General features: G+C 42.9%; 1 protein-coding gene, 1 long non-coding RNA gene and 1 pseudogene across 3 annotated transcripts; 2 read left to right on the top strand and 1 right to left on the bottom strand.

Annotated features, from left to right (window-relative positions):
* The first annotated feature begins 56,981 nt into the window (after positions 1 to 56,981).
* On the top strand, positions 56,982 to 173,033 carry LOC307132962 (uncharacterized protein). Its single transcript, XM_079827615.1, has 4 exons — positions 56,982 to 57,134; positions 134,019 to 134,875; positions 135,797 to 136,060; positions 168,538 to 173,033. The coding sequence occupies exons 2-4, from the start codon at positions 134,104 to 134,106 to the stop codon at positions 170,535 to 170,537; spliced, it is 3,036 nt and encodes a 1,011-aa protein (XP_079683741.1). The 5' UTR covers positions 56,982 to 57,134; positions 134,019 to 134,103; the 3' UTR covers positions 170,538 to 173,033.
* On the top strand, positions 137,090 to 138,967 carry LOC307132963. Its single transcript, XR_013817339.1, has 4 exons — positions 137,090 to 137,314; positions 137,404 to 137,776; positions 138,028 to 138,125; positions 138,253 to 138,967. It is a non-coding gene; the product is annotated as an uncharacterized lncRNA (long non-coding RNA).
* Positions 173,034 to 180,216: 7,183 nt separating the features above from the next.
* LOC307132142 (cytosolic sulfotransferase 3-like) lies at positions 180,217 to 190,107 on the bottom strand (annotated as a pseudogene). The gene is made up of 6 exons: positions 190,104 to 190,107; positions 188,830 to 188,930; positions 188,538 to 188,664; positions 180,668 to 180,765; positions 180,410 to 180,584; positions 180,217 to 180,329 (listed from the first exon to the last, which is right to left on the bottom strand). The product of its transcript is annotated as a cytosolic sulfotransferase 3-like (transcript).
* Between the last annotated feature and the right edge of the window lie 42,248 nt (positions 190,108 to 232,355).

Genomic DNA, 232,355 nt, shown 5'->3' with positions numbered 1-232,355 from the left:
ATATCGTTTATGTAAATCCACTTTGGAGACGTGTGTGTGTGTTACTGGAGCTCATACATAATAAAACGTGTTTTTACAGCCCAATCACAACTACACTGTCTGTCGTCTTTACACTTTTAACAATTCAACAGTTTAACGTTACTCTACAGTAGTCCAACAAATGCGATTTTAACACAAGGAACGGTGATTTTGGTTTGTAATACTCACATTTGATTGGCTTTTCTCCGCCTGACGTATCCTTTCCTGTGGCCTCATGGGAAGGCAGGGATAGAAAAGTATCCGACGATGGGTACTTCACAATCTGGGCGGAATCAGTAAGCCATCCGGGAACTTCTCGCCTACTCTTTTATGATTACTGAGGTTTCGAACATACTTCTCCTTTCACGTACTGTTTTCGCCTACTATATAGTAGGTAAGTAGGCATATTCGAACGCAACATCAGTATACGCACGTCCGAATCTCGCGAGAAATACTCCAAAACCCTGGTAGTTCTCGCCTACTCTTTTATGAATACAAAGGATTCGAGCATACTCTTCGCTCGCCTACTGCTTTTTACATACTATATAGTAGGGAAGTATGCGGTTTCGAACGCAGCCTACATCTCAGTAGCTTAATTAAAGAGCACCTATCATGGCATTTAAAATGTTCCAAATATTGTTTTAGAAGTCCCCAACAACAGTTTTGCATGCATGCAATGACAAAAAAGACTTTAGTTTTCTTATAATATGCATTTATTTTTACCTGTTTTGACAGCGATTCTCAAATGATTCCTTTAGTGATTCACTTTTCAAAACCCTGCCTTTACGTGACGCTAATCTGCGGTGATTGGTCCGATGACCCAGTCAGTTGTGATTGGTTTAGTCTGTGCAGATATTTTCGGAAACGGAACGCCCATCAAAGTCTTATAGTGACAGTAATTTGTTAATATGTGTCAGGAGTTATGAATATGAAAACCGCGTCGGTACTGTTTGATTGTAATATGAGCCTCAGCTGATCTCATTCATAAAAAAACTCCTCTATTCTCCTCACGAAGACTCGCGACAAATCAACATCCCTCAGGGCTTTTAGTTCAAAAGTGTGCAGATGAGGAGACATATTGATAGATTCTCATATGTCTGTGTCAAATTTCTAAACACAGGAGTATTTTTTATTCAATACTTCCTCAAAATGGGCAGTTATAGCCTAATCATGAGCGATTGAGTCTCTTACGTGTTGTTTTCAATTCATACTGGCAGCCGGAGGGCGCTCTGTGCACATGTAGTCCATGTATGGTACAGACAGACGAAGAAGAACCATGTGTCATAATAGAGGTCCATAATAAAAGCTTCCTGAGATCGCGAAACATACATTTGACGACTAATAAACACACAATCGCGACGATGTATGGTTTGTCTTCAAGCCACTTAGTCTTCAAATGCTCATCCTTGGGCAGATGAAAGAAGTTTGCTTTTGAGTGGCACTTCAGAATACAGCGTCTCGTCGCCATGATGTTTTCTAGTTTTCACTGGCGTCTTGGAGCGCAATAAGTGGGCGTATCGTATTCAAATAACTTGACAAGTTGACGTCATCTAGTCAGAGAAAAAGCTTCGGTCTTCTAACGATTCTTAAAAATGACTCCGAGTCGACTCTTACTTTTGAAAGAAAATAACTATATATACGGTGCACTGTCATATTTCAAGCTATCACAGGATGTTTTTGTTCACTTAGATCTATGTTACACACTACATGAAAGGTAAATTTCAAAATTCCATGATAGGTGCTCTTTAATGCTTCTTCATTAGAGAGAAAACACAGGTGCATCCAATACCGTCTTGTGTGTTGAACCACCTAACATGCATGACTTCTCTTGTACAATTTACCTTATCTACCTTATTATTTCTCAGTTCCTTTGTTTTGCGTGCTTGTTATTTGCGCTTGATTTGTTACTGACTGTAATTACAAACATTTTTCTACATTCTTAGAAAATGCATTTTGCTTTAGTAATGTTTATTGGGAAATTCCTGAATAAAGTTATAACATCATTTAACAGATTTCTTGAAGTGCAAGAGACATGATCATGAGCAGGAATGTCACACTGCACACAGCCTGATGGTCTTCATCCATCAGTGTTTGCAGAGCACATTTCTCTTTTAGTAGGAGCGAAGAGGGATGAAGATGGACAATTAAAAACATGTGAAGCAACCTCCTGATAATGCTGACAAAAGCTGTGTCCCAAAGTGAAGGGCATGCACTTCGAAGGCCGCATTTGAAGTGCGATTGCGTCATAGCGGCACTACGAAGGGTGTCCCAATGGCCAATGTGAAGGCTGCACCCTCTGAAGGCCGCATTTGAAGTGCGATTGCGTCAAAGCGGCACTACGAACTGTCACTGTATGATAATTGAAATGAACTGATGACATCACCATTTTCTCCACAATGGCTAGACGGCTGAATAAAATTATGCTGCATTATTTTCCTGTTTAACACTGTACAGCTGCTTTGAAACAATCTGCATTGTTAAAAGCGCTATATAAATAAAGTTGACTTGACTTCTGTCTTTATATATATATATATGTAGGCCTAAGTATTTCTTTGTTATGTTGAACACATAGGAAGACTCCTACTATGGAACTCAATGGTGCCCCCAAAGCAGCCTGGGTACAAACTTTCTTCAAAATATCTTCTTTTGTGTTGAGCAGAAGAAAGAAACTCATACAGGTTTGGACATCATGAGGGAGAGTAAATGATGACGATTGGGTGAACTATCCATTTAAAGTGCACCAAATAGGCTACTAAAGAGTTCTTTAGAAATAAATACAATAATCAAATGTAAATTAATATAAAATCTGTTCTGTTGCAAGTTCACATACTTGATCTCATGGTTTATTATTGAGCTGTCAAGTTGTCAATGTTGAAATAATCATTTCATCACGTATTTTTTTATTTCTATCCTTTATGCAATACATTTTTAGTTTTTTTGTGGGTCGTGAATGGGAGTCCCTTATTCCCTAGCTGATGTGTTTCTCTTTTGTTCTTGTATTCGCGCAGGCAGGTGATCGCGGTCAGCTCTCTCTCTCTCTCTCTCTCTCTCTCTCTCTCTCTCTCTCTCTCTCTCTCTCTCTCTCTCTCTCTCTCGTTTCTCTCTCTCGTTTCCTTGAGGCGTGAGTGTGGAGTGCGTGGAGAGATTGGGTCGAAAAATTGTAACCCACATTCCTGTCAAATAGAAGAAATAGTAAAAGGTAGACTTTTAAAAGTAAGGGCAAACTATGCATTTTTTTTTATTGTTTTTATTTGTGTGTACTTTCCAGTCTCAGCAATAGAGAGAATGGTGTTCTTAAATATCTTGTTTTCTGTATTACAAAAATGTAATCAAGAAGAGTTTTTATTTTTGGGAGGGGATTTTAACTGCACTGAATCTAATCTAGATAGGAATCATTTAGAACCTCATATGCCTTCTAAAAATTGATTGATTCAACTTGTTAAAATCCATGAACTGTGTGATGTTAGGAGACGCTTAAAGGGAACACAAAAACAATATACTTGGACCCATGTGCGTGATAGTGTTATTTCTATGGAAAGATTGGACAGATTTTATTTTTTTAAACACCATTACAATATCATAAGGAACTGTCACATTGTACCTGTTAGTTTTTCTGATCATTGTATGGACAAATGTTGTGTTTTTATTAATCTTTTAAAATCCCAAAGTGCTTATTGGCTGCTTAATACGGCATTATTAAGTGATTAAGAAGATTTTAAAACCAAGAAAGATTTTTATAATTCCCTACAACAATGGTGGGATATAGGTAAAGCCAAAATTTAAGCAGCTTTGTTTACAATTTACTCGAAACATCACTACAGAGACTAAGTTTAGAATGAGTATCTTGGAGGCTGATATTTTAAAACTCCAAGAATTGGCAGAGTCTACTGGTACAAGAGGTTTCCTAAACGTACTTTTAGATTTAAAAAAAATCACAGTTGGCATATCTGCTTGGTTCAAGGACTTGGTCAGGTCGAGATTCCAAAGCATGGATCAAATGGATGCTTCAACAAAATTCTTTTTTAATTTAGAAAAAAAAGAAGGGTCAAAGTAGTGTAGCCAAGTCAACAGGGGGCGCTGCTGTGCATGTTTGTAAAAGGTACGTTGGGCCTTTAAATACAGCACTTCCTTTGAAGGCTTGTAGTGAAAATATCCAAGGCAGTAATATGTTCAGATTGTAGTTCAGCTCTAATAAGTTTGAAGGAGATGAAGTCAGAAACAGGACAAGATATGGTAATAGAGATAATTCAAGAATTATATTCAATCACACAAGCTAATTTAAAGGTACAGTTTTTGTGGGTTCCGGCTCATATTGGGTTGAGAGGTAATGAGGAGGCTGATGCATTGGCAAAAAAGGCTATAGAACGAGAAATAGTAGATATACAGATTTTATTTAGTAGGTCAGAAATTAAATAAATTATCAAAAAGAATATTCTGAAATTATGGCAGCGGTATTGGGATAATGAAATAAAAGGTAGACATATGCAGTGTTGGGGAAAGTTACTTTGAAAAGTAATGCTTTACAATATTGCGTTACTCCCTTAAAAAGTAACTAATTGAGTTACTTAGTTACTTTTTAAGAAAAGTAATGCGTTACGTTACTTTTGCGTTACTTTTTCTCACCTGGGCTGGACTTGTTTTTGTTTATAACAAAAAAGTTATATTTTTGTGCAACGGTAAAGACATCTTCATACCAAAATTTAAATAATAAGCCCCAGGCTGAGGTAAAAATGCAAATTCACGCATGAACAGTAGAGGGCGCAGCTCTAGATAATGCTAAAATAGGATGCAGGAGAAAAAAGTTTTACCAATAAAAACAAAAAATCTAGTAATTTTCATCATCAAAGGTCAGCAGCAAGACATTGGTAAATTACATATAAAGGTAGATTATGCATAAAAAATTGTTGTTTTATTTAACATTTAATTATTGGAGGTTTGCATAGTACTCTGATTTTGCATTTGACTGATTTTATATTAATGTGAAAAAGTAACTTGCATTACTTTTTTGAAAAAGTAACTCAGATATTTTTTGTAAATTTGAAAAGTAATGCGTTACTTTACTAGATACTTGGAAAAAGTAATATTATTACGTAACTAAAGTTACTTGTAATGCGTTACCCCCAACACTGGACATATGTATCAAATACAGTCAAAAGTGGGTAAAGGAAGAATATCAGGTGGGAATAGGAAAGAAGAGAATATGATAAGATTAAGATTGGGGCATACAAGATTGAATAGCACAATGCACTTAATAAGTAAGCATCCAACAGGTTTGTGTGAGGTATGTGAAGTTAATGAAACAGTTGAACATTTAATAATACACTATAGGAAATATGTTGAAAGGAAAGAGTAGAAGAAGGAATTAAATAATATAGGAGTGAAATTTTAAATTCAAAATGTATTAAAATCAAATAGGAGTATAATAAATTTAATGGTTGAGTATTTGGGAAATACTGGGTTAAATAAGCGTATTTAAATTGTTTATTTATTTATTCCCCCTGTCATGGGGGCTGAGGGTGGATGGAGGAGCTGAACACGCAGCGCCGGATGAAATTCAGTGAAGCCTCTATGCGGGTTAATAAGATGAATGTACAGTGAGGAAAATAAGTATTTGAACACCCTGCTATTTTGCAAGTTCTCCCACTTAGAAATCATGGAGGGGTCTGAAATTGTCATCGTAGGTGCATGTCCACTGTGAGAGACATAATCAAAAAAAAAAACATCCAGAAATCACAATGTATGATTTTTTTAACTATTTATTTGTATGATACAGCTGCAAATAAGTATTTGAACACCTGAGAAAATCAATGTTAATATTTGGTACAGTAGCCTTTATTTGCAATTACAGAGGTCAAACGTTTCCTGTAGTTTTTTAGCAGGTTTGCACACACTACAGGAGGGATTTTGGCCCACTCCTCCACACAGATCTTCTCTAGATCAGTCAGGTTTCTGGCCTGTCGCTGAGAAACACGGAGTTTGAGCTCCCTCCAAAGATTCTCTATTGGGTTTAGGTCTGGAGACTGGCTAGGCCACGCCAGAACCTTGATATGCTTCTTACAGAGCCACTCCTTGGTTATCCTGGCTGTGTGGTCATTGTCATGTTGGAAGACCCAGCCTCGACCCATCTTCAATGCTCTAACTGAGGGAAGGAGGTTGCTCCCCAAAATCTCGCAATATATGGCCCCGGTCATCCTCTCCTTAATACAGTGCAGTCGCCCTGTCCCATGTGCAGAAAAACACCCCCAAAGCATGATGCTACCACCCCCATGCTTCACAGTAGGGATGGTGTTCTTGGGATGGTACTCATCATTCTTCTTCCTCCAAACACGTTTAGTGGAATTATGACCAAAAAGTTCTATTTTGGTCTCATCTGACCACATGACTTTCTCCCATGACTCCTCTGGATCATCCAAATGGTCATTGGCAAACTGAAGACGGGCCTAGACATGTGCTGGTTTAAGCAGGGGAACGTTCCGTGCCATGCATGATTTCAAACCATGACGTCTTAGTGTATTACCAACAGTAACCTTGGAAACGGTGGTCCCAGCTCTTTTCAGGTCATTGACCAGCTCCTTCTGTGTAGTTCTGGGCTGATTTCTCACCTTTCTTAGGATCATTGAGACCCCACGAGGTGAGATCTTGCATGGAGCCCCAGTCCGAGGGAGATTGACAGTCATGTTTAGCTTCTTCCATTTTCTAATGATTGCTCCAACAGTGGACCTTTTTTCACCAAGCTGCTTGGCAATTTCCCCGTAGCCCTTTCCAGCCTTGTGGAGGTGCACAATTTTGTCTCTAGTGTCTTTGGACAGCTCTTTGGTCTTGGCCATGTTAGTAGTTGGATTCTTACTGATTGTATGGGGTGGACAGGTGTCTTTATGCAGCTAATGACCTCAAACAGGTGCATCTAATTTAGGATAATAAATGGAGTGGAGGTGGACATTTTAAAGGCAGACTAACAGGTCTTTGAGGGTCAGAATTCTAGCTGATAGACAGGTGTTCAAATACTTATTTGCAGCTGTATCATACAAATAAATAGTTAAAAAAATCATACATTGTGATTTCTGGATTTTTTTTTTAGATTATGTCTCTCACAGTGGACATGCACCTACGATGACAATTTCAGACCCCTCTATGATTTCTAAGTGGGAGAACTTGCAAAATAGCAGGGTGTTCAAATACTTATTTTCCTCACTGTATGTGGGTTTTTAGAATTACAGGTAGTGTGTCAATATCTCATTTTAGAAATAGGAGGCGGTAATGCACATATCTGTTTGCGAGCCGCCGTAAAATCAGAAGAAGAAGGCTTGTAGTGCCTGAATTGTTTGGCATGCAGGTGGTGGTTAGTCACTGGAAGAACAAGTTCTGGTAGGTCTCTTTTAATGAAAATTGTGACACTGAGTAGATTTTTAGTGCTTTTAGTGTTTGACCATGTTGAGGTGATACTAACTTTGATGCAAACAGCACAGGATAATCACAGCTGTAATCATTTTGGCTGTTTTCTCTCCCAGTTAATTTTAGATGTGTGCTGAAAACATCCTACTGCTAATTAATTTGGACTGGAAGAGCAGTAGCTGCTGAATGTTTGGTACAAACTATTGCACGTGAGTTTAGGATGCATTAAAATCGAATTAAATGATTAGCTGCAAACCTTTTGTATGTATCAAGACAAATTCTCTTTTTGTAGAGAAGTGTACTTTAAAAGCCCTCACATGTTAATGAGTTGGACAAGCAGTGAAGGGTCAAGGGTCAAGCCAAACATCACTTGTCTCTTCTTCAGACACATATCCTTCAAGAATGATTTTATGTTCAATATTAAAATAAGAATGAATGATAATCAAGTTATAACAGTGTCCTACATTTGATAAATCAGTTCTCTATATTCAAGGAGTGATTTTGAATATTGTAGTGTTTTAGTTGCTCTGTGCTTTTGAATCCAGCTCTGATGTCTGTGTCAAGATGTGCTGACAGGCAAATGTCCTTGGTGTTTGAAGTGAGAAGAGCTCAGCATGTGTTAACTGTATGTCTTCCTAAAGCGACCCCCGGGGTCATCTATGTTACAGCTATGTGACTCTTTTGGGGACTCAAAATGTAACAGAAATGTACCTCTCTGATATACTTTTCTTTCTTTATAGAATAGAATAAAGTCACTTCTGTACTAAATGTAGTATCAGCATGTTTTGCAGATTCAGCTTTGTTGATAGTTAGTTAAGATGTCCCGACCTTGATGGAAACTGGTATTCTCTGGAGTATTGTGTGTGTGCGTTGTATGATTTGTGCAGATCCAGTATTGGAGATGGTCCTTTCGGCAGACGATTCTAGACTTGGAGGCGTCTTTTCTGTGACCTCCGAGGTCCCTGGGGACTAATCTGGGCCTGGGCGACATCAAGTCTACGCATTTTTAGAGATATATGCTCCTATCTGTCTACGTGTGGAAAGTTGCTTACGTTGCATGTTGTTAGAACCAATCAGAATCATTCCACATGGCAGTAATGACGTGTCTAGACCTTGAAAACAGTATAACTGTTCAGAAAATTGTATGTACGTTAGACGGAGACGGGGAGACTGTTAGAGGGAGCGCGGCCTACGAACTCCTCTTGAAGCTGGCTTCTGCTGATGAAACTGCAAACTATTCTTCAGTAAATTTTCTTTAATTAATCTGACTCCTGACTCCTGGTCTTCATTTTTCACTACTGGTCCTGGGTCCTAAGCTGTTACCCCAACAGTAGTAGTTGCTGAATGTTTGGTACGAAATATTGCACGTGAGTTTACGATGTATTAAAATCGAATGAAATGAGTATCTGCAAACCTTGTGTAGGTATCAAGACAAATGATTCTATTTTTTTTGAGAAGTGTACTATGAATACACATTAAATCACGTGATCTCTGTCTCGGAGGACGAGGTTCGGAGGGCACTCAAACGTGTGGATGTCAGGAAAGCTGCTGGGCCGGATGGTATTTCAGGTCGTGTTCTGCGGTCCTGTGCTGATCAGCTCGCAGGGCTCTTTACATCCATATTCAACGAGTCCCTTGCTACATCTGTTGTCCCCACCTCCTTCAAACGATCCTCCATCATCCCTGTACCTAAGATCAGTAAACCCTCTTGCCTAAATGACTATCGTCCAGTGGCTCTCACATCTTTAGTCATGAAGGTCTTTGAGAGACTCATTAAAAACAACATTTGCTCCTCCATTCCTGACACTTTGGACCCTCTTCAGTTTGCCTATCGTCCCAATAGATCGACTGAAGATGCCATTTCTCACGTCCTTCACTCCTGCCTCACTCACATCGACAGCAAAAGTGGGAACTATGTCAGGCTGCTATTTATTGACTATAGCTCAGCCTTTAACACCATAGTTCCCATTAAGCTAACACACAAACTCCTGGATCTAGGCCTGAATTCTTCTCTCTGCCTCTGGATTGAAGATTTCCTCACTGGCAGACCCCAGGCGGTGAGAGTAGGCCAGTTCACCTCCACCTCCATCACCCTGAGTGTTGGAGCTCCACAGGGCTGTGTGCTGAGTCCCCTGCTCTACTCTCTCTACACCCATGACTGTTTGTCCACACACAGCTCCACCTCGATCATCAAGTTTGCTGATGATACTGTTGTCCTGGGTCTCATCTCCAACAACAATGAGACGGCATACTTGGACGAAGTGGAGCAACTGACATCATGGTGCCAGGACAACTGTCTCTCTCTGAATGTTAACAAGACCAAAGAACTGATTGTGGACTTCAGGAAGAGACAGCATCGGTCATACTCCCCTCTCATGATCAGCGGGACACCGGTAGAGAGAGTGAGCAGCTTCAAATACCTGGGTGTGAACATCTCCGAGGATCTGACCTGGACTACACACATCCAGACACAGGTGAAAAAAGCCAGGCAAAGACTGTACCACCTGCGCCAGCTGAGGAAATTCAGGGTTTCACCAGCCATCCTGAAAACTTTCTATCGAGGGGCGATAGAAAGTGTCCTGACTCAGTGCATCACAGCGTGGTACGGGAACAGCACCAGTCACGACTGCAAAGCCCTGCAAAGAGTGGTGCGCTTATCCGAGCGCATCTCAGGCTCAGCTCTCCCGTCTCTGCAGGACATCTTCACCAAACGCTGCAGAGGTAGAGCTACTAAAATCATCAGAGACATTAATCACCCTGCAAACTCTCACTTCACCCTGCTGCCATCTGGTAAGCGCTTCCGTAGCCTGATGGCAAAGACTGAAAGACTCAGGAGGAGTTTCTTCCCCCAGGCCATCAGACTCCTGAACTCAGTCACGTGACTCACTTCACCCCCGCACACGCATAAACATACGGTCTTTCAACATTAACATCCACATACTGCAATTGCACTGCACTTTACGTCCCTATTGTTACTGCGTAACAACCTGTAATAAACCTTGCACATTATACTTCTTTATATATACATATTATATATTTTATGTTAACCACTTATTTTTAAGTCTACAGTTTATCTCACTTATCATATCCACATATTTTTTATATTTTTATTTTTATCTTATTTCCTATTTTTATCTTTTACTTGATTTATTTATAATTCTACTTATGTTAATACTTTTTATTCTAATTTTATTCTATTTCTATTTAATTTCTTGTAACTGTTATTTGCACTGTCCATGGAGCGGACCTGTTTACATTTCACTGCCAGTTGTATATTGTGTATATAACTGTGTATGTGACAAATAAAACTCTTGAATCTTGAATCTTGAATCTTAAAATGCACTATCCAAACTTAAAGGGCTGTAATTCTTCCAAAGAATGCTTTGGAATATAGACCAAAGTTTGGTCTCGTTTTAAAGACGACACTCTGCAGATTATTGCTGAAGTGAAAGCAATTTAAAATATTAAAGTATGAAAAAGTTATGGAAGTTTAATTTTACTGTAAATGAAAAATACTGTACTAAATATTTTTTATTTCATATAAAATATATATTTTACAAAACATTTTTTACTCTAAAATTACTATAAAATCAAAGCCATATGTCTAACCAAGTTGTGTTCCAAATTTGATGTTGATATCACAAAAATTGAAGTTCCCATGAGATTTTGTTTAGGTGCTATACCAAAAATAGCCACCGGGTGTCATCCAAATTGACGCCTGTGGCACACAACAAAGGTATTCCTTTCATAATCTTGACTACGCCTCTCCAATTTTATTTGGGTAGGAGATCCCCAAATCATTTAAAGGTTTCCCTGCATGGCTATTCAAGTCAATGAATAAACTTAAAGGCAGAATTACTTTAAACAAAACCTTTTTATTTAAATACATAAATTCTGGTCTCATTTGGTTTCACTCAAAACAGGCAACTGATGTAATAAATACAAATCAACCCCAAAAGGAAATACAATGTCCTATACACCACAATAATACACAAACTCAACCACACACCATTTCCACACCGCACTTATATAAGTGGATGTGAATATGTCCCCTCTTAGTTACTCCAAGCTAGAACGGCCTAGCGGCGAAACACAAAATAAACCATGTAAATACAACACAAATCGACTAATACTGGGCCAAACAATACAAAGAAAATACAAAACTAAATGGGTGATTTCACAAAACCAAAAAAATGTTAAATAAACCAACAAAAATAAAAGGTAGGGAAAACAGTGATCAACAGCAGTGATCAACAGTGATCAACTCTGGAAAAGAAACAACAATAAAAACCAAAAATACACAATAAGTCAACCCATAAAACAATCACATTAAAAAACTGATTGTTATTCATAAACACTGAAAATACACAAACTACTAACATCAAATCATATTACGATTTAAAATACAAACCCTCATCCACGTACACCACAATACATTTTAAAATATCCTAACTATCCCAGCATTACAGAAAAGGAATACCTTTGTTGTGTGCCACAGGCGTCTGAACCGCCGTTTCAACATCCACTGCTCATCCAACTCAACATGTGAGGGCTTTTAAAGTACACTTCTCTAAAAAAGAACAATTTATCTTGATACATACAAGGTTTGCAGCTAATCATTTCATTCGATTTTAATACATCGTAAACTCACGTGCAATATTTCGTACCAAACATTCAGCAACTAACTTACTGCTCGTCCAACTCATTAACATGTGAGGGCTTTTAAAAGTACACTTCTCTAAAAAAAAAAGAGAATAATTTGTTTTGATACATACAACCCCAAATCAGAAAAAGTTGGGACAGTATGGAAAACGCAAAAAAAAAAGAGAAGTGATTTCTAAATTCACTTTGACTTGTATTTCATTGCAGACAATATGAACACAAAATATTTCATGTTTTGTCTGGTCAACTTCATGTAATTTGTAAATATGCATCCTTTCCTGTCATTCAGACCTGCAACACATTTCAAAAAAAGTTGGGACATGAGCAATTTAGGGCTAGTAATGAGGTAAAATGGTTAAATAATGATGTGATTTGAAACAGGTGATGTCAACAGGTGATTGTAATTATGATTTGGTACAAAAGCAGCATCCAAGAAAGGTCTAATCCTTTAGGAGCAAAGATGGGCCGAGGATCGCCAGTTTGCCAACAAATACGTGAGAAAATTATTGAAATGTTTAAAAACAATGTTCCTCAAAAGGTAGGAAGAGATTTGGATATTTCACATTCAACAGTGCATAACATAATTAAAAGATTCAAGGAATCTGGAGGAATTTCAGTGCGTAAAAGGACAAGGGCGCAAGCCTAAGCTGAACAACCGTGATCTCCGATCCCCCAGCGGCACTGCATCAAGAATCGTCATTCATCTATAAGCGATATCACCACATGGGCTCAAGACTACTTTGGCAAACCTTTGTCAAGTACCACAATACGTAGTTGCATCCACAAATACCAGTTAAAACTGTATTGTGCCAAAAGGAAGCCCTATGTTAACAGTGTCCAGAAGCGCCGTCGACTTCTCTGGGCTCGGAGGCATCTGGGATGGACCATCACACAGTGGAAACGTGTACTGTGGTCAGATGAATCAGTATTTCAGGTATTTTTTGGGAGGAATGGATGCCGTGTGCTCCGGACCAAAGAAGAAAATGATCATCCAGACTGTTACCAGCAACAAGTCCAAAAGCCAGGGTCTGTCATGGTATGGGGTTGTGTCAGTGCCCTTGGCAAAGGTAACTTGCACTTCTGTGAAGGCACCATTAATGCTGAAAAGTACATAGAGATTTTGGAGCATAATATGCTGCCTTCAAGAAGACATCTTTTCCAGGGACGTCCATGCATATTTTCAACAAGACAATGCAAAACCACATTCTGCACACATTACAAAGTCCTGGCTGCGGAGGAAGAGGGTACGGGTACTTGACTGGCCTGCCTGCAGTCCCGACCTGTCTCCAATAGAGAATGTGTGGCGCATTTTGAAGCGCAAAATGCGACAACGAAGACCCCGTACTGTTGCCCACCTTAAGACTTGTTTGCAGGAAGAATGGGACAAAATTACACCTGAAACACTTCATCACTTGGAGTCTTCAGTCCCTAAACGTCTTTTAAGTGTTGTGAAAAGGAATGGCAACATTACAAAGTGGTAAATGCTTTACTGTCCCAACTTTTTTTGAAATGTGTTGCAGGTCTGAATGACAGGAAAGGATGCATATTTACAAATGACATGAAGTTGACCAGACAAAACATGAAATATTTTGTGTTCATATTGTCTGCAATGAAATACAAGTCAAAGTAAATTTAGAAATCACTTCTTTTTTTTTTTTTTTTTCGTTTTCCATACTGTCCCAACTTTTTCTGATTTGGGGTTGTACAAAAGGTTTGCAGCTAATCATTTCATTCGATTTTAATACATCCTAAACTCACGTGCAATAGTTTGTACCAAACATTCAGCAGCTACTGCTCTTCCAGTCCAAATTAATTAGCAGTAGGATGTTTTCAGCACACATCTAAAATCAACTGGAAGAGAAAACAGCCAAAATGATTACAGCTGTGATTATCCTGTGCTGTTTGCATCAAAGTTAGTATCACCTCAACATGGTCAAACAATACAAATCTACTCGGTGTCACAATTTTCATTAAAAGAGACCTACCAGAACTTGTTCTTCCAGCGACTAACCACCACCTGCACGCCAAACAATGGGCTCTAAGCAACGAGAATTCTGATGTATTTCCGCTCATACTTTATACCGGCAAGGGCGCTTCCGGTTTGTTTGGTAACCAAGAGAAACCATCAGCTGTGTGCAAGACACGCCCCCTCACTAAAACAATAATGAAAACAACGTAGTTTTATACGGTTTTAAAGAGTAATACGAGTTTATATCTTCTCCATAACCATGGAATTTTTGAGTGGAACCGCGAACAACAAATGCAGCCGCCGAGGTTAAGTGTTTGGGAACGACGAGATCGACCACCGGTACCGGACTCAGATATGGAGGAAAACTAAATGGAAATTGATCGTGGACATGATTATTGTTCAGTTCCGGAGCCTGCAGCTCTGGACTTATCAGTATGTGAAAATGAGCAAGAGCGAGATCGAAGATCTGCGGAAACAGCTGGAGCAGGCCAAGGTGAATCCAGAGATTTGCGGGGTCTGATGAGGATATCCGCTTTTACACAAGGTAAAACCATTTTGTGATTATTATTTGCTATGTAAGCCATTTGCACAATGGTAAAGTGTTTTTTTTTAGTTATTGTTGTTTAGTTTTTATGTCACATACCTCTCATATTTCTGAATAGGGTTTTACCATCCATCATTGAACATGTCCTGAATGTCTTTATAATCATCAAGTATCATACTAAATGTGATAAATGGGACTAAAGTGCGTAGAATGCAGGGGGAACTTGTGTGTGTGTGTGTGTGTGTGTGTGTGTGTGTGTGTGTGTGTAGTGTTATGTTTTAGGGTGTGAGTGTTGAGGGGTGGGCGTGTGCAAAGTCAGTGCAGTTTCATTATTTGAGAATAAGTTTAAGACTAGTAATTACCTAATTATTGTACCATGTGTTATGCCTTAAATGTTTTAAAATAAACAATTTATTTCTTTGCAGATTTGCAACCTATAAACACCTGATGGCCTTCTGGGAACTGATTGAACCTTCAACACACAGGATGATTTGTGTCACCAGCTCCAAAGTCACCAGGGAGACTCGGGCACTTCCTGCAATTGATGAATTCTTCCTCTTCATGATGCACCTTGCTTTGGGCCTCAAGCAGAAAGATCTGGCTCATCGCTTCCATGTCCATCAGACTACAGTGAGCCGCATCATAACCACTTGGGCGAACTTCCTCTATTTTCTTTTAGGTTCGGTGCAAATTTGGTTGCCGAAAGAGAGAGTATGAGCTTACCTGCCAGAGGAATTTGAGAATTTCCGAGACACCCAGGTTATCCTGGACTGTACCGAGCTCCGCTGCCAAACGCCTTCGTCTCTGCTATTACAGAGTGAGGTCTTTTCCAGCTACAAATCTCACTGCACCTTCAAGGCTTTGATTGGAATGGCACCTCATGGTGCATTAACTTTTGTCTCTGGACTGTATGCAGGGTCAATCAGTGACCGGGAGCTATTCAAGCAATCAGGGATCATCAACGTCCTCACTCCTGACATGGCCATAATGGTGGACAAGGGCTTCTTAATTGATAACCTGGTACCATGCAAAATCCACAGGCCTGCTTTTGCGACCAAGGGCACACAAATGTCTGCCGGAGAGGTGAGACACACTCAGTCTGTGGCCAGGCTCAGGGTGCATGTTGAACGCCTGATCCAGCGGGTGAAGGAACATAAGTTGTTTGACGCAGTCATCCCCTTGTCCATTTCTGGTAGCATAAATCAACTGTTTGCAGTGTCATGTCTTCTTATTAACTATCAGAATGGACCACTTGTTAAGGCATGTGCCCAGTGAGTCTGTACAGTGTCATTCTTACTTTATTTGGCACATTGAAATTTTGTAAATATACTTTTGTAAATATGGTCTGGAAATTTTCTTACTAGGATCTTTCACATATTTTTACTCTGATTGCCTTATAGATTTTTTTGCTTGTTGCTTTTGTCTCATCTGGGATGTTTTTGACTTGCCACATATAATTCTGTGAACTGTCAAAATTGACCACTTGTCAAGGCATGGTTTGAAATATTGTAAATATTTTCTACAAACTGTCTAATTTTCTTACTTTGATGGCCTGTTTTTTTGCTTGCCTTTTGACTTACCACATATAGTTCGTACCAACATTCTTTCATTATTGACACCTGATAAATTGAGCGTCAGCGTCTGTTCTGGCAGGCCAAGTAGTCAAGACGCTGCTAACGCTATTGGTAACAACACTGTCTCATCAGCTGATTTGCATCAGCTGTTTCAACTCCCCCCGTTACTAATGGCTACGCTAAAAGCAGGGCGCCTATTTAAAGCAGATCAAGTTCGCTCTTACTACTAGCTGCTCGCTGCTTTGCAACCCGCCACCTCCCCACCTCCTCCTGTCGTGTATAACGTGGCATTTGTTTATGTCATCGTTGCTGCTGTTCATAGGGGGAATAGTTAAGCTCTCCCAGTCCTAAACTGGTAAGCGTTCCCTGATGCTGCTGCTGTCCTCTGACTCTCTGCTATTTCATGGTGCTCATGAAAGGTCAGAGGACTCCCTGAACAGAGCCATACCGCCAAAAACAAATTTAATTCAGAATTCATAAACTGATTGCAATTCAATAAAAATTTCTAAATCATTTTTATTGTTATGTGTGTTCTTGACTTAATGGACCTGACAGAATTAACATTCTTCTTGACCCGTTGGTTTATTAAAAACTGAATTTTACAATCCAACTTTTGACCTCCTTTCTTTGTTAGAGCAGCCATAGTTAAACCTGCAATTGCAACACAGTTCTAATTCTGTCAATCTTCTGCCACCTGCTCACATCTTTATTTACGACTATGGTGAAAGACAAGACTAAGATACAGTATTTTCAAGTGTCTTTTCTATTTATTTGAATGTTGAGTCATAAGTTATATTTATGAATTACATTTATTATGATAGTTACATTCCTTTGCAATTATTAAAGCAAGCAAATAAATAAATAAATAAATAAATTAGATAAATAAATAAATATGTACACAAAATCCCTTTCAGAGTCAAGTAACTTGATGGTCCATGGGCACTTTGGGAAAAGCTGTACTATTGTATGCTAGTCTACATTGACGATTATGTAACAGTATAAAAATATCTGGAAAACAGCAGTATACAGTGTAACAGTAAAACAATAACAGTATGTGTACTGTATACTAACAATTTACATTTTGTATAGACTTGCATGAACGACAGATCGGTTTGAATACTGTATAGACTCACAAAAATGAACAATAGATCAATTCAGATACTGTATAGACTTGCAAACATAAACAACAGATCAGTTCAGATACTATATAGATTTGTAAAAATAAACTGAACTCACTGAACTGATTGAAACTGATTAAACTTATTGAAAGATACCATGCCCAAGGCCATTGGAGTGACTTACTGCAAACACTTCTGTATGTAGTGGTAAAATAATAAATGATCTGCTCTGTCTCGAATGGTGTGCATTACATCAAGATCTTTATAAATTCGCTCAACTAACATGTCTTCCTGAGCACAAACAACAAAATCCCACCACTCTAGCCCTGTCAAGAGCATCTGACCTTGAACTTGCCAGTAGTACTTGTGCTGCCTCTTGAGTTTCAAAGCACCACCAGACATTTTTAGATAGGGGCAGTCCACATAGCTCTGGATATTGGGGCATTTGATCTCAAGGAGACCAAATGGTGGGTTCCCAGAGGGATCAAAGGTGACTCCATCAGGAGAGCTACCTAGCCATGGAACATCAGGATGTACAATGAACCCGCAGGGTGAGCAGTTCATGTTTTCAAGAGTGCAATACTCTTTATCAGCGAGTGGCTCCATATCAATACCTCTCCTCATGTCCGTAGTCTGACGAGTCCCCCTGAGAATTCTCTCAGCCAGATTCTGTCACGGTTCATGAATTCACCATCTCATTCTTGTGTGTGTATGTGTGTTTGTATGGGGCGGAGCCGCTGGTTGGCTGATGATCATTACACCTGTCGCAGCTGATCAGCGCTCCAGCTGCAGATCATCAGCGCACCCTATTTAGTCTCTCTGTGTTCTCTTTGTCATTGTCAGAGCGTTTGTTTGGATGTATCGTGTGTTCTCCCGCCTGTGCCCGTTGTGTTCCTGCGTTGCCTGTTTCCTGTGTTCCGTGTGCACCCTGGAGTTCCACCGTCACCGTGTTCACTGTCGTCACCAGACTGGGTTGTCTGCAGCGTCCCTGTGCTGCCCGGACCATCTGCCAACGCACCGCTCTGATCCTTGTGGCCTTCTGGTTTCTACCTGCGATCTTCTGTCTCAATAAACAAGCTTTTACTTGCTATTGTATCCTGCCTTATTTATCCGTTACAGAACGCTCTGACCATTATGGATACAGCAAGTTCATCTGATCTCAATGAGTACCTAACTCACAGCAGTTCCAGAATGGACCAGCAGGAGGAAAATCTGGCTGTCACAGGACGAGCGGTGCAGGTGTTGGTAGCACAGGTGTCCGAGCTGACCCAACGGATACAACAGCTCGTCAGTCCCGCTGTGCCCAGCCCACCGCCGATTCCCCCCACACCATCTACCATCAACCGCCAGCACAAACCACGATTACCCACTCCGGAGAGTTACGCTGGTGAGACAAACTATTGTAGAGCATTCCTAACCAAATGTTCCATGTTTTTTGCTCTCCAACCGCTTACGTTCAGCACAGAGGAGTTGAAGGTGGCTTTCGTTCACACACTACTATCAGGACGAGCTGCGCTATGGGGAACGTCGGTGTGGAAGAACCAACATCGATGCTGCTCCTCGTTCCAGGCACTATCTGAGGAGATGAAGCGGGTGTTTGACCGGGCGGTGGCTGGCAAGGAAGCAGCTCGCCAACTCGCTGACCTTCGTCAGTGTAACCGCTCGGTCTCGGACTACTCCATCGAGTTCAGAACCCTAGCTGCCGAGTGCCACTGGAACGAGGAGGCACAGTGGGACATGTTCCTGCATGGGCTGGCTGACCGCATCCAGAAAGAGATTTTTTCATTGGATCTACCGGAGAGACTCGACGGACTTATTGATCTAGCACTACGGGTGGACGCACGCCTGAGTCGGCTGGAACGACGGTCCAAGACGTTTCTCCAGTCTGGAAGTGTCGAAGGTCCTCAGGCTAGCGGAGGTGATGCGGTCAGCCCCAACATCGATCTTGAGCCCATGCAGGTGGGTCGTGCTCGGCTTTCCCGGGAGGAGAGAGAGAGACGGAGATCCCGTGGTCTTTGCCTTTATTGTGGCGGAGGGGGCCACTTCCTGAACAACTGTCCATTAAAAGACCAAGCCCGGCGGTATCGAACGGGATCTCCGTGGATAAGACCTCATCCTCAACTCTCCTTCCGGTAAGACTGCTGTGGACAGCCCGGTCTCACCCCTGTCAAGCACTTCTGGATTCTGGGACGGAAGGTAATTTTATGGACTTGACTTTGGCTCACACACTTGGTATTCCCATCATCCCACTCAAGGACACATTATCCGTCAATGCACTCAACGATCAGGAATTACCACCCATCACGCTCACCACCAGACCACTGACACTCATCACATCTGGCAACCACAATGAACAGATTTCCTTCCTGCTCCTTGACTCCCCCCTGGCTCCTGTTGTCCTTGGTCACCCCTGGCTGGTCCAACATAATCCAAGGGTCGACTGGGGACATCACACTGTTTCTTCGTGGAGTGAAAGATGTTATCAGTCTTGTCTTGTATCTGCCTGTTCGTCTGTGTCTCGTCCTGTTTTTCAGAAGGAGATGGTGAATTTGTCTAACGTGCCCTCTGAGTACCTCGACCTGAAGGAAGTGTTCAGTAAGTCCCGCGCTGCTTCTCTTCCTCCGCATCGTCCCTATGAGTGTGCTATAGATTTGCTCCCAGGTAAGTCTCCGCCTAGAGGCAAGCTTTACTCTCTTTCTGTTTCTGAGGTCATGGAGAAATATATTTCTGATTCTCTAGCTTCCAAATTCATCCGTCCTTCCTCTTCTCCAGCGGGGGCGGGGTTCTTTTTTGTGGGGAAGAAGGATGGTTCTCTGCGACCTTGCATTGATTACAGAGGGCTGAATAACATCACGGTCAAGAATACCTATCCTTTACCGTTGATGTCTTCAGCCTTTGAGAGGTTGCAGGGAGCATCCGTTTTCACAAAATTGGATTTACGTAACGCTTATCATTTGGTTCGCATCAGGGAGGGGGATGAATGGAAAACCGCATTTAATACCCCCAGGGGCCATTTTGAATATTTGGGGATGCCGTTCGGGCTATCCAACTCCCCAGCGGTTTTCCAAGCACTCGTCAATGATGTGTTGAGAGACATGGTGGACCAGTTCATATATGTTTACCTGGATGACATATTGATTTTTTCTTCGTTGCTCCAGGAACATGTTCAACACGTCAGACGAGTGCTTCAAAGGTTGCTAGAGAATGGGCTTTTTGTCAAGGCGGAGAAATGCGCGTTTCATGCACAGTCTGTTCCTTTCCTAGGATACATCGTTTCATCTGAGGGGGTGCGTATGGATCCCGACAGGGTTAAGGCTGTGGTAGAGTGGCCAAGTCCAGATTCCCGTAAGGCCCTACAGAGGTTTCTGGGATGCGCCAACTTCTATCGGCGTTTTATTCGCAATTTCAGCCAGCTAGCCGCGCCTCTGACTGCCTTGACCTCTCCCAGGGTGACGTTCAGGTGGTCCGATACAGCTGAGGCTGTATTTACCAAGCTCAAAAGCCGCCTTGTTTCGGCTCCCATCTTAGTAGCCCCTGATCCAGCACGTCAGTCCGTGGTAGAGGTCGATGCGTCAGAGGTGGGGGTAGGTGCGGTCCTTTCCCAACGCTCTGCTTCGGATGATAAGATGCATCCTTGCGCGTTTTTGTCCCACCGTTTGACACCTGCCGAACGTAACTATGACATTGGTAACAGAGAATTGTTGGCAGTTGGCTATGGAAGAGTGGCGTCATTGGTTAGAAGGGTCGGGGGTACCTTTTATAGTATGGACGGACCATAAGAACCTCGAATATATTAGATCTGCCAAAAGACTTAACTCCAGGCAGGCTCGGTGGGCACTTTTTTCGGACGTTTTGACTTTTCTCTCTCGTACCGCCCCGGGTCCAAAAACATCAAACCCGATTCTTTATCTCGAATTTTTGATCCTTCCGAACACCCGGTTACTCCCGAGTGCATTTTGCCAGAGAAGATAGTTATCTCTACACTCACATGGGAGGTCGAATCGAAGGTCAAATTGGCCTTAGAAGGGGTAACGCCTCCGCCCGGCTGCCCACCGAGTCGATTATTTGTACCGGAGAAGTTGAGGTCCGAAGTCATTAAATGGGGTCACTGTTCCAATATCGCTTGCCATCCAGGAGTAAACCGTACTTGCAGTTTAATAAAGCAACGATTCTGGTGGCCATGTATGGCTCGCGACATTCGCAGTTTCGTCCTGGCTTGCTCAATTTGTGCTGTTGGTAAGACGTCTAATCGACCTCCTGATGGGTTACTTCAGCCGCTGGCTATTCCTTCGAGACCCTGGTCCCACATTGCACTAGATTTTGTCACCGCCCTCCCGCCCTCTAATGGCATGACGGTTGTTTTAACCGTAGTGGACCGGTTGTCGAAGGCAGCACATTTTATTCCCTTTCCCAAATTGCCTTCAGCCAAGGAGACAGCGGTGTCTGTTATAGACCACGTCTTTCGGTTACATGGCCTCCCGATGGACGTGGTCTCCGACAGAGGTTCCCAATTTGTGTCCAAATTTTGGAGAGAGTTTTGTAAATTACTAGGGGCGACGGTCAGTCTGTATTCGGGTTACCACCCCCAGAGCAATGGTCAAACTGAGCGAGCCAATCAGGATCTGGAGAGAATGTTGCGATGTTTGGTATCCAAGAATCCTTCATCCTGGAGCCAACAACTCTCTATGGTGGAGTACGCTCACAACGCGTTACCAGTGTCATCCACGGGCCTTTCCCCTTTTGAGTGTAGTCTAGGTTACCAGCCACCTATTTTTCCGAGTCTGGATTCCGAAGTCGCGGTCCCCTCCGCTCACGCCTTTGTCCAGAGGTGCCACCGCACATGGACCAGAGCCTGTGAGACTCTGCTCCAGGTGGGGGCGCGTACCAAGGCTAAAGCCGATCGCCACCGGTCGAAGCCTCCCATATACGCCGTGGGTCAAAAAGTGTGGCTTTCTACCAAGAACATTCCGCTCCGCTCCGTGTCTAATAAACTTGCTCCCAAATTTATCGGCCCGTTCACTGTCACCAAGATCATTAGTCCGGTGACAGTCCGCCTCAAACTTCCTCCAGCGTACAGGAGAATTCACCCCGCCTTTCATGTTTCCAAATTAAAGCCAGTTTTTCATTCCCATCTTAATCCGCCAGTCCCGGTTCCCCCACCGCCGCGACTCGTAGATGGGGAACCAACGTATTCGGTTAATCGTATTATGGACTCGAGACGGAGGGGACGCGGATTCCAGTATCTGGTGGACTGGGAAGGTTACGGTCCGGAGGAGAGAAATGAAGCTTATGCGCAAGTTCTGGCAGGAAGATGCAATGTTACGTCACTTATCACATTCAGACCTATCCAATCAAGTCATAATTCTCAGAGTATAAAAGATCGGTAATTAACACATGTCTGAGTTCACAGATGCTGACGCCAGCATTGCAGTTGACGATCCGGACGTTCCGTGGCGGTCGATCGCTGGTCCTTATGTGCAATACAGTGGCGTTCAAAGTCCATGTCAGCCTATCATTCTGTTCATTGGGCTGTCGCGGCAACAGACACGCGTTTAGATGCGGAACAATCACTTTCAATGGAGGACTATCTGGGCATGTTATCAAAGACACGGATGATCTTCATCACCATTCTGGCGTCATCACTTCATCACCATTCATCACAGTGATATGTATATGATTATGCATTTCCGATATCGATCGGGTGTAGTATTTTTCTCTTTCTCAAATTGTCGCAAGCATGAGTGCACGAGACGCGCACCTGCTTGTGCGTTGCTCGTTATCGCTTGCTCGTGTTGTAAACTATCCACAGTGCCTCGTAAACGATTCGCATGACACCGGTTACCGTTAACGATTGTATTTTGTTTAGAAAAGCTGAAACCGAACAGCTGGCACAGCATATTAGCCTCTATCGTTCTCCCCACGAATGCAAGGAATCCAACACGGGTTTTAAAGCGACATGCACCCATTAATCGGGGCTTCATGATTAACAGAAGTTAAGCTGAAATCGCGAATGGGTTCAGTGTTATCAGATCGCTAAAGTTGAATTAACTATGCTAATTTGCTCAGCATATATTTTTAAGTACAGCACCGACATCAGTGCTCGATCCGTTCTCATTCAATGGTGCTATTCATCTTGCAAGCGCTGTGAGTTCGTCACATACAAAATGCAATTGAAACTGACACCATAGTTTCAAGCTTAGAAGTGTTATGGGCCTGTCATCCAGCAGAGTACATATTTTGCTCAAACATACAGGGCACCCAGTGTTGAAATGGCTTCCCAGATAGCAAATATGCCGGCTCCTCGCACTGGTGTCGTCCGTGTTCTCAACCCAACACCAATGCATTTTCAATCATATTTCCCGGTCAACTATATGTCGATGATTTTTCAACACATTGGCAATCGCTCGGTAAACCAAATATCAATGCTTAATCAATCATAAAGATAACTATAGGTCAATGTTGTTCCAATGTTGTTGCCATCAACATTAATAACGTCAGGTTTCATCGATATGGCAATGGTGATTCAACATTTATTTTGCATTGAAATTTCGATATCAACCATAATGATGATTCAGATGGAAAATCAATATTTATTCAATGTTGGCTTGCTGTCTGGGTTCCTTGTGTGATTCAACATGGCTTCCTTTACCATGAGGAAGAACCGTAGCGTTCTGTGCTCTTATAAAGGTGCCGTTGCTTATTGCTTTATAAATATGCGCTTCATATTAATAAATTAGTTCATTAAAGCAAACATGTATAGTAATTGTGCTTTTGTCTTTGCGTTACTCCAGTTAATATGACTCTATTCGTGTTTTATTCCGCTACTGATATCTGGATGCCTCTGTCTATTTTTAGGAACTTTAGAATTTAGTGCTATATGTCTCATTCGGTCCTTCTGTACTACGACGCCATGGTTACAATTATGAATTAAACAAAGTGTATCTCGCTAGTACTCAAAGCACCATATGTCAAGTAAGGTTTGCTTAATAAACAAGGTTTGACTGGATATTCAATAGAAGTAATTTAATTCCGTACTCAATCCGACCCATTTCTCATAAAGATTGCATCCTGTACAGCAACTAAATCGCAGCACGGGAATACAATTATTCAAATCTTTTATGAATATAGTAAGTGAGCAGAGTGCGTTTCCTTTATAAATGCATGAAACCATCAAATGCTTCAGTTCAACTAAACTCGGACACTAGTGGAAACCGTTTCGGTCAATCTGACTAAACCAAATCATGAATCTATAGCATGTTCTACTCTTCGTTGGTCAAACGTATGCACTAGAAGGCAGAATTGGTCAGTGAACAAGCGCTGAGCCATTCAATCCTGATTGTGTATGTTCTGTGTTGTGTTGGCTCCTCCAATTGGCCATTGCATTCAAGCGCTCCACAGACATTTACATTTACGCATTTGGCAGACGCTTTGGTTCAGGGCGACTTGCATCGTGTTTAGGGTGCACATTTGGTATTTTGTCGGATCTTGCTTTCCCTGGGAGTCGAACCCATGGCTTGGCGTTGCTGGTGCTACGCTCTACTGTTTGAGCTTCAGGAAAGACGTGTTTGTGATTGGCTACGCTCGCATTGTAAACACCAACATTTGTCAGTCTATCGAGACTAACACAATATACGGGGAGTAAATATAGTGTGACTGTTTGACAAAGTCTGCACATGCGTACTGATTTCTGCAAATGACGAGCTCTCTCGCAGTGAGCTTTTTGTATTTCTCGTCACCAAAGCTGGCACACCCGGTGCGGCTTATAATCATTGTGAATCGTTGCTTTTCAGACTGTGATCCTGATGTCACACTGTGGGAACTCCGCTGCATTAATGTCAGACTGCATGATAATCAAACGCACAAGAATTTGTCTGGAGGTTAAATCAACCCACTCACATTTGTTTAATTTACTTCAGGTTACAATTTTATCATGGCTGTTGGTGAGTATGTCAAACATGTTATCAAAGACACAAGATTTTAACCTATGGTCAAAAGAATTTAGGATTGCGATATTTGTCTCAGACTGCCAAACGTGGACAGACAAAAAAAAAAAAAAAAAAAAAAAATTCCTCATACAGTATGAACTTGGCTCAGGTTATCAAACGATGACTCTCACATTGATTAATGTTTTTCATTGATTCGGTTGCTTTGCAGGGTTCTATAGCCAGCTATGGTTTATTAGCTAGTAAAGCGTCTTCTAAAACATTCTTATCCTTCTGCAAGGGCATTTGTTTGGTTTTCAATTGTCAGTTATGTATTTGTCATGCTGTTCTGGTTTATCTTCTTCTGCGGGTTCTCTCAACAGGTTCTGATGGTTAGATGGTGTTCTATCTAGCTGTGAGCTGGAGTCACGCCCAATGGTTTCGAATCCTCCAACTGCAGATGCTAAGAACTGCAGTTCCCCAACTCCTCTATGCCTAGGTCACTCTTTGGATTGGGGCTGCTACGAACGCAGCTCAATGCGTGGAGTCCGCATACTCTATCAAGGTGCCGTGTAAATGGTCATCCTCCGCATTATAGTACAAGCAAGATCTGACTCAAACACTCAGCAACTTCAAGTAATATTTTTCATGCAAATACTGGCGGTGGCATGTTTTCTCCTTCATTACTACTCATCAATCCTGTTTTCGTCAGTCTCTATGCCTTTCATGAATTTCTCTGTGGCCTAACGTGGTCTCTATCCAGGTGGCCTATTGTAGCCTTCATCTCTGTGGCCTACTGCGGCTTCATCAGCGTGGCCTTCGTCTCGGTAAAAGAGGATATTTCTAAGCACATCCCTGCACCCCTAATCATTCTGCAATTTTTTTTTTTATTCCCCAACGCTCTCCCATATCAAGGTGGTTAACTCACCTAGAGACAGACCTACAGACCATCTCCTCAGTATACCGGACATTCATTCAGGGTTATGTGCTGCTACAACAGCAACTGAACGCAGGATCGTTTGGTGGTCAAGATGGTCGTCAGCATTCTAATATTATAGAATGAGCAAACCTTCAGGTAATCTAAGATTGCCTACGTGTCTTGACAAGCATCAGGTAAGTTACAGTTTATCATTTAACTCCTAATACTTTTTCATGGGGTCTATCGAGACCAACTCATGCACCCACGCTGTCTTCTCTTCACTATGGGCTATTGCAGCCTTCTCTGCGCACCGGCTTATCATTCTCAGTCGCCGCATCTTTCTTGTACCCTCTCCTATCAAGGCTGTATACACGACCTAACGTGGCAGTCCATACAGCCTACGCAACTTTTCGTACCCCGGCCTCTCGTGGCAGTATATACGACCTAACGTGGCAGTCATACAGCCTACGCGGCTTTTCGTACTCCGGCCTATTGAGGCAGTATACACGGCTAACATGGCAATCATACAGCCTACGCAGCTCTCTGTACCCCGGCCTATTGAGGCAGTGAATATATGGCCAACGTGGCAGAACATGCAGCCTACGCATCTTTTCGTACCCCGGCCTATTGAGGCAGTTAATATATGGTCAACGTGGCAGTTCATACAGCCTACGTGGCTTTTGCAGTAGCATAACAATTCCCTCTGTTTATTGGTCAACACCTATGTCAATATCCATATCTATCGCATGTTCAATGTCCATATCCTAAGTAATTCTCATGCAAATACTGGTGGTGGTGTCACAGCGTCACATTCTCAGATTATTACTCATGCCGTTTGTCAGTCTCTATAGCTCTTATTCTTCGTCAATTGCCTAACGTGGCCTTTGTCTCCAGGTGGCCTAACGTGGCCTTCGTTTACATGCGGCCTAACGTGGCCTTCGTTTACATGCGGCCTAACGTGGCCTTCGTCTCCAGGTGGCCTAACGTGGCCTTCGTTTGCATGCGGCCAAACGTGGCCTTCGTTTGCATGCGGCCTAACGTGGCCTTTGTCTCCAGGTGGCCTAACGTGGCCTTCGTTTACATGCGGCCTAACGTGGCCTTCGTCTACATGCGGCCTAACGTGGCCTTCGTCTCCAAAAAAAAACAAAAAACAAAAGCGGCCGTTCAAGGCTTTCGTCTCTACCTGGCTGATCAAGACCCGTCTGTGGCCGTTCAAGGCTTTCGTCTCTACCTGGCTGATCAAGACCCGTCTGTGGCCGTTCAAGGCTTTCGTCTCTACCTGGCTGATCAAGGCCCGCCTGCGGCCGTTCAAGGCTTTTGTCTCTACCTGGCTGATCAAGGCCTGTCTGCGGCCGTTCAAGGCTTTTGTCTCTACCTGGCTGACCAAGGCCCATCTGTGGCCGTTCAAGGAATCGCAGCATTTACGACGGGCGACTATACAATTCTTTTACAATTTTTGGGGGTGAGTAGGTCCCGTCCTGGAGGAACTAATTTCCTCCACCAATTTTTGGGGGTCGGCTGCTCCCCTGCCTTCATCTTCAGGCAGGAAATGCAGAGTCCGTTACCCTCGTGACGAGCGCTACGGACGGGGCCTACGCCAAAGAACCTCTAATTTAATACTTGCTGGTCTGCTAATAAACTTGTGGTGTTATCATACTTTATCTGGTCTCCCGAGTCTTCATGGTAGAAATGAAGCTTATGCGCAAGTTCTGGCAGGAAGATGCAATGTTACGTCACTTATCACATTCAGACCTATCCAATCAAGTCATAATTCTCAGAGTATAAAAGATCGGTAATTAACACATGTCTGAGTTCACAGATGCTGACGCCAGCATTGCCTCCATCCTCCCCACCACCACCAGGTCGGTCCCTGTCTATACCTCCCGGGGGTCGGCTGCTCCCCTGCCTTCATCTTCAGGCAGGAAATGCAGAGTCCGTTACCCTCGTGACGAGCGCTACGGACGGGGCCTACGCCAAAGAACCTCTAATTTAATACTTGCTGGTCTGCTAATAAACTTGTGGTGTTATCATACTTTATCTGGTCTCCCGAGTCTTCATGGTAGAAGTTGGGTTCCTGCTAGGGACATTCTGGACCACTCCCTTATTGATGATTACAATCAGCAGGTAGGTTCTCCTGGGAGTGTCAGGAGGCGCTCCTAGGGGGAGGGGTACTGTCACGGTTCATGAATTCACCATCTCATTCTTGTGTGTGTATGTGTGTTTGTATGGGGCGGAGCCGCTGGTTGGCTGATGATCATTACACCTGTCGCAGCTGATCAGCGCTACAGCTGCAGATCATCAGTGCACCCTATTTAGTCTCTCTGTGTTCTCTTTGTCATTGTCAGAGCGTTTGTTTGGATGTATCGTGTGTTCTCCCGCCTGTGCCCGTTGTGTTCCTGCGTTGCCTGTTTCCTGTGTTCCGTGTGCACCCTGGAGTTCCACCGTCACCGTGTTCACCGTCGTCACCAGACTGGGTTGTCTGCAGCATCCCTGTGCTGCCCGGACCATCTGACAACACACCGCTCTGATCCTTGTGGCCTTCTGGTTGCCACCTGCGATCTTCTGTCTCAATAAACAAGCTTTTACTTGCTATTGTATCCTGCCTTATTTATCCGTTACAGATTCTCTGCAGATGTATGTCCACGAACATGGCATACCTCGTGGAAGCGAGTAGACGTCACTCTCATCTTTCTTAAACGATGCCACTCCTGGCACGAACTCTGCCCTTGTGTTGCAGCTTCTATCATGTGGGCCATGTTGAATGACACCTCCAGAGACTTCAGGTGCAGATGTTCCTGCTCTGATAGAACACAGGCACAGGATGGTGGTTCGAGCCTGTAGCTGTGGATGGGAAGGGAGGGTGAGGCAGGGGCAGATGGGATGTTGATGACTTCCCTCATTGCTGGTGGCTTATGCTGAAATGACAGCAAGCTCCCTGCCTGGACAGCTCCAAAAGCAGACTGGACTAATGGGACATCAGCTGACATGCCCATTGTTGTTGCCAAGGGTGCAAGTGAAGGGGGAAAGTCTTTGTACACCTCTGATACTCGCAACATGACAATATTAAAAGTAAAAAACTACACCAAACTTCTGCCACAACATACACTACCAGTCAAAAGTTTGGGCACGGTAAGATTTTTAATGTTGTAAAGAGAAGTTTCATCTGCTCACCAAGGCTGCATTTATTTAATTAAAAATACAGTAATATTGTGAAATATTATTACAATTTATAATTGTTTTCTATTTGAAAATATTTTAAAATGTAATTTATTGTTGAATGTTCAGCATCATTACTCCAGTCTTCAGTGTCACATGATCCTTCAGAAATCTTTCTAATATGATGATCTGCTGCTACAGAAACAAAATATTTGTGTAAAATTTTTCAGGATTCCTTGATAAATAGAAAGTTCAAAAGAACAGCATTTATTTGCAATATAATCTTTTGTAACATTATAAATGTCTTCACTGTCACTTTTGATCGATTTAATGCAGTGTATAATGTTACAAAAGCTTTGTATTTCAGATAAATGCTGTTCTTTTGAACTTTCTATTCATCAAAGAATCCTGAAAAAGAAATAGTGTACACTATTATATTTTATATAATATATTAATGTTTCTGTAGCAGCCGATCATCATATTAGAAAGATTTCTGAAGGATCATGTGACACTGAAGACTGGAGCAATGATGCTGAACATTCAGCTTTGCCAAGACAACAATACATTACATTTTAAAATATTTTCAAATAGAAAACAATTATAAATTGTAATAATATTTCACAATATTACTGTATTTTTAATTAAATAAATGCAGCCTTGGTGATCAGACAAAACTTCTTTTTACAACATTTAAAATCTTACTGTGTCCAAACTTTTGACTGGTAGTGTACATAACATGGGTTACATCATGTAAAAACCTCACTGAGATACAAAGTAAAGATAATCTCACCTTACACAGTCTGTTGTTGAATTTCTGGGTTTTCGAAACTCCATTTCTCCAACTGGGCCTGGCCTAACACCCTAATATCAGAGACACATTCAACATGGCATCACAATAGCTACAATATGCACAGTAATAGTACAGTTAACATGTTATATGACTTACCAGTGTCCTTGGTGTATGCCAGATCTGCTCTTTGTCTGTGCACTGGGGGAACAGCAGGAATGTTTAGCTGTGAAAAATGGGCAGTCTGATAAAGAAGTGCAACCAAATGATTGCATTCGGCACAGCCCGCCACACAGGAACAATGGCTGCTCACCAAAACAACAGGTTTTGAGTGCTTTAACACCATCTAGGGAGAAATAGAAGCTTAGATGAGATATTGCTTAACAGATAAAGCATTCATAAGAAAAATAATGCTGTATTCTGAGGCTCACAGACAAAATATGACAATGTATTAATTGGTAACAATTTTTAAACAATTTGCTTGGATAATGTTACTTTTGTTAAGCTGACAGGCAATTCATTAGCTTGCCTAACCATTACCCTAACAATAACCCTATTCTCAAGTCGTGTGGCTTTTCACTTTTCTTCATGGATCTATGACAGACTGCCCTCACGCTGACCTCTCCTGTCACCTTGTCTTTCATTGACACTGTGAGGAAGGATGACGAACACACAATTTGAGACTGTAACATTACATTTTTACACAGTATCTTGATAGTATCTCTATAAAAGAAAAGTCACAATCGAAAAATAGCTATTAAGTCTGTCAGTCATAGTCAAACAAAACAGCTAGCGTTAACATTGACGCTAACGTAAGCTGCTACCAAAACATTTCAACGTAACGACTTACCCTCGTAATTATCGATGTAGTTGGCGATATACATCTTAAATTCCTTTTCCCGTTTGCTGGAGGGAGTGGTACTTGACTTCTTTTCATAGTCGGTCCACATCACTGATATTCAGACGAGGTAGGTCTTGAAGACAGCGAGTGTAAAAGAGAGCCATGTTTGCCGGTTTGTCTGTCAGTCAAGTGAACTTAGCTAGAATTTCGCGCCGCGGTCAGTGTAACCGGAAGTGTGTCAGCCGGTATAAGCCAACCAGGAAGTTCGACATGCATTGAGCCTATTCAGGCACTACAAGCCTTCTTCTTCTTCTTGTTGATTTATTGGCGGGTCGCAAACCAACTGAAAAGGTGCATACCGCTACCTACTGTGCTGGAGTATGAACGAATATGATACACTTCTTATATTTCCTATATTCTATATTTCAGGCCACTATTCCTCAAGAATCTCATTAATGCTATAATTTTTCTACCAGACTCTGTTCCTGTCTTCAAAATATTATATATGGTGAAATCTGTAATACCCAAAGCTTGCATATCTCTTATAAGCTCAATTCTTTCTTGTTCAATTTTTTTTTTTTACATCTAATCAAAACATGTTCTACAGTTTCCATTTCCTGACATACATTACAAAAACCCGAGTTGTGTTTGCCCATGATATGTAATGTTGCATTAAGATTGGTGTGACCCATTCTTAATCTTGTAAAAATAATAAATTCCTTCCTCGTTATATTATGACTAATTTGACTTTGTTTTATATTATTTTGTATTCTATAAAAATGTCTTCCTTTCTTACATGAGTCCCAATATTTCTGCCATTTACTCCCACAAGCTTGTTGAATCAATGACTTCCCTTCTGCCCTGCTTAAAGTGACTGCTTTGTTAATACTATCCACTTTGAGTGCTTCCTTTGCCATTTTATCTGCCGTTTCGTTTCCTTGTATCCCAACATGTGCTGGTACCCATACAAACTACTAAAATTCCCATTTTACTTAATCTAAATAAAATAATCAGAATTTCTGTCAGTATGGCTTTCCTACATGATTGAAAGGTTTGCAAGCTTAAAATTGATGCCAATGAATCTGAACAAATTAAAACGTTCCTTTTAGAGATTGGCCTTTCCTCCTCAAACCACTCGAGTGCCATCTGAATGGCAACTAATTCTGCTGTATACACTGAAGTTGCATCAGTTAGCCTTGCTTTGTTCCCACTTTTAAATTCTGGTACATAAAATGCTGCACCCGTTCGTCCTGTCTCAGGGTTTTTTGAACCATCAGAGCACACCTGAATAAATGCTGAATGAACAGTATTAATGTATTATAGTGTTTTATACTTGACTTCACCTCCAACTTCTCCTTTCTGAATTCTTTCATGTATTGTCAAATCAATTTGTGGTTCACTTAACAACCAAGGTGGTATTGGAGATGTTGTTATAGTTGGTCCAAATATTTTTGAATCTATTCTCATTTCTTTTGCCCATTCCTGGACCTTCCAAGCAAATCCGGTACCATGTCTAATCTCCCAACTTTCCTCCAATACTTCCTTAGCTAAATGACTATTATTATGGCCCTTTATACTTATCCAGTATGCCATAGATAGTTTTTGACGGCGCAAATATAAAGGCATTTCTGATAGCTCCACCTGCATTGCTGCTACTGGTGTTGTTCTAATGCATCTTAATGCTCTGTTGGCTCTGGCTTGGCGTGCTCAGTTGGGGACACTAAATTTTTCAACTAAACATCGAAATACATCTAAATAATAAACTAAATTAACCATTTAAACTAAATTACTGATCAAATTATTGATCTAAAGCCCACACTGTCACTGTATGATACTTGAAATTTTTCCAGAATGGCTATACAGCTGAATAAAATTATGCTGCATTATTTTCCTGTTTAACACTGTAAAGCTGCTTTGAAACAATCTACATTGTTAAAAGCGCTATATAAATAAAGTTGACTTGACTTGACTTGACTATGTTGAATAACATCCAATTTCTTTAGCAACGATGCAGATTCAGACCCATACACAATGCATCCATAATCAACTATGGAGCGAAGAAGAGTACATTCCCATCATTGATATTTTATCTGCACCCCAATCCTGTCCTACTAAACATCTCATTAGGTTAAGTACCCTATTACACTTATTTTCTATAATTCTATATGTGTTTTCCAAGTCAGTCTACAATCCATCCATAAACCTAAATATTTAAATTTCACCACTCTTTCCAATGGCTGTTTATACATATACAACTGAACATCTTGTCCTGTCTTTTTCCGAGTAAAAAACTGACAACAAGATTTAGTTATGGAAAATTTAAAACCCCATTCTAATGACCATCTCCCAACAATCCCTACTGCTTTTTGAATTTTTTGGACAATAAAGGTAATATTTCTTCCTCTCTTCCACAATATTCCATCATCTGCGTATAATGCTTTATTAATATCCTGATTAATTCCTTCAAAAATATCATTAAAGGTCCCGTTTTTCGTGTTTTTTTGAAGCTTTGATTGTGTTTATTGTGTGCAATATAACATGTGTTCATGTTTCGCGTGTAAAAAAACACAGTATTTTTCACACAATTTACTTATCTGTATACTGCTGTTTTCACTGTCCTCAAAACGGCTTGAAAGATTTCCCTGCTCTATGAAGTCCCTCCTTCAGAAATACGTAACGAGTTCTGATTGTGCCAGCGGTTCCCGTGTTGTGATTCGACAGCAGCTTAGGGCACGCAGAGCGCACGTTACCGGAAAGGTCACGCCTCTCACCATAACGGGGATGCATGCGCTCAATGATCTCTAAGTACAGCGTCCCTGGGAAAGCCAAACAAAGGTGACTTGACTCCGGGATGAAAATAACAGCGTCTTGACGACATGGCAACAAACAAACTATACGAACGCAACCGAACGCAACACTTCCTATTCTCCACGCGGGAGCAACAAGACCACGCCCCCTTTTTCGCGCGTTCTCGTGGGCGGAGGTTAGTCGACATACTGCTCTACTGACGTAATTAAAGCAGGAAATACCAGGATGTAGTCCTAACCAGCCGTTCGCTGTAGGCTTTGAAAGGGAACTTCTGTTAAATAAAATATCTCGCTTGGCATTGAACTTTGAGCTTTATAATTTTACAGGTATTATAAATGCTCTAACAGCAACATTACACACTAACTAAAGTTTGAAAAATGGGATCACGAAGAACAGGACCTTTAATCATGATATTAAATAAAATAGGACTAATAACACTTCCTTGGGGCGTACAGTTTTCCACATTACTCATACTTGATAAAATATCTCCTACCCTCACTTGTATAGTTCTTCCAAACATAAAACTCATTACCCAATTATAAAATCTTCCTCCAATTCCCATTTTCTCCAACTTTAATAATAATCCTTCCTTCCACATCATATCATAAGCCTTTCGATGTCGAAATACACAGCTATCAGTACCTCTTTCATTGCCAATGCCTTTTTCAACATGTTTCTAACCTTATTAGTGCATCCATAGTAGAATGTCCAGGGCGAAAACCATGTTGGTATGATGTTATTAGTTCCTTACTTTCTAATATATAGTACAACCGATTTGCAATCATTTTCTCCATTAATTTACATAGATTAGTTGTAAGAGCAATTGGTCTGTAGTTACCTGCTATTTATGGATCTTTCCCTGGCTTGGCTATGGGAACTATTTTAGCATGTTTCCATTCCCTCAGCAATTTACCTTCCACCCACACCTTATTAAATAGCCCCAATACTGCTCTTAGCACTACTTCATCAGCATACTTAAACATCATATAACACACTTGATCTTTTCCTGGTGCCGTATGTCTAACCTGAGTTAGTACTCTTTAAGTTCAAACATTTCAAATGTAGCATCTAACGCAGTCTGTCCATTAGGTTTCTGATTATATACATCTTGATTTTGTTCCAGAATTTCCATTCTTCTTTCCCTGTAATTTTTATCTAAATTTTCATTACTATGTATTTTTTAAAGGTTTCGACAGGTTCTGCTTTTTCTTCCTTTTTAACTGCTGTTCTTCCTTCTCCTATTAAAACTGAATATTACTGGCTCGATAAATACCATTCATCTTTTTAACATATTCCACACATCTCCTAGTTGTGTATCTCTTCCTAGTGAAGAACATAATGTCTGCCAATATTTCCTTTTAGCTTCCTTAACAATTATCCTAGCCTGAGCTCTTTTCAACAAAGTGATATTCAAGTGTTGTTAAATTTGTTGAAAACTTTTTAAAAAATCTCTTCTGCCAATATAAACTGTAAAAAAAAGTGAATCTTTCTTAATAGGTGATTGGAAAAATGATAAACCTAAACTTCCTATGGGCTTCGAACATATCTTCTTTTCTTAAGAATGACTTCAATGCCGTTCTTTGTTCTTTTCTCAAATAAAAGCTTAACTCCAAGTCTTCCAGAGTCGCGACCAAAGCCGATTCAAAAGACAGCTGTTCGCCAGCTTTTTTGTTTACGAGTAGCACGCAGAACCTCCGCAACTCTGCCGTGACGTGCCGTCATTATGTTAAGCCCGCCCACCGACTCTACACACGCTGTGATTGGTCTGACCAGAGTTTGGTTTTTCCAGCTCTCAGGTCTACAGAGAGTTTCTAGACTACACAAAAATACATTTTCTGCCGCTAGGGTGCGTCTAGATTTCTAGGCTACTGGAATGCTGTAGCAAGAGTGATTCTGAATAGGTTGGGTAACTTTAATATAGGCAGGACAATTTTTTTGATGGATCCATTGAAATTTAATTTCCCTTTCGTTCAGTCACTACGACGTACGTTAGTGACTAACGAATGGGGGTTTCGCTTAGAAGCCAATCATCTTCGAGTATTCAACAGCGCCCAATGGCAGTGCCAATGCCATGGGCATGTGGAATTTGCATGCGTAACTCCGCCCCACCTCGTGGGTATATAAGGAAGTACGCTGGCAACATCGCATTATGTTTCTGCTTTGGAGCCAAGAGGATCTCTTCACTCCTACAAGCCTGAATTCTGAAGTCTTCTCTTCAGTCTTCGAGACCAGCGGTTCTCCAGGGTGTTGGTGTTACGGCGCGTTCCAGCGATCTCATGCTGCCTGCCTGCTGATCTGTGCAGTGATCTGCAACAGCTGTGTGTGTGTTTCCCTGGGCGCTTCGGCACTCTGCAGAGCTTTCCTCTCACAAAAAGAGCTTGCGCGTGGCACGTCTTTTTCAAGACGGTTCGCCCGTGCATTTCCGGGTGCGATCGATCTCCGTTGCTGTCTATGGGCACATTCACTGCTCGATGTGTTTGGGCTTCAGCACGTTCGGGCAGTGTTTGTGGATGCGTCATGTTCCCACTGCGGGAACGTGACCATCGCGATGTTGCGGTCGAGACTCAGTGATCTCCGTGAGGAGAGAGAGTCCCCTCTGCCACACCCCAATCTACCGTCTCCGAGAGAGGTGGTACTTTGGCTGGTGGCCAGGGTGACCTGAGTGCGGTGCCGTGGTATTAAGAAACCCGACGATCATTCCTCGGGCCACGCCCCCTCTCGCACATTGCTTAAACCCGCGAGTGTTGGACTGAAACAGCGGCCCGTCTCTGACGCCTCGTTCATTTCGTTCACGCTCCAGATAGCAGTGAGATGTCGATCGCCGCATCCCAAGGTGGGCTGGAGTCCTTTGGGGATGACGATTAGGAGTTGTGCTCCGCCTCCGGGTGTGTCAGCGCTGCCTGATCCGACCTAAAGTTGACAGCCATGTTATCTCGGGCAGCCGCGAGTCTCGCGCTGGTGTGGAACTCCGCCCAGTCGCGAGTGCTCGTGGTTGGGCGATTGGTTTTTGGGGACGGCACCCGACAGCTGTTGGGCCCCGCCCCCAATACCTTTCGCTCCCGAGGTGCATGAGGAGATCACGCGGTCCCGGAAGTCCCCGTGCTTCCCGCGATCGTTTGGTGGCCTCCTCCACCTTCTCTGCCCTTGATGGGGCCGCGGCCTAGGGTACACTGGGGCCCCCTCACCCCCACTGTTGAACTCTCTGTTGCGCACTACGGTGTCCACAGAGGGCTTGACGTGGCGTGGTGTGGCTGTCCTAAGCACCCTCCCAAAGCCTGTGGGCTCATCTACTTCGGTGGCGTGGTCCTGCAGAGCTACGGGCAGGCCGCCGCCCCTTTGCACATGCACAAGGGTGGAGCCGACCCAGGGCTCTTCATTGAGCTGCGTGCCGCAACTGATCCCGCCCCCGGGCGGTGAAGGTGGCCACACGCTCCCTGGGTCGGGAGATGTCCACAGCTGTGGTCCGGGAGAACACCTGGCCTTACCTGGTGATGTGGAGGACGTTGAGCGGGCCCGCCTCCTCAACTCACCCATATCCCAGGCTGGCCTCTTCGGCGGCGCGGCTGAGAACTGCGCCCAACGGTTCTCGGCCGCCCCAGAGCAGACTGAGGCTGTAACACGTACTGCCCCGGTGGCCAGCTGCTGCACCAGCCGCCGGCTCAGTCGCCTCAGTCCGCTCGCCGCCGAGGGCGCCCTCCCTCTTCCCGCCCGGCCCCAGCAGCAGCCTTCACCCGGGCCGCGCCGTGGAGGTGGTTGAGGATGACGCCCAGTCCGCTCCCCAGCCTGGTTAAACGCCAGGCTGGAGGTGGACAACTCAGAGATGGGTTCCAGTTCTTCCCAGGGGATGGTAGCAGGACCTCTCCTTCCCCCGGTGGAGGGCCGGGGGAAAAATCCTTCCGCTGCTGGCCCCCGGGCTAGCAGCGCTTGGGAAGAACTCATGTCCCTGTCTCTGAGGACCCAGAGACCGGTGATGTCAGTGCGCGCCACCCACGGGTCCCGCCACTCGCATCCCTCTCTGTCGCCAGCCTCCTGGCAGAGCAGACCCCAGTGGAACGCGCGTCCTTCCCTGGTGTCTTCTGTCAGGACGCAGCCGTTAACCGCACCCCCACACTGGGACGCCCAACAGCCTCCCTTGTCCGGGTCGGTAACGCTGCATCGCTGCCCCACACCGGGTACACCTGTAGTCCGATTGACCCCGCTGGTGCAGTTCCTGGGAGCCTGGCTTCAGATTCCAGGGCTGTCCCGCTGGGTTGCGAAGACAGTCAGGTGCGGCTACGCAATTCAGTTCGCGCAGGTTCCTCCCTGCTTCCGGGGAGTCCGTTCCACTATGATCGGGGCCAATGCCCCCGTCATGCGAGCGGAGGTTGCCACCCTACTGGCGAAGGGTGCGATCGAACCTGTCCCTCCAGCCGAGATGAATTCCGGTTTTTACAGCCCGTACTTCATTGTACCCCAAAAGACCGGTGGGCTTTGACCGATCCTGGACCTGCGCGTCTTGAACCGTTACCTTCACCGGTTTCCGTTCAAGATGTTGACAGCGAAACGCCTTTTCGAATGCGTTCGTCCAGACGATTGGTTGGCAGCGATCGACCTGAAGGACGCCTACTTCCATGTCTCCATTCTACCTCGACACAGACCGTTCCTACGGTTTGCTTTCGAGGGGCGGGCATATCAGTACGCAGTTCTACCATTCGGGCTATCTCTGTCCCCTCGCGTCTTTACGAAGATTGCCGAGGCAGCCCTTGCGCCCCTTCGGCAGCACGGGGTTCGCATCCTGAACTACCTCGACGACTGGCTCATACTGGGTCACTCTCGAGAGCAGGTTTGCGGACACAGAGATTTGGTGCTCCATCACCTAGCCCGTCTGGGCCTTCGGGTCAACTGGGAGAAGAGCAAACTTTGCCCCGCGCAGAGGATCTCTTTTCTCGGTATGGATATCGACTCGGTCGCCATGTGCGCGCAGCTTTCGAGCGAGCGCGCGCAGTCTCTGCTGACTTCCCTTCGTCAAATCGAGGGCAAGAGTGCGGTTCCACTGAAACTATTCAGAGGCTCCTGGGGCATATGGCATCTGCAGCCGCGGTGACGCCGCTCGGATTGCTTCATATGAGACCGCTTCAGCACGGGCTACGCGATCGAGTCCCGAGATGGGCATGGCGGTCTGGCACGCTCCGGGTACAAGTGACTCGGGCCTGCTTACAGACTCTCACCCCGTGGTCGAACCTCAGTTTTCTATGGACCGGAGTGTCCTTAGAACGAGTTTCCAGGCATCTTGTTGTATCAACAGATGCATCATCCACGGGCTGGGGTGCCATGTGCAATGGACAAGCAGCCGCGGGCTCCTGGATAGGACCCCAGCGCCTTCTGCATGTCAATTGCCTCGAGTTGCTGGCAGTACGGTTCGCCCTGCACCGCTTCCGAGCGTTGCTGAGGGGTCAACATGTACTAGTCAGGACAGACAACACGGCCGTAGTAGCGTACATCAACCACCAGGGCGGTCTACGCTCCCGCCGTATGTCTCAACTCGCCCGCCATCTCGTTTTGTGGAGTCAGAAGCGCCTGAGGTCCCTTCGTGCTGTCCACATCCCAGGAGACCTGAACCGTGCAGCCTACGAGCTCTCACGGATTCAGCCTCTCCCCGGAGAGTGGAGACTCCACCCCCAGACGGTCCAGCTGATATGGGAACGGTTCGGCGACGCACAGGTAGATCTGTTGCCTCCCAGGACTCTTCCCATTGCTCCCTGTATTATTCCCTGACCAAGGGCACCCTTGGCACGGATGCACTGGCGCACAGCTGGCCGCCAGGGCTACGCAAGCATGCGTTTCCCCCAGTGAGCCTCCTTGCACGGGTACTGTGCAAGATCAGGGAGGACAAGGAGCAGGTCATGTTGGTCGCCCCGTTTTGGCACGGCCAGGCCTGGTTCTCAGAACTTATACTCCTTGCGACAGCCCCTCCCTGGCCTATTCCTCTGAGCCTCCTCACTCAGAGACGGGGCACCTTTTGGCACCCGCGTCCAGCGTTCTGGAAGCTCCACGTGTGACTTCTGGACGGGACGCGGCAGGTTTGAGTAGTCTTCCACCTGCGGTGGTCGCTACCATCACTTCCGCTAGAGCTATGTCTACGCGACGTCTCTATGTGTTGAAGTGGAACCTCTTCGTCACATGGTGTTCTTCCCGCCTAGAAGACCCCTGGAAATGCCCGATCGGGTCCGTGCTATCGTTTCTCCAGGAGGGGGTGGGGCGAAGGCTGTCTCCTTACACCCTTAAAGTGTATGTGGCCGCAATATCTGCCTACCACGATCTCCTGGGAGACAAAAAGGTAAGTAAGCAGCACGACCTGATCATCAGGTTCCTGAGGGGGGCGAGGAGACTGAATCCTCCTCGCTCTTCTCTCGTTCCCTCTTGGGACCTCTCAGTAGTCTTAAGTGCTCTGCAGAGGCCTCCCTTTGAGCCTTTGCGGTCGGCTGAGATTAAGTTCTTGTCTATGAAGACGGCTCTGCTGACCGCATTGGCCTCGCTTAAGAGGGTCGGGGACCTGCAAGCATTTTCGGTTGACGAAGCGTGCCTTGAGTTCGGGCCGGCTAACTCTCACGTGATCCTGAGACCCCGGCCCGGATATGTGCCCAAGGTTCCCACCACTCCGTTCCGAGATCAGGTGGTGAACCTGCAAGCGCTGCCTTTGGAGGAGGCAGACCCAGCCTTGGCATTGCTTTGTCCAGTATGCGCTCTCCGCGCCTATGTAGACAGTACGCGATGTTTCAGGACCTCAGACCAGCTCTTTGTCTGTTATGGTGGAGAGCGGAAGGGAAGTGCTCTCTCAAAGCAGAGGTTGTCTCACTGGATAGTGGACACCATTGTTTTGGCTTACCAGCAGCAAGGTCGACCATGTCCCCTTGGTGTGAGGGCACACTCCACCCGGAGTGTGGCCTCCTCTTGGGCTCTAGCGCATGGCGCCTCGCTAACAGACATCTGCAGAGCTGCAGGCTGGGCGACACCCAACACATTCGCCAGATTCTACAATCTCCGAGTGGAGCCAGTGTCCGACTATGTACTCGCCCCTACGGGTGGCCGGTAATGGGCCAGGCTCAGGTGTCTTCGCTTGCTCGCCATTCCACTCCAAGGACTGGATACGTGCGATATTTTCCCTCAGGTGAGCTCCCCGAGAGCCCTGAGCTCCTCCAGCACTGCTTACGCCGACATCAGTTCAGTCTGCCCTTTCGAGCCCAGACCCTCATGTCCGGCCAGGTGCTCCGTGTGCATGGTTCCCCTCCGGCGACCCCCACACGAGTATTTCCACCGTAAGTCTCCTCAGCGAGCAGGTGTCTTTCCCTTGGCAAGTCCCTGCCACCCCTAGGGTTAAAAATCCACCTTCGGCTGGTACCCTAGAGATCTTCCATATGCAGCCCTTAGCGGGTCATATGTGTGTTCTTAAGTCCTCCCTACGGGTAGGCATCTTGGCATTCCCTCACTGGGATATGCTTCCCAGTGTACCTTGGTAATCCTGTGATAAGTGGGAGTCCTTCGTCCGTACTAGTCTTACGACAGGGTACTCACACTTACGCAGGGCACTGGATGACAGCTGAGTGGCGTTGTTGTATTGGAACCCCCATTCGTTAGTCACTAACGTACGTCGTAGTGACTGAACGAAAGGGAACGTCTCGGTTACGTCTGTAACCCTCGTTCCCTGAGGAGGGAACGGAGACGTACGTTTCCTTTGCCACGTCAGCTGTGCTGCCTGGAACGCGGAGTTCAGTCTTGGCTCCTGCAGCAGTAACATAATGCGATGTTGCCAGCGTACTTCCTTATATACCCACGAGGTGGGGCGGAGTTACGCATGCAAATACCGCATGCCCATGGCATTGGCACTGCCATTGGGCGCTGTTGAATACTCGAAGATGATTGGCTTCTAAGCGAAACCCCCATTCGTTAGTCACTAACGTATATCTCCGTTCCCTCCTCAGGGAACGAGGGTTACATACGTAACCGAGACGATTCCTATGTTACCTGTTTTTTATAAGAATGTTTTTAAGTGTGGAATCTTTTCACTTTTCAGAAAGTGGAGGACTCAGAATCCCTTTAATGGTTTTCAGAAGAACCTTTAATCCACGGTAAGAGATTGGATTTGACAAATCATTTTTTCATTCCTGGACTAAACAAAGCACTTATTGACAGTAAATAGTGGCTCTTGGCCGTTTGCTGGAAGTAGTTGGACTTGATTTAAAAAATTAAGAAGGATTTTCTCGACGTCTTGGAATCAAGTCTACTCGTGTTATAGCACAACTTTTTCAGAGATGGGAATCTGCTCTAAGTGATCATGAGAGATTCTTGCTAATGAACTATAATAACGGACTGTGTAATCCAGACTCGGAAGAGTGCTTTCCAAGGTTAAAATTTGCTCTCAAGTTGGATGGGTGCACTGGGTTTTATCTTAAAGCTACTCTGTGTAACTTTTTTAGTCTATTCTTAGCTAAAAACACTTAGTTCTTTCAAAAATATATGTGCTCATAAATGTATATTTACTTCTTTCAAGTAATAAAGTATTCTCGTAAGTTTATAATATGCCATTGAAAATACATAAGGTAATGGGATCTAACGGTGGTCGCCATGTTGCCCCTCCATCTTGAAAGTACATTAGCCAGTAATGCTCACCTATTTGAATAATCATTCAGTTATTTTGTTATCAACAATGTTTATTCGTTTATAGAAAATATTTGCTTGTAATGTATGTTGATGGAAATATGTATCAGGTCTGATCGGCATATTAACAACTGTTATACAGAGCGCACTGCAGTGCTAACGTTAAAGCGGCGCACACACTTTTGTAACCGGACACCGCTTGTTAGCAGCGGTAGCGGCAGCTCCGCTCCTTTTAATGCAGCTGCATTTAGCGCCTATATATGGTACAATAGGCTCTGGTTTACGGTTACATATTACAAATGTTACTTATAAGTATAGTTATACAGTTCTAACATGAAGACTCGGGAGACCAGATAAAGTATGATAACACCACAAGTTTATTAGCAGACCAGCAAGTATTAAATTAGAGGTTCTTTGGCGTAGGCCCCGTCCGTAGCGCTCGTCACGAGGGTAACGGACTCTGCATTTCCTGCCTGAAGATGAAGGCAGGGGAGCAGCCGACCCCCAAAAATTGGTGGAGGAAATTAGTTCCTCCAGGACGGGACCTACTCACCCCCAAAAATTGTAAAAGAATTGTATACTCGCCCGTCGTAAATGCTGCGATTCCTTGAACGGCCACAGATGGGCCTTGATCAGCCAGGTGGAGACAAAAGCCTTGAACGGCCGCAGACAGGCCTTGATCAGCCAGGTAGAGACAAAAGCCTTGAACGGCCGCAGACAGGCCTTGATCAGCCAGGTAGAGACAAAAGCCTTGAACGGCCGCAGACAGGCCTTGATCAGCCAGGTAGAGACGAAAGCCTTGAACGGCCGCAGACGGGTCTTGATCATCCAGGTAGAGACGAAAGCCTTGAACGGCCACAGACGGGTCTTGATCAGCCAGGTAGAGACGAAAGCCTTGAACGGCCACAAGACAGAGCCTTGATCGGCCGCATGGAAATGAAGGCAACGTTAGGCCACCTGGAGACGAAGGCCACGTTAGGCTGCATGTAGACGAAGGCCACCTGGCGACGAAGGCCATCTGGAGACGAAGGCCACCTGGAGACGAAGGCCACATTAGGCCACCTGGAGACGAAGGCCACGTTAGGCCGCATGTAAACGAAGGCCACGTTAGGCCACCTGGAGACGAAGGCCACGTTAGGCCGCATGTAGACGAAGGCCACGTTAGGCCGCATGTAGACGAAGGCCACGTTAGGCCACCTGGAGACGAAGGCCACGTTAGGCCACCTGGAGACGAAGGCCACGTTAGGCCACCTGGAGACGAAGGCCACGTTAGGCCACCTGGAGACGAAGGCCACCTGGAGACAAAGGCCACGTTAGGCAATTGACGAAGAATAATAGCTATAGAGACTGACAAACGGCATGAGTAATAATCTGAGAATGTGACGCTGTGACACCACCACCAGTATTTGCATAAGAATTACTTAGAATATGGACATTGAACATGCAATAGATATGGATATTGACATAGGTGTTAACCAATAAACAGAGGGAATTGTTATGCTACTGCAAAAGCCGCGTAGGCTGTATGGACTGCCACGTTGGCCAAATATTCAATGCCTCCATAGGCCATGGTACGGAGAGCTGCGTAGGCTGTATGAACTGCCACGTTGGCCATATATTCACTGCCTCAATAGGCCGGGGTACGAAAAGCTGCGTAGGCTGCATGTTCTGCCACGTTGGCCATATATTCACTGCCTCAATAGGCCGGGGTACGAAAAGCCGCGTAGGCTGTATGTTCTGCCGCGTTGGCCATATATTCACTGCCTCAATAGGCCATGGTACAGAGAGCTGCGTAGGCTGTATGACTGCCACGTTAGCCGTGTATACTGCCTCAATAGGCCGGGGTACGAAAGCCACGTAGGCTGTATGACTGCCACGTTAGGTCGTATATACTGCCATGAGAGGCCGGGGTACGAAAAGTTGCGTAGGCTGTATGGACTGCCACGTTAGGCCGTGTATACTGCCTCGATAGGCCGGGGTGCGAAAAAAAACCCACATAGGCTGTATGACTGCCAAGTTAGGCCGTGTACAGCCTTGATAGGAGAGGGTACAAGAAAGACGCGGCGACTGAGAATGATAAGCCGGTGCGCAGAGAAGGCTGCGATAGCCCATAGTGAGGTTGGTCTCGATAGACCCCATGAAAAAGTATTAGGAGTTAAATGATAAACTGTAACTTACCTGATGCTTGTCAAGACACGTAGGCAATCTTAGATTACCTGAAGGTTTGCTCATTCTATAATATTAGAATGCTGACGACCATCTTGACCACCAAACAATCCTGCGTTCAGTTGCTGTTGTAGCAGCACATAACCCTGAATGAATGTCCGGTATACTGAGGAGATGGTCTGTAGGTCTGTCTCTAGGTGAGTTAACCACCTTGATATGGGAGAGCGTTGGGGAATATAAAAATTGCAGAATGATTAGAGGTGCAGGGATGTGCTTAGAAATATCCTCTTTTACCGAGACGAAGGCCACGCTGATGAAGCCGCAGTAGGCCACAGAGATGAAGGCTACAATAGGCCACCTGGACAGAGACCACGTTAGGCCACAGAGAAATTCATGAAAGGCATAGAGACTGACGAAAACAGGATTGATGAGTAGTAATGAAGGAGAAAACATGCCACCGCCAGTATTTGCATGAAAATTATTACTTGAAGTTGCTGAGTGTTTGAGTCAGATCTTGCTTGTACTATAATGCGGAGGATGACCATGTACATGGCACCTTGATAGAGTATGCGGACTCCACGCATTGAGCTGCGTTCGTAGCAGCCCCAATCCAAAGAATGACCTAGGCATAGAGGAGTTGGGGAACTGCAGTTCTTAGCATCTGCAGTTGGAGGATTCGAAACCATTGGGCGTGACTCCAGCTCACAGCTAGATAGAACACCATCTAACCATCAGAACCTGTTGAGAGAACCCGCAGAAGAAAATAAACCAGAACAGCATGACAAATACATAACTGACAATTGAAAACCAAACAAATGCCCTTGCGGAAGGATAAGAATGTTTTAGAAGACGCTTTACTAGCTAATAAACCATAGCTGGCTATAGAACCCTGCAAAGCAACCGAACCAATGAAAAACATTAATCAATGTGAGAGTCATCGTTTGATAACCTGAGCCAAGTTCATACTGTATGATGATTTTTTTTTTTTTTTTTTTTTTTTTTTTTGTCTGTCCACGTTTGGCAGTCTGAGACAAATATTGCAATCCTAAATTCTTTTGACCATAGGTTAAAATCTTGTGTCTTTGATAACATGTTTGACATACTCACCAACAGCCATGATAAAATTGTAACCTGAAGTAAATTAAACAAATGTGAGTGGGTTGATGTAACCTCCAGACAAATTCTTGTGCGTTTGATTATCATGCAGTCTGACATTAATGCAGTGGAGTTCCCACAGTGTGACATCAGGATCACAGTCTGAAAAGCAACGATTCACAATGATTATAAGCCGCACCGTGTGTGCCAGCTTTGGTGACGAGAAAAACAAAAAGCTCACTGCGAGAGAGCTCGTCATTTGCAGAAATCAGTACGCATGTGCAGACTTTGTCAAACAGTCACACTATATTTACTCCCCGTATATTGTGTTAGTCTCGATAGACTGACAAATGTTGGTGTTTACAATGCGAGCGTAGCCAATCACAGACACGTCTTTCCTGAAGCTCAAACAGTAGAGCGTAGCACCAGCAACGCCAAGCCATGGGTTCGACTCCCAGGGAAAGCAAGATCCGACAAAATACCAAATGTGCACCCTAAATACGATGCAAGTCGCCCTTAACCAAAGCGTCTGCCAAATGCGTAAATGTAAATGTCTGTGGAGCGCTTGAATGCAATGGCCAATTGGAGGAGCCAATACAACACGGAACATACACAATCAGGATTGAATGGCTCAGCGCTTGTTCACTGACCAATTCTGCCTTCTAGTGCATACGTTTGACCAACGAAGAGTAGAACATGCTATAGATTCATGATTTGGTTTAGTCAGATTGACCGAAACGGTTTCCACTAGTGTCCGAGTTTAGTTGAACTGAAGCATTTGACGGTTTCATGCATTTATAAAGGAAACGCACTCTGCTCACTTACTATATTCACAAAAGATTTGAATAATTGTATTCCCGTGCTGCGGTTTAGTTGCTGTACAGGATGCAATCTTTATGAGAAATGGGTCGGATTGAGTACGGAATTAAATTACTGCTATTGAATATCCAGTCAAACCTTGTTTATTAAGCAAACCTTACTTGACATATGGTGCTTTGAGTACTAGCGAGATACACTTTGTTTGATTCATAATTGTAACCATGGCGTCGTAGTACAGAAGGACCGAATGAGACATAGCACTAAATTCTAAAGTTCCTAAAAATAGACAGAGGCTTCCAGATATCAGTAGCGGAATAAAACACGAATAGAGTCATATTAACTGGAGTAACGCAAAGACAAAAGCACAATTACTATACATGTTTGATGAACTAATTTATTAATATGAAGCGCATATTTATAAAGCAATAAGCAACGGCACCTTTATAAGAGCACAGAACGCTGCGGTTCTTCCTCATGGTAAAGGAAGCCATGTTGAATCACACAAGGAAGCCATTTCAACACTGGGTGCCCTGTATGTTTGAGCAAAATATGTACTCTGCTGGATGACAGGCCCATAACACTTCTAAGCTTGAAACTATGGTGTTAGTTTCAATTGCATTTTGTATGTGACGAACTCACAGCGCTTACAAGATGAATAGCACCATTGAATGATAACGGATCAAGCACTGATGTCGGTGCTGTACTTAAAAATATATGCTGAGCAAATTAGCATAGTTAATTCAACTTTAGCGATCTGATAACACTGAACCCATTCGCGATTTCAGCTTAACTTCTGTTAATCATGAAGCCCCGATTAATGGGTGCATATCGCTTTAAAACCCGTGTTGGATTCCTTGCATTCGTGGGGAGAACGATAGAGGCTAATATGCTGTGCCAGCTGTTCGGTTTCAGCTTTTCTAAACAAAATACAATCGTTAACGGTAACCGGTGTCATGCGAATCATTTACGAGGCACTGTGGATAGTTTACAACATGAGCAAGCGATAACGAGCAACGCACAAGCAGGTGCGCGTCTCGTGCACGGATGCTTACGACAATTTGAGAAAGAGAAAAATACTACACCCGATCGATATCGGAAATGCATAATCATATACATATCACTGTGATGAATGGTGATGAAGTGATGACGCCAGAATGGTGATGAAGATCACAGCCGTGTCTTTGATAATATGCCCAGATAGTCCTCCATTGAAAGTGATTGTTCCGCATCTAAACGCGTGTCTGTTGCCGCGACAGCCCAATGAACAGAATGATAGGCTGACATGGACTTTGAACGCCACTGTATTGCACATTAGGACCAGCGATCGACCGCCACGGAACGTCCGGATCGTCAACTGCAATGCTGGCGTCAGCATCTGTGAACTCAGACATGTGTTAATTACCGATCTTTTATTCTCTGAGAATTATGACTTGATTGGATAGGTCTGAATGTGATAAGTGACGTAACATTGAATCTTCCTGCCAGAACTTGCGCATAAGCTTCATTTCTTAACTGTGTATGTATATTTACCATCCTTATTTGTTCTCTCACAGAAACCACATTTATGTACATATCCACGCAAACCTGTTTATGCCTTGCAATTGGATGACTGAATAAACATTACTATCATCAAAGTTCACTCTGGATTAGCTGCAGTTCTTTCTAGCCGAATAATTAGGCCAGTTGAGTTCCAACGGTCCCACTGCGCACAGAATATCCCACAGGCACCGTGTCGAATGTGGACGAGGTCGAACTGGAAGCCATGTTAATCTTGGACTAAATCGGCCACCGTAGGAGTTGAAACGAAATTGAGAGGAACAGAAACAAAAATTCACTGGATGGTCATATACCTTTTCACCACTAGATGGGGGAAAATATCACACAGTGTAGCTTTAAAAAAGTTGATGTGCTCTCCTAATCTAGAGACGCACTTCATAAACTGTAAACCTTTTTACTCGCCGCGGGAGTTTTCCTCGTTCATTCTCGTGAGTGTTTACATCTCTCCAGACACGTGTGTGAGCACGGCCCTACAACAGCTGGCTGATCAAATAGCTGAGACTGAACAAAGGTATCCAGACTCTCTTTGAATCATTCTTGGGGATTTTAATAGAGTAAATCTCTCCCGTGAACTGCCAAAATACAGACATCACGTTACATGTCCCACCAGAAACAGTCAAATACTGGACCACTTTTACACAACAATAAAGAATGCATATCACTCCGTCCCACGGGCAGCTTTGGGGCTCTCTGATCACTGTGTGGTTCATCTTATACCGACCTACAGGCAGAAACTGAAATCAGCTAAACCGGTAATAAGGACTGTAAAAAGATGGACTAATGAAGCAGAGCTTGACTTACAAGCCTGCTTTGATTGCACTGATTGGACTGTTTTTGAAGCTGCTACCACTGATCTGGATGAGCTCACAGATTCTGTAACATCATACATCATACGTTTCTGTGAGGATACATGCATTCCTACCAGGACATTCTTATCATTCACTAATGATAAACCATGGTTTACTGGGAAACTCAAACAGCTCCGTCATGCCAAAGAGGATGCTTACAGAAGTGGGGATAAAGTCTTGTATAACCAGGCCAGAAACAGACTGACAAAGGAGATCAGAGTTGCTAAAAGAAGCTACTCTGAAAAGCTGAGAAACCAGTTTTCAGCAAACGACCCGGCTTCAGTTTGGACAGGCTTGAGGAACATTACAAACTACAAGTCACCATCCCCCTGTTCTGTAGAGAATCAACAACTGGCTGAGGATCTGAATGCATTCTACTGCAGGTCTGAAAATCCCAGTCTCACACCACACACCCGCTCTGATCTACACTTCACACGTCCCCCATCACCTCCTGCACCCCCTCTCCTCCCCCCTCCTGTCATCCAACCTGAGCTTAAGGTCTGTTTGGAGGATGTGAGCCGAGTCTTCAAAAAACAGAAGACTAGGAAAGCTTCAGGCCCAGACGGCATCTCATCTGCCTGTTTGAAAGCCTGTGCTGACCAACTGGCCCGAGTCTTCATGCAGATCTTCAACAGATCATTGGAGCAGTGTGAAGTTCCCTGTTGCTTCAAACGCTCCACTATCATTCCTGTCCCCAAAAAAATCCAAAATCACTGGACTTAGTGACTACAGACCTGTCGCTCTCACGTCTGTGGTCATGAAGTCATTTGAAAGACTGGTTCTGGCCCACCTGAAGGACATCACTGGACCCTTGCTGGATCCTCTTCAATTTGCCTACAGAGCAAACAGGTCTGTGGATGATGCAGTCAACATGGGACTGCATTATATCCTGCAACATCTCGACAGACCTATGTAAGGATCTTATTTGTGGACTTCAGTTCGGCCTTCAATACCATCATGCCTGATCTTCTCTCAGCTACACTGACTCAGCTCTCCATGCCATCCTCAATCTGTCAGTGGATCTCCAGCTTCCTGACAGACCGACAACAGCTTGTGAGACTGGGGAAACTCACATCCAGGACTCTCACTACCAGCACTGGCTACCAGGGGTGTGTTCTCTCCCCGCTGCTCTTCTCCCTGTACACCAATGACTGCACTTCTAAAGACCCCTCTGTGAAGCTCCTGAAATTTGCAGACGACACCACTGTCATCAGTCTCATCCAAAACTGTGACGAGTCTGCTTACAGACCGGAGGTTGAACAGCTGGCTGTCTGGTGCGGTAATAACAACCTTGAGCTCAACACACTCAAAACGGTGGAGATGATAGTGGACTTCAGGAGGAACAGCCCAGCTCTCCCCACACTCACCATCATGAACAGCACTGTGGAAGCAGTGGAGTCATTCAGGTTCCTGGGCACTACCATTTCTTAGGACCTGAAGTGGGACAATCACATTGACTCCATTGTGAAAAAGGCCCAACAGAGACTGTACTTCCTTCGTCAGCTGAGGAAGTACAACCTCCCACAGGAGCTGCTGTCATTGAGTCTGTTTTATGCACTTCCATCACTGTCTGGTTTGGTTCTGCTACCAAATCTGACATCAGGAGACTACAACGCACAATCCGGACTGCAGAAAGGATTATTGGTGCCTCCCTGCCAACCCTCCAGGACCTGTACTCTTCCAGAGTGAGGAAGAGAGCAGGGAAAATCATCACAGACTCCGCTCACCCTGGACATCGCCTGTTTGAACTGTTACCATCAGGAAGGCGACTCCGATCACTGGCCACTAGAACATCTAGGCACAGGAACAGTTTCTTCCCACAGGCCATTTCCCTCTTGAACAGTTAAAATACACCCCCTCCTTTTCTATTATTATTATTCTTCTCCCAAATTAATCGCTTTTTTGGGGGCCTAAACGAGCTCGAAAACTCAGAAAACTTTGCACACACGTCAGAAGTGGCGAAAATTTACGTCTGTTATGGGATTCAGAATTAGGCGTGGCAAAATGGCTCAACAGCGTCACCTAATGTAGTGCCCCTCCCGCTACGTTTCACGTACAGCTATGAAATTCGGTATACACATGTAACAGCCCAATACCTACAAAAAGTCTCTTAGTGCAAAATCTGAAAACCAACAGGAAGTCAGATATTTTTCATTTTCTTTGCACAATTGTTGCAAACTTTGCCATTTCCAGACGTTCTTTAATCAACTCCGCATTGAGATTTAATCAGATCTGGTCAGTCTAATCTAAAGGCCTTTGCGACGTTAAATTGCGAAGATCTTGAGTTTTCAGTAAAGGGCGTGTCCGTGGTGGCCTCACAAAATCTGATGTTTCGCCATGAAACAGGAAGTTGTTGTAACTCGGACATACAATGTCCAATCTGCCCCAAACTTCACATGTTTGTGTTCAGGTGGCAAACTTAGGAAATGTAGCCAAATCTCGTACCGGTCAGATCAAGGGAAGTATTTTTTTTTAAATAAATCAAAATTATTTTGCCCACATTTGTCCCCAACCCGAGGGTTAATGGCTAGTGGCTACTTTAGCTATTATTACATTAGCTAACTACCAACTAACCAGATAACATTAACAAATTGACAAGCACTTACTGGGCAGAATGGCTCTTCAAATGACGGAAAGAAATTGGAGGTTGTTGTCTGGCTGTCCGTGATTTTAACATTGCATGTCTTGCAACGCGCTGTTCGTCTTTTGCCATCTTGCGAATAATTGTTGAAGCCCAACTTTTTTTGAAATGTGTTGCAGGTCTGAATGACAGGAAAGGATGCATATTTACAAATGACATGAAGTTGACCAGACAAAACATGAAATATTTTGTGTTCACATTGTCTGCAATGAAATATAAGTCAAAGTAAATTTAGAAATCACTTCTTTTTTTATTTATTTGCGTTTTCCATACTGTCCTAACTTTTTCTGATTTGGGGTTGTAGATACTTGAATAATATATGAATAAAAGTTTTGGTTCATATTCTTGAGAAATGGAGCTTTTCCCATACGCAATATGAGAGACCTCTCGAAAGGGAACAATATTTAACAAATAGTAAAACAGGTGAGGTAGAACAAGAAAAAAAAAAGTTAAATGGTGAAAATTTATTCTGAAACTAAATATTTAAGCATAAATAAAATAATTACACTATTGCACTCAGTAGCAACAAGCAAGCAGCATAATAAAGTGCAAACTGACTGTACTATACTTAATTTTAAAACGATTTACAACCTAGTCATTTAATGCTTAGGTGCACTTAACTTAATCTCTTGTAGAGCAACACCAGCGGTAATTCAGGAAAAAATCTCCCAATGCTCCACGTGAAACTTCGGTCTTCCGACTTTTTACCATTGTGTCAGTTCTCAATTGATTTTGATTAATATGTGCGAGGGAGGGAGAGCAAGACAGTTTGAAGATGGTGAGAGTGCGCGCTCTCTGCTCGTTCTCTCAGCAACACATGCGACCTGTTAGAAGCGCAACAGTCAGTCTCATCACGCACCGATCAAATAAGGCTTTAGCGGGATAAAAGTTTGCTTTGGCAGCCGCCAAAAAACGCAGTATGTGACGGCCGGTATTGATTCTGTGTCTATGTGTGGGAAACACTGGAGAGACACACACACACCAAACACGTCTAAACCTCAGCCAGGTGGTCGCTGAATAAAACTCCCAGAAATACCACGGTTCAACGTTGGCATTACTTAAAACCACTTAAGCTCTGCACCCCCTCACCGACCCACCCATGGGTCCAATATTGCATCATTATAATCATTTGAAAAAATCTATAAGTTGTACAGCACAAAACTAGACATATATGGTATCGTTTGAAAGATTAGAACCTCAGATTTCTTGATAACCCAATCACTTTTGCATTTATGTTACATAGAAAAAGATAATAAGGTCTGAATTTGATCCCCCCGCAATGACCCCCCCCCCCCTTGAGAAAATCCTATGAATAATATTAAATTTCATATTTATATCACACAATCTTACCAAAAATAGACAAGTCATATATCAAGTGAAAGCTCTTAACTTCAAGAATATCACTATGCAGTTTATTTCACCGATCCACTTTACAGTAACGTTATTATCAAAAGAATCACAAAGATGGAAATGACTCCTTTGAACAAGCAAACACATGAGTTATATTCCTTTTCGGGTCAATAACATGTTGTGGAGCTAATAGCCTCAAACGCTATATCAGCTCGTTCCTTAGGTTGTTTTCTTCAAAATGAGACCATTTTCACATGTCTGTAAAGCATGCATGGCCAAATGACACTGTAATATGTCACCGATGTCCAGATCAAAACATGTGATGCAGATAAATACTCTTATTATCCTTTTGATCATAGACAGTAAAAGAAATGGACACAGCGACCCCATAGACTTCACAGAGAAAAAATGAAGTCACGTAGAAGCACTCACTTCCTGATGACTGAGCGTACTGCTTAGCCTCAGACTGAGCTTGGCGATGTAGATGTGACGTGAGCAACCTGTCTGACAGTGGCAAGTCTTCTAGTAGTTGTGCAAAGTGAAATCTGAATCACATTGTTGAAATATTTTGTCCCATTGCTTTTGGCTCTCTATGGGCTCCTCCCCATGCTTCTCCCTTGACATTATCTGACTTTATGCCACCACGTCCCCCCGATTGCCTCATAGACAGTAAAAGATTGCCTGCGAGCTTCTCCTCCTGTCTATACAGTAATTTCTCTACTATGCGCCGGTTGTCGCGTTGTTATGACGCAATCGTTAGCCACAAGGTAATGTAGCCTTTTATACATTGTCGTGTTTCTTAAGAAATAAACAATTAAAACGCCTCAGATGTAAAGTTATTCGCTGTCAAAGTGACACCAAAATGAATGGGAGTCAATGGGATGCTAACAACAGGTGATGGCTTGGTTAGCAATGGCCGCCCCTATGGAAGGTACGCTTTCCGGGTGTAGGATTACCCCCTTCGTTTTGATCGTCTTTGTTAGCCGTGATTTTTGATGACGTCATCATGTATTGCGTCATACGTCAAAAAAGCTGAGTATCTCAGCTTTCTATAGACACGTCGATCATGCTTCTAGACCAATCAGAACCCGAGATCTCCCTTTACAAAGTTGAGGAGGCGGAGCCTTCTTTTCGATTTCCTAGCGGCTATGGAAAATCAATGGAGATGAGTAGGAGTTATTAGATAATTTGCACAGATTAATTTCAATAACTTTTTTTTGGAAGGAGATATCAAGAATTTTTTTTTCCCGTTTACTGACACCTAGTGGAATCCACAGGAACTTTCTGAAGGGAAGAATACCAAACAGATTAAAAATTATACATTTTCAAATAACAAATTAATTAAAAAATAAATCAAAATTTAGATTTTTTTTTTAACAAGACTTTTTATATATGTTTATCATAAAATTGTGAAAAAAAAAATCTGAAAAGTTACAACGTTCAAAGTTTAAAGCAAAGGGAGATATTTGCTTTTAAAGAAATCAATTTCTAAGGACTACAGCAAACAGCCGGTAGGCGACTACAGACATTCCTCCAGGGTTGCTGACATCACCAGCCCCAATATTTACAGACGAGGCCATTTTGTATCGCTGCGTTGTTGTGGTTAGTAGGCTGTAGTGGTGTTGCTGCAATGCTGACGAAACGCTGTTATTTTCATCCGGATTGCAGGTCTGGGTTACTTGCTTTGTTCAGCCCAGGGACGGGGGTGCGTTGCAGTGCGTTTAACATACAGCATGTTATATGCATGTGTGTAGACAGAGGGGAACAGGTCGCATTTGCAGCAGATGCTGCTCATCATAAATCAAAGCACGAGACAGACAGGGGTCGGAGGAGAAGACTAGAAAATGTGACATAATGGACAATATTTGTGTGTAGTTGCAATCCACGAGCCACGGTTCAGCTGCGCGAGACAAACACTGCCAGTGTGTGGACAAACACGACGGGCGCGCCCGGCTCCCGCTGCACATTTTACGGAGGAAAGCTTCCACAATCTTCGCGAGTTCAATGCAGGATTTGCACAACGTCAGCTGCGCGAGACAAACACTGCCAGTGTGTGGATGCACGACGGGCGCGCGCAGCTCCCGCTGCACATTTCACGGAGGAAAGCTTCCACAATCTTTGCGAGTTCAATGCAGGATTTGCACAACGGCTTGTCCTGAAAGATGGATTTAAAAACAGAAGCTGTTTACGGGCCACAACCTGTAAGTATGATTTAATTTTCGTCGATATGTTTTCCTGTAATAGGTTAATTGTACGTTGTAGCAAGGAAGTAAACAGATGACAACGCTGTTCTGCAAACCAGTCTGTTAAATGCTCATTCATACTTAACGTTATCCGACGAACAACTAACGTTACAACCACCTAACGTTAAAATCTCAACAGCGAACTTGGCATTAGTGTAAATTATTCTTTGATTAGAGCTTTTATGTATTGTTTACCTACAGGCATGCTAAACATGGTTCTGTGTTTGATTTGGCTACTATAGCAAAGCCAATGTTTAGTGTTCGTTTTGGGTTTTAAGAATCTGCGCAGAAAAAAGCACAAATGTGGCTGCTTCAGAGCTCATCAACTTCAGTGCCAGACTCGTTGTATACAGTACATTAACCAGGCCTCTGCGTGACTGGGGGCGGGAATGCATAATTTCACGAAGGCTGTAAACAAACCAAAATGAAAGAAGCTAAAAGTATATATAAAAAATTGTTCAAACATCCCAACAAAATTATTTTAATTGTAAAATCACCTTCATCCAGGAAATCAAATCGGCATGAGAAACATTCACATTCTTTTGTACATCTCGGCATCTCATAAACTTGACGAGCTTCCTTAATCCTGGCAAAAACGTGCAGTAATAATTTCTAAATGTGTTCACCCCCATATTTGACAAAAAATGCACTTAATATTTCATTTTAGAAAGAGAAAAGCAATCCAACCTACCATCTCTGTCGAATGAGATAAAATGGCATCGTCGTCTGGCGAAGGCAGCAGTCATCGAAGGGCGGAGTCAAGACTATTCGTTTACACGTCATCAAATTGTATTTTACATTAACAGAACTTAAAATAAAATTATTTTTGATTAACTGAAAATGCTAAACTATGTCAAGTCATGATAGTATATTGAATCAATAGGCATAATTTGTGTGTCATCCGAGCTCAATAAAATAACAATTAAAAGTAAAAAAAAAACTAACAGTATCTCAGAACTTGATTTTTTATTTCAAAACAATATATATATTTAAGTTATGACTAAAGGTCCCCTGAATTTGTTTTTCCAGAACATGATTTCTGAGCACAGAAGATAAATAATATACACATAATAATAACATGCATAAAGACAAAACGCCATCAGGGTAACACACTACATTTTCAACAAAATATACAAATAAATCTAATTTGTAAACTAAATTAACCATATAAACTAAATTACTGATCTGCACACATTGTCACTGTATGATAATTGAAATGAGCTGATGACATCACCGTTTTCTCCGGAGCGGCTGTACGGTCGAATAAAATTCTGTTGCATTATTTTCCTGTTTAACACTGTGAAGCTGCTTTGAAACAATCTGCATTGTAAAAAGCGCTATATAAATAAAGTTGGCTTGACTTGACTTGACAACAGCAAAATAATTAAATAAAAATTAAACTAAACAACATACAATGTGCAAAACACCCTAATATACATTACTGATAGCAAAAATATAAAGGAAACAAAACATATAAAATAAAAATAACAAACATTGTTTGTTTACAGTACACATTTTCATTAAACATTTTACATGCATTACACTGCAGTATATAAAGGTCTTAAATGGCACTATCTAGATGTTGGCAAACTAGGAGAGTCAAATGCTCCTGGCCATAAAGGAAAGTAAGTAAATGGTTAGATTACTGTAATCCTGTTAATTTGCAAAGGCTAGTGTCATACTTTTGTTCCTGATATAGCCTAATCTGACATGATTTTACATGTATAAAAATAAAAATCCAATCCATTTTCTTAAAAAGTGCTTTTACATTTTTTTTTTTTTACTGAGGATTCAGTATTCAGCTATTCTTAGAAATGTAGCCTATTATATGTGCACATACATTTGTGTTTGTTTGGATATGTCAGAGAGAGAGAGAGAGAGAGAGAGAGAGAGAGAGAGAGAGAGAGAGAGAGAGAGAGAGAGAGAGAGAGAGAGAGAGCGAACAAACATACATAGGGGCAGTATTTTGTGTCGCAATGTCTTCACGGGTAGAATAGCAGAAGGAAATACAAATAAAAAATTTATGAACACGACGCCAACTACTTGACTGCAACAAAAGGCAAACTCACACGTAAGAATGCTTCATTTATTCCTCTCTGGGAGCGCATTGTTAAATATTATTGAAAACGCGCGCGCGTGTGTATGTATGTAATAAGACGGTTAGCCTACTGACCATGACAGCGACAGCTACCTGCGCAGGAAAACTCTTTCGACTTGACGTCTCTTACGAAGCGTTAATGTTCAGATAAAAAATGCTTTATTGGAGAGGTACGTTATCGTTTGTGTCGTGTCATTGCGTTACGGAATTCGTTTCGCTCGAGGACGTATTTACACAGGCCTACAGAAAAGATAGGAATCGACTGCCGCATGTAGCGCAACCCTGGACAGCAGATTGTTTATCTATGCTAACGGCTCCTTACTTAAGATGCCCATCGATTTAAAAAAAAAAACACTCTTACAAGCAAATCCTACCCTGGTATACCTGTTTTGTTAGGTAACCTAATATGCGCTTCATGTGGTGGATCTAGCTAAATTACCTGTTTTTTAGTCAAAATATTATTTATTAGGTTTAAATGAACCTGAATACACGAAAGTAATTTTTAAGGGTAAGAGTTTTTATAAACCGGCCATGAAATGCATTCTCAGATCTGGTGGTTAGCTGATGAAGCTTTTTTTTATTTGCACCAAAAAAGTAAAAATTATAATTTTCGATCTTCATTTTCACTCTCTGTCAAAAACACTTGGTGAACTTCAACACCTGCTCCTCCACAGCATATGTGTGATGTGAGTTTTGATGGTCAATATGGCCAGCGCTCTACTAGAGCTGTATGTGTCTGAAATCCTGAGACAGGATACTTAGACAGAAAAAAAAGAAAAGAGTCTGTTCTGCAATAAGATGAACAAATGAAACATTCTTGTTCAATCGATCAGGCATGCCATTTAAAATAAATTTCAGCCGTGCATTTCTAATAGTTTGATCTTTTGGAAGTGAAAGGGTATGCAGTTTTTGGAGGTGCATTTTGTTTACATCCAGGGACAGAACAATGTCAGACTTACTCGATATCTTAGCTACACTATTGCTTTTGTGATTGATTGAATGACATGATTTTATATTATTAAGTTATTAAGAGCACACCTCCTTACTTTGCATGTTGAGGGGTTTCTCATTGAAGCTAACCCAGACAAAGGGCTCCTGAACCTTTGAGCAACTTTATACTCACATGATGTAATTTCTTTTACACTGTGTTTGGCTTCACAGTGGTAAACCAAGCTTTGGTAACCACAAGTTAATTTACTTGTCTTTGTTACTGCATTGTATTGTTTGTTACTTAATGCATTGACATTTATTTTACTGCTTTGTCAAAACTACATTTTGCTGATTTGGTGAAGGGTTTTCTTATTTGTGTGTGTATAGTTTTGCAAAAATAGCCAATAGTTACAAAAAATGTGCTTAAGCCATCAGAAAAAACTGTAACATTAAGAATGCATTTACTGTCTTTTTTTATTTTATTGCACATTTACAATGCAAGACATGGCAACAGCATACATAGGCACACCACATTTATAACATCCAAAGAGAACAAAACTAAAATGGTAAATATTTTGACAAAGAAAAGCATAGCTTTTACTATTTAGTTTTTTTTAAGTATTTGAAACTTTTAAATATTCTCACAAAATCATGAAAAATTAAAGTAGCTTTTACTTTTTTTTTCAATTTACATGTGTGAAGGTGAGAAACAGTGAGAATGTTTGTCAACTGTACTGACCCCAAACATTTGAATAATAGTGTAAATATAATAGGCCTAATTATAATAAACAGAGAATAATAATCAATATTAAAAATCAGGGAAGACAATTAGACTACATTTTATTTGATGGGGGAATGGTAGGGGACCTAGATGATGGGTTGGGGGTGCTTGTCCAAAAAAGGTTAAGAACCACTGCTTTAGAAACTCAACTTCCATAGGAATTTATTGAAATGCTCGCTTTGCACCATTATGAATGCCCATTCGGCCGTCTGCATTTTACTTTCGCTTTTGAATTATGGATTTAAAAGCAAGGTGCAAAAGAGGGAAAACTTCAACATCCACCGAAAAAACCCTTCTGGAATTACCGGTGTTGTTACACGTCGATTTGGGAAAATGTCCTAACCGCCACATCCCTACTGCACGCTTTCCTGCACAGGGTTATGTGTAACCTATTCTTAAAGGGGGGGTGAAATGCTGTTTCATGCATACTGATCTTTTGGCACTGTTAAAGACTTGGATTCCCATGCTAAACATGGACACCGTTTCATAAGCTAAGGTGGACGTTTAATGGGAGTATTTCTTTGCCAAAATTAGTACTTCCTGTTAGTCATAAGTTTCGGAAAGTTTTTTTCGATCATGGGTCCGCTTGACGTCAACAGGGCGGAATTTCCTTGTATGGGCCGTACGGACAATTCTACCGGAAGAGCGCGCGCGCGAGAGAGAGAGAGCGTGAAAGCAATAGGCTACGCCCATCAGAGCGCTGGCTCGTACAGATGGAATTTGCTTTTCCGGATCAACAACTGAGTTGCGCAAATATTTATGTCTGTTCCCTGCATTTCGGTGCCGATTGTTTTATAAACAAGGCCCAGTTCGACGCCGGATTTTCAGATCGCCTAATACTGAAGGATGGAGCGGTCCCAACGATAAAGGTCCCAACGTTGGAACCGCAGGTTTGACTGCTTCAAATGTCTGTTTTTGCCTATGCCCATCAAGTAGCCCATGACAATCTAAATGATCAGTGGATCTCTGTACTGAATGAAACTCTATAGTCCTTTGAGTATTAGATGGGGGGAACCTGAGAAACAGCAGTCATCACGTATTGATCAATGGAGCATGCGATGTATAGTGTGTGTACATTTGTTTAGCTGGCCACTATATGTGTATGTTTGTGTATTGTAAAAGCACTCCAAACAACAATACACAAAGAATGGGGAAATATGTTGAACTAAATAAGCGCGGTTCTTCATTCAAATGCGCTACTATTCCATGTCTTTCTATGTAAACACTAGCCTGACGCGCAAAACCAGTCCGCTTACTACAAATCATGTCTTCACAAACCACGCGTAAACATACACACACACACACACACACACACACACACACACACACACACACACACACACACACACACACACACACACACACACACACACACACACACACACATTGTAACACTCGCGCTTGACATGGTGTTCTAAATAACACAAGCCGCTAAACATATTATATAGTTAGTGTAACTTATACCACATAGTCGACGTCCTGCTCTAGTCGTTTTTGCTGCTGCTCCTGTTCAACTTCAGCCTCTGGGTCTGATTCCGGATCACAGATGTATGGCTGTATCTGATTAAAAGCCATTTTTTATGTTGAATAAAGTTTTTCCCCGCTTTTAGGGATGACGCAGCTTTCAGACGCACTCAACACAGTAACAGCGGCGCGCGCTCGACATTCTTTAGCTCCGCCCACACGATACGCCCCCAGCCGCACGGCTTTTTCCGGAAAGACTCGGAACAGCGCATCTTTCTTTTATAATTATAATAAAAATAAAGACTTTTCGGAGAAATGCAGGATGCAGTGCTACTCTATAGGTACTCAAGATTGACATGAGACTGACTGAAACTGAGTGTTTCCCCCCCCCTTTAAGGTTTACTTCAGGTTCCCCATGTATTATATTCTATAATAACTTTCAAAAAGCATGCCGTACATGGTCATGTCTCACTCACATGCAGAACTACTTTACTTTGTTTGACATTTTTAGTTCTCAGAGTAACGCACAAGGATTCAATTATTTTTCAATAATTTTAAGGATGTTTTTCTTCACTGCGAGGATGGTTAATATAAATTTTCAATTCATAAATGTTAATCATAGAAGAGGTGCATTGAGATCATTGTCTGTAGGAATTGCATTCAAATATCTGCACAGAGAAAAATATAACCGGTGTTATTTTACTAATATTTTACTATGAATGTTTTAACAGCTAAAATAATTTGGAAGAGTAATTCAAAGACATTAAAAGAGAGTAAAACATAGTAAAACTACAAAAAGAAGTTACATTCCGCATGGTTGCATCAAGAATGTTTCCAGTTGAAAGAGAGTCTGTTACTGCAGTCAGACATTTCCGTACATTTCCGTGAATGTTTCCTGGTGCAAACAGAGGCCCATTTGTAGGCAGTGAGATCAGAGCTCATTTAACTTTAACCATGTGTGTGTGTGTGTGTGTGTGTGTGTGTGTGTGTGTGTGTGTGTGTGTGTGTGTGTGTGTATGTGTGAGACTTAAAGGGTTAGTTCACCCAAAAATGAAAATTATGTCAGTAATGACTCACCCTCATGTCATTCCACACCCGTAAGATCTGTTGCTGACGTAAGACGCATCGTCACTGCGGAGTCGTGAACGTGGATTGACAACAGACCCCGAAGAGAAGACAATGCTGAATAAAGTCGTATTTTTAGTTATTTTTGGACCAAAATGTATTTTCGATTCTTCAAAAAATTCTAACTAACCCACTGATGTCACATGGACTACTTTGATGATGTTTTTATTACCTTTCTGGACATGGACAGTATACCGTACATACATTTTCAATGGAGGGACAGAAAGCTCTCGGACTAAATCTAAAATATCTTAAACTGTGTTCCGAAGATGAACGGAGATCTTACGGGTGTGGAACGACATGAGGGTGAGTCATTAATGACATCATTTTCATTTTTGGGTGAACTAACCCTTTAAGTTCAGAACAAACAAGGTATCAGCAATCACAACAGCTCAGACACGTGGATTATTTGTGTTTGATTTGGCTACAGCAACCGTTTTACATAAGCAAATCAACCCCTAAAGTCATAAGATATTTTATGCAATACAGATGAAATAAAACTGCACATATGAGTGTATGCACACATTTGCCACATCTGCCACGAAATTCTATGGTGTTTCTTTTTTTCTAAAGGGCTGAGTAGTATGAAATACCTGTAAAAAATGTGTAAATGCTATTTATACACTAGGCTCATATGACACTTACTAATAAAGGTCTGTGGATCCTACGATATCTCTGTTTCTAATATCTTCTCTGGTCAAACTGATTCTCTCAATTTTTTTCACAAAAACATTTTATATCAATAATAGGTCAAAATGAGTCTTTCCATAAAGAGAAATGTTACTGTACCCTAGAGATGTAAGTTTTGCTTTTCAATTTTATATTTGCTTCTGCTCTATCCAGTTCAAAGGCTGTATGAAGAGAGAATGTTAATAAGTTAATGCTGCTTTTATATCTCTTATGTCAGTCTGTGTAAAAGCACTTTTTGCAGTAGGTAATACTGAATGCTGCTTCATATGTTGCAGACTTTAGTGTTCTCTTGCAAAAGCTAATAAACCTCGCTTAAAAGGGCACTTCAGCACTGGGAAGATGAATGTGTATTTAAACTGTGTCATTTATGTAGTAGAAATGTGAAATTATAATTATTATTATTATAATTTTTTTAACTTCTGCACTTGCTTCGCTGCCCTACGAGGCCACTCCCTACACCGCCCCCAACGTCGTGTTGATCTTCATAATATTACAATAATTTCGTTCAGTTAGAGAATAAACACTACAATTAAAAACTGAATGTGTATTTTCAATAAAGTGTGAGTGAGCCGAACGAAAGTCACAGGACAGGAGTCAGATTTAATTCAGCACGAGAGGATCTGAGCAGAGCTGAGATAAGCGCGACAGTCATTCTCAGTGCTTGACCAGTCTGATAACTTTCATAGGAATTCATTGAAAAGTTGAAACACTCACTTTGCTCTGCAACGCTCCAGGTATGAATGCCCGAGGCAGAGCCAAGCGCATTTACATTCTGTGAGTGAGATCTCTCCCCTGTGGGCGGGTTGATAACATGTGGAACAGCTCCCTCTACTGGTTGAAGTTTTTAGGCTTTGGCCAAAAAATCCTTTTCTCCAGAAATAAACTGCATAATTCTCTCGTCTCAGGGGGATATGAGGGGGGAAAGTACCATAATTCAAATATACTACGGGGTTTCTACTGATACAAAGCTTAATGCTAAATCACTGAAGTGACCCTTTAACTCTTTAAACCTTCGTATAAATGGTATTTTCTAGGGATGCACCGAAATGAAAATTCTTGGCCGAAACCGAAAATCAAAAAAGAGGAAACAAAGGCCGAAAACCGAAGCACCGAAAGAAATTATGCCAATTATTAGTACCATTGCATCTATAACTGTGTACTAACTTTACTAAAATCCAGGCATTGCAATTGCAATTGCATAAATTAATATGAAAGTTTCAAAGAATAAATCAATTACAAATTATGCCAATATTTATTTAGCACATTGCAACAATGCACAGTATAAAATAAAATTCTAACTAAAATGTTTAACTTGACCCCACTCATGTGTACATTAAATAATAATGTACAGACCTACAGAAAGGTTTTAAAATTAAATGTTCTCTCATAAAAACAAAGTGCATTTAGGTCTAGTGCATTTAAATGTTTTCTCTGTAGGACTACTACAAGAAAGTGCATTCAGAACAAGTGCAACTGCTTAAAGATACTAGTGTATCAAAGCAAAGACTGCCCTAGCCCAGGGGTTTTCAAACTTTTTGTGTGTGTGGACCACTATTTGTAATCAAAAAATTTTGCGGACCACCTCATAACACACATAATAAAATATGTCTACACACAGTCCTACCTGAATTATTCCGCACCTCTAAATAGGCTTACTAGCACTAAAACTATAACTATTCATCACATCAGTACAACAGGCTTGTTAAAAGAAAGTTTACTGCAGACAACGGCTGCTACATATTTAATTTATTTATTCTGGCTCATAGATGCATCCGACTCACTGTCAATCTCTTAATTTTTTGTAACTTCTGCCTCTGTCTCTTTGACAGATAGAACCTGTTGCTATCCACCGATCCATAACTGCACTGAACTTGAACGTCACGGCCGAGCGCCACTAGCCTATTTTTGTAATCGCACAATAACTTGACAATTAAATACAAATGTTATATCAATATAGGCCTACATATTCTTTTTACTTTTTATTTTTTATGGGAATTTCCTGGTAAAATGAAGGTAAAAAAATATTATTTTATTTTATTTTATTTTGCCTTTCCACGGACCACCTGCAGTACCCTCACGGACCACTAGTGGTCCGCGGACCACAGTTTGGGAATGACTGCCCTAGCCCATATGTTAACTGTAGAATAGGGATAGCGGTACACAAAACTGACGGTTCGGTACAGCAGTTTTACAAAATGGCTTTTTATTTATTTGTATTGGTTTACTGAAAAAAAAAGTATCTGTCCTTAAATAAATTATATTATAAGTAAATGTTTATTGAATATATTGCTGTAAACTATATAGGGAGCCCTTACTTGCACATTAATATTAAAGGTTAACAACAGAGCCCAAACTATTAGCCTAAATTCAGTTGCTATTTATTTTTAGGTCTAATAATCAACACTCAAATAACATAGTATGCAAACATGTAAACTTCACATAAGGCAGTATTTGCAATAACTTCTAAATCTAATTATAAAATATTTTTTTATCCAATTCGTTGTTGAAATATGATAATTTGTGTCTGTCATTTTCATGACAGGTTTATTTAAACATACATGAAATAATCAAGATATCATTAACAGGTTAAGTAGAATATAATGAATATAACGGCTAATATAGGTCATATATTTAGTGAAAGAGTTGATTTCTCAAGTGAACTAACAGCTGTGGACACTAAATGACTGCCTGAGGTAAATGTGATGCTAACTTACATGACTGTTTAGTTTAGCCTCAGTTATATTGAGGTCTTTCCGCCATTGAAACACTGACTGAGCGATTACACCACATATGCTACGTGACCGTAAGTTGTGTCCTCAATGTTCATTCATGTTTATTATTAAGGAAAAGATGATCGATCGCGCTCACAGATGATCGCGTTCACCCGCGCGTGCCGCGGCTTGAACTGTGAAGTGATCAGTGATGCCACATTAAAGAGCGTCAAAACGGCATTTATCATTTGAATTTCGTGATACATGTTGATCGATGTTGGTGTGGGAACTCGGATTTAAGTGTGTTCCAAGCTTAAAACATGCCCACTGTTAAAGATTGCATTGGGAAACCGTTCGGTTTCACAGTGAAGTCTGGTCCTCTTCTCATTGAGAACATGAGCTCTCGCTGTCAGTGCTTGTGCATGGAGCAGACGTGGGTGTTTCTCAGATATACTGAAATACGTCCACACCGCAAACATGTTGCTTCAGACAAGCACGTGCAGGTTGCGGTTTCTGTTTGCGTCGTTACAACATTTCGGCCATATTGTTTCGGTGATAAAAGTCTTTTGGCCGAAAACCGAAAATGCACTTTTGGGCCATTTTCGGCCGAAAATTTTCGGTGGCCGAATATTCGGTGCATCCCTAGTATTTTCATTTCAAACAGTTAACACATTAATAAGCACACAATGCGCCAACTACACACTGATGGTTTTGCTTACTCTGTGCTCAAGGTAGGCTATATCAGTTTGAGGTCATACTTTTGTCATAGTTCTGTAAACATACAGGGATCCAAACTTCAAGTACTGGTGTTTATTTACACACATCAAAACAAACACAAGTGTTTTTTTCCACTGTGAGAACATGACCATCGCAATGTTGCGGTCGAGACTCAATGACTTCCGTAAAGGAGAGAGAGTCCCCTCTACCACACCCCAATCTGCTTTCTCTGAGAGAGATGGTACCTTGGCTGGTGGCCAGGGTGACCTGAGGGTTGTGCTGTGGTATAAAGAACCCCGACGATCATTCCTCGGGCCACACCCCCCTCTCGCACACCGCTACCCGCTAGTGCTTGAACTGAAGCGGCGTCTTGACGCCCCGCTCGTTTCGTTCACGCTCCAGATAGTGGCGAGATGTCAATTGCCGCATCTCAAGGTGGGCTAGAGTCCTTTGGGGATGAAGATTCGCTGTGCTCCGCCTTCGGATGTGCCAGCACTGCTCGGGTCTGACCCAGAGTTGACAGCCATGTTATCTCGGGCTGGTGGGGATCTCTCCGCCCTGTCATGAGCGCTCACGGTTGGACGATTGGTATTTGGGGGCGACACCTGACAGCTGTCGGGCCCCGCCCCCAATGCCTTTCGTTCCCAGGTGCATGAGGAGCTCACGCGGTCCTGGAAGTCACAGTGTCTTCCCGTGACCGTTCGGTGGCCTCCTCCACCTTCTCTGCCCTCGATGGGGCCATGGCCTAAGGGGACACTGGGGCCCCCACCCCGTTGGACACTCTGTTGCGCACTACGGTGTCTATGGAGTGCTTCGATGTGGCTATCCTAAGCACCCCTCCGAAGCCTGTGGGCTCTCGTCTACTTCGTGGCGAAGTCCTGCAGAGCTACGGGCCAGGCCGCTGCCCCTTTGCACATGCACGAGGGAAGAGCCAACCAAGGGCTCTTCAATGAGCTGCGTGCCGCCACCGACCCCGCCCTCTGGGCGACGAAGGTGATCTGCTTTACTTCAGTGAAGCTGCGAAGTTCTTCCGTATGCAGCCCCTCGCGGATCATACTTGCATCTTAAGTCGTCCCTGGGCCTGCGGGCAGGCATCTGGTTCATGTTTCCACGTGGAATATGCTTCCCAGTATACCTTGGTATTCCTGTGTTAAGTGGGAGTCTTTCGTCTGTACTAGTAAACACTTCGATCATGAATAATACAATTAAGTGCATGATGTGCAGAGTCAATCTGTCATAGCATTATAATGAGAACACGATTTTTAATAAAATGTTGTTTCTGTGTGCTTTCGTTGTCCGTGTATCAGCGTTAAGGGAAGAGCGCATTCAAAATGTTCCGTTTCAAACCATAGCCTGTAAAATAAGCATGTGTTGATTTAAATTGTAATAGGTTCATATTAATCTGATATAGGGTGCGTTTGGTTGAGTTTATTAACCAGCTAGCAAGCTCTGCAGGGTGGTGTTATTTCACAGTTTCAGCTCAAATGCAATGCTCGATATTATTGACTTGGTTATTTGAGACGGTCATTTTATAAAGATTTTTTCAAAGACATTTATGCATCATAATCTAGCAGTTATTTTTTGTTTTATATGTTCATGTTCATGTCAACAACTATTTTCATAACAGTATTTTCATTACTGACGGACATGCCCCGCCCCATGTACTCGAGTACTCTTTTTTGAGACCTATCGATGATCGAAATGAGAAATTGACAAAAATGCCCATCCCTAGCGATGACGCACTGAAGCATTCTTTGTTTAAATTAGCTCAAAATTTATGTCAGATGTAAGTAATTACCTTGACAAACTATACATCATTTAAAAGATCTAAGACTCAAGCTTCCATTTTTGACCTCTGTTTTATTCTCAAAGTCATATAGTGACCGTAATTTGTTAATACGTGTCAGGAGTTATGAATATGAAAACCGCGTTGGTACCTTAGATTGTAATATGAGCGTCAGCTGATCTCATTCATAAAAAACTCTATTCTCGTCACGAAGACAACAAAACAACATTCCTCAGGGCTTTTAGTTCAAAAGTGTGCAGATGAGGAGAAATATTGATAGATTCTCATATGTCTGTGTCAAATTTCTATACAGAGAAGTGTTATTTATTCAATCGCAGATATAATCATTATGAGCGCTGGATACTCTTATGTGCTGTGTTTTCATTTCTTACTGGCAGCCGGAGGGCGCTCCATGCACATGTAGTCCATATACGGTAGACGAAGAAGATACCATGTAACATTGACATAAACAGCTTCCAGAAATCGCTATAACATGTAGATAGACACGTTTGAAGATAATAAACACACAATCGCGACAATATATGGCTTATCTTTGTTATTTATACCATGTTGGGTGTTTCCATAATAGATTATATTTATAATGCAATGCTATTCGAGCCTTTATAATTATGCAGAATATTGTAAAATTATATATTTTCTGTCTGATTTTTTTGATCCAAAGCCAAATGAGATCACATAAGGTTATTCAAAACATTTGACTTGTGATATAAAGTAAGTTTGGAGTTTTAATCTCATTAATTGTTGTGTTTTAATAAATTGGTGTAATAAATCATAAATTATGGTTTAATAAATCATAAATTGTTGTGGCAGATAATATAGATTGTTTTAAGCAAAAACTCACTTCATTTTGATTTTCCCCTCAGAAATGTTTACTTATCTAGTAAATTAATCTTGATTTAAGAATTTTAAATATTTGGACTGGAAACAAGAAAAAATACCAAATAAGAAGAGCATGTTTTGCAGTGTAGTCAAATCTTTTGATCATTTAAAATATAATAGGCCTTTGTTGACTACATTCCAAATAAAATAAACTAAAAAAATATATTTCCTTTGCTCTGTTGCTCTTTGTCACATTGGCCTACCTGAAGCGCATTCATTATGTAGCTCATTATGCGGGCTATTATGTTTGTTTGTCCTCTCAGGTGATCTCCAGCATTATTCATTAGCTATCACGCCTCCTCGCATATTGGCTTTGTGAAGAATAATGTGTCTTACAAATTTTAAATCAGTGTATTGTTTTATGTGAATGAGTAGGCTCAATGATTCTCACATCAGTTTAAAGAAAAAGCTCTATGCAAATACACCCTGGAGTCAAAATTCTTGTAAACACATATCTATTGTGTGTTTTGAGACCTTAATTAATTTTTTTTTGTTTTTGTTTTTTCAAAAACGGTGCATAAACATTTTTCTCTCAAAATTACAAGCATGTACATACATGTTGCTTAGATATTATGGTAGCCCAGTTTGTGCTGAATACAGTGTAATTACACTTTTGCCATTAATGTTTTTATAAGCAAATGGAAAAAACACAAATGTCAGCGCATGTCAAAACTTCTAAAGGACCCCAAAAGAGCTCAGACCAGAGGGTTAACAGCTAATAATAATAATAACAATAATAATAATAATACAGTTTTTTCCAACTGCTTACACACGTTTTCAAAACCATGTCTCCTTTTTTCAAAACTCTACACACAATTCCCAAAACTGTACACACAAAATGCTAAATGCCTCACATCTCCTTCAAAATGTAACACTGCATTCAAAATGCCATAAACACTTGTCAGAATGAAGTATTTGCATCAAATGGCAGTCCAGGAATTGTTGGTCACATGATCAACAAGTGTTGCCCTAATCTCACCAGAGATGGCTCTCCTTCCTTCTCTTCTTTGCCCTCTGCTTCCTTTTCCTTTTCCTCTTCCTCCAACTCCCCTCCTATTCTTCCAACTCTTCGTCTTTGAATTTGTCCTCTGTAATAAAAAACTGTAATAATCAGAAATATTTCTTGAGCAGCAAATCGACATATTAAAATTTAGAGATGTTCCGATACCCTTTTCCCCTTCCCGAGTACTGATCCGATACCTGGGTTTGTATCTGTATACAGCTGTATATACTACTAGCCCTGTATGAATTGCTAGAATTATTTATAGTGTGCTTCAGACTTATCCCTTAATAAAACATAAACAAATACACACAGTGAACTACTGTATTTATTACAGTATTTTTATTATCTGACATGCATTTGACAGTAATATTATTTATTTTTCTTAAGTGAAAAAGAATTTCAAATGCAGCCACAAATTTAACAGTGCAAACTGAAAAAGGTATTTTAGTTTTACAATATAACTGTATAAAAAAGTAGTAGGAATATAAAAAATTATATATTAATCAGAAAATAATATCTTTACAACCATCTAGGCATAATTAGGGGTGTGCGATATTGACAAAAAAAAATCTCGATATTTTCTGGGATTTTCTCGATAACGATAATTAGGCGATATTTTGCTGAGTGTGTTATTGTGCTGGTACTTTGGTAGGTTTAGGACTGATGATTTCCAAAGTTTATGATATTCTTCATATTCTGTGTGGTGGTCAGTTTACAGAAGTGACAGAAATCATCTTTACCTTGATAAATAAATTTTTTACATCTTTTGTGTCAATTTCATAAATTTAATGAAAAATGTATTATAACAAGACACAATAGGGCTGTTACCAATCAAATTAAATAAGTATCAACAAAATTAATCTTTGCAGTGCAGAGGAAACACAGCAGCTGCAACTGAAGTGGCATTTAGATCATTTACACAGACTGTTTACTGTTTGATCATTTACACAGCTCAGAAGTGACAATTTAATAACCTGCAGTTATGCATAAATAATGTTTTGATGTTTCAAACAATTCAATTCAAACAATTCATTCAAACAGCTGATTCATTAAAGGAACGAAGCATTTGAATATCTTAATCTATTAGTCATTGAATCATTGATTCAATTGATTTGTTCAAAAAGCTGATTCATTCATTCATTATGAAAACACAGCTGTGTTTTGCTCAGAGACGCAGATAGCCTACAGTGCTGTGTCTTTGTTTTGAACTATTTTTTGTGGCGAAATAGAGAAAAAACAGACAATATGGAAGTCTAAACTGTAAGTCACTTAATATTAACTTCTTCCCAGATAGCAATGAGTCGGCGGACCACCGGCGGTGATCCGGCGGCTGTAGAAGCGTCAGAATTGCGTAATCGCAAACACGTTTGACGGCACACCGCCGGCGGCAGCCGCTTTTTAAAAGCGGCAGCCGGCTTCCTACCGCCTTCGTTCCGCCGCCGGCCCGCAGGCAAACCGCCGTTCCGCCGCCTTTAGCTATACCAAAAGGCGGCCCGTCGGAGGCAAACGCTATTTTCGAGCGATCTGCCTCCGCTTATTGTGTAATAAATAATATATATATTTATTTATTTATTTATTATTCATATATTTGTAACATGCAGTTTATGATGGATAATATTTGAACAAACCAGATAAATTCCCATTTGCCATTTTTATTCCACATTTCAAAGTACATTAATTGTCAATGATACAAGATAATATAAATGAAATAAATAACAGACAATAAATAAGCTTAAATAGGCCTATAAATAACAAAAAACATTTTTACTAAAGAACCTGCATGTTTCCAATTAAATTTGTTTAAAAAAAAAAAACACCCTTACAAGCAAATTATAACACTTACAATATTTGTTAATAACAAAGAGGTCAGCTCTGGGATGAAAAGAATTACCATTAAATATTATATCAAATAATGAGGATATTTGGTACCAAAGAATGTGCAGGATACCAAATAAATCGAGGTATAACATCACATTTAACAAGCCATTTCTAACAATAGGATAAATGGTAATAATTCAGAGTAAAGCTCTGGAGAAGAATAGAACAGTAGTAGAACAGAACATTATAACAAGGCTGACTATGGGTTCTCCGGTTTTCCCCGACCTCCAGAATGAGGCAGCGCAAATTGGCTTATCTTCAGTGATTTCTTGTGCGCCTATATAAAGGACAAACAACCTCGCCATCCCATATCTATCCAAGGAGCTGCCTTCAAGGCAGGGTCACAGGGAATAAAAAAAAAGTAATTTCCACAGTGAACAGTGTGGATTGGGTGAGTGTAGCCTGAAACTTCTGGCTTCTTTAGGGGTCTTGATGTTACTGACTGCAGGATAAAGAAAGGGTTCCAGGTGTCAGTAGTCAGCCTAGGTGTAAGAGGTCGGCTGTGGGTCCCTCTCAGCTGTGCGGCGTCTTTTTCCACCTTCACGATCAGATGCTCCTTTCAGGTAACGCATAACGTTAACCTGGACCGCCTCATCAGTGGCATCCTGGGTTGCCGGGTTCTTCCGGATGGCTCCTGTAGAAAATACAGATCTGTCATTCCATTTGAATGGCATAAGGCCACACACATCTACTTAAATATATAACAAATTTATATATTTATATATATATTACTTTGAACAATGGTCTTCAGGAACATGTCTCTAAAACATGCTTTATCCCCAACACCACACCTGTAATTTTGGACCTACATCACAGTCAAAAAAGTAAAATTTAAGAAAGAGTGCATGTTCTCACCTGCTCGTGCATTGCTTTCCCTCAGGGCTTGGTTCTCATTCTGGAAATCTACATAAAAAATATATTTTTTTAATTTATATATATATATATATATAAATAAAACAACAACTACAGGCACAATTTTCCATACTGTTAAAGTTTCCAACAGCTGCAATTTCCTGTTTGTCCATCTCAACTCCTTTCAATATTCTTCTCCTTATAGCCCAGTAACTAGACATTGTGACTAACAATTTATTTACCTTGAAAGCAGCTTGGATGAAGATAACCGATTGTGCTCTGGTCAAGGTATCTGCAAAAAAATGTGAACAAAACCGCATTGTTAACGTTATATACAGAATGTATACAGTAGCTATGCTGTGGGGGGAAAAACTGGTCAGCCAAATGTGGAACAGTAAAATGTATTCATTCAGTGTAGTGATTCAAGTAAACTGCATTGTCCTCAAACATAAAAAGTACAGCAGTTCAGAGAAATAACTCATAAATGACCTTAAATGCTAGAAGAACAGTAGCAACACAGCACATGTTAGCTAACACTTGCTAGAACTGACCTAGCAGCATGCTTGTTCGGACTAACAAAATAATTTAAATAACCTATATACATTCTGTTTAGTTAGAAAACACCAAAAGTTAAACTTAAGTCTTTCTAGATGTAAAGCTTTGGCTAACTTACCTACAGTAGCTAGATACATTTTAACATGTAGAACATGCTTGAACTCAGTGTGTAAAAAAGGCGAAACAGCACGTGTTAGCTAACACTGTGCACTAGACTAGCAGCGTGCGTGTCGGAACAAACTAATTAAAACAACCTACCGGTATATACATCAAAATGAACATAATATTGTGTTACACAAAAAGGAAACATGTACTTACTTAAACGCTCGTAGTCGAGGATATTTTCTGATCTCCTCTCTTCAAATACTAAAACCGTGTGATGAGTTGCCGGCCGCTGTTGGTAAATCTGTTTCATATGTTTTACCGGTTTGTCTTCTGTCTTTTTTAGGTATACTGCCCCTCTCGGCCGGTGGAGGTACTTCTCTGTTCTGTTTTGTTTTATTTTATTTTTATTTAAATTAGTACATGTATTGACAAGTACAATACAAAAAGTACAATGAGAGAAAAATAAAAATAATAAAGCATTGTGGTACAGTTCCGAATATGTAGAACAAAGAATAACAACAAATGTAACACTGTATATAAAATAAATAATAAAAATAAGAATTCTGAGATAGAAAATACTTTATAATATTAAGGCAGTCACATGAAATTGAAAAGCTTTCAGGTTTCTGTTTTTGTAAGCTTTTTGTTTTGCGACCTCATGTTTGAGAGGGTTTCAAAGTATATTGTAAAAATCAGCTTTATAAGAGGTAATATTAGAGGGCTTCTTTTGAGTTATTCTTGTCTTATGAATGTAGAATTTTTCCTAAATAATTAATAATATATTTTTGTTTTTCAGAAAAATATGGGTTTTGAAAACAAAGTAAAATGTTATGAAGTTCTAAGTTCTAATTTTTTGTCATGTCTATTTTAAAGTCAGTCCAAAAAGAAATAGAAAAAGGACAATACAAAAATAAGTGTTATCCTAAAATGAACTTTCAAACTTTCTTAACCTTCCTATTATGCTAAAAAAAAAAAAAGTATTACATCCATTATGGGTCAAATTGACCAACACTGTTTAAACACACTCGACATGCAAATAATCAAGTGAAAATTTAAATGTAATTTCCTAAACCTAACCTTATCATGGAATCAAGAGTCAAGAATCTGTTATAAACCCTAATGGCTTTGGAGCAAAAAAAACTAATATTTGATATAATTCACATATAGGCTATTATGATTTTATAATCGCTTCAAATGTGAGAACTAGTTAAAATGCTGTCAGTTCCACTCTATTTCCCAACAAGCCAAACATAGCCAACGTGGCTGGTCGAATTTGAGAGTAGAAATCCTTGTATTTCAAAGCGGCTTGCCGCCAGCCGGCCGCGGTCCATTAGGCGGAGGCAACCGCCAGAGAAAATGAAGCCGGCGGCCCGCCGGCTAGTCGGCCGCGGCATCTCGCAAGAAATGGGAGTGACGTATTCGGCGGCAAACGTTTCATCACCGCCAGCGGGACGCACCTATAGCCGACAGCTTAGGGCCGGCGGCAAAAAGAAGCCGTGCCGATATTTTTTGCTATCTGGGTTGTTTAGTAAACTTGCATAAAATCAATATCACATTTGAAAAACTGCAATCTTTGTGTGATATCTTATTAACTATATTATATGATATAAATATAGCATGCAGTGAAAGCGTATACTCTAATGCGCACCCACACTAGTTTAAAGGGTTAGTTCACCCAAAAATGAAAATTCTGTCATTAATTACTCACCCTTATGTCGTTCGACACCCGTAAGACCTCCGTTCATATTCGGAACACAAATGAAGATATTTTTGTTGAAAGCTGATGGCTGAGAAAGGCTTCAGATAGGCCTCCATTGGCATTCAGTACACTTATACTCCCAAGACCGATAAAAGGCACTAAAAACGTTGTTACAAAGTCCATCTCACCACAGTGACTCTACAATAATCTTACGATGCGACGACTAGGGTTGGGAACCGAGAACCGGTTCTTATGCAGAACCGAAACTGATTTTTGAAAAATACCAGAACCGCGCGAAATTCCTAAGTTTCGGTTCCGAAAACGGTTCTGGTGCAATGTGTGTGCGAAGCGCTGGAAGCGTATCCTTTCATAGCGAGTGACAGCCAGTGTTGCCAAGTCCGTGGTTTTCCCGCTTTCCCGCTTTCCACTGTTGCCGCGGGCTGTGTTTCATGTCCGCGGGTTGAAGCGATTGTGCAATTGTGTGGTTTTTTTTTTGTAAAAACCTGGCAACCCTGGCTCACCTCATCATGAATATTAATTACGTTGCCTGCCGCTTCCAGGAGTGTAACGCAGTTCAGCCTGAAAGCCCTCGCGCTACACATTTACGGTTTTGCGTCAGATATTTTCTCCTTAACCATCAGCATGGCGAAGAGAAAGTCACAAGTATGGATTCATTTCCAAAGAATGAATGATAATGAAGCAAAATGTAACACATGTGAAAAGTTAATAACATGCAAAGGAGGCTGCACTAGCAATTTGACAAAACATTTGCTACAGCACAGAGTGCCACAGGGCTTATACCAGATTTATAGTGAATATATATATATATATATATATATATATATATATATATATATATATATATATATATATATATATATATATATATATATATATATATATATATTTGTCAACCGTTGAGTCACCATGGTTTAGGTAAGCGTTTAGGCACAATTACGTTTGTAATGCTGAATTGCAATTTATCATTTACAAGTTCACTGAATAACTGAATTAGCCTACTATTAAATTAATATACAACTAATTAATAAATATAACTAATAAATATCATTTATAACTTGGTTTTATTCAGAGACAGAGAGATAAAATGTAATAAGACAATTTCAGAGGTGTTCATTTGAAATAAAATGTGTTGCAAGAATGGCTTAATTAATACTGTAATATATGTACAGTACAGGACTTTTTTGACATTGCCAACCTGTAAATTAATTTTAGAGCAAGTATAAACACAAAAAGGATTGTTTGAGTTGCGTATTGTGCCTTTTTCCTTTACCACTATTTGTTTAATAATTTTAATGGAACCGGAATCGGAACCGGAATCGTTAGGCGGAACCAGAACCGGAACTGGAACCGGAAAATTCCTCACGATTCCCAACCCTAGCGACGACAATAGTTTTTGTGCGCAAAAAAAAATCAAAATAACACCTTTATCCAGCTTATTGCCTTCCGCGTGTACCTCCACGACGCATGCGCGAGAATATGACGTAGCGCCGGGGTTCGGGAATCCATGAAATGCACACTTAAGCCCCATTTTGAGCACTACGCCGAGACCTAAAGCACTATCAATGTAGAATCCAACAGCTTAGACATGCGCGTCTTCCTCTGATTGTAAACAAATCGCTTCTGGGTCATGTGTCCGAACGCCGGATCTGCGTCATATTCTCGCGCATGCGTCGTGGAGGCACACACGGAAGGCAGTAACAAGTTGGATAAAGGTGTTATTTTGATTTTTTTTGCGCACAAAAACTATTGTCGTCGCATCATAAGATTATTGTAGAGTCACTGTGGTGAGATTGACTTTGTAACTACATTTTAAGTGCCTTTTATCGGTCTTGGGAGTATAAGTGTACTGAATGCCAATGGAGGCCTATCTGAAGCCTTTCTCAGCCATCAGCTTTCAACAAAAATATCTTCATTTGTGTTCCAAATATGAACGGAGGTCTTACGGGTCTCGAACGACAAGAGGGTGAGTAATTAATGACAGAATTTTCATTTTTGGGTGAACTAACCCTTTAATCAACAAAACTACATCACGTAGTGTGTGCGTGCACTCTCTGGGTGTGTGTGAGGGATATACTCGATAATGTCAGATCACACATCGTTAAAACAACAATTAAGATATTATCGCAGACGATATACAGTGAGGAAAATAAGTATTTGAACACCCTGCTATTTTGCAAGTTCTCCCACTTAGAAATCATGGAGGGGTATGAAATTGTCATCGTAGGTGCATGTCCACTGTGAGAGACATAATCTTAAAAAAAAAATCCAGAAATCACAATGTATGATTTTTTAACTATTTATTTGTATGATACAGCTGCAAATAAGTATTTGAACACCTGAAAAAAAATCAATGTTAATATTTGGTACAGTAGCCTTTGTTTGCAATTACAGAGGTCAAACGTTTCCTGTAGTTTTTCACCAGGTTTGCACACACTGCAGGAGGGATTTTGGCCCACTCCTCCACACAGATCTTCTCTAGATCAGTCAGGTTTCTGGCCTGTCACTGAGAAACACAGAGTTTGAGCTCCCTCCAAAGATTCTCTATTGGGTTTAGGTCTGGAGACTGGCTAGGCCAGGCCAGAACCTTGATATGCTTCTTACAGAGCCACTCCTTGGTTATCCTGGCTGTGTGCTTCGGGTCATTGTCATGTTGGAAGACCCAGCCTTGACCCATCTTCAATGCTCTAACTGAGGGAAGGAGGTTGTTCCCCAAAATCTCACAATACATGGCCCCGGTCATCCTCTCCTTAATACAGTGCAGTCGCCCTGTCCCATGTGCAGAAAAACACCCCCAAAGCATGATGCTACCACCCCCATGCTTCACAGTAGGGATGGTGTTCTTGGGATGGTACTGATCATTCTTCTTCCTCCAAACACTTTTAGTGGAATTATGACCAAAAAGTTCTATTTTGGTCTCATCTGACCACATGACTTTCTCCCATGACTCCTCTGGATCATTCAAATGGTCATTGGAAAACTTAAGACGGGCCTGGACATGTGCTGGTTTAAGCAGGGGAACCTTTCGTGCCATGCATGATTTCAAACCATGACGTCTTAGTGTATTACCAACAGTAACCTTGAAAACGGTGGTCCCAGCTCTTTTCAGGTCATTGGCCAGCTCCTCCCGTGTAGTTCTGGGCTGACTTCTCCCCTTTCTTACGATCATTGAGACCCCACGAGGTAAGATCTTGCATGGAGCCCCAGTCCGAGGGAGATTGACAGTCATGTTTAGCTTCTTCCATTTTCTAATGATTGCTCCAACAGTGGACCTTTTTTCACCAAGCTGATTGGCAATTTCCCCGTAGCCCTTTCCAGCCTTGTGGTGGTGTACAATTTTGTCTCTAGTGTCTTTGGACAGCTCTTTGGTCTTGGCCATGTTAGTAGTTGATATTCTACTGATTGTATGGGGTGGACAGGTGTCTTTATGCAGCTAACGACCTCAAACAGGTGTATGGAAGGATATCGCGGACAATTTTCAAAAGGAATTGCAAATGGTATTTGCAATTGCGTTTTCAATTTGTGGACGCATAATATGTGACACAATCCAAACGCAATTGCAAATCGCGCATTACCATTTGCATTTTCGTTTAGGCAAACGCACAACGACTGCCAAATTTCAAATGGAAAAGCAAAGTCTGTTTGCAATTGCATTTCCAATGGCTTGCAAGTTATGACCCTGCCATTTTGGAATAGCAATAGAAAATCACCTATTTGCTCTTTCATTTCCTTCGTGTCCTGCCACAACCTGCACAAAATTCAAATGGAATCGCAATCCTCTTTGCGTTTGCATTTCCGATGCCTAACACAGTCAACTGTCAATCAGGCTTGAGGGCGGGGTTTATTGATGTAGTCGGAAAGTAGGCCACGCCCTCAAGTGGTGGAAAACGGGGGATTTGGCTATTTTTGTAATAAAAAACAAGTTTAAACTCTTTAGTTCAAACAAAGTCAAAATGCAGAACTGATTGTATGTTCACCTGCAACCAGAAAAAAAAAACAGCAAATAAGAAAAGTGACATGACTGCATTCGGTAGGCTATATCAGACGAATATCATCATATTGCACCCGACACAGTAAATTATCATGATGAGTTAAAATCAGAAAATCTATAGAAACTTGACATGATGTGAGTTGTGTGTTGTCCATACGATTCTGTGCTCAAGAGCCAAGCGATCAAAAAAGAAAAGAAAACTACATTAGTGACATTCAATCGCAGTTCATGTTCGTTTCGTAGCCTACCTCCTCTGATGATCTGATTTTCTTCTTCATTTCATTTTATTCAACATTATTATTTTCATCATATGTAGCCTATTCCTATTCATTGAACTATATTTGTATCTTTATTTTGACATTTAACAGATTTGACAGAACAGCTCAACAACAGAACGTCTCGGTTACGGATGTAACCCTCGTTCCCTGAGGAGGGAACGGAGACGTAACGTTAGTGACTAACGAATGGGGGTTTCGCTTAGAAGCCTATCAACTTCGAGTTTTGAGAAAACGCCCAATGGCGTGCCAATGCCATGGGGCATGCGGAATTTGCATACGTAGCTCCGCCTCACTGCGTGAGTATATAAGGAAGTACGAGGCAATATCGCATTATGTTACCTGCTTGAGGAGCCAAGACTGAACTCCTGCGTTCCAGGCAACACAGCTGATGTGGCAAGGGGACGTTACGTCTCCGTTCCCTCCTCAGGGAACGAGGGTTACATCCGTAACCGAGACGTTCCCTTTCGTTCAGTCACTACGACGTAACGTTAGTGACTAACGAATGGGGGTCCCAATATAATCCCGCCACTCAGCCGTCTTCCAGCGCCCTGCGTAAGTGTGAGTTCCCTGTCGTAAAACTAGTACGGACGAAGGACTCCCACTTAACACAGGATTACCAAGGTACACTGGGAAGCATATCCCAGTGAGGGAATGCCAAGATGCCTACCCGTGGGGAGGACTTAAGAGACACATATGACCCGGAGAGGGCTGCATATGGAAGATCTCTAGGGTACCAGCCGAAGGTGGATTTTTAACCCTAGGGGTGGCGGGGACACGCCAAGGGAAGAAACCCGCTCACTGCGGAGACTTACGGTGAAATACACATGTGGGGGTCGCCGGAGGGAACCATGCACATGGGGCACCTGGCCGGACATGAGGGTCTGGGCTCGAGAGGGCAGACTGAACTGATGTCGGCGTCGACAGTGCTGGAGGAGCTCAGGGCTCTCGGGGAGCTCACCTGAGGAAAATATCGCACGTATCCAGTCCGTGGAGTGGAGTGGCGAGCAAGCGAAGACACCTGAGCCTGGCCCATCACCGGCCCCTCGGGGGGGCGAGTACATAGTCGGACACTGGCTCCACTCGGAGATTGTAGAATCTGGCGAATGTGTTGGGTGTCGCCCAGCCTGCAGCTCTGCAGATGTCTGCTAGCGAGGCGCCATGCGCTAGAGCCCAAGAGGAAGCCACACTCCGGGTGGAGTGTGCCCTCACACCAAGGGGACATGGTCGGCCTTGCTGCTGGTAAGCCAAAGCAATGGTGTCCACTATCCAGTGAGACAGCCTTTGCTTTGAGAGAGCACTTCCCTTCCGCTCTCCACCATAACAGACAAAGAGCTGGTCTGAGGTCCTGAAACACTGCGTCATGTCTACGTAGGCGCGGAGAGCGCGTACTGGACAGAGCAATGCCAAGGCTGGGTCTGCCTCCTCCAAAGGCAGCGCTTGCAGGTTCACCACCTGGTCCTTGAACGGAGTGGTGGGAACCTTGGGCACATATCCAGGCCGGGGTCTCAGGATCACGTGAGAGTTAGCCGGCCCGAACTCCAGGCACGCTTCGTCAACCGAAAATGCCTGCAGGTCCCCGACCCTCTTGACTGAGGCCAATGCGGTCAGCAGAGCCGTCTTCATAGACAGAAACTTAATATCGACCGACCGCAAAGGCTCAAAGGGAGGTCTCTGCAGAGCAGTTAGTACTACTGCGAGGTCCCAAGAGGGTACGAGAGGAGAGCGAGGAGGATTCAGTCTCCTAGCTCCCCTCAGGAACCTGATGACCAGGTCGTGCTGACTTACCTTTTTGTTCTCCAAGAGATCGTGGTGGGCAGATATTGCGGCCACATATACCTTGAGGGTGGAGGGAGACAGCCTTCGCTCCAGCCCCTCTTGGAGAAACTCAAGCACGGACCCGATCGGACATTTCCAGGGGTCTTCTTGGCGGGAAGAGCACCAGGTGACGAAGAGGTTCCACTTCAACGCATAGGCATGCCGAGTGGACTCTGCCCTAGCGGAAGTGATGGTGGCGACCACCGTAGGTGGTAGGCCACTCAAACCTGCCGGGTCCCGTCTAGGAGCCACACGTGGAGGTTCCAAAGGTCGGGACGCGGGTGCCAATGGGTGCCCCGTCTCTGAGTAAGGAGGTCCGGTCTCAGAGGAATAGGCCAGGGAGGGGCTGTCGCAAGGAGAATGAGTTCGGGGAACCAGGTCCGGCCGTGCCAGTACGGGGCGACCAAAAGGACCTGCTCCTTGTCCTCCCTGATCTTGCACAGAAGCTGTGCGAGTAGGCTCACTGGGGGAAACGCATATTTGCGTAGGCCCCGCGGCCAGCTGTGCGCCAGTGCATCCGTGCCGAGCGTGCCCTCGGTCAGGGAATAATACAGGCTGCAGTGGGAAGAGTCGTGGGAGGCAAACAGGTCTACCTGTGCGTCGCCGAACTGTTCCCAAATCAGCTGAACCGTCCGGGGATGGAGTCTCCATTCTCCCGGGAGAGGCTGAAACCGCGAGAGCTCGTCGGCTGCGTGGTTCAGGACTCCCGGAATATGGACAGCACGAAGGGACCTCAGGCGCTTCTGACTCCATAAGACGAGATGGCGGGCGAGTTGAGACATGCGGCGGGAGCGTAGACCGCCCTGGTGGTTGATGTACGCTACTACGGCCGTGTTGTCTGTCCGGACGAGCACATGTTGACCCTTCAGCAACGCTCGGAAGCGGTGCAGGGCGAACCGTACTGCCAGCAACTCGAGGCAATTGACATGCAGGAGGCGCTGGGGTCCTGTCCAGGAGCCCGCGGCTGCTTGTCCATTGCACATGGCACCCCAGCCCGTGGCAGAGGCATCCGTCGATACGACAACATGCCTGGAAACTCGTTCTAAGGGCACACCGGCCCGTAGAAAGCTGAGGTTCGACCACGGGGTGAGCGTCTGTAAGCAGGCCCGAGTCACTTGGATCCGGAGCGTGCCAGACTGCCATGCCCATCTCGGGACTCGATCGCGAAGCCAGTGCTGAAGCGGTCTCATATGAAGCAATCCGAGCGGCGTTACCGCGGCTGCAGATGCCATATGCCCCAGGAGCCTCTGAAAAAGTTTCAGTGGAACCGCATTCTTGCTCTCGATTTGTCGGAGGCAAGTCAGCAGAGACTGCGCGCGCTCGCTCGAAAGCTGCGCGTACATGGCGACCGAGTCGATCTCCATACCGAGAAAAGAGATCCTCTGCACTGGGCAGAGTTTGCTCTTCTCCCAGTTGACCCGAAGGCCCAGACGGGTTAAGTGGTGGAGAACCAGATCTCTGTGTCCGCAAACCTGCTCTCGAGAGTGGCCTAGTATGAGCCAGTCGTCGAGGTAGTTCAGGATGCGGACCCCGTGCTGCCAAAGGGGCGCAAGGGCTGCCTCGGCAATCTTCGTGAAGACGCGAGGGGACAGAGATAACCCGAATGGGAGAACTGCGTACTGGTATGCCCGCCCCTCGAAAGCAAACCGTAGGAACGGTCTGTGTCGAGGAAGGATGGAGACATGGAAGTAGGCGTCCTTCAGGTCGATCGCTGCAAACCAATCGTCCGGACGAACGCATTCGAAAAGGCGTTTCGCAGTCAACATCTTGAACGGAAGCCGGTGAAGGGATCGGTTCAAGATGCGAAGGTCCAGGATTGGCCGTAACCCACCGGTTTTCTTGGGTACAATGAAGTAGGGGCTGTAGAACCCCGACCTCATTTCGGCTGGAGGGACAGGCTCGATCGCACCCTTCGCCAGTAGAGTGGCAATCTCCGCACGCATGACGGGGGCATGGGCCCCGGTCACGGTATAGCGGACTCCCCTGTAACGGGGAGGAGCCTGCGCGAACTGAATCGCGTAGCCGAGCCTGACGGTCCGGGCAACCCAGCGGGACAGCCCCGGAAGCTGAAGCCAGGCTTCCAGAGACTGCACCAACGGGGTCATACGGACAGTAGGCGTACCCCGGGTGGGGCAGCGAGGCAGCGTTACCGGCGCGGACAGGGGAGGCTGTTGGGCGTCCCCGGGTCGGAGCACGGTTAACGGCTGCGCCCTGACAGAGGGGCTGGAGCGGACTGGGACGCCTTCCTGCGGCTGCCTCTGCGCGGCCCGGGTGGAGGCTGCTGCTTGGGTGGCGCAGAGGCGGAGGAAGCCGCTGGAGGACGTCCTCGGCGGCGAGCAGGCTGAGGCACCTGCGCGGGCGGTGGGGTGGAGGCAGCAGCTGACCGCCGGGGCAGGATGTATTTTATTGCCTCAGTCTGCTTCTGAGCGGCCGAGAACTGTTGGGCGAAGTTCTCGACCGCTCCGCCGAATAGCCCATCCTGTGATATGGGGGCGTCGAGGAAACGTGTTCGCTCGGCGTCGCGCATATCAGACAGGGTGAGCCATAATTGTCTCTCCTGGACCACATTTGTGGACATCACCTGACCCAGGGAGCGCGCGGTCACCTTCGTCGCCCGGAGAGCGAGGTCGGTGGCGGCACGCAACTCATTGCTGAGCCCTGGATCAGCCCCTCTCTCGTGCATATCGCACAGCAACTTGGCTTGGTAAGCCTGAAGAGTTGCCATGGTATGCAAAGAAGCGGCGGCCTGCCCCGCAGCTCTATAGGACTTCGCCACCAGAGATGACGAAAACCTACAGGCCTTGGAGGGGTGCTTTGGGTCACCACGCCAGGACGAAGCGCTCTGTGGACACAGTTGCATCGCAACAGAACGTTCGACTGGGGGGACCCCAGTGTACCCATGAGCCGCGGCTCCATCGAGAGAGGTGAAGGCGGAAGAGGCCGCCAAACGTTCACGGGAAGACAACGGGGCCTTCCAGGAACGCGCGACCTCTTCATGCACCTCGGGGAAGAAAGGTATTGGAGGAGCGGCCGGACGGGTGTCCGAACGCGCCGCCCCCAAAAACCAATCATCCAACCGCGAACGCTCGGGCTGAGGCGGAGGGTTCCACTCCAGTCCAAGCGCTGCGGCGGCCCGAGAGAGCATGGCTGTCAATTCTGGGTCCGACTCGGGCAATGCTGGGACACCCGAAGGTGGCAGCACAGCCGAATCCTCATCCTCAGATGACTCCAGCCCACCTTGTGATGCGGCGATAGACATCACTTCCTCCTCCGCCGCGCCAAACGCCACAGTCGGGACAGCAGGAGCCGGCCCCGATGTAGACGCCTGAGCGCGGGCCGGGTCAAGTGCCTGAGAGGGGGGTGTGGGCCGAGGAACTAGCGTCGGAGCTTTATTCCACACCGTCACCCTCAGATCACCCTGGTCACCAGCCAAAGTGCCGCCTCCAGAGGAGACCGCAGATTGGGGGGGGACGGAGGGGACTCTCGTTCCGGCATCAGCACGGAATTCACGGAGTCTCGATCGTAGCACTGAGATGGCCAGGTTCCCGCAGAGAGAACATGAGTCATCCACGAGCGCTGCCTGAGCGTGCTGAAAGCCCAAACACGTCACACAGCGCTCGTGCCCGTCGAAAGAAAAAAGCGATCTACCGCACCCAGAAGTGCACGGACGAAACATCCTGAAAAGGACGCGTCACGTGCAAGCTCTTTTATGAGAGGAAACTTCACAGTCGATGCCGAAGCGCCCAGGGAAACACACACCAGCTGGATGCAGACCACTGCACAGATCAGCAGGCAGGAAGTATGCGATCACTGGAACGCGCCGTCACACCAACACCGACTGGAAAGCTGCTCGTCTCGAAGAAGCTGACAGAGTCTCAGAAGGCTGTAGGAGTGAAGAGGTAGGTACTCTTGGCTCCGAAAGCAGAAACATAATGCGATATTGCCTCGTACTTCCTTATATACTCACGCAGTGAGGCGGAGCTACGTATGCAAATTCCGCATGCCCCATGGCATTGGCACGCCATTGGGCGTTTTCTCAAAACTCGAAGTTGATAGGCTTCTAAGCGAAACCCCCATTCGTTAGTCACTAACGTTACGTCGTAGTGACTGAACGAAAGGGAACCTGGATTCACACAAATTTTCACGCACCTGCAGCGTTTCTGACAACAGAGAAAAACTGAAATAATATATAATAAAGTAATATAAATAAAAAGCATAAAATAAATAAATACTAAATAGCCTATTTCTCACTTATTCTAAATAATTAATACATTAAGATGACAAAACGAAAAACTACTAAATCAGATTGAATCTTATAAAGAACCGGCATTTTTTTCTCATCAGATTAATTTAAAATTTTTCACTTTGAGGTCCGGTTATAAATTTGTGTGTGTGCAGTGCACGCACACAGTGCTTACATCTACTGTGTTTATGTGAATACTCGACTTGGCATTTTGATATAGCCTATTTCTGTGTTTATTTGGCCGTTTGGGCACGCTTGTCCGTGTTGCGCTCGGAACACGCGCACAGCATCCTGTCAGTAATTCAGTTGTCTTTCGTGACTTCTCACACTTTTATTATTTATTTTCGTCAACTGAAATCTACACGGATTATCATAAATACAACACATTTATTTATCACAAGGATCTCCGCGGCAAAACCGAAAGTACCAGCTGGTGAAATCTTTCAAAATGTCTTTTTGCCCCAGGTTCAATAAAAGGATAGGCCTATTTTAAAAGATTATAGGCCTATATTATATATTGAACTGATTTTTAAACCGAATTTAGCATATTTTGCTTTAACCATGCAGCAAAAAAATTAAATAAAAATAAAAACCTTAAAAATATATATATAGGCCTATATATATATATATATATATATATATATATATATATATATATATATATATATATATATATATATATATATATATATATATATATACACATTTTAAACCGTTTAACTGTATATTAATCTGTCAAAATTCGTACTTTTGGTCAACGGTTAAAGCATCCCTATCTTAATTGCTTCTTGACAATTTGCTTGCAACCAGAGCAGTCTTCTTTTGGTTTCTTTTTGTTTGGTTGGCAGGTGATAAATAGTCTATTTCCAGGTAGTTGGCTTTGTTTGAAGTGCAAAAAACTACACAGTAGTTTTATGACTTTTTTGTTGTTTTTGCTAAATAGACACATTGGATATTTCTCCCCATGTTCTTAGGAATGAATAATGATGAAAAAGTCCTTGGTTTTCCACCACTTGAGGGCGTGGCCTACTTTCCGACTACATCAATAAACCCCGCCCTCAAGCCTGATTGACAGTTGACTGTGTTAGGCATCGGAAATGCAAACGCAAAGGGGATTGCGATTCCATTTGAATTTTGTGCAGGTTGTGGCAGGACACGGAGGAAATAAAAGAGCAAATAGGTGATTTTCTATTGCTATTCCAAAATGGCAGGGTCATAACTTGCAAGACATTGGAAATGCAATTGCAAACAGACTTTGCTTTTCCATTTGAAATTTGGCAGTCATTGTGCGTTTGCGTAAACGAAAATGCAAATGGTAATGCGCGATTTGCAATTGCGTTTGGATTGTGTCACATATTATGCGTCCACAAATTGAAAACGCAATTGCAAATACCATTTGCAATTCCTTTTGAAAATTGTCCGCGATATCCTTCCATACAGGTGCATCTAATTTAGGATAATAAATGGAGTGGAGGTGGACATTTTAAAGGCAGACTAACAGGTCTTTGAGGGTCAGAATTCTAGCTGATAGACAGGTGTTCAAATACTTATTTGCAGCTGTATCATACAAATAAATAGTTAAAAAATCATACATTGTGATTTCTGGATTTTTTTTTTTAGATTATGTCTCTCACAGTGGACATGCACCTACGATGACAATTTCAGACCCCTCCATGATTTCCAATTGGGAGAATAAAATAGCAGGGTGTTCAAATACTCATTTTCCTCACTGTATCTCGCACAACCCTAGGCATAATTATTATTATTATTAGTAGAGACGTATTATTATTACATAGAGACGTAGCTAAATCTACTGTAGGCTCCAACAGTAGCCTAATATATTCTGTCAATTTCTTCACGTTTAACCAATCTTTTATTTTGACGGGTTGTCGTGAAGACCTTTGATTGTCTGTGTTCATTATATGACAGTTTTCTCAAATGAAACGGTAAATTCTAATGAAGTGACGGTTTATGCGTTCGTGTCCTCATATAGTGACCGTAGACTGTAAAAAAAAAAATGGACATAGAGAAACTGGGGGAGGTTGCCGCTTGAAAGTGACACATGCCAGAGACAAGGGCGAGCGTCACGCGCGTGTGTGTGTGTGTGTGCGTGTGCGCACGGGCGCCCGCCATACACACAGAGACTAAATACTGCTAACCAGTGGACATACTGCTAACGTGTGTTCATTTCTTCTTCGAAGAACCGTGCCGCAGTTAGGCAAAGCTATTGGTCATAATAACTAGGTCTTGTTTAAGAAAATGGTATCGGACCGGTGCATGGGTTCAAGTACTCGCCGACACCGATGCCAGAATTTGCTGTGGTAACGGTGATATTTCCGATACTAGTATCGGAATCGGAACAACTCAATTAAAATGATTTCTAACCTTGGATCTTGTGACACTGGAGTAATTGAGCTTTGCCATCACAGGAAAAAAATAATTTTCCAAATTTTTTAATATATTGAAATAGAAAACAGCTATTTGTAGTTGTAATAATATTTTACAATATTACTGAATTTTTGACCAAATATATGCAGCCTTGGTGAACAGAAGAGACTTCTTTCAAAAACATAAAAAAAAATCTTACTGACCCCAAACTTTTAAACAGTAGTGTATATTATAGATATTTATAATATATTTTGGGATATATTATTATTACTATTACTATTATTCATCATTGAATGCCACATAACAGATTTTATTTAAATAAACAGCTGAAGAGCAAAAAAGCTGTAGTACTATGTGCCAGCAAACCCTTTGTAGCTTCCGTGTATGCCGTCACATACTACGTCATGACGCAGCACCAATCAGGATTGGAGGTTGATTTAATTCCCGCTTCAGACGTGCTACGCTACGAGAGCGTCCCCTAGTGTCGTTCCGACACAGTGCGAGTTCCCCCGAAAGGGAACTTCAAATGTTATATTATAGAGTCAATAAATGTTAATCTGCAGTTTAATACTTTGCTAATTTATTACATATTTCAGTATGTAAGTATGTGTAGTAGCTAAACAAACTGCTCGTCAGCTCCATTCCATTTAGAATAAACATACCTGTCACAATCCTCGGCTGGATCTGTTGCTCCTCGAAATGAAACCAGCTCTTCTTCAGAGGTTAATTATTCCACGATTAATCCTCACCACTAGGGCTGTGCAATTAATCGAATTTCGATTTCGATTTCGATTTCGATTTTGCCTCCCAACGATCACCAAAATAGTACAATCGAGAAAAAACGATTATTTTGCCATGTTCAGTTTTGCAAGAACGCTCTTATTTTGTCTTGCGTTCTGAATGAAACGCGCACGCGCTCATCCGCCCCTCCCGAAGCCACAATCTCTCTCAGGTCGCGAGTCTCGTGACTCGTGTGCATATCATCCGCTGGAATTTAAAAACTCTGCGCGAGTAAAGATGGCAGAAGGAGGGCAGTTACAGCAGCGTTTGGTGAGCAAAAAAGGCAAAACCAACTCCGTTGTCTGGGAACAGTTTGGCTTCGAGGAATCAGACGACGAGCAGAAACATGCTACGTGCAAGATTTGCTACATGGTAGTGGCTGCAACGCAAGGAAACACCACGAATTTGTTTAACCACTTGAAAATTAAACAGAGTGACCTATGACAATCTAATAAAGAAACAAAAACTGACGAGAGCAGGGGTGCCGTGTAAACGTCCTTTTTTCCCCTCATATTTTTCAAATAATTCTCACTTTGTAAACTTTGTTCAATGCATGCGAGTGCTGCCGTATGTTTGAATATGACCAGTCGTTTTCGCCGTCATCACCCGGGTTTAGTGCCAGAAGACGCGAATGAGAAGTTGCGCGCGTTGTGAGAAAATGTGTCTCTGTGCGCTCATCCGAGAGCGCGCACACGTCTCTCAGCGCGCAAATATTGAGTTCTCTTTCAAGTCTTGCTCTTGAACGGACAAACTCACACAAAACGTATGTCAACATGTCCATCTTGATGAGTATCCTAGCAGACATAGTCTGTATATGCCTTAAGTGAACTTTATACAGTCGATAAAGACGACGCATATCCGATCATTAGGTCTTAAAGAGGCAGTAGCCTTTACTGCTGTCTGTTTAATGTCAAACAACAAAAGACAAGGACATCACTCACCGCTCTTGATTGAATAGCTTTTGTAAGTTTAATAGGATTAATCTTTAATATATGCACTCAAATATGCAATGTTATTTTACATTTGATACATTTCTGTACCTGAAAACTAATGTTAGACGTACCTGAAAAGCATATCTAGCCGAACCATATTGTTGATCTTATTTATTTGTGGTTATTTTTACGTGAATACTTTTATACTTTGATTTGAATATGTTATATTATTTATTTTAATAGTTCAAAAAGTACAACAAATGTTACAATTTCAATTGAATTGTTGAAAGGTGTATTTTTAATAAATGCAACACATTCCCAAAGTCTTGTGAAATAACCGTGTTACATAATCGTGATTTCAATATTGACCAAAATAATCGTGATTATGATTTTTTCCATAATCGAGCAGCCCTACTCACCACGTCTCAAAATGATGTAAAGTACATGAATCTCACTAAACTTGATGAGTTTTTTTCAAGTTGATGCGGGCAGAGATACTTGCATGCTAGATCATGTCAAGCCAAATCACCTTAATATAGCGCTTTTTACAATGCAGATAAACAGAGAGAGTAATATTAGCATAAATGCCATCCTTTTTATGATGTAACGAGTACATCAGGTGTTATGGACAGGTGTTCCCGCTTCCGGCAGACCTAATTAATGCAGCCTAAAACAATCATTTACAGTTTTTTCCAACTGCTTGCATACAAAATCTGTTCATGTCACACGATTTTTGAAACCCCTCACTCAAAGTGCAAAACTACACAACAAATCTCCAAAACCATAAGCTATTTCCCAGCCTTTGACTCAATTGCATAAAACACTTTTTTTCAAAACACTACACACAATTCTCTACCTAAAACACAAAAACCTAACAGGAAGTGACTTGCTTTCCTTTTCCAAACACAACCAATCAAAATGCTACACTTAATCACCAGGTCACACACACACACACACACAATAGACATGATGGAGTATAATGTGTTAAGAGCTCGCTCAAGTACTGTGGAGCTATTTAGTGCTTTGTAAGTAATTAGATGGATTAAAAAATTTAAAAGATGTTTAATAGGGAGCCAGTACAGTGTTGACAGAACCGGGCTAATATGGTCATACTTCCTGGTTCTAGTAAGAACTCTAGCTGCTGCGTTTTGGACCAGCTGTAGCTTATTTATTAAACGAGCAGAGCTGCTGCGTTTTGGACCAGCTGTAGCTTATTTATTAAACGAGCAGGGCAACCACCCAGTAGAGCATTACAAAAATAACTATTGCCAAGTTCACACTGCCCGATTTTAGCCCCGATTTTGACTCGCCGACAGGTTTTGCGAAATCGCAGACAAATGCCTGAAATCCTAGGCAAATCGGTGCTTGTGCACGCGAGTGACAATCACGCAGTGTGAATGATCAAAGACGATCAGAGAGAATCGCTGATGAGTCGCCGGCGCCCGCGAGATATTTGGCATGCTAAATATCTGGACCTGTCGGCGATTCAAACTCCTGCTGTGTGAAATGAGTTCTGACTGAAAAATACATCGGCGATGACCGACAGCCAATTAGAGAGTGAGATACAGGGCAGCGGGAAGTTCGGGGAGGAGTTATAGACAGGGTTTCTGCAGGTTTCATCAAGTCAAATTTAAGACTTTTTAAGACATTTTTAAGACCATTATGAATTAAATTTAAGACCTATAAAGGAAATGCAGTCACAAAATTACTTGCAAAGTAAATTTATTTATTCAAATTGAACTTGTATCGATAAAATTGCACTTCCCTATAGCTCAATCCCACCAGGATATTTTTTGGGTGATTTTTTAGATCAAAATGACTGAATTTGTGGTGAATTTTCCAAATTTGCAAGGTTTTTTTCATAATTAGGGTACCACATTTACTGTATTATGTTAGATTCACAATAGTCACACATTACAGTAGAATAAACAAAATGCATAAATCTTGTTTATTTTGGTATCTTGCCATTATTTTGCGGTGAAATTACGAATTATGCAGGATCTCAAAAAATGCATTGTTGATTTTTCGTTGTATTTAGTAATCGCGGAAATGCGAAAAACTGGAGGACTATTATCTGAAGAATAAAATCAGTTTTATGTGTCTGTGGTACAATCCGAAAGAGACTCCTGCCAATAATACGAAAGCTGATTGGCTGCAATATAAGATGCATGTTGGTCTCAATTGTAGTCGTAATACAGCAAATTATATTTGGACAAGCAAAAGAAAGAACTACAACACCCAGAATTAAAAAACAAAACAAAAAAACATTTTAAAGCGCTGTGGGAGCATTTCAATGAGCATTAGAGGTAGCGTTACATGAACGTAGGAAAATTAAGACCTGTTTAAAATGATTTAAGACCTAAAACTCAATACTTCTGCGAATTTAAGACTTTTTAAGGCCTAAAATTTTGATTTTGAAATTCTAGACTTTTTTAGACTTTTTAAGACCCCGCGGAAACCCTGTATAGACCAGAATATCAGTATTTTTAATAGATATATTTACAGTTATATCAAACAGAAACAAAGTATAAACATTTGCTCGACCAGCCGCAGCAGCAGCAGCACATTGCAAAATTATTTATTTACCTCCAACTCTCTTTGCAGAACACTATCATTGCTCCCTGTGTCTCCCCAACCATTTCCTCCACCATAATCTTTTTTCTTTGGATAGCAAGTTTTTGCTCTGCAGTCTATATTTTTAATAACAACTCCAGTTTGACGCATGTGTGATCTCGCGTTGTTTCCTTCTCACATCTCACATGTGTTTGTGAAACGTAGTTTGCGGACGGGACAGCTGTCGTCGATATTTCCTCTTGGACAGTCATGCAGTGTGAAGCCCCCTGTCGCGATCCATCGTGCAGTGTGAACACAGCAGTGACTGAATGCTACCCAAGATAGTCATGCAGTGTGAAAAGAGCAGTGATCTGACGAGTTTGAAAATCATGCAGTCTGAAGTCTGAACTAGGCTTTACTGTTCAGCATTTTGCATTGAAAGCATGTGCCGTAATTTAGATATATTTTTAAGATGGAAGAATGTGGTTTTACAGATGCTAGAAACGTGGCTTTCGAATGAAAGATTGGTATCAAAGAGCACACTCAGGTTCCTAACGGACGACGAGGATTTGACAGAGCAGCCATCAAGTGTTAGACAGTATTCTAGGTTACTATGTGCTGAGGTTTTTTGTCCAATAATTAAAATTTCAGTTTTTTCAGAGTTAAGTTGTTGGAAATTACTAGTCATCAATTTTATATTTCAGCTATGCATTCCGTTAATCTTGTGAATTGTTAAGTTTCATCAGGGCGCAAAGAGATATAGAGCTGAGTATCGTCAGCATAACAATGAAAACTAACGCCATGCTTCCTAATGATATCTCCCAAGGGTAGTAGGGCTGTGCTCAGAATATCGATACAACGATACATCGTCATGAACCACTGACGATGGTAAATGGTAAATGGACTGCATTTATATAGCGCTTTTAACAGACCTACGGCCATCCAAAGCGCTTTACATTTTGCCTCACATTCACCCATTCACACACTCATTCACACACCGACGGCGGTGTCAGCCATGCAAGGCGCCATCCAGCTCGTCGGGAGCAGCTGGGGTTAGGTGTCTTGCTCATGGACACCTCGGCACTTGGTCAGGTGGAACCGGGGATCGAACCACCAACCTTCCGGTTTGTAGACAACCTACATGAACCACTGAGCCACTCCCACTGCCACCCACTGCCAACTAAAGTTGTAAAAAAAGGTAAATGAGAGTAAATGTGCAAAATGTAAACAAAACTATTGTAAACAACATTTTTTAGAGGAAGTTTAAATGTGCAAAATGTAACATTACATTAATAGAAATAACATTATACAACTAGAAGTGCAACATGTAATGCTAACATATACAGTTTTCTTTTACCTAAGAGGTAGATTAAATGTGCAAAATGTAAACATAAAACTATATAACGTCTAGCAAGTGCACATAATTTGTAAAACTTTTTTTTCAGGTTTTTTGCCAGAAAAACTAGTCTGTCCACTGTGTCTGGCTTTATAGCTGCCCTTTTGCATGACACAATATTGCCACCTGTGCTAAAAGCACGCTCTGAGGGTGAGCTGGTGGCAGGAATGCACAGGTAGCGCTGTGCCAGGAGGCTCACTCTGGGGTATGTTGCTGAATTGATCTTCCACCATGCCAGGGGGTTGGTCTCGCTGTCTGCATCAGGAGCTTGCAGGTAGCTGTTTAGTTCAGCCTCAATAGCCTGCTGTTCTGTGAGATCAGATTTTGCAACAGAGTGAACAGACTCAGTGTAAGACTTCTTGAAAAAGCTGCCCAGTGTCTTCTTCTGCAATTTGGCTGGTGTAGCAGCACCATCATCACCTTTGCCTCCTCCCAGTGCAGTGGATGGGAATGCAGGAGTAGCTTGCGATGTCCTCTGACATTCATCCAGTATCTGAGCCACAGCTCTGGATTTCACAGCCTCAACCTTGTCATCTTTGATGTAGCATGTCTTGAAACGAGGATCAACCAGGGATGCTATGTTCAGAAGGTCATCAGTGGCAGCGTTGTCATATTTATCATTCAGATAATTGATGACAGAAGCCTTGATGGTCTTGGTGAGCTCTGAGTTATCAGCTACAGGTTTCAAGACCTCCTCATTGAAAAGATGCAGTACAGGTTTCAGGTATGACACACTCACATATTCTTCACCAGAAAGAGCCACTTTGGAGCCAAACGGCGAATGAAGACGACTCAAGAATATTGAGTGTAAGCTGCTATCAGCAAAAGAGTTTAAAAGACCGGAGAGAACGGGAGAAACGCGTGCTGGAGAGACGGCACATCTCAGCGGGACCGCGGTGACTCGTCTGCTGATCTGTTAAACAGAGAAAACTGCTGTTTTCACAGCAACAAATTTCTGTTGGTCTGGTTGGGCGTTTTCCTGTTTGAGTACAGGCACGGGCTGCACTAAACCCCGTGCGCTGTCGCGTTTCCCCCCTGAGTGCTTCAGCACAGAGCGTTTCCTCACAAAAAGAGTTCACGGGTGACGCTGCGTCTTTTTCAAGATGTCATTCCACCCGTGCGTTTCTGGATGCGGTCGTTCCCTGGCGCCTACTGACGGTCACAATCGCTGTCTCACGTGTTTGGGCAAACAGCACGCTGAGGTGGCGTTTGTGGATAGTTCATGTTCCCATCTCGGAACTAAGATCAAGACTCTCCTACCTTCGGGCAAGCGGAGCTCCCTTACCCATCCCACGATCTAGTTCTACATCTAACCCGGGTAGACCTACTTCTTTGGATGGCCAGGGTAATCTGAGATGATCATCTCACCCCGAGATGACTGCTATGCTTGCCCGGGTCGCCAAAAGGGTAGGGCTCGTGTGGAACCCTCCACCGTGTCCCGAACCCTCTAGGCTGGATGACTGGTTCCTCGGGGCGGCTCGCGCTGGTTCTCAGCGTCCCGCCCCGACACCATTCTTCCCGGAGGTGCATGAGGAGCTCACAAGGTCGTGGACGGCACCTTTTTCTGCCAGAAACCGACCGTGTGACTCCTCCTCCCTTACTACCCTCGACGGTGGACCAGCCAAGGGGTACGTGGGGATCCCGCCAGTAGAGCACGCCGTTGCGATGCAACTGTGTCCGGCGACCGCCTCCAACTGGCACGGTGACCCGCGTCTCCCGTCCCGAGCCTGTAAGTTCTCCCCCAGTCTGACTGGGAAGGCTTACAAGGCTTGCGGACAGGCTGCGTCCGCCTTGCATGGCATGGCGTTGCTTCAGGTCCACCAGGCCCAAGCACTCCTTGACATGCACGAGGGTAGGCCTGACCCAGAGCTCCTCCGGGAGGACCTCGCCCCCTGGGCGACGAAAGTCACCGCCCGTTCCATTGGTGAGGTGATGTCCACGCTTGTGGTCCAGGAGCGTCATCTCTGGCTCAACCTGGCCAACATGAAGGAGACCGATAAATATCGGTTCCTGGACTCCCCCATTTCGTCGGCTGGGTTGTTCGGCGACGCGGTCGAGAGCTTTGCCCAGCAGTTCTCGGCTGCCAGAAGCAGACGGAGGCCATCAATCACATCCTGCCCCGGCGGCCCGCTGCTGCCTCCACTCCGCCGCCGGTGGCACCGCCTCCGACTGCTCGTCGCCGAGGACGTCCACCCGCCGCCGCCTCTGTCCCTGCCAAGGCACCGCAGCAGCCTAACACCAGCCGACGGCGTGGGGCCAGCCGCGGGAAGGATGTCAAGCCCGCTCAGGCCGCTGCCAAGCCAGGTGGCAAGCGTCATCGCAAGCGACCCTGAGACGGGCCGCCCAGAGATGGAGGAAACTGCTCTTCGGGAGATGGCTGCAGCACCACTCCCTCCCCTGGAGGAGGGCCGGGGGAGAATCTTTTGTTTGAGTTCTGTTCCGCCGCTGGCCCCAGTGCAAGCGGCACCCAAAACCTCAATAAAAGAGCAGTTTCCAATATCTCTGGGTGTCAAGAGAGCGCGCTTGGCGGTGGTCGACGCTCCCATGCCTCACCACCCTCAGGTGCCTCTCCTTTCGCCAGCAGGGGACGCCAGCTGTCGGGACGCACTCAAGCGGCCTCCCCACACTCGCACGTCCCCTCCGCGGATGCAGGTAAGTGTTGCACAGCACACTCAGATCCCGCTTCGGGCAACTCCCATGCCGTCCGAGCCGGATCCCTGCGTTCCGCCTCGCTGCCCTGCTGCGGGTATGTCTGTGGTGCCGTTGATCCCCCTAGCTCGGAGTCTGGGAGCCTGGCTCGCACTTCCCAGCCCGTCTCGGTGGCTCCTCCGTACCATCCGACTTGGCTATGCGATTCAGTTTGCCCGGCGTCCCCCCCAAGTTCACTCCACGACTGTAGTGGAGGCGAACGCCCCCGTGCTCAGGGCGGAGATCGCAGTCCTACTGGCGAAGGACGCGATAGAGCTGGTCCCTCCAGCCGATATGAGGTCCGGGTTCTACAGCCCGTACTTCATTGTACCCAAGAAAGGCGGCGGGTTACGACCGATCTTGGACCTGCGATTCCTGAACCGGTCCCTTCACAGGCTGCCGTTCAGGATGCTAACGCAGAAGCACATCTTCAGGTGCATCCGTCCCCAAGATTGGTTTGCAGCGATCGACCTGAAGGACGCGTACTTTCATGTCTCGATTCTCCCTCGACACCGGCCCTCTTTTCGCTTCGCGTTCGAGGGACGGGCATATAAGTACCGCGTCTTGCCCTCCGGCCTGTCCCTGTCGCCCCACGTCTTTACGAAGGTTGCGGAGGCGGCCATTGCTCCTATGAGAGAGCATGGTGTTCGCATCCTCAACTACCTCGACGACTGGCTGATCCTTGCCCAGTCGCGAGAGCAGTTGTGCGAACACAGGGACAAGGTGCTCAGTCACCTCAGTCAGTTGGGACTTCGGGTCAACTGGGAGAAGAGCAAACTCTGTCCCACACAGAGGATCTCTTTTCTCGGTATGGAGATGGACTCGGTCGCCATGACAGCGCGCCTCACCGAGGAGCGCGTCCAGTCAGTGTTGAACTGCTTGAATTCGTTCAAAGGCAGGACAACGGCACCACTGAAACATTTTCAGAGGCTCCTGGGGCATATGGCATCTGCAGCCGAAGCCGCAGTAACGCCGTTGGTATTGCTTCATATGAGACCGCTTCAGCGCTGGCTACACGACCGAGTCCCGAGATGGGTGTGGCCAGCGGTTCCCTCCGCGTCCAAGTGACTCCGAGGTGCCGCCAAACCTTCAGCCCCTGGTCGGACCCTTCGTTTCTTCGGGTGGGAGTTCCCCTATAACAAGTGTCCAGGCACTCCGTTGTCTCCACGGATGCCTCATCCACGGGCTGGGGTGCCACGTACAATGGGCTTGCAGTTTCGGGTCTGTGGACAGGGCCTCAACTGCAATGGCATATCAATTGCCTCGAGTTGTTAGCAGTTCGTCTTGCACTCAGCCGCTTCAAAGTGCCACTCAAAGGCAAGCACGTTCTGGTCCGTACGGACAACACTGAGGCCGTAGCGTACATCAACAAACAGGGTGGTCTACGCTCCCGTCGCATGTCGCAACTCGCCCGCCATCTCCTCCTATGGAGTCAGAAGCATCTGAGGTCGCTTCGTGCCATTCACATTCCGGGCCTGCTCAATCGTGCAGCCGACGAGCTGTCACGTCAGCCGGCGCTTCCGGGAGAGTGGCCACTCCATCCCCAGGTGGACCAGCTGATCTGGAGTCGTTTCGGGGCCGCACAGGTAGACCTGTTTGCCTCCCCAGAGACGACCCACTGTTAGTGGTTTTATTCCTTGACCGAGGGAACCCTCGGGTCGGATGCCCTGGCCTACAGCTGGCCCCGGGAAGAGCGCAAGTATGCGTTTTCCCCCAGTGAGCCTTCTTGCACAGACACTGTGCAAAGTCAGGGAGGACGGGGAGCAAGTCCTGTTGGTCGCTCCGTATTGGCCCAACCGGACTTGGTTCCCGGAACTAGTGCTCCTCGCGACAGCACCTCCTTGGCCCATTCCTCTTAGGAAGGACTTCCTGACTCAGAGACGGGGCACCCTATGGCACCCGCGTCCAGACCTCTGGAAACTCCTTGTCTGGTCCCTGGACGGGACGCAGAGGTTCTAGGTGACCTACCGCAAGCGGTAGTTGACACCATCACTTCCGCTAGAGCCCCCTCTACGAGGCGCTTCTATGCGTTGAAGTGGAACCTGTTCGTCGATTGGTGCTCTTCTCGCCGAGAAGACCCCCGGAGATGTTCGATCAGGTCTGTGCTTTCTTTTCTACAAGATGGGTTGGGCGAAGGCTGTCTCCCTCCACCCTCAAAGTCTATGTTGCCGCTATCGCCGCTAATCATGAGCTAGTAGATGGAAAATCTCTAGGTAAGCACGATCTGATCGTCAGGTTCCTGAGGGTGGCGAGGAGACTAAATCCGCCTCGTCCTCCCTCCATACCCTGTTGGGACTTAACTCTGGTGCTAACTGCACTACAGAGAGCGCCCTTTGAGCATTTGCAGTCAGCTGAGTTGAAAATCTTGTTGTTAAAGATAATACTCCTGACGGCCTCCATCAAGAGGGTAGGGGACCTGCAGGCATTTTTGGTCGACGAATTGTGCCTGGAATTCGGGCCCGATAACTCTCATGTGATCATGAGACCCCGGCCTGGATACGTGCCCAAGGTTCCCACTACTTCCTTCCGGGATCAAGTGGTGAGCCTGCAAGCGCTGCCTTCGGAGGAGGCAGACCCAGCCCTAGCTTTTCTCTGTCCCGTCCGTGCTCTCCGGACTTATGTGGACAGAACGCAAAGCTTCAGGACCTCAGAGCAGCTCTTCATCTGTTACGGAGGACAGCAGAAGCTGTGAAAGGGAACGTCTCGGTTACGTATGGTAACCCTCGTTCCCTGAAGGAGGGAACGGAGAAGTAAGTCCCGTCGCCACAGTTGCTATACATCACTGCAGGTCGAGCCACTAAGTTTGGCTCCTCAGTGAAAAACAGCGTGCATTCGCTCTCGCTTCCTGTTTATACCCGCAGTGCGGGGCGGAGCGCGAGATGCAAATCTCGCACGCCAATTGTTCATTGGCCGGTTCTATATAGCTCGAAGCTGATAGGGGCTCCCAGAAGTGATCCCAATTCGTCGACGTACGTCTCCGTTCCCTCTTTCAGGGAACGAGGGTTACCATACGTAACCGAGACGTTCTCGTTTCTTTTTCCATGAGAAGGAAAAAGCACTGACCACTTTTTGCACACACCCATGGCTCTTTGGATTCTCTGGTCTTTCATACTCCCCTCTGATGATGAAGAAAACAGTACATAGGTACATGTTTAGAAACTTTACAAGACAAAGATGATTATAAAAATTACTTGTTTGTGAGGATAAAAAGTATTTTGTGATGATAAATTACAAGGTTACGACATTCTCAATCAACATAAAGAAAAACTAATTTTTTTCCGACCACACACCAGGGCTGTCTCTTTATCCCACAATTGTGAATAAAAATAAAGACTAGTTCACACTGCCCCAGCAAACTGACATAATGACTTGAGCATGTTATGCCTGCATAAACGTACATAATTGCATCATAACTGAATGAATTACGAGATATTATAACTATAATTATGGAATATAATTGATGCATTACACACATTTTAAAACATTAACGGTATGTAACATAATTAATATACATGAACAGTATTTATTAATAGCGTCAAGCAGGGCTAGACTATAAAAAATATATTTTCTTTGTCACTGCCTTTACAGCGCACACACTGGTGTTTGTTAGGTAAGTGCGAATACGCAAGCATTTTCTAAATTATGCATAATCAAACAGACAGCCTTAAATGCTGTAAAATCAATTAGGATATGTTATAAATCTTTATATGCTATTTTTAGCAATGAAAAATGTTAGATGCTTATTAACTAACCAATGGCTAGATGCAGCCGGTGACCGAAACACTGCAGGTGAGTCCAGTGTTTAAGTGAGACAGCCTTGACAATGTTGGCACCGTTGTCCGTTGTGATGCACACCTGGCGGTCTTCGCTAAGGCCCCAAGATGCGAGTGCATCCTCCAGACCCGCGGAGAGTATTTCGGCAGCATGGTCGTCTGGAAAATATGCCGTCTGCAAGGATCTTGATTGAAGAGCCCATTCCTCGTCAATGTAATGAATGGTGAGGCTCATATATGGCTCAGATGTGCGGCTGGACCATAGTTCGGTGGTAGTGGCAAAGTATCTCACGTTCGTTATGTTATTTTCCAGCGTTCCGCAACACTCTTCAAATAGCTTAGGCAGTGCATTTTTGGAAAAGTATTTTCTGCCAGGGAGTACGTACCTGGAGTCAAACTGTTGGGGACACAGTTTTAGACCCAGAGACCAGATATGTTGAATGAAGACCAGGAGTCAAGAGTTAGATTAATTAAAGAAATTTACTGAAGAATAGTTTGCAGTTTCATCAGCAGAAGCCAGCGCCAGAGTCTCTAGTGGAATCGCAGGCCAGACTCTAACTCACAGAGAATTTTGCCCCATCAGTTATACTGGTTACAAGGACATTGATTACATCAACAATAACAGATGGCCTAAGCCTTAATTAGCTACGGAGACCTAAAAGTCTAAACATTTGTCACACATGTATAGATATGCCGGAATGGCGTAGTTTAGTCGGGATGCTCGTCACAACATCCTATCCAGGAGGGTGAGATTGGCCTCGGACGTCGTAAAGGGCGCCTGCCTGTCGGGAGGGGGTCAGGCCCCGATCAGATAGCTCCAACAAACCTGCACAGAACTTGTAAAGACACACACACATACAAGCACTAGGGCATCACACTCTAATTAATGTCAGGGGATTATGACCGCTTATCTAGAGAACACTCAATACCCAAACAACGACTCCGTCATAACTATCGCGAGAGGGAGCCATGCATGGAGGTCAACCCAGAGCATCTGGGGAGACTAGTTTTAATACTACAAAATCATCCTCAAACTAAATATATAAAGGTATGAAATCACACAGAATTACAATCATCTCTAGATTAAATATGAAAGCAGAGAAAGAGATATTTATTTTGATTATCCTTGATTATTCAGGTTATGGATATAATAAAAAGAATAATTGAAAAGGATATGTGTATAAAAGAAGAGACAGGTATCTGACCTGCCACTTCACCTGCTGCTTCAGAGCACTTTAACCCTCGTGCACTGTTCGATTTCTGGTTACACCCCTTATGGTCCGGGTTAAATTGACCCTAATTGGATTCAATAAAATTCCCCAAAAATCACACTATGAAAAAACACATACAATCAGGTACAAACAATTAACTTTTAATATCAATACTTTTCAAACATTACAAAGAATAAATATCTGAATTTACAATTTATAAAAATACTTTTAACCATTTTTATTTTTAAGATTGGCCATTAGGACACTTGCCTTTATACATTTAGAACAATACTATCTTAGTCTAAACCTAAAGTAATCTTGACCAACTATATAGCATTTTAAAGCTTTCAGACTCTTATTTTCATATTTGATGACTGATTTTCAAAAGAGATGACAGAGCAGGAGATAAATAGCAATAGATTCGTCATTTGTGATGCGGTACCAAACTATAACGCACGTTTTGACTCTTTCCATATGTTTTTTTATATGCATTTTAGAGATTGAATTCAAATCAAATATTAACATTACTGCCCAAACTACTTCTCAATAAGATGTCTACTTCATAGATATTTTGAAAAGTATGAAAATATAACGTTCAGATCACTCAAACCATATATGGAAATCGAAGAGTCTACATGTCATCTAGTGGATAACGTTGGTACTGCACACAAAAACTTTTTCTTTTTTTTTTAGATATCAACCTAAAATTTGGTACAGAATTTGTTCAGATATTTAGCTTTGATTTTCTTGAGGTTTTAGAATTTAACATGTTTTGTAAAATGTATATTTTATATAAAAATATATATGTTATATATTTTTATGTTCATAAACTTTTACGACTTATACAGTGATGGCCGATTTCAAAACACTGCTTCATGAAGTTGTTAATAGTTGAAGAGCTCTGAGATACAACAAAGTGTTTTGTATTTTTGTAGCTACAAATCAGTTCATTTTTACCTTTAATATTATAGTACAACTGACTCCCATAGTTCACAGCATTAGTTAAGAGATTTGTTTTCCCAAATTTGTTTTCGATTTATCGCAAGATTTGTTTTACATTCCAAAATTTACCAAGTATTGTACCTGATATATATCCAAAATAATCAATATTGAACCAAGCCTTTCCAAAGTTTTTTGTGACAATTTATTTATTTCATTTAACTCATTTTTTTTTATGACAAAAACAAAATAGTTTTTCAGTTATCACAACTGTTTTAACACTGGTTATTCAATAAACAGATATTACTGTTACTAAACTCCAATTTAATTCCAAATTTATCCATATCGTGATACGTATCGTGACTTCAATATCGTGATGCGTATCGTATCGTGACATTGTGGTGATACACAGCCCTAAAGGGTAGCATGTACAGGGTGAAAAGCAACGGTCTTAGCACTAAGCCTTGCGGTACTCCATACTGAACTTGTGATCGGTATGACATCTCTTCATTTACTGCTACTGTTACATGCACGCCAGGCTCCACCCCCTCACTACCACAACGATCCCTGTCACCGGAATACTGAGCTCACACACCTGCACGTCATCATCACTGCAATCACCACCTTGCACTTAAGCACCACGCTCACACTCAGTCACGGTCCGGTATCGTTTGCACATGACCCTACATGCTTGCTTCCTCGGACTCACCTGACTACTTACCTGATCCCCAACGAACCCTGAGTGTCTCCTCGTCTCGTCCTGTCTCCTGCTCCTTGTCTCCTTCGATCCATTGTTCCTGTGTTCAGATCCCAAGACGTATTGTATTACCAACCATTCCAGCATTACCAGATACTCTCACTCAGACTCTCACCGCACCTGCTCACTTCCTGGTTTCGAAATAAACTCTGCTTTCACCTGCCTCTGTTATCCGTGTCTAACTCTGTTTGTAACAGAATACCGGACCAACACAGCGCACCAGGATGAGCACCCCGGATCCATTCCAAGAGCTCGTCGACGCCGTTCGGCGAGCTCTTCCCACCAGCGCACCTGCACCTTCACCAGCGAGCACTTCCGGGATCCACACAACCACTTCTTCGCCCCCCGAGTACGCCAGTCCCATGGCCAGACCGGCGCCCTTCTCTGGTTCGGCGGAGGATTGCAACGGATTCCTTCTGCAATGTTCGCTGGTCCTGGAGATGCAGCCGTGCCTGTACCCCAACGATCGCGCTAAGGTAGCGTTCATCACATCTCAACTCTCCGGTAAAGCGCTCCATTGGGCGGAATCCATGTGGTCCACTGACAGTCCAGTGATCCAGACCCTGTCGGGGTTCCTGTCTCACTTTAAGGAGGTCTTTGGGAAACCATCATGGGATTCGTCGATCGGAGAACAGTTATACCATCTGAAACAAGGTACCTCCACAGTTAATGAGTATGCTCTACATTTTCGAACCCTCGCTGCTGCTAGTGCATGGAACGAGCAGTCCTTGCTTACGACCTACCGACAGGGTCTGGATCCTCGGGTGCGGCTGCATCTCGCTGCATACGACGATACCATCGGGCTAGAATGCTTCATCCAACTCTCCATCCGCTTCGCCTCTCGTATGCAGTCGTGCATCGAAGAGCACCAGGGCCAGTCGTCATTGTTCCTCCGCCGACCAGGTGATGTCAGCACTCCAGAACCCAACCCCGAGCCCATGCAACTGGAGAACTCCCGACTGACGTCAGCTGAACGGCAGAGACGGCTGACCCAGAATCTCTGTCTCTACTGCGGTCTACCTGGGCATTACATCTCAGAATGCCCAGTCCGTCCTCCTCGACCCATGGTGAGTGCAATCATTCCTTCACTCTCTAAAATGAAGCCACTCACCACAACTGTGAACCTTACTGCTGCTGGAATCTCCCTTTCAGTTACTGCCCTCCTCGATTCTGGGTCAGCCGGGAACTTCATCTCGGGAACCCTCTGCCGTCAGCTCAAGCTCCGCACGTCTGCAACTTCGACGATCTACCAGGTCCAGTCGGTAACGGGCAGACCACTCAGTCGGAGGCAGGTTAGTCGCTCCGTGGGCCCAATCGGAGTGCAAGTCGGAATCCTCCACATGGAGCGACTACACCTGCTGGTTCTGGAGGAATCCACCGCTGACATCATCCTAGGGTGCCCGTGGTTAGAGCAGCACAACCCCGTCATCTCCTGGAAGACAGGAGAGGTCCTGAAGTGGGGCGACAGCTGCTTCCCGGACTGCTTTCCATCTCCACCGATTCGTCCCTCTCCGCGTCCCCAAGATCTCCCTGTCTGTGCCACGTCCATCGAGAGTCCGGTAGAGAGACGATCGGTGGATGTCCCCTCCTGTTACGCCCCCTTCAGAGACGTCTTCTGTCCCCAACGGGCCTCCAAGCTGCCTCCCCATCGGCCATGGGACTGCGCCATCGATCTGCTGCCAGGTGAACCAGTGCCCACGGGGAAAATCTATCCCCTCTCTCTCCCGGAGGAGAAGGCCATGGAGGAGTACATCAAGGAGGCGCTGGAGCAAGGCTACATCCGTCCATCTACCTCCCCTGCTGCTTCGAGCTTCTTCTTCGTGGCAAAGAAGGACAGAGGCTTGCGGCCTTGTATCGACTACCGGTCATTAAATAACATCACCATCAAGTTCCGTTACCCCCTTCCTCTCGTCCCAGCTGCCCTGGAACATCTCCGTGGTGCCACTGTGTTCACGAAGTTGGACCTCCGCAGCGCTTACAACCTCACCCGGATACGTGAGGGGGACGAGTGGAAGACCGCCTTTGTCACGCCCACTGGTCACTACGAGTACTTAGTGATGCCCTATGGACTCGCCAACGCCCCCTCCGTATTCCAGAACTTCATCCACGAGGTGCTCCGGGAGTGTCTCCACAGGTTCGTGCTGGTATATATAGATGACATCTTGATCTACTCCCGGAGCATGGCCGACCATCGCCGTCACGTTGCGGAGGTCCTACAGCGCCTGAGGAACTACCAGCTCTACCTCAAGGCCGAGAAGTGCTCATTCCACCAGCCCACTGTGCAGTTCCTCGGGTACAACATAGATCACAGTGGCATCCGGATGGATGAGAGGAAGGTGAAAGCCATCCGGTCTTGGCCAACTCCCACCTCCGTGAAGGAACTACAACACTTCCTGGGTTTCGCAAATTTCTATCGACGCTTCATACAAAACTACAGCTCCATCGCCAGTCCCCTCACCAGCCTGCTCCGCAACAAGCCCAAGTCTCTGTCCTGGACCCCATCCGCCACCCAAGCCTTCCAGACCCTAAAGGACACCTTCACGACAGCTCCCCTCCTGGTCCATCCTGATCCCGAGCTTCCCTTTGTCGTGGAGGTGGACGCCTCTACCACCGGGGTGGGTGGGGTCCTTTCTCAGCAGCAGGGGAACCCCAGCCGTCTCCATCCATGTGCCTTCTTCTCCCGCAAGCTCAGCCCGGCGGAGGTTAACTATGACATCGGCAACCGAGAGCTCCTTGCCATCAAGCTCGCACTGGAGGAGTGGAGGCACTGGCTAGAGGGCTCCAAACATCCGTTCCTGGTCCTGACTGACCATAAGAACCTGGGGTATCTCCGAGAGGCAAGACGAATCAACCCCCGACAGGCTCGCTGGGCACTCTTCTTCACGAGGTTCGACTTCCACATTTCCTACCGGCCAGGGGCCAAGAACATCAAGGCGGATGCCCTTTCCCGCATCCACGGCCCAGAGGAACGTTCCGAGGAAGAAGAGGAACCCATTCTCCCCACGAAGCTCTTCCTCAGTCCCATCACATGGTCAGAAGAGACCCTGCCCTCTACCAATGCCTCCACCAACGTGCCGCCGGGCTGTCCTCCGGGCTTGCAATACATCACTCGAGCACAACGCATCCCTCTGATTCCCTCCTCACATACATCACTGGGCACTGGTCACCCTGGGGTCAATGAAACCCTCTCGCTGCTACGCCAGCGCTTCTGGTGACTACACATGCCAGCTGATGTCAGAAGGTACGTGAGGGGATGCCGGGAATGCGCCATGGCCAAAAGCCCTCGACACCTGCCAGCTGGGAAACTCCTGCCTCTGCCCGTTCCCAACCGTCCGTGGTCACACCTAGGGGTGGATTTCATCACAGACCTGCCCAATTCAGAGAACTGTACCTGTATCCACGTAGTGGTCGATCGCTTCTCGAAGTCCTGCTGGCTGCTCCCACTACGAGGACTTCCCACAGCCCTAGAGACCGCGGAAGCCATGTTTAACCACGTCTTCCGGTATTATGGCATTCCCGAAGATATCGTATCTGACAGAGGTCCTCAATTAATTTCTAAGGTATGGAAGGCCTTCTTTGCACTCCTAGGTGTGACCGTCAGCCTCACGTCCGGATACCATCCTCAGACGAACGGGCAGACGGAAAGAAAGATCCAGGAGATTGGCCGTTTCCTCCGTACCTTCTGTCACGGCCACCAGGACTCCTGGAACCAGTTCCTAGGATGGGCCGAGTATGCACAGAACTCACTTCGACAATCCACCACCGGCCTGACACCTTTCCAGTGCGTACTCGGCTATCAACCGCCCCTCTTCCCCTGGTCTGGGGAACCCTCCGACTTTCCTGCGGTTGACTACTGGTTCCGGGAGAGTGAGAGGGTCTGGGACTCAGCCCATCACCAACTTCAACGGGCACTCTGCAGATGCAGGTTGACAGCCGACCTTCACCGCTCCGACGCTCCGACATTCCAGGTGGGGCAGAAGGTCAGCCTATCCACCCGGGACATCAGACTGCGTCTGCAGTGCAAGAAGTTGAGTCCCAGGTTCATTGGCCCCTTCGAGATCCTGCAGCAGATCAATCCGGTGACGTATAGACTCCAACTACCACCTCAGTACCGGATTCACCCCACTTTCCACGTGTCTCTCCTGAAACCTCACTACCCCTCTGTTTCTGTTTCTGAGCCTGGCGTTACTCCGGAGCCTCCCCCTCCACTTCTAGTTGATGACGGCGCAGCATATCAGGTCCAGGACATCTTGGACTCCCGGCGTCGTGGTGGTCAACTACAGTACCTGGTAGACTGGGAGGGGTACGGCCCTGAAGAAAGATCGTGGGTACCCAGGCATGACATCCTTGATCCGAATCTACTAGAGACATTCCACGCTACCCACCCTGATCGACCGGCACCGCGGGGTAGAGGTCGACCACCACGGCGTCGGGGTCCTCGGCCCTCAGGAGATGGCCGTGGAGGGGGGGGTAATGTTACATGCACGCCAGGCTCCACCCCCTCACTACCACAACGATCCCTGTCACCGGAATACTGAGCACACACACCTGCACGTCATCATCACTGCAATCACCACCATGCACTTAAGCACCACGCTCACACTCAGTCACGGTCCGGTATCGTTTGCACATGACCCTACATGCTTGCTTCCTCGGACTCACCTGACTACTTACCTGATCCCCAACGAACCCTGAGTGTCTCCTCGTCTCGTCCTGTCTCCTGGTCCTCGTCTCCTTCGATCCATTGTTGCTGTGTTCAGATCCCAAGACGTATTGTATTACCAACCATTCCAGCATTACCAGATACTCTCACTCAGACTCTCACCGCACCTGCTCACTTCCTGGTTTCGAAATAAACTCTGCTTTCAATGCCTCTGTTATCCGTGTCTAACTCTGTTTGTAACAGCTACAAACGGATAGCGGTCAGATAAGTATGATTTAAACCATGCCAATACAATTCCACTAATGGCAACATAATTTGAGAGTCTATTCAAAAGAATGTTGTGGTCGATAGTATCGAATGCAGTGCTAAGATCGAGTAACACTAATAGCGAGATACAACCATGATCGGATGATAATAGCAAATCATTTGTAACTCTAATGAGAGCAGTCTCAGTACTATGAAACGGTCTAAATCCTGACTGGAAATCCTCACAGATACCATTTCCATAGCTGTCAACATTGAACATTGAAAATAAGGGAGATTTCCCGGAATCCCTCCACAAAATAAGGGATTTTTTTTACACGATTCTTACCCACAAACTTGAAAAAAGCACTAATCATTAACAGTCTAAAGAGTTTATAACTACACAATATATTGTGATTTTGGCCGTCAGCGTCCTGATCCATCATCGCACATCACACTCATCTACTCTACTCTCCTTGAAGTTCACTTCCCGCTACTTTTTCCCTCTTCCTCCCGCCCGCCGCTGCAACTGTCTTCTTCTTCGATAGTAGCCTAAGCCAGTGTTTCCCAACCTTTTTTCAGTCATGGCACCCTTTGAAAATGTTCTCTATTTTGTGGCACCCCCTCGCATACATTACGCTAGGGGTGTGTACAGATTGCTCACGGTTCGGTTTGTGTCACGGTTTTAGGTTCACGGTGTCGGTACGGTTCAGTATTTGCAATGTTCAGGGAAAAAAGGACTACTGTCAAATAAAAATAAAGAAAACAATAAGAACAAATCATTTAAATACAAGCAGCAGCACAAATAAATACTATTGAGCAAAGATACTAATAAAATAAACTATGCTTTTCAGGTTTTTCAGGTACGTCTATCATTAGTTTTCAGGTACAGAAATTGATCAAATGTAAAATAACATTGCATGTTTGACTGTATAAATTAAAGATTAATCCTATTAAGCTTACAAAAGCTATGCAATCAAGAGCAGTGAGTGATGTCCTTGTATTTTGTTGTTTGACATTAAACAGACAGCAGTAAATGCTACTGCCCCTTTAAGCCCTAATGCTCGGATATGCGTTGTCTTTCTCGACTGTATGGAGTTTACTTAAGGCATATACAGACTATGTCTGCTAGAATACTCGTCAAGATGGACATGTTGACATACTTTTTGCGTGAGTTTGTCCGTTCAAGAGCAAGACTTGAAAGAGAACTCAATATTTGCGCGCTGTGAGATGTGTGCACGCTTTCTGATGAGTGCACACAGACACTTTTTCTCACAGCGCGCTAGGGGTGCTCCGATTGATCGGCAACCGATCTCTATCGGCAGATAATCGCTTTGGGATGATTGATCGGCAGTCTCTAAAAAGGCCGATCTAATGAACCGATCGCATGCTGACGACACATAAAAACCCGTGCCTGCCGTGAGAGTAAGGCATGACATGCAGCAACACCGTCTCATTTTCTTTCCGGCGCGGGTAAAATAATTATAATGCTGAAGGTGAGGTACAATTCATATTTCTATATTAAATTACTTACGCAGTCATTTGAAAACTTTCTGTGAGACGTAAGTTCACAAACAGCGCGAGTGAATCACCGCGTGCGCACGCTCTCTCTTTCCCTCTCAAAATGCTCAAATGGCTTCACATCAGCGCATCGCATCTGCACTAAAATCGAGCTGCACAGTTGACACAGGATTTGCCGCTTGCACAATCGAGGCAGTGTTGCATCGTCACTAAAGTTTATCATTTGCATTCATTTTTAACTCTTGCCAGTGTTTAGGTCAAACCGCTCCGCACTCGCACGCTCTCCAGACTGTGAGCGCGCGCGCGCGCACACACACACACACACAGGCCATCTCACAAAAAGCTTGCGAGTACAAATTACATTGAAATGGTCAGATACACACAAATGTATGTACTAAATGACCATCTTGACGAGTATGCACGTAAACTCTGTCGTGACTCGCGAGTGAACGTTTGTGCAACTGCATGTAATCGTAACTGTATCCGTGTTCACTCTTAACGTGACAGCTGTCAAATAAACTGCTGCTGTCTCTGAGTTTCTCTTTGTCTTGTGTTGTTTGATGAACCTTTATGACACTCACTGCTCTTGAATGACTTACTTTTGCAACCTTAAGTGTAAGGATTAATCTACTTTAATTTATTCAGGGAAGACCAATATTAATTTACATTTGATTTCTTATTAAATGTCTTTAGTATTTCTTACCTCAATACTAATGTTAGACCTACCTGAAAATTTGTCTTTAACCCTTTAAGACCTAAGGGTATTTTTACAATTAATTTTCCGCCTGGTGTTATTTACTAAAAAAGCTTGTAAAACATCAACCCTGTTGTGCACAGACAATTGACACATCTCTTTTTTTTCAAGACAAGTTGCTCTGTCAGTATATTTGTGTTGCATTGATGTCACCTGAATGTAAAATAAGTTATGGGACCATAAAGACAAATGAAAACATAAAACGGAAATTGAATCACTCAAATATTTATTGAAAACACACACAAATAAATAAAAGCTAAGCATATTTCCTCTGGAAAACAGTTTGTTCAAGTCTTTAGAGTCCTGGAACTCAGGAATAAACATGATAACTTATACAGAACCAAAACTATTTACATTTTTCCAAAAAAAGTCCAGGCGCTTTTGGCCTCTTTGGATTTTGGATATTTACTGGTGCCAAGCCTCAAAACTTCTCCTCAAACTTTCTCCTCAAACTTTTTCCTCAAACTTTCTCCACAAAACTACTAAAAACTGCAGCGCGTCTCTCTCTCTCTATCCTCAACACTAGCCGTGCGTCTCTCTCTCTTCACAATAAAAGAGCTGTGGTTCATGCGTAATGACGCACACCAACGTGGATGACGGATCAGCCTGTCATTGGTCAAACCCTCATCCAAAATGGCAGCTAGCATCGCGCTAGCGGCAAAAATGACGGAAAATTTATAAATTATGGACATCAAGTGGATATATCTTGGATGTAAGCGTTTTGATTTATTGCTGAACAACTCCAAAAAGATGCACATGTTCCAGGCTGGATAGAAAACCTTCTGTAAAGGCTACAAAGACACCAAAGACACCCCCGTGATGGCTAGCTCGTTAGCTTTCTGCTGGAAAAAACGGTAAGAAAATCGATAAAAGTTTCATGAAATAATATAGATATTTATCGGAGGTGCCGTGTGACGTCGTGGGCGATGCCGTCGGGCTCTTGAGGGTTAAAAACAAAAATGCACTGCATGATCAAATATTTAGGTGAGATAATTATATAAATTTATATGACAAGAGTCACCTAAGGGGGGGATTCGCCCATTGTCAGAAATAAAATTCAGGCCCTGAATGAATGTCTGTAAAATTCCCTATAAATAATTCTACATGATAAAAAGAAGGCTTCAAATAGATTGGTATCGGTGATCGTATCTGCAGATACTGCTTCCTGTGATCGGCTCCAAAAATCCTGATCGGAGCACCCTTAATAACAGAAAAAAAATACTTGCCATAGTTTTTGGTGTTACAAGTTTTACATATAGCTGCCAATTATTAAATGTAATCAGTGTTTTAAGAGGCTACATCCCATTAAGCTGATCTAATGTGTGTTGGTCTGCCTAACCCCTCTTTGTTTGGAATAATTTTATGTTACTCTGCCTTATTTGGGAAAGATGGCCTACAGTAGCCTTAAGTCCTTTTTCTAAAATAAACACTTGGTGGTTCTTCAAGATCTTGACTCTAGCCTATTTCTAGTTTTTTTTCCTCAATACAGTTAGTTTAGAGTTAGTTTCATTTCTACAAATGGTGCAAACTCTGCAAGATTATAGATAAAAGATTCCCATTCCCCTGCCATTCTGTGACCGGCAATCGGCAGATCATGATCTTGATGATCGGTAATCGGTGATCAGCCCCAAAAATGCTAACATTTTATGTATGTTTTGCAGAGGTGGAAAGTAACGAATTACATTTACTCGCGTTACTGTAATTGAGTAGTTTTTCTGCGTACTTCTACTTTTTTAAGTAGTTTAACAAATCTGTAATTTTACTTTTACTTAAGTATGTTTTGTTTGAAGTATTGTACTTTGCTACATTTTAAACCACATCCGTTACTGAGTAAAAATAAATAATACAAAGGGGGGAAAAACGCGATCCGGAAACGACTGCATTGAATTGAAGGCGGGAGAACGCGCAAAAATCACAAAAAGATGGAGACGGACGGACAAGACAGACGTCAGACACAGCTGAAAGCGAAACGCCGTCGTGAATCCCTGGGTAGTATCGAAAAACTTTGGATATAGACAAAAAATAGCCGGGTGTTGTCCTGGAGGATATCAGATTAGCAAAAAAAATTTGATGCAAAGGAGGAAACACATAGAACATGTTCGGGAACACCATCCCTCTGTGCAGATAAAGGTACGTTTATAACTTAAGGCCGAATGTTTTCTGTGATGCAGAGGGAATCCCGGAATTACCTATCTACAGTATAACGCAGATGTCACGTAAAACACGCAAACTGATGGATGAATGAATACATCGACATTAGAGCTGTACAATAAATCAAATCGCGACATGGTCTGTGAATATTAAAGCTCAAAACACTGCTATATGAATATATGATCTGCTTTTTCTGTCTCTGTGTGAATGAGCAACGCCATTTCGTCTACTAGCCTACTTAAGTAGACTACGCGATGCTCGTCGTGTTAACGTCTCAAAAAACATATTTGGGCATGAACATTCAGTATGAACATTTCCAGAGCTGATCTGAGACCCCCTAATGAACATTTTCATCATTGTATTTGATTAAAAGCCATTATCAAATACACTCTGAAACATATCTTCCCTGAAATAGGTCCTCACTAAAACCCGGTATAACTAGATGAAATTGTTTACTATATTGAAATATATTACTATTGTAGGCCTATAGAATACTTGTCAAAATAATAATAACAACAATAATAATATTACATAATTTAAACATTATTTATTATATATATATATTTTTAAATCCATGGTTTAATTTAGTAAAACAGCAGCCCAAAAAAATGAAAGGAAGTATTTGATTACCACCGTTTGGTAATATATTTGTATTAAATCATAAAAAGAAGAATTTCTTAGGACTCTATTGTTCTTAAAGTTGTTAATCTAATTCATAATAATTTATTTAGTTCATTAGACATGTTTTATTGAAATTTTAATGAAAAAAAAAATGGTTTCAAGTTTGTTATAATAAAGCATTTGTTCAACCAAACCAAACCAATTTAATGCCATTTTAATTGGTGATAATAATAACCATAATTTAATAATACAGTTTATTTATTAAATAATTAATACCGTGATGCTGTGAAACTGAGGTTTTCATATCATGTAAATCTCATTCTATTACAACCCTACACGGGATAGTCCTCCACCCCGCTGTTAAAAAAAAAGTAGCTCAATAACTTTTACTTTTAAATGAACATTTTGAATGAGTACATTTTAAATGAACTACTTTTTACTTTTACTTGAGTACATTTTTAGACAAGTACTTTTACTTCTACTTAAGTAAAATTAAATTGAAGTAGTAGTACTTTTACTTGAGTAGAATATTTTGTTACTTTTTCCACCTCTGATGTTTTGTAAATTCCGTTACAAGTCATTTACAAGTGATTAGTAAATGATTAACATAATTTACGAAACATGACCATGCGTTCATAAATGAGTAATAAGTGAAATGTTAATTATTTTACGTATGTTTTGTAGATTCAGTTATAATTTATTTACAAGTTATTAGATAATGATAAACAAATCATTTACAAATCATGACTATACGATCATAAATGATTATTAAGTAATATGCTAACTATTTACAAATCTGTCGTATGTTATCTTTAAAAAAATAGCATATCATAAAATAATGAAACAGATCCTTAGTAAATGGTTATTAAGTAACCAGTTAATATATTATAAATCACTGAAATGTCAACGTACCATTATCTTAATAAACAATTGTTAATCATGAACAAATGATGATCAAACCATTAGTAAATGATGAGTATATAATTTATTGATGCATTGTTAAAGTTGCAAGCTGGTCTGTTAAAACCAACACGGTCTCACTCCTATTAGTCACATATTGACGCTTGGTCAGTTCATATTTCTCATTCAAATGATACACAAGACTCTTTATTATGACGCAATCGTCATAAGACACACGAGAGCCAAGGGCATTTTACAATCAAAGCTGACGTAATGATGCAATTGGTCACGAGACATACGACAGCCCGATGCTGTCTGAGCTGACATAACGTTTCTTGGGGCGGCAAATTTTGAAATGGGTTCATGATCTTCGGCGGATGGACTCGATACTGCTGATCGGTTTTGGGGATTTACTTCACACATATCAATCGTTTGGCCTCGGGACACTTGGAATATTTGTACTTTTTGAATAAATTATGCCTGCAGTCGTATCTGCCTGTTATAACCTGTGTTTTATAATACACAAACGGGTAGGTTTAGGGAAGGGGATGGGTTACATGTTCAAAACGTGTCTGAATACCGTAAATAAAAAAAGAAAATAAATGTAAAATTAAAGCTGCGAGCAGCGATGACGGGCCCAAGCCGGTGGCATCACCACCCCGGTGGCATCAGCTTAACTGTGCACGGCACGCAATAGGCATTTAAAAAGGAGAGCATTTTAAAAATCACTCGAATATGCCACATTTACAGCAGCAGCTGGTGCCATTATGACCATAAGCCACACCCATGATGTAATTTAAATATAGATGAATTGTAATGTCATAGGATCTAATAGGTCACTTTCAAATATGTGCAGTTATCTTTTGCGGCTCAAGATTTTGTAAGTCCAGAAGGCGAGTATTTAATTCAAGGTGTTTGTATAGTTTTTTGTTATTTTTATTTTTTTACTTATTCACACTAAAGTGATAGTTATTTGTGATAGCCTATGATATGAAAGGGTTAAATTATCACCATCAAGAGAGAAAGTGACACACACACACACACACATAGTGGGAGAGAGAGAGAGGACACCCACCCCATCCCCCCACCCCACACACACAGAGTGAGCCTGAGAGAGTGAGGGGGAGCAGAAGTACAGAGGCACAGTGAAATGCAGAAGAAATATTTTAAAGAAATAAATATATTGATCTGAAAAATAGTACATTCATTTTAAATTCATCCAGGTTAAATTACCGAACATACAATCTTAATTTAATTTAAATCAAACTATGATTTTACAAAATGAGACAATTTCTGTTTCCCTTTTTTGTCCTTATTTAATTCCTCGCCATAGCAGCACCATATGAGATATCCTTTAATCGTTATCAATATAGCATCTTCAGTGTCTTTGTTTCATGTTGACCGAGTTTGGTGTCGATTCCATGCATCTCCTACGAGGAGTTTATAAAAACTCAGAGCCTTTTTATTCAAAATTTTAACATTAAAAGCAAAATATCTCACCTCCTGTTGGAGCTAATGACTGTAAATTAGAAAGTTTTCCGTCTTGAAGAGTACAATATATATACTGAGTTTGGTGACTGTAGATAAAACTAACCCCCACACTTTTGTCAAAAGATGTCGCTACTGAGCCCCTCCACCACGCCCATTTCTAAGTCTTTGCCCGCATTTTCTGGATGGCATCTCTAATGTGTCTGTTGAGTTTCGTGCAATTTCAAGCATGCTAAAAGTGTCAAAAACACCCAAAAAGATTATTAAACTTTGATGTTTTGCCATGGCAACATTATTTAAAATATCAGGAATCCATTCATATGTCTATATCTGCCATGTTTTGACATTATACTGATGAAGTTTGAAATAAATCGGGTGAAAATAAGACAGTGATTTAAAACATTTTTGAAAGGACATACTTCCTGCAACCAGTTGGTGGCACTATAACTTTGAATATTGGCATGTAGATGTCTTCAAGTCAGAACTCTTATCAAACATGTGAAGTTTGGGGCAGATCGGACATTGTATGCCCGAGTTACAACAACTTCCTGTGTCATGGCGAAACATCAAAATTTGTGAGGCCGCCACGGACACGCCCTTCAGCGAAAACTCAACTCAAGATCTTCGCAATTTAACTTCGCAAAGGCCTTTAGATTAGACTGATCAAATATGATGTTGATCTGATTCAATCTCTAGGAGGAATTTGTTAAAGTACAACGTCTGGCAATGGCAAAAAACTGCACCAATTTAGGAAAGAAAATTCTAAATATCTCACTTCCTGTTGGTTTTTCAGATTTGACGCCCAGGGACTTTTTTGTAGGTATTGGGCTGTTGAATGCGTCTATCAAATTTTCATACTCATATATGAAACGTAGCTTGAATGGCGCTTAGTTGAAATTTTGAAATTTTGCCACGCCTAATTCTGAAACCCATATCAGACGTAAATTTTCACCATTTCTGATGCGTGTGCAAAGTTTCATGAGTTTTCGAGCATGTTTAGGCCCTCAAAAATGCAATTCATTTGGGATAAGAAGAACGATGGGCTGAGCAATTACAATACGGTCCTCACACTTCAGGCCCTAAATATCTGGTTTCCTGTTGTTCGGAGCTAATGACTGTAAATTAGAAAGTTGTCCGGCTTGAAGAGTACAATATATATACCGAGTTTGGTGACCGTAGATAAAACTAACCCCCCCCCCCACTTTTGTCAAAAGATAGCGCTACTTTAATCAAAAGATGGCGCTACTGAGCCCCTGAACTACGCCCGTTTTTAAGACTTTGTCCATATCTACTGGATAGCATGTCTGATGTGTGTGTCGAGTTTCATGTTATTTGAAGCATTGTAAGAGTCTCAAAAGCATCGAAAAAGAAAATTATAGTTTGATGTGTTGCCATGGCAACAATATTCTGATTATCAAGAAGTGCTTACCAGGTTTACATCTGCTATGTTTTGACATACTGATGAAGTTTGAAGTAAATCGGGTAAAAATAAGATGATGATTATAAAGCATTTTGAAAATGACACACTTCCTGCTGCCAGTTGGTGGCGCTATAACTTTGACTCACAATAGTTACACCCATGTGATCGGCCTCTTAAAACGAACACACAGCTGAAGTTTCATCCAAATCAGTCAATGTTTGCAGAATTTATAACACACTTCCTGTTTCACTTTTCTCGCCATAAATTTGTCTCCTCGCCACGGCCAAACCGTTTGAGATATCAAAAATCTGCTCGCTATTTAGCATCCTCAATGCCTTGACCTCATGCTGACCGAGTTTGGCACTGATTGGGTGAATCTTCTAGGAGGAGTATATCAAATTCCAGAGCATGCGTTTTCCGAACAACCCAGAATAGCTCACTTCCTGTTGGGCTGACGTATAACATAGAGCACAAAAGTTGTTCGGCCAGATGAGCTCCATATGTGTACCGAGTTTCATACATGTACGTGCAAGTGTGTTTGATATATGGACCAAGTTTTCAGACCCCACTTAAGGGGGCGCTGTAGAGCCGCCCAGCCTCGCCCGGGTACCAGCTTTGGTCCGGCCCTGATGGCCGCAGATTCCAATGTGTGTGCAAAGTTTCAAGAATTTTGGAGCATGGTAAGGGCCCCAAAAGTACCCGAATAGTCGAAAAAACAAAATTATCCTTAGAAGAACAATAGGGCTCTGCGCCCTTTCAGGGCTTGGGCCCTAATTATGCTGGCTGATTAAATTGAGAATCACACTCCATGTCATAATGGCAAAATCATAACCCAATATATAGTTTCATTATGACGATAACAATGCCCAACGCGTATATGATGCCAAAGGTTTCTCATTGACATCAAAGGGGTACCCTGCATGTCGGAAAAAGACGTTAAAGGGTTACCCTGTGCGTTAAAATGTGATGCCGAAGGGAACTGACTAAGCGTCAAAATGTGATGAATAGGAGTTAAATGCTTACAGTAATCAAATAATTTACCTATTTACACATTTCTATTGCAACAGGTGAGGAATAACAGAATTTAATTTTCACGTGTACATTTGTTGTAGCAATCAGGGGATGCAGAAAGAGTTGTAAATGCCTTTATACTCATACAGATCATTTGTAACGGGTAAGAAAGATCAACGAATGATGTGTAAGACATTTACAAATGATGAATAGTCTACACTTTAGATTAGGGGACGCAGAAAGGGTTGTAAATGCCTTTTATACATGTACAGATAATTTATAACGGGTAAGAAAGATCTACAAATGATGTGTAAGACATTACAATTGATGAATAGTCTACACTTTAGATTAGGGGATGCTGAAAAGGTTGTAAAGGCCTTTTATACATGTACAGATAATTTGTAACGGGTAAGAAAGATCTACGAATGATGTGCAAGACATTTACAAGTGATGAATAGTCTACACTTTAGATTAGGGGATGCAGAAAGGGTTGTAAAGGCCTTTTATACACGTACAGATAATTTGTAACGGGTAAGAAAGATCTACGAATGTGTGTAAGACATTTACAAGTGATGACTAGTCTACACTTAAGATTAGGGGACGCAGAAAGGGTTGTAAATGCATCACGTACAGATATTAACGTTATAGATCATTTGTAACGGGTAAGAAAGCTTTTTATCATGTATAACAGGTGTTGAACACTTAGTAGTGTGTACTCTAATGTAAATGCTGACTGGTGAGGGTATAGACAGTCTTCTCTTACACACAAGGAGTCTTCGTGCACCTGATGTGAGCTTCAGTGAAGGGTAAAACCAGTTCCCTTTCGTTCAGTCACTACGACGTAACGTTAGTGACTAACGAATGGGGGTTTCGCCTAGAAGCCAATCATCTTCGAGATCTTAGAAAACGCCCAATGGCAGTGTCAATGCCATGGGCATGCGGAATTTGCATACGTAACTCCGCCCCACTGTGTGGGTATATAAGGAAGTACGTGGGCAATATTGCATTATGTTTCTGCATCGGAGCCAAGAGCATCTCTTTACTCCTGCAAGCCTGAATTCTGAAGTCCTCTCTTCAGTCTTCGAGACGAGCGGTTCTCCAGGGTGTTGGTGGAAACGGCGCGTTTCAGCGATCTCATATTGCCTGCCTGCTGATCTGTGCAGTGATCTGCAACAGCTGTGTGTGTGTTTTCCTGGGCGCTTCGGCACTCTGCAGAGCTTTCCTCTCACAAAAAGAGCTTGCGCGTGGCACGTCTTTTTCAAGACGGTTCGCCCACGCACTTCCGGGTGCGATCGATCTCCGTTGCTGTCTATGGACACATTCACTGCTCGATGTGTTTGGGCTTCAGCACGTTCGAGCAGTGTTTGTGGATGTGTCATGTTCCCACTGCGGGAACGTGACCATCGCGATGTCGCGGTCGAGACTCAGTGATCTCCGTGAGGAGAGAGAGTCCCCTTTGCCACACCCCAATCTACCAATCTAGTGAGATGGTACTTTGGCTGGTGGCCAGGGTGACCTGAGGGCGGGGCGTGGTCCTCGGGCCTGTGGGGGGGTTGAGTGAGCCTGCCTCCTCAACTCGCCCATATCCCAGGCTGGCCTCTTCGGCGGCGTGGCTGAGAACTGCGCCCAACGGTTCTCGGCCACCCCAGAGCAGACTTAGGCTGTAACACGTACTGCCCCGGCGGCTAGCTGCTGCACCCAGCTGCTGGCTCAGTCGCCTCAGTTCGCTCGCCGCAGAGGGCGCCCTCCCCCCCTCCGGCCCCAGCAGCAGCCTTCACCTGGGCCGCGTCGTGGAGGTCCGCTCCCCGGCCTGGTTAAACGCCAGGCTGGAGGTGGACAACTCAGAGATGGGTCCCAGTTCTTTCCAGGGGATGGTAGTAGGGCCTCTCCTTCCCCCGGTGGAGGGCCGGGGGAAAATCCTTCTGCTGCTGGCCCCCGGGCTGGCGGCTCTTGGAAAGAACTGGTTTCCCCATCTCTGAGGTCCCAGAGACCGGTGATGGCAGTGTGTGCCGCCCCCCGGGCCACGCCGCTCTCATCCCTCTCTGTCGCCAGCCTCCTCTCAGAGCAGACCCCAGGGGAATGTGCGTCTTTCCCTGGTCTCCTCTGTCAGGACGCAGCTGCTGACTGTGCCCCCACACCGGGACGCTACGCCTCCCATGTCCGGGCCAGTCACGCTGCCTCGCTGCCCCACCCGGGTACGTCTGTGGTTCGAGTGACCCTGCTGGTCAGTTCCTTGGAGCCTGGTTACAGCTTCAGGGACTGTCTGCTGGGTCGCGAAGACCATCAGGCTCGGCTACACGATTCGGTTCGCACAGGCTCCTCCCCGCTTCTGGGGAGTCTGCGCTCCATGGTGGGGGCCAATAAAAGGCCCCAGTCATGCGTGCAGAGGTTGCCACCCTACTGGCGAAGGGTGCGATCGAGCCTGTCCCTCCAGCCGGAATGAAGTCCGGCTTTCTCAGCCCTGACTTCATTGTACCCTGGGAAACCAGTGGGTTACGGCCAATCCTGGACCTGCTCGTCCTGAACCGATCCCTTCACAGGCTTCCGTTCAGGATCTTGGTAGCGAACGCCTCCTCGGACGCGTTCGTCTGGTAGATTAGTTGCAGCGATCGACCTGAAGGCTGCTTACTTCCATGTCTCCTTCCGCGACGCGGACCGTTCCTACGGTTTGCTTCGAGGGGCGGACATTCAGTACGCAGTCCTCCCTTTCGGGCCAGCTCTGTCCCCTCGTGACTCCACGTAGTCTATCGAGGCAGCCCTTGCGCCACTCAGGCAGCACGGGGTTCGCATTCTGAACTACCTCGACGACTGGCTCGTACTGGGTCACTATCGAAAGCAGGTGTGCGAACACAGAGTCCAAGTGCTCCGGCACTTAGCCCATCTGGGCCTTCGGGTCAACTGGGAGAAGAGTGACTCTGCCCCGTGCAGAGGATCTCTTTTCTCAGTATGGTTTCCGACTCGGTTGCCTTGTGCATGCTGCTTACCAGCGAGCGTGCGCAGTCACTGCTGACTTGCCTTTGTTAATTCGAGAGCAAGAGTGCAGTCCCACTGAAGTTTTTTCAGAGGCTCCTGGGGCATATGGCATCTGCAGCCGCGGTAACGCCGCTCGAATTGCTTCATATGAGACCGCTTCAGCTTTGGCTTCGCGATCGAGTCCCGAGATGGGCATGGCATTCAGGCACGCTCTGGGTCCCAGTGACTTGGTGCCTGCCTGCAGACCCTCACCCCTGTGGCCGAACCTCAGCTTCTACGGGCCGGTGTGCCCTTAGGGCGAGTTTCCAGGCATGTTGTCGTATCGACGGATGCCTCTGCCACGGGTTGGGGAGCCATGTGCAATGGACAAGCAGCCGCGGGCTCCTAGACTGGACCCCAGCGCCTTCTGCATGTCAATTGCCTCGAGTTGCTGGCAGTACGGTTCGCCCTGCACTGCTCTGGTCAGAACAGACAACACGGCCGTTGTAGCGTACATCAACCACCAGGGCGGTCTACGCTCCCGCCGTATGTCTCAACTCGCCCGCCATTTCGTTCTATGGAGTCAGAAGCGCCTGAGGTCCCTTCGTGCTGTCCATATTCCGGGAGTCCTGAACCGTGCAGCCGACGAGCTCTCACGGCTTCAGCCACTTCCTGGAGAATGGAGACTCCATCCAAGACAGTCCAGCTGATTTGGGAACAGTTCGGCGACGCACAGGTAGATCTGTTTGCCTCCCATGACGCTTCCCATTGCAGCCTGTTCTATTCCCTGACCGAGGGCACGCTCGGCACGGATGCACTGGCGCACAGCTGGCCGCGGGGCCTACGCAAATATGCGTTCCCCCCAGTGAGCCTTCTCGCACAGCTCTTGTGCAAGATCAGGGAGGACAAGGAGCAGGTCCTTCTGGTCGCCCCGTTCTGGCACGGCTGGACCTGGTTCCCCAAACTCTTACTCCTTGCGACAGCCCCTCCCTGGCCTATTCCTCTGAGGCCTCCTTACTCAGAGACGGGGCACCCTTTGGCACCCGCGTCCCGACCTGTGGAACCTCCACGTGTGGCTCCTGGACGGGACACGGCGGGTTTGATTACCCTACCACCTACGGTGGTGGCTACCATCACTTCCGCTAGGGCAGAGTCCAACTGGCAAAAAGGTAAGTCAGCACGACCTGGTTATTCAGTTCCTGAGGGGAGCGAGGAGACTAAATCCACCTCGTTCTCTCCTCGTACCCTCTTGGGACCTCTCAGTAGTCTTAGATGCTCTGCAGAGGTTGCGTCGATATTAAGTTCTTGTCTATGAAGACAGCGCTACTGACCGCATTGGCCTCCATCAAGAGGGAAGGGGACCTGCAAGCATTTTCGGTTGACGAAGCGTGCCTGGAATTCAGGCCGGGTAACTCTCACGTGATTCTGAGACCAGTGTCCGACTATGTACTCGCCTCTACTAGTGGCCGGTAATGGACCAGGCTCAGGTGTCTTCGCTTGCTCGCCATTCCACTCCACGGACTGGATACGTGCGATTATTCCTCAGGTGAGCTTCCCAAAAGCCCTGAGTTCCTCCAGCACTGTCTTACGCTGACACCAGTTCAGTCGGCCCTCTCTCGAGCCCAGACCCTCGTATTCGGCCAGGTGCCCCATGTGCATGGTTCCCCTCCGGCGACCCCCACACGTGTATTTCCACCGTAAGCCTCCTCTGTGAGCAGGTGTCTTTCCCTTGGCAAGTCCCTGCCACCCCTGGGGTTAAAAATCCACCTTCGGCTGGTACCCCAGAGTTTTCCCATATGCAGCCCATAGTGGGTCATGTGTGTACTCTCTAAGTCCTCCCTACAGGTAGGCATCTTGGCATTTCCTCACTGGAATATGCATCCCAGTGTACCTTGGTATTCCTGTGATAAGTGGGAGTCCTTCGTCCGTACTTGTCTTACGACAGGGCACCCGCACTTACGCAGGGCACTGGAAGACAGCCGAGTGGCGTGATTGTATTGGGACCCCCATTCGTTAGTCACTAACGTTACGTCGTAGTGACTGAAAGAAAGGGAATGTCTCGGCTACGGATGTAACCCTCGTTCCCTGAGGAGGGAACGGAGATGTAACGTCCCTTTGCCACATCCGCTGTACTGCTGGAACGGCCGGGAGTTCAGTCTTGGCTCCTCAGCAGGTAACATAATGCAATATTGCCCACGTACTTCCTTATATACCCACACGGTGGGGCGGAGTTACGTATGCAAATTCCGCATGCCCATGGCATTAGCACTGCCATTGGGCGTTTTCTAAGATCTCGAAGATGATTGGCTTCTAGGCGAAACCCCCATTCGTTAGTCACTAACGTTACGTCTCCGTTCCCTCCTCAGGGAACGAGGGTTACATCCGTAACCGAGTAGTTCGCATTATCACTAGATCCCACACAGAACACAGGTCTGCACTGTTGAGTGAAAGGATTTAACTTAACGCACTGCAATCCCCTGACTTTGGGCCCTATCTTGCACCCAGCGCAATTGACTTTGTACACCGACGCATGTGTCATTCCTATTTTGCACCCGCGCAAAGCGCGCTTTTCCCTCCACAGAAGCACGTCGCTAAACTAGTGAATGAACTTGCGCTACCTGGGCGGTTCAGCGCAAAAAAGGAGGCGTGTTCCGGCGCAAACAATCCCTGGTGCTATTTTCCTGTTCCATTAAACAATTGCGCCACTGACCAGAAAAAACCTAGTCTAAAGTCAGTGGCGCGTTGCGCGTTGTTCATTATGCTATTTTAAGGGCGCATGCTTGACCATAATGTATAGCGTGCACAACGCGCATACACTTTGCTCATGTAATCTACACAGATGCAACAGTTATTTTTGCAAATCATAAATTGTTACACTAAAAATTATTAACACATGAGATGACGGAAATCATTGTGGTGTGCCACGAAGATGTGAAAAAATAGGCATAAATCTAGCTTACAAATTATTCAGGCTAATTGTAGTCTAATAATTAAGGAGACCTGTTTGCCCAATAGTGGCAACTTCTGGCAAGACATATATGTATATAAGGACATCTAACAAATTGGTTTGTCCGTCAAGAACCAGGAAAAAAAATCGGTGAGGGTGGACGCAGCGATGTCCTCTGCTGGCGTCAGGTCCTGAGTAGAGGCAGATCCACCTCCCGTTACACGGCGTGCCCGATTGATGCTGGCAAGCTTGGACTTTCCCCGTCTTCTGATGTCATTGTAGCGCTTGCGGCACTGGTGCGACGTCCTGGGGATGCCAGCTGATGAAACAATTGTGGCTATTTCCTCCCACGCCTGTTTAACCAACGCTATTTTGGGTGGGTTTCTCCCATCCCCATACAACACAACTTCTCTGTCTTTCACTGCTCTTACAAGAACATCAGTTTCATCGGCTGTGAACCGCTCCTGGCGTGCGCCTGGTAAATAGCCTACGCCATAATAATAGCAATCCATAATGGAACTTGCGCACCTGCTTTTACAGGGAATGTTGGATGACGCTCTGATTGGTTTATTCACGTTACGCCCAAACCACACCTATGAATAATGAAGCTACTTCAGACCAACCCATTTTAGATTTGCGCCGGGCGCAAGAGCCATTTATCCCGCCGGGAAAATAGCAACAGCGCCGAGACCCGCCCACAAAGTTACTTGCGCTTCGCGCTTTGACACTTGCGTTTCAGATCGTTAAAATAGGGCCCTATAAGTCATTTTGCTTGATTGTTTATTTATTTGACAACTAATAATTTATCATTCTTTAAAAAACTTTAACGATGCATCAATAAATTATATACTCATCATTTACTAATGGTTTGATCATCATTTGTTCATGACTAACAATTGTTTATTTAGATAATGGTACGTTGACATTTCAGTGATTAATAATATATTAACTAGTAACTTAGCATAAAATAATCAAACAGATCCTTAGTAAATGGTTATTTCATTAAAGATAACTTACGACAGATTTGTAAATGGTTAGCATATTACTTAATAATCATTTATGATCGTATAGTGATGATTTGTAAATGATTCGTTTATCATTATCTAATAACTAAAATAATTTATAACTGAATCAACAAAATATACAAAAAAGGAAACATCATTTATTAAATATTTATGAAATGCATAGTAATGTTTTGTAAATTATTAGTTCATCATTAACTAACCAATTGTAAATTACTTATAACAGAATCTACAAAACATACATAAAATAATTAACATTTCACTTATTAATCATTTATGAACGCATAGTCATGTTTCGTAAATTATGTTAATAATTTACTAATCACTTGTAAATGACTTGTAATGGAATTTACAAAACATACATAAAATGTTAGCATATCACTTGATAATCATTTATGAATGTTTTGTAAATGATTAGTTCATCATTAACTAACCACTTATAATTAACTTACAACTGAACGTTATTATAAAGTGTTACCGACACATGTATGATTCATATTTAATGACACTAACAGAATAAACGGTAACACTTTACAATAACAGTACATGAATAATCATGTATTAATACATGAATTAATAGTTAATTCAACATGAACTCATGATTAGTGAAGATATGAACTAATCATGAACAAATGAGGAGCTATCATGAACTAAGACAGGAGTCATAATGATTCATGCATGAATAACAGCAGCATTAATACATGTTAGTACATGTTTGATAATTAATGCATTAATTAACATGTATGGGTAAACTAAATCAAACAGGCTTTCTAAGAATGAATAACAAATATTATGACTTTGAAATACATTTTAAAATGTATTATTGTCATAATTTAAACCTTTTTTTTATCAGAAGCTTCATCATAAATATTACTGAAAGCCACAGGAATAGTTTTTCATTACTTTCACTGATCACCCTTATCAAACATAGAAAATACTAAATCTGCTATATTTTATCTCAAAAGGTCTCAGTCTGTTTTGTGATATTCTCTTTCCCATAAAACTAAACCTACTGTGACTTATAACAGTTCCTGAGAAATCAGTTACCAAAAAATAACCAAACAGGAAACATGCAGTAAAGTCAGGAAGTGAGGGATCGTCTGCTGGGATCCGTACAGTTCTCTCTCCACCCAGACACAGGCCGTGATGATACTGTACCTCCATTCTCTTAACTGGGCTGAATACTAGTTATACTAGTTACATGTGTATTTGATAGTATGTTTATGATCAATTGTGAGCTGAATTTGATAAGTAGTTAACAGTGAATTAATCATGATGTGCCCCCTCAAGTAAAGTCATGACACAATGATGCATTAACAAGCCATGAGTTGATGTTAGTGTATGGTTAGTTAATAATGAATTAATCATGATGTGCCCCCTCAAGTAAAGTCATGACACAATGATGCATTAACAAGCCATGAGTTGATGTTAGTGTATGGTTAGTTAATAATGAATTAATCATGATGTGCCCCCTCAAGTAAAGTCATGACAAAGTCATACATTAACAAGCCATTAGTTGATGTTAGTGTATGGTAAGTTAACCATGAGATAGTAATGCCGTGCCCCCTGAAGTAAAGTCATGACACAATGATGCACTAACAATTCATTCATTACAAAATTAATAAACATATACACTAAGAATCCTTATTCCTTTATACCCTTGGTACAAAAAAAAAAAACAAAGATAAAAAGTATTTGGAGGCTAGTTCTTTTATTTATATTTATATAATTAAACATATATGGACTTAAAAGAAAGCCCAAACATACCTGTAAAGACCCACATAAGGCATGTTTACATGTAAAACAGGGCGCATCCACCGGCTAATGCTAATCGAAGCTTTTAAGTTACATTTAAACAATTAAAAAATACAGTTAATTAAAGTACACACCTCCAGAAATATCCCAATACAACAATCATACAAACATGTCTTAAATTATTATTTCGGTTAACCAAAGAAGTCGACATATATTATTTGATGAAAATGCCAGCAATACCAAAGGAACACAACTAACGCGCTAGGAGCACCGAGAGCGCCACTAATGAGTATCCCACCAGAAACAAACCCTACATACTGTAGTTCCGGAAGGAAAACTAGCAGTGACTAAACGTAGCCTAATTGAACTATAAAACTCTGAAAATGGTTTATATCAAATTAAAATGATTAGTGATAGTTATTAGTCTATTTTCCACTTTTGATTAGACAAATGTGTGTAATAATGGCTCACAAAAATGGCTACAAATTTAAAAGCTGCAGATGGCAGATTATAATAGGCTATTACAGTTTAAATTATGACAGTATTAAATCACATGTTTAATTCATAGTCAGAGTACTTCTTATTTATTCTTAAGGAGCCTGTTTGATTTAGTTTAACCATACATGTTAATTAATGCATTAATTATCAAACATGTACTACACTGTTAGACATTTATAAGAGATTTTACAGTAACTTGTGTTGCCAGTAAGTTACTGTATTTGAGATTTACAGTACAATGACCGCATTTCAGTTTACAGTAACTACATGTTACTGTAATTTTGTAATACAGTACCGTTACTGTAAACCTTGGTTAACAGTGCTTTAATCCTAATCCTATTCAATCATTAATACTTACTGAATTACATTAATTCTTATACATTAATCTATCCTACAGAAGTAATCCAAACAGACAATTATTATGAAATATAAAATTCTTTATTTAAAACATTTTAAGTGCTTTAACTTAAACATGTAAATGTGTGGAAAAAGTTCACTTTAAAACATCCTCGAATCAAATCTTATTTTCAGAAAATCATGTATAAAAGTAATCAGAGTGCATTCAATATCACTTATTTTACATTTTATTTACATTTACATTTATGCATTTGGCAGACGACTTGCATTGCATTCAAGATACACATTTTACATTTTGTCAGTTCTTGCTTTCCCTGGGAATTGAACCCATGACCTTGCTAGCGCCACACACTATTGTTTGAGCTACAATTTTAAAAACTCTGCAGAAAATAGTTGGTAGAATACTGTAAATAGTTTGTTGAAGAATTCTGTAACTTTGGTGCAAAATACACATATACATGAATAAAATATAAACAAAGAGCAAATTAATTCTGAAACAAGTTATCACAACACAAACACAAGTTTCATGTCTGTACCGATCTGTGCCATCTTCCACATTGGATGATTTCAAACAGGAACCAGGATTCTGCTCCATTATGGCAAGAAGTCCCTCTAGATAAAAATGATATGAAGTTAGTCATACAATTTGAGTATACACAAACTTTTTACACTGTTGGAATATAATAAAAAATAATAATCCCATTACAATTCATCATAATGGTAAAATACTATTTTATAGACAGTTAACACTTTGAGGTGCACCTAGCTCAACGTATGCTGTCTAGTCTAATCCAGTCCTGCAATGCCTTCATGAAGATGTGAAATGAAATGTCCAGTTTTTGTTTTAGCTGGTGATTCAATGTTATGAATATTTTGAAGAATGTACTTTGTAGTGATGCTGAACCTGATTGCATATTAGAGAGGTGTCTCTGTTATTTAGCTTAACAAAATTGATATTGAGTAAAAAACTAAAGAAAACTGTCAGTACATAATAGTAGCAGCAGCACAAACTACATGCTCCAAAAAAGTAATATTACTGAATCACCTCAACATGATTTCACAAACTATTTAATCAAAAACAACAATGTAACCTTTTATTGCAGGATGGATTACATGTATACTGCATTAGCTTTAGTTAGGTATCCTCAAACTTAATGCTACATTCGCACCGGCGTTAACGCTTCTCATTTACTTTGAATGGGTGACGTCATGCGTTGCTGAACTGAATTGTGGGTTCCGTCGCGTTGCGTCGCTTCACTCACGTTGCAAGCGGCAGAAGTTGAAAGGTGTGTTGGACATCAGCTGTGGCTGGATGCAACCAATCGGCGAGAGTAGCCGTGTGCAGGCGGGGAGGAGCTGCAAACTGAGACGTGAAGTCTGACACTTTCTGCTTCCCGCAGTGACGCTTGCGCTGTGTTTGCACACTTTATCAGCTGAAGTGAAATAAATGCAATATTTGTCAATACACAGATGTTTCAGATACATTTTTTGTCATGTAATACTTTATGCACTGCTTAATACAGCGTGTGTTTGTACAAGAATAAAGTTAACATACAAGCCTAAACTATCAATGAAGTGGGGGTCTACGTTTTTCATCTGTTTTATTTTGATAAACATGACAATATAACATCGCGACTACATGAAAAGAGGTTTAACTGTTATAAAAAAGAGATTTGTGCGCATTAGAGGAACTGAAGGTTTTAGAATAAACACGAAACACATGTGATCGCTGTCATGCGGAGAATCTGGCCAATCGTGGAACAGCTGTGTCATCATCAAAGTCCGTGCAGTCGCTCTGGAGAAACTGCACCAGCTGTATTAGTGGCTGCTCTCGAATCGCTCTTGCGGTACTTTGATGCCATACGTCACTGTAATGTGGCGTCTGTGCTGTCTCAGGTCAGACAAAATTTCTAACCGGCATGACGCCCTGTGTGAATACAGCGTAAGTGTCTGTGTACATTACATATCCTATTAAAAAAGTGTCTCACCTAGTCCAAGTTTTTCCATTCAAACTCCATTAGGTGGCGAAGGAAGGATGACACTCTGTTGTTGATTACAGTTGTCTTCCTGTTCACAACTTCCCCGGTCTTCCGACTCACTCCGGTTTTAGTGGTGCATCTTGTTCCCTCCTCTGGGTTTTTCCTCACGAAAAAAACTTAAAGCAAGAGAAAATTAAGAGAATAAAGATATTTTAAATTTCATCACCCTTAGTGCCTTTGCTTTAAATGTTTTTGGTAACACTTTAAAATAATGGTCCGTCATTAAACGGATAGTTCACCAAAAAAAAAAAAAGTAAATTCTGTCATTTACTCGCCCTGTTGTTCTAAACCTTTTAAAGAATGTTTGTAACCAGACAATTTTGAGGCACCATTCACTTCCATAGTAGGAAAAAATTACTATAGAAGTGAATGGTGCCTCAATCTGTTAGGTTACAAACATTCTTCATCTTCTTCAGAAATGTTCAGAAATGTATTCAGGTTTGCACTTGAGCAACATTATTCTAAAGTTTTGCCATGTTTTTTTTTTCATAAATTATATTTCATCTGCCAAAATCATCCAAAAATTGACCAGGACTGCTTAAATTCCAGAAAATAAAATTATAATCTGTCAGTCCTGGACAAACACAGTTTTGGATTATTTTAGTATAATATAATTTATGAAAAAAATGGTACATGGCTAGTTACAACTAAAAAGAGGTGGAAAAACTAGATAATTTTGTGATTCAGTTAAACAGACCCGACTAAAACATACAAGAAAAACTTTGATTTAACAGTAATATGTGGAGAAACAAAGAGGAGTAACGTTACTTACCGTTGTATGAGTTCCAGTGTCGCACAGCACAGGCAGGCTCCTGGTATTCTTATCTAAAATGTCCATCCATCCATCCATCTTCTTCCGCTTATCCGGGGCCGGGTCGCGGGGGCAGCAGTCTAAGCAGAGATGCCCAGACTTCCCTCTCCCTAGACACTTCCTCTAGCTCTTCCGGGGGGACACCGAGGCGTTCCAAGGCCAGCCGGGAGACATAATCCCTCCAGCGTGTCCTCGGTCTTCCCCGGGGCCTCCTCCCGGTTGGACATGCCCGAAACACCTTCCCGGGAAGGCGTTCAGGAGGCATCCGGAACAGATGCCCGAGCCACCTCAGCTGTCCCCTCTCGATGTGGAGGAGCAGCGGCTCTACTCCGAGTTCCTCCCGAGTGACTGAGCTTCTCACCCTATCTCTAAGGGAGCGCCCAGCCACCCTGCGGAGAAAGCTCATTTCGGCCGCCTGTATCCGGGATCTTGTCCTTTCGGTCATGACCCAAAGCTCATGACCATAGGTGAGAGTAGGAACGTAGATTGACCGGTAAATCGAGAGCTTCGCCTTATGGCTTAGCTCTTTCTTCACCACGACAGACCGGTACATCGACCGCATTACTGCAGAAGCTGCACCGATCCGTCTGTCAATCTCCCGTTCCATCCTCCCCTCACTCGTGAACAAGACCCCTAGATACTTAAACTCCTCCACTTGGGGCAGGAACTCTCCACCAACCTGGAGTGGGCAAGCCACCCTTTTCCGACTGAGGACCATGGCCTCGGATTTGGAGGTGCTGATCCTCATCCCAGCCGCTTCACACTCGGCTGCAAACCGTCCCAATGCATGCTGAAGGTCCTGGTTAGAAGGGGCCAACACGACAACGTCATCTGCAAAGAGCAGAGACGAAACCGTGTGGTCCCCAAACCTGACACCCTCCGGCCCCTGGCTGCGCCTAGAAATTCTGTCCATAAAAATTATGAACAGAACCGGCGACAAAGGGCAGCCCTGCCGGAGTCCAACATGCACCGGGAACAAGTCTGACTTACTGCCGGCAATGCGGACCAAACTCCTGCTTCGGTCATACAGGGACCGGACAGCCCTCAGCAAAGGACCCCGGACCCCATACTCCCAGAGCACCCTCCACAGGACGCCGCGAGGGACACAGTCGAATGCCTTCTCCAAATCCACAAAACAAATGTGGACTGGTTGGGCAAACTCCCATGAACCCTCCAGCACCCTGTAGAGGGTATAGAGCTGGTCCAGTGTTCCGCGACCAGGACGAAAACCACACTGTTCCTCCTGAATCCGAGGTTCCACTATCGGCCGTATTCTCCTCTCCAGTACCCTGGCATAGACTTTCCCGGGGAGGCTGAGAAGTGTGATCCCCCTATAGTTGGAACACACCCTCCGGTCCCCCTTCTTAAAAAGAGGGACCACCACCCCGGTCTGCCATCCCAGAGGCACTGTCCCCGACCGCCACGCGATGCTGCAGAGGCGTGTCAGCCAAGACAGCCCCACAACATCCAGAGACTTCAGGTACTCAGGGCGGATCTCATCCACCCCCGGTGCCTTGCCACCGAGGAGTTTCTTGACCACCTCGGTGACTTCAGCCCGGGTGATGGACGAGTCCTCCTCTGAGCCCCCAGCCTCTGCTTCCTCAATGGAAGACGTGACGGCGGGATTGAGGAGATCCTCGAAGTATTCCTTCCACCGTCCGACAACATCCCCAGTCGAGGTCAACAGCCGCCCATCGCCACTGTAAACAGCGTTGGTAGGGCACTGCTTCCCCCTCCTGAGGCGCCGGACGGTTTGCCAGAATCTCTTCGAGGCCAGCCGATAGTCTTTTTCCATGGCCTCACCGAACTCCTCCCAGGCCCGGGTTTTTGCCTCCACGACCACCCGGGCTGCAGTCCGTTTAGCCTGTCGGTACCTGTCAGCTGCCTCAGGAGTCCCACAAGCCAGCCAGGCCCGATAGGACTCCTTCTTCAGCTTGACGGCATCCCTTACTTCCGGTGTCCACCACCGGGTTCGGGGATTGCCGCCTCGACAGGCACCGGAGACCTTGCGTCCACAGCTCCGAGCAGCCGCTTTGACAATGGAGGTGGAGAACATGGTCCACTCGGACTCAATATCTCCAGCCTCCCTCGGGATCCGGTCGAAGCTCTGCCGGAGGCAGGAGTTGAAGATCTCTCTGACAGGAGACTCGGCCAAACGTTTCCAGCAGACCCTCACAGTACGCTTGGGTTTACAGGGTCTGTCCAGCTTCCTCCCCCGCCATCGGATCCAACTCACCACCAGGTGGTGATCAGTTGACAGCTCCGCCCCTCTCTTCACCCGAGTGTCCAAGACATACGGCCGCAGATCAGATGAAACGACCACAAAGTCGATCATTGACCTACGACCTAGGGTGTCCTGGTGCCATGTGCACTGATGGACACCCTTATGCTTGAACATGGTGTTCGTTATGGACAAACTGTAACTAGCACAGAAGTCCAATAACTGAACACCACTCGGGTTCAGATCAGGGGGGCCGTTCCTCCCAATCACGCCCCTCCAGGTTTCACTGTCATTGCCCACGTGGGCGTTGAAGTCCCCCAGTAGAACGACGGAGTCCCCAGTCGGAGCACTCTCCAGCACCCCTCCCAGAGACTCCAAGAAGGTCGGGTACTCTGCACTGCCGTTCGGCCCGTAGGCACACACAACAGTGAGAGACCTATCCCCGAGCCGAAGCCGCAGGGAAACGACCCTCTCGTTCACCGGGGTAAACTCCAACACATGGCAGCAGAGCTGGGGGGCTATAAGCAAACCCACACCAGCCCGCCGCCTCTCACCATGGGCAACTCCAGAGTGGTAAAGAGTCCATCCCCTCTCGAGGAGTGTGGTTCCAGAGCCCAAGCCATGCGTGGAGGTGATTCCGACTATCTCTAGTCGGAACCTCTCAACCTCACGCACAATCTCAGGCTCCTTCCCCGCCAGCGAGGTGACATTCCATGTCCCAAGAGCCAGTTTCCGTGTCCAGGGATCGGGTCGTCTAGGCCCCCGCCTTCGACTGCTGCCCGATTCGCTTTGCACCGGCCCCTTACGGTCCCTCCCGTGAGTGGTGGGCCCACGGGAAGGTGTCCCCACGTCGCTCCTTCGGGCTGAGCCCGGCCGGACCCATCATAAGGGTTTTTGAACTGCTCTTAGTCTGACCCGTGTACGCTTAATATGCTCGATAAACAAAATCTTCATTGTATTGGTAAAGTTAATTCAATAAACTCACTAACGTTAAGTCTTTTTAAAAATAAAACGTTAGGTTAATGTTACCTCAGTTTTAGTACCAAAGCTGAAGCAAATGATAACCTAACGTTATGTAAAGTATGTTGTCCGGACCGTGAGCTCTCTCCTCGGGCAGTAACGTTACCCACGACGCTGGCTGCACTGGTTCCTAATCTAATTCAATAAACTCATTTTTTTTAAATAAAACGTTAGGTTTACCTCAGTTTTTAGCAGCAAAGTTTAAGCAAATGCTAACCTAACGTTATGTAAAGTATGTTGACCGGACTGTGAGCTCTCTCCTCGGGCAAAACTTACAACGCTGCGCCGGTTCCTAATCTAATTCAATAAATTCATAAAACGTTAGGTTTACCTCAGTTTTTAGCACCAATGCTGACAAGCTAAAATTGGGGTGCAGACAACCGCGGCTAGTACAAATCACACTTACCTTGCTTGTTTGCCGTTCTCACGGGGGATGAAAAAATCTTCACAGGGTGTCCGGACACAGCTCATATGTGCTCTGGAACCGTGAGCTCTCTCCTCGGGTGAAACTTTTAACGCTGCACTGATGGTTCCTAATATAAATCTAAAGCAAATCCTGTCGATCCCAATTGTGCCAAATAGGCCGTTGTGGTAAATACAGTATTATACTTTATTTTTAAAAAATACAGGAAATCACTGTATTTGGTGTTTGACGTCATAGAAAATACCCATGATGCAACGGGAATTAAAGTTATTTACTGTAAAGAGAATTTACAGTATTATACTGGGTGATATATAGTAAATAACTGTACAAATTACAGAAATGTCTAACAGTGTAACATGTATTAATGCTGCTGTTATTCATGCATGAATCCTTATGACTCCTGTCTTAGTTCATGATAGCTCCTCATTTGTTCATGATTATTTGATATCTTCACTAATCATGAGTACATGTTTAATAAACTATTAATTCATGTATTAATACATGATTATTCATGTACTGTTATTGTAAAGTGTTACCGAATAAACTTACCTCACAATCATCGGCTGGATCCGTTGCTCTTAGAAATAAACAGCTTTTCTTCTGAGGTAAATTATTCCAGGATTATTCCTCACCGCGTCTCAAAACGTACATAATCTAAACTTGATGTGTTTTTTCGAGCTGATATGGGCGGGTATACTCGCATGGATCGCGTCAGTATTTTAAGGTTTGCCGAACTCAAGAGTGTTAAACCAGCTCAAACCAGCTGCCGTGCTTCAAAAAATTACCTTACCAGCATATGCTGTTTTTTTCAACAGGGTGTAGCTATTGACTATTGGCATGCGCTGACCCCGCTCTGTGATATTACGTGGCCTACCACTTCGTGGCTGAGTTGCTGTTGTTCCCAATTGCTTCCACTTGCTATCCATCATGTATTCTTTGACCAATAATTAAAAAGCTAATGTGACAAGTATGGTTATGCATTTTTCTTATTCAATATAGACATTTATCTCTCAAATGTTCTATCAATCACCAAGGAGAATTTTTGTGAGTTTAATTGTAATGTATTTGTTTCTCTCTGCAGGAGAAGAAATTAGAAGAAACGGGTGAGCATTTTTCAACAAACAGCCACAGCCATAGGTAGTTTCGCTGTAGGGCAGATTGGCAGTATGGTGCCTCTACTCCAACTCTTTCTTCTACTGCCTCTAATTCATCCAATCATAAGTCATGCCCATGGAAGCTCTCTTTCGCCTCTGACCTCTCATTCAAATCACAGCATGTTTTCCTTTTGTTCAAGAAAACAGACTTATGTGCTTGTCAAAAAAACTGATCATAGACTGACTGCCAATGCTGCATTAGAAGTTGTCAAACCATTTCTTCGTGGCTTCTATAGGAAAAATTTCATTAAATCAATTGGAGATTCAAATGAATGGACTGAAAGTAGAAAAACTGAGGACATATTTTTAGCAAAAACGTCACATACTGAGATAACTGTGTCAAGGGGTAAATTTGTAGTATCACACAAAGACAGAGTGAAAAGAGGTTCTACTCAACATGTCATGCTACCACAAGATGCCGCTGGAAAAGTAAAAGAGGCTGTTGATGAGACACAGTCAATTACAGATGACCAAGTTACTGAATTTAAAGACAAAGACTTGTCATCAGTTGGGTCAGGTGATGTGGTAATACCTGAAGAAAATGGCTTTGTTAGGTCACCAACAGAGTCTATAACATATATTGGTGAAGAGCATGCCCAGAACAGACCACAAGTTCAGACTGCTCATAGTGTGCTGGCTAATTTGGCCACAGTACATACAAATCCAACAATCAAACCTTCACTCCAGACCAGCCCTTCTGCAACTGCACCACCTAATGAAAAGCCTCTATCCACTTCAAATGGGATGAGACAATTGGACGGCAACAGAACTCGTCTGGAAAGAGGTATAGTACAGATGAAGTGATGCTTATATACACCGATCAGGCATAACATTTTGACCATTCATAATATTGTGTTGGTCCCACTTTTGCTGCCAAAACAGTCCTGACCTGTCAAGGAACGGGCACTGACACCTTTCTATTAGCACCAGGATTAACTTCTTAAGCAATTTGAGCTACAGTAGCTCGTCTGTTTGATCGGACCACACGGGCCAGCACATGATTGTTAGAGACTGACCTGCGTACTGGGAACACTCCACAAGAGCTGCAGTTTGCTCTGACCGAGTCGTCTAGCCATCACAATTTGGCCCTTGTCAAACTCGCTCAAATCTTTACGCTTGCACATTTTTCCTGCTTCTAACACATCAACTTTGAGGACAAAATGTTCACTTGCTGCCTAATACGTCCCACCTACTAACAGGTGCTGGGATGAAGAGATAATCAGTGTTATTCACTTATCCTGTCAGTGGTCATAATGTCATGCCTGATCAGTGTATATATATATATTATATATGTATGTGTATGTATGTATATGTATGTATGAAGACTTCAGATGCTAAAGCCTCTAGGTCTATCTGACGTTTTTCTTTAAAATAAGCATATTTTTGTCAGGCTTCTATGTATAGGTTTCTACCTAAGTATCGGTACTTCTGAATGGGCTGAGGCTGGGATTTAGTGGGTTTGAAGTGAAAGTATTTTATGAACGCATACGCATAGTATGCGGAGAGCATTCACTCAGTATCGTTATCTCATTTTTGACTGAAGTGGCTTTAAGAGGCTTTTGCATCTGAACTCTTCATATATATACATACTAGATGTAAATATTTATACAAGATGTAAATAATTCATTGTTTTTTTAATAATAATGTTTTAACAAAAACTACAGGAAAAACTGTTTGATGTGTTCTTTTTGTTTTTATTTATCAGGTAGTTTGGGGGTAACCACTCCAGCTAAAATTCAGCCAAAAATACAGTTTACCACTTTACGATCATATATTGCAACCACCTCTGTTAGCACAAGCAAAACCAGTCTACAACTAGAGGCACCATCACCAGGAGTTGACATTGTTAGTTCCAACTATTCACAACCAAAAAGCACTTCACAGTCAACAAATTCAGACGAAATACCCAATGACCAGTTAAAGGAACCAGGAACTAAACGAACAGTGACCGATATAAAGAACACTAAAGGTATGAATTATTTGTCTGAAGGATGTAAAAACAGGGTTTAATTTCCTTTTGTTGTGGGCCTGTTTACTCTTGTGAGACTGAGACAGATGTTAATGCCAAGTGTTTAGCAAATAGAGATTTACACATGGTATTAATAGCAGGAATGTGTAAAACGTCTCAGTTACTTGACTGTAACCCTGTTCCCTGAGAAAGCAGAAACGAGGTGCTGCGCTGAATCAGCGCTTTGGGAACACCTTTTTGTGTGACTGGCTGTGAAGTAAGTGTGTGAGCATGCCAAGGAACTTGGCCTTGAACTTGGCAGCCTCTGACATTGGCTATAATTAGATATACCACAGGTGCATATTCAAGAATCACTTTGTCCGAAGAGAAGTCCTGGCGCATCCTCAGTACAGCAATGAACGGCTGCATTCAAAACTGCATACTTTCCAACTATATGGTATGTAAAAAGTAGTAGGCGAGCGAATAGTATGTCCGAATCCTTAGTATTCATAAAAGAGTAGGCGAGAATTACCGGGGTTTTGTACTATTTCTCGCGAGATTCGGACGTGCGTGTACTAATGCTGCGTTTGAATATGCCTACTTACCTACTATATAGTAGGAGAAAACAGAATGTGAAAGGAGTAGTATGTTCGAAATCTCAGTAATCATAAAAGAGTAGGCGAGAAATCCTCGGATGGCCTACTGCTTCTGTCCAGATTGTGAAGCACTCATCATCAGATACTTTTTATCCCTGCCTTCCCATGAGGCCACAGGAAAGGATATGTCAGGTCATTAGCGAATATGGTGGAGAAAAGCAACGCGGGTGTTTTCAAATGTGAGTATTACAAACCACAATCACGGTTCCCTTGTGTTAAGCTACTGTAGAGTAAACTATTGAATTGTTGAAGGTGTAAAGACGACAGACAGTATAGTATAGTTGTGATTGTGCAGTAAAAACACGTTTTAATATGTATAGCTAACAGGGGAGCTCCAGTAACATTCATAACTTACGTCTCCAAAGTGGATTTACATAAACCAATACATCTTAAAGATAAAGATGCTTACTAAATGTTGGGCTTTGCGTTAGTATACTACAGAAATGAATTAAATCTTAAGTTGTAGTTTATTTTAATTATTGTAATTTCAAACATAGTTATTACAGCACTTTTCTGATTCTTGATGTCTGTGCATTTGCTGCAGAGCTTCTGTGGTGGAGCAGGGCCTGCAAGGCAGGGTGAAAAGAAAAAAATTTAAAACCTGGAACAAAAATATTAAGTAAGATAATTGTGTTACTTCTAATACAGATATCAAATGACATTGTGCTGTTAAAATGACTTTTCTATTGTGTTTGTGCATTTTTCTAGGATCTGAAATGTCTGCAGACGGGTGTGAGCACTTTGGATGAGACCCTCAATCACTCCACCTACCCTTATTGCCTCATCTGGCCCGGATGTTGCTGTGGTCTCTTCATCCTCAGTGAGCCCAGACCCAGCGAGAGCTTCTAGAAAAAGACCAAAAGACATTGAGGATGTGATTTTGGTCAAGTTTGTTCTGCTGGTTTCTGTTCATGCAATCAAGCCCGACTTTCAGAAGTTTCAAAGCATCATCAAATAATGTCATGAAGCTTCTGGAAGTCTGGACTGATATTGTATGAAGAAACCAGTAGGACTTGACCAAAATCACCTTTTGTGTTCAGAAAAAACCCAAAGAAAAACACAGGGATCGAACAGCGTGAAGGCGAGTAAATAATGACTGAATTTATATGTTTGGGTGAACTAACCCTTATGCCCCCAAATAGAATTTGTATGAAATGTGTATGCTTTTATATTATAGGAGTACCTTTAAAAGGTAAACTTTAAGAAATAAGCAGCTTTATTGAGCATTTGTGCCCGAGACACTTTCAAAAAAGCATTTTCAAAAATCACATTTACATTTATGCATTTGGCAAATGCTTCTATCCAAAACGACTTACAGTGCTCTTATTACAGGGACGATCCCCCTGGAGCACCTGGAGTAAAGAGCCTTACTCAAGCACACACTGGTGGTGATGGCTGTAGAGATCTAACCAGTGACCTTCTGCTTACCAGTTCAGTGCTTTAGCCCTCTACACCAATTGATTGTAAAAAACAAAACAAAATTGTAATAAAATATGGCAAGAAATGGACTGCTGACATGAATTGTAAAACATTTTAACCTGTTTAAATGTTTTACAGGTAGTTATGCTGATGGAGAGCAGGCACATGAATGTTTGGAGCAGACAGCAGATTGTCAGGGGGCCGTCATCATGATCTTCCTCATCCTCTGGATCAACGATGTCCACATTGAGAAGAGCAGCAATGAGGAATGTGATGGATGGCAAGGACAGGCGAAAGTGTCCACGGTGGTCAGCCGCAGAATTTGCACTGCTGTGATGAGATGGCAGCAGGATGTGGGGTTCACCGCCTGTAAATGGGTGATTTTTAGAATAAGTTTGAATAAAGCTTTGTTTCATGTGTTGTTGACTTGTATATGTATTTATTTATTGTGGCGGTCAGGGACGTCATTAGGCCTATTTTAGGGGGGCTGAAGCTACCCCAAAATGTTCCTAAGCCCCCCTATATGATAATAAGAACAACAATGACAATTCGATTTATCAATAACCTCATTCATATTTAGACGTAACAAATGATATATATCCAGCTACAAAAAAATAGCTGAAAAGTCGGAAGTTGGACAGAAGTACAAAGAGTCGTTGTGCTATCAAGATGATGCACCGCGTCTTGTTGCATTGATGTGAACTGTGGCAGCTTTCAGAGCATTGTAGACCGGAGCGCTACTGCAAGTAACTGCCTGGAGGATTCATCTCGTCTCGTCGTTACCAAGGTTATAATCGTTAGCGAAAACGAACGAAAAAACGAACGACAAAACTAGGTGGGTTGTCGTTAACTGAAATAAAAATAAAAACGAGGCATTACAAAAAAATTATAACTAACCAAAACTGTAATGTGTGTTTGGCAAAACTAACTAAAATAAAATTATAGATTAAATATCCTTAGTTTACGTCTTAATCAATGTCTTTCATAGAGCAAATAATGTTCAGCTGCATTTCCTTTCCCTGCGTCTTTCACTCACGCTCTCTCTCACATACACGCGCGCCACACACACGCACCACACACACACACCACACACACACACACACACACACACACAGCCCCTCCCCTCCGAGCATACAGCCGTCTCCATGAGAACGTCTCGGTTACGGATGTAACCCTCGTTCCCTGAGGAGGGAACGGAGACGTAACGTTAGTGACTAACGAATGGGGGTTTCGCTTAGAAGCCTATCAACTTCGAGTTTTGAGAAAACGCCCAATGGCGTGCCAATGCCATGGGGCATGCGGAATTTGCATACGTAGCTCCGCCTCACTGCGTGAGTATATAAGGAAGTACGAGGCAATATCGCATTATGTTACCTGCTTGAGGAGCCAAGACTGAACTCCTGCGTTCCAGGCAACACAGCTGATGTGGCAAGGGGACGTTACGTCTCCGTTCCCTCCTCAGGGAACGAGGGTTACATCCGTAACCGAGACGTTCCCTTTCGTTCAGTCACTACGACGTAACGTTAGTGACTAACGAATGGGGGTCCCAATATAATCCCGCCACTCAGCTGTCTTCCAGCGCCCTGCGTAAGTGTGAGTACCCTGTCGTAAGACTAGTACGGACGAAGGACTCCCACTTAACACAGGATTACCAAGGTACACTGGAAAGCATATCCCAGTGAGGGAATGCCAAGATGCCTACCCGTGGGGAGGACTTAAGAGACACATATGACCCGGAGAGGGTTGCATATGGAAGATCTCTAGGGTACCAGCCGAAGGTGGATTTTTAACCCTAGGGGTGGCGGGGACACGCCAAGGGAAGAAACCCGCTCACTGCGGAGACTTACGGTGAAATACACATGTGGGGGTCGCCAGAGGGAACCATGCACATGGGGCACCTGGCCGGACATGAGGGTCTGGGCTCGAAAGGGCAGACTGAACTGATGTCGGCGTCGACAGTGCTGGAGGAGCTCAGGGCTCTCGGGGAACTCACCTGAGGAAATATCGCACGTATCCAGTCCGTGGAGTGGAGTGGCGAGCAAGCGAAGACACCTGAACCTGGTCCTTACCGGCCCCTCGGGGGAGCGAGTACATAGTCGGACACTGGCTCCACTCGGAGATTATAGAATCTGGCGAATGTGTTGGGTGTCGCCCAGCCTGCAGCTCTGCAGATGTCTGCTAGCGAGGCGCCATGCGCTAGAGCCCAAGAGGAAGCCACACTCCGGGTGGAGTGTGCCCTCACACCAAGGGGACATGGTCGGCCTTGCTGCTGGTAAGCCAAAGCAATGGTGTCCACTATCCAGTGAGACAGCCTTTGCTTTGAGAGAGCACTTCCCTTCCGCTCTCCACCATAACAGACAAAGAGCTGGTCTGAGGTCCTGAAACACTGCGTCATGTCTACGTAGGCGCGGAGAGCGCGTACTGGACAGAGCAATGCCAAGGCTGGGTCTGCCTCCTCCAAAGGCAGCGCTTGCAGGTTCACCACCTGGTCCTTGAACGGAGTGGTGGGAACCTTGGGCACATATCCAGGCCGGGGTCTCAGGATCACGTGAGAGTTAGCCGGCCCGAACTCCAGGCACGCTTCGTCAACCGAAAATGCCTGCAGGTCCCCGACCCTCTTGACTGAGGCCAATGCGGTCAGCAGAGCCGTCTTCATAGACAGAAACTTAATATCAACCGACCGCAAAGGCTCAAAGGGAGGTCTCAGCAGAGCAGTTAGTACTACTGCGAGGTCCCAAGAGGGTACGAGAGGAGAGCGAGGAGGATTCAGTCTCCTAGCTCCCCTCAGGAACCTGATGACCAGGTCGTGCTGACTTACCTTTTTGTTCTCCAAGAGATCGTGGTGGGCAGATATTGCGGCCACATATACCTTGAGGGTGGAGGGAGACAGCCTTCGCTCCAGCCCCTCTTGGAGAAACTGAAGCACGGACCCGATCGGACATTTCCAGGGGTCTTCTTGGCGGGAAGAGCACCAGGTGACGAAGAGGTTCCACTTCAACGCATAGGCATGCCGAGTGGACTCTGCCCTAGCGGAAGTGATGGTGGCGACCACCGTAGGTGGTAGGCCACTCAAACCTGCCGGGTCCCGTCTAGGAGCCACACGTGGAGGTTCCAAAGGTCGGGACGCGGGTGCCAATGGGTGCCCCGTCTCTGAGTAAGGAGGTCCGGTCTCAGAGGAATAGGCCAGGGAGGGGCTGTCGCAAGGAGAAAGAGTTCGGGGAACCAGGTCCGGCCGTGCCAGTACGGGGCGACCAAAAGGACCTGCTCCTTGTCCTCCCTGATTTTGCACAGAAGCTGTGCGAGTAGGCTCACTGGGGGAAACGCATATTTGCGTAGGCCCCGCGGCCAGCTGTGCGCCAGTGCATCCGTGCCGAGCGTGCCCTCGGTCAGGGAATAATACAGGCTGCAGTGGGAAGAGTCGTGGGAGGCAAACAGGTCTACCTGTGCGTCGCCGAACTGTTCCCAAATCAGCTGAACCGTCCGGGGATGGAGTCTCCATTCTCCCGGGAGAGGCTGAAACCGCGAGAGCTCGTCGGCTGCGTGGTTCAGGACTCCCGGAATATGGACAGCACGAAGGGACCTCAGGCGCTTCTGACTCCATAAGACGAGATGGCGGGCGAGTTGAGACATGCGGCAGGAGCGTAGACCGCCCTGGTGGTTGATGTACGCTACTACGGCCGTGTTGTCTGTCCGGACAAGCACATGTTGACCCTTCAGCAACGCTCGGAAGCGGTGCAGGGCGAACCGTACTGCCAGCAACTCGAGGCAATTGACATGCAGGAGACGCTGGGGTCCTGTCCAGGAGCCCGCGGCTGCTTGTCCATTGCACATGGCACCCCAGCCCGTGGCAGAGGCATCCGTCGATGCGACAACATGCCTGGAAACTCGTTCTAAGGGCACACCGGCCCGTAGAAAGCTGAGGTTCGACCACGGGGTGAGTGTCTGTAAGCAGGCCCGAGTCACTTGGACCCGGAGCGTGCCAGACTGCCATGCCCATCTCGGGACTCGATCGCGAAGCCAGTGCTGAAGCGGTCTCATATGAAGCAATCCGAGCGGCGTTACCGCGGCTGCAGATGCCATATGCCCCAGGAGCCTCTGAAAAAGTTTCAGTGGAACCGCATTCTTGCTCTCGATTTGTCGGAGGCAAGTCAGCAGAGACTGCGCGCGCTCGCTCGAAAGCTGCGCGTACATGGCGACCGAGTCGATATCCATACCGAGAAAAGAGATCCTCTGCACGGGGCAAAGTTTGCTCTTCTCCCAGTTGACCCGAAGGCCCAGACGGGTTAAGTGGTGGAGAACCAGATCTCTGTGTCCGCAAACCTGCTCTCGAGAGTGGCCTAGTATGAGCCAGTCGTCGAGGTAGTTCAGGATGCGGACCCTGTGCTGCCAAAGGGGCGCAAGGGCTGCCTCGGCGATCTTCGTGAAGACGCGAGGGGACAGAGATAACCCGAATGGGAGAACTGCGTACTGGTATGCCCGCCCCTCGAAAGCAAACCGTAGGAACGGTCTGTGTCGAGGAAGGATGGAGACATGGAAGTAGGCGTCCTTCAGGTCAATCGCTGCAAACCAATCGTACGGACGAACGCATTCGAAAAGGCGTTTCGCAGTCAACATCTCGAACGGAAGCCGGTGAAGGGATCGGTTCAAGATGCGAAGGTCCAGGATTGGCCGTAACCCACCGGTTTTCTTGGGTACAATGAAGTAGGGGCTGTAGAACCCCGACCTCATTTCGGCTGGAGGGACAGGCTCGATCGCACCCTTCGCCAGTAGAGTGGCAATCTCCGCACGCATGACGGGGGCATGGGCCCCGGTCATGGTATAGCGGACTCCCCTGTAACGGGGAGGAGCCTGCGCGAACTGAATCGCGTAGCCGAGCCTGATGGTCCGGGCAGCCCAGCGGGACAGCCCCGGAAGCTGAAGCCAGGCTTCCAGAGACTGCACCAACGGGGTCATCCGGACGACAGACGTACCCTGGGTGGGGCAGCGAGGCAGCGTTACCGGCGCGGACAGGGGAGGCTGTTGGGCGTCCCCGGGTCGGAGCACGGTTAACGGCTGCGCCCTGACAGAGGAGACCAGGGAAGGACTCGCGTTCCACTGGGGTCTGCTCTGCCAGGGGGCTGGCGACAGAGAGGGATGCGAGTGGCGAGACCCGAGGGTGGCGCGCACTGTCATCACCGGTCTCTGGGTGCTCAGAGACAGGAACATGAGTTCTTCCCAAGCGCTGCTAGCCCGGGGGCCAGCAGCGGAAGGATTTTCCCCCGGCCCTCCACCGGGGGAAGGAGAGGCCCTGCTACCATCCCCTGGGAAGAACTGGAACCCATCTCTGAGTTGTCCACCTCCATCCTGGCGTTTAACCAGTCTGGGGAGCGGACTGGGCGACATCCTCAACCACCTCCACGGCGCGGCCCAGGTGAAGGCTGCTGCTGGGGCCGGGCGGGAAGAGGGAGGGCGCCCTCGGCGGCGAGCGGACTGAGGCGACTGGGCCGGCGGCTGGTGCAGCAGCTGGCCGCCGGGGCAGTACGTGTTGCAGCCTCAGTCTGCTCTGGGGCGGCCGATAACTGTTGGGCGCAGTTCTCAGCCGCGCCGCCGAAGAGGCCAGCCTGGGATATGGGTGAGTTGAGGAGGCGGGCCCGCTCAACGTCCTCCACATCACCAGGTAAGGCCTGGTGTTCTCCCGGACCACAGCTGTGGACATCGCCCGACCCAGGGAGCGTGTGGCCACCTTCACCGCCCGGGGGCGGGGTCAGTTGCGGCACGCAGCTCAATGAAGAGCCCTGGGTCGGCTCCACCCTTGTGCATGTGCAAAGGGGCGGCGGCCTGCCCGTAGCACTGCGGGACCACGCCACCGAAGTAGACGAGCCCACAGGCTTTGGGGGGGGTGCTTAGGACAGCCACACCACGCCACGTCACGCCACTGGGGGGGGCCCAGTGTACCCTAGGCCGCGGCCCCATCAAGGGCAGAGAAGGCGGAGGAGGCCACCAAACGGTCGCGAGAAGCACGGGGACTTCCGGGACCGCGTGATCTCCTCATGCACCCCGGGAGCGAAAGGCATTGGGGGCGGGGCCCAACAGCTGTCGGGTGCCGCCCCCAAAAACCAATCGCGCAACCACGAGCACCCGCGACTGGGCGGAGTTCCACACCAGCGCGAGACTCGCGGCTGCCCGAGATAACATGGCTGTCAACTTTAGGTCAGATCAGGCAGTGCTGACACACCCGGAGGCGGAGCACAACCTAATCGTCATCCCCAAAGGACTCCAGCCCACCTTGGGATGCGGCGATCGACATCTCACTGCTATCCGGAGCGTGAACTGAACGAACGGGGCGTCAGAGACGGGCCGTAGATTCAATCCAACACTCGCGGAAGCGATGTATAAGAGGGGGGTGTGGCCCGAGGAATGAACGTCGGGGTTCTTAATACCACAGCACCGCCCTCAGGTCACCCTGGCCACCAGCCAAAGTACCATCTCACTCGGGGACGGTAGATTGGGGTGTGGCAGAGGGGACTCTCTCTCCTCACGGAGATCATTGAGTCTCGACCGTGACATCGCGATGGTCACGCCCCCGCAATGGAAACGTGACACATCCGCAAACACTGCCCGTGCGCGCTGAAGCCCAAACACGCTCGAGCAGTGAATGCGTCCTCAGACAGCAGCGGAAAATCGATCGCACCCGGAAGTGCATGGGCGAGCCGTCTTGAAAAAGACGTGCCACGCGCAAGCTCTTTTTGTGAGAGGAAAACCTTGCAGTCGATGCCGAAGCGCCCAGGGAAACACACACCAGCTGTCAGGCGGACCACTGCACAGATCAGCAGGCAGGAAGTATGCGATCACTGGAACGCGCCGTCACACCAACACCGACTGGAAAGCTGCTCGTCTCGAAGAAGCTGACAGAGTCTCAGAAGGCTGTAGGAGTGAAGAGGTAGGTACTCTTGGCTCCGAAAGCAGAAACATAATGCGATATTGCCTCGTACTTCCTTATATACTCACGCAGTGAGGCGGAGCTACGTATGCAAATTCCGCATGCCCCATGGCATTGGCACGCCATTGGGCGTTTTCTCAAAACTCGAAGTTGATAGGCTTCTAAGCGAAACCCCCATTCGTTAGTCACTAACGTTACGTCGTAGTGACTGAACGAAAGGGAACGAGTTCGATGTTGAAAGCAAGTTCGCGAAAGGTTGGTATCTAAAGGTGAACACCTTTACACAATCACACATTAAAAAGTGGTATAATTTTTTTTTTAAATTCAGAATATAATTTTGTCAGTGTGTTAATGTCGACCCGAGAATCGATTGCTACTTTAGAAAGTTAATTAGTCGCAAGTTTGAGGTAAAATGCACTTGGGTTGTCGATGTCAAAACACTATACAAGCTGTGATTCAAATATTAAATAATGTTACACTGAATGTTTGCTGCTTCAATCCAGATGAGTAGGGCTAGGCTATTGTATAGGGTAAATTTAGTATAGGGTGTGAAAATTGTACAGCTGTGGTATTTGTTTAGGTTTAGCTGTATATTTGTATTTTATCTCAAATATGGGTTGAATACATGCGGTTCTGTGTAATTAAATAGCATTCTGTGGACAACTTATCTTATATAGAGAGGAATTAGATCTAGTAAGTATGCTATTACTTTATCATACATTTACATGAGCAGACAGATAGCATTGAAGTCATTGCTTATAGTAACTCATCAGGAGCAAAGTCTGGCCTAAGTAAACTCCCCCGTGCAGCTTTGATGTGTCTAAAAGCTAACATTAAAGTAACTTTTCTTTAACAGAGTAGAAAAGAAAGAAGAGGATATGTCTGTCACGTTTTACTTGTTAACATCTTGGTTTCTTGACTGGTTGTTGACATAAGTGTAGCTCTAGATTTGAGTGCAAAGATTTTGCAAACGCAAGTTACAAATACCCTGGGGGCTAAGCCCCCCCTGTCTTCTAATCCTAGTGACGTCCCTGGTGACGGTTACTTTTATAAAAATTTTTACTCATTTATTCATGTTTCCTATTGTTGTCAGTAAATAAAAATTTATTAATTTCACATTTATTAAAATTAATTTCATTAATTCATGCATTCATTCATTGCTTGACTAAAAATGTTGATGTATTCACCTTGGCTGCATTTGTCTAGTGTGTATTCATGCATCGCTGTCATATGACAAAACAAATTGCATTTTGCTTGTTTTACTAAAACTATATAATTTTCATTAAAAGTAATATAATTAAGTATTGGTCAGCATTTATCATTATTATTGTGGGTAAGTGTTGGGGGTGGGCTAGAAATGCAATTCACTCTGGGGTAATCTTAATTTTTAAGTAGTGATACTTACATTTTCCGAGTATAAAATCAAGTCTTCTGCAAAGGCGAGATCTCAGAGCAGCTGCCTGATGTCTCCTTTGTGCAGACATTACAAACGCTGAAGAAAACCGTACTAGGTAGGGCTGTCGAGTTACTGATGCTATGTGCACCTGTCGTTCATATCTTGTTTTTATTGCAGAACTTATAATTATATGGTTGGTTGTATCTTCAACAATGAACAATCATAATGATAAAAACAAAAAACAAATATGGGTTTGTGTACATTATACTATGAGATTATATACACAGAAAAAAGCACAATAACAAGGTTAAATATCTTTTAATAATTCATTGTAATGCATCAAAAAATGTTGTTTTTGTTCATAAGCCTGAGGGATGAAACGAGAATTAAATTTAACAAGAAAAAGAGGAAAACATAAAGGAGATTTAATGTACTTTTGGGTACTGTGTTAAAACTGTGGGTCAGATTAGTAGGGTTAAAATATAAGTACTTAAAATCAACCCAAAATGTATTGGTTATACTACAATCACAAAATAAATGTGCAGCTGTTTCTTCAACAAGACCACAAAATGAGCAAGTTTAATCAATATCAAGATATTTACAGATAAATGAATTCAATCTGTCACTCATATCTTTTAAGATGTTGAGCGCTTGTGATATCGTTGTATAACATGATAACGTCAACTTGGCGGATGATGTCCGGATCGGATTCATACTTAACGCGATCAGGCTTTATAGTACCTACTCTTTTAGCGCTCGTTAAGTAAGTACTTGAGTACCGACTAAATGAATATGGGGTTTTGAATGCAGCCAACATCGCGTTCCCGCTTTCTCAGTCAATTCAAGTCACCTTTATTTATATAGTGCTTTTTACAATACAGATTGTTCCAAAGCAGCTTTACAGTGATAACAGGAAAATAAGGCAACGAAATGTTTTCCGGCTGTACAGCCGCTCTGGAGAAAACAGTGATGTCATCGTTCAGCTCAGTTCAATTCTCATACAATGGTGTCAATGCAGGCAGATCAGTAATATAGTTGAATATTTTGTGTCCCCAAATAAGCAAGCCAACAGCCAAAGGCGACAGAGACGATGGTGACAAGGAACCAAAACTCCATCAGGTGACAGAATGGTGAAAAAAAAAACCTCAGGAGAAACCAGGCTCAGTGCGTACCATTACTGTGCGTTCACACCGCCGCCGGCGGGAGCGCCAAACTTCGCTCTGGCCGCCCTGCCATCGACGCTGTAGAAAGATTCGTGGACGCGCTGCCGCTCTGACGTAGATCGAATGCTTGGTCTTTTTTTAAACTGCATTTAAAGGGGCTGCAAAGCAAACAATCATGATGATCGGCGTTTGTGCAGACTGACCACAGGTAGGATATAACCGTATAATATAATCATGAAATCATTTAAATGTGAAAGTAAAAATAAAAAGCAGATCGATGGAAAGAACTTAACAATTATAGTTACATGTTTGCTAACGAAATAAACCAAATAAAAGCAATTTGTGTGGTGTATAAATAATATTGCGCGTCTTCTTATCAAACCCGCCGCACCAGCAATGATCAACCTCTCCTCTATTTTGCTTGGGAACTAATGTGGTCGGAACCAAAGTTTACAGCACAGCGTTCTCTGGAATCCTCTCAAGTGGAGTACTACTACCTTCCCATTGGTTGCCGCCGAACCGCGTCATAGCTAATTTCCATAAAGTTAACCTGATTTCAACTCTCCTCAAAGCCCAAATCGTCCAAGACGCGCCGCTCTCACCGGAGCTTGCCGCCGGGCTCCCATTGAAAATGAATGACCTCCGGCCACTTTGACGCTCTCGCCGGCGTGAACGCACAGTTATTAGGATTCAGGCAATATTTTAACAAGTCAGATTGGATTGAAATATATTCCGAATATTTGTCCAGTTCCATCTGGTTGAAGATCGGAGTCATCGTATCGGAGACGGGTTTGTTGAGGATCAGTGTCCTGTCGATGAGGCCTTCACAGGGGAGAGTCTACTTGACAGGGCTGCATCCACTTCAGGGCTGCATTGTGGTCGTGTCTAGGCGCAAGTCCACCACCTGATCTGAATATGGCCTGGATCCAGCAGACTACTGTAAACCTTGTGATAAACAGATAGACTAATATTAGTGTAGATGCCATTCTTCTTATGATGTAACAAGTACGTCAGGTGTTATGGGAAGTGTTCCTGGTTCCGGGTGACCTAGTTAATGCAGCTTAACAATCATTTAACCGATTTTAATAATAGAAATTGATAATGTTCTATGTGTATACCAGGTTAAAGAGATGTGTTTTTAGTCTAGATTTAAACGGACAACTTTAAACTGTGTCTGCTTCCCAAACAATGCTAGAAAGACTTTTCCAGAGTTTAGGTGCTAAATAGGAAATGGATTTACTGCCTGCAGTTGATTTAGATATCCTAGGTATTATCAACTGGCCAGAATTTTGAGATCGCAATAGATGTGAAGGACTGTAAAGCATTAAGAGCTCCTTCAAGTACTGGGAGCTGGACCATTTAGTACTTTGTAAGTAATTAGCAAGATTTAAAAATGTATGCTATGTTTAATAGGGAGCCAATGCAGTGTTGATAGAACCAGGCTAATATGGTCATACTTTCAGGTTCTACTAAGAACTGTAGCTGCTCTGTTTTGGACCAGCTGGAGTTTATTTATTAAGCGTGCAGGGCAAACACCCAGTAGAGCATTACAATAATTTAGCCCTGAGGTCATAAACGCATGAACTAACTGTTCTGCATTTTGCATTGAGAGCATATGTTGTAATTTAGATATATGTGACCAGTCACAGAAGGTAGGGACACAAGTCGGTTCTGGGGCATTTTGAGTTATTTACAGATTCTGAAAGTGTACTGATAATATTTGGAGAAGTTGTGGCCATTTGAAAGTAGGCACTCAAAAAAGCTTAACAGGGAGAAATTTGCCTCTAAAGATTTTGTTCTCACCTGTTTGGAGTGACAATAGGGCTCATTTACATCTCATTTAGATAAGCCATACCTTGTAAAGGTAAAGCTCCCCCTGTAACACTGCATGGTTACAATCGGACCGCATACTATTAATAATAAAGGATAATGTGCATTGTAAATGTCAGTAATTTATCTTTTTTGACTAAAAATGATTTAGAGGCTGAAATATGTGAGTTTTATCTTTTTATAAAACCTTTCTATTTGTTATTTGCTGGTTTTCTACATAAAACTTGGTGAATTGATTTCATTGTGTAGCATTGGGACTTTTTAACAGGATTCTGTGATAACCGCCATGATCAACTATGATAAACTAAAATCAACTATAATTATGTGTTTTTATAGTAAAATATGCAAAGTACAATTTTCTATAGGAAAAAAAAAATCTCTGATTCTGTTCTTTTCTCTGACATTTAAGGGTAACATAGGCCTACAAAGGCTTTTTTAGGTCTAAAACAGTTTGGATAGTTGTTAATACAGCATTCCCACAGCTTGGTTAACTTCAAATTCAAGAACCTTTCAAGGACTTTACTTTTGGCCATATGACAGAGGTCTGATATTCTATTTGTCATATTTCTGTTTTGCATTATCCTCTCTTAATACATCTGAGATGATTTGACAGATCCCAGATCGTTTCATCGTGATAACTGATGTCTGGCTAATTTGGTTCTTCAAACTAATTTGCGGATTGGATTTAAATATCTGGATTAAATGATCTAAGATCACTGCGCGTTCTTGTTTTCCCTGAAGAGGGCAGATGCATCGATACTCGAAACCATGATCAGCAATGCAGCGATTGGCTGGTGTCAAGACAGCAACGTAATGACATCATATAATTAAAAAAGCCACCTGGCAAAAAACTTGGCAAATTACACAAAAAAAAAAACACGAATATCTGGACCTTTATAAGGAAACAACTAAACGACCAAACCAACATAAAAGTTATTGATCAATGAAACAATGAAAGTTATTGATCAACTTACTGACAGAGACATGGACTTGCAAACCATACTCACCAGGTCCTTACAAAAACTTATAATTAGCCTATAATTCTTCAGAGTCCAAGAATGGTGGTTTCCTGTCCTCTCTGCCAAACGAGTACATGACAGTGTTCTCAGATTACTCATTCCAAAACTCCTTTACTTTTTATGACAAGCTTGATCTTAAAACTAGCTGACAGTAGGGATGAGCATTATGACCATATTATTCTACATACATGAGAAATTTTATTTCACAATAACAATATCACAACATATTTTATTTCGATAGATATTTTATAAAAATACTACAAAATAAAACTGCTTAGTCTTCACTGTATGATATTCTATGAATTAATATCAATTTATTCTTAAAGAAGCAGAAGGTCTTCTCTAGTCTTTTGTTGTTTGATTAAAATTATGACAGACAGCAGTTTATTAGCTTCTTAACCCGCATCGGATCGTGGGCGGGGGGGTTGACGGAAGTGGGGGGGTTTGTACTTTTATTTACTTTTGTTTTATACAAAATATTCAATCAACTATCACAAACTATGCATCATTTGAAAGCTAAAACACTCAAGATTCATGTTCTGAACTTGTTTTTGCAATAAATACACCAGAGAGGAAAGGGTTAAATGAAACGCTAAAGGACCGTCCATGTAAACATTAGCAAAATATTAGCGATACTCATCTTTCATCTCCTGTCGTTCAGATCAGATCGGACGAATCCAATAAACACCCGCATACATCTCTGTGTAAGACTCCACTCTTCAAAATGCATCCCACTTTTTAATCCAAAACAACGAAAAAATAGGGAAAAAACTAAAAATCCTCCGTTGTTTGCAAGAGAGTTTTGAGTTAGCGTAATCAATCATGTCCATTTTCAATGAAATATCGATTCTAATCCGTGTCTGGCAAACTCCCCCTGCTAGAATAGTTTCTCCCACGTGCAACGGATCAACCCTCGTCTCTCTCCTTCAATCAGAGACTCTTCTGGGATGCATCATATAGAGGAAGTGCCTTACAGGCTTGGTGAGCTGTCAATCATTGCGCCCATGGTTTTCGTTGGATAAAGGCACTCGGTGCCCAGCCAATGCCTTTCCAACAAAGGTTTGATTGATGGACTTAGTAACCAATCAAAAGGCATTATCTTGCGCAGTTTACGTAAGTAGGCTTTGGTGAATACTGTTTGTGCGCTGGCTGCGCGTTCTCCATGGCGCAACTGCAGTGGAGCGCGCAGACTCTTACTGACACTTATTATCAGCTAAATTAGCTTTTTACACTTTGTAATCTCTGTAAATAGTTGCTTTAGTTTTTCAGTAACTGTTTATCCATTATAATTAGTAGTTTATTGCAGTTTATTGCAGATTTATTTGAATGAAAAACTACTCTTTACAATAGCAAATGTTCTGAAATAAATGGCCTTTTTGAAATGACGCCTAGACTTTTCTTGACATAAAAGCTCACAGAAGCCACATTACTGAGAGAATCATCCTCATATTTGAATCATGACATGATTAGACATTCAGTTTTATATTTAAGTTATTTTCAGGCTCTTAACATTAAATTATAATATTTTTTTCCCTAAGTGAAAAAAAGAGTCACTTACATGTATATTTACATGTATATTACTCTGTTCCCATATTACTTTGAGTTATTATGACTCTTGGGTAGCAATATTTCAAGTGTCTAGTTTAAAATAAGACCAGGTTTATGAATATAGACCATAGGGTTTAAGAGCTGCAGACATTTTCATTTGGGTATATCGTTTTCAAAGAATTCTCAAAAATGGGGCGCTTGTTGCTGCTGCCCCTTTAAGAACGAATACACAGAATGACACGCATCCGGGGTTCCCCACGTTAACTTGAACTGTGTAACTCTAACGTTACTTCAGACATAACTGACTGTTTAAATCAAGTGAATACCTCACATGACAGGGATTTTGAGATAATTGTGTGCATTTTACAGAAAGATAATAGATTTCGGGATCACATGCTGTCTGAGAGAGGCTTATTTTAACAAATGCATGAACCGTTCATTATTCTACATTCATGCATGTTTCTTTGTCAAAATATCAAAAACTTTAAGTAGTATAGTAGTACAGTATATATTCAGTATATATATTCACATTCAGCGATATAAAAAGGTAACGTTAACTGCAGCATTGCTAACAATAGTCAGTATGATCGTCATAACACCCAGCCCTAGCTTAACAGTATTACAACACAACAAAACACAGAAACAGAATATGTAAGTTAATTGCGATTAGCATATGACTTTAATGCACTAACGTTATATCTTGATGTGACATTAGAAAAAATATAAAGGGATTTACGTTACCTTCTGCCGTCCGCCATTGGTAACTTAGTCTGTTCGTATTCATGTTTTTTCGTTCTCAGTCGACATCCCACAATCAAAATTCGTCCAAAATAAGATTTTAACAGATGTAAAATGATCCATGTAATAGTGATGTTACGTATGACACTGAAGCTTAGATGCGTGTATCGCGCATGCAAGACAATTTCTAGTGAAGCTACGTTTCGGGCTGTGTATTGGTTTCCCAGAGTCACGTGATCGATGACAAATGAAGCCTCACTTTCCGTGCGCGTTTCGCTTCGAACCCCAGAGTCCTCGTTGGCTCAGTCAGTCTGGTTGATGGGTTTGTGAGGAGAGTGCTGTACTTTGAAAGTTAATCATACATTATATTTAGATAACCATTTGTTGTTGTGTCTTTTTATTTTGGTAAAATCTTTGCACTTTTGTTGTTTTCTAGGTAATTTGGGGTTAGGGTGGGATTAGGGCATAGGGTGTTGGTGTTTGGTGAAGGGTTTGTATTTAGAGCAATGGCAACAGGCAAAAAAAAAGAAAGACTTCCCCTATCTGGGAATTATTTTGAGTTTATAGCTTCCAATGTATCCATGATTGGTAACACTTTATTTTAAGGGTCCAGAATAATGCATTAGTTAAGCATTAATTAAGGGTTAACTTGTTCACAACTAAGCATTAGTTAAGCACGAACACACTAGTAATTAATGATTAACTTTACATTTTAAGGGTCGGTAATTATGCACTAGTTAAACTAGTAATTAATGATTTGCTTGTTCACAATTATGCATTAGTTAAGCATGGACACAATAGTTATTAATGATTAACTTAACATTACAGTTAGGGCATATTAGACATTATTTACAACTTAATAAGCCATATATTATTTTTCTGTAGCTATGTAATTATATGTCTGTATTTTCTGTTAAGTTAACTGAACAATAAGCTAGTAATTATGTTTAATTACTGCTGATTTTGCCGTTATAAATTGCTAAAATAGTGTAATAAAGACAATTTGAGCCCCTATTCTGAAGTGAAAGTTTTATTCTCATTAATTATGGCACTTATTGAATGATATTTAAGTTTATCAACCAGAATAAGCCAATAAGCCTAACTACCATTAATTCAGTACTAATAAAGGCAATTTGACCCCCTAATCTAAAGTGAAAGTTTAATCCTCATTAATTATGGCACTTATTCAGTGATATTTAAGTTTATTAACCAGAATAAGCCAATAATTAAGCCTAACTACCATTAATACAGTACTAATAAAGGCAATTTGACCCCCTATTCTAAAGTGAAAGTTGTATCCTCATTAATTATGGCACTTATTGAATTATCACTAAACATTTCGCTGTTTGTGACTTCTGCTGCAAACTTGGTTCAAAGGATTACGTTAAACAAAACTTCACTTTAAAACTCTAAAATGAATAACATTTCTGTAATCATTTAACCATTATTTATCATGTAATACTTATTGTATACCGTGGACACAATGACTAGAAAGTACACCAAAACGCAACATACATTCACAAAATACACCAATTTAATTTGTTCCCTGTAATCCACATCTTTAGAATCCATATGATGATCTTTATCCAGCGATCTTCATCTTCATGTTCAACAGCGACCGTAAACAAAGCCCGCGCACGTTATGAATTCAAAAAACTCGCTTTACGGCAGTGATATCAAACGCTCATTGGCTCTCGCCTGCTTCGTCACAGATTGCGACATGCCGTGTTTTAGTGTTTGAATGAGAAACGCGCACGCCTTCAAATAGTGGAGTGAAGCTTAAATTAAATAACTTAAATTATCTATATCGCCAGAGAGGACTCCGACTGCAACACATCGTCATTTGGACTACTATTGGTACCGCTTTTGATATTTTCACAATAAAGAAATTATTGTGATTACACTTTTGTTATGTTTTTTCTTCATAAGTTCACCCTAACGTTACATACTTTTAAGAAATGTTTATGTAGGTTTAGAGGTTTGAGTGAGATTAGTGGCTCAACATATAATTGTAATGCTATATTGTTACTAAAATTTAAAATTTCCAAAACATTTCTGCTCATTAAGTTGTATTGTCATTTTTTATTCTCTGTTTTTTATGTTTGGGTTTAGGGATATAACATGTATCTATAAAATGGTAAAAGGGGAATTGTACATCTTTTTTCATGAAATAAAATATACTTTTCGGGGTTTTTTTCTGTAATACATAATAAGTTTGTTTCAATGTTAACCTTACCTTAAACCATTTATCCAAATATACAACAAAAGTATGTTTTGTGTCCGTAAAAGCGGCTTATTCTGGTTAATAAACTTAAATATCACTGAATAAGTGCCATAATTAATGAGGATTAAACTTTCACTTTAGAATAGGGGGTCAAATTGCCTTTATTAGTACTATATTAATGGTAGTTAGGCTTAATTATTTGCTTATTCTGGTTAATAAACTTAAATATCACTGAATAAGTGCCATATGAGGATTAAACTTTCACTTTAGAATAGGGGGTCAAATTGCCTTTATTAGTACTGTATTAATGGTAGTTAGGCTTAATTATTTGCTTATTCTGGTTAATAAACTTAAATATCACTGAATAAGTGCCATAATTAATGAGGATTAAACTTTCACTTTAGAATAGGGGCTCAAATTGTCTTTATTACACTATTTTAGCAATTTATAACGGCAAAATCAGCAGTAATTAAACATAATTACTAGCTTATTGTTCAGTTAACTTAACAGAAAATACAGACATATAATTACATAGCTACAGAAAAATAATATATGGCTTATTAAGTTGTAAATAATGTCTAATATGCCCTTACTGTAATGTTAAGTTAATCATTAATAACTATTGTGTCCATGCTTAACTAATGCATAATTGTGAACAAGCAAATCATTAATTACTAGTTTAACTAATGCATAATTACGGACCCTTTAAATGTAAAGTTAATCATTAATTACTAGTGTGTTCGTGCTTAACTAATGCTTAGTTGTGCACAAGTTAACCCTTAATTAATGCTTAACTAATGCATTATTCTGGACCCTTAAAATAAAGTGTTACCTTTTATGGTCACACTTTAAATAAATCACACTAGTAAATGAATTTTTTTAATGGACAAATTAAACACAAACGTGTAAGGCTTTTATTTGTGCACATAACATTGAAACAATGGGAGTGTGTTGTGGTTGCTTCATCTGACAGAGCTTCTTCCACAGGCTTCAGGCTGCTTTATTTTAAATAAGCACCAGATGGCGCTGTTCTCGACACTCTTGAAGCTTCGAATCTTTTCCCGGAACAGTCAGGGGAAAGCCTCACTGCTTCGTGAGGCTTCATTTCCCCATCCCTACCATGTAATGCCATTAATAGACTGACCGAAGCAGTTCTGTTGCAGATTAGAAGCCGCGCCCGCGAGCCACTCCAACGGCAACGGATGTAATTCCATGTGTAATTCAAACTTGATCGGTAGAAGGCGTGCACAGTTGTCATTGGCCAGATTTCTGGATGACGTTCAGATTGACCAATCACGCTCAAAAGAACACGGAAAGACAGAAAATAGTCTTGCAACTTGTTTTAAAATACAATTAGAAAATGTGTATATTTATTTTTATTTGCTGTTATATTAAATTGGTCAAATGGTGTTTTGTGGTGTGTTTTGAGGCCTGAAAGTTTCAACCTGGAGAGCAGTGCAGATTTGTGCTCTTTAAAAACAATCATTGTTTGATATTTAGTTTGCTATATAGTTTATAATATAGTTTGTTATATTTGTATCCAGAATTACAGTTTGAATGTAAAAATACACCTACACTGTAAAACAAAAAAATCTGTAAACTAACAATGTTTTCTCTAAAACTTTTAATTTAAATTTCTGTGGAGTTTTTGGACTTTATTTTACTTTAATTTTACGTTTTTTGTTTGGCAGCAGTAGCTACCAGAAATTTGACAATTTTTTTTAGGTTATTATTTTTACAGTGTAAATATAAAACTAATAAGATGTACTTTCAAATTGCAAATAATAATGTTATGGACATAAACCTTTAATACAATGAGCTAAATGTTTTATCACAGATTATTTCTGTCATTTTGCATACATTTATATGTAATTTATGAAAATAGAACAAATACTGTATAAATAATAGGGTAATTTCCCTGAATAAAAAAATGAAAATTACTGTAATTTGTCATTAATGATAATATTTGTAAATAAAAGTTCTTAATTGACAGATATTGTTTGTAATTTTACATTAAATTGTATGTTATTTATGAAAACAGAAAAATATTGTATAAATAATACAGTGATGTTCCTGTATAAAAAAAAACTATAATTACTGTAGGCTAATTTGTCATTAGTGATAGCCTTTACTCCTTAAAATAACAGTCAAGTTGTTTATTTACAGATATTTTTTGTAATTTTACAGTTTTAAACATAATTCAAAACCCTTACCCATACCGTATAAAATTTACAATTTACAGGAGTTTTTTCCATAAAATTAGGATAATTTTGTTTTACAGTGTAACCTTATTGGTTTTTATTTGGCTTTTTTGCATCGTGTTAAAGTTAAGAATCTTGGAGTGACACTTTCTGTTAATAGTTGCAGAGCTGAAAGATCTGTGTTTCTGCTAAGTGGTGTGCAAGTGAATCCCCCCTCTTTTTTATTCCATTTTTTTTTTGAGCATATCAGTTTTGGGTGTTTTTAAAACAAACTTTTTTATATTCCTTTGCAAGAATTTTTGGGGGATAGTCTAAAATGTTTGGTTCATTTTCCTTTGTTTATTCCATTAAATTCCTGTTTATTTAATTACATATTCAGAATTTTTTTTGTGAACGTATAAGTTCAGACAGGGTGTTTATTTTGTACTGTAACTGGTACTGTACTGTACTGTTGTAAAAAATATTTTATTAAAATACTCTTTTCATGCAGTGGTTTTAAGGCCCTGACACACCATTCTGACGGTTTGACCCAGACCCAGGCAACGTGAGCCAACCCCACTGTCGGCTTTAGTCATTGCTAGTTCGGTTTAGTGTTTCAGGGCCTTAAGAATTATTTTTTTCTGTACAAAAAGCTTGTTTGCTGTAGCCTACAGTAGACCAGAGATAATTCTCAATCCTGAAGTCCTCCCCTGCTACCCCTCCCTCTGAGAACAGCCAGCACCTAGTGTCAGTCATTAACATATGAAAAGTATTTTTCACACCTAACAGTCTTCAGTCCAAGCACACCCAGCAGTGTTTCAGCTGTATATGTCCGTGAAATTTCACGGATTCCTCTATATGTCCGCATATGTGAGGTTTCCGGGTTTTTCTGGAAATATACTGTTCCGTGTTACTCTGATCCGCTTTTTCCCACATACATCCGGTAAACATCAATTTACACAGGAGTATACCATGCCCGGATATTGCCGGATTTCAGTGTTTTCATGCAGTGTTTAGTTTCTTTGTTCTTATTTTTTTGCTAACTGTTTTTCTTCTGTAACTGTTTTGAGGACTTTTTACTTACATTAATTAAACTAGTATTAGTTTTTGCTGAAGTATCGATAATTGTGAAATTTCACTGACATTTAAAATGACTCATATCATGAAATAAGACTTTGATCATATCACCCACCAATAATGTTGTTAAATAATCGTATTTTTTTAATATTGACCAAAAAAATTGTGATTATGATTTTTGCCAAAATGTTTTATGTCTAATGATTTTGTCCCTTTCTCTTGTCTTTCATAAAAACTTTGAAATATAAGTTAAGTTCTTTAATTCTGGACAACTGCACTTATCATACACTTTTTGTCATTTGTCCTTTTTAAAGGTCCTGTTCTTCGTGATCCCATTTTTCAAACTTTAGTTAGTGTGTAATGTTGCTGTTAGAGCATAAATAATACCTTTAAAATGATAAAGCTCAAAGTTCAATGCCAAGCAAGATATTTTATTTAACAGAAGTTCCCTTTCAAAGCCTACAGCGAACGGCCGGTTTGACACACCAAACCTTCTGGCAATGGCACGTATTGATGTGCCATCCTGGAGGAGTTGGACTGTGCAACCTCTGTAGGGTCCAGGTATCGCCTCATGCTACCAGTAGTGACACTGACCCTAGCCAAATGCAAAAGTAGTGAAAAACAGTCAGAAAAGATGAGTAGGGAAAAAAAGTCAGTGGCCTCCACCTGTAAAACCATTCATGTTTTGGGGGTCGTCTCATTGTTGCCCATCTAGTGCACCTGTTGTTAATTTCATTAACACCGAAGCAGCTGATACTGATTAACAAAACCCTCTGCTACTTATGCTGGGTACACACCAAAAGATAATCGGGCTGATTTTGGGCCGATTTCCCCCCTTCCGACAATCCTAGCCATGTCCCGATTATCTTGATGGTTATAAAGATTATCTTATCAGATTTTCCTGTGGTGTGAAGTGTGTTAAGAGTGTCCGAACCTGTGCGGAAGAACGTCGGAGCCGTCCCGATCGCGAATCGTAAATATTCAAATATTTATATTTAATGATGCTGTTAGAGCATAAATAATACCTTTAAAATTATAAAGCTCAAAGTTCAATGCCAAGCGAGATATTTTATTTAACAGAAGTTCCCTTTCAAAGCCTACAGCGAACGGCCGGTTTGGACTACATCCTGGTACTTCCTGCTTTAATTACGTCAGTAGAAAAGTTTGTTGACTAACCTCCGCCCACAAGAATACGCGAAAAAGGGGGCGTGGTCTTGTTGCTCCCTCGTGGAGAAGAGGAAGTGTTGCGTTCGGTTCGGTTCGGTTCGGTTCGGTTAGGTTCGGTTGCGTTTGTCGCCATGTCGTTCAGACGCTGTTATTTTCATCCCGGAGTCAAATCACCTTTGTTTGGCCTTCAGGGGCTGTAGTTTGAGCGCGTTCATCTCCCCGTTATGGTAAGAGGCGTGACCTTCCCGGGCAACGTGCCCTAAGCTGCTGTCGAATCACAACACGGGAACCGCTTGCACAATCAGAACTCGTTACGTATTTCTGAAGGAGGCACTTCATAGAACGAGGAAATTCTCAGGCTGTTTTGAGGACAGTGAAAGCAGCAGTATACAGATAAGTAAATTGTGTGAAAAATACTGTTTTTTTACACATGAAACATGAACACATGTTATATTGCACACTGTAAACACAATCAAAGCTTCAAAAAAACACGAAAAACGGGACCTTTAAATTTTGATTATAATACACTGCTCTAAAAAATAAAGGAACACTTTGAAAACACATCAGATCTCAATGGGGAAAACATAACGTCTCGGTTACGTATGTAACCCTCGTTCCCTGAGGAGGGAACGGAGACGTACGTTAGTGACTAACGAATGGGGGTTTCGCTTAGAAGCCAATTATCTTCGAGTATTCAACAGCGCCCAATGGCAGTGCCAATGCCATGGGCATGCGGAATTTGCATGCGTAACTCCGCCCCACCTCGTGGGTATATAAGGAAGTACGCTGGCAACATCGCATTATGTTACTGCTGCAGGAGCCAAGACTGAACTCCGCGTTCCAGGCAGCACAGCTGACGTGGCAGAGGAAACGTACGTCTCCGTTCCCTCCTCAGGGAACGAGGGTTACATACGTAACTGAGACGTTCCCTTTCGTTCAGTCACTACGACGTATGTTAGTGACTAACGAATGGGGGTTCCAATACAACAACGGCACTCAGCTGTCATCCAGTGCCCTGCGTAAGTGTGAGTACCCTGTCGTAAGACTAGTACGGACGAAGGACTCCCACTTATCACAGGAATACCAACGTACACTGGGAAGCATATCCCAGTGAGGGAATGCCAAGATGCCTACCGTAGGGAGGGCTTAGAGAATACACATATGACCCGCTGAGGGCTGCATATGGAAGATCACTAGGGTACCAGCCGAAGGTGGATTTTTAACCCTAGGGGTGGCAGGGACTTGCCAAGGGAAAGACACCTGCTCACTGAGGAGGCTTACGGTGGAAATACTCGTGTGGGGGTCGCCGGAGGGAACCATGCACACGGAGCACCTGGCCGGACATGAGAGTCTGGGCTCGAAAGGGCAGACTGAACTGATGTCGGCGTAAGCAGTGCTGGAGGAGCTCAGGGCTCTCGGGGAGCTCACCTGAGGAAAATATCGCACGTATCCAGTCCTGGGAGTGGAATGGCGAGCAAGCGAAGACACCTGAGCCTGGCCCATTACCGGCCACCCGTAGGGGCGAGTACATAGTCGGACACTGGCTCCACTCGGAGATTGTAGAATCTGGCGAATGTGTTGGGTGTCGCCCAGCCTGGAGCTCTGCAGATGTCTGTTAGCGAGGCGCCATGCGCTAGAGCCCAAGAGGAGGCCACACTCCGGGTGGAGTGTGCCCTCACACCAAGGGGACATGGTCGGCCTTGCTGCTGGTACGCCAAAACAATGGTGTCCACTATCCAGTGAGACAACCTCTGCTTTGAGAGAGCACTTCCCTTCCGCTCTCCACCATAACAGACAAAGAGCTGGTCTGAGGTCCTGAAACACTGCGTCATGTCTACGTAGGCGCGGAGAGCGCGTACTGGACAGAGCAATGCCAAGGCTGGGTCTGCCTCCTCCAAAGGCAGCGCTTGCAGGTTCACCACCTGATCTCGGAACGGAGTGGTAGGAACCTTGGGCACATATCCGGGCCGGGGTCTCAGGATCACGTGAGAGTTAGCCGGCCCGAACTCAAGGCACGCTTCGTCAACCGAAAATGCTTGCAGGTCCCCGACCCTCTTAAGCGTGGCCAATGCGGTCAGCAGAGCCGTCTTCATAGACAAGAACTTAATCTCAGCCGACCGCAAAGGCTCAAAGGGAGGCCTCTGCAGAGCACTTAAGACTACTGAGAGGTCCCAAGAGGGAACGAGAGGAGAGCGAGGAGGATTCAGTCTCCTCGCCCCCCTCAGGAACCTGATGATCAGGTCGTGCTGACTTACCTTTTTGTCCCCCAGGAGATCGTGGTAGGCAGATATTGCGGCCACATATACTTTAAGGGTGGAGGGAGACAGCCTTCGCTCCACCCCCTCCTGGAGAAATGATAGCACGGACCCGATCGGGCATTTCCAGGGGTCTTCTTGGCGGGAAGAGCACCATGTGACGAAGAGGTTCCAATTCAACGCATAGAGGCGTCGCGTAGACTCAGCTCTAGCGGAAGTGATGGTAGCGACCACCGCAGGTGGAAGGCTACTCAAACCTGCCGCGTCCCGTCCAGAAGCCACACGTGGAGCTTCCAGAGCGCTGGACGCGGGTGCCAAAAGGTGCCCCGTCTCTGAGTGAGGAGGTCCGGTCTCAGAGGAATAGGCCAGGGAGGGGCTGTCGCAAGGAGTAAAAGTTCTGGGAACCAGGTCTGGCCGTGCCAATACGGGGCGACCAACATGACCTGCTCCTTGTCCTCCCCGATCTTGCACAGTACCCGTGCAAGAAGGCTCACTGGGGGAAACGCATACTTGCGTAGCCCTGACGGCCAGCTGTGCGCCAGTGCATCCGTGCCGAGGGTGCCCTCGGTCAGGGAATACTACAGGGAGCAATGGGAAGAGTCCTGGGAGGCAAACAGATCTACCTGTGCGTCGCCGAACCGTTCCCATATCAGCTGGACTGTCTGGGGGTGGAGTCTCCACTCTCCGGGGAGAGGCTGAATCCGTGAGAGCTCGTCGGCTGCACGGTTCAGGTCTCCCGGGATGTGGACAGCACGAAGGGACCTCAGGCGCTTCTGACTCCACAAAACGAGATGGCGGGCGAGTTGAGACATACGGTGGGAGCGTAGATCGCCCTGGTGGTTGATGTACGCTACTACGGCCGTGTTGTCTGTCCTGACTAGTACATGTTGACCCCTCAGCAACGCTCGGAAGCGGTGCAGGGCGAACCGTACTGCCAGTAACTCGAGGCAATTGACATGCAGAAGGCGCTGGGGTCCTGTCCAGGAGCCCGCGGCTGCTTGTCCATTGCACATGGCACCCCAGCCCGTGGATGATGCATCTGTTGTCACAACAACATGCCTGGAAGCTCGTTCTAAGGACACTCCGGTCCGTAGAAAACTGAGGTTCGACCACGGGGTGAGTGTCTGTAAGCAGGCCCGAGTCACTTGTACCCGGAGCGTGCCAGACCGCCATGCCCATCTCGGGACTCGATCGCGTAGCCAGTGCTGAAGCGGTCTCATATGAAGCAATCCGAGCGGCGTTACCGCGGCTGCAGATGCCATATGCCCCAGGAGCCTCTGAAACAGTTTCAGTGGAACCGCACTCTTGCCCTCGATTTGACGAAGGGAAGTCAGCAGAGACTGCGCGCGCGCGCTCGAAAGCTGCGCGCACATGGCGACCGAGTCGATATCCATACCGAGAAAAGAGATCCTCTGCGCGGGGCAAAGTTTGCTCTTCTCCCAGTTGACCCGAAGGCCCAGACGGGCTAGGTGATGGAGCACCAAATCTCTGTGTCCGCAAACCTGCTCTCGAGAGTGACCCAGTATGAGCCAGTCGTCGAGGTAATTCAGGATGCGGACCCCGTGCTGCCGAAGGGGCGCAAGGGCTGCCTCGGCAATCTTCGTAAAGACGCGAGGGGACAGAGATAGCCCGAATGGTAGAACTGCGTACTGATGCCCGCCCCTCGAAAGCAAACCGTAGGAACGGTCTGTGTCGAGGTAAAATGGAGACATGGAAGTAGGCATCCTTCAGGTCGATCGCTGCAAACCAATCGTGTGGACGAACGCATTCGAAAAGGCTTTTTTCGCTGTCAACATCTTGAACGGAAACCGGTGAAGGTAACGGTTCAAGACGCGCAGGTCCAGGATTGGCCGTAGCCCACCGGTCTTTTTGGGTACAATGAAGTACGGGCTGTAAAACCCGTAATTCATCTCGGCTGGAGGGACAGGTTCGATCGCACCCTTCGCCAGTAGGGTGGCAATCTCCGCTCGCATGACGGGGGCGTTGGCCCCGATCATGGTGGAACGGACTCCCCGGAAGCAGGGAGGAACCTGCGCGAACTGAATCGCGTAGCCGCGCCTGACGGTCCGCGCGACCCAGCGGGACAGCCCTGGAAGCTGAAGCCAGACATCCAGAAACTGCACCAGCGGGGTCATACGGAGTACAGACGTACCCGGTGTGGGCTTGCAGCGATGCAGCGTCACCGGCCCGGACAAGGGAGGCTGTGGGGCGTCCCGGTGCGGGGGCACGGTTGACAGCTGCGTCCTGACAGAGGAGACCAGGGAAGGACGCACGTTCCACTGGGGTCTGCTCTGTCAGGAGGCTGGCGACAGAGTGGGATGCGAGTGGCGGGACCCGTGGGTGGCGCGCACCGTCATCACCGGACTCTGTGGGCTCAGGGATGGGAGTGTTAATTCTTTCTTTGACCAAAATAGGGTGCTGCTGACCCGGGGGCCAGCAGCTGAACAAAGGATTCTCCCCCGGCCCTCCACCGGGGGAAGGAGTGGTCCTGCTACCATCTCCTCGAAAGAATTTCCCATCCCTGAGCCGTCCGTCTCAGGAGCGCCGCTTGGCCTGGCGTTTAGCGGGGCGCGGGGCGGCCTGAGGGGACTTGGACGCCTTCCTACGGCTTCCTCCACGACCCGGCCCGGGTGAAGGCTGCTGCTTGGACCGGGTGGGAGGGGCGGGAGCCTTAGGAGGGCGTCCTCGGCGTGGAGCAGACTGAGGCGACTGTGCCGGCGGCTGGGTGGAGGCAGCAGCTGGCCGCCGGGGCAGTACGTGTTTGATAGCCTCAGTCTGCTTCTGGGCGATTGAGAACTGTTGGGCAAAGTCCTCAACCGCCCCGCCGAAGAGGCCGGCCTGGGATATGGGGGCATCGAGGAACCGGGTCCGCTCGGTGTCCCGCATATCGGCCAGGTTCAGCCACAGGTGACGCTCCTGGACCACATTTGTGGACATCACTTGACACAGGGAGCGTGCGGTCACCTTCGTCGCCCGGAGAGCGAGGTCGGTGGCGGCACGCAGCTCATTTTAGAGCCCCGGATCAACTCCGGCCTCGTGCATGTCCTTGAGGATCCTGGCCTGGTAGACCTGAAGGATCGCCATGGCATGCAGTGAAGCGGCAGCCTGCCCCGCGGCTCTGTGCGATTTCGCCACCAAGGTTGATGTGAATCGACAGGCTTTGGAGGGGTGCTTAGGATCACCTGGCCAGGTTGAAGCGCTCTGAGGACACAGTTGCATCGCAACAGAACGTTCAACTGGAGGGACCCCAGTGTACCCTTTAGCTGCCGCCCCGTCGAGGACGGAGAAGGCGGAGGAAGTCGCCGAACGGTCACGGGAAGACAACGGGGACTTCCAGGACCGCGCGAGTTCCTCATGCAGCTCGGGAAAGAAAGGTATTGGGGGCAGGGACTGACTGTTGTCAGCGCGGGCTCCCAAAAACCAATCGTCGAGCCTTGAGCGTTCGGGACAGGGTGGAGGGTTCCACTCTATCCCTAGGCTCGCGGCTGCCCGAGACAACATGGCTGTCAGCTCTGGGTCCGACTCGGGCAATGCTGGCGCGCCCGAAGGCGGCAGCACAGCCGAGTCATCATCCTCAGAGGACTCGAGCCCACCTTGTGATGCGGTGATCAACATCGCATCTTCCTCTGGAGCGCCAAACGAGACACGCGGGGGGGCCGGAGCCGGCCCCGCGATCTGCGTCTGAACGCTCGCGGGTTGCAGTGTGCAAGACGGGGGTGTGGCCCAAGGCATGAGCGTCGGGGCTTTGTTCCACACCGTAACCGTCAGGTCACCCTGACCACCAGCCGAAGTACTGGGCCTCTGGGACTCAGTAGATCGGGGTGTGGTAGAAGGGACTCTCACTTCTGTACGAAGGTCATGGAGTCTTGACCGCAACACCGCGATGGTCATGTTCCCGCAGTGGGAACATGACTCATCCACAAACGCTGCCTGGGCATGTTGAAAGCCCAAACATACCAGGCAGTGTGTGTGCCCATCAGAGGGAGATAACGACCGACCACACCCAGAAGTACACGGACGAGACATCCTGAAAAGGACGCGTCACGTGTAAGCTCTTTTAGGAGAGGAAGCCTCGCAGAGAACGCCGAAGCGCCCAGGGACCACACACCAGCTGTCTAGCGGACCACTGCGCAGATCAGCAGGCAGGCAGTATGATGATCACTGGAATGCGCCGTAACACCAACGCCTCTGGAAAGCTGTTCGTCTCGAAAAGCTGTCGAAGACTCAGATCAGGCTTGAAGGAGTGAAGAGATCCTCTTGGCTCCAAAGCAGAAACATAATGCGATGTTGCCAGCGTACTTCCTTATATACCCACGAGGTGGGGCGGAGTTACGCATGCAAATTCCGCATGCCCATGGCATTGGCACTGCCATTGGGCGCTGTTGAATACTCGAAGATAATTGGCTTCTAAGCGAAACCCCCATTCGTTAGTCACTAACGTACGTCGTAGTGACTGAACGAAAGGGAATGCTGGATATCTATACTAATATGGACTAGGTAATGTGTTATGAACGAAAGGATGCCACATCGTTTTGTAGAAATAAAAATTATCAACCTATAGAGGACTGAATTACAAGACACCCCGAAAATCAAAGTGAAAACATTATGCAGCAGGCTAGTCCATTTTGGTGAAATTTCATTGCAGCAACTCAAAATGGTACTCAGTAGTTTGTATGGCCCCCAAGTATGCTTGTATGCATGCCTGACAACGTTGGAACATACTCCTAATGAGACGACGGATGGTGTCCTGGGGTATTTGCTCCCAGATCTGGACCAGGGCATCACTGAGCTCCTGGACAGTCTGAGATGCAACCTGGCGACGTCGGATGGAAATGTCCCAGAGGTGTTCTATTGGATTTAGGTCAGTCGAGCATGGTGGCCATTCAGTGGTATTAATTTCTTCCTCCTCCAGGAACTGCCTGCATACTCTGGCCACATGAGGCCGGGCATTGTCGTGCACCAGGAGGAACCCAGGACCCACTGCACCAGCATAGGGTCTGACAATGGGTCCGACAATGGGTCCAAGGATTTCATCCCGATACATATTGGCAGTCAGGGTGCCATTGTTTAGCCTGTAGGGTTCTGTGTGTCCCTCCATGGATATGCCTCCCCAGACCGTCACTGACCCACCACCAAACCGGTCATGCCGAACGATGTTACAGGCAGCATAACGTTCTCCACGGCTTCTCCAGACCCTTTCACGTCTGTGCTCAGGGTGAACCTGCTCTCATCTGTGAAAAGCACAGGGCGCCAGTGGTGGACATGCCAATTCTGGTGTTCAATGGCAAATGCCAATCGAGCTGTTTGTCAGAGACATTCACATCAGTGGCCTGCTGGATGTCATTTTGTAAGGGCTCTGGCAGTGCTCATCCTGTTCCTCCTTGTACAAAGGAGCAGATACGGGTCCTGTTGATGGGTTAAGGACCTTCTACAGCCCTGTCTAGCTCTCCTACAGTAACTGCCTGTCTCCTGGAATATCCTCCATGCTCTTGAGACCGTGCTGGGAGACACACCAAACCTTCTGGCAATGGCACGTATTGATGTGCCATCCTGGAGGAGTTGGACTGTGCAACCTCTGTAGGGTCCAGGTATGGCCTCATGCTACCAGTAGTGACACTGACCCTAGCCAAATGCAAAACTAGTGAAAAACAGTCAGAAAAGATGAGTAGGGAAAACAAGTCAGTGGCCTCCACCTGTAAAACCATTCATGTTTTGGGGGTCGTCTCATTGTTGCCCATCTAGTGCACTGTACACCAGTACACCATCTTGTGTACTGGTTTGACCTACATTACGAGGACCTATATTTATGCTCACTCTGTAACATGTACAGACCATGTTCCTGCCATCTCCACAACTTCACCCAAACCCTTCTCTTTTTTTGCGTGAATTTTCTGTGAAAATCATTCCAAACACTATCATCGCAATTTCTTCCTGCATATCATCCGCCATGCTTATTCTGAAGTCTCGCAAGATTTTGCGAGATTTCCTGTGTTTACAGTTGGGACTCGGGTTGAAAATCTGTTCGTGTGTGGTGTGCTGTCTTTGTCACATCATGGCACACCACACACTATAGGAGCAAAACGGTTAAATCTAGGATTATTTGTCCTCATTTTTGTGGTCTATCACATTTTGAAAATCTTATAAAATGTAAAAAATCTTTTGGTGTGTACCCAGCATTAACTGACAAGTTCACTATCCCAGGAGTTTAACTGACTTGATGCTATTCTCTGATTAAAAAGTGTTATTTTTTTTGAGAAGTGTAAGTTTTTCCTGTCTGTAACGTGTACAAGTGTGTGTGTGTTTCTATGCAATACTACAGTATGTTTTAGTACATATGTTCAGAAGGATTTTGTGCCTAGAGGATAGAGGATACATAGAGGAGCAGTTCAAAATAACTGTCATATTAGAATAGATTCACAGATTAGACTATGATTCCATCAATTTGGAGGATATTAAACATACCTGTTTTAAGCCAATTTAAAAAAAAAACTAGAAATAAAGCATGTGTGATATTGTTGTGTTTGGAAATTATTTGAAAGACTAATAGTATGTGATCCTTCTGTCATTTGTATAATGTTCAGTTTTTCCTCTGTAACCATTTGCCAAGTCAGCAAGTGTATGGTGCATATTCTTTTAAAACCTGTTCATATTTTAAATGTTGTGTAGTGTATTCCAGCTTTGTTTATGAACATTCTATTTTCCAATACATGTTAACTAGAGATCAGTTTGTAAAAATGTACAAATTGCAAAACTATGCTCAAATTTGTGGAAAGCAATTTAGGAATTTAGAATCACAACTATGCATTTTATATTGTTTTATTGAAAATTGTATGAATAGTATAATTTTTTTATTGTGTTTTGCCAGTTACTTCAATAATATTTTGTGTACCTCTTTTGGTTTCCACAGGTATTTCACCTTTTCTAAGGACAACCTCCCCTCGCCTGACTGGACATGGCCATTTTGTATTCTCTGAAAATGATAGAAGAGTTACAGAGATGGACCAGTCAGTCTCACAGGGAATAGTTCCATCTTTGAAATCAAACCCTTCCTCTCCAACTCGTGACCAACCCAAGGACCCCTGTGGTACTGTTGTGGGCCCCTGTGTTTTTTCCAAAGATCAAAACAATGCTGGTAAATATGGTGCAACAAATGGCAGCTTTTTAGTGTGGGCAGACTTAAAACGCACACTGTCATTTGCATGGGAGCTGCATGTATTTGGCTCTGCTGCCCTCTTCCTTCTGCTTACTGTTGGCTCAGTCCTTGGCTTAGCGTTAGCTCCCAGCTTAAATTGCCCTCACTGTGGTGAACTGATACTTGCCAATAGCCTCTTGCTAGTTGTGGGTGCGGTTAGAGCAGGCCACTTTTTGCTCGACCCATATGGGACACGGTTCCTCCTGCCGCCTCCTGTAATAATAGCTTTATACACGCTGCCATTACCACTGTTAATTTTGGCACAAGCTGCATTAGTGATATTGGTACTGAAAAAGGCAGAAGTAACTTGGCTACCACCAACACTTCAGCGCCCCCCTCTGTTAGGAATATTAGCTGTTTTACAATGCACTCTTCTACTTGCTGCAGACTTACTTTCCCCTGCATTTTCGCCTGCCGTTCCCATTGTCCTACAGAGCCTCATGCTGACTGCAGGCCTGACACTGTGTTTAGGCTACCTTTTCTTGGCACTGCCACGCCTCTCTCACACACATGCAGCTCGGGGAAGAAATAAGGGAATAGGTGAAGAAAAAGTCTGGGTTTTAGCATGGGTACTGGGAGTGTGCGCTCTTCTTGGGGCACTGTGCTGTCTGTTGCACATTTATGCCTGTATGTGGCTATATGGACTACTAGGAGACTGGAGGCGCTTTCGTTGGGCATGGTGGCTCTGTCAGTTCTGGGAACGACTGTTGGAGCTTGTCTGGGCTTTCTGCCTGCTTCTGGTGTCTTCCTGGGTCTTCTGGAGACCCAATGGAGGCCACATATGTGGAGCACCAAGACAGGAAGGAGCTGCCACAGAAAGCTTGCCCTCACCCTCTCAATCCTTAAACTCTACCAGCAGACACACATGTTGGGCAAAGATTGTGCAGAGCCTCAAGGTAAGGCAACAAAGGATATCTGAAAGCAATGGAATTGGAGGGTCCAGTAGTAGTGCAGTGGCCGGAGAGTTGCCCAATAACTGGGCAGGACAGGAGCGATCAGGGGCGGACATTAGCAAGAGCCTCATACGAAATCGTGACCCACTCAAAGACAGCAATCATGGGCGCAATTTGAAAAGCTTTACAGGGGGCTCTGCATGTTCCTTGCTAAGGCTGCAGCCACTTGCTCATCCACCTCAGTGCTCTTCAAGTAGCAGTCTGGACAGGGACAAGGAGTCAGCCATCTCACTCTGCGATTTTGACCTGCGCCCTCCAACCCCAATTGACCTTGGCCGCAGCATTGATGAGGCACTTCATCGTGAGCATCTGTTTAGGGGCGAAAGTTTATTCCAGCCACTGCAACCACTATCACCTCCTCCCTCTCCAAACCTGTGGATGCGACGGAATAGTGACCCCGAAATCACACTGTCATTAAGCAGTGATGAGCATACATTGCTCACAGAGTCCTCCACAGGTCTGGATCGCTCCATTCCTAGTGCTGTGCCCAGCCGACAGGTCACAGCTCCCCCTACACCCACTCATCAGGGCTTCCGTTGGGTCTCAGAGGCACCAGTGCCTTCCTCTCTATCCTGCCCAGTCTCACTGCACCCTTCCCCAAGCACAAGCCGTGCTCTCGTGCCCAGTGCAGAAAACACAAGGCCGTTTCTAACCCCTGACCTTGAAAGTTTGCAATCAAATAGTAGAGGGGGGCATAGTTACTTGAAAGTCACGCGAAATGATGACTCAGCCAGTGTTGGCAGTGACATTATTGACCTTTGAACATGGTGTGGCACACAACAACTCCAGGTTAAATTGCTTTCACATTCTCCAAAAATCTGAATTTACACATTTAATCATGACTTGCTCAGATGGGCCTGTAGTATAATGGTATTTAAAGGGGATGAAAACACATTTATTGGCTTGGTAAGATTTTAGGAAGTGGAGTCAAATGTGCAGTCAACACTGAAAATATTTACTTCTGATTTTTTTTCTTCAAAAGTCTTGTTTACAGTTATGCACATACAATAGAAATCTATGAGGCAAGGCATTCCAGAAGTGTGTATATTGTTTTCACTATTATTAATGTTTTTGTATAAAATGTTTGTTATTTGATCTAGAAAGTTGTCCTTATTGTCTTTTTAGTGGTAGAACCACTATTTTAGGCAAATTAACTTCTAGTTTTGTGTTATTTGTGTAATTTCTGTTGGTGGGGTGACTCCATGTGAAGTACTTCAAAAAGAGTTTCTAGTCTCCTGTCGTTACTAGTACTATTTACGTTTTGTGGCTATACTTTTACAGTAGTGCGCATGTTAATGTAGGGTGACCATATTTTGATTACTGAAAACCAGGACACTCGATACTCAAATGATACTCGAAGTTTACTCAAAGATTCCTTATTAATTTCAATACATTTAAAGTATGCCCCCTCTGTATGGATAGAAAATTATTATATTAGGTCCAGGACAGGACTTGAAAACAGGACATGTCCTGGGAAAACAGGACGTTTGGTCACCCTAGTTAATGTTTATGCTGGTGCAGTGCCTTGTCCCATAGACCAATCCAAGTGCTACCTTAGCAAGCATTATGCATACCTGTGTCTGGATAGTTTTTTTTCTTTGCATTCCATTTAAACAATTTATACTGTATGTGCCAGAACATGTTGACTTTCTTGCCCATGCTTTGTACTTCCAGTTTGTTCCCGCAATACAGCATACCGAAAACATACCAAACTATTCCCACAACTGGAGTTATGTTTAGTAAAATAGTTTTTATATAAATGATTTGGTAACTGACAAAATATCAGAACAAAACTTTGTTTGTTGGTGTATTCAGCAGTTTGGCCAAATTTCAAAACAGTTGGATGCTCAACTCATCACTACTTTATCCAATACAGTAGAACTCATGTCTGAGCAATAAATTATAGAAAGCTGTGAGTACACTGTAAAATCCAACAAGTTAAGCTAACTCGTTTAATTTGAGGAAACTGATTACCTCAATTAAATTGAGTGTAACAAACTTAATTGAAGTAAAGAAAAACTGTAGTTATGAGCACTCTGAACTTATTTTAATTGAGTCCACTAAACCAAGGATATTTCTTAATATCCAATTAAACTTTACACTGCAATTAAATAATTTTTACAGTTAAAACTTCACTGTAATGAGTAAAACAACAGAAATAACAAACTTTAAATTAACTCAGAGAGCTTGCTAGATACTGCTAGCTCACAATAGCACACACAAAGTCAAACCCAATGAGTTAAGCAAACTCATTAAATTTGAGGAAACTTATTACCTCAAATAATTTGGGTTTAAAAACCAACAGTTATGAGTACTCTAAGCTCATTTCAGTTGAGTACAATAATAGACATTTTTTTAAATGATTCTTAACCTGTTAAACTGCAACCCCACTTTGGGGCTCACAGCTGAAAACGACCTACCTGAATTAAAACAATTATAGCTCCTGAGAACAGTGTGCTACAGGCACAATTAAGGTATCTTTGGAAAGAAGACACTTGGGACTCTACTAAAAAGCAATCAGAGTTGATAATTCTCAAACAGATAAAAAATTATAATAGTTGAAATGCCTCAAAAATTATTTGCACTACACAGAATGTTGTATTATTTCATGTAAAAATATATGAAAATAGACCTGGAGGAATCCAGTTCAGTTATGGATTGAAAGCCACACGACTTATCAGTTTATATTTCAAGTTTGAGGAAGATATAATGAAAAATGTGGTTCCTGCAAGCTTTTTTCCAAGACTATGTCTGTTCCATTTCTCCCTCCGCCTGCTTGAGGCACATCCCCAGAAATGACATCTCCCAACTAAAACAATTGCAGTTGCTGAACAATTTGCACTACATGCACAATTTAGACATCTTTAAAAAGAAGACACTTTAGAGTTTATTACCCAAACATTAAAGTAGAAAAAACTTAGAAAGACAAACAGTTATAGAAGTTGAAGTGTCTTGAAGATGATTTGTGCTACAATGAACACTTTATTATTTGATGTAAAAATATATGAAAATAAGCCTGGAGGAATCCAGTTAGTTAATGAATTGAAAGGCACAAGTCTCATCAGTTTATATTTAAAATTTGACGAAGATATCATGAAAAATGGGGTTCCTGCATGCTTTTTTCTAAGAATATGTCCAGGTGCCAAGAAACCTAAAGGAGACTTGATAACCTAATGTTATGAAGTGTACTGCAAGCTGTTTTAGCCATCATATATGATGCTTGAATGCTTTTTCAACTATAAAATAATAGGCAGAACCATAAGACTTTGTATTAGTGATTTATTTGTACAACAGAACTTATAAAAATATAATAAAAATGAAATATTAATAAAAAAAGAGCTAAACTTCTTTGCATCTGAAAATACAACAAGTAATATAAGTATAATAACTATAAATATAACTAGTAATATAAATAACAATATAATATAAATATATAGCTATAAAAACACACACAATTTGCAAATGTAAAAAAAAAAAACATTTACTGGCCTTTTACTGGCGGATTCAGGTCTACAACAGCAAGTGCAGATCTTGAAGAATCTGAAAGCGTTCTTCTCTTTTCTGCTGGTTGGCTGGTGCTTGGATGCCATAGCTCATCTGAAGACTCAACCTGATGCCTGTAGAATGGCAAGGAAAGGAAAGAGAATTAGCACTGCATGTCCTATTTCTGTATAGTTTGCCCATTCAATCAACAATCACACTGTCATCATTCACTCTAATTACAGGCCATCCCATGAACAATGAAACTGATGGGCAGTCGGTTAGACAGCATTCATATTGACGGCCACCTATACATTCTCACACAGCCCAGGCATCAATCTAACGGCCGGCTATACAGTGAGCATTCATATTGACGGCGGCCCATACATTCGCACACAGTCCTACAATCAATATAATGGCCGGTGATACAGTGAGCATTCAACAATCACACAGATGGTCGGCCGTCTGTGTGTGCTAGAAAAAATGCTAAATATCAGTATATGTATAATCTATACTGGTATATTGTAATTTTTCTAGCACACAGGAAAAACATAAAATAAATACAGTCTCAATATATATATATATATATATATATATATATATATATATATATATATATATATATATATATATATATATATATAAACAATTACTGGTGTTATATATATATATGTTTTATTTACACACACATGGGGAAAAAATATATATACTTTTTCCCCATGTGTGCTAGGAAAAATGCAAAATATCAGCATATGTATAATGCATACTGGTATATTGTAATTTTTTCTAGCACACAGGAAAAACATAAAATAAATACAGTCTCAATATATATATATATATATATATATATATATATATATATATATATATATATATATATATATATATATATATATATATATAAACAATTACATGTGTTATATATATATATATGTTTTATTTACATACACATGGGGAAAAATTATATATACTTTTTCCCCATGTGTGCTAGGAAAAATGCAAAATATCAGCATATGTATAATGCATACTGGTATATTGCATTTTTTCTAACACACAGAAACAATAAAATAAATACATTCTCACACACATTCTCAATATACATAAACAACTACACAGCAACTCACCGGTATGTTATTGGATCAGCTCTGTCAACAAGCACCGCCATCGCTGTCTTGACTCTTCTCAATGGTTTTCCACACCGCTGCTTCGAGTGAGCTCAAATAAAGCATCTTCAACACAATAAAAACTTCTTTTGACGACCCATTGGATAATACATTCCGTCCAGTTAGTAAGATTAGCAAACAGTTACTACAAAGAGACCGTCTGTTTGTTTACTAGCCCGTTAGCTTTATGCTGTCAGTGGGGGGTGTCAAACTCGCTGCATCTCGTGGGGAGATTGCGCCACATTGGCACATTCAAATGAATAAATATTCACGCCCATGTGACAAATATACACATGCAAGATCTCGTTGGAATCGTGTGCTCATTGGCTACATTTTCTGTCAGTCATGACGATTCAATGCTTTTATTGGCTCCAGATAAACAGACATTATCATTGGATGAGCACGTCATGACATCAGATAAAACGAGTGCCATGGTTGGATATTTTTGACTATATCGCGGCTATCTTTGCATGTTTTTGAGTGGGGTTAGTTGTATTTTGTTCGTAACATTCTAAGGTATAAACCCATGCCACTTTATGCTACCGGGAGACTGTTTTTGGTGCATTATTTTATTGCATAACAGTCTAGTATGATACTTCGCTCCGCGGAAATGCGATGTAAACAAAGGATTAACCATCAATATTACACCGTTATTGTTTCGTTGGATTAAAATGCTCTATGGGATGTTATTCAGTGGACCTTCACCTTTCCATTCATTCTGGAATTTTTAGCAGAGGATTCGTGTGTGGCTCGTAATTAGGACATTAAAGGTAGGTGCTCTGTTTTTAATTATGCTTGATTTGATGTGTATTGCTTACATTCATGCAAAAATACAGCCGTTATAAGCTTTTCATTGAAAAACAGTGGTCTGTCCTCGATGCTTGAGGTTTAGACCTTTAGAATGATATATAGTTTGTCAAGATTAATGATGTTTTTTTGCGTTAAATCTATTAACAAACATTACACTCGTGCTAAAAATAGCGCTTCAACCCGTGCACGTGCTCATGAACGTTAAGGAGTTAATATATGTTGCAGTTGAGTAATTAAGTGATTCATTAAGTGATGATTGAATATTAATTATGAACACCTGATGATAATGAGCAGAATCACAGAAGGAAAGAGAAACACAAGAACTAAAATTGATTTAAGCCACAGCTTTAGATGAAATAACAGAAGATAAAAGAAGACATTAAATCTCTGAATATCTCAGCAGAGGAGGATTAAACAACTCCACAAACAGCACTACCACCTTCACACATTATTTAACCAGACTGACTTTATTTCAGTCATTTCTGTTTTAATGAATATAATAGTTTAATTGATCATTCATTCATCATGTCACCATGATGGAGATGAGTCTTTTCTTTAGTTGGGCTCTTGATCCTTAAAATTTTAACTTTAATTTGTTTTCGTCTGGCTGCTTTAACTTTGTGTTTAGAAAGCACATTTGTTGTGGTAAGAAATGCCTAGAGAAAATGTGATTAGGTGATCATCATGTGGAGGCTTAAGTCACTGATCTCACTCAGAGTATTATGCTCTGGTTATAGCAGTATTGTGTTCTTAATATTTGTATTATTCATAATGGTGCCTACGTGATTCAGCAGCACAAGATCCAGCACTGTTGTGGTAATTAAATAATATGCAACATTTTAAAATCGTGTAGTGCTCAAAAGTTGTAATGCATTCTTAATCTATGGCATTACTTAGACACACACAGATATCAAGAATCTGCGTATGAATCTCAACAATGGTGACAATCAATGAAAATCTTCATGCTGCAGTGCATGCTGGATACCACCAATCAAAACTCCCTAATGGGTCCCAGCATGCATTGCAGCATGAATAAATTATGCATCTGAATTGTGACTAATTTTCTTTGATTCTTACTATTTGCTTTTACTTTTGCTGTGTTTGTTGTGATGTTTTTGTAGCTTGTTTTATGTTCAAAGTTGATCTGTTTATCTGAATATATTTTTTGATTGTCACCATTGTTGAGATTCATACTGTGATTCTTGATGTCTCTGTGTTTCCGAGTACTGTTGTATATTAAAACCGTCTGTGCATTAATTTTATTCATTTATATCCTGCATATTGTTCGATTTCCGCAACCATCCTGGATCTTGTGCTGTAGAATCACATAGGTTCTTTTATGAACAATACAAAAAAAAAAACATCTATAACCAGAGCATTAGACTCTGAATGAGATACATGATTTAGTCATTACATAACGATAATATCATCAGAAAAAAACAACCAACACCAGCTGATCACATTTCCTCTTGGCTTTTCTTATCATAACAAATGTGCTTCGTTAAAGCAGCCAGAGCAAAACATGTTTTGTCATGAGTCAAGATCCCAACAAAAGCAACACTGAACACCATCATGGTGAATTCAAACAAAAATATTATTTTCAATTAGTGCTGGGCATCGATTAAAAACAATTAACTAATTAATCGCATTTTTTTCTGTAATTAATCGCGATTAATCGCAAGTTTTTAATATTTTACGTTTTTAATATTTTGATATTGTAATAATTTCAGTTACTCTCCAAATTAATGTATAAACAATTTAAAGACAGCATATTTTAAATATGTGTTGTATTGTCATATTTTTATGAATGAAGGCCAGTATCACTGATACTAAAGTGTCTATGAAACATTAATGACGTTACATTACAGTATAACTGAAAGCTCCCAATTTCAACATTTATTAGGCTTTAAAAAAACCAACTTTTAATTTAAGTGAACTTAAAACAATCTTTACATAAACCCAAAATAATAAATGTTATATTTACCCATGGCCTTCCCTGTTATACATATACAGAAATGTAATAGTTATCTTTCTTAACTGCATAAATAATAAATTAAATATAGATGAATCATCATTAAAGCTAAAATTTAATGCGCATCTCATTTCCTCACAACTCTTTAAGTTCATTTAAGACGTTATTTAACTAATTTAAGACTCCTAATATGAGAATACTCAAAATCCTCTGTGTTATTGTTTGTGTTCAAGAGCAAAAGAGAACTCGATGTGAGCAGGAAACTGACGCGAGTCTATCTATGCGTCGAGTGTGTGTGTGTGTGTGTGTGTCTTGATTAGCTGACATGAGACGCATCCACAGACAGGACGCTGACACACACACACACACACACACACAGGACATTGGTATACAGTGCGTTCTCTTGTGTCTTGTCACGCTTGGAAGCATTTACATGAATAAGAGCGTGATGATCATGTAACGCTAAGCAAAAATGGATATAAAAACGGACGCTGCGTTATTTGCGTTAAATATTTTTAATGCGTTAAGCTGAAAAAATTAATCGCCCGCGTTAACGCGTTAATTTGCCCAGCCCTATTTTCAATATATCAGAAATGACAGAAATAAAGTTAGTTTGGTTAGTAATGTGTGAAACTGGTAATGCTGTTTGTGGAGTTGTTTAATCCTCCTCTGCTGAGATCTTCAGGGATTTAATGTTTTCTTTTATCTTCAGTTGATTTCATCTAAAGCTGTGACTGAAGTCAGTTGTAGTTCTTGAGTTTCTCTATCCTTCAGTGATTCTGCTCATTATCATCAGGTGTCACCACCAATATGCAATTATCACTTATTTAATCACTTAACAATACAATTAGTATCCAATTATCATGCTGGGAACTAGAAATGTTATATAACTCATTCATTTTGAGTTCTGTTTCAGTCATTGTGTCCACACAACATTCGGTAATGTTTGAGTGCAGTGAACTAATTTTTATTTAGTACATACAACTGTTAGGTTTTACAGTGTATAACTAAAACAGATTATGTATATACTATATATTTTTGTTTGTAAATAATGGTGTATTCTGGTTACATGCAATGCATTTACTGTGAATGACAATCTTTCCTGTTGCAATAATATTAACTGATCCTAAAAAAATACACTATTGTCAATGACAGATTCATAGACAGATGCATATTAACATTTGTTTATTGCTGTCCTTCTTTAAAAAGAGAACTCATAGTAGAAAACAAACACAGTTTGTTGCATCACATCTTAACCAGGCACTATACAGTATGTGCTTGTATTGTGCTCTGATATACAGTATATATATATATATATATATATATATATATATATATATATATATATATATATATATATATATATATATATATATATATATATATATATGTATGAACTTACACCTGTTGTAATTGTATTGATCACAGCAGCAGTAAGTCTTCAAATGATGCTCAAATAAGAGCATTTTTACCAGGCAAAACCCCATACATGGTATACTGTCACACTTTCAGCATTAAAAAAAAGGATTTATGATGTTGGAGTAATGTTGTGCAGTTCCAGCCAATTATGCCAGATTGTGGTAGTCCCCAGTATCTATATTATGTCTCTATGTACTTCTGTGATCAATTTTGCTTTTGAATAAAACAGAAAGTGTTTTAATCAACATACAGTACTGTACAAGCATTTTAACAAGCATATATAAGCATTTTAATTGAAGGGTCAGTTTGCCCACTGAGCCCATCTTACTTCCCACAGGACTTTCACAAAAATTGTATCATTTAAATAAGCACTGCATTTGTGCTTGGCAAATTTAAGATAAATATATTCATTTTAGATTAGATTAGATTAGATTCAACTTTATTGTCATTACACAAGTACAAGGCAACGAAATGCAGTTTAGGTCTAACCAGAAGTGCAATAGCAGCAAGTGCAGGATATACAATGGATGCGTAAGTGCAGGACATGGATATGTACTGAATATGTATAAATATGTATAAATAGAGAGACGTTATTACTATAAACAGAACTGAATTTACAGGTGAATATGTACAGTGAATAAATATACAGATGGCTATTACCATAAACAGAATTTACAGGTGAATATGTACTATGAATACAATATACAGATGGCTATTACTATAAACAGAATTTTACAGATAGAGGTATACAATAATATGTTAGGCTAATATGAGGAATAGCAGTGGATTAGGGTAGTGCAATAAATTATGGACAGAGCTATCCGGAAAAAAAAGTGTAAAGTGCAGTGGAAAGTGGTTGCATATTACATTTAGAAGTACAGTGCAAAAATGCAAATGTAAACATTGGTACTATAAATACAGTCAGCAGTGCAAATGAGCATAATCCAGTTAAGATATGGCAGTGTAAGATGCATATGTAAACAGTTGTTACTGTGATAAACAGTCGGTAGTGCAAATAACAAAGTGAAGGAAGATGTGAGGTAGGAGAGTTATCAGTTTATGAGGGAAGTGGATCAACGGGGGTTTGAGTTCAATAAAGAGACAGCTCTGGGGAAAAAACTGTTCTTTAGTCTGCTGGTCCTGGTCCGGTGGATCCTGAAACACCTGCCGGAGGGCAGGAGAGAAAACAGTCTGTGGGCTGGGTGAGAGGAGTCCTTGAGGATGCTGCGAGCTCGATGCAGGCAGCGTTTCCTCTGGATGTGTTTGATGGCAGGCAGTGGAGTCCCTGTGATGCGCTGGGCAGTTTTCACCACCCGCTGCAGTGTTAATATTTTAACAACATATTGGTAAAAGTATTATTTAAACAGGAAAAACCGACCTAAACATTCTAAGTTCTTATAAATGTGTTCTTACACAATTTATAAAAACATTTCCAATTTTTGAAGAAATCAGGCAATGAATGGTGCACTTACAGTATAGTTGTCTTTGTTGCACATTACATTGCGATAGGGAAACGTATCTTATAACTGGAAAATGTTCATCATAAAAAATATTCTGACAATTTATTTAGTAATAATTCTGGTGCAGAACTTAAGTATTAAATCTCAGTGCGGAACTTAACAGTGGAATTCTTCATCTTCTGCTTGTAGACCTCATCAAACTGTTCATTTTGTGCCACAGTGAAGTGATTTTTTCAGTCTCCAACGTTACCTTTTGGAACACAAACAAAGAGAAGATAAAAGCAAATAATAAGAAGGAATTCAGAAGTCTAAATTAGAGCAGTGGTTAACCTTTCCGCATGAAGGGTGAGATCTTGAAGTCCATGACTGGGAGAGTGGAATAGTTGGTCATTTTGTTCTGTTTCATGGCATCAAACTGAACCCCTTTAGTTATTTTCTCCCTCTCTTCAACTGAAGTGGACAAAACCAAGAAGGAACATAAACGTTCCACCTCACGTCCAGTATCCTGAGTAAGACATGGAAAAACACATTTAACTTTCATGTTGATTTTATGCTTCATAAAAATTTCACATTATGAACAAAACTTACTTCCACCAAGTCTTCATAGAACAAGTAGAGTAATTTTGAACATGTCTGTTTTTTCTCCCACCATCCACTGACATGGTCGAACCAAGGACCAAACACATCTAAGGGGAATATTAAAACAATTGTTGTTCAGTTGTAAAATTCTTGATTCATGTAGATCAGAAAAGAGACATTTTACCTTTTTACTCTCCAAATGTTTTTGTAGTTATAAAAACATATTTTATTATAATATATAATGATTTAAAGTGCCCCTATTATCCTATTTTAAAGTTTCCTAATTTAGTTTTGGAGGACTCCAACAACAGTTTTTTTTTAATGCCACAAATCAAAATGTAACAAATACATAACAACAGGAACAATAAAAAAAGACATAGATCACAAAAAGTGTAACAATTCGTCTAGTATTCACACTCAGACCAATTGCCACAAGATTCATATTAGGGAGGGAACCACCGGCTATGGTCTGTATTAGTTCAAATACTCAGAAAGACAGGCAATATGCAAAAGTGAGTATTATTCACAAAACAAGTGGCAAAGAATACATACGACCGTCATTACATGATAGGAAATCACACATATCATAACATTATTTACAAAAGTAGCACAAAAGTTATTATCTGGATAGGCAGAAATGAAAGTCCTTCAAAGTCCTTTCTGTCGTACTCAAGTGCACGGAAGTCCGTAACTCACAAGGCCGGAATCAATCCACTATAATCCGTCATCAAGCAACGAAACATTTGTCCTTGTACATTGACCCAGAGGCTAACGAGGAGAATAGAAGTAAGGTGTCCTGGGGTTAAACAGTCCTTTTGTGGTACAATCCTCCTGGATATTATCAGGAAGGACTAAAGAGTCCTTCTACAAACAAGTAAACACAAATCAACATCATATCATTTGTGAATCCACACAAGCCCAAAATAACCATGAATAAAACAAACAAAATAACAAATCTTACATTGACTGAGCAGAAATCCCATAGATTCTCAGTCTGGACTCTAAGAGTGTCACGCCATGCTGTTAGTCCCCCAACATCTCTCTCTCCTTCTATCATTGCCTTACTGATATCCTAGAGCAATAGGCCCACTACCTCCCCCTAGTGTCAGGTAGTAGCCTTACATACCAAAGGGAAACTAATGTGACAGGCCAAGACTGTTACATACCCTCCCCCTCAGAAGAAGGTTGGCTATAACCATAACATGGCTTCAGATTTTGTACATGTAAAGTTTCCACAATATCAGGATTATCAATGTACCTCACAGAACAATTAACTGGCCCAAGTACTTTTACCACCTTGGCAGGGCCTTTCCATTTTGCTGCCAACTTAGCCATATACCCTTCGTCTGCTCTGGAAAGAGGATGGGTCCGAACCCAAACCAAATCTCCCTCCAAAAACTGCACTGATTTACGCCGTTGATTATAGTACCTTTGCTGTTTTCCTTGAGCTCGTTCAACGTTAGATTTCACCAGGTTAATGAGCTGCCGTTGTCTGTCAAGAATAACATATGCAGGATTTTCTGGATCGGGGGGTTCGTGGATGGCTCTTTCTATGGGCCCTTTCAATTTTCGTCCCAATGCAACCTCTGCAGGGGTGAAACCTGTGCTCTCATGCCATGCAGTGTTAAGAGCAAAACGAAACTCTGCTATCCATTTATCCCATAGTCGATGTTGATCACCGACATAAGAAGCAATCATTGTTTTGAGGTTGCGATTAACTCTTTCTGTGAGATTGGTCTGTGGGTGGTAAGCGGTTGTCAATTTCTGAATGACCCCCCATTGCTTGCAGACTGTACTGAGCAATTGAGATGTAAATTGTGCCCCTCTATCCGATACCAAGTACGTAGGTGTGCCCCATCTGGTGAAAATCTCCTCCACAAGAATCCGGGCTATTTGTGGTGTCTTGGCTGTACGTAATGGAAACATTTCTACCCATTTAGAGCAATAGTCAACGATCACGAGGAGATATTCATTTTGTTTACTGCTCTTAGGGAAAGGTCCCATTAGGTCCACTCCTAACATAAACCCAGGTTCGACGACAGGAGTAGACTGGAGATAACCAGACAGCTTGGTTATGGTGGGTTTGTATTTTTGACATGTGGAACATTCCTTGCAATACCTCCATACGTCATTTCTCACATTAGGCCAATATGCAATATCAAGTAACTTTAATAGAGTTTTCAATCTCCCCAGGTGTCCACTAAGGGGACTGTCATGCGTGTAGTGTAACAGAGCTTCACGATGACTGGACGGGATCATCAGTTGGAGTTTTTGTCCTTGTTGTCCTTTAGGTAGACTACGAAACAGAAAACCGTTCTTCATCACGTAGTGGATGCGGGTAGGATCAGCAACTTCATTGCACTGTGCCTCTTGAATCAATTCTTGTAACTCTGGATCTTTTTGTTGATCTGTGGCAATTTGTGCCAGATCTACTTGCAAGTTGCTTGGTAATACATCGGGGGCGTTGATTACTGCAATCATTTCCTGAGGAGAGTGGTTGGTATGCATTCTGGACAATATGTCAGGCACTACATTGCATTGACCTTTACGATACTTTATTGTGAAGTGAAAGCCTTGCAATCTCAATGTCCAACGGGTAAGGCGTGATGATGGCTTTGGGTGCTGAAAGACCCATGTCAGCGCTGAATGGTCCGTTATAACTGTAAATGGTCGCCCCTCCAAATATGGCCTCCACTTTTCTACAGCCCAGATTACCGCTAAACACTCCTTTTCAGAAACAGAGTATGCCTTCTCTGCTCCTCGTAATAAACGTGATGCATAGGCGATGACCTTTTCTTCACCTGCTGTTTCTTGCGTAAGCACCGCACCTAACCCAATCTCACTAGCATCTGTTTGCACTGTGAATGGGCTACTGAAATCTGGGGGTGTCAACACTGGTGCTTGGGTTAAATCTTGTTTTATAGTGTTGAATGCATGTTGACATTGTTCTGACCATAACCACGTGGATTTTTTTTGTTTCAGTGCATGAAGTGGGGCAGCTTTCTCAGAGAAATTAGAAATATAGCGGTGGTACCAACCAGCGAGTCCTAGGAATCGTTGCACGTCTTTGATTGACTGAGGGGTTGGAAAAGAAGCGACTGCCTCTACTTTTGCTGGATCTGTTTTAATTCCACTGCTTGACACAATGTGCCCTAGGAAGGTGAGAGTCTGTTGCATGAAGTTACACTTGTTCAGATTGAGGGTTAGACCAGCTTTATGGAGACAATGGAAAACTTGCTGCAGGTGGCAAAGATGTTCTTCCTCATTCTTGGAGAACACCACAACGTCATCAATGTAAATGAAACAGCACTTACCCTTGATTTCTCTAAGGGCCTGTTCCATTAGTCTCTGGAAAGTTGCAGCAGCATTTTTAAGCCCAAAAGGAAGACGACAAAATTCGTATAGCCCAGATGAAGTGACAAAGGCAGTTTTCTGGATGCTGTTAGGTACCATTTCCACCTGCCAGTATCCACTTTTTAAGTCAAGTGTACTGAATATTGTGGCACCATGCAAGGCTTCCAGAATATCTTGGATCTGGGGCATAGGGTATGCATCGAGGTGGGTTTTAGCATTCAAACCCCGATAGTCCACACACAATCTTGAACTACCATCTTTCTTTGGCACTACTACGACAGGTGCTGCCCATGGAGAAGCTGATGGCCTGACAATCTTCTTGGTTAGCAGATCATTGATTTCAGATTCAATGAACTGCTGCTTATCCCGAGACACTTTATATGGGCGTTTTCTGACTGGTACTTCATCAGTTGTGAGGATTTGGTGTTTTACCATGTTGGAATGTCCTATTTCATGAGTGCATACTGCGGGCCATTGTAACATTAACTTTTCCAATTGTGTTCTGAACTGACCACTAGTATTAGCTTGTTGAACCAGTTTTTGGATGCTCAACTGGGTTTCGTTAGATGTAGGAGGGATGGGTACAGCTATATAAAAATGTACCGTCGCTTGGGATCCATGTGGCAAGAAAGGGAAAGTCTCTTCAGCTCTTCCTTCTCTGGCGGGTATGATGTATTGTGATCTCTGAAAGTCTAAAGTCAACCCAGAATCCATCAGAAAATCCATCCCTAGGATGATTGGTACAGTCAAATCTGCATCACTCATTATATATAATGTTAGCTCCATCTTACATCCTTGGATTTCACACTTCCAATTCACTCTTCCAATTGCAGTCTGCTGCTGTCCATTGGCGAGAAGAAATGCTTGACCACCACAGGGCTGATATGACTTGTTCTTACTCATCTGGTTCCAAGTTGACTCTTCAATGAGAGAGAGTGTACTACCAGTATCTACCATCGCTGTACAGTAACGATCTTGTAAAATAATAGGGATGGTGACAGTCTTGACTCCAGTCATGGCTGGATTATGGGAAGGTTGGACTATGCTCGTACTGGTATGACAAGGTCCTACTTGGAGACAGCGAGCTGGTTGAACTTTCTTCTTTTGGTCAGCTGTATTAACTTGACTCCAATACTTCTTAGACTCTTCAAAATCCCTTTCGATTTGTGTGCCAATCCTTACTAGTTCAGCAACATCCTTCACGGTCCCTCTTAACAGACTAGCTAGACGAGGGTTACAGTTTCTTAGGACAGCCTGGACAATGTCTCTTTCACTCATTCCACTTTTCCATTTCATACATAATGCTCGATACCGGTAAGCAAAGTCCCGAATACATTCCTTCACCCCTTGTTTCCTTTCCTGCAATCTTCTAATAGCTACATCTTCATAGTCTTCACTTAAGAAAGACTGCAAGAAAACTTCACGAAACTGCTTCCAACTCCTCACGTGTTGCCGTTCTGCCAGCCACCAGTCTTTAGCAGTACCCTTGAGAACGGCAGTCAAAGCAGCCAGAACTTCAGCATCACTGAGAGGTCGAACTGCAAAGTACTCTTCACATCGCTCAATGAAGTTGACAGGATCCTCTTCTTGAGCGTCACAGAAGCTAGGGAACTCAAGTTTAACCGGAGGATTGTATTGCAAGGATGTATGACTTTCTGAATACATTGATGGAATGTTCTGTACATTATAAGTTTGATTTTGAGAAGCTGTATGAGGAGTAGAGCAATTGGGAATAGTCTGTGTGAAGTTATACAAGCGAGCATTGAATGATTTAAATTTTTGTTCAATTTGGACATCCCTCCGTTTCAAACAGTCTACCATGGATTGTCCTAAGTCCCGTATTGCTAGTTCCAACTGTTCCTTCATTCTGTCTCTCTCTCTATCAAAACGGTAGTTCATTTTTTCCTTCAGCGTTTGAACCTTAGATTCCAACAACTCTTGAGAAACACACTCATTTAACCTCTGTTTGTACTCTTCCCAGCTGCCTTCAAGTGTAGTTAGTCGATCTGATAGCCTCTCTGCTATCATTGTTGTTGATATTGGTGTGGCTTGGTTATGCTCACTTTCCCATTCAACTGGGGGTGGAGGTAGAAACCTTTCCTGCACATCATCTAAGATATTTTCCTCCTCTTCTTCTGGATCAATGTACAAGTTGCTGAATGTGTGCATTAACTCACCCACTGGGTCTCTCCGGGTAATAAATGCCTCAGATGAGAAATCCAGTTCAGGACCATGTTCATCCTCTCCCAGAGCAGCCTCACTTGCCATACTGAAATATCTGAAATCTACACTGAACACAAGAGCTTAGAAATGCCTGCCGGTCCCTGTTCGGGCGCCACTATGTAACAATTCGTCTAGTATTCACACTCAGACCAATTGCCACAAGATTCATATTAGGGAGGGAACCACCGGCTATGGTCTGTATTAGTTCAAATACTCAGAAAGACAGGCAATATGCAAAAGTGAGTATTATTCACAAAACAAGTGGCAAAGAATACATACGACCGTCATTACATGATAGGAAATCACACATATCATAACATTATTTACAAAAGTAGCACAAAAGTTATTATCTGGATAGGCAGAAATGAAAGTCCTTCAAAGTCCTTTCTGTCGTACTCAAGTGCACGGAAGTCCGTAACTCACAAGGCCGGAATCAATCCACTATAATCCGTCATCAAGCAACGAAACATTTGTCCTTGTACATTGACCCAGAGGCTAACGAGGAGAATAGAAGTAAGGTGTCCTGGGGTTAAACAGTCCTTTTGTGGTACAATCCTCCTGGATATTATCAGGAAGGACTAAAGAGTCCTTCTACAAACAAGTAAACACAAATCAACATCATATCATTTGTGAATCCACACAAGCCCAAAATAACCATGAATAAAACAAACAAAATAACAAATCTTACATTGACTGAGCAGAAATCCCATAGATTCTCAGTCTGGACTCTAAGAGTGTCACGCCATGCTGTTAGTCCCCCAACATCTCTCTCTCCTTCTATCATTGCCTTACTGATATCCTAGAGCAATAGGCCCACTACCTCCCCCTAGTGTCAGGTAGTAGCCTTACATACCAAAGGGAAACTAATGTGACAGGCCAAGACTGTTACAAAAGTATACAAAAAAATTAAGTCCCAGAGGAAAGAAAAAAAATTATACAAGGTTAAACATTGAAAGCAATCTTTTGCTTTTCAAAGATTTTTGGTTTTTTATGCCTATCAAAGACAAAACATAGGAATTATAGTCTACTAGAAAAATAGACAGTGACGGGATTTTACCCCAAAATTTGCATTTGTGAATAAAAAATTTACCAAGAAACATAAACAGATTAACAATGTACTGAATATGAGAATTTGGATTATGAAAAAGAAAAATGATACTAAAAGTGTTAATACATATTTTGTCATTTGTTTTTTCTGAGAGATAGGTACATAACTCATTCCAAAAAGCTTTAACACAAACACATTCACAAAAAAGATTTGCAATTGTCTCTTCATCATCACAAAAAGTGCATTTATTGTCTATGTTTTGGATATACTGTTGTGAACTTCCTTTTCCTCGTTTGAAGAAGAGACCAGGAGACGTTGGGATATCTTTCAAGCAGACGTTTACTTTTTATTGAGACACGTGCTGTTCTTCGCTGAGGTCATCAACAAGTCTTCCAACAAGTCTAACTAAAGGAGTTGTACTGTACATTGTATTTTATCTACAGTTCAGGGGGAGGGATTATACAGCAGAGCAGGAGACATTCAAACAAAGGAATGCAAACGTTGTATAGGTAAAAGGACACACCTCAGACATAACCGTCCTAATTCAATCAGCATAACAGTGTCATTCAAATGTATAGATGCTAATCCAATCAGCCAAACGATATTGTACTCTGAGCTTGTTATGCTAAATGGTCAGGAAGTGCATAAAGACAAAAGACTTAATGTCTCAAAACTTACACGGCCTGACGTAATCTCCTTAGAATGTCCTCAAGTTTACCTCAAAATGTAAAACACAATATCTATACACAATATTCTCCCATCTCTAACCACTTCTTTCTCGATCTAATAAAGGCCCCCATGGCTTTTTCTTCATATATTTTATTAAGTTTATTTTGGAGTTTATTCAAAGTGGCCTGATCCTCAACAGTTAAATTGGCTCTCTCCATTAAATTATTAATTTCACCAAATTATCACCCTATTTCAAATTTCAAATGTTCCCATTGTTTACCAAATTCACCATAATTAATTGCAGATAAGTCTTTCTATAATGGATTTCAAGTCTTCAAAATTTAGCAATGAATTATTGAGCTTCCAGTATCCTCCACTAATTCTATGATCCTTATGCCCAGACAATGCAACTCTAAGGGTAATAATTTTATGGTCAGTTAAAGTAGCAGGCAATATAGATGTTGATGAGATGAGATGTTTCTAAAATAAAAGGTTCTAAGTCTGAAGGAATCAACCATTTTGTTATAACCACTGTACTTGAATAATTTGATTAAATTTCATTACTGTACAAAATATTTGACTTACTCTTTCCTTCCATAAATTTCTGTAAGAAGGTGTTCCAGTCTCCTGGTTCAGGTTCTCCCATGTTCATTCGATCAAAATGAAAATAGGAAACTGCATTGTCTTTTGCATTCCGAGCTACATACACAATCTGGAATAAGTGGACAAAAATTATGACAAGAAACAAGATTTGTTGTTGTCTTAGAGGGAATTAAGCTGTTTCAACCCATAGGGTCCCCTATGCAGGGTTCACTGCTCACTACAAACTGAGCACACAGTATCTGTTAAAGTTCACTTCACTTGACAAAATGTTTACCCTTGAGTTCTGCTCCCAGAAGGACTTGGGCACAAGCTGAACAGGCAAATGAGTTTTGATGAGGCGAGGAGAAGTGGGCAGATTATCAACCAGCTCTGTCCCTGAAAGTGAAAAATAAAATGTGGTTCCAAATCCTAGTTGTCATTGTGGTTAAACCAAGACATAAAAAAATATTCGAAGCAACTGTTTATGTCAACTTATTTCATGTCACTTAAGAGTACTAGATCCTACAGTTATAAAAAGTCTCACCATTGTAATTTGTTTATAAAAGTAATGGAAGGGGTTAGAAGGGGTTAATAATAAGATAAATTAAATATGTTTGTTAAATATCTTTAACATAAGTAGCACATTCTTTCAACTGTGTTATTGTGTTCTGTGTGATTTTAAAAGGCTGGAATAAGAGCACCAACATGCACACATACACACACACACACACACACACATGTTTGTTTTTGTGAAATGTGAGGACATTCCATAGGCGTAATGGTTTTTATACCGTACAAACCGTATTTTCTATCCCCTTACACTGCCCCTGCCCCTAAACCTAGCCCTCACAGGAGACTGTGCAGTTCACTTTCTGTGAAAAAAAACTTGTTCTGTATGATTTATAAGCATTTTGAAAAGTGAGGACATGGGGAACGTCCTCATATTTCACCCTCTTTTTGTAATACCTGTGTCATACCCATGTCATTATACACATTTGTGTCCTGATATTTCACAAAAACATGCCCACACACACACACACACACACACACACACACACACAAATGCGCACGCGCACACACACACACACACACACACACACACACACACACACACACACACACACACACACACACACACACACACACACACACACACACACACACACACACACACACAATGATAGAGTGAGAGTGAGGGGGGAGGGGAAGGACTGAGAGAAAGGCACACACACAAACTCACAGGGTGAGAGTGATAGAGAGGGGGAATGGTTTTTATATTGTACAAACTGTATATTCTATCCCCCTACACTACCCCTAAACCTACATATCACACACACACACACACACACACACACACACACACACACACACACACACACACACACACACACACACACACACACACACACACACACACACACACACACACACACACACACACATTCTGCATTTATACATTTTTATTAAAACATTGTTTAGTATGCTTTTAAAGCTATTTTGATTTACGGGGACACATGAAATGTCTTCATAAACCATGATTATGATGTAATAAATACCCCTCCAACACACCCATTTCTGAGGCTTTTTGGCCACTGACTGACATCTCTGATGTGTGTGTTGAGTTTCAAGCAATTTCAAGCATGCTAAGAGCCTCAAAAACAGCCAAAAGATGATTAAACTTTGACACACTGCCATGGTAACAGTATTTAAAATATCAGGAATCCATTCGTATGTCTATATCTGCCATATTTTGTCATTATACTGATGAAGTTTGAAGTAAATCGGGTGAAAACAAGACAGTGATTTAGCATTTGTTTGCACAAGTTATAACACACTTCCTGTTTCCCTTTTCTTGCCATAAATTCGTTGCTTCGCCACGGCCAAACCATTCAAGATATCAAAAATCCGCTCGCAATTTAGCATCCTGAATATGTTCACTTAATGCTGACCGAGTTTGGTGCTGATCGAAACAATGGCCTCGGAGGAGTATATTAAATTCCAGAGCGTGCGTTTTCCAAACAACCCAAAATAGCTCACTTCCTGTTGGGCGAAGTTTATGACTATGAGTGCGGAAGTTGTTCGGCCCGATGAGATCTATATGTGTACCGAGTTTCATATATGTACGTGCAAGTGTGTTTGATATATAGACCAAGTTTTACTAGGGGGCGCTGTTGAGCCCCCCTGCCACGCCCGGGTACCAGCTTCAGCCCAACCCTGATGGCCGCAGATTCCGATGTATCTGCAAAGTTTCAAGAGTTTTCGAGCATGGTAAGGGCCCCAAAAGTGCCCGAGAAGTGGTTAAGAAAAATAATTAAAGCTGCGAGCAGCGATGACGGGCCCAAGCCGGTGGCACCGCCACCCCGGTGGCATCAGTTTAACGGTGTACGGCAGGCAATAGGCATTTAAAATGGGAAAACATAAAAGGACTATGTCAAAGTCATCTGAATTCACCACATTAACTGCAGCAGTTGGTGCTGCTATGACCACAAACCACAACAGCCACATCTATGAGATCAATTAAATTTATATGAATTTCATGTCAGATTATGTCAAAGGTCAAATTGGAATGAGTTCAGAATACCATTCGAATGCTGATGTTGTTTTATTCTAACACTTCTCTTCATGTGTTTTTGAGCTACCTTAGCTACCGTTTGTGCACCAATCTTATGCACCATAAAACATGCTTTCATTTCAATATGGGTGGTCCAATAAATTCTTTTTAATAAAAAATGTATAAATGGAGCCAAATCACAGAAACTGCAAAGATGATTTTAATATCAGTGTCAGGTAAGAGTAAGATGCGTGTCTACATTTTATGGAAGTTTATTATAAATAGCCACTTTTATAAAATCATGTGAAATTTATGTTTTAATACATTTATATTATATCAGTAAATAATTAATTTAAAGACATGTGCATCATACGTGATCTTGGCAAACACATCACATGACGTTTTTATTTTAAGTGATAGTTATTTGTGATAGCCTATATGAAAGGGTTAAATTATGATCAAAAGAGAAAGGCACACACACACACACAATGATAGAGTGAGAGTGAGGGGGAGGGGAAGGACTGAGAGAAAGGCACACACACAAACTCACAGGGTGAGAGAGAGACCCCCCCCACACACACACACACAGATAGAGAGGGGGAAGGGGAAAGACAGGCAGATGGCATTCCATAGACTTAATGGTTTGTATACTGTAAAAACTGTACATTCTATCCCCCTACACTACCCCTAAGCCTACATATCGCACACACACACACACACACACACACACACACACACACACACACACACTACCCCTAAACCTACCATCACAGAAAACATTCTGCATTTTTACATTTTTATTAAAAAATTGTTTAGTATGCTGTTAAAGCTATTTTTATTTACGGGGACACATGAAATGTCTTCATAAACCATGATTATGTTGTAATAAACACCCCTCCAACACACGCATTTCTGAGGCTTTGCCCATTTCCACTGACTGACATCTCTGATGTGTGTGTTGAGTTTCAAGCAATTTCAAGCATGCTAAGAGGAATTATACAAATATTCACGTTCAAACCAAAATATCTGACTTCCTGTTGGTCAGAGCTAATGACTGTAAAGTAAAAAATTAACTAATTAATCACATTTTTTTCTGTAATTAATCACGATTAATCGCAAGTTTTTAATATTTTAAGTTTGTAATATTTTGATATTGTAATAATTTCAGTTACTCTCCAAATTAATTTAGAAACAATTTAAAGACAGCATATTGTAAATATGTGTTGTATTGTCATTTTTTATGAATGAAGGCCAGTATCACTGATACTAAATTCTCTATGAAACATTAATGACGTTACATTACAGTATAACTGAAAGCTCCCAATTTCAACATTTATTAGTCTTTAAAAAACAACTTTTAATTTAAGTGAACTTAAAAAAATCTTTACATAAACCCAAAATAATAAATGTTATATTTACCCATGGCCTTCCCTGTTATACAGAAATGTAATAGTTATCAAACCTTCCTTAACTGCATAAATAATAAATCAAATATAGATGAATCATCATTAAAGCTACAATTTTCTCTGTTCCCGTTGTTCTTTGATGAACATTAATGACAGGCATCATCAGTGCTCCTGTCACTTTAAGAACAACCGCGGATCTCACGCGCGGTCCCGCGCATCTCATTTCCTCACAACTCTTTAAAGTTCATTTAAGACGTTATTTAACTAATTTAAGACTCTAATATGAGAATACTCAAAATCCTCTGTGTTATTGTTTGTTCAACAGCAAAAGAGAACTCGATGTGAGCAGGAAACTGACGCGAGTCTATCTATGCGTCGAGTGTGTGTGTGTTTGTGTGTGTGTGTGTGTGTCAGTGTCCCTTGATTAGCTGACATGAGACGCATCCACACAGACAGGACACTGACACACACACACACACACACACACACACACACAGACAGGACACACACACACACACACACACACACACACAGACAGGACACTGACACACACACACACACACACACACACACAGACAGGACACTGGCATACAGCGCGCTCTCTTGTGTCTTGTCGCGCTTGGAAGCATTTACATGAATAGGAGCGTGATCATGTAACGCTAAGCAAAAATGGATATAAAAACGGACGCTGTGTTATTTGCGTTAAATATTTTGAATGCGTTAAGCTTCCGTTTCACGTTGACCGAGTTTGGTGGAGATTGAATAAATCACCTACGAGGAGAACGTAAAAACTCAGACCCTGAATTATACAAATATTCACGTTTAAACAAAAACTTTCTGTGAAAAAAGACACTTATAAACAGACACTTGTAGAAAATAATGTGAAATTTTTTTTTAAATAAATTTGAACTATGTCAGTATGAATTTAAAGACAAATGTGTCAAAAGTGATCTTTGCAAACACAGCACATGACCTTCTGTAAAGCACATGTATAGAAAACACACTCACACTCCTCTGTTTTAAAAAAAGAGTTCTGTCTGAATGAGTACATGAAATCACGGCTGTCAGGTGAAAAGAATTGTAACTCAAATGTCATTTAGAAAATGAGTCCTGTACTGATATAGTGTCATAGTTCATGTCCACATTAACCACTACGTTGTAATACAATACCCATGTCATCATACACATTTGTGTCCTCATAAATCACATAAGCAAGCACAGAGAGAGAGAGAGAGAAAGGGAGTTTCAAAAATAATACAACACTGCCACCTTTTGGTGATAGAGGGGAGGGCACACAAACAGCCAAAAACATTATTAAACTTTGACATGTTGCCATGGCAGCATTATTTGAAATATCAGGAATTCATTCATATGTCTCTATCTGTCATGTTTTCACATTATACTGATGAAGTTTGAAGTCAATCTGGTGAAAATAAGATGGTGATTCAAAGCATTTTTGAAAGTGACACACTTCCTGCTGCCAGTTGGTGGCGCTATAACTTTGACTCACAAAAGTCATATCCATGTGATCGGCCTCTTACAACGAACACACAGCTGAAGTTTCATCCAAATCAGTCAATGTTTGCACAAGTTATTACACACTTCCTGTTTACCTTTTCTCGCCATAAATTCGTTGCTTCGCCACGGCCAAACCGTATAAGATATCAAAAATCCGTTCGCAATTTAGCATTCTCTGTGTCTTGACTTCATGCTGACCGAGTTTGGCACTGATTGAAACAATGGCTTTGGAGGAGTATATTAAATTCCAGAGCATGTGTTTTCAGAACAACCCATATTAGCTCACTTCCTGTTGGGCTGACACGTAACTTAGAGCACGAAAGTTGTTTGGCCCGATGAGGTCTATATGTGTACCGAGTTTCATACATGTACGTGCAAGTGTGTTTGATATATAGACCAAGTTTTCAGACACCACTTTAGGGGGCGCTGTCGAGCCCCCCTGCCACGCCCGGGTACCAGCTTCAGCCCGGCTCTGATGGCCGCGCATTCCGATGTGTGTGCAAAGTTTCAAGAGTTTTTGAGCATGGTAAGGGCCCCAAAAGTGCCTGAGAAGTCGATAAAATAATAATAATAATAATTAAAGCTGCGAGCAGCGATGACGGGCCCAAGCCGGTGGCACCACCACGCCGGTGGCATCAGCTTAACTGTGCACGGCAGGCAATATGCATTTAAACAGGATAATTTTTTTAAATCGCTCGAATATGTAACATTTACTGCAGCAGCTGGTGCCACTATCACCACAAGCCACACCCATGATGTAATTTAAATGTAGATGATTTTTAATGTCATGGGATGAAATAGATCTCTTTCAAATATGTGAAAAGTTATCTTTTCCTGCTCAAAATGTTATAAGTCCAGAAGGCCAGTATTTAATTCAAGGTATTTGTATAGTTCTTTTTTTACTTATTCACAAGTGATAGTTATTTGTGATAGTCTATGATATGAAAGGGGTAAATTATCATCATCAAGAGAGAAAGGCACACACACAAACTCACAGGGTGAGAGAGAGACCCCACACACACACACACCCAGGGTGAGCCTGAGAGTGAGGGGGGAGGGGAAGGACTGAGAGAGAGGCAATCTGCACATTGAACAAGATTCACAAGATTTTAACAACAAAAAGAAATAAAATCTAAATGGTGGGAGAAAGTTTTTTTTTACTTCAATCTCTGAAAACATTATTTTGAATATATTTGAAATCACAGATGTTGGGTGATGAGAATTGTAACTCAAATATAATTTACAAAAACTAGTCCTGTCTGAATAGTGATATGTCAGTGAGATCAGCTCGGGCGCGCATACCGTCTATGGGTGATGTCACGTATTTTGCGAAATGCGCAGTTAGGTGATGTGTCGCCCTCCACACGTTGCGAAACAGACTCCGAAATGGGGAAATGTAAATTTGTGGACTCCGGGTTGGAGTAGGATGAGTTTAAACAATGACCGCAGGGTTTTTCTATGGTTTTTCCTGCATAGCGGCCGCCTCCGTCACATTTCGTGCCACCTCCGTCTGTCGACAAAACTCAAGACAGGCAGTCACTTGCTCAGATTAGGCATGTCGTGGTAATTAAATAATCATCAGAAATATATATTGTCACATGATCTTTCAGCAATCATTATTAGTATTTTATGATTTGCTAGTACAAAGTCATCTAAAGCCATTCCATAGCTGAATGTCTTTCCTCCGCTGTAGCTGTCCATCATTCTCCGTTCAGCATTCAAACTGCGCGTCATGTTTGGTTACAGTCAGTCAGCTGCTCGGTAAAGCTCACTCCAAGATGATATATTCCCGTTATAATACTTGATATGCAGATAAAATAATTTATCTTCCTGGAGTTTATCTAGCGGTTTCTGAACGATGTTGTGCTCCCTACCTGGGTGACAACACAAGGCATCACACGCACAATAACCGGAATTTAAAACTGTGAAGAAACCGACCGATATACATAGTAGACTAGGATTTGTGCGCTCAACGCTCATCGTCTCTTTATGCCGTGAACTTTTTAATGTGCACTCGCGCTGCACTGCGCCCTCTGACTCCATGTTGCTTTAAGCGCATCATTCTGCACCCGGGATGCGCATAAGCGCATTGTGCCACGCCTTCATATATTTTCATAGTTTTGTGCACTTAAAGATGATTAAAAAAAATCTTGTTCTCACGTATCTATCATATATTTGTTGCCCCTTTACAGAGCTGCACATTACGTTTACAATAAACTATAAATCTTGAAATGTTATATTATTTGTGTAGGCCCATATAATTATTTACATTCATATATAAATTAAATATAAATTGTTTTTTTTATAAATGTATTTAATAAGAACACAAAGTAATTTGTACCTTTTCATTAACATTTTTAGATTTTATAAAATTAGTCCAGAGATGTTTTTTCAAGAATTACTTTTTGTAATTGCAAATTTTTTTAACTATCCACTCACCTAATTTAATATATATTTTTGTTATAGCTTTTGATTATATATTTTTATTTTATTGCTCAACAGTAGTTCTCATCGCCGATGAGGTCTTTAAATATTTTGAGAAGGTCTTAAAAAAGTATAGTATAGTCATTCCGTTTCATGTTGACCGAGTTTGGTGGTACTTTAGTTGAGTATTTGTGCACATTTATGTGTGTGCGTGTGTGGTCAAACTGCAAACACAAAACAATTCACAATTATTATCTAGTAATGTTCACATCACCAAATACGTTTCTAAAACATTGTAACATCAGCTTTGTGTACTAAGCATTAAACTTTGTTTAACTAAATGCAACATATTTTACAGGCAATACAAACTGTAAATGTCTAAAACAAAACAAATATATAACATATAGGCGTTTAGGCGCTAATCGCAAATAGCGATCTTCATAGTGATACACAAACCATCACAACACTTAAACAACATAACACTACTCACCACGCTGGGAATATAATGTAAGATAATAGTTTTAGCTGGAATTATTAAATGTTCAAATCTTCATTTGAGATCAACATGGCTTTCTCACTCAGTTCTCTAAGTTCAGTTTGTTTTTCCCTGCACTTCTTCCTGCACGATCACATCACTTGCGCTCACCGGAACAACGTCCTTAAAGGGGCAGCACCCAACATCAGGGATTACCAGTCCCCCCCCCCCCCCCCCACACACACACACACACACACACACACACACACACACACACACACACAAATCCCTGAAGAGATGGAATGTTTTTTTTTTTATCCTGTTTCAAAACTAACACAATGCTGCCATCTTGTGTTCATTGAGGGGAGGGCACACACAGGCGCAATACATTATACAAATAAATATTTATAAAATATATATATATATTCATCTGAAAAATAGTATAGTCATTTAAAATTAATCTAAGGTCAATTGCCAAACATACAATCTTAATTTAATTGAAATCAAAATATGATTTTACAAGATATGAGACAATTTCTGTTCCCCTTTTTTGTCCTTATTTAATCCCTCGCCATGGCAACACCGTTTGAGATATCCAAAATCCGTTCACATTTTAGCATCTTCCGTATCTTTGTTTCATGTTGACCGAGTTTGGTGGAGATTGAATAAATCGCCTACGAGGAGAACGTAAAAACTCAGACCCCGATTTAACCAAAAATTCACCTTAAAACCAAAATATCTGACTTCCTGTTGGTCGGAGCTAATGACTGTAAATTAGAAAGTTGTCCGGCTCGAAGAGAACAATATATGTACCGAGTTTGGTGACTGAAGATAAAACTAACCCCCCCACTTTTGTCAAAAGGTGGCGCTAGAGAGGCCCTCATCCCCGCCCATTTCTGATGCTTTACCAATGTGTACTGACTGACATCTCTGATGTGTGTGTTGAGTTTCAAGCAGTTTCAAGCAATTTCAAGCATGCTAAGAGCCTCAAAACAGCCAAAAGATTATTAAACTTTGACACGTTGCCATGGCAACAGTATTTGAAATTTCAGGAATCCATTTCATACGTCTCTATCTGTCATGTTTTCACATTATACTGATGAAGTTTGAAGTAAATGGGGTGAAAATAAGATGGTGATTCAAAGCATTTTTGAAAGTGACACACTTCCTGCTGCCAGTTGGTGGCGCTATAACTTTGACTCACAAAAGTCATATCCATGTGATCGGCCTCTTACAACGAACACACAGCTGAAGTTTCATCCAAATCAGTCAATGTTTGCTGACGTTATAACACACTTCCTGTTTCCCTTTTCTCGCCATAAATTCGTTGCTTCGCCACGGCCAAACCATTTGAGATATCAAAAATCCGCTCGCAATTTAGCATCCTGGATATCTTCTCTTCATGCTGACCGAGTTTGGCGATGATCGAAACAATGGCCTCGGAGGAGTATATTAAATTCCAGAGCATGGGTTTTCCGAACAACCGATTATAGCTCACTTCCTGTTGGGCTGACGCATAACTATGAGCACGAAAGTTGTTTGGCCCAATGAGGTCTATATATGTACCGAGTTTCATACATGTACGTGCAAGTGTGTTTGATATATGGACCAAGTTTTCAGACCCCACTTAAGGGGGCGCTGTCGAGCCCCCCTGCCACGCCCGGGTACCAGCTTCAGCCCGGCTCTGATGGCCGCGCATTCCGACGCCTGTGCGAAGTTTCAAGAGTTTTCGAGCATGTTAAGTGCCCCAAAAGTACCCGAGAAGTCAAAAAAAAAAAAAAAAAAAAAAAAAAAAAAAAAAAAGAATAATCTGAGGAAGAACAATAGGGCTCTGCGCCCTTTGGGCTTGGGCCCTAATAAGAAACAGAGGAAGAACAATAGGGCTCTGCGCCCTTTCAGGGCTTGGGCCCTAATAATAATAGCCCTAAGGAAAACAATAGGGCTCTGCGCCCTTTCAGGCTTGAGCCCTAATAATTAGGGCCCAAGCCCTGAAAGGGCGCAGAGCCCTATTGTTCTTCCTCTGTTTCTTATTATTAGGGCCCAAGCCCAAAGGGCGCAGAGCCCTATTGTTCTTCCTCAGATTATTCTTTTTTTTTTTTTTTTTTTTTTTTTTTTTTTTTTTTTGACTTCTCGGGTACTTTTGGGGCACTTAACATGCTCGAAAACTCTTGAAACTTCGCACAGGCGTCGGAATGCGCGGCCATCAGAGCCGGGCTGAAGCTGGTACCCGGGCGTGGCAGGGGGGCTCGACAGCGCCCCCTTAAGTGGGGTCTGAAAACTTGGTCCATATATCAAACACACTTGCACGTACATGTATGAAACTCGGTACACATATAGACCTCATCGGGCCAAACAACTTTCGTGCTCATAGTTATGCGTCAGCCCAACAGGAAGTGAGCTATAATCGGTTGTTCGGAAAACCCATGCTCTGGAATTTAATATACTCCTCCGAGGCCATTGTTTCGATCATCGCCAAACTCGGTCAGCATGAAGAGAACATATCCAGGATGCTAAATTGCGAGCGGATTTTTGATATCTCAAACGGTTTGGCCGTGGCGAAGCAACGAATTTATGGCGAGAAAAGGGAAACAGGAAGTGTGTTATAACGTCAGCAAACATTGACTGATTTGGATGAAACTTCAGCTGTGTGTTCGTTGTAAGAGGCCGATCACATGGATATGACTTCTGTGAGTCAAAGTTATAGCGCCACCAACTGGCAGCAGGAAGTGTGTCACTTTCAAAAATGCTTTGAATCACCATCTTATTTTCACCCCATTTACTTCAAACTTCATCAGTATAATGTGAAAACATGACAGATAGAGACGTATGAAATGGATTCCTGAAATTTCAAATACTGTTGCCATGGCAACGTGTCAAAGTTTAATAATCTTTTGGCTGTTTTGAGGCTCTTAGCATGCTTGAAATTGCTTGAAACTGCTTGAAACTCAACACACACATCAGAGATGTCAGTCAGTACACATGGACAAAGCCTCAGAAACGGGCGGGGATGAGGGGCTCTCTAGCGCCACCTTTTGACAAAAGTGGGGGGGTTAGTTTTATCTTCAGTCTAATTTACAGTCATTAGCTCCGACCAACAGGAAGTCAGATATTTTGGTTTGAAGGTGAATTTTTGATTAAATCGGGGTCTGAGTTTTTACGTTCTCCTCGTAGGCGATTTATTCAATCTCCACCAAACTCGGTCAACATGAAACAAAGATACTGAAGATGCTAAAATGTGAACGGATATTGGATATCTCAAACGGTGTTTCCATGGCAAGGAATTAAATAAGGACAAAAAAGGGGAACAGAAATTCTCTGTGTCTGCTGCTCTCCCCTCAATGAACACAAGATGGCAGCATTGTATTAGTTTTGAAGCAGGATAAAAAAAAAACTTGTTTGTCTCTCTCTCTCTCTCTCTCTCTCTCTCTCTCTTGTTTGTGATTTATGAGGACACAAATTTGTATAATGACATGGGTATTAAACTGGTATTACAACGTGTATGTGTGTGTGTTTAAAAACATACTAAAACAATGTTTTATTCAAATGTAATCAAATAGCTTTAAAATAATCATACTATTTTTCAGATCAATATATTTATTTTATTTAATATATTTCTTCTGAATATTTATTCTCTGTCTGCCCTCCCCTCACTAAAAGGTAGCAGTGTTGTTATTTTTGAAACTCTCTCTCTCCGTGTGTGTGTGTGTGTGTGTGTGTGTGTGTGTGTGTGTGTGTGTGTGTGTGTGTGTGGGCATGTTTTTGTTAAATATCAGGACAAAAATGTGTATAATGACATGGGTATGACATAGGTATTACAAAAAGAGGGTGAAATATGAGGACGTTCCCCATGTCCTCACTTTTCAAAATGCTTATAAATCACAGAACAAGGTTTTTTTTCACTGAAAGTGAACTGCACAGTCTCCTGTGAGGGCTAGGTTTAGGGGCAGGGGCAGTGTGTGTGTGTGTGTGTGTGTGTGTGTGTGTGTGTGTGTGTGTGTGTGTGTGTGTGTGTGTGTGTGTGTGTGAGTGTGTGTGTGTGTGTGTGTGTGATGGGTAGGTTTAGGGGCAGTGTAAGGGGATAGAAAATACGGTTTGTACGGTATAAAAACCATTACGCCTATGGAATGTCCTCACATTTCACAAAAACAAACGTGTGTGTGTGTGTGTGTGTGTGTGTGTGTGTGTGTGTGTGTGTGTGTGTGTGTTTGTGTGTCCACCAACTGGCAGCAGGAAGTGTGTCACTTTCAAAAATGCTAAATCACTGTCTTGTTTTCACCCGATTTACTTCAAACTTCATCAGTATAATGACAAAACATGGCAGATGTAGACATACGAAAGGGTTCCTGATATTTTACATACTGTTGCCATGGCAGTGTGTCAAAGTTTAATCATCTTTTGGCTGTTTTTGAGGCTCTTAGCATGCTTGAAATTGCTTGAAACTCAACACACACATCAGAGATGTCAGTCAGTGGAAATGGGCAAAGCCTCAGAAATGGGTGTGTTGGAGGGGTGTTTATTACAACATAATCATGGTTTATGAAGACATTTCATGTGTCCCCGTAAATCAAAATAGCTTTAAAAGCATACTAAACAATGTTTTAATAAAAATGTAAAAATGCAGAATATTTTCTGTGATGGTAGGTTTAGGGGTTGTGTGTGTGTGTGTGTGTGTGTGTGTGTGTGTGTGTGTGTGTGTGTGTGTGTGTGTGTGTGTGTGTGTGTGTGTGTGTGTGTGTGTGTGTGTGTGTGTGTGTGTGTGTGTGTGTGTGCGATATGTAGGCTTAGGGGTAGTGTAGGGGGATAGAATATACAGTTTGTACAGTATAAAAACCATTAAGTCTATGGAATGCCCTCTGCCTGTCTTTCCCCTTCCCCCTCTCTATCACTCTCTCTGTGTGTGTGTGTGTGTGTGTGTGTGTGTGTGTGTGTGTGTGTGTGTGTGTGTGTGTGTGTGTGTGTGTGTGTGGAGGGGGGGGGGTCTCTCTCTCACCCTGTGAGTATGTGTGTGTGCCTTTCTCTCAGTCCTTCCCCTCCCCCCTCACTCTCCCTCTATCATTGTGTGTGTGTGTGTGTGTGTGTGTGTGTGTGTGTGTGTGTGTGTGTGTGTGTGTGTGTGTGTGTGTGTGTGTGTGTGTGTGTGTGTGTGTGTGTGTGTGTGTGACTTTCTATTTATTTTTTATATTGGACCACACATATTGATTTCAAATATATTCAACATATTTTTTTCAGAGAGTGAAATAAAAAAAACTTTCTCCCACCATTTAGATTTTATTTCTTTTTGTTGTTAAAATCTTGTGAACCTTGTTCAATGTGCAGAGTGCATCTCTCTCAGTCCTTCCCCTCCCCCCTCACTCTCAGGCTCACCCTGGGTGTGTGTGTGTGTGTGTGTGTTTGAGTGTGTGCGCGCACGTGTGGTGTGTGTGTGTGTGTGTGTGTGGGGGGGGGGGGGGTGTGTCTCTCTCACCCTGTGAGTTTGTGTGTGTGCCTTTCTCTCTCGGAATGATAATTTACCCCTTTCGTATCATAGACTATTACAAAAAACTATCACTTTAGTGTGAATAAGTAAAAAAGAACTACAAACACCTTGAATTAAATACTGGCCTTCTGGACTTACAAAATTTTGAGCAGGAAAATATAACTTTTATTTATTTTATCCTATGACATTAAAATGAATCTAGATTTAAATTACATCATGGGTGTGGCTTGTGGTGATAGTGGCACCAGTTGCTGCGGTAAATGTGGCATATTCGAGCGATTCTAAAATATTCTCCTGTTTAAATGCATATTGCCTGCCGTGCACAGTTAAGCTGATGCCACCGGCGTGGCGGTGCCACCGGCTTGGGCCCGTCATCGCTGCTCGCAGCTTTAATTATTATTATTATTTTATCGACTTCTCGGGCACTTTTGGGGCTCTTACCATGCTCAAAAACTCTTGAAACTTAGCACACACATCGGAATGCGCGGCCATCAGAGCCGGGCTGAAGCTGGTACCCGGGCGTGGCAGGGGGACTCGACAGCGCCCCCTAAAGTGGTGTCTGAAAACTTGGTCTATATATCAAACACACTTGCACGTACTTGTATGAAACTCGGTACACATATAGACCTCATTGGGCCAAACAACTTTCGTGCTCTAAGTTACGTGTCAGCCCAACAGGAAGTGAGCTAATATGGGTTGTTCTGAAAACACATGCTCTGGAATTTAATATACTCCTCCGAGGCCATTGTTTCAATCAGTGCCAAACTCGGTCAGCATGAAGTCAAGACACAGAGGATGCTAAATTGCGAGCGGATTTTTGATAACTCAAACGGTTTGGCCGTGGCGAAGCAACGAATTTATGGCGAGAAAAGGGAAACAGGAAGTGTGTAATAACTTGTGCAAACATTGAATGATTTGGATGAAACTTCAGCTGTGTGTTCGTTGTAAGAGGCCGATCACATGGATATGACTTTTGTGAGTCAAAGTTATAGCGCCACCAACTGGCAGCAGGAAGTGTGTCACTTTCAAAAATGCTTTGAATCCCCATCTTATTTTCACCTGATTGACTTCAAACTTCATCAGTATAATGTGAAAACATGACAGATAGAGACATATGAATGGATTCCTAATATTTCAAAAAATGTTGCCATGGCAACATGTCAAAGTTTAATAATGTTTTTGGCTGTTTGTGTGCCCTCCCCTCTATCACCACAAGGTGGCAGTGTTGTATTATTTTTGAAACTCCCTTTCTCTGTATGTGTGCTTGTTAATGTGATTCATGAGGACACAAATGTGTATGATGACATGGGTATTACACTGATATTACAACGTAGTGGTTAATGTGGACATGAACTATGACACTATATCACTACAGGACTAATTTTCTAAATGACATTTGAGTTACAATTCTTTTCACCTGACAGCCGTGATTTCATGTATACTCATTCAGACAGAACTCTTTTTTTAAAACAGAGGAGTGTGAGTGTGTTTTCTATACATGTGCTTTACAGAAGGTCATGTGCTGTGTTTGCAAAGATCACTTTTGACACATTTGTCTTTAAATTCATTATTTACTGACATAGTTCAAATTTATAAAAAAAAAAAAAATTCACATTATTTTCTACAAGTGTCTGTTTATAAGTGTCTTTTTTCACAGAAAGTTTGTTTGAACGTGAATATTTGTATAATTCAGTTTCTGAGTTTTTACGTTCTCCTCGTAGGCGATTTATTCAATCTCCACCAAACTCGGTCAACGTGAAACGGAAGCTTAACGCATTAAAAATATTTAACGCAAATAACGCAGCGTCCGTTTTTATATCCATTTTTGCTTAGCGTTACATGATCACGCTCCTATTCATGTAAATGCTTCCAAGCGCGACAAGACACAAGAGAACACGCTGTATGCCAATGTCCTGTGTGTGTGTGTGTGTGTGTGTGTGTGTGTGTGTCAGTGTCCTGTCTGTGTGTGTGTGTGTGTGTGTGTGTGTGTGTGTGTGTGTGTGTGTGTGTGTGTGTGTGTGTGTGTGTGTGTGTGTGTGTGTGTGTGTGCAGGCCCGTCGCGACAAGGCAGGCAAACCAAGCAATTGCTTGGGGCCTCGAGCTGGCCTGGGGCACCAAGACAGCGACAGGTTAAGAATAAAATGAAACGACAAACTGTGTGAGCGCCCCATTGATAGTCAATGCAGTAAAGTGCAATGACACTGTTATCGGGATTCCCCTTAAGGGGCCCCTCTCAGAAGTCGCTGACAGCAGCCAGCCAACAACGCGATCTCTGCTGCGGCAAAATACAAAATCTTCGGATTTGAAGCGGAATTTTATGCTTCAGGAAGCCAGAAAAGAAAAAAGAGAAAGGAAGAGGAGGATAAGAAAAAACAAGATAGTGGTATGTGATAAATTACACTGGATAAAATAGCTCTACTTGTCTTGTACAAAAAAAGTGTAAGTTTGCAGCAGGTAGGCTAGCAAAAATATGTTTATGTTAGCTATCGTTACCTGCCTGACGGCAAATGCTGCTTGTAACGAACAGTTAGTGCAACTTTTTTTTCGAACAGACGGAATGACATGAGATTGCTATAGCTTTGTAATATGTTTTGATGAAAGTGGCATAGCATGCTATACTAACTATTATTTATGCTATGCATAAATAACCTGGAATAGTTAATATAGCATGCTATATTAACAATTATTATAAACATTATTTAACCAGAAAGAGGCAGAGGAACATGATTTTTTTCATAGCTTATCTTAATGTGCTAGTGTCGGGATATACGGTAGTGACAGTTTATGCAAATATGACATTATTTTTATGAGTTACCAATAGATCTTGAACAATTACTTTATTCTGTGGCAATTTTTACACTATTACATTTTGAAGTACAGTATCAGGACAACCCACATGTTTGACTGGTACTGTTTACATGTTTTACTGGTACTGCCCACGTTTTACTGGTACTGTTTATTAAACTATTTAACAAGGTATTATAGTCATCGGTTGCAACTTTACAATAACCATCCAGATAATGTTTATAGACAGTTTACAAAACAACTAGTAACCCTAAAGTATTCCCAAAGTGTTAGGAATATCTGGTCCGTCTATCTATGTAAATGTAATGTTTATAGATGTTTAAAAAATGGTTACTTAAAGGTTTAAAAAAAAAAAGTAATGATACAGTGGTGTTTTTTGCAAATGTTTTCAAATTTTATGCACAGTATTTGCAACAACAGTATTTGCACTGTAAACCTTTTTATTAATATATAGTGTGGGTGAACTTAAACTGTATGGCTATGCTGCGGTGTGTGTGTGTGTGTGTGTGTGTGTGTGTGTGTGTGTGTGTGTGTGTGTGTGTCTGTCAGTGTCCTATCTGTGTGGATGCGTCTCATGTCAGCTAATCAAGGGACACTGACACACACACACACACACACACACACACACTCGACGCATAGATAGACTCGCGTCAGTTTCCTGCTCACATTTGAGTTCTCTTTTGCTCTTGAACAAACAATAACACAGAGGATTTTGAGTATTCTCATATTAGAGTCTTAAATTAGTTAAATAACGTCTTAAATGAACTTTAAAGAGTTGTGAGGAAATGAGATGCGCGGGACCGCGCGTGAGATCCGCGGTTGTTCTTAAAGTGACAGGAGCACTGATGATGCCTGTCATTAATGTTCATCAAAGAACAACGGGAATAGAGAAAATTGTAGCTTTAATGATGATTCATCTATATTTCATTTATTATTTATGCAGTTAAGGAAGGTTTGATAACTATTACATTTCTGTATAACAGGGAAGGCCATGGGTAAATATAACATTTATTATTTTGGGATATAATCATGGTATATATAACATAATATATATATAACATATATAGGTGGAGGGGTGTTTATTACAACATAATCATGGTTTATGAAGACATTTCATGTGTCCCCGTAAATCAAAATAGCTTTAACAGCATATTAAACAATTTTTTAATAAAAATGTAAAAATGCAGAATGTTTTCTGTGATGGTAGGTTTAGGGGTAGTGTGTGTGTGTGTGTGTGTGTGTGTGTGTGTGTGTGTGTGTGTGTGTGTGTGTGTGTGTGTGTGTGTGTGTGTGTGTGTGTATGTGTGTGTGTGTGTGTGCGATATGTAGGCTTAGGGGTAGTGTAGGGGGATAGAATGTACAGTTTGTACAGTATACAAACCATTAAGTCTATGGAATGCCATCTGCCTGTCTTTCCCCTTCCCCCTCTCTATCTGTGTGTGTGTGTGTGTGGGGGGGGGGGGTCTCTCTCTCACCCTGTGAGTTTGTGTGTGTGCCTTTCTCTCAGTCCATACCCTCCCCCTCACTCTCACTCTATCATTGTGTTTGTGTGTGTGTGTGTGTGTGTGTGTGTGTGTGTGTGTGTGTGTGTGTGTGTGACTTTCTCTCTTGATCATAATTTAACCCTTTCATATAGGCTATCACAAATAACTATCACTTGAAATAAAAACGTCATGTGATGTGTTTGCCAAGATCACGTATGATGCACATGTCTTTAAATTAATTATTTACTGATATAATATAAATGTATTAAAACATAAATTTCACATGATTTTATAAAAGTGGCTATTTATAATAAACTTCCATAAAATGTAGACACACATCTTACTCTTACCTGACACTGATATTAAAATCATCTTTGCAGTTTCTGTGATTTGGCTCCATTTATACATTTTTTATTAAAAGAAATTTATTGGACCACCCATATTGAAATGAAAGCATGTTTTATGGTGCATAAGATTGGTGCACAAACGGTAGCTAAGGTAGCTCAAAAACACATGAAGAGAAGTGTTAGAATAAAACAACATCAGCATTCGAATGGTATTCTGAACTCATTCCAATTTGACCTTTGACATAATCTGACATGAAATTCATATAAATTTAATTGATCTCATAGATGTGGCTGTTGTGGTTTGTGGTCATAGCAGCACCAACTGCTGCAGTTAATGTGGTGAATTCAGGTGACTTTGACATAGTCCTTTTATGTTTTCCCATTTTAAATGCCTATTGCCTGCCGTGCACAGTTAAACTGATGCCACCGGGGTGGCGGTGCCACCGGCTTGGGCCCGTCATCGCTGCTCGCAGCTTTAATTTCTTTTTGTTGTTAAAATCTTGTGAATCTTGTTCAATGTGCAGATTGCCTCTCTCTCAGTCCTTCCCCTCCCCCCTCACTCTCAGCTCACTCTTGATGATGATAATTTACCCCTTTCATATCATAGACTATCACAAATAACTATCACTTGTGAATAAGTAAAAAAAGAACTATACAAATACCTTGAATTAAATACTGGCCTTCTGGACTTATAACATTTTGAGCAGGAAAAGATAACTTTTCACATATTTGAAAGAGATCTATTTCATCCCATGACATTAAAAATCATCTACATTTAAATGACATCATGGGTGTGGCTTGTGGTGATAGTGGCACCAGCTGCTGCGGTAAATGTGACATATTCGAGCGATTTAAAAAAATTATCCTGTTTAAATGCATATTGCCTGCCGTGCACAGTTATGCTGATGCCACCGGCGTGGCGGTGCCACCGGCTTGGGCCCGTCATCGCTGCTCGCAGCTTTATTAGGGCCCAAGCCCTGAAAGGGCGCAGAGCCCTATTGTTCTTCCTCAGATTATTAGGGCCCAAGCCCTGAAAGGGCGCAGAGCCCTATTGTTCTTCCTCTGTTTCTTATTAGGGCCCAAGCCCAAAGGGCGCAGAGCCCTATTGTTCTTCCTCTGTTTCTTATTATTATTATTATTATTATTTTATCGACTTCTCGGGCACTTTTGGGGCTCTTACCATGCTCGAAAACTCTTGAAACTTAGCACACACATCGGAATGCGCGGCCATCAGAGCCGGGCTGAAGCTGGTACCCGGGCGTGGCAGGGGGACTCGACAGCGCCCCCTAAAGTGGGGTCTGAAAACTTGGTCTATATATCAAACACACTTGCACGTACATGTATGAAACTCGGTACACATATAGACCTCATTGGGCCAAACAACTTTCGTGCTCTAAGTTACGTGTCAGCCCAACAGGAAGTGAGCTAATATGGGTTGTTCTGAAAACACATGCTCTGGAATTTAATATACTCCTCCGAGGCCATTGTTTCAATCAGTGCCAAACTCGGTCAGCATGAAGTCAAGACACAGAGGATGCTAAATTGTGAGCGGATTTTTGATAACTCAAACGGTTTGGCCGTGGCGAAGCAACGAATTTATGGCGAGAAAAGGGAAACAGGAAGTGTGTAATAACTTGTGCAAACATTGAATGATTTGGATGAAACTTCAGCTGTGTGTTTGTTGTAGGAAGCCGATCACATGGATATGACTTTTGTGAGTCAAAGTTAAAGCGCCACCAACTGGCAGCAGGAAGTGTGTCACTTTCAAAAATGCTTTGAATCCCCATCTTATTTTCACCTGATTGACTTCAAACTTCATCAGTATAATGTGAAAACATGACAGATAGAGACATATGAATGGATTCCTAATATTTCAAAAAATGTTGCCATGGCAACATGTCAAAGTTTAATAATGTTTTTGCTGTTTGTGTGCCCTCCCCTCTATCACCACAAGGTGGCAGTGTTGTATTATTTTTGAAACTCCCTTTCTCTGTATGTGTGCTTGTTAATGACATTTGAGTTACAATTCTTTTCACCTGACAGCCGTGATTTCATGTACTCATTCAGACAGAACTCTTTTTTAGAACAGAGTGTGAGTGTGTTTTCTATACATGTGCTTTACAGAAGGTCATGTGCTGTGTTTGCAAAGATCACTTTTGACACATTTGTCTTTAAATTCATTATTTACTGACATAGTTCAAATTTATATAAAAAAAAAATTTCACATTATTTTCTACAAGTGTCTGTTTATAAGTGTCTTTTTTCACAGAAAGTTTGTTTCAACGTGAATATTTGTATAATTCAGTTTCTGAGTTTTTACGTTCTCCTCGTAGGCGATTTATTCAATCTCCACCAAACTCGGTCAACGTGAAACGGAAGCTTAACGCATTAAAAATATTTAACGCAAATAACGCAGCGTCCGTTTTTATATCCATTTTTGCTTAGCGTTACATGATCACGCTCCTATTCATGTAAATGCTTCCAAGCGCGACAAGACACAAGAGAACACGCTATATGCCAATGTCCTGTGTGTGTGTGTGTGTCAGTGTCCTGTCTGTGTGTGTGTGTGTGTGTGTGTGTGTGTGTGTGTGTGTGTGTGTGTGTGTGTGTGTGTGTGTGTGTGTGTGTGTGCAGGCCCGTCGCGACAAGGCAGGCAAACCAAGCAATTGCTTGGGGCCTCGAGCTGGCCTGGGGCACCAAGACAGCGACAGGTTAAGAATAAAATGAAACGACAAACTGTGTGAGCGCCCCATTGATAGTCAATGCAGTAAAGTGCAATGACACTGTTATCGGGATCCCCCTTAAGGGGCCCCTCTCAGAAGTCGCTGACAGCAGCCAGCCAACAACGCGATCTCTGCTGCGGCAAAATACAAAATCTTCGGATTTGAAGCGGAATTTTATGCTTCAGGAAGCCAGAAAAGAAAAAAGAGAAAGGAAGAGGAGGATAAGAAAAAACAAGATAGTGGTATGTGATAAATTACACTGGATAAAATAGCTCTACTTGTCTTGTACAAAAAAAGTGTAAGTTTGCAGCAGGTAGGCTAGCAAAAATATGTTTATGTTAGCTATCGTTACCTGCCTGACGGCAAATGCTGCTTGTAACGAACAGTTAGTGCAACTTTTTTTTCGAACAGACGGAATGACATGAGATTGCTATAGCTTTGTAATATGTTTTGATGAAAGTGGCATAGCATGCTATACTAACTATTATTTATGCTATGCATAAATAACCTGGAATAGTTAATATAGCATGCTATATTAACAATTATTATAAACATTATTTAACCAGAAAGAGGCAGAGGAACATGATTTTTTTCATAGCTTATCTTAATGTGCTAGTGTCGGGATATACGGTAGTGACAGTTTATGCAAATATGACATTATTTTTATGAGTTACCAATAGATCTTGAACAATTACTTTATTCTGTGGCAATTTTTACACTATTACATTTTGAAGTACAGTATCAGGACAACCCACATGTTTGACTGGTACTGTTTACATGTTTTACTGGTACTGCCCACGTTTTACTGGTACTGTTTATTAAACTATTTAACAAGGTATTATAGTCATCGGTTGCAACTTTACAATAACCATCCAGATAATGTTTATAGACAGTTTACAAAACAACTAGTAACCCTAAAGTATTCCCAAAGTGTTAGGAATATCTGGTCCGTCTATCTATGTAAATGTAATGTTTATAGATGTTTAAAAAATGGTTACTTAAAGGTTTAAAAAAAAAATGTAATGATACAGTGGTGTTTTTTGCAAATGTTTTCAAATTTTATGCACAGTATTTGCAACAACAGTATTTGCACTGTAAACCTTTTTATTAATATATAGTGTGGGTGAACTTAAACTGTATGGCTATGCTGCGGTGTGTGTGTGTGTGTGTGTGTGTGTGTGTCTGTCAGTGTCCTATCTGTGTGGATGCGTCTCATGTCAGCTAATCAAGGGACACTGACACACACACACACACACACACACACACACACACACTCGACGCATAGATAGACTCGCGTCAGTTTCCTGCTCACATCGAGTTCTCTTTTGCTCTTGAACAAACAATAACACAGAGGATTTTGAGTATTCTCATATTAGAGTCTTAAATTAGTTAAATAACGTCTTAAATGAACTTTAAAGAGTTGTGAGGAAATGAGATGCGCGGGACCGCGCGTGAGATCCGCGGTTGTTCTTAAAGTGACAGGAGCACTGATGATGCCTGTCATTAATGTTCATCAAAGAACAACGGGAATAGAGAAAATTGTAGCTTTAATGATGATTCATCTATATTTCATTTATTATTTATGCAGTTAAGGAAGGTTTGATAACTATTACATTTCTGTATAACAGGGAAGGCCATGGGTAAATATAACATTTATTATTTTGGGATATAATCATGGTATATATAACATAATATATATATAACATATATAGGTGGAGGGGTGTTTATTACAACATAATCATGGTTTATGAAGACATTTCATGTGTCCCCGTAAATCAAAATAGCTTTAACAGCATATTAAACAATTTTTTAATAAAAATGTAAAAATGCAGAATGTTTTCTGTGATGGTAGGTTTAGGGGTAGTGTGTGTGTGTGTGTGTGTGTGTGTGTGTGTGTGTGTGTGTGTGTGTGTGTATGTATGTGTGTGTGTGTGTGTGTGTGCGATATGTAGGCTTAGGGGTAGTGTAGGGGGATAGAATGTACAGTTTGTACAGTATACAAACCATTAAGTCTATGGAATGCCATCTGCCTGTCTTTCCCCTTCCCCCTCTCTATCTGTGTGTGTGTGTGTGTGTGTGGGGGGGGGGGGGGTCTCTCTCTCACCCTGTGAGTTTGTGTGTGTGCCTTTCTCTCAGTCCTTACCCTCCCCCTCACTCTCACTCTATCATTGTGTTTGTGTGTGTGTGTGTGTGTGTGTGTGTGTGTGACTTTCTCTCTTGATCATAATTTAACCCTTTCATATAGGCTATCACAAATAACTATCACTTGAAATAAAAACGTCATGTGATGTGTTTGCCAAGATCACGTATGATGCACATGTCTTTAAATTAATTATTTACTGATATAATATAAATGTATTAAAACATAAATTTCACATGATTTTATAAAAGTGGCTATTTATAATAAACTTCCATAAAATGTAGACACGCATCTTACTCTTACCTGACACTGATATTAAAATCATCTTTGCAGTTTCTGTGATTTGGCTCCATTTATACATTTTTTATTAAAAGAAATTTATTGGACCACCCATATTGAAATGAAAGCATGTTTTATGGTGCATAAGATTGGTGCACAAACGGTAGCTAAGGTAGCTCAAAAACACATGAAGAGAAGTGTTAGAATAAAACAACATCAGCATTCGAATGGTATTCTGAACTCATTCCAATTTGACCTTTGACATAATCTGACATGAAATTCATATAAATTTAATTGATCTCATAGATGTGGCTGTTGTGGTTTGTGGTCATAGCAGCACCAACTGCTGCAGTTAATGTGGTGAATTCAGATGACTTTGACATAGTCCTTTTATGTTTTCCCATTTTAAATGCCTATTGCCTGCCGTGCACAGTTAAACTGATGCCACCGGGGTGGCGGTGCCACCGGCTTGGGCCCGTCATCGCTGCTCGCAGCTTTAATTATTATTATTATTATTATTTTATCGACTTCTCGGGCACTTTTGGGGCCCTTACCATGCTCAAAAACTCTTGAAACTTTGCACACACATCGGAATGCGCGGCCATCAGAGCCGGGCTGAAGCTGGTACCTGGGCGTGGCAGGGGGGCTCGACAGCGCCCCCTAAAGTGGTGTCTGAAAACTTGGTCTATATATCAAACACACTTGCACGTACATGTATGAAACTCGGTACACATATAGACCTCCTCGGGCCAAACAACTTTCGTGCTCTAAGTTACGTGTCAGCCCAACAGGAAGTGAGCTAATATGGGTTGTTCTGAAAACACATGCTCTGGAATTTAATATACTCCTCCGAGGCCATTGTTTCAATCAGTGCCAAACTCGGTCAGCATGAAGTCAAGACACAGAGGATGCTAAATTGCGAACGGATTTTTGATATCTTAAACGGTTTGGCCGTGGCGAAGCAACGAATTTATGGCGAGAAAAGGTAAACAGGAAGTGTGTAATAACTTGTGCAAACATTGACTGATTTGGATGAAACTTCAGCTGTGTGTTCGTTGTAAGAGGCCGATCACATGGATATGACTTTTGTGAGTCAAAGTTATAGCGCCACCAACTGGCAGCAGGAAGTGTGTCACTTTCAAAAATGCTTTGAATCACCATCTTATTTTCACACGATTGACTTCAAACTTCATCAGTATAATGTGAAAACATGACAGATAGAGACATATGAATGAATTCCTGATATTTCAAATAATGCTGCCATGGCAACATGTCAAAGTTTAATAATGTTTTTGACTGTTTGTGTGCCCTCCCCTCTATCACCAAAAGGGGGCAGTGTTGTATTATTTTTGAAACTCCCTTTCTCTCTCTCTCTCTCTCTCTCTCTCTGTGCTTGCTTATGTGATTTATGAGGACACAAATGTGTATGATGACATGGGTATTGTATTACAACGTAGTGGTTAATGTGGACATGAACTATGACACTATATCAGTACAGGACTCATTTTCTAAATGACATTTGAGTTACAATTCTTTTCACCTGACAGCCGTGATTTCATGTACTCATTCAGACAGAACTCTTTTTTTAAAACAGGAGTGTGAGTGTGTTTTCTATACATGTGCTTTACAGAAGGTCATGTGCTGTGTTTGCAAAGATCACTTTTGACACATTTGTCTTTAAATTCATACTGACATAGTTCAAATTTATTTAAAAAAAAAATTCACATTATTTTCTACAAGTGTCTGTTTATAAGTGTCTTTTTTCACAGAAAGTTTTTGTTTAAACGTGAATATTTGTATAATTCAGGGTCTAAGTTTTTACGTTCTCCTCGTAGGTGATTTATTCAATCTCCACCAAACTCGGTCAACGTGAAACGGAAGCTTAACGCATTAAAAATATTTAACGCAAATAACACAGCGTCCGTTTTTATATCCATTTTTGCTTAGCGTTACATGATCACGCTCCTATTCATGTAAATGCTTCCAAGCGCGACAAGACACAAGAGCGCGCGCTGTATGCCAGTGTCCTGTCTGTGTGTGTGTGTGTGTGTGTGTCAGTGTCCTGTCTGTGTGTGTGTGTGTGTGTGTGTGTGTGTCCTGTCTGTGTGTGTGTGTGTGTGTGTGTCAGTGTCCTGTCTGTGTGGATGCGTCTCATGTCAGCTAATCAAGGGACACTGACACACACACACACACACACAAACACACACACACTCGACGCATAGATAGACTCGCGTCAGTTTCCTGCTCACATCGAGTTCTCTTTTGCTGTTGAACAAACAATAACACAGAGGATTTTGAGTATTCTCATACTGTCTTAAATTAGTTAAATAACGTCTTAAATGAACTTTAAAGAGTTGTGAGGAAATGAGATGCGCGGGACCGCGCGTGAGATCCGCGGTTGTTCTTAAAGTGACAGGAGCACTGATGATGCCTGTCATTAATGTTCATCAAAGAACAACGGGAACAGAGAAAATTGTAGCTTTAATGATGATTCATCTATATTTCATTTATTATTTATGCAGTTAAGGAAGGTTTGATAACTATTACATTTCTGTATAACAGGGAAGGCCATGGGTAAATATAACATTTATTATTTTGGGTTTATGTAAAGATTTTTTTAAGTTCACTTAAATTAAAAGTTGTTTTTTAAAGACTAATAAATGTTGAAATTGGGAGCTTTCAGTTATACTGTAATGTAACGTCATTAATGTTTCATAGAGACTTTAGTATCAGTGATACTGGTCTTCATTCATAAAAAATGACAATACAACACATATTTACAATATGCTGTCTTTAAATTGTTTCTAAATTAATTTGGAGAGTAACTGAAATTATTACAATATCAAAATATTACAAACTTAAAATATTAAAAACTTGCGATTAATCGTGATTAATTACAGAAAAAAATGTGATTAATTAGTTAATTTTTTACTTTACAGTCATTAGCTCTGACCAACAGGAAATCAGATATTTTGGTTTGAACGTGAATATTTGTATAATTTCTCTTAGCATGCTTGAAATTGCTTGAAACTCAACACACACATCAGAGATGTCAGTCAGTGGAAATGGGCAAAGCCTCAGAAATGCGTGTGTTGGAGGGGTGTTTATTACAACATAATCATGGTTTATGAAGACATTTCATGTGTCCCCGTAAATAAAAATAGCTTTAACAGCATACTAAACAATTTTTTAATAAAAATGTAAAAATGCAGAATGTTTTCTGTGATGGTAGGTTTAGGGGTAGTGTGTGTGTGTGTGTGTGTGTGTGTGTGTGTGTGTGTGTGATATGTAGGCTTAGGGGTAGTGTAGGGGGATAGAATGTACAGTTTTTACAGTATACAAACCATTAAGTCTATGGAATGCCATCTGCCTGTCTTTCCCCTTCCCCCTCTCTATCTGTGTGTGTGTGTGTGGGGGGGGTCTCTCTCTCACCCTGTGAGTTTGTGTGTGTGCCTTTCTCTCAGTCCTTCCCCTCCCCCTCACTCTCACTCTATCATTGTGTGTGTGTGTGTGTGTGTGCCTTTCTCTTTTGATCATAATTTAACCCTTTCATATAGGCTATCACAAATAACTATCACTTAAAATAAAAACGTCATGTGATGTGTTTGCCAAGATCACGTATGATGCACATGTCTTTAAATTAATTATTTACTGATATAATATAAATGTATTAAAACATAAATTTCACATGATTTTATAAAAGTGGCTATTTATAATAAACTTCCATAAAATGTAGACACGCATCTTACTCTTACCTGACACTGATATTAAAATCATCTTTGCAGTTTCTGTGATTTGGCTCCATTTATACATTTTTTATTAAAAAGAATTTATTGGACCACCCATATTGAAATGAAAGCATGTTTTATGGTGCATAAGATTGGTGCACAAACGGTAGCTAAGGTAGCTCAAAAACACATGAAGAGAAGTGTTAGAATAAAACAACATCAGCATTCGAATGGTATTCTGAACTCATTCCAATTTGACCTTTGACATAATCTGACATGAAATTCATATAAATTTAATTGATCTCATAGATGTGGCTGTTGTGGTCATAGCAGCACCAACTGCTGCAGTTAATGTGGTGAATTCAGATGACTTTGACATAGTCCTTTTATGTTTTCCCATTTTAAATGCCTATTGCCTGCCGTGCACAGTTAAGCTGATGCCACCGGCGTGGCGGTGCCACCGGCTTGGGCCCGTCATCGCTGCTCGCAGCTTTAATTCTTTTTTTTTTTTTTTTTTTTTTCGACTTCTCGGGTACTTTTGGGGCACTTAACATGCTCGAAAACTCTTGAAACTTCGCACAGGCGTCGGAATGCGCGGCCATCAGAGCCGGGCTGAAGCTGGTACCCGGGCGTGGCAGGGGGGCTCGACAGCGCCCCCTAAAGTGGGGTCTGAAAACTTGGTCCATATATCAAACACACTTGCACGTACATGTATGAAACTTGGTACACATTTAGATCTCATCGGGCCGAACAACTTTCATGCTCATAGTTATGTGTCAGCCCAACAGGAAGTGAGCTATTATGGGTTGTTCGGAAAACGCATGCTCTGGAATTTAATATACTCCTCCGAGGCCATTGTTTCGATCATTGCCAAACTCGGTCAGCATTACGTGAACATATTCAGGATGCTAAATTGCGAGCGGATTTTTGATATCTCGAAAAGTCTGGCCGTGGCGATGCAACGAATTTATGGCGAGAAAAGGGAAACAGGAAGTGTGTTATAACTTGTGCAAACATTGACTGGTTTGGATGAAACTTCAGCTGTGTGTTTGTTATAAGAAGCCGATCACATGGATATGACTTTTGTGAGTCAAAGTTATAGCGCCACCAACTGGCAGCAGGAAGTGTGTCACTTTCAAAAATGCTTTGAATCACCATCTTATTTTCACCAGATTTATTTCAAACTTCATCAGTATAATGTGAAAACATGACAGATAGAGACGTATGAAATGGATTCCTGAAATTTCAAATACTGTTGCCATGGCAACGTGTCAAAGTTTAATAATCTTTTGGCTTTTCTGAGGCTCTTAGCATGCTTGAAATTGCTTGAAACTGCTTGAAACTCAACACACACATCAGAGATGTCAGTCAGTACACATGGGCAAAGCCTCAGAAACGGGCGGGGATGAGGGGCTCTCTAGCGCCACCTTTTGACAAAAGTGAAGGGCTTCGTTTCATCTACAATCACCAAACTCAGTATATATATTGACCTCATCGAGCCGGACAACTTTCTAATTTACAGTCATTAGCTCCGACCAACAGGAAGTCAGATATTTTGGTTTGAAGGTAAATTTTTGGTTAAATCGGGGTCTGAGTTTTTACGTTCTCCTCGTAGGCGTTTTATTCAATCTCCACCAAACTCGGTCAACATGAAACAAAGATACTGAAGATGCTAAAATGTGAACGGATATTGGATATCTCAAACGGTGTTTCCATGGCAAGGGATTAAATAAGGACAAAAAAGGGGAACAGAAATTCTCTGTGTCTGCTGCTCTCCCCTCAATGAACACAAGATGGCAGCATTGTATTAGTTTTGAAGCAGGATAAAAAAAAACTTGTTTCTCTCTCTCTCTCTCTCTCCCTCTCTTGTTTGTGATTTATGAGGACACAAATTTGTATAATGACATGGGTATTACACTGGTATTACAACGTGTATGTGTGTGTGTTTAAAAACATACTAAAACAATGTTTTATTAAAATGTAACCAAATAGCTTTAAAATAATCATACTATTTTTCAGATCAATATATTTATTTTATTTAATATATTTCTTCTGAATATTTATTCTCTGTCTGCCCTCCCCTCACTAAAAGGTAGCAGTGTTGTTCTGAGGCTCTTAGCATGCTTGAAATTGCTTGAAACTGCTTGAAACTCAACACACACATCAGAGATGTCAGTCAGTACACATGGACAAAGCCTCAGAAACGGGCGGGGATGAGGGGCTCTCTAGCGCCACCTTTTGACAAAAGTGGGGGGGTTAGTTTTATCTTGAGTCACCAAACTCGGTACATATATTGTTCTCTTCGAGCCGGACAACTTTCTAATTTACAGTCATTAGCTCCGACCAACAGGAAGTCAGATATTTTGGTTTGAAGGTGAATATTTATGTAATTCAGGGTCTGAGTTTTTACGTTCTCCTCGTAGGCGATTTATTCAATCTCCACCAAACTCGGTCAACATGAAACAAAGATACGGAAGATGCTTAAATGCGAACGAATATTGGATATCTCAAACGGTGTTGCCATGGCGAGGGATTAAATAAGGACAAAAAAAGGGGAACAGTAATTGTCTCATATCTTGTAAAATAATATTTTGATTTAAATTAAATTAAGATTGTATGTTTGGTAATTGAACTTAGATTAATTTAAAATGACTGTACTATTTTTCAGATGAATATATATATATTTTATAAATATTTCTTTGTATAATGTATTGTGCCCGTGTGTGCTGCCCTTCCCTCAATGAACACAAGATGGCAGCATTGTGTTAGTTTTGAAGCAGGATAAAAAAAAAACTTGTTTCTCTCTCTCTCTCTCTCTCTCTCTCTCTCTCTCTCTCTGTGTGTGTGTGTGTGTGTGTGTGTGTGTGTGTGTGTGTGTGTGTGTGTGTGTGTGTGTGTGTGTGTGTGTGGGCATGTTTTTGTGAAATATCAGGACACAAATGGACACCCAACACCCAACACCCAACCTTTTTTCAGTCATTTTATCATACGTTACGCTAGGGGTGTAACGGTACAGATTGCTCACGGTTCGGTTTGTATTACGGTTTAAGGTTCACCGTTTCGGTACGGTTCAGTATTTGTTATGTTCAGGGAAAAAAGGACTACTGTCAAATAAAAAAAAGAAAATAATAAGAACAAATCATTTAAATACAAGCAGCAGCACAAATAAATACTATTGAGCAAAGATAATAATAAAATAAACTATGCTTTTCAGGTTTTTCAGGTACGTCTAACATTAGTTTTCAGGTACAGAAATTGATCAAATGTAAAATAACATTGCATATATGACTGTATAAATTAAAGATTAATCCTATTAAACTTACAAAAGTTATTCAATCAAGAGCAGTGAGTGATGCCCTAAAGGCTAGCAGTAAAGGCTACTGCCCCTTTAAGACCTCGGATATGCGTCGTCTTTTCTGGACTGTATAAAGCTTACTTAAGCCATATACAGACTATGTCTGCTAGAATACTCATCAATATGTTGACATACTTTTTGCGTGAGTTTGTCCGTTCAAGAGCAAGACTTGAAAGAGAACTCAATATTTGCGCGCTGAGAGACGTGTGCGCGCTCTTGGATGAGTGCACGGAAAATTTTCTCACAGTGCGCGACTTCTCATTCGCGTCTTCTGGCACTAAACCAGATAGTTGCGTGTTCTGAGTTAACACAATCAGAACTTAAAAATACGGGATATTTTACGGGAAAATACTAAAACGAGAAGACAGCGGGAAAAGAGCTAAAATACGTGAGAAACCCGGAAAAAACGGGAGGGTTGACAGCTATGGTGTGTGTGTGTGTGTGTGTGTGCGATATGTAGGCTTAGGGGTAGTGTAGGGGGATAGAATGTACAGTTTGTACAGTATACAAACCATTAAGTCTATGGAATGCCATCTGCCTGTCTTTCCCCTTCCCCCTGTCTATCTGTGTGTGTGTGTGTGTGTGTGTGTGGGGGGGGGTCTCTCTCTCACCCTGTGAGTTTGTGTGTGTGCCTTTCTCTCAGTCCTTCCCCTCCCCCTCACTCTCACTCTATCATTCTGTGTGTGTGTGTGTGTGTGTGTGTGTGTGTGTGTGTGTGTGTGTGTGTGTGTGTGTGTGTGTGTGTGTGTGTGTGTGTGTGTGTGTGTGTGTGTGTGTGTGTGTGTGTGTGTGTGACTTTCTCTCTTGATCATAATTTAACCCTTTCATATAGGCTATCACAAATAACTATCACTTGAAATAAAAACGTCATGTGATGTGTTTGCCAAGATCACGTATGATGCACATGTCTTTAAATTAATTATTTACTGATATAATATAAATGTATTAAAACATAAATTTCACATGATTTTATAAAAGTGGCTATTTATAATAAACTTCCATAAAATGTAGACACGCATCTTACTCTTACCTGACACTGATATTAAAATCATCTTTGCAGTTTCTGTGATTTGGCTCCATTTATACATTTTTTTATTAAAAAAATTTTATTGGACCACCCATATTGAAATGAAAGCATGTTTTATGGTGCATAAGATTGGTGCACAAACGGTAGCTAAGGTAGCTCAAAAACACATGAAGAGAAGTGTTAGAATAAAACAACATCAGCATTCGAATGGTATTCTGAACTCATTCTAATTTGACCGTTGACATAATCTGACATGAAATTCATATAAATTTAATTGATCTCATAGATGTGGCTGTTGTGGTCATAGCAGCACCAACTGCTGCAGTTAATGTGGTGAATTCAGATGACTTTGAAATAGTCCTTTTATGTTTTCCCATTTTAAATGCCTATTGCCTGCCGTGCACAGTTAAACTGATGCCACCGGGGTGGCGGTGCCACCGGCTTGGGCCCGTCATCGCTGCTAGCAGCTTTAATTATTATTATTATTTTATCGACTTCTCGGGCACTTTTGGGGCCCTTACCATGCTCAAAAACTCTTGAAACTTTGCACACACATCGGAATGCGCGGCCATCAGAGCCGGGCTGAAGCTGGTACCCGGGCGTGGCAGGGGGGCTCGACAGCGCCCCCTAAAGTGGTGTCTGAAAACTTGGTCTATATATCAAACACACTTGCACGTACATGTATGAAACTCGGTACACATATAGACCTCATCGGGCCAAACAACTTTCGTGCTCTAAGTTACGTGTCAGCCCAACAGGAAGTGAGCTAATATGGGTTGTTCTGAAAACACATGCTCTGGAATTTAATATACTCCTCCGAGGCCATTGTTTCAATCAGTGCCAAACTCGGTCAGCATGAAGTCAAGACACAGAGGATGCTAAATTGCGAACGGATTTTTGATATCTTAAACGGTTTGGCCGTGGCGAAGCAACAAATTTATGGCGAGAAAAGGTAAACAGGAAGTGTGTAATAACTTGTGCAAACATTGACTGATTTGGATGAAACTTCAGCTGTGTGTTCGTTGTAAGAGGCCAATCACATGGATATGACTTTTGTGAGTCAAAGTTATAGCGCCACCAACTGGCAGCAGGAAGTGTGTCACTTTCAAAAATGCTTTGAATCACCATCTTATTTTCACCAGATTGACTTCAAACTTCATCAGTATAATGTGAAAACATGACAGATAGAGACATATGAATGAATTCCTGATATTTCAAATAATGCTGCCATGGCAACATGTCAAAGTTTAATAATGTTTTTGGCTGTTTGTGTGCCCTCCCCTCTATCACCAAAAGGTGGCAGTGTTGTATTATTTTTGAAACTCCCTTTCTCTCTCTCTCTCTCTCTCTGTGCTTGTTTTTGTGATTTATGAGGACACAAATGTGTATGATGACATACACTGGTATTACAACGTAGTAGTTAATGTGGACATGAACTATGACAGTATAGCACTACAGGACTAATTTTCTAAATGACATTTGAGTTCCAATTCTTATCACCTGACAGCCGTGATTTCATGTACTCATTCAGACAGAACTCTTTTTTTAAAACAGTGTGTGAGTGTGTTTTCTATACATGTGCTTTACAGAAGGTCATGTGCTGTGTTTGCAAAGATCACTTTTGACACATTTGTCTTTAAATTCATTATTTACTGACATAGTTCAAATTTATTTTAAAAAAAAATTCACATTATTTTCTACAAGTGTCTGTTTATAAGTGTCTTTTTTTCACAGAAAGTTTTTGTTTGAACGTGAATATTTGTATAATTCAGGGTCTGAGTTTTTACGTTCTCCTCGTAGGTGATTTTATTCAATCTCCACCAAACTCGGTCAACGTGAAACGGAAGCTTAACGCATTAAAAATATTTAACGCAAATAACGCAGCGTCCGTTTTTATATCCATTTTTGCTTAGCGTTACATGATCACGCTTCTATTCATGTAAATGCTTCCAAGCGCGACAAGACACAAGAGAGCGCGCTGTATGCCAGTGTCCTGTCTGTGTGTGTGTGTGTGTGTGTGTGTGTGTGTGTGTGTGTGTGTGTCAGTGTCCTGTCTGTGTATGTGTGTGTGTGTGTGTGTGTGTCAGTGTCCTGTCTGTGTGGATGCGTCTCATGTCAGCTAATCAAGGGACACTGACACACACACACACACACACACACACACACACACACACACACACACACACACACACACACACACACACCAGGCCCGTCGCGACAAGGCAGGCAAACCAAGCAATTGCTTGGGGCCCCGAGCTGGCCTGGGGCCCCAAGACAGCGACAGGTTAAGAATAAAATGAAACGACAAACTGTGTGAGCGCCCCATTGATAGTCAATGCAGTAAAGTGCAATGACACTGTTATCGGGATCCCCCTTAAAAGGCCCCCTCTCAGTAGTCGCTGACAGCAGCCAGCCAACCACGCGATCTCTGCTGCGGCAAAATACAAAACATCCTCGGATTTGAAGCGGAATTTTATGCTTCAGGAAGCCAGAAAAGAAAATAGAGAAAGGAAGAGGAGGATAAGAAAAAAAACAAGATAGTGGTATGTGATAAATTACACTGGATAAAATAGCTCTACTTGTCTTGTACAAAAATGGTGTAAGTTTGCAGCAGGTAGGCTAGCAAAAATATGTTTATGTTAGCTATCGTTACCTGCCTGACGGCAAATGCTGCTAGTAACGAACAGTTAGAGCAACTTTTTTTTTCGAACAGACGAAATTACATGAGATTGCTATAGCTTTGTAATATGTTTTTATGAAAGTGGCATAGCATGCTATACTAACTAGTATTTATGCTATGCATAAATAACCTGGAATAGTTAATATAGCATGCTATATTAACAATTATTATAAACATTATTTAACCAGAAAGAGGCAGAGGAACATTATTTTTTTCATAGCTTATCTTAGTGTGCTAGTGTCGGGATATATACGGTAGTGACAGTTTGCAAATATGACATTATTTTTATAAGTTACCAATGGATCTTGAACAATTACTTTATTCTGTGGCAATTTTTACACTGTTACATTTTGAAGTACAGTATCAGGACAACCCACATGTTTTACTGGTACTGTTTATTAACTATTTATCAAGGTATTATAGTCATCTGTTGCAACTTTATAATAACCATCTAGATAATGTTTATAGACAGTTTACAAACCAACTAGTAACCCTTAAGTATTCCCAAAGTGTTAGGAATATCTGGTCTGTCTATCTATGTAATGTTTATAGATGTTTTAAAAATGGTTAAAGGTTTACAAATTTTTTTTTAATGATACAGTGGTGTTTTTTGCAAATGTTTTCAAATTTTATGGACAGTATATGCAACAACAGTATTTGCACTGTCTCTATGTCCATTTTGCTTGGGGCCCCCAAATTTCTTCAAACGGCCCTGTGTGTGTGTGTGTGTGTGTGTGTGTGTGTGTGTGTGTGTGTGATATGTAGGTTTAGGGGTAGTGTAGGGGGATAGAATGTACAGTTTGTACAGTATAAAAACTAGGGGTGTAACGATTCATCTACTACATCGATGTATCGATTTATTTTCCTATGATCTAACTACATCGATCTGTGCTCGGCAAGTTGGCCTTCCGGACGACATATATCGATCTAACATCGTTTTAAAAGGTAATCAATCGATTGTATCGATCATAGGAAATAACGCATTGGATTTAAGCACGTCAGACTTTATATGGATGTTTTTTCTTAGCACTTTTAATGATAAAGGCGTTAAACGTTACTCGATTCAGTCTGCCTATCTGTGACATCATCGCAACGCACCAGCAGCAGCGCTCATTGAATGAATGGGATCGTGTCGCTTTGTCGCTGCGTGTTGCTGGCGGTGTGAACGGGGCTTGAGAAAACAAAACATAGCATGGCGCATGGCAGAGGAGAAGCCAACGAGCGAGAAATTATCAAGCCACCAGGAGAAAGCGCTACCTGTACTTTCAACCCTTGCTTGTTACCTGTGCATTCCTGACACCAGTGTGCCAGCAGAGCGAGTTTTTAATACTGCTGGAGACATAGTGAACGCACAGAGAAGTGTTCTGAGGTCAGATCATGGTGATATTTTTGAAAAAGAAATCTGTAGAGTCATTGAAGAGTAGTTGGTTACATTTGATCTTTTGTTAAATATTGTTTGTTTATTAAACTGAGAGTAGTAGCAGGCCAGATTATTCAATCTGAAGAAATGTTGGTTGCACTTTATTTTTGATATTAATATTGTATTTGTATTATTTTAATGTTGAAAAACAACAGCAAAAGTAGCAGGTAAACTTACTATTAATTAAACCTGAAGAGAAGTTAGTTGCACTTTATTTTTTATATTAATATTGTAATATTTTTATGTTGGAAAACAAAAGCAGAAGTAGCAGGTTAACCTACTGTTGAAATGTTGGTTGCACTTACTGTGCTTTTATTGAATATGTATTGAATATTGAAAATGAGAGCAGAAAAGGTTATCTTCCTGTTAATTCAACCTAAACTGTTGGTTGCACTTTATTCAAATAAAATTTTAATGCATTTGCCATTAATTGTTGTTTACTTGTTTGTTTATATCCATAATTAATTGATATACCGGATTCCCTTACAAGAAACAACAGGAATCTTTGAAACTTCACCTGCACTGACCAGTATCCAGATATTTATTTCAGTCACACAATTTTTGGCTAAAAAGTTACTGAATCGATTTCAAGTCACTGAATCGTTTCGGATCGTATCGTTCTAAATTAACCAATATCGTCCTTGAATCGCATCGACAACCTCAAATCGTGATACGAATCGTATCGTTGTTAAAACGAATCGTTACCCCCCTAATAAAAACCATTAAGTCTATGGAATGCCCTCTGCCTGTCTTTCCCCTTCCCCCTCACTCTCACCCTGTGAGTTTGTGTGTGTGCCTTTCTCTCTGGGAAAGATAATTTAACCCTTTCGTATCATAGACTATCACAAAAAACTATCACTTTAGTGTGAATTAGTAAAAAAGAACTACAAACACCTTGAATTAAATACTGGCCTTCTGGACTTACAAAATTTTGAGCAGGAAAAGATAACTTTTATCTATTTTATCCTATGACATTAAAATTAATCTAGATTTAAATTACATCATGGGTGTGGCTTGTGGTGATAGTGGCACCAGTTGCTGCGGTAAATGTGGCATATTCGAGCGATTCTAAAATATTCTCCTGTTTAAATGCATATTGCCTGCCGTGCACAGTTAAGCTGATGCCACCGGCGTGGTGGTGCCACCGGCTTGGGCCCGTCATCGCTGCTCGCAGCTTTAATAATAATTCAATTATTAATAACTCAAATATAATTTAGAAAACTAGTCCTGTCTGAATAGTGATATGTCATAGTTTAATTTCAAATGTAAAGTTATAATTTGCTGCAATATAAAGTCAAACCCGGTAAATGTAAAATAACTAAATCAAAGTAATCTGAATACACCACATTTATGCAGACAAATGTATGAGTTAAACTTTACACCATCAGAATGCTGTTGTATGCAGCAGGCAACGGATATCCAGCCATCCCCCTCCACACACACACACACACACACACACACACACACACACACACACACACACACACACACACACACACACACACACACACACACACACACACACACACACACACACACACACACACACACACATGTTTGTTTTTGTGAAATGTGAGGACATTCCATAGGCGTAATGGTTTTTATACTGTACAAATAGTGTTGTTTTTGTCGGCCTGTTTTAATTTTAGTTTTAGTCTAGTCTTTGTGTCAAGCTGTCATTTTAGTTTTTATTAGTTTTAGTCATATTCATACTCTTTTTAGTCTAGTCAAGTTTTAGTCGACTAAAAGTCTGAGCATTTTAGTCTTATTTTAGTCAGAATTATCTATGACTATTTTTGTCTAGTTTTAGTCGACGAAAACTGATGACATTTTAGTCAAGTTTTAGTCCATGAAAATTGTATTTTAGTCTCTTTTTAGTAATGCAATTCTATTTAACCCAGTCAATATAGTATAAGTACGTATTATAGACAAAACTAAAATCTTCTTTTAGCCAAACCCATTTCAAACAAAGTTATCTTATTATATTATTGTTACCTTACAGACTCAAGAATACATCCATTCCAGACACGGAAGACGCTCTGATTTAAAGTTACAACATATTTATTTTACCAACTAAACATGTTAGAAGTACACACACATACATTTAAATAAAATAAATAAAAACATTGAGATTCTCCATTCCACATGGAAATGAGTGGAAATAAGTGAATATATATATATATATATATATATATATATATATATATATATATATATATATATATATATATATATATATATATATATATATATATGCCTCTTATTCGCTTATGATGTATTCATAATGCTGCAGTTATTTTAACATATATAATTGCTGCCGTTATAACGGCCCATTTCAAATGTTTACGTGCTTTTCTTTCTTTTTTTGAGCGGTGATGAAATATCTTGCTCTTGTAAATACTTGCCAATATTTCAGTAATACAAGTCTAGATCTTTAAAATGCATCCAAATAACAGCGAAGCACAACCGCACGGTGCTCTGCAGTGGCCAAAAAGGATATAAACAGTGAATTCTGAAGTGATATATTAAAAACTCAGAGATGTGGATTCAGACGGCACCACACGACCTTGGTGTTTGTCAAACAGTAATTCAGTTAGGTAATTCGGCCGGAGATTTTTACCCGGGTGGTGGGAGAAAAACACTGATATTCTGCATTAAGACGACAATAAAATCACTGACTAGAGGGCATACAGAGAGTGGTATTTAGATGAATTATTTTAAATAAATAAATATATTGATCTGAAAATAGTATATTCATTTTAAATTCATCCAGGTTCAAGAGGTAAATGAACACCATCAAGAGAGAAAGTCACACACACACACACACACACACACACACACACACACACACACACACACACACACACACACACACACACACACACACACACACACACACACACACACACACACTCTGGTGCGCTATCCTTCTGGGGACTCACCATAGGCGTAATGGTTTTTATACTGTACAAACCGTATTTTCTATCCCCTTACACTGCCCCTGCCCCTAAACCTAACCCTCACAGGAGACATTCTGCATTTTTACATTTTCATAAAAACTCATTCTGAATGATTTATAAGCTTTTGTGCCCGTGGGGACCTCAATTTAGGTCCCCACGGTGACACGAGTCCCCATGAGTCTGTCTACAGTCAGGTTGAAGTCCCCACCAGGCTAGAAAAACATGTACACACACACACACACAGTGAAAAAGTGAGAGTGAGGGGGGGGACCGGCGACAAAGGGCAGCCCTGCCGGAGTCCAACATGCACCGGGAACAAGTCTGACTTACTGCCGGCAATGCGGACCAAACTCCTGCTTTGGTCGTACAGGGACCGGACAGCCCTAAGCAAAGGACCCCGGACCCCATACTCCCCGAGCACCCTCCACAGGATGCCGCGAGGGACACAGTCGAATGCCTTCTCCAAATCCACAAAACACATGTAGACTGGTTGGGCAAACTCCCATGAACCCTCCAGCACCCTGTAGAGGGTATAGAGCTGGTCCAGTGTTCCACGACCGGGACGAAAACCAGACTGTTCCTCCTGAATCCGAGGTTCTACTATCGGCCGTATTCTCCTCTCCAGTACCCTGGCATAGACTTTCCCGGGGAGGCTGAGAAGTGTGATCCCCCTGTAGTTGGAACACACCCTCCGGTCCCCCTTCTTAAAAAGAGGGACCACCACCCCGGTCTGCCATCCCAGAGGCACTATCCCCGACCGCCACGCGATGCTGCAGAGGCGTGTCAGCCAAGACAGCCCCACAACATCCAGAGACTTGAGGTACTCAGGGCGGATCTCATCCACCCCCGGTGCCTTGCCACCGAGGAGTTTCTTGACCACCTCGGTGACTTCAGCTTGGGTGATGGACGAGTCCTCCTCTGAGCCCCCAGCCTCTGCTTCCTCAATGGAAGGCGTGATGGCGGGATTGAGGAGATCCTCGAAGTATTCCTTCCACCGTCCGACGACATCCCCAGTTGAGGTCAACAGCCGCCCATCGCCACTGTAAACAGCGTTGGTAGGGCACTGCTTCCCCCTCCTGAGGCGCCGGACGGTTTGCCAGAATCTCTTCGAGGCCAGCCGATAGTCCTTTTCCATGGCCTCACCGAACTCCTCCCAGGCCAGAGTTTTTGCCTCCACAACCACCCGGGCTGCAGTCCGCTTAGCCTGCCGGTACATGTCAGCTGCCTCAGGAGTCCCACAAGCCAACCAGGCCCGATAGGACTCCTTCTTCAGCTTGACGGCATCCCTTACTTCCGGTGTCCACCACCGGGTTCGGGGATTGCCGCCTCGACATGCACCGGAGACCTTACGGCCACAGCTCCGAGCGGCCGCAGCGACAATGGAGGTGGAGAACATGGTCCATTCGGACTCAATATCTCCAGCCTCCCTCGGGATCCGGTCGAAGTTCTGCCGGAGGTAGGAGTTGAAGATCTCTCTGACAGGAGACTCGGCCAAACGTTCCCAGCAGACCCTCACAGTACGTTTGGGTCTGCCGGGTCTGTCCAGCTTCCTCCCCCGCCATCGGATCCAACTCACCACCAGGTGGTGATCAGTTGACAGCTCCGCCCCTCTCTTCACCCGAGTGTCCAAGACATACGGCCGCAGGTCAGATGAAACGACCACAAAGTCGATCATTGACCTACGACCTAGAGTGTCCTGGTGCCATGTGCACTGATGGACACTCTTATGCCTGAACATGGTGTTCGTTATGGACAAACCGTTAGTAGCACAGGAGTCCAATAACTGAACACCACTCGGGTTCATATCAGGGGGGCCGTTCCTCCCAATCACGCCCCTCCAGGTGTCACTGTCATTGCCCACGTGGGCGTTGAAGTCCCCCAGTAGAACGACGGAGTCCCCAGTTGGAGCACTTTCCAGCACCCCTCCCAGGGACACCAAGAAGGCCGGGTACTCTGCACTGCCGTTCGGCCCGTAGGCACAAACAACAGTGAGAGACCTATCCCTGAGCCGAAGCCGCAGGGAAACGACCCTCTCGTTCACCGGGGTGAACTCCAACACATGGCGGCAGAGCTGGGGGGCTATAAGCAAACCCACACCAGCCCGCCGCCTCTCACCATGGGCAACTCCGGAGTGGTGAAGAGTCCATCCTCTCTCGAGGAGTGTGGTTCCAGAGCCCAAGCCGTGCGTAGAGGTGATTCCGACTATCTCTAGTCGGAACCTCTCAACCTCACGCACAATCTCAGGCTCCTTCCCCGCCAGTGAGGTGACATTCCATGTCCCAAGAGCCAGTTTCCGTGTCCAGGGATCGGGTCGTCTAGGCTCCTGCCTTCGACTGCTGCCCGATCTTCTCTGCACCGGCCCCTTACGGTCCCTCCTGTGGGTGGTGGGCCCACGGGAAGGTGTCCCCACGTCGCTCGTTTGGGCTGAGCCCGGCCGGACCCCGTGGGGGAAGGCCCGGCCACCAGGCGCTCGCATATGAGCCCCAACCCCAGGCCTGGCTCCAGGGTGGGGCCCCTGCTGCGCCGTACCGGGCGACGTCACGGTCCTCTTTTTTTTTGGTCATCATAAAGGGTTTTTGAATATCTCTGGGTCTCAGGAGTTCAGGAATGGCAGCGTGTGACGCTACAAGCCTCGCCGCCCTCATTCCCCTCCCCACAAGAGGGCGAGAATGGCAGTGTGTGACGCTACAAGCCTCGCCACTCTCATTCCCCTCTTCTCAGCGGTGTGTGGACGACAGTGCGCGACGCTATGCCTCGCCGCTCTTGTTCCCTGCTGAGGAAGGAGGTGAGGCAGACCGTGTGCAACGCCACAAAGCCTTGCCACGCTCAGCCCCTCCTTCATTTGGAGAGCGCGCTGGGCGGTGTACAACGCTCCCATGCCTTGTCAGCCTCTGGTGCCTCTCCAAATCGCCAGCAGGGGGTGCCGGCTGTGGGAACGCACTCAAGTGGCCTTCCCACACTCGCGCACCCCCTCAGCGGATGCAGGTCGTGTGTCAGACCCAGACCCCTACACGGACCACTCCCATGTCGTCCTGGGGTCCCTGCATTCCGCCTCGCTGCCCTGCTGCGGGTACGTCTGTGGTACCGATGAATCCGCTTGTTCGGTCTCTGGGGGCCTGGCTAGCGCTCCCCAGCCCGTCTTGCTGGGTCATCTGTACCATCAGACTCGGCTTGCGATTCAGTTCGCCCGGCGTCCGCCCAAGTTCGGGGGCGTTCACTTCACGTCTATTGCGTGGGTGGATGCCCCCGTGCTTCGGGCGGAGATCGCTGTCCTACTGGCGAAGGACGCGATAAAGTCGGTCCCTCCAGCCGATATGAGGTCCGGGTTCTACAGCCCGTACTTCATTGTACCCAAGAAAGGTGGCGGGTTACGACCGATCCTGGACCTGCGTTACCTGAACCGCTCCCTCCACAGGATGCCGTTCCGAATGTTAACCCAGAAACGCATCTTCAGATGCATCCGTCCCCAGGATTGGTTTGCAGCGATCGAGGGGATATGCGGGGGACGCGTACTTTCATGTCTCGATTCTCCCTCGACACAGACCGTTTCTACGCTTTGCTTTCGACGGACGGGCATACCAGTACAAAGTTCTGCCCTTCGGGCTGTCCCTGTCGCCCCGTGTCTTCACGAAAGTCGCGGAGGCGGCCATTGCTCCCATGAGAGAGCGTGGTGTTCGCATCCCCAACTATCTCGACGACTGGCTGATTCTTGCCCAGTCACGGGAGCAGTTGTGCGAACACAGGGACATGGTGCTCCGGCACCTCAGCCAGTTGGGTCTTCGGGTCAACTGGGAGAAGAGCAAACTCTGTCCCGTACAGAGGATCTCTTTTCTCGGGATGGAGATCGACTCGGTCGCCATGACTGCGCGCCTCACAGAGGAGTGCGTCCAGTCGGTGCTGAGCTGCTTGAGTACGCTCAAACGCAGTACAGCGGTTCCACTGAAACATTTTCAGAGGCTCCTGGGGCATATGGCAGCAGCAGCCGCAGTAACGCCGCTAGGGCTGCTCCATATGAGACCGCTTCAGCACTGGCTACACGACCGAGTCCCGAGATGGGCGTGGCACGGTGGGTCCCTCCGTGTCCAAGTGACGCCGAGATGCCGCCAAACCCTCACCCCGTGGTCGGACCCTTCATTTCTACGGGCAGGAGTGCCTCTAGAACAAGTGTCCAGGCATCATGTTGTCTCCACGGATGCCTCACCCACGGGTTGGGGGGCCACGTACAACGGGCTTGCAGTATCGGGTCTGTGGACGGGGCCCCAACTGCAATGGCATATCAATTGCCTAGAGTTGCTGGCAGTTCGTCTTGCTCTCAGCCGCCTCAAAGGGTCGCTCAAAGACAAGCACGTTCTGGTCCGGACGGACAGCACGACGGCCGTTGCGTACATCAACAAACAAGGTGGTCTACGCTCCCGCCGTTTGTCCCAACTCGCCCGCCATCTCCTCCTGTGGAGTCAGAAGCATCTGAGGTCCCTTCGTGCTATCCACATTCCGGGCCTGCTCAATCGTGCGGCCAACGAGCTGTCACGGTTGCCAGTGCTTCCCGGAGAGTGGCGACTCCACCCCCAGGTGGTCCAGCTGATTTGGAGTCGCTTTGGGGCCGCACAGATCGATCTGTTTGCCGCCCACGACACGACCCACTGCCAGTTGTTTTATTCCCTGTCCGAGGGGACCCTCGGCACGGATGCACTGGCACACAGCTGGCCCCGGGCTCTGCGCAAATTTGCGTTTCCCCCAGTGAGCCTTCTTGCACAGACACTGTGCAAGGTCAGGGAGGACGAGGAGCATCTCCTCTTGGTAGCTCCGTACTGGCCCAACAGGACGTGGTTCCCGGAACTAGTGCTCCTCGCGACAGCACCTCCTTGGCCCATTCCTCTGAGGCAGGACCTTCTGTCTCAGAGACGGGGCACCCTATGGCACCCGCGCCCAGACCTCTGGAAACTCCATGTCTGGTCCCTGGACGGGACGCGGAGGTTCTAGGTGACCTACCGCAAGCGGTAGTCGACACCATCGCTTCCGCCAG

Source organism: Gobio gobio, assembly GCF_949357685.1.
Source record: "Gobio gobio genome assembly, chromosome: 10".
In the NCBI taxonomy this organism is placed as follows: domain Eukaryota; kingdom Metazoa; phylum Chordata; class Actinopteri; order Cypriniformes; family Gobionidae; genus Gobio; species Gobio gobio.
Note: the sequence above shows the minus strand (reverse complement) of the source record. Positions and strands in the feature narration are given on the sequence as shown.

Coding starts and splice junctions, on each gene's coding strand:
- LOC307132962 (XM_079827615.1), top strand. CDS start 134,104: ATGGTGCCTCTACTCCAACTCTTTCTTCTACTGCCTCTAATTCATCCA. Junction 134,876..135,796: donor CAGAACTCGTCTGGAAAGAG/GTATAGTACAGA, acceptor TTTATTTATCAG/GTAGTTTGGGGGTAACCACT. Junction 136,061..168,537: donor CGATATAAAGAACACTAAAG/GTATGAATTATT, acceptor TGGTTTCCACAG/GTATTTCACCTTTTCTAAGG.